We start from the raw sequence: 288,358 nt of genomic DNA, 5'->3' as shown, positions 1-288,358 counted from the left end.
GATTATACTGCCATCTGTATTCTTTCTTACATCAGGCTTATTTCAGCCACAACTTATACATGCTGTTTTGAGAAGAACTAGTCAATATTTTGGTTTGTCTTTAGCTATAAGAGTGCCGTAGACAGTCTTGCATGAACTTGGCTCTGCCTTGCTAATTCTCTGTCAGTTCTGGCAGCTATAGGAATCTAAGTTCATGGTGTAGATATTTGGATTCCCCTCAAAATAAAAATAAAATATGTAAAATAAAATCTTAAAATAGGCTTCTTTTCTTTGACAAAAATACCCAAATTCCTAGAAATGGCCAGCCATAGTACATAGTGTATCTGTGTGTGTGTATATATATATATATATATATATATATATATGTTTGTGTGAGAGAGTATAATTTTAATGTAAAAACAATACAAACAGAGTCTATTCTATTTTGAAGTTAACATAGTTTGAAGTTATCATAGTTTCCAAACTACATGAAGCAATTGAATAAATCATCCCTTTCCAAATTCAGCTGTACATAAATGCTTTTGAAATTATAAGATACTAGTGATGGTGGTAGGAATGTTCAGTCGAAATTGGAAAATGAATTAAAATATTACATGTATTTTTCTTCAATAGAACTATCACATCTTATAATGTTACAGCCACTATAGGGACCAGTTATTTCTTCTAAGGACATAGGCTTACAAAAAGAGAGAAAGTTTGAGCTTTGGAGGGAAATGAATCATAAAAGAGTTTTTGCATAATGATAAAATTATTCTCTGGTTTTAACAGGTCAGAGCCATATTGAAACATGTTCCTCTATAAATACACCTGAATCAAAATCCCTTTGTTTGTCTGTTTCTTTCTTTCTTTAATGAAAGTTAGGGGAAGTGATAAGTCAAAGAAATTGAGGAGGAAATATGTATTCTTTTATCAACCAAGGGGATAAAATGGGCAGATTCAGGTTTTGTGGGCCCTGAAATTTATACAATTTGGGTGACCCACTTTTGAAAAATATATAAAATTACAAATAAAAAATTAAGTACAAAAGTTGATGTTATTTAATTGAGAGGAATGTTATTTAATGTAATTTAGTTTAATTAATGTTATTTAAAATGAGAGGAAAAAGATCTTTGGAAGAGTCACATACAAATCAGGGACCCTAAACCCTGAGCTTCATTAGCTTCACAACATAGCCAATGGGCTAACAGAATATACTAGAACAACAACAATAAGAAAATTACTTGGGGGCTTCCCTAGTGGCACAGTGGTTGAGAGTCCGCCTGACGATGCAGGGGACACGGGTTCGTGCCCCGGTCCGGGAAGATCCCACATGCCGCGGAGCGGCTGGGCCCGTGAATCATGGCCACTGAGCCTGCGCGTCGGAGCCTGTGCTCCGCAACGGGAGAGGCCACAGCAGTGAGAGGCCCATGTACTGCAAAAAAAAAAAAAGAAAAGAAAATTACCTGGAATTTGAGCAAAGGAAAACAATTCACCATAAAAAATATGATTTATGATATATCTTACATTTAAATCTCTTTTGGCTACCTAGTATTCATAAATAACTCTTGTGTAGGGTAATCTGGGTTTCTTTTTTCCTTTATTCCAGTAAAATCTGAGTCAGCTGATTCTTAATTTCATTATCTTTTGAAACATTTTAGAATCACTAAGTAAAAACCCTTCGAACATTAGGAGTAGTGGGCATATTACCAGAAGAAATATGGTGACCCTAGAGGAGATATAAAGTGGTAATTGAGGGTTGAGAGACCACAGATTTTGTCTCACATGCCTTCAGCATCTTTACATTACAGATAAGTAAAATAAAGCCCAGAGAAGAGAGGCGACTTGCCTAGCTTCACAGAAACCATTAATGGCAGAGGTGAGTTTAGAAGACACACCTGTGGGCAGACAATCCAGAACCATATTCACTACTTTTAACTCCAAACCCAAATCTCCAGTTTCCTTCACTGACTCAGCCAAACGACTTTATTATTGTAGTCACCACTATTGCCATCTAAATTAAGATTCTAAGTTCTAAGGAACTACCTAATGAATTTCAGTGTCTTCTCTTAGGTTAATGTGGTATCATGTGAGCCTTCTGAGAATGTTATGGTATTTACACTTACTTACTGTGACCATTGGAGCCACTTGTAGCTGCATTGCATCTTGCCAGTTGTGAGTAATGTGGTTAGCGCAAACCCAGGCACATGATTCTCTAGTTTTAAGATAGTTCTTCCAGTCATTTAAGTAATTCACTCAGACAAAGGTGGTGTGGAGTTCTTGAAACTGTTTCTTCCAGTAGTTTAACAGAGATGAATCCTCCCACATAAACAACTAAAAGTATTGATTTGAATATAAAAATACATATTTTAGTTATATCAGTAGCATGGGAAGAAAATTAGTTCTCAGAGGTCAAAAACGAAGTGAAAGTAAGAACCCAAGGGGCAAGTAAAACAGTTAGTATAATTTTTGTCCTCAGGGCAATGATCAAACCCAGTTAAACTTGTTTCCTTTTGACATTCTCAAAGGTTGCAGTGCTCACAAGTGAAGAATATGGCATCTAAAGGTGACCCTCTCCATAAAGCTGGGACCCTAAAGAGCCACACTCTCAGTAAGTAGAAATATTACCTTTTCCCAAGGGATCAGCAAGATAAACTGCTCATCTTGAACCTTGACTAAAGGAAAGACCTCTTCTTTGGGAATTCATACCACAAGCCAATCTTTACTGGCTGGGTTTGCAGACGGAATCCACAGTGCCTGGATATGTTCAAATAAAATTCAGGCCATGCATCAATTAAAGTGATGCTGAATTACTAGTGTCCCCAGGCACCTAGCCAGAGTAAATGCAGATTCTATCTAAAGGAGCCTATTTCCATCCAAGCCACAACAAATTGGTGTGAGTAAAGTTTCAAAGAATATGAACTCAATTTCAAAAATTACAAAACACAAAAAGCAACAGGAAACATGAGCAGAATGAATGTTACCCGAAATCTTCCTATATTGGAAATATCAAAAAAGACTAGGTTTAGTATATTTAATAAATTAATATAGAGGATAAAAATGAGTAGGAGAGGGGAGTTTATTTAGAACAATGACCAAGCAAGTATAAAATTAACCAAAGAGATCAATGAAGGAAAAATATAATAATTGAAATTTAAAACTCAGTACTTACTTTTAAAATCAAATTAGACACAGATAAAAAGAGAGTTAATAATCTGGAAAATATATCTGAAGAAATTATCTGGAATGTAGTACAGCAAAAACAAAAAGGGAGAACACATGATTGAGTTATCCCAAGTAGGATAAATTTAAAAATCCACATTTAAATATATAATGCTAAAGCTGGATATCACCAAAGACAAAGAGATGATCTCAAAATCAGACAGAAAAATAAATTGTCTAAATAAATATGATGATTAAATTAATAGTTGACTTCTTATCAGTAGCAGTGGAAGCCAGAGACAATAGAATACCTTCAATGCCTTAAAAGAAAATAACTGTGAACCTAGAATTCTATATTCAACAAGTATTTTTCAAGAGTAAGCGTAAAATAAGAGCAGTTCCATGTGAAAGGTCTGAGATGCAAGGAAGAATAAGGATCAAAAAAAGTAACTAATAAGTTGGGAAGTCTAAACAAACATTGACTATATAAAACAATACTTAAACTTTTGTGTTTCTAAAAGAAAAAAATAAGATTACATAAAAATCCGTAAAGCAATAATGTGTGAAAAGGGAAGGAGTTATCAAAGTTATAGTCTTCTAACATTTGTTCAGAAGGAGAGTAAAGAAAATGATTAGCTTTAGAATTTGATAAATTAGTATGCATGTTAAGATTCCTAAAGTAATCACTAAAAGAAATAGAGTGTTAAGTAAAAAGAAAAAATATATAATCAGAGACCATATTCTGTTCATTCAAAAGAAGAAAAGAAAGGCAGCAGAAACATATAGAAAAGGTGTGACCAATCTGTACTTCAAAATAAGGTAGAAATAAGCCTGAATCCATCAACAATTATAATAAATCTAAATGGAGTAAATGACACAATGAAAGACAAATAGACATATATAGTACATTAAAATGCAAATAGGTTGAATGTATAAGAATGCAAAAGGTATACCACTAATACTATACTCCCCCCCAAAAAAAAGAAAAGAAAAAAAATCTAGTGCAGTTGATTAATATCAGACAGTGTAGACACTGAGCTAAAAAGGATTACTTAGATCAAAGGAAATAACTAAGTAATGATGAATGACTCAGTACAATGGAAAATAAAAAATTTTTAAATATTATGCACCTAAAATATATAAAGCAAGATTTTATCCTCAAAAATATATAAAAAATTAAGACAAATACAAGTATAAGAGAATATTTAACTATACCTATAATTAATTGAGAAAAATAAATCAGGATATTTATTTGAAAAAATTTATACAAGCTTGATCTAATGAACATATATAGAACATGTTTCATATTCTTTTCTTTTGTTCCCTCAAAACTTAAAGCAAATTTTGACTGTTATTATACCATCTCTTCATAATTCTGCAAGAATTTCTAAAAAACATGAACTTGTTTATACATAACCATAACATAAATATTTCTGATAAAATTATCAATAACTTATTGATATCATCCAAAATCCAGTCCACACTATATTAAAATTATCCTGATTGTCTAAGAATGTGTCTTGCACTTGGTTTATTGGAAATAAGGTCAAAGAAGCTGTCCTCCTTTATTACCCCTTGTTTTTCTTTTTTTTTTTTTTAAGTAATTATTTATTTTTCAAATTTTTGGCTGTGCTGGGTCTTCGTTGCTGTGCATGGGCTTTCTCTCTAGGTGTGGTGAGCGGGGGCTACTCTTTGTTGCAGTGTGCGTGCTTCTCATTGCAGTGGCTTCTCTTGTTGCAGAGCACGGGCTTCAGTAGTTGTGGCACATGGGCTCAGTATTGCGGGCTCTAGAGTGCAGGCTCAGTAGTTGTGACGCATGGGCTCAGTTCCTCTGCGGCATGTGGGATCTTCCCGGACCAGGGCTCATACCCACGTTCCCTGCATTGGCAGGCAGATTCTTAACCACTGTACCACCAGGGAAGTACCCCCCCTCCACCACCACCCCAACCCCCTGCCTCTGTTTTTCTTTAGGCCATTGACTGATTAAAGAAACTGGGTCATTTCTAAAAAGGATCTCACATTCTGGATTTATCTGATTGCTTCACTGTGGTGTTAATTAACTTGTTCCTCATTCTTCTTTAGTCTCTATAAATGGAATTTAACTCTAAAGGCTTGAATAGATTTTGTCTCAATTTGGGACTGGGAAGGGTGGAATTACTTAACATTCTTGCATTACAATGAGATAGCACCAATTCTGTTTGTCCTTCCTTTAGTAATGCAAAAATCAGCTGATTCATTTGGTGATTGCCTGATTCCTCCAGGCTTCATTCTCCTTCAACCTTTCTCCTAATGGTTTTATCCATGATAACCATTGTCTGAATCTACTATTTCAGTAAGTTTTGCGCAATGATATCTATTATTTTCAAGTACACAGAATACTTGTAAAAATTCAACACATTTTGCCATAAAGGAAGTATCAAAACATAAATGTTTATTAAAAATTGCTATCATACCAACTACCTCTATTATCAGTAGGAAATTCAAATGGAATTTATAAAAAGACAACTTGAAAAATATCAATACATTTCAGTTCTTTTTCAGTCAACCTTAAACGTGATATGAGGTATGAGACAAAAAATTGTCAATTTCATTTTAAACTAAAATTCAAAATTCCTAAACAAAATATTAGAACACTGACATCTAGCAATGTGTAATAATATGAAATTCTTTCCAGAGTGAAGATTGATTAAACATTAGAAATATCACATAATGTAATTTACCAAACTAAGAGATGAATGGGCAAAAATAGCATGATTCTCCTAATGGATTTAGCAAAATCCTTCAATAAATTAAGCATACATTGATAGTTGTTATTTTTTAAAAAATGATGAAAGAAAAGAGAAGGAAGGAAGAGAACTTAGCAAAGTAAAAATAGAAAGGAATTACATTAATCTGATGAACAGTAATCTACAAAACATAGTACTTATCTATAAAATAATGAAAACATTGGCTTTAAGATCATAAAAAACAAAAGGGTGCCTGCTATCTCCAATTCTGTTTGACATTATATTACAAACTTCAACTAGTACAGTAAAGGAAGAAAAAGGAAGAAAATATATATAGAGGCCATATGATTTAATGTTTAAGAGTATAGATTTGGATCAGACTGCCTAGGTTTAAATCATTTCTGTATTGCTTGTGAACTAAGTAATGAATAAGCTCAATAACTAAACTTATTAGCTAAGTATTTTATCCTCTATATGCTTCAGTTTTTAGTCTATACAATGGAGATAATAATACCTACCTTGATGGAGGAAAGTTAAATTAGTTATTATTTAAAAGTGCTTAAAACAGTGCTTGGAATGTGGTAAGTACTGTATAAGTTTGTGTTAAAATGAATTGGAAAAAAATCCTATCATCAAAAAAAATCCTATCATCATTAGTCAGAGATGACAAGATTGTCTATGTAGAAAATTCAATAGAATATAAATGTAATTTTTTATAACTAATTAGATAGTATAGCAGTTTTGTTAAATACAAAATTAGCATATAAAAATGAGCAATACTACTACATACCAATAACTAATGCTAGAAAATATATTCTAAAAAAGATAACCTTTACAATGACATAAAAGGTAAATAAGGTGCCTAGTGAAAATTCTAACAAAATATGTATATGATATTTGTGGAAAAATAAAAGTTTATTTAAATACAATAAGAAAATCTAAATAAAGAGAGTTTTACCATGTTAATGGATAGGAAAATTCAATAGTGTTGAAGATGTTAGTTTTTCCTAAATTGATCTATAGAATTGTGGCAGGTCGTTTTTTTCCAATATGGCCACAGTAAGATTTCCTTTCTCATCTATTCTCCTTACAATGCCTTATTGACATTTCTACCACAGAGAGGTGAGGGCAGGGGTCTATGTTCATCTCCCTTAAGTGGTTAAGCTGTGGCAGAAATGATGGTATGTGATACTGAGGCTAAGTTGTAAATATTGATGTGACTTCTGCCTGGACCTCTTGTGACACTAGCTTGTTCAAGAAATCTAGTCCCTGTGTCATGGGGAAGTAGAGAAACAACAGGGAGGAGAGGTGTGGAGTAGTTCCAGCCAACATCCCAGCTGAGGTCCCAGCTGACATCCAGCTTCAACCTCCAGACATGTGAATGACTGGCCTTAAGATGTGTCCAGCCTCCATCATCATCAGACTGAAACCACATGAAAGATCCCAAGAAAGAACTGTCCAGCTGATCCCAGCTGAACCCCAGAACTGTGATACATGAAAACCAAAATGATTATTCTTTTATGTCATTAAGTTTAGGATGATTTATAACAAAATAATAGATACCTGTTAATAATAAGAGTCAATTATTACTATTTAAAATTCCTATAAATTTTTAACCTGTAAGCTAATTCTAAAATAACAGGTGCTCCTGAATTAAAAAAAAACAAACTCAAAGTGAGGAGACTTTCAGATATCAAAAATTTAATAATTAATAAAGCTATAGAAACTAAACTAGGTGACATTGCCACAGGGTTAGACAAATAGATTAATGGAACAGAAGAGAAAATTCACCTTTACAGGAAGCCCACATAAATGAGGCCCACCTCTGTATGCAAACTTCATTTATAACAGAGTTAGCATTGAAATTAGCAGGGAAAGGAAATACTTTGATAACTGATTCTGAGTGTAAAAGCAGTTTTCCTATAAAAGTGCTTTATAAAATTTAGAAGATAATATAAAAGAAAAACTTGACCCATTTTTCCTTGTAGCATAATTTTTTTAAACTTTTGAAAGTATATAAATATTGCAATATTTTAAGCTGAAGGATACAGACTTCCTAACACTCAAAACAAAAAGTGTCTAGTAACTTAGCATGCCATATCACAATAATTAGCTTATAAACCCTGAGTGTCATTCTTCAAAAGTAAACCATATGATCCTCTCAATAGATGCAGAAAAAGCTTTTGACAAAATTCAACACCCATTTATGATAAAAAACCCTCCAGAAAGTAGGCATAGAGGGAACTTACCTCAACATAATAAAGGCCATATGTGAAAAACCCACAGCCAACATCATTCTCAGTGGTGAAAAACTGAAACCATTTCCTCTAAGATCAGGAACAAGACAAGGTTGTCCACTCTCACCACTGTTATTCAACAGAGTATTGGAAGTTTTAGCCACAGCAATCAGAGAAGAAAGAGAAATAAAAGGAATCCAAATCAGAAAAGAAGAAGTAATGTTGTCACTGTTTGCAGATGACATGATACTATACATAGAGAATCCTAAATATGCTACCAGAAAACTACTAGAGCTAATCAATGAATTTGGTAAAGTAGCAGGATACAAAATTGATGCAGAGAAATCTATTGCATTCCTATACACTAATGATGAAAAATCTGAAAGAGAAATTAAGGAAACACTCCCATTTACCATTGCAACAAAAAGAATAAAATGCCTAGGAATAAACCTACCTAAAGAGACAAAACACCTGTATGCAGAAAACCATAAGACACTGATGAAAGAAATTAAAAATGATACAAACAGATGGAGAGATATACCATGTTCTTGGATTGGAAGAATCAACATTGTGAAAATGACTCTACTACCCAAAGCAATCTAAAGATTCAGTGCAATCCCTATCAAACTACCAATGGCATTTTTCACAGAACTAGAACAAAAAATTTCACAATTTGTATGGAAACACAAAAGCCAAAGCAATCTTGAGAAAGAAAAACGGCACTGGAGGAATCAGGCTCCCTGACTTTAGACTATACTACAAAGCTATAGTAATCAAGACAGTATGGTACTGGCACAAAAACAGAAATATAGATCAATGGCACAGGGAAGAAAGCCCAGAGATAAACCAATGCACATATGGTCACCTTATTTTTGATAAAGGAGGCAAGAATATACAATGGAGAAAAGACAGCCTCTTCAATAAGTGGTGCTGCAAAAACTGGACAGCTACATTTAAAAGAATGAAATTAGAACACTCCCTAACACCATACACAAAGATAAACTCAAAGTGGTTTAAAGACCTAAATGTAAGGCCAGACAGTATCAAACTGCTAGAGGAAAACATAGGCAGAACACTCTATGACTTAAATCACAGAAAGATCCTTTTTGACACACCTCCTAGAGAAATGGAAATAAAAACAAAAATAAACAAATGGGACCTAATGAAACTTAAAAGCTTTTGCACAGCAAAGGAAAACAAACAAGATGAAAAGACAACCCTCAGGGTTTCCCTGGTGGTGCAGTGGTTGAGAGTCTGCCTGCCAATGCAGGGAACACGGGTTTGTGCCCCGGTCCGGGAAGATCCCACATGTCGCGGAGCGGCTGGGCCCGTGAGCCATGGCCGCTGAGCCTGCGCGTCCGGAGCCTGTGCTCTGCAGCGGGAGAGGCCACAACATTGAGAGGCCCGCGTACCGCAAAAAAAAAAAAAAAAAAAGACAACCCTCAGAATGGGAGAAAATATTTGCAAAATGAAGCAACTGACAAAGGATTAATCTCCAAAATTTACAAGCAGCTCATGCAGCTTAATATTAAAAAAAACAAACAACCCAATCCAAAAATGGGCAGAAGACCTAAATAGACATTTCTCCAAAGAAGATATACAGATTGCCAACAAACACATGAAAGGATGCTCAACATCACTAATCATTAGAGAAATGCAAACCAGCAAATCAAAACTACAATGAAGTATCACCTCACACCAGTCAGAGTGGCCATCATCAAAAAATCTACAAACAATAAATGCTGGAGTGGGTGTGGAGAAAAGGGAACCCTCTTGCACTGTTGGTGGGAATGTAAATTGATACAGGCACTATGCAGAACAGTGTGGAGGTTCCTTAAAAAACTAAAAATAGAACTACCATACGACCCAGAAATCCCACTACTGGGCATATACCCTGAGAAAACCATAATTCAAACAGAGTCATGTACCACAATGTTCACTGCAGGTCTGTTTAGATACAATAGCCAGGACAACCTATGTGTCCATCAACAGATGAATGAATAAAGAAGATGTGGCACCTATATACAATGGAATATTACTCAGCCAAGAAAAACCCAAAATTGAGTTATTTGTAGTGAGGTGGATGGACCTAGAGTCTGTCATACAGAGTGAAGTAAGTTAGAAAGAGAAAAACAAATACTGTATGCTAACACGTATATATGGAATCTAAAAGAAAAAAAAATGGTTCTGAAAAACTTAGGGGCAGGACAGGAATAAAGATGCAGACATAGAGAATGGACTTGAGGACACGGGGAGGGTGAAGGGTAAGCCTGGACAAAGTGAGAGAGTGGCATGGACATGTATACACTACCAAATGTAAGTAGATAGCTAGTGAGAAGCAGCCACATAGCACAGGGAAATCAGCTCCGTGCTTTGTGACCACCTAGAGGGGTGTGATAGGGAGGGTGGGAGGGAGATGCAAGAGGGAGGGGATATGGGGATATATGTATATGTATAGCTGATTCACTTTGTTATACAGCAGAAACTAACACACCACTGTAAAGCAATTATACTCCAATAAAGATGTTAAAAAAAAAAAAAGTTAAGTGGCCAAAGGCTGCTGCTCTTTTAGGTGTATATTCAACTATGTGGAAATGGTTTATCATCATCCTACCTAGACCTGCTAAGCCTGTAAAGCAATGAGAGATGGAAGATTTTGCTGTCCCCTTTTCTCTGACCATCCCCTAAGCGATGTTCCGTGATCGTATTCCTAGTGTGCCCCTCATTCTACAGAAACTGAAAAACATTCCAGTTGTAGAAAATGGGAAGATAGTGTGTGGTACTTATCTACTGAACTCTGTTACCATTTACAACTACTGGAATAATTAACCCCACATTTTTTTTCTTTTCGCCAGAATTAGTTGAGTAAATGCCTTAGTTTTCAATTTTACTTAATCATTGTAGACAGAGCCAAAGGTTCCCTCCTCAGAACACAAGCTTTTCCAATGCGCAAACGATGCTAATGCTCTTGATTGGCATGACACAGCACTCTAAACCATTTGACTCCAGTGAATTAGTCAGGCAAGAATGTCTGAAAGCAGAGTGACCGTTTAAGTACTTAAATGCACAGCAAATAACTGCTTGCCTGTTTTTCTTCACTAGTGCTGTCTCATGAAGCAGTGTATTATTACAGATAATCTACAATGAATAAAAGACAAAGCATTCTGTATTGAAAATATACACACATTTGCCAAGCTGACCGAACCTGTGATTTTTCAAAATAAAAGATACAAATATTTATTTGAAAAATGATATAATTAAGAGGGACTCACTACAGAGCAGTAACTACACATGCTGTATAACCAAACCATAACACCAATAAACAGGTTTTGCCAACAGGCACCTATTGTCAATAAGATTAGTTAAACTAGTGCCAAGAAACCTCTTTCATGCTTCAACAGAACGTAATTTGTTTAAAGTAATGATGACTAGTTATGTGTAATTATCTGATTATCAAAAAAAAAAAAAAGAACTTGCCTAAACAACTTTGGTGTGCTCCATTATAAGGTTTCATTTAGACTCTGAATTATTTAATGTTTGTATAATCCTGAGACAAACTGCACAATTCAAAACCAATTAAGAGATTTGCCCAGATCACCCATAACTTGTAAATTGTCACAACATGGTAGGATACTTATTAAGTTGGGATTTTTTTTTTTGGAAACTAGTAGAGGCTTCAAAAAATAATGGTTTTCCAGAAGGGGAATAGTTTATAAGTCATCAGTCAATGAAAATGATTCATGAAATTATATCAATTTTAATATAAAAAAACATAATTCTTATCTCTTGTGTAGGTAGACTTTTAAGATGTATGAGAAAGTGAATTGCTTATACTATGTAAATGAAAATAATCATTCAGTGTCTAGCACAGTCTTGCAAATCAGTAAACATATTTAGATTCATACACAGAGAATTTTTAGTCATTCATATTCTTCTGGTTTACTTGGAAACACAATGAATTAAACTAATATTATTTTCTGTTCAACTGGCATAAATTAACTTTGCCTCTTGGAAAAATTTATTTTGAATGCTTGCCCAATGAGTTAAAATGCTAAAATTTTTCTTCCCAGGTGAGGTCTCTGTTCCTTATGGGAGGTAACTTAATCTTGTTAATAACAGGAAAAAAAAATGATTATAACTTATAAACTATTCATTATTCAAATTTAAGATACATTTATACATGATACTGAGCTTAAATCATCTCCTTGCATCTACAACACTATCAGTTGATAGTATTAGGAATGCTTTGGCCACAAGTAGTATAAAATATTACTAATATGGGTTAGACAAAGAGAGGCCTATTTTTCTCCTGTAATAAGGGGTTTAGAGATAGGCAGGGGGCTGATGACATTGGTTCCATGACTCAACCTTGTTGAAGCTGATGTCAAGTGAGTTGCTCCTGGCCTTTTCCTCGTGGGTCCACGATGACTGCCCCGAATCTTGGCACTGTGTTCACATCAAGCCAAGACGGAATGGGGGAGACAGATATCAGCACTGCCCACTGCTTTATCAGAAAAGCAAAAGCTTTCCCCCAATCCACCCCTGCAGCAGAATTTCTTCCATCTCATCAGTCAGAAATATGTCACATGGCCACCTCCAGCTGCAAGGATAGCTGGGAAAATGAGTATTTTCCTTTATAGTGGAGATAGGCAAGGAAGAAAAAGACTGAGTCAGCTAAACAGCAATGGGTTTTATATTAACATTATCTAATATTCTCATTATAGGCAAGTTGACTGCTTACACACACCTGAAAAGTGGGAATAATATTTCCCTGTCTGTGTCAGAACTGTGTGAATGTTAGATGATAAACATGAAATTGCTCTATAAGCTATAAAGAACTAAACATAGCTAGATTGTCAATGTTGATATGGGAACACAGCTTCATAGGTACTATGCCATGACTCCCTTAGGTAGGTGGCCACAATTTAGCCTCCCTATTTCCAGAAACCCATCCTGCAGACCTGTAAACACAGTTGTTCTACAAGTACTGACATAGAGAAGTCTTAAGACATTCACAATAAGTGCAGAGGGAAAAGACAAAGAAAAGTAATTAGAAATAAGGTATTACAAAGGAATGAAGATTAAGATGATTTAATGCAATTTATAATGTGCATCCTAGCATTGAAAATCTATAAAAGGAACATAAAATTCTACCATGTAATAGTAGAAATTTTCTCTGAAATTAAGGGAAAAACTGATTAAGTACATTTAAAGATATTATGTTCCAGAAAAAAAAACTGATAAAATTTAGCCTGGTTAAAATATTAAATTTCAAGTAATTAAAAAATGTTTATTCATTGAGGCAAAAAAAAAAAGTATACTATCATATAAAAAAATCATGCTGGCCTCTGACTTCTCCAAGCAACATTTAGTTCCAGAAGACCATAGAAAAATTCCTGCAAAGTCCTACTGTTTAGGAAGTGTGACTCAAGATGTTTATCACCCAGGTATCAAAACCAAAACCAGATATTCTTAAGCATAGAAGGTCTAGGGAAGTACAACATCTGTGAACCTATCTTGAAATGAAGAACTATATGAAGGTGAATACCAGGCAACAGAGAGAAGAATTAAAATAAATAACTCAGGAATGGGGAAATGATTGATAGTGACTGTTGACTATATTTGAATATAAACCTCAGATAACCAATTGTGAAATTCAGTTTTGGGGACTGAGTTTAAGTGTTATATACCTTGATGATGCAAAAATTATACCAAAAGCAGAAAACACCAAGAGATAGACAAAAGGAGAAGCAGAAAGGGTTTGGGGTTTTTTTTTTTGCATATTTCTAGAAGAAAGTCAAACCTTTCTAAACTTGAAGCTTGTTCTAAAAACATAACTTCAAACATCTAGTATTTTTATAACATTTTATTTTAAAATTTAGAAGCATATTTTTTAAAAAGTAACACAACTTAAAAATATCTATTTAAGAACAGACATGTGGTTGCCAAGGGGGAATGGGGCTGGTGGAGGGATGGATTGGGAGTTTGGGATTAGCAGATGCAAACTATTATATATAGAATGGATAAACAACAAGGTCCTACTGTATAGCACAGGGAAGTATATTCAATATCCTGTGGTAAACCATAATAGAAAAGAATATGAAAAAGAATGTATATATATATATATATATATATGTATAACTGAATCACTTTGCTGTAAAGTAGAAATTAACACAACATTGTAAATCAACTATAATTCAAAAAAATAAAGGAAAAAAGCATAAAATAAAACCATTAAAACACCAAGTTAGGGCTTCCCTGGTGGTGCAGTGGTTGAGAGTCCGCCTGTCGATGCAGGGGACATGGGTTCGTGCCCCGGTCCGGGAAGATCTCACATGCCGCGGAGCGGCTAGGCCTGTGAGCCATGGCCGCTGAGCCTGCGTGTCCGGAGCCTGTGCTCTGCAACGGGAGAGGCCACAACAGTGAGAGGCCCACGTACCGCAAAAAAAAAAAAAAAAAAAAAAAAAAAAAAAAAAAAAAAAAAAAAAAAAAACACCAAGTTAAAAAATATCTATTTAGAGTTCAGTATTTATCTCATATATATATAAGATATACATATATGTTTATATATATGTATAAATTTTTTGCAAGCAAGATGCCCAAAGAAGTCCATGTCCTTATCCCCAGAACCTGTAAATATATTACTATACATGGCAAAGTAGAATCAGGTTGCAGATAGAATTAAGGTTGTTGCTAATCAATCGACTTTAAATTAGAGACATTATCCTGGACTATCTGGTCAAGCCCAAGGTAATCAATAAGGTCTTTAAAAAGGAAAGAGGAAGGCAGAAGGTCAAAAATGATAGAATTTGAGGTCTCAACTAGTCATTGCTGGCTTTAAAGATGGAGAAAGGGGGCCACAAACCGAGGAAAGTAAGCAGCATCTGGAAACAGAAAAAGGCAAGGAAACAGATTCTTCTCTGTAACTGTCAGGAAGAGGCTGACACCTTGATTTTAGCCTCATGAGACTTCTACAGAACTGTCAGATAATGAAGTTATCTTGCTTAAGCCACTAAATTTGTGGCAGTTTGTTATAGCAGCAATAGGAAGCCAATATGCATTTCAATCTGTTTATATGCAAATAGATATATAAAAATGTTGTTCAGTTAAAGTTAAGGTTGCTTCTAAAGGGGAAGATAAGTAGTTTTACTTTGGGGGTGAGGGTGGAGGTTAGCTCCACCATCTAATATTTGACATGACAATATTTTTGCATTCTTATTTAAGAAATGCTGTCAACGGTAAGTAAAAATTGGCATTAATTCCTTAATATCACTTACTTCGTGCTTTGGAGATCCATTTAAAAACCATAGATACACTAATGGTGGAAAATAATAGGTTTACAAAGAATGTATCCTGCTGTGACTAGCAGGGCAGGGGAGTGGGAGAGGATAATAACAATTATCTAAAGCCAAAATGTTTATCCCATAGCACTTGTACCTAAGAAAGGAAGATATTGAATTGGTTGAATTTTGTGATCTGCCAGACAAGTACTTACTGAAAATTTCAAGGTCAGGCTCCCCTCTTCCCTTGATGCCAGAAAAATTATTTACATTCTCTCCTCCTGTTTCTACTCTCTTTCCTTTTCTCTCGTTTAAACATTTTAACTGTAAGACATTATATTGCTAGTGTTGTTGAGGTTACGTGGAAAGTGAACATGGGATATTTATTTTTGTGAAGATATTTATTTTTGTGATATTATTTTTTGAAAAGAGTAAAAATAATAAGTGCTTACAGAAAAAAATTTCCCTTGCTGAAATTGTATCTCTTTTTTTCTTTGCTTTGGTTCTTCTGATTTGATCTCAGTATGGAAGGCAATTTCCCAGCCCAGGCTCTGACCCTTACAAGTGAATAACATTTTTGCATGCTCTTTTGGCAAAGTAAGTATTCAAAGAAGGATATTCCCACTTTTCTTGGGTGCTAGAATGGATAGTTGACTCGACATCACAGTTTTCAAAGTCTAAGAGGATATACTAACTTGGATGAAAAACATATATACAGGGTCAGGAAAAAATATATAATGTGTAGGAGCTAAAGGGCTTGATTTTCTTGGCTGGCAGAATATATTTTATGCAATTCCAGAGTTGAAGTAAAGACAAATGAATGTCCCCATGGTGTAATCACCGGGTTGAAAAATCAGGTGACTTCAGTCTTCACATTCCCTGTTAGCGCAGTAAGTTTTTATGTTTTTTTATATCTTGGTTGGTGGATGAGTCAATGTTTAAATGGTCATTTATCATTTACTATATAAAAGAAAATCTATTGCCTGAAACTCATTTTTACAGTTGCAGGCAAACAGAAATAATCATTTTCAAGGACCTAAAGCTGTTTCTTGAAGAGTGTCATCATTTTATCCTTATTTTACTTACTATTTACTTATATATGAACCAGGTTCTGAGAGCTGTACCCTGCAAGTCTTGGATGTAAACAGTTTCTACCAACTTCCTGCTGCAGCAAGTGAGGACAGGAAATTAGACTTTCCAGAAATCAAAGTTATCTTTCAGACAGATCAAAGACCCAGATGAAAGGCATCATGCCAGCCATAAGTGGTTGTGGCTTCCATCAGAGCCAAGTTGGATTAATTCTGGGTAGTTAGGTGATGACCAACTCCCTGTCTCACAGGGCGTGATTGCACTTATTCTCAGGGTGGTCCTGCTTTTTTCAGACATTTCAATAATTATTATTTCAAATATATAGACTTGAGTGTTGTAAACACTTGCTGCCTTTTCTATTCATGAAATGAAATAATCTGTTGGATGTAGAAAGGGATGATGATATACAAGGAAGTTGAACAGTGGCCATGAACATTGATAAGGGTGACTTCATAAAGAGTCTATAGGAGAGATAGGTTGGTGATTTAGAAGGAGCAGAAGTGCTCTAGAATCACCTAGACCTGATTGCGAGTCCTTCTCTGCTGTTTAATACCTGAGTGGATACAAGGAATTTACTGAACCTCTCTGGCCTTATTTTTCTTAAGGTCATAAACAGGAGAAATAATCCTATCTATATCAGAGACTAGTTGTGAGTATGAAATAAAACATACATAAAAGACCTGCTAGACTGGCTGATGTGCCCTAGGAGCTCAATAAATATTAATTCACTCCTGGTTAATCACTCTCAGATCCAAGAATTCCCTTTGACTGGATCAGAGCAACTTGCCCCTGCAGATATCCTTGGAATGTAATCCTAGGCTAACCATAATTCAGACCTACACTAAAGCAGGTGGAATATGGATAAAGGGCCTTGTTTTAGTCCCAAATCCCCATCTATCCCTCCCTCGTCTTGAAACGCCTGTTGGGTGCCAGCTATGTATCAGTACCACGCTGGACCCTTACATACTTAATTTCCTGTAGTCATTATAACTGAAATGAGGTCACAGTGGTTATTCCAAGTTACCACAGAGGGGACTGAATTTCTGAGAAATCAACTAACTCAAAGTTTCACACCTGATAGATATAATTCTTCCCCCAAATCTTGCCCCACTTTCCCATTCTACCTCCCTCTAAGTTCTGTGATGCTGGAGAGAATTCTGAGATACGGTTTCTGTAAATCAGCCTGAGTGTTTACCATAACAAACTAATCAACACATGAACAAAAGGTAGAGCTTTAGGATTACTCTGCAGCCAGGGGGTATTGGCAACACAAACAATTTTGTGCTTCTCTCTGCTTGCTGGTTGATAGCACTGCACTGGGTGCCAGAGATACAGTGACATAACATGCCAGGCAGAGAGGAGAATCACCACCACGTATCAGACAGATCATAGGGAGGTGGTGGGAGAGAAAGCTGGGACCTGGCACAAGGGCTAAGCTGAAAGCAATTGATCCCGCAAGGCTAAAACTGTGAACTTAGAGGCCCCTGCGTTACATCTGTACACATGTTCTCTTTTCCACCACCTTCTTTAGGTTTCTAAAAAGTATGACTGAGAGGACAACGCTGCCAAATACATATCATTCATTGAAGCTTCTGTCCTGAATCCTGATCTGCTTACCCTCTCTGATCACCAGAGCTGGAAAGTGTAGAAACATCAGGATACATGTATTCCTTTCTTTTCAAGTCTAGAACTGAGTTAGACCTGAGCAGCCTTTTTTTCCCCCCAAGGCCTTTCTGTACCCCACAAAGTCCTCTAAGTCTGTAGTTCTTATCCAAGGAGAGAGGAAAGGAAGAGAGTTGCATTTAGACTATTGTACCCTTTCACTTTTCCCTCCAAAAGCTGAGGTCCTAGCCTCCCATAGTTCCACTGTGAATTGATAATAGACCTTCTCTGAAGATAGAGTAGGTATTTAATGGCCAGTGAGGACCCTTTCATTATGAAATACAGCAAACAAGTAGCTGCACCTTTAGAATCAATTGCTGGGGAAAATAGAGAGTGGGAAAAAGTTACGATGAAATGTAATTTTAAGAAGCGAATTTGTATTTTAATTATCAGAAAAACATCTATGTACCTTTGAAACATAGAGATAGTGGTGCATCTACTCGGGACACTCAGCATCAGAAAACTCTCAGTGTGTCCAATGGGACTTGTGGGCCCCTTGAAGTCATTTTGCAGCATCCTCACATGGGACAGTCTCAGCCACAGTTTGACAACCCTGCTCTTGGTAATGGGGAGCTACTGAGGAGGACTGTGATATACAAAGTGGTGTATAGATAGATCACTGACCGATGGATCACTGGAGACATAAGAGACTGACCACAGGGAGACTGGTGATGACATTATTCTAAGGATGAGGTTTGGGGGTTTAAGCCTATAGGGGTGATGGCAATAGAAACAAAAACTATTTGACAGACGTAAAGAATATGTGAGTTTGTTTTTTTCTTATTTTTTGCTACTTGGATGTTGGAAGGAAATAAAGACACCAAATTCTCAGATCCTAGTGATTGAGTGCCTGATGTAGTAAACAGTTGGCTTTAGGGAAAAAATGAAGTCAATCTTAGCTACCTTGAAGTAATGGTGATTTATTCTTTTGGTGGGTGGGTAGGTGGGGATGCTGAGTAGGCAGTTAGAAATCTATGATTGAAGTTCAAAAGAGAGGTCATGACTGTAAATAGAGGTTGTGGAGTCATTTCTATAGAAGAAGGAATTGAAACCATAAGTAATGAAAAATACACTCTCTGAGAGAAAGTATGCAGAGCTAGAACAGTTGAAGATGGATCTGGAGTCTACCAGGGTCAGCCAACTTTTTTTGTAAAGAACCAGAGAGTAGATATCTTAAGCTTTGTGGGCCAAAGTTCTCTGTTGCAACTACTTAACCGTGCCTCATAGACCAAAAGCGACACAGACAATAGGCAAATAAATTGGCATGACTGTGTTCCAGTAAAAACCTATTACAAAAATAGGTGACTGGCTGGATTTGGCCTGAGGGCTTTAGTTTGCTGACCTCTGGTGTAGAAAGTTAAGTTCCATAAGGGCAAGGACCACATCTGTTTGGCTCACTATTGTGTCCCTAGCACCTGGCACAGCACCTGGCTTATAGTAGTTTCTTAGCAGACATTTGTTGAATTGATGAATGCTGTGGTAGAATGATTATGTCCATTCTTAGCTTTATTGGAGAAAAAAAAAAAAAGCAAGAGCGTTCTAAGAGTTATGAGGAAAGTCAGGATTGTATGACATAGACAAAAATCAAGAAAAGAGTGTGTCATTAAAGAAAAGTCTAGCAACATTGATGACTAGTAGGTTATGAAGAATGAGGAGTTATAACACGTTTGACAATTAGTAACAAGTATAAAGATAAGAATAAAAGATCACAAGAATGTTATCAAAGAAAGGATATATACACACAAAATAACCTGGGTGTTAGGATAGAAGTATCTTTATGAAGGAGTTTGCATGGTGGAACTTCAATAGTTACTGCTATTAATATTTTAAAATTTTCAGTCAAAAAGATATGATTTTAATTATAATCCAAATCTGTGGATTAGGTTCGTATAATTCTAACATGATGATTTTGTGAACTATTTAAGGAGAATCAAACTTGTTTTTTGACATTATGTAGATAAAATAACCAGCTCGACTAATTTTTCTGAGTAGTTGTGTTGAAATTTGTCAAGCGTTTTCTTTTATTTTTTCCTAAATTTATGAGCTTTTAACTTTTGTGGATTTCCAACCTCACTTTATGAAGTCAATATTAAACATACGATTTAAACATTTTCTTCTTATTATGAGAGTCCAATGTTTACTTATTCCTTCCAGATTATCCCACACGGAGCTGTTGGAATTACCTTGTGATGATTTCAAAGAACATTTTCTCCTCTACACACTCTTATCCCAAGGTAAATTGATGGATTTCTAATGAATAAATTTCAGGACGAAAACATCAGCATTTTTATACTTCAGTTCAGAGTATTTAATTCCCTCCCCCTTAACTGTAGCCACGAGTCATTCTAAGTTTACGCAGCCCTTTTTAACAATGGAAAATTATTATTTTTTTGTACAATGTCGATCACCTCTGAATCATTTGTTACCTAGTGTGTTTAGTTTGTTATGCCTATGCAAGTGGGAGAAAAACAATACCATAAACATGTCTAATCATGTCATTGAAGCTTTTCTTGGAATAATTGGAGTGTGATGATGGAGCAGGGAGAAAAGAGGGGCTGGAAATTGAGGAAAAGGGTCTCAGCCTGAATTTTCCAAATTGGCTATTTATCTGGTTAATTCTTCATCTTTCCTCATCACCATGTCTGAATTGAGAAAATCTTCCTAATGATAATAAACTATGTCAAGAACAGATGGCTGATTTGATGTGATGAAAATAGCTGTGTCAATTGAGGGTATTTTTTTCCTTACCCATTTTGCTTTTCATCACTCTGGGGTTGGTGGTTCATATGTTTTTTTTTTTTTTAATTTTTTTTTTTTTTCTGAATTTACCCTCAGCCCAATAGAATGTGGTGAATTTCTCCCCAAAAGCAGTTTGGACCCTTTTTTCTGAAAGAAAGAAAGGAGAAATGGCTTAAAAAAACACAATTATCACCTTTCCTGCCTTTTCTGCTTTAGCTAAGTTACTTTTGGAAGGATCAGTTTACAACAAATGTTTAGTGTCAGGAATTTTGCAGTTTCATAGGCCCTGACAGCTTGGCATGAAAAAGAGGTGGCATTATGTCAATTGTAAATGAGTATGCTATTTACATACTAATTAAACTTTGCACTAGTGGGGTGAAAGAATGTCATTTGGAGCACCCCACTTATTCTGTTTATATCATTGTTGTCTATTTAAACAGTCTATTGTTTGGCATGTCACAGTCTCATCCCCTAAATGCCATTTTTGTAACCTTGCACTGCTTTAAAAGTACTACCCCACTGCTTGGTAAATCAAACAAAATCAGTATATCTAAAAGCAAAGTGAATTCCCAGACTCACCTTGCTGCATAATAGCACTGAGTTTGATGATGCTGATCATGATAAAGATGCTGATGATAGTAACAGCTTTTATCAGATCATGTCTATGGCGTTTTGCTCAACAATTTTTAAATATTAACTCAATCTTCAAAGTAAGGTGGTTTTTGGTTATTACACCCCTTTTACACATGAGGAAGTTGTGGTTGCACAGTCTATGAGGACATCAGGTCTTCAATGTCCGTGTTGTCCTCCACTATACAATGCTGCTTTCTTCTCTGCTGTGTCATTGATCCACAAGGTGTCCCACTGCTATTAGATGTTTCCAGGGTTACTGAAAATATGCCAATGGCAGGAATTTCACTTATCATCTCAGTCCATTCACTTAAGGAAAAAAAGTGATCAACAATAGAGAACATATGTGTTCTCCAGTATATTTCTCTGGTATATTTCTTATTTACATTAGAAATCTAACACTAATCCAGGCTCACATTACATACATATTTCCCACTGCCCTCCAGTTGCATTTTTATCCTTTCTTGTACCAAGGCAGGCTGCCCCAGTCTGTTGGTGTATGCTGTAACATAGAATCCGTGTGTGCTCTAGGAACCTGATTCAGGAACACCGGTAGTGTCTGTTAGTTTATAAAATAGCAAGTGATTAATAGCTATTTTATGCTTCTGCTTCACGTCTGCAGAAGGTGGTTTATTGGATTTGGCTAAGGACATTTTTTCTTACTGGATAAGGAACAGAATCAACATTATAGCATACCTGTGTGGGAGGTGGCTTAACATGATTTGCAGCGATAAAGCGCAAATCAGAACTTTTCCTGGCTGGCTCTGCTCACATGAGCTCACCATCCATGTGGATATTTATACCCCAGCGTTGAGAGTGCAGAGTTGGCATTCCTTGGCATTGTCAACAGAGTGCTGGTTTGTACTTCCTTTTTCTTTGAAAATGACAGAAACAGAAAGCCTAGGTAGTTGACATTAAAATAACTTGCCAAGAGAGGGTTGAACACATGATCCTTTATAGCTTTTTCCTCACTATTTTCAACAATCTTCAAGGTTGAAGTAATTCCATAATAAAGTCAAAAATCCTGCAGAAGAAAAGAAAGAAAATATACTTTAGCTCTCCATCATTCCAACTACCATACCATATTTCATGAAATGTGACAGAGTTTTGCTCCACAACCTTGCCAAAGGAAAAAAATTCTAAATTTTAAGCTGATAACTTGAATGGTTCCAGAGATATCAACTTGTGAAAAGTCACAATTTTGTATTGTGCTGAAAAGCCACCTTACAACCCAGGGACTACCATCACTCTTTAATATCCAGCAGAGCCCCCTGCTGTGCTTTGTCAGTCACTAACAACATCCAAGTCTTCCCGTAAAAGTAATTCACACTTTTTTCACAACACTGTTGCTTTAATTACCACTGAACTCTGCTGATGCTGAGGCAGGCCTGGCAGGACCAAGGGAGGGTCAGAGACACAAAAGAAGCAAATAGCTTTTTTCCTTCCTTACTTTATTATTAACAAACCATCTTTGATGGAAATGTTCCTAGTTATGAGGCCTAGACTTAACTCTGGGTCCCTTGGCGTATTCATTATCAAAAGAGACCCACAGATGCCATTCAGAGAGAAAGAGAGAGAGAGAAATATTACCTAGAATCCCAATTAGAAATTAGAAATTTTGGTAAAGAACAGACTTAGCTATTCAAAACTGGCAAACAATGAATGCATTTCTCCTATTGCTGTCATTTTGTGCAAATGAACTTAAATTTCATACCAAACTGTCTTGCTGGACCAATGTCAATTTATCCACTTATTTACTGCAGATTTTTTTTTTCAGGATTAGTTGACACAATAAATCATGTACCAAAGGAAACCACAGAACTGCCAAAATCTACCAGTGCACAAAAGTGATACAAGGGCTTCCCTGGTGGCACAGTGGTTGAGAATCCGCCTGCCAATGCAGGGGATTTGGGTTCAAGCCCTGGTCTGGGAAGATCCCACATGCCACGGAGCAACTAAGCCCGTGTGCCACAACTACTGAGCCTGCACTCTAGAGCCCACGAGCCACAGCTACTGAGCCCATGTGCTGCAACTACTGAAGCCCGCGTGCTTAGAGCCCGTGCACCACAACAAAGAGTAGCCCCTGCTCACTGCAATTAGAGAAAGCCCACGCACAGCAACGAAGACCCAACGCAGCCAAATATAAATAAACAAATAAGTAAATTTATTTTTTTTAAAGTGATACAAAAAGCCTCTGCTTTATAAATAATATGACAGCAGTATGATAGGCATAACATCTTATGTGTCTAAGGCACCTTTCATTCCATATCACAAAGTATTTCTCCAATAAAACTATCCCTGTGAAACCAGCTTTCACTGTCTCCTCCACATAGAATATAAGGGTGCCTATCAGTAAACTTCATACATACTTTTAGGGAAGAAATAAATAGGTCTGTGACCTTAAGAAAATGACTTAAAAGACTGCTAAGCTTTCTCCTGGCTCTAAAATTGCATGTTTAAAACACTAAAATTTAAAGTCATACTGTAGGCTTGTCTAAGTATCCTCACGTATGTAATGCTACTATTGTTTATCATTTTTCATTTGCTAATTTATAATCTGATTTGTCAACCCTGTGCAAGGTTAGATTTAGCTGAAAGCGTGGTCCTGTGATAAATTAATATAGGTGAAATAATCATTGGCACCTATTGCAGACCAACTGACTCATATCCCAAGTCTTCTATAATTTGGGCCCAACCTTTTTTTTTTTTTTTTAATTATTTATTTATTTATGGCTGTGTTGGGTCTTCGTTTCTGTGCGAGGGCTTTCTCCAGTTGTGGCAAGCGGGGGCCGCTCTTCATCGCGGTGCGCGGGCCTCTCACTATCGCGGCCTCTTCCTTTGCGGAGCACAGGCTCCAGACGCGCAGGCTCAGTAGTTTTGGCTCATGGGCCCAGTTGCTCCGCGGCATGTGGGATCCTCCCAGACCAGGGCCCGAACCCGTGTCCCCTGCATTGGCAGGCAGGTTCTCAACCACTGCGCCACCAGGGAAGCCCGAGGGCCCAACCTTTTTGTATAGATATCTTTACTCCCATCTATGTAAACCCTATGGCTCAGTAGTTCTAAAATCTGATTGATCATCCAGATTTTCTGGCAGGGGAGAGCATTTAATAAATTAAAACATCTTGGAAGTGGGGTGTAGAATCTGTTGCTCCACAGGGTTCTTGGTTTCAGATAATGTGCTGGGCTTGGAGAGCTTCTTCACCAAACTCTTCTGCTGACTTCCTTACTTTCAACACCTGTCTTCCAGCATCTTCTGCTTAGTAATCTTTCAAGTTCTAGTACTGGTAGCACACATTTCATGCAGCAGTTACTGGCTTCTTCAGCTGGTAGTAGTCCTTGCCCTCTCAAAGCCCTGATAGTATTAAATACCTTCCCCTATGTTTTAAACCTTCTATGACAAGTTGCCATTACCTATGTTTTTCTCTTTACCTTTTCTCATATATTTATCTTATTAAAATATAAGCTTTTCCATCCAAGGTGTAGGTTATAACATTTTTCTCTGAATCCACATTATATAAAAAGATGCATTCCAACTGTCTATGGAATGGATGCCTGAATTTAATTTTATGTAGCACGTAAGACTGCAAACCAAGTTGAAATGACTAACTCCTGTTCATATATTCATTTTATGATACAAACACCATGTAGCATACTGAATTGTTCAAAGGTGGCTGAACCAATCAATATATATGCCTTCCCACATGCTCTTCTTAAAATGTTGACAAATATGTTGCGAGTTCCCCTACTGAGAGGTGGGGTCTATGTTCTCTTACCTTAAACCTGGGCAGGTCTTGATAACTGCTTTAACTAAAAATAATGTGATGACAGAGATCCTTTGGGACTTCTGGAGCTAGGTCACTAAAAGGTGACACAGCTTCTTCCTGTATCTCTCTTTTGGGAGCCAGATCTTGAGAGCCCAGACGTGACAGGGAAGGAGTCTGGCTCCCCTGGAGCCTCCACGTAGGAGAGACCACATGACTGACTACATGGTGATTAAAAGGAGCCCTGATGCTTTCAGTTCCCAGCAATTTTGTTGGGACCCCAAACACCATGGAGCAGAGAGGTACCATCCCAACTCTGCCCTAATTCCTGATGCAAAGAATCCCATGAGCATGACATATGGCCATTTTATGCCACTGTATTTTGGGATAATTGTTACTCAGAAGTAATCATTGGAACACCTAATCCCAGAGATCCAAAATGAGCAAAATAAACTATATCTCTGCTCTTATGAAGCTTGTATTCAGTGATAAGAAACCAAAAGGAATATATAAACAAGATAGAAACCTTTCATCTTGTTAAACTATTCTTAAACAGCTTTATTGAGGCACACTTGACATAAAATAAACTGCACATATTTCAAGTGTAAAATTTGATAAGTTTTGACATAATATATGCACCTATGAAACCACCACCATAGTCAAGGTAGTGAATATATCCCTCATCCCCCAAAGTTCCTTGTGTCACTTGGTAATCCTTCTTTCCTGCACTCAAGCAACCACAGATCTGCTTTCTGTCCCTTTAGGTTCATTTGCATTTTCTAGAATTTTATATAAATTGAAACCATATAGTATGCTCTCTTTTTGTCTAAAAAGAGCCAAAAAAGTATTCTTTTTTTTTCTTTACTGAGTACTATTCCATTGTATAGCTATACCACATTGTACTTATCCATCTGTGTTGTTTCTAGTTTTTAGCTGTTACAAATACAGCTGTTGCTCTAAACATCACGTGCAACTCTTTGTATGGACATCCACTTTTATTTTTCTTGAGTAAATATCTAGGAGTAAAATGGTTTCTCCTCGGTACCATAGCCCACGAACTCTCGCAAGGCAGTAAGTTGAGGCAATCTTAGGACTTATCTCATTGATTTTCTATCTCTCAGATATCACTCACTTTAGATACTTAATGTCTAATGTCTTAAAAACTGCATATATATATATTTTAAAATAAAGAAGAATTTACATATATATACATAAATTTACATATATTTATACATATTTTGTGGAAAATACAAATATATGTAAAATACATATATTTTACAAATATATATATATAAATTCTTCTCTATTTTTAGTTGTTTCAGGTGGGACGGGAAATTATATGGTTCTTCTTACTCCACTTTGGTACTGTCTCCTTTAATTTCTTTCCAGGTTAAGGACTGAAGAGGTAGAAGAATGTTTGCCTGTCTTTGTGTCTCCTAGAAATTTGCTTTACAAACGCAGTTGGGTATTTGTGTCATGAAATAGAAAGCCTCTGCAATCTGTTATAACGTCTGGTTTTGACTCAGGGTCCTGCCACTTATTAGCTGTGTGACTTTAGACAACTTACTTAGCTTCTCCAAGCCTCAGTTTTCTCATCTTTATAATGATAATATCAGTAATGTTCCAATAAAGGTGTAAAAATAATAATATCAATAATAACAATAACAAGAACAATGATAATAGTAAAAAATAATAACCATAACCATTTCGTAAGGTTGGCATAAGGTTAGAAGAGAACTTATTATGAAAAATACCAAGCGCAATGTCTGGAACGTCATAGGCTCTCAATAAATATTATTGATTATCATTGATATAATTTTTGGAGCAGGTCTCAGAATGGTGAGAAATTGTGTCAAACCCTTGGATAAAAGGAACATGGCAAATAGCTATAATATCATTGTATGGAATACTTAGTAATAAAGGTGGTTCCTCACATACTCTGAATAAAGGCTCTGGGTTTCGGTCCCTTTTCCAAATCCCATCGCTAGAGAATTGACATTCTGCAACCTTTACACACAGAAGCTTCAAGAAATTCAGTCAAATCATGTTAGGGATCTGGGAAAAGAACTTAAAGTTTGGTTAACAGAAATGATCCTCTCAGAGAAACTTGTTCTGTCCACTAGGGCTGCAGGAGGGTAGATGTGATGTGGAGCCTAACGCAATTTGTAGAGTGAGTTTGTAGAGGAAAGCTCTCCATTTTGAACTGATTGAGAGTTTTCTGGTTGAGTGAACTGTGTGGCCAGGCCAGTAAGCTAAGGCAGAAGCTAAGGCTTCTTAGGTTCAATTTTCTGGTGAATTTCAGCCTTTACGTAGGACAGTATTGAATAGCCAGTTAAACTGTGTGTGTGTGTGTGTGTGTGTGTGTGTGTGTGTGTGTGTGTTGTCAATGGAGAAACTAAGGGGCGTCTCAAAATTTTTCCATTGTTTTATGGCAATTTGAATCTTTGTGTATGAGCTGGTAGGTATGGATAATGTGGACTGCTGCATGCGAGTTTGAAAGATTTTGAGCTGCTTGAAATTTAAAAAGATTAACATTAAAACTCATAACAACTTTTCAAGGACTCTTATTGAAGACTATGCCTAATGCAGGGCTGCCATGTGCTGTGACATGACTGGGGCCACCTGAGACTGTGCCAGGCTAGTGAAGCACCAGCGAGAAGCTTTGGTGCCAAAACAGTACATACGGGTTGTAGGAAGGTATTCTTTTTACTTCTTTGTGCAATACTGTTTTCAGACCCAGGCAAAAGCTGCCCCTGCCTTGTGTCCCGTGCTTTACTGAGCCCACTTTGTTCCTCCTCCTTAAGGGGTCAAGTATCCAAAGTACCAAAGGACTTTCCCAACCAGATCCTGAACACCTGCCCCCTTCTAGGCCAAGCTCTGAATATACCAGACCCCTAAATTCCTGCCCAAATGGCCCCAAGTCCACTTCTACGTCCTGTGCAGGCCTTTTCCCTTAGTCCATTCTCTTAGAAGTTGACCTTACCTGTGGCCTTTGCACCCCTGAGAGCTGGGTATGCCCTGAGCATGGAAATGTAGGAAGACGTGTCCACACACACATGAACACCCTCCCCGTGCAGGGATGGGGAGAGAAGGAGGCGGGTCAGGGGCTAGTATAAGTTTTCCGTCTTCTGTCAATTCCAGCACAGAACTCCAAGAAGCCCGAAGATTCTAAATTGACAGCTGGACTTCTTCATTGTTATTACAGTATATTAATCAAGATAGGAGGATAGAACCTATTTTTGTCAACAGTTTACTAGATTGCTTTGTAATGTTAAAATATTTTCATATATAGTATATGGGCCTTGTGGTCTTCCTCCCGACACTTCAAATGTTAGGGGTAATCCTTGCTTTGTGACTTTCTTCCAAAAAGGTGTGTCCTTCTCGCTCTTGCTTATTTCCTTCATTCTCCTTCATGTACAAAGTAAAGGTAAAACAGAGGTCAGAGGGACAAAACACTGATGAATCAGCCAGATCCTTTTGTCCTAAGGTGTCTACTTTATGATCTGCTGTGTAATTACCACTTCTGCCGCCTGTAGAGACAGTGTAATGAAATGCTTTCCTCTTTGGCATCTTCAGAGGAGAGAGTCAGCAGTATGGTCATTAAGTCCTAGAATCCCTGGATCCCTAGTCAGTCTCAGTATCTCCTTTATCCTCTCCGCAGACTGCTTGAAATTCTCCAGCTGGTGCGTGGGTACCAGTTTTTGATTTGCCCTCAGAGAGGTCACGTGATCTGAGCAATTTCTATCACTATTTTCCCTCATCTTCCTCTGTCAACTGCCCAGTGCTCTTGTGACCCACCACCTACATCTGGTGAGACAGGAAGGTTTCCTCTCTACAAATGTTGACTTCCTTCTTGTCTGCCTTGTGTGCACTTAACACCTTCTTCAAGTTGCAATGCAAGATTTCCCTCTTCTTACAGAACACCTCCCTGATGTAGTCAGAAAAAGTTAAGTTTGGAGTCACACAGAACCGGATTTCGGTTCAATGCTTTGTTCATGACTGTGTCACCTCTCATAGGTCACTCAACCTTTCAGAGCCTCAGTCTGCAAGTAAACAGGTATGACAGCTTTCTGCATGTCTGTTGGGGTGATTCAGAGATTTAATTTCTGTAAAGCACCTGGTGTGTTTCTAGCTCATTCCTTATGTTGACTCTTCCGGTCAGTGTAAGAACTTCTTCCTATATGCGTTTAGAATTTTTATAACGAACCTCAGATAACCCGGAACAACATAAAGACATCAGGCCATAAGAAAATCTGATACATTTGAGGAAGGGTTACTAGTTTTTAGTGCCCGGATTTTTGAGCATATATGCTGCAGAGGTAGACTGAAACCAAATTGGGACAGACATTTTAGATTAAATGAAGAAATTTGACCTACTGTGATTTCTTAGAATTCCTGGAGTGGTTAGGTAATCTTTCTATCTTCTTTAGATAAAATGTAATTAAACATCTTAAAACACCTCAGCTTAATGTATACACGGTGATAACATGTTACCAGGGGAAGCGTTGGGACTTCGTTGCCTACAACCATGCACCTGCTTAGTTACCAAAGCATGCTTGCCATCACATCAGAGATAGGCTCTGAATAAATTAGCTATGTTAAACGTGGCCTTATGCTTTGGATCCAGCGAGACTCTCATATTCTTCTTTTCTTCCTACCTTTATGTTACAGTTTATTATGATTATTTTTTAAATTATACAGCAGGTTCTTATTAGTTATCTATTTTGTACATATTAGTGTATATATGTCAATCTATTATACTCTTAATCCTCATTTTCTCCCAAACTAGACAAACTGTTTCATATAGATTTTCTTCGGTGCCTGTGTTTCAAAATGAAAATTCCTACCGATTTGAGATACCAATGCTTTAGCCACATACCAAGTTGGAGTTTCTCCAGTGTGCGTGTGCTCCTTATGAAATGGAAGAAGGCGAACTGCCAATCAAAAGACTAGTTGCAGGTTGCAGGCAGAGACCAGATTGGTGACAATTGCTGGCATAGTGCCCGGCACAGTGCCCTGTACACAGACATGCTCTAAAAATGCTGTTGGGTCCGGTCAAGCCTTCTGTATTCCAGCTAAGAGCCCTCCTTTGAAGACATGACATTTGTTCAACCTAGAACTGGGGGGAAGGCAGCAGTATGGACAGTCTCCAATTAGTCAGAAGATTTTAATCTACTTTGCAGAACTAATCGAATGGTTGTGCTTCCCCAGCGTTCACGTGAATTGCACCCTAGCTGGAGGTTAACAGACTAAACAATAGCAGCAGCAATTAAGTGGATGTAAATGAATGTGATAGGCTAATTCTCACAAGGAGAACATCAATGTGTCAGTGTCAATGCACTGGTGCCTGCAATGAAAGAGGAATTGACTGGGATGAAGGTAATATGTAGCAAGTTTGCTAGGTTGTATAGACTTCAACTGCACTAGTTGGGAAATTCTCTGGATGTAGGCAGGAGGAATAAACATAAGTAATGACAACAGTCCTCTTCTATATATGCTCTTGTGGGAGGGTAAGAAAGAAAATGCCATACATTCACATAAATGCATTTAAAGTATTATACCTCATGGTGTACCTTGACTATGAGATGAATTGTTGGATATGGAATTGAGTAAAGCATAAATCTACTTACAATAAGGAGAAGGACAGTTTCATGACCTGGGAGGCTGAGACTTCAAAACAGGACAGACTTCTCTGGCCTTTTTCATATTTAGAAATGGGGACTGATGGACTGTAAAAGTTTATTGCTGCAGGGTTTCAGCAGAGTCTAGAAAGACAAAAGTTGTGGAGCAATAGGGAAATTTGAGGTTTTGCTTAGGTTCTGTTGTTCAGCACTTTGATGCTTTTAGGAAATTTCCACAACTGTAGAATAGAGCTTGGGGCTTGGAGGGAATATGAAATCTGTAAAGGTCAATTCTTTTTGATTAAAGCGTCTGCAAACATTATATAAGCTGTCTGAAAGAAAAATGTATGAATGCAATGAGTATAGACTGACGCCCGTTCTCCTGCTCCTGGATCATCCCAAAGCACTTCTAGAATCCACTGAGTGAGGCAGAGTTCTGTCCACTCTTCTGGCAGGGGATGAGCCACCATCTACCTTTCCCCATAAATCTGCAGAGGACATCCCTACGTGTACTAGCTCCTTGGTTCTTGATGGACATATCATAGATGGTCCCTCTTACTGTCATAATGCATAGCCTATCAAAAATTAAAGGATGGAAGAGAAGAGTCGATCAGATGTGTAAATGAAGGAAGTCAATCACAATACAATACATGAGATAAAAAGTCTTCTGTTGAAGACTCATTTCTCAAAAAACGACTGAGTCATTACAATAAACCAAGGGAAATGGATCAAAATTATTAGATTGGTAGAATGAGAGAATGATTGAGAGAATGGAAAACAAAACAAAACATCTATCACCTGGAAAAAGAAAAGTGGAGAGATATATATATAGATAGATAGATATAGATAGATAGATAGATATGGTCTTTTTAAGAGTATGTTCAGAAGATTTTTTGAAAACATGGTCTGAGAAATCAAAGTTTTGAGAGTTGGTGAAGCCCAATGAAGACCCAAATTATTTATCATTATACAAATATGTTGTATAAACAATGAGATTGAGATAAAGCTGTACATGAAGGAAGTGACTTACAGTTTTGGTTCTTAACTTTTCTGTTACTTTTAAAAATTGTTGAATAGAAAACTATAAGTCCTCACTTCTGCCAGGATCAAACCTATGACTTTGTCTACTTATAGAAATAAATTTTATTGGGAAAAGTTTGAACTTGAACAATTGAATGGTAAGGAGTTAATACAAATTCAAGTTCAGGTAAATTAGTAGCATAGCTGATTTAGATCAGTCTCCCAGTCCCATCTTTTTGTAGGCAAAGCCTCAAAGAAAGGTGAAAGCAATTTAATGAAAACTTACTTAGCAAATTAGGTAAGTATATTATAAATATTACAAATTAGCAATTTCTTTCCAGTAAAGAAGAGATGAAACAACGAGTAACATAAGTTAGACTATCATGCCTCAGTGATTTAAGTAGAGTCAGTCATTTTAGAGATATGAGATCTTTGAGGTTGTAATGCATCTGAACTGTATGTTTACTAGGACCATTCTTAAAAGCAGAAAATGTGAAAACAACGAAGCATCGGTAATAAGATCCTGTAAAACAAACAGCATGCGTTTAAAAGGAAGGAAAAAATAGAGGCATAAATTTGACTCCACTGAGACAGATGACTGATTTCATCTCCAGGTGGAAGGCAATGACTTAGACATACCTGGTGTTATGCAACAGATGTGGAATTTGAGGAAATATTGATCTATTTTGCTATTATTTACGCAGGCATATTGTCACAGAAAGAATACATTCTCTCTCTGTATAAATTAGGTAAAAATGTATTTGTATTATGGGGAAGGTGAGTTAGGAGGTGAGTTAGAACTAGAAAACTTTGTGCCTTTCTTTTTTTTTAAGTCAAAGAAATAGCAGCCTAAATGATCAACTTGTAACTATGTTCCTGATGAAATTATGGAAAAACAAAGAGTGTGATAGAAGGTATTTAAATAAATTGTGTTCTCTGAGTCCTGATAAGCAATAAAAAAAATAGTATTAAATGTACAGCATGATAACTATAATTAAAATAAGGTATTGAACACTGTGAATACGCTACGAGAGTGGATTTCAGGTGCCCTCATCACACACACAAAAACTGGTAACTATATGAGGAGAATATATGTTTATTAGCTTGACTGTAGTCATCAGTTCACTGTGTATATGCATATCAAATATGATGTTGTATACCTTAAATCTACACAATTTTACTAAACAAAATCAAATAATAAAAAAGGAACATAGTATTCTCTTAATTTCTGAATTTTAGTAACATCTCCTGGGAGTCAGTAGGGACTGGAAAAGTAGTTAAAGATAGTTATCCTAATTTTATTGGAGAAGAAGGTGGTTCTCTTACCTGAACTTACACAGTCATCATGCATGGAAATCCACAGATGGAAATCAGGTTTCATAGCATCTAATTTGATTCTTACAAAATGTGTGGACACGTATCTTTTGGCAAAAATGAAGTATAATGTCTGTCTTGCATGGTCAGTCAAACTTGCATGATCTGTTTCCATTGTGCCTGGAACTACTCCACATCCTTGATGTACATCATCCTATTTCATAGTCATAATAAGTCAGTACATTAAATATTATTATTCCCTCTTTATAAATGAGCAAACTGTTCCTCAGAGAGGGTAAGAAGCTTGCTAATGCTCTCCCAGCCTCTGAGCAGCTGGGGCCAGGAGTCTAACAGGTGAACTGCCCTAAAAGGGCGTTATAAAGTGTATAATGGTAATACGCATACATTTTGGGACAGAAATCATTGCATCGAGTAATAGTGTTATCAGAAAATTTCTGCTAATTTTAAGATCCATCAGTTCATAAATGGCTTCTTCACAAGGCTCTGGTCATTTGAAGTATTTTAGATATTAAAGAGGACAATTTGGTCATGGCTGAAAATGGACCAGACACCTGAATATTTCCCTTTTTGGGGGCCAAATTCCAATTCCTATGTTAATACAAAGAAAAGGAAGGAAGGAAGAGAGGGAGGGAGGGAGGGAGGAAAGAAGAAAGAAAGAAAGAAGGAGAGAGAAAAGAAAACGAAAAAGAAAAGAAAAGACAGGGACTTAGGGTAAAATCTGTGGCCATTGTAAATGTTTGAAAACTGTTTCTAGATGTGGAAGGGCATTGGTGCATTTTCCTAACAATAGTATAAGATATATACAATCTATGTATATTCAAGGGAGATGAACCAGAATTGACAGCAATATGTGGCCATTAATGACAAACACTAGTCTATGCAGTCTTTGATTTGTATCAAAGATAAAGTATTTAAACAAAGTATTAAAGATAAAATGACTAAAGTGGATAATTGGCCATTTTGAAGTCCATTCATTCCAGTGGGCCTGTGCCATGTACCTACATAAAATGTTTTTTTAAGGAGCAAAACAGACTTGCAGGATTTGTTGTGAATTCAAATCATTTAACCCCAAGTTCCATGCACATTTTTCTAATGGGTGAATGGTAGCATGCTCTCTTTTTTTTTTTTCAAAGATTGTTTTTGATGTATACCATTTTTAAAGTCTTTTTCTAAAGGATATTTATTCAGTTGCGCCGGGTCTCAGTTGCTGCAGGCGGGTGGACTCCTTAGTTGTGGCGTGTGAACTCTTGGTTGCGGCATGCATGTGGGATCTAGTTCCCTGACCAGGGATTAAACCCACACCCCCTGCATTGGAAGGCGAAGTCTTAACCACTAGACCAGACTGCCAGGGGAATCCCCATAAAAGTTAAGGCTTTTTTTTTTAGATTTTGTCTGCACTCCGTGGCATGTGGGATCTCAGTTCCCCAACCAGGGATCAAAGCATCCTCTCTTTATTTAGAGTTAAAATGATAACAGAGCTATGCCATGCAGAGTATGAATTCCCATGCCTGGACCAGGTGTGCTGGCCAGTGGAGAGGTAGTCAGTCTGTATGCAGCAAGTATACACCATTCCTAGTCTATTGGAGTCTGGCAGGTGACACCTTAGCCTCTTCTAGAACATATAACATTCTTTCTCAGATTCTCAGCATTCTGTGTCAGCTGCTGTGTACCAGTCACTAACTTCTCTGTGTGTGATGTGAGGTTAATGAGAAATGACAAGTTGCTTTTTTGCCTCAAGTGTATAGAAGCCACGAGGCACACTTTCCCGATTGCCATTACCGTGACACTCACTTACGACACATGGATCATATTTCAACATACGAGAAGGCATGCACAGGTTTAATATGAAGTATGTATATCCCAGGTACATGGCAATGTATGCATACCCATTCAGGGTGAAATCTACAGAACTGGGTTTCTACAACATTCTCTCTAGGTCCATAAACTCCATTGAAGTGAACTCAGTGGAAGACGGAAGCTTTCTAAAGGAGCAACGAAATACTTCCAAGGAATATGAGTGACTTCTCAGTAGTCTTGTATGGAATGAAAAATGCAGTCACAGTGTTTAATAACTTACTAGAATAAGAGACAGTGAATACAATCATCTGCTCTTCTGAGCTGACCCCCCTACCCCCATGATGTTTATTAGCTTTGTCCTGACAATCTGACCTTCTTGAGCTCTACCCAGTCCTGACGGCCACATAAAACCCACAGACAGATAGGGAACCAGTGCAGCTTTTGCAGATTTAGGATCGTGTTCAAGCTTATGAATCAGATTTTTCTATGTGTGGACATGACAACTATGGAAAAACTGTAATTTAGGACATATTTTCTTTATCCTTTTATGTCGAATTTCACTTTAATGTGATGCAAATGAAGAAATACATTCAGTGAATGTTAAAGCCTTCCCATTAAAAATTCTGTATGCATTTTACATTCTAATTCATGTACAGTCAAAAACCCTGATAAAATCACAGTGCTGATTTGACTGCTGCACTTATCGTATTAATGAGGATACTTTATGCCTTTTGAAAATTGGGATATGGTCCATTATGTGATTGTAAATGATGTGATTGTATCACATAAATTTGTTATTCAATCCCACCCCTCCCTCCAGTCAGCTTTGTATATAAGAAGATTCATTGGTGAGCCAGAACTGAGGCTGGAAAACTGAACTGCAAATTAGACTTTTCTTTTGTCTTTATTTCCATTTATAGAAAAGAATATGATAAACACGCAAATGTATGTGTATATAAGTATATATATATGTATGTATTTTTTTCTTATTTTTAAAAAAATTTTCCTAAAAAACAGAGGAAAGAACATACCAAGGAAGTCGAGATGAGAAAAGGAAGCGGCCGGGCCTGAGGCTCCATGAGGTACGTAGTGCTTTCCCCTCACAGGCACGGCAGTTCCCTCTACTTCTTGGCCAATTCTGGATTGACTGTTGTGGGGAAATCTTCCCTTCTCTTTCCTTGACTTTCAACCAGTGAAAGGTTTGAGAACTGTTCTTGGCCAAGGTTTCCTGATTTTGAGTTGCATTTGCATTCCTATAAATACACGCTTCTCTTTCTATTGATTTATTTTTCTGTCTTGCTGGCCTAATTAGTCATCATTACCTCCAGGAGCACCCAGTGCGGGTGATCTGTGAACACAACTGCAGGAGTCCTTTGGCTTCCTTCTGTCCCTGGAGCTTCTGTTTCTGAATCTGAGGCATAGATGTCTACCTTGGTAAAGGTCAAAGAACTATTTTTTTCTTCTCCTGCCCATCACTAAAGACACTGACACCTAGCCTAACATCAACACTCCAAAGTCCCCGCAGAAGAAATTAGAGCCCTGACCCCAGAAGTGGCTTCAGAACTCTCAGATTAAAACAGAGAAGGGGACCCCCCAGTCTGTGGTGGAGTAGCTCTCATAGCCTCAAATTGTCCCTTTAATGATGGTCTCTCACCTTATCTTGTGATTATCCTAGAGAAGCCCACAGATTGAGGTGCTTTCTGCTTGCCCAAGCCATGACCGTTGTCAGTTGTTCCCTGTACTTCTGTGTTTCTTAAACATCACCTTTGCTTTGGGATTCCTGAGGGCTTGTAGGCTGGCTCTTTCTTTTTCTTTATCCCTTCCCAAAATTATCAGCTGTTGCCTGGAACTGGAGGAAGTGGTGATGCCCTTCACAATAGTGTGGAGTCTTTAGAGTTCGGACATGCAGATGCCCAGGTTCTTGACACCCACATGGCAATCTTCCATTTCTGACTCTTGTTCTTACTCATCCTGGAACCTGACCTTTAGGTTTTATCAAGCTCTGTGTTTTCCCAGATCTCAGCTATTGTGGATGAAATTGTTTTGTTTTGTTTTTAAGGTCTGTCTCTGTCCTGCTGTAACATCAAAACTACCATGTGTTCCTTCCCCTTAACCCCATTCGAAAGGAGAGGTACCATAGAGAATGGCTGGCATAGGAGAATACAAATATCATTATAAACTTTATTTTTTAAATGTCTTATGGGAAAAGATAAGTTGCTTGACGAAGATATACCAAAAGATCACAGGGGGGCTTTCACGATGGGAGGTAGGTTTTTTACCTACTTTTGGATTCAAGGCCAATAAGAACTTTATACAGTCTTCTGGACAAAGCTTGCTACATCCTAATCTCTGCAAATCCACTCTGTTCTGCTCACCGCTCTCCTTATTAATCAGTTCTGCCGAGCTGTACCCTTCTCAGTACTGTTACACACACTGCATTTTTATGCTTCTGTTACTGAGTGGCCTTTTCTATATTTTTGCTTTGTCTTGCATTCAGTTACTCACAGCGTGGTCTATAGAATAGGATACCATCCCTGCCTACATTTAGGCAACAGCATATTGTCATCTTGCTTCATATATTTCACTTCTATCTCTTTGAGGAGGAAGCTCATTTGAGAAATCTTCACTCTGCCTTTGGGGAGGAATCATTTACCTGCTTCTACCTGGGCTGAAATTTGCTCACTCCCTTTGTTAATAAAAATTTAAAAAAAAACTTATTTACATCTCCTCAGATACTATTAGTTAGCTCAGTTGCCTAATTGTTGTAGCTTTAAGAAAGACCAAGTCATTTTCTTGCTTTCAATCACTGTCAAGTCTATTTTATGGGTTCTGCAATACCACATTCACAAGTCTGCCTACTTTCTTTGGGAAGATTTTTCTATTTCACTCTGATGCGCAACATTGTGTACGTGGTCCAGCTCCCCTTCAGGCATAGGAAATATGGCTAAACAACTCCGCCCCACCCCCCGTCCCATAAAAGAGCAGAGAGGAAGATATTAGGCCTGGCAATATGGCTTATCACCTTGGACTCTATGCCTGAGGCTCAGGGCAGCTTAGCATACTTGGTTCTATATGAATTCACCCCGATTTTTCTTCTCTCGTCTTTTCTACTGTCTTAAGAGTTCCTTAGAATAAATTTTCCTACCTAAGATGGATCTCCCCTTTTCTCTCTTGGCAATGCTGAGTAAATCAGGGTGTAGAATATTTACGCATGCAAACCACTCTGAGAGGTATTGCTGGCGGAAGCCACGCTGTTCGTATGCTATTCTATACCCAACTGTGGATAATAACGGAATTGATTTTACCCAAGGAAAGACAAAGGAAACTCTGGGCTGCTTTCTGCATTATTTTGTTCTCAGGTTATTCTGTTCTGAATGGTAAGATCTCTCACTAGAGTAGGGGGTCACATTTAGCTTCCTTTTTGGCAAATCCCTTGTGGGGCAACTTCCAGCACTGGTCTGTGAGGTATTACTATTCTGTGTGTGTGTGTGTGTGTGTGTGTGTGTGCGCGCGCGCGCGCGCACGTGCTATCAGGCTATAACATGAGGAAGCTTGTGTTTGCAAGTCTCCATAAATAATTTTTAAAGTTATTCTATTAGGAAAATAAATTTTAAGCTGGAACTAAAACTTGGCTTTCAGATGCTCTGAAAGTTGGGTTTAAAGAAGACTGTTCTATAATAAATTGTAATATGACCACAAGTAAGTCAACCTCCATAAATTATAAGGGCAATACTGATAACAGCCAGTGTAAATTGAGTGCTTAGTACTACTCATGTATTTCCAGGTGTTTCATGCTTATTAATTCACTAGATCCTTAAGAATAACCGCTTTAGGTATGTATTATTATTATCCCTATTTTACAGCTGTGGAAACTGAGGCATAGAGAGAGGTTGTTTTCCTTGTTCAAGCCATAGGTGGTAAGTGGCAGATCCAAGATTCAAACCAGGTGGCACTGGCTTCTAAGTCTTGACTCAAATACTGTACTTTCCACCTCATGGAGAGAAAAATCTACAGTCTCTTCTATAGTGAGCATCTAGTCAGCAAGATGCTTTACAAATAACTTAAGAAAATTCTGATGAAATAATTTATAATTGTAATGATTTCTTTGTGATTCTTTCAACTATATTATCTTTTAATGTTAAAATAAAAAACAGTTATCTTGCATAACGTAGAGAATTCAAGGAAGTTAACAACATTAATGGTGGTTGCCTTTAAAAAACTCTAAATCTTGCTTATTTGTTATATGATTTCTTGCACGATTACTTTCAATTTATATCTCTGTCTCATTCCTTGCTTTCTGATGATGCTCACTGGTGCTTTTATGAAGGTGAGAAGGTACATACCCATTGAGTGTGTCTCTGGAAAGTGCAGAGAGATTCAACAGGAAGTCTCAGTTTTTGCCTGTGCTTAAAATGTGTACCACCAGATGTGTCCCAGGGCTGATCTTCACAATCAGGTGTTTTCAAAGAAAGATAGTGAAAGCTTAAGGGTCCACCCTCACACCAACTTTCTGGGCCTTGTTAACGCAAGGTCAGGTTCTTTAGCTCAGTGCCCCAGAGTTGCTATGAATGTGCTAGAGAATCCTGCATACACAAAGACAAAGAATGCATTGGATGTCCTGGAATTTTGAAAGTTCAAGGAATATTTGATTTTATATATTATCTATTACTTGCTGAAGATAGCTTGCCTCTAGGTCACACAGAATTAAGAATAGGGAATAGAATGCTCTGTTGATCTTGCACAAGTATTACCCATTGGATTGTATGAATAAGCATCAAACTGGTGGTCAGGAATTACAAATTTGTGCAAGTTAGCATAAATATCATAAAGCTTTTGGGGGCCCCCAAAGAATTCTTTATATCTGGCTCTGGTTCCAACCAAGTCTTCGCTATTGAATCAATACATCGGATCAAGAATGATTGGAGCACCAGAGTCAAACCGTCCTATCAAAATAATTATCTTTAATTAATATAATTATTGATCATGTAGTAGAAGTCACTGTCTAAATGATATAAGGCTTTTAGGATTTCATGGGAATGCTTTACAACTTAATTATGTTTCCCTGGGAGATTATAACATAATTCAATTTATTTCTCCCACGTGTTTCATCAATCATTATGTGAATAGAAGGAATATCAGAATCTCATTTCTATGTCAATTCCTGCAGAATTTACACAAGTCCTTTCAGTAGTACAGAGCTGATTAGAAGAAGACAGGGTCCCTCCCACATGGGAACAATCCCCTACATCCCTGTAGTGTTGGTGCCACATTCTGTTGTGTTTTTAGTATGTGGTGGGGACACAGCTGCAAAAAGCCTGTGATTGCTGTGTTCCAGCTTTCATAGCAAACCAAACTGAGGCCGATGTAAAGTTGCCTTCTTAGATGTGTCAGAGCTGTGTCTTTCTCTGAGCCCTGATTTCCTTATCCAAGGAGGCAAAAGTTGGCGAGGCTTCCTTCCACTTGCAAAGCTCAATGCTCTAGTCTTGCTTGCCGTTTAGCTTTCCCAGTGTCTTCAGTGGCACCTCTCAAAGTTTAAGGTACTTAGGAATCACCAGGGATCTTGTGAACATGCACATTCTGATTCAGTAGGTCTTGGTGAGACCTGGGCTCCTTCCTTTCTAACGAACTCCCAGGTGATGCTGGAGCTTCTGGTCTGTGAACCACCCTTCCAGTATCAAAGATCTAAACGACGCACAGAGGCAAGGAGGGAAAAGCTAGCTCTTCGTCCTCCTTTGGTAGCACATCCATTTGCTTCCCTCCCAGGGCTGCGATTCTCAGCTGTCTTCAGGAGAGCACTGCAACATGCCTCCTCTTTCTAGTTCCACCAAAGCAGAAATGGGGTTTCAAGAAGAGTGAGTGCGTCCATACAGAGCACAAAAAATCCCTTCTCTAAGGAGGAAACCACAGAGCTTATCAGGAAAGATGTGTGCCTCTAATGTCAGCCATCCCCAGCCGGCTGAACTATGAAATAAATGAGGTGGAGTTTAATTTTAGGCTCTACAAATTTGTAATGTGTTCATCATTCCTGTTGCCATTTTGCATGGCAGGCTGAAGTTGACAGACATGTTTTGTGAGGAGAGGTGCATTTGAGTTCTGGTATAATGAAGCCCTGGCATCCTCTCCTGTCCCTCCTCTAATCTCCACTCACAGCTATGAGAGAGAGACGCCGCTCACAGTAGAGGTTTTCACAGTTGACAATGTGTATCCCTTTTGGCTTCCTGGGGGCAGGCTCTTGGGGGGATTTTTCCAAGCGTGTTTCCCAGCAGAGGGCGCACCGCCCCAGGGCCTTGGTCCCAGAGCAGTTTCCTCCTCTGGGGTGTCATGACTAGGCTGGTGAGGCCTGCGGGAGGATCAGAAATGGGCCCTCTGGAAGAGGGGAGATGAAGAACATTTTAAGGGAGAAAATCAAATCAAATCATTTTAGATCTGAATCAGTGACTTTTGAAATCAGAGGTCTACCTGGCTACCGTTAATAGGCAGCTTGTCATAATTCTCAGCTATTGCAACACAAACTTTTCTTTCTTAAAGCTTCCCTGAACCTTGCATTGTCCAGCATTTGTATTCTTCACTTTAATGAGTGCTAAATAAGAATTATATAAAAATCTTTAATAATTCTCACTGGACAGTTAATTAAGCAGTGAGAAGTCCTTAGAACTGTTACTCTTTCTGCCTTTTACAGACAAGTGCTTCCACAGATTCCAAGGGAAGAGGTCACATTTATACATATATATATATATATATATATATATATATATATATATATATAAAATGATGTGTGGGTTAGTAAGTTTTCTCAGTAACAAATGACCTCCCTAATGAGCTGAAATAGTAAAATAAAAATCTACCTTTTTGTGGCCCACTTTCCCTGAACTCTACTCTTCACTTTCCTCAAACTTCTTTGCACAGGAAATGAATTCCCTGTACCTCTGGGGGGGCGGGGGGGGGAGGTTTGAATGTGTTGATCTCAAGTTTTCCAAGTTTTCTGTTCCTCTGTAAATCATACGGGCATGACCCACCCCAGTCATTCATTACAAAATTCTTTCCTTTCTTTCTTTCTCTCTTTTTTTAAAACAGCTTCTGTTTTTCCTCATTTTTGATGGATCCTACCACAAACTTCAGCTAGAGTGAGTGCAGACGACCATAACATTACTCTCACATAGAGGGTATTTTATTAAGTCCAGCAGTTAAAAATGTACAAAGTTCCTTGTAATAATCCGTTCATTCTGTTCTCGCCTGATTCTTGGAGTAAGCCTGCACAATTATTCAAATCCCAGCTTTTAGCTGCAGCATACACCTCGCCATGGGGCTATGCCTCTGTAATCTTGCTTTGGTCTTGCATGTCAAATGGAATTAACTCCCATAAGAAATGTGTGCGAAGACAACCCAAAGTGTCTAATCCTGCTGCTGTCTTAAATTTCTGAAACTCTGAGCTGTCATCTTTTTCTATTGCTTTGTTGAAGTTCTCACTTATGCTTCAGTCCATCCAAAGTTGAAGTTTAGGAACATTTGCATTTTTATATATTTTTTCATTTATGCTCTCTCTTGGCCTTTTCACATGTTCTCTTTGTAGCAGAAGGGTTTCTTTCTTCCTTCAAATTCCAAGACTATTTTATACACAGTGGAATTTCAATGGGAGGTGAATTCACTTTTTTTTTTTTCCTGAGCGTGTACACAAGTTGAAACACAGATAACTCTAGCATGTGAAGATTCACAAGCCAAATACAAAGAGATATGGGCAAAAGGGGTGTGTGTATGTGTGTGTCTGAGTATCGTGTGAGAGAGGAGAGAAAAAAATAATGATATCATTATGATTACTATACCTTAACCACTCAACCTAGCTAATCACAAAAACTAATTCTGTCTCGATTGAATCTCAAACTGCATCATCTCCCTCATGAATAAAATGCTTGGTGAAATGAGCGTGGTTAGGCTACTTGCATGTGGTATTCAGGCTCGTTCTTCCTTCTCTAGGGGGCATACTGTTTAAAACTACGATCCTCTTCCTCACCATATTCCTCTATTTACCATGTCCTGCAATTCCTCGCCTTGAGAAATCTGGAAAAATACTCAGTATCTGGAACACAAAGCAGGCACTTAAGTATTTGTTGAATTCCTTTGAATGAATAACAACAGTTTATTCTATTCTCTCTGAATGACTTACCCTGTTGCCTCGATTTACAAATTAAATCATTTGATCTGGATATGAGAGCTGCCCGGGCTTTTCAGAAACTTCCCTCACAGCCTGTGTGTTCAGTCTGATAATTACACGTGGTACCTATTTTTAAATCACCGGTTATTCAGCACTGTGGGTTTTTCGAGGTGTCTTGACTAAGTGAGGTGTGGAAGCTTTAGACTGTAACTTGGTATGGTGGCTATTTAATAAGTGGTAAACCGCAGCGTTCTCCATTTGAAAGTTAATTAAGGCCACTAGCTGACCGGGCTTGTGCAGAAAACATGTTCATGGTTTAGCCATGGAAACAGTTACAACAACACTCAGCTAAAAATAATGGCCTTAAGAGACATTTTTACTGATCATTCCTGTATTCTTATGTTTTGTTTTTTCATAAGGGGATCGTCACATTTTGGAGAAAATACTCCTAGCACCAGCTCCTTTTGAGACTTGAAAGTTTTACTTATGCGAGGCCAGTAGAAATTAAGAGGAAGAATGACATCAGGGGACAGCCACGTGACCACACTGTGTTTGTAACGCTCTGTGCAAGAATGTCTTTTATAAGGTAATCATCTGTTGTGCTCTCTTGATCTCTTTGCCTAGTTAATAATGGCTTTTAATATGAATGCAACTACTTTGGGCACAGGCTAACTCTCTAGCACCAAATAGCTTATTTTATCCAAATTGGGTTTGAGTTTGTGGAAGAGCCCTCCCTTACTGACAGACAATATAATACGAATTATGTTTCTGTGGGCTCATTGTTTCTTTGTGATGAGGGTACTGTAATAAGACAATGTATTTTACTGTACTTTGGCGAATAGGATTGAAAAAGCACATTAAATATAAACATCCTTTCAGCATCTGGATGGTGAAGCTAGATTATCTTATCACATATCTTAATGCTATTCTAGGATCCAGTGATATTTAGTGCAGGGGAAATAAGTGATAGCATTGGGCTGGTTGATTTCAAGTTGTTTTTAATGGAACAGTAAGAATTCTCGTTGAAATCACTCTGTGATGGACATACTGTCATCTTGGTCCATGAATCCTTCCACTTAATTTTAAAGTATCTTACTGACACTGGAGCATATTGAAACCACGTATTACAAGAATCCACCTCCTGCCTTCCCATCCATCTACACTCCAGTGGGTCTCTCTAGGCACATCTTGAGCAGAATTTTGAGCTCAGCTGACACTTCATCCTTGGCAGGACTTGGTAGAAGAAAAATGTCACAACAGGACAAATATTTTCACCCCCTTCCAAGATCTCTACCTCATATCTCGCCTATGCCATCATTTCACAAAAAGAGATCATATCACAGTTCCAGAGCCATAAAAATTCAGGTCTAGGTTTAAAACATCTTCCTGTTTATCCTGGCCATCTCTGCCTCAGAATAGTCTAGAAAAAATGGACCTGGAGTTGTCATCCCTACAATTTCTCACTTATGGATCTTTTTAGCCTGAGACAAGAGAACAGACATCAGTCTCTGCCAGTGTCAGCTGAGTTTTTCAGGTGCCATGTTTCTCATTGGCTACTTTAAATGAATGCCATTGTTGCTGGTTTGTTTCTCCTTCTTCCCACTCTCCTTTCATTTTTGCTATTTGTTCTAATTTAATTTGAAATGCCCAACATCTGACTGTAATCAGGTGAAGAGGCTCTGGAGACTTCCAGCAAGAGCAGGTCTCCTGAAAAGGGTCTTTTGGACACAACAGAGTGAGTGTTTATTTATTATCTCAGGAATAACAAAAAAGGGAGAGAGCAGGACTGTGCAGCTCCAGCCCTTTCAAGCGGCAGCAACTTAGTGAAATACCCCTGTCCCTTGGGTGTGAACAGACCGCCCCTTGGCTCAGTCGTCCTGCCACGTCCCTGGCTGATGGCTCCCTGGGCCAACAAAAACAAGCATAACAAAACCCGCAGAGAAAGTGTCAACAGAATCCCTCTCTAAGAGCCTAGCTTTTTGGAAGTGGACTGGATTTGCAGTCCATACAAAGGCTCTGGGCAAGGTTTCATTGTCCGTGGCCTCATACCTACCACTGTGACTTCCGTCCTTGAGGTGAGACGGGTGGCTTTTGCGGCACAGGTGATTTATTTCTTCCATGTCTCCCCCTGTATCAAATGAAGATTATTGGAGAGGAATAAACACTGGACTTTGCAAAGAGTCACCTGGGTTTAAATTGTAGCTGTAAAACCTGAGGAAATGATTCTCTCAAACCCTCAGTCTCTTCCTTGATTAAACCAGGGACAGCAACATTTCCCTCTCTGATTGTGGTGATCAAATGAAATACAGAGATGTGTTAGCATTGAGAAAAATATCACAATGTTTTTGTTAATTAATTAATTAATTTGGGGCTGCGTTGGGTCTTTGTTGCTGCGTGTGGGCTTTCTCTAGTCGCATCGAGCAGGGGTTACTCTTCGTTGCAGTGCGCAGACCTCTCATTGCGGTGGCTTCTCTTGTTGTGGAGCACGGGCTCTAGGCACACGGGCTGCAGTAGTTGTGGCACGCGCACTCAGTAGTTGTGGCTCGTGGGCTCTAGAGCACAGGCTCGGTAATTGTGGCGCACGGGCTTAGTTGCTCCGCGGCATGCGGGATCTTCCCGGACCAGGGCTCGAACCCGTGTCCCCTCCATTGGCAGGCGGATTCTTAACCACTGCGCCACCAGGGAAGTCATATCACAATGTTTATACCAGCGCAGCTTGGTGTGTGGAGCCAATGAAACCATAGATGTGAACGTGCTTGAAAAATAGGGAAACCCTGTAGAAATATAAGATATTACTATCATTCATGTTATTATTAGCTTCAACATATTAGGTCATATTTTTCTAGAAGAGAAAAGGGTGGTGATCATTATCCTCAAATTCAAGCCTGGATCTACCATCCCCACAGTTTCTTCTGCGCTCTTGCAAAGGAGGAGACAGCTCGTGTCTGTTCCCTCACTTTGCAGAAACACTGCAGAGCAGCAGCTCAGTAAGAGGTGATGGAAGGCAGCATCCCCAGGGTCCTTCATGCAGCAGATACTACAGATAAGCAATTATCTTGGGTATTTAATGTTCATGTGTTGTGAGTTTCCAAGGAGGGTAGAGAAAAAGTCAAAAGTTCCTGATAGTCTGTGGTTCAGTTCTTGCAAGAGAGAAGCATGATGAAGTGGGAAACTGACAGCTCTAACCTATCAGACCATAACCAGTGTCCAGCTATATGATCTTTTCAGGATGTGGAGATACTAGCTTTTCTGTAGTCGGTAGCCAAATAGATTTTTGGTCGATGCAGTTGCTTCATTCTGCCACAAAATTCTAAGACTTGTGCATATAAAGAGAGATAATGAGACTCCTTAGGAAATAGAGGTAGAGCAGAGGAAGAAGGAAAAGAAGTGATAAAATCTATGGTCCAGGCTTATCTGTTCTCATTATCCCTAGCATTTAACCCAGGGGCTGGCAGGGGCTGGCTTTGTTGAGCGTTGCATGATTGGAAATAATTGTGGAAGACTGTGACCATGCCATTCTTTTCTTTTTCTTTTTTCTTTCTAAGGTGACACTTCACTCCCTTAATAACCTTGGCAGAACTTACCGCGGTAGCATAGAAAGAGTGAGCACCCAGTGCGTTGTAGTTCCAGAAGAAACTGTCAGAATTTTCAGCACTCACCTTTAAAATGAAGTAGAGGGCCCTGGAGGTATTGACGATGTGTAGATCATGGGCAGAATACAGTGGGGCGTGTTACTGGAAGCCTGTGGAGTAACCAAACCACGGAACCTTCTTCCATCTTTAGGGAAGGAGTGGCAGTGTTCTGAGGTCCAGACAGCAACTTGAATTGCCTGTCATCCAGGGAGTTTCCCAGCTGCTTTTGTGACACACATCCACAAGCCTATTTGTGTGGGGAGCGGAGAAGCTGAAAGTAGAAGCTTCGTAAGCTCTGTGAGCCTCTGTATCCTCATCTGTAAGTTGGGCTGGAGTTTTGAGTCCCAGAATTGTGGGGAATGAATGAGATAATGCAGATTAAGCCTCACTCCGGTACCTGGCTCAGAGGAAGCACTCAACAAAAGGGAGCAATTTTTATTAGGGGGAAGTACACAACTCTTGTCTTTGGAGAGGACCTCTTCTCCCTCCCTGTCTCCTCCTTCAAGCCTTTGAGGCGTTTCTGTAGTGATTGGCTGCTAGAGCTTGACATCTGTCTGTAGAGAAATACATTTTTGTGAAAGGGCTCTGAGGGGTGGTGTGAGGCATTTATTAGTGATCTAAGGCAACATACGTTGCCTCTGGTGTTTATTGACTGTTTGTAGCTGGAGGCACAGAAATGCACAGGCACTAAGGGTGAGTTACTGTTGGTTGCTCGTCTCTGGACCAGCAGGGACCTGGTGAGCTCTTGGAGGACAGTGTGTCTTGCATCAATCAACAGTGACCCCTCTGACTGAATATGTACAGGCATAAGAGGCTCCTAAATTAGCCTCTGTTTTCCTTAACTGGGTGGATGGAACATGAAATGCAATCACTGGAGTGGGAGGAAATGTGTGTGTGGTGGAGGACTGAGCTGTACCCTGGAAATCCAGGCTGATCTGTGCTGCCCAAAATAAATCTGATTGTAATATCTATGGGCCTATTAAAGTATATATATATATTTAATAAGTGGCCATCATGGGAGATGAAGCAGGGAATGGAAGATGTGGGGACAGAAGAGAATGGAGAGAGGGAAAAATAACCAGAACTACGTGTCTGATGAATGAATTAAAACAGAGCAGGAGTGGCTTAGGACTAACTCTAACATTTTTCCGAAGTGTGTATTCATGAGATGCACTCTGCTCTGAGCAGAGGTGTGAGGTGTGGTATTAGGCCAGCTGATCAATTTTTAATACCATCTAGAAGAAAATGTATGTGTTTATCAACAATTTCATTGCATATTAACTTACCTAAGCCTGCTAAGGATCTGGCTGAACCCCATAAAAGCCAGGAATCTTGCAAAAGTTGCCCTTCCAGGATATGTTGAAGGCACCCGAGAAGTAATGCTCTTGTTTTTAAGAAATGTTTGCATCTACTCAGGGATTCTTCTGCTTCCTTCTTAGTTGTAATTTCTCCTTTGGTCAAAAAAGGAAGACGAGAAGGACTCTCCAGGTAAAAGCATACTTTTGTGCCTCACATTTCCTAGGTTTTCTATGCGGTCTAATAGGATTCATTTCAATGCCTGCTTGAGAACCATTAGTCCTCAGAAAGGCTGGCGAGAGAATGGGAAATCCATGAACTCAGTATTGTTTCCCATGTTAAGACATTTCCTGTGCTTGTTTGTTAGAAGGCACAAGACCATTGAATCCTGTTCCAGATGGGTGTGTTTCAGAACCACATCCCAGAGCATGGGGTCATCCCAAAGCCTACCGATCCAGAAAGTGTGGTTAACGCAGCACGCCCCCAACCCTACTTCTGCCAAAGCAAATCCAGAAGGCCTGGTAGGCATCACACATGCTTCAACTCTGCAAAGCTATTAGAAGTATTCCTTTCTCAGCGTTTCCAGGCCCTCTCAGGGTTATCTTCTTTGGGGGGACAGATGTGAACCTCAGAGGCTCGTGGTGGTCTGGATACACTTGAGGATTCCTTCTTAATAATAACAGTTAGTATTTATGGGGCACTTAGTGAGGGCCAGATGCTGTTGTACACACTTCACATATACTGATGCATTTAAATCTCTCAAGAACCCTATGAAATAAGTTCTATTATAATCCCCATTTACAATGAGGAATTTAAGCCAAAGAGAGGTGAAGGTCATATCACTAACAAGTGGTAGACCTGGAATCTGAATCTGAATCCCTCTGACTCCACATTATAGGCTCTTAACCATTAAAACCTACTTATTCTGCCATAGGCTGACACTGGGGAGCCTGGAAACGGAAGATGGACCCTTTGCCATCAAATTATATATCTTTTAATCTTCTAAGTCAATCCAAATTGGGAACGCATTCTTAGAATTTCTCCTTCTTCTGGGATCTCTGGGTCCTCCTTATCAAACAAACAAACAAAAAAACCTAAACACTAGAGATAGTTTCCAGATTTAAAGGAGTTTTCCCAATTAGGACTCACTTCTAGGACAGCTCTTAACAATATAGGTACAGGAGGTAGCCTCGGGGTTCCCACCAAGCAGACCAGTAGCTCCCAGGTACTTGTAACTCTATGGAAGGCAGTCCCTTACTCTTAGCAGCAGCAAAGGATGCAGAAAAATGTCAACCTGAAGGGGTGTACTATGTTGCCACACGCATGGGTTAACGTTATAAAATTGTGAGCATTCAAGAATGCCAGGCAGTGACTCCATTTGCTTCTGTTTGCAAATTCATACAGGAAGGACCTTTGAAATTTATGTATGTGAAGATACAACCTAGTTCCTCCTCTTGTGTTTCCTCCCAGTGCCCCTTCTCCCCCTCCTTGCCCTACCAATTCACCATGCCTTTTTAAAGTCCTTTAAAGTTTTCAAAGTGCTTTCATATACATACTCCATGCTTTATGTCAGGTCAGGGCAAAATTTTATTGCATTTGGCCAAAGGCCATTTTGAAACTTTAAGAGAAAAAAGGAGATGCAACATGATCTTTGAAATAAAGAGATTAAGATAGAGCAAAGTTAAAGTTAGAAAGGAGTTATGAGTTTAAAAAATTATATAAAATAAATTGTATGCATATTATACATATACAGAAACAGGACTGACTGACCAAATACTTCACGTGATTTTAAAAACAGCTGGGGTTTAGGCAAAAACAACTAGCAGATATAAACAAATGATTTAAAAATAGCCTTTATCCATCTTTGATTTTAAACAGCTAATACATGTTCCTTGCAGAGAAATTGCTCCTCTCGCAGTGAAAAGTGAAAAATCAAAAATATAAACATCTGTAATATCATTATGCAGAAGAAAACCGTGATTATGTTTAGAATACAGTCCTCGAGCCTTATGTTACACATACACACACATGCACACATACACACACACAATGGAGCTGGAAATTTCTTTATGCTACGCTCAAATATGCAGAAAATAAATGCTGCCCTTTAATTTCTAGAAACTCTCATCTGGCCCATGTAATTCCACTTCATTGAATGGTAAAAACAACTTACTATCCATTAGCAATACTTCAGTCACTTCCGGTTTGTAAGTCTCCTTTCATTTTAACATTCAGACTAGTCCAGGTTACGATGGCTTATAGAGTCTTCATTGAAAGACTTAGTCCCTTTAGGAAAATGCTCACTCTTTCAGAGTGCCCCCCGCAGCCTCACTTTTCTCTTCCTCAAGATGATGTCCTGGTGTCTGAGAGACAAGGCTATAGCTAACACAGACTTAAACTTAGAATGAATTGTAAAAAGAGGCCACTCTTCTGAGATGACCAATGTCAGAAAGCTCCCTTCCTCCAGATCAGTGTGGCCTGCACCAGGGCACATGGTTCTCCAGGTGAGGGTGATGCCTCACATCTGTGCACAGATGGACCTCACATCTGTGCACAACCTTCCCAACCCTAAGACACATCCCTGCTGAGGGGCCTGCTCTGTCTCCATGGAAGCAGAGGGGAGGGGTGCTTGGGTCCTTGTCCTGTGTCTGGCCCTGCAGGTCTCTGTGGCAAGATCTCTCCTGGGACGGGATGCTCTTTGCCCTGCAGGTGTCAACATCAGGTTTGGCCTGGGACCTGCTCTCCTATTATGTGGCCAGTACTTCAGAAACCCCTAGATGCCTCTGACTTGTCTCAGTTTTTGCTGATGCTTTTTGAGTCTCTGCCACATAATGTCCAGCCCCTGTCCTGGAAAGTCCACCCAGAGTGTCAGCTGAGGAGGTACCCTAACTTTTATCACAGTCTCCCGTGCTAAGCCCACTCTGCCCAACTCAGCCCCTCCTGAGTACTTTCTTGGGGAACATAAAGAAATTTCTGGGTCTTGCCTTTGTCACATGGGAAGTAATAATAGTTTATAGAATATAAATTCTCTTCCTTCCTCTTTCTAGCTAGGTGGCTCCACTGGGTTTCTTTTATGTGGTCATCCCCTTATTATACATCTAGTAGAGATAATTTCAACTTCTGCTTGAATTAGAACTGTTAAGTTAATGGAAGGTCAAAGGCACAATGGAAGTGATTTCAAGAAACTTTTGTAAAATTTACAGCGTGTATTCTGTGTCTGGTCCCAAGCTCACACTTTTTCTTTGTAAAGACCTTGAGCCTCTGTGGAAGGGTTTTGGTGCCAAACTTCTTGAGTCCAAAAGAGCTTTCAAAGGAATTATTTGATGCAGGGATTTGGACTTCTGCTAAGTTTATATTTATTATCTAGAACGATGTTTGGTGAAAACCAACAACAAGATATACAGAACCAGTTTTAGCTGGTGATTTATATAGTTGGTTGAAAGTTTGCACTTATGCTCAAATTCTTACATATTTATTTTTTAAAATAAGAAGGACTATTTGCAATTGTTACGGAGTTTGAATATTAGCCTTTTGAAACTTACGCAAAGTGAAAGAGCGGTATCTTCAACGTTGGGAAGATAAGAGGTTTTCCTCCAGTTAATTAAAGGGGCAAGAGTTATGGAACTTTATAGCCATTTAATTATGTCATTAGGTAAGAGTTGGCCGGCCAGCGGGGGAGAAACTACAGTGAGCTACCCTGTAGATTGAGTCTGACCTTTCAGGGCTCTGCCAACGCTCTGACTATGACTCACTGTATTTTTGAAAGTTTGTAACTAGATTGGCACATTTGTTTAAAAGATATTCCATAATTAAGTTTAAAATGACATCAGTACATAGTTTTCTAATGGATTTTTTTTTCTGGTTATAAGCGCTAAACATGGACAGTTGCCTCTGAATATTAAAAGCTCAAAGAGAAGATTTTCCCTCAGTGTGGTCAGCATCATGGTCCTCTACCTTCCTTGTATGGACACCTATGTCTGTTAAATTTCTCTCTCTCTCTCAGGATTCTCACGTGTCAAGTGGGGAAAAAAAGTAACACTTTTGCAATACTAGTTCTACCTGGTATTACAGACTTATTTATTTAGTCCTAGGTACCAAGGCCTTTATTTTCCCTCATTTAATCCCCACAACAAGCCTGTGAGGTAGGTTTGTTATACCTGTTTTACGAATGATGGAAACTGAGCCTGAGAGATGTTAACTGACTTGCAGTAGATCCTATAGCTAATGAGTCAGATTCTACCCAGGCATCCATGACTAAAAAACCATCCTCTTATCTGCTCTGACTGGCTACCTCCCGCCCCTACCCTACCCTACCCAATCTGTTATGAAGATCAAAAGTATAAGCTATTTTCAACTAGGCACATTCTTTTCAAAGAATTTTTCCTCTATATGTATTTTCAGTGATATTTTATTTCTTTGCACCATTGACAAAAATATATAAAGGAAGACAACGAAAAATAACAATTACGACGTGTTGACGATCATAAAAACATTTAAAAGAAGAGAATGTAATTATGGTATCTGCCTATTTGCAACATTCTTTGATTTGCCTTCAGTTTCTGTCAAAAGAATCATACAATTATTTATAGTTTTCATATTAGAATTTGTGGCTGGGAGGGAATTATCTATGGTTTTCCATGATTTGTATCTCAGTTAATAAAGAAGTGTGGCAGAGTTCCTATTAATGTGTCCCTCGAAGAAAAGTTGTCTAGGAGATTGCATGCTCTCTTACTAAAATTGCCTTCCTCCAAAAAGACATATACATACCTGAGAAGCAAGTTCTTTTCAGGAAATATTAGAATAAGATTTGCTATTAGAACACCAACTCAGCATATCCCTTCAGGATGGTGGGAAGATCAGCTGGAGTGGAGTGATAAAGAGAGAAGGGAAGATAAATATTCAAAGACTAACTTGTACTGTCATTGGCACCATGTAGTCCTGACAGATATGAGAGATTGAAAAATAGAAAGCAGACATAAAACAAGAACTTTGGGGGATATACATTTACTTCACAATTATAATTAACCAAAAGTTTTCCAGCTATCTTCAAAAATGACATCTACTAAGAAAACTTTAGAATCGACCACATAAACTTTTGAACCCTTGGCCTCAGGACACCTTATCTTGTCCAATCAATCAACCCACAAGATTTTATTTTCTTTTTTTAGTTTCTATAAAGTGTTCCAGACTCTGATGATCCTTTGTCCCTTCACACCCTTGCTATGAGACCAAATTCCATCCTGTTTTCTCCTTTATTATAGAATTTGGTCTTATTTTTACAATCTAGACTTTCTTCATTTGCTTTTTAATTTCTCTCTACTGACTCCAAGTGCCTATGAAAAAAACAAAGCACTTTTAACAAGTGGACAAACTGCTTCAGTCAGTAGATTCTGCTTTTCTTTTTCCCAGAATAATTGCTGTTTTGTGTTTTCTTGCCATTTCATCACTTTTCTTGAGATTGTGGTAAGGTGTATATGCCATACTCTGAGAGTCTTTGAGGACTATGAAATCCTTTTTCCCTTTTCTAAGAGTACATATCTGGTCACCTTTCAGTAGTTTTCTTTCAGGGATATACTGATATTATTTTCTTATATTGGATGTAAGCATAAACAAAAGCATGTTTGGGGAAATTTCTCTCACATCATTATCCTCATTCTTTACCTCCTACTTCCATTTCAAATTCCATGCTTTGTTGGTCCCTCGGTATCACTTAGATGTCCTACTTTTGTATTCTCATGATGTATTGTTCAACTGTAGCACTTACTTTAAAGCAACATACTCAGATTATTTGCCTTTCTTTTCCAATAGACACCTTGGTAGCAAGAACTATGTCTTATTCAAATGTTTCACCTCCAGGATTTCAGCACAATATATAGTAAATACTAGGGGCTGGGATGGAAATAAACTGTTCAGTGGAAGTACTGCCTTAAATTAAGGGTGGGATGTTTGGGTTAAAGGAAAGGGTTACTAAGGAAGAATAAGAAAGTAAAATGGGTTGATTTGGAGAATATAGAAGGCTAAAAGACAAGTTCTGTTAAGAATATCTGTGAAGCTCCTGTTTTGTTTTTTTTGTTTGTTTGTTTGCTTATCTGTGGAAAGAGAAGAGTACCATGTTCTCCAAGGCTGATCCCAAAGGCACAACCAAGCTCCTCCCAAGTTAGAGCGTTGTCAGCAGAGTGAAGAAGTAAGTAGAGGCTGCATTATTTGCTATCATGTAGATGTCTTTCGTAACTAAAGGCAAAGTAGGGTATATATCATCTATGAGTTCTGAAAGTCAATACATTTGAACTTACATGTATTGAGAACCCACTTTGTGCAGGAGCGACAGATATAAAGACAACTGTGACATTGTCTCCTAGTAACTCTTTTTTTCTCAACCAAATAAACTATTCCAGTCATCACAGCTGTCCCTCTATCAGCCATCCACAATACCACTCAAGGAGATCTTTAAATTTTTCTTCTGAAGAACTCAAATGGCTTCTTTTTCCTATAGGTATTCCATTCTTTGCCCACTGTGAATTTAACCTTAAGTTTTCCGTAAATGGTATACCCAAATAGCGCTCTAGTAGATAGCTCATGTTGAACTGGTAATTTCTAACTATCTGTTTTTAATTTATTCAGCTAAAAATATGTGTTGTGCAATGCGTATGTGCCTAGAATGTTTCTGTTCACTGAAATACATATGTGAACAAGATAGAAAAAGTTTCTGTTTTCATAGAGCTTACATTTCCATGAGGGCAGATAATAAACAAACATGTAATCAGTCAGCATTTATCCTACAGTAATGCTTTGAAACAAACAACTCTAAAATCTCTAAATTGAAGTACCAAACATTATTTTTTTATTAGCAGTTCTGTGAGTCAGCTGGAAGGTGACTGACCTTAGCATGGTTCAGTTTATCTTCACTCAAAACTGTCAGCTGGTATCAGATCTTTCCCCCTTGCCTATCTGGTTTCTCCCTGGACCAGCAGCTACCTGGGGCATGTTCTTCTCATGGGGAATGGCAGGAGTGCAAGAGAACAAGCCAGAGCATGCCAGCAAGTCTACAACTCTGCTTCAGTCACATTTAGTAGTAAATGTGACTTTAACCAAGACAATTCACATACCAAGCCCAACATGAATGGACCAGAGAAGAAATTTTCATTCATAGGTGAGAAGAGCTGCAAATTTTATGGGAAAAAGTGTAAATGTATAATTTTATAATAGGAAATAAATAAAGAATTGAAAATAATTCAATCTACCCTCATGGTCGCAATTGTTCAGGATCCTTCTGCATATGGGACATACTTATTGCCATCCCAAGAAACCCACAAAATCTCACTCAGTTACGGCATCAGGCTCAAATGATTCGTGTCAGGTATAGATGGAACTGCTCTTGATCTGGACATCTATGAACTGAATTACATGTCAGCCACTCCCCATACATTTAACATACAATTCTGGAATAGGGACAGGATAAACCAATTAAAACAGTTGTATCCAACAAGGAAAAAACTAAAGAAACAGAGAAGTCACTGGTCTATAGCAAGTTCAAAATTCTGCCAGGTTCCCCTACAAAGAGGCTGTTATATACTTTGGTTAGGCCCTGGTTCTGCACCTGGGAGTTTATCACCGAGATACTGTTATACGTGGGTCTGCACTCTGCTCTCAGATCGCCTTCCTTTCTCAGCTTTGGCTTTTCTGATGAATACTGGGGAATATGCCCTTCTTGGGCAACTGGGCTGATTTCTCAGCCTGCTTCCCACCTTTAAGATTTTGGGAGCCAGAGATCTTTATATATCTCAAACATAGTCTTTTTAAATCCAGGCTGTGGAAATTTTTCCAATACAGCTTTCTCAAAAACTTTATGGATTTGCTATGTATGATTCCAGTCAACTACATGTGCCAAATGCCTTACCCACAGTTGTTTTGGAGACATGCTTCTTTCTAGATATAAGTGCAGGTACTTTGCATGTGTTAGTCATCTGTGAGTCATAAATTGTTTCCTGAATCTCTTCACGGGTCCTAAAAAAGGGTGTGACAAACCACTTTCTTGACTTTGTCTTGTCTTTACGGCAACGTTCTGATGACCACATCTTTACATAGAGAGAAATGATTTAATGATTCAAACTTACAATTTCCAGAATCTCGAGGTTCTCTCAATTCCCCTCAATCCTGCTTGCAAACCATTTTTTTCCCAAGCTCACCTCTTTCTTGTAGTAACTTATCAAATTCAGATAATAGCAGCCAACCCATGTTCTGAACATTCTGCCTCAAAAACTTCCCAGCCCAATGCTACAGGTACACTTAGTACATTTTTTTTTTTTTTTGCCTTCTAGATTATTGTAGTCAGTAGTTTTATCAAATATTTTGTTACTACAGCATATGGGTGGTGGTTTTTCCAGCTTCTTATTACAGTTTTTTATAGTTTTCTCTCTACTTACCACAAAATCCCAAACCAAATGATACATATTTTAAATTTTTTTGACAGCAGAAGCCCATTTCTGGTATAATTTTTATATCAACTAGCAATTGGCACGTTAATGATGAATGACAAGCCTTATAACATGACCCAAATCTCAGAGGCTCAAACAATAAGTGTTTACTTTCTTGCTAATGATTGAAGCAGCACTACTTCAGGTCATCGGGGGACTTGGTTCTAGGTCTCTGACTAGGTTCAGTTTTGTTCTCAGAGTCTCTTCATTCTTCTTCAAAAATGGTTTATTTATGACGTATTTTCCTTATAGGGAAAGGCAGGAGCATCAGGATGCAAGCAAGACACACGGCATATGTAAAGGCTCTGTTCTCAACACACCTGCCAACATTAGTTAACCAATTTAAGTCACGTAGCTAAGCATACATAACATGCACAGTTACGCGTCACCTGGCATGGTCATTAGAGCAGAGAGGGAGTCAAGAATTGAGAACATTTCAAATAGCACACATGCAAACAAACAGACAAACAAATATCAACTAGTACAAATGCTGTGAAGAAAATAGAGTTTTACTTAGAGGATGCCTGAAAAGCTATTCAGAGTAGTTTCTTGGAGACGACATTTAAACTGAGGCTGAATGCTCTCCAGGCAGAAGCAGCAGACGGTGCGAAGACCCAGAAGCAGGGATAAGCTCAGGGTGATGGAGGAACTAAAAGTAAGTCCTTGGAAGGGTGGTAAGGAGATGAAATTGATGAAGTAGGCAGAGATTATTTAGACCTAAGTTATTATCACTGTTATACGCATTATCATATAACTGGACATTTTCAAAGGATTATTTATCAAATGTTGAAAAAAAAAGTTTTTTTGTGAGTTCTCTTGGCTGTCATGATAACCCATGAGTAGGGCAGCTGAAGTCAACCAGTCTGGAAAGTTTTATCCAGATTGAGCTGAATACTCAAATCTAAATAATTTACCTTTTCATTGGTTCTTATTGGAGTGTTGGCCCGAGTGCTTCAAAGGGAACACCTGAAAATACTAAGAATTCTTGACTAGGGTGGTCCCAGCTGAAACACTGAAGAGGTAAAATGGTGGCCTCGAAACTACTTGGCTTCTTAACAATTCCAGGTATTTCTTTCCCCCTGGGCTTCTGAGAGATAACTGGAGATATAAAGGCGTTGGCGCCTTCTTTTCCCCCTTAGTCTCACTCTTGGGAGAAACTTCTTATTCTTTTGCTCCCCAGAGGGTTTTCTAGGTCTAAAATAGTGACAGCCCTCTTTGTTGATGATATCCTTTCCTGGGAAGTCTTTGTGCTGGTCCTTGGGATACGACGCAACCCTTGGTATAAACCCCAAAGGTGCAGCCCATGCCTTTGGGAAGTTCATGATTCATTGGGGTGTGATATAAGTTCAAGTGGGGCACACTCATGACCACAAACAGTACGCTCACATATAAAGTCACTTATAAGTATCTTAAAATGTCACTCTGTCAGAAACACAGAGGTGCTGATTGCTGAACTGCCCTTGATCATAAGATCTTGAGGACTTTCTAGAAATGACCATTAATCTTGGTCCTATGTGAAAAATTTGATTAAAAAATTGGCCTTTAATTAGCCAGATTTTCTTTTGCCCTTATCTTTGTATAGACTTAAGGAAAAGAAAGCTATTCTCCTTTCAAACACTTGGGGAAAAAAAGTAAATCAAGCCCAGCCACATGGAGAAGCGGCTGCTCTCCCTGGGTCACAACACCACCTCTACAGGTGTGCCCTTGACTTCTATTAAGAACGACCAGCGAAACAAGTGAAATCCCCAGCTGTAACTTTGCGCCACAGCATCTTTTATCAAGAAAGGGACTGCGTCTAGATGAATCAGAGTATGCTGGCTGGTGGAGCTCAGACACAATCATGTGGTTTTTCAGGAGAAATAAATGTGACCGTGTTTATTTCACACACGTTTGTTTGTCAGAGGACTTCAAAGCAGTGGGCAGAGATCAGTTAAGCATGGCCACCTGTCCCAATGGCTGCACCTCTTCTTTTCAGGTGGGACCCGGAGGTCATTAGCACTGAGGCAGCTCATGCTCGGTTCAGCTCCTGTGCCACAAGGTAGGACGGGAATCCTGCCAGGAGGAGGACTTGGGTCCTGGCTCCTAACCACCCCTGTTGGATTTCAGCCGGCAGCACTGCCCAAAGAAGATAGCAAACTGAAGGAATCTTCCCGCCCATGCGAGTGGCAGGTTAAAACCTATAGGACTGTCCAATCAAAGGCATTGCCTCGCTCTGTCCTGAGCTGCTGTTGTACGCTGGGACACATGCTGCTAGGAGACAAAGAGGACACGCGTTTATTTTCAAGCGCAGGACTTTGGAACCACTTGGGAAGAATATTCTTGATTGAGAACCAAAACACTCCATGATGCTTAACCAACCTGCAAAGTGAAAAATCAGCATCGGCCCATGCAGCCGGAAGGCAGGAGGAAGGACCTATACCCTGAAAATTTTTTTTTTCAAAATATCCCTTAAATGATATTTGTGTGCATTTGCAAAATTACCCCTTTCTGAATCAAAGTCTCAAGCTGTTTGCATCTGAGAACATATGTTGTGCCGCTAGACAGCCTCTCAGCCCGCCACAGCCCCTGATATCCCCCGCCGCATTGAATAAGGGCCAGTTCCCAGAAAGAAGGTGCTGCCGCTCAGTCAGTGCCCTGTAATAATATTTTAAAATAAATGATATGCATCATTAAATCACCAAGGATGACTAACTCAATTTTAGAAAACCCACAACTCCAGCAATCATAGTTACAGCTCTGATTTGAATATTTTCACTTTCACCTGAACAGCCAGTGGGAGCCAGTGAAGCGGATTCGCATCCGGGCTGTCGTCTCAGAGGAGCAGGAAGGAACCTGTGATTATGTAGTTACAGTAACGTCGGCTAGATGCCTCCCGTCCACCAGGGCTTTTTAGACTTTTCCTTCCTCCCTTCTTGCCTTCTAATTTACATATCACAGGCATCTTCTTTGTAAAGTTATCTTAAATAATTTATTAGATTGATCTTTTTAAAATTCTATCCTGGCTAAATGTCATAAGGAGAGGGGGAAAAAAAGTCTTCTAAACTTATTTAAAGGTTCTACTGGAGTAGGCCAGTTACCTGCTTCACTGCTGATGTTCTAAAAATACCTCCATGTCCGTACTATTATCCATTCTTCACGTCCAATTGCTCTGTTATGGTAATAGTCAGAAGCACACCATGCAGTAATTACTTACAGCTGACTGAAGAAAAGAATATTCAACTCCCCCACTGTTCCACGAGAAGGTCTTTATGCTCTATTAACTCATTCCTGTTTATTAATACTCTACTGGTAATTCAGACTGCTGCCTCTTAGGTTTGTAATAGGAGGACCATTAAACTGCAATTACTGACCATATGGGTTGGCGAATATTTGTTGTTTTTTTTTTGGTGGGCTTTTCTCCCCCCACCTCCTTCCAACTTGTTTTTTAAGAAGCCATATTACAACATAGTAAAAGTAACATCACATCTGCATGAGATTAACAAGCTTGGCAGTATTTCTCCCTTAGAAAATGTGAATTTATTCCCAGATTATCATGGCTAGCTTAGGAAAAAGAGATCATGGGAGATATAGGAAAATGTGGAAGATTGTTCACATGTGGGAAGACCCCCTACTCTGGACGAGGATTTGGCACTTGTGTTCCCTAAGTCACTCAGCGGGCTGTTTCTTACTGCCTTTGAGAAGGCACTGACCGACCCTCAGGCACACTCTACTCCTGAAAAATAAGCATATTTACTGAGGAATCCAAACCTAATACCATTGTCCATTTTATGTTCCCCCAAGCATTTGGAAGTGGTCACTTTAAAATTTAACATGTAGTCAATTCATCTTCCAAAGAGCAGATACCTGAACGCTGGGAGATGACAAAAGGCTCCTCCTGGGAGAGGGATGACATGAGTAACGGGTTCAAGTGAGGCAGGCAGGTGGTAAACCATGATTATGGTAATAATAACGTGTGCCTCTCTCTCAGGTAGTGAGCACTAAACGTGTGGCAAGCATTAAATACATTTAAAGGGAGATGCGTCTTCGAGATATGTAGGAGACCAGGAGCTGACTTCCATGGGAAGATGCTGGGTTGTGATCCAGAGCAGGTAAGTTATTTGACCAGCAACCTCCACCAAGGCGGAGGCTGGGTACCAGGCTCCCTGACATGGTTGGCTCTCCCTCCAAAGCAGGTGGTCCTCTTAGTGCCCCTTGGGGCTTATCTTCTAACTTCTCGCCTTTCCCATAAGGGGTGTTTCTCCGCTTGTGTACAAATACTTTTAGCCCTTCAACAAACAGTAACAAACCTCTGAGAACTTCAGCTTGCCCCAATCTCACCCTTTGCAAACTACCAAGCAAATTTAGCGTTTACCTGTAGCAGGTGTTTGTAGCTAATCTAACACTCTTCCTTTGTTACCTGCTGGTGTTGTGTGTGGAAGTTTCTTCTCTCAGATACGCACTAAATCCTTCAATACAAGGACTGTATCTTTTAAACTTTTTTCTCCTTGTACCTAGTTTGGTAATGGATGCTCGGTTGGTGTTAAATAAATATTGGAAGAAGTTAATGGAAATACGTAAAAGAAAAAAGGACATCAGTCCCTAAGTTTTCTTACATAGGGAGATGTAGAAGCTACAGTTTCTGGGGTAAGTTTGGAAAAAAAAAAAAACAGTAACAAAAATAAACAACAACAAAATGTCAAATCTCTGCCTCAACACGTAACAGTACTAAGTTAATGGATAGAATATAATTGAATTGAATTGAATTACACTTGTTAAAACCCCGGAGCTTTTTCACGATATGTCTAAGCAATAGAGAAAAGTAATTTATTTTATCTATAACCTTTGGATGAATTAGAATCCTCAGTAACTCATGGCCTAGAGGGCCCTCGAGGGGAAGAGGGCTTCTTTCAGTTTCTGTGGTGGGCACTTTCACCAATGCAGACTGACCCCAGGCAGGCTCAGACCTACCTGGTATGATCGGAAAGGCTCCGTGAGGCCCAGCCTGCCCCCAGATATCTCATAGCTTGGAGAACATGTGGATTTACAAGGCAGTTTTGTTTTTATTACTATTGTTTTTTAAAGAAGGATTGTGTTTGTGTGTGGGGGGGTTGCTTTGTTTTGTTCTGCTTCGTTTTGTTTTTAATCTGGCCACGCTGCTCAGCTTGCAGGATCCTAATCCCTTGACCAGAGATTGAAGCCGCGCCCTCGGCAGTGAAAGTGCGGAGTCCTAACCACTGGACCGCCAGGGAATTCCCACAGGATTGGGTTTTGATTCAGCATAAGCAGGATACTAATGTAGATTAAAACAGAACAGGTCTGATTGAAGTCAGGTTGGGGACATGGGGATGCCTAACCTGATAAAACCATAGCAGTCCCTCTGGGAGACCCCAGTGTTCCTGGGAACACTTATATGAAAAGCATTTTTCTATTCCAATCCCCTCTTGATACACATGTGTAGACCGAATCAAATCCACATGGTTAGCGAACAACAAACGGCTATGAAATCCAATCTTTTGGTTAATTAGCCAAGTTTGCTTTGTTGTTGTTGTTTTTCGGTATCACCTACCTGTGTGAGTGGATTAAGTCCTTGTCATGAGCAGGCCACTGATAATAGGTACATATGTGACATTGGAGAACTAGGCCATTGGGCCTCCCTTTAACACAGCTGAGACAAGTTTAAAGTCGGATGAGGGACCTGACTAAGGAGGGATGGCTACTTGAGGATTTTCAAAGACAAATGTGAGGGTGGAGGTGGTTGATTTCAACTTGGCCATTCCTGTGCCTCAGGGTTGAAGTCTTGGCGCTGGCTTCAACTCAGCTTGGCTGTCCCATGTGCGCCTAGTCCTGGATCACAAGTTTACATCAATTTCAATCCTGCCTGTGTTGAGAGGAGCTGCCACAGGGATTTGCTTAGGGTGCTGGGAATTATGCTTCTCCTACACACAGCATGATATAGGTTATGCTATAGTCTTTTATAGCATTTTAAAAATTGGCAGGGAGAGCCAGCCTATTAGTTGGTGCCACCTGAGCAAAGGCAGCGTAGAGTGGGGCGGCCACCGGAGATGCCTAACATTGTGTTCTGAAGAGCGGCCAGAGGCGCGATGGAGCGGGCCAGGGACCGTTTACACCTGAGATGGACCACAGAACAGCACGTACCAGAGGGAGAAGTCCAAGTCAAACGGAGAAGCACAGCCTCACTGAACAACCAGGAGTGTCACCTGTACCCAAGGCGATCTCAGCAGCAGCAGCAAGTACCTGTGGTGGATTTCCAGGCGGAACTGAGACAGGCATTCTTAGCTGAAACACCAAGAGGTGGTTAAAGCAGTATTGGAACACCCAGGTAGCAGATTCCAAGAGAGAAAAACAAAGAAAAAAACCAGGCTCTATCTACTATTCGAAGCTTCCGCCCCAGCTTGCATTGTTTGTAGGAGAACCTTCGTCATACCTTGATCTGTAGCCTTCCCTTAGGTCTTAAGGATCCTGAAACTTTCCTGTGGACATTGGATTTGGTGGAAAAGCAATCATGGTTGGGGGAAAGAGAAGCAAGATGCTGCAGCACATTTACTATAGGATGAGATGTGTCTTGCAAGATGACCAGATCTTCCTTGGTACCTTTAAGGCTTTTGACAAGCATATGAACTTGATCCTCTGCGATTGTGATGAGTTCAGGAAGATCAAGCCAAAGAATGCTAAGTAGCCAGAGCATGAAGAAAAGCGGGTTTTGGGTCTGGTGTTGCTGCAAGGGGAGAACTTGGTTTCCATGACTGTGGAGGGACCAACCCCCAGAGATACTGGCATTGCTTGGGTACCACTTGCTGGAGCTGCAGGAGGCCGTGGGGTTGGTAGGGCAGCTGGCAGAGGTGTTCCAACTGGTGTTCCAATGCCCCAGGCTCCTGCTGGATTAGCAGGCCTTGTCTGAGGGGTTGGGAGCCCATCCCAACAGGTAATGACCCCACAAGGAAGAGGCACTGTCACAGCTGCTGCAGTTCCTGCTACTGGCAGCATTGCTGGAACCCCAACGCAGTATCCACCAGGGCGGGGGACTACACCTGCTGCTCGAGTAACCCCACCTCCAGGAATTATGGCTCCTCCACCTGCTGTGAGACCATCCATGGGCCCACCAATTGGGCTTCCTCCTACTCGAGGGACACCAATAGGCATGCCCCTCCAGGAATGAGACCCCCTCCCCCAGGAATAAGAGGTCCATCTCCCCCAGGAATGCATCCACCAAGACCCTAGGATACTATTGGTCCTTCTTAGTCACTTTTTTCCTGCAATGTCTTGTGAAATGTGTGGACTGTTTGTGAGCTTTTTGTCCCCTCTGCTGCATTAATATTAGCTAATAAATACACAGATCAATTAAACTGTGAGGTACTGTTCTACAAAAAAAAATTGGGGGGTTGTCTATATTGCAGGATGTCCTTTCATTCTTTCACTAATAGAGGCAGCAGGATGTATGTAGAAGAGAATATGGTATGGGGACTCAAGGGATCTGTATTCTAGACCAGATCTTTTCACCAATTAGCTGTGTGTTTGGGGGACATACTATTTAGCCTCTCTGCACCCCCGTGTCGTCATCTGTAAAATAATGCCCTCTGGCTCAGATTTGTTTCTGAAATGCTTTTGGCTTTACTGGGCCATCAGAAAAATCTAATGTTCTCTGTCTGGTAACTTTGAGTTAAATTATATTAAAACAAAACAAATAATTATAAGCAGTCATTTTATGAATAAAATGCTTCTATATGCCAAGAATTTTAAATTAGGCTCCATGACAAAAACATTTATTTCTGATATCAGTGAAAACTTGAGGTAAGTCAGTAAGGATGGTATTAAGCCTTGTAAATGTCATCCAGCTGTGACCTGGAACTGTGGCACTGTCCCCATGGGTGAGAACATCTGGGCACTGCTGGCTTCATTTCAGGCGTTCACTTACCCAATACATGCTCGCTTTGTTTCTTCCATATCTCATTATTCAATTAAAAAACATACATTCAGTTGATACCATGGATTCATTCAATAAACGTCATTTGATGCATCTGGGAGGAACCTGCTACCTATGTAACACTGTTTTCATTGTTAATAATAATAGTATCAATATAAAAGATAAGTTCCCAACTTTGAAGATCTAATAATCTCACTCAGGAGGGAAAATGTATATGGTAAAGAGATAGGTGACTTCATATGACAGTACATGAATAGGGTCCAAGAGAAGGATACAGGATATAAGGATATAAACTTTGAAGTGAGGGGGTGGGGTGGTGATGTGGGCTAGAGTGTACAGGAAGTGTTCAGGAATGTCTTCCGCTGTTCCTTAACACATAAAATTAGCACAGGTGAAGAGGAGGAAAGAGGCCACTTTAGGTAGGGGAAAGGACTGTGCAAAAGCAGCGAATTAGATAAGATTAAGAGATATATGAATTTGCTAAAGATGAAAGATATATGAATTTGCTAAAGACCTGGATCTTTAGCAGGTGGAAAGAAAGGCTTCTATGAGAGACTAGTGGGGGCAGGGATGGCATAGAATCTTCCATTCTGGGAAGGTATTGAAAGTCGGGTGAAGAATTTTGGCCATTATCTCACAGTCATAGAGGTCCTTCTTTCCTTTTTCTTTATAAGCTGTTTTGCTCAGTGGAAATGTTATTAGTAAAATCGCAGAGGAGTCCTAATAGAAAAGGAAAAAAAAAAAAAGACTGTAGAAAAGCCACTTGGGGAGCAGATGAGAACAAGAGGTTATAAAACACTGGAAAGGCAGCAGAGCTTGGAAGGCCCATGATGGAAGCAGAGACCAGACTGTGTGACCATTTCAGTGTTCAGTTTCTCTTGCTCTGGGTACCGTGGGCTGGAAGGCAGTGCAGGGTACCAAGGAGATGTCTGGAGGAGAATGCTGGAGAAAGAGAGCAGAACAAAAGAAGAGACCAGGAGAAGATAGATGGAGACAGAGAATCAGACAAGAGTGAAGGATGAGGGGAACAAAGAGTGCGTGGTCAATGAGGTGGAAGACAAAGGAAATTAATCAAAATGATTATGTGGCAGGTTTGGAGTTCGACTCACAAATTGAGGTGCATAAGAATATGTAACTATTTTACGTAAATTATTCTCCTTTGACTTCAGGCCCCCAATCTGCAGGAGGCAGAAATGTAATCTCAGTCATTTCAGCTTCCTCCCGTCAAATCCCCGAACTTGTCCCTCATTCCTGGGGCCTGCAGTAGTACCCAGGCGACGGAGGTGGCTGGAGCAGGCCGGGCATCTGCCCTTGGTGGGGCATCCGTCCACTGAGCATGTGTCAATCCCGCCACAATCACCAGTCCATGCAGTTCACCGTGGAGGCACACCTCATTCTTACCTAGCAGGCATTCAGGATCTCCCAGGGCCTTTTCTGGGCCCCTCTCTTTCACTGGAGAATCATGGTGTTTGTGCAATACCGGCGGTGAGGAAGTTCAATAGATTTGCTATCTCCCTGGACAGGTCTTCTTTGCTCTGGGAAAATAAAGTTATCTCAGGATTTCGTCCCCCTGCCCTTCTGGTACCCCCAGAGATCCAACCCCAGAGTAGGACCAACTTGTTTCTAGGTTTTCTTCCCTTCTACTCCAACTTTCCTCCTTCTCCCAAATGCAGGGAACTGTCTGCATTTTTGAGGGCAGATTGCACTCTTATCAAATGCTCCCCTCTTACCTTCCTATCTCTGATGAGGCTGAATCATTTTATACGCAGGAAAGATGACACAGAGTGGTTATATGACTTACTTGAGGCCACACGGCTTGTCAGTGACAAAATGGGTAAAATTGAAAATATGCTAGCTTGACTACCTTTTTCTCCTTCCCCCCTTCCCTCTTCCCTTCCTCCCTCCCCCCTCCCTCCCTTCCTTCCTTCCTTCCATTCTCCCTCCCTCCCTTCTTTTTTTTCCCTCTCTTCTCTCCTCTCTCTCTTCTTTCCTCCCTCTCTTCAAAAGAATTTATTATGTGCCAGACTGTATACAAGTACCAGATAGACCATACTGAACAAATTAAACAATGAAATGGATTGCTTTCATGAGTTGCCAGTCTAGTAGGGGAGATGGACATCGAACACTGCATACACAGACTCGGAATTAAACTGTGGTCAGTACAATGGGTTCTATGAGAAAGTAGTAAGGAGAATCTAATTTAGACTAGACAATCAAGGAAGATCTTTCTGAGGAAGAGACATCTGAACTGAGAACTCAGGGATGAGAGCATTCCAGGTATAGGGAATGGCTTATGCAAAGAGTTGGCATGTTCAAGGAGCTCAAAAACATGCCTGTGACTGAACTATTTGAAAGGGGGAAAATGAAACAAGATGTGGTTGGAGAATGAGAAGGACCAGAGTCTATAGGGCTTTATCAGCAAAGTTAAGAAATTTGGATTTTATTCTAAGCTTAATTGAAAACAAAACTTAAACAGTGAATGACATAATCTGATTAACATTTGAAAAAATGTATTCTGGCTGCTCTGTGGAAAATGGATTGGAGTGAGGAAGGATGGAAAAGAAGAGACCATTTGTGAGTTGGGGGCCCTTTAAGTATTCTTGGGAAAGGTGATGTGGGTTTGGAGCAGGGGTGCGAAAATGGGGAAGGGAAGAAATGGAAGAATCAAGTCGTACTTTGGAAGAATTGACAGATTACTGGATTTGAGATGTTAGTGGGGACATAGCTCCCCAATTTCAGACATGAATTATTATTCCCTCTACTCTAGAAACCCTATTGAATCCCATTAAGATGTAAGTTCGGTTGTTATAATAGAAAACCACGTGAGATAGCCTTTTCTAGAATAGCGGATGTCAGTGCTTCAAGGACGTATGGCACTGAGATGGCTAGATATTTCTAAGGCATATAAATTAGATAAGTGGATAAATCAGGAATCTGGTATAAGAAGTGTGTTTACAACCCCCAAGCCTATTCTTAGATACTGATTAATAATAAGTTTTTACCAAATAATTCCCAAAATTGTTATTAATATCGATCACCAGACACTTGTAAATTTTCAACCACATTTATGTCTCTCGCCTATATTTGATCCCAATAATAAATAAGGTGGATTTCTTCCCACACAATAGAAATAAATAGGGCCCCAGTAACTTGGCAGGTCATAGGTCAAATGACAGTAACTCATAGGTCAAATGACAATTCAGAGGTGGAGGAATGACTGGACCCTTCATCTTTGTAACAATCACTGAGATCTAGGAAGAGAGAAGAGCGGCCTAACAGTCCTTTAAACATGTTGATTCATTCCAGTCTGGGTTGTTTTCACTGAAAACTTAGAAAAACAATCTGTAAACTGGTCCTTGGGCCTTGGTGAGAATTTCTCAAAGGCAGTGAGGCCCACGTTGGGAGCATGTACAGTAAGGATGAGCATAGCCATCAGTCTTTCACAGTAAGACTGTTTCTCAGTCCAACATCTAGACTCTTATTTGGTCTTCCAGTTTGGGGCAGTTTGACACCCTAACAGAAGATAGTTTAGTCACCTTTGTAAATGACTTCATGTAGTTATTATTACAGTAAGTAGTTCTAGCAAAGAAAGAAAGCAAATCTGAACAAAAACAATGTTGGAGCAGGTGTTCTAGCTGTTGGAGAAAAGTTATGAGTGACATCACTCAATCACCTTGTTTCTCTAATAATAATATATTACTTTTTAGAGGCATTACTTCTTTTGAAGCATTGCTTTTTTTCTGTGTGCCACCTTTTATAAATTTCACATCTAATATTTTCCCCCTTTGAGTGTGCCACAGCAGAAGCAAGTTATGTTTGCAGAAGGTGAGCCGGAGGAATGTTAATCCTGTTTGGAATAAAGCTCTTTCCTAAGTTTATTTAGAAACCAACATAACACTTAGCAAGACACTTCTGATATATTTTGCCTTTTACTTGAGTTTCTCAAATCCAAAACGTTGCATTTTAGAGCTTAGAGAAAATTTAAATGAAAACAAAAAAAACCAATTTCTCATGTCCCTCAATTGAAAAATCTGAAAGGAAGAGTATCTGTATTAAATGATGTTATGCACATTTTAGTAGTAGACCAGACACAGACATCCATGTATCACATTTTCTTCCCATGTGGAAAGAGCACTGATTGAGGGGAATGCTTTCCCCTTATACCAATGGAGAGGAAAAGGGATTCTATTTTCTAGGTATCTTATTTAGTAAAATTAAGCAAAGCTGGATTTAAAGCCTTTAATGAAGACAATAGAATATGTTAAGTAACCAACTAATATTCTGCTGAAAACCTGACAACCCTCAGGAGGCCTCACAGAGTCTATGATTGGACTGTGAGTGTCTTCCAACGTGTTTTTGATTTGGATAACTCCAAATCTACCCCATCCCCTTGCCATTTCAAGCAGCACTATCACAGTTCAGGCAATCAACAGACACCTGGAGGAAGAGAATATTCATTCTGCTGTCCGGAACGCAGGGGAGACAGGATGTTAATTTGCAGCAGTCACCTCAAAATTGGGACACGTGGTGCTCCTGCGGACTCCCCCGCCTCTGAGAAGACTCTCCTCAGAGACTTCCTTTCATTCCCTCAAGACTGGATCAGGTTGGCTTGGACGTGCCATAAGAAAATGCTATAGATGCAGCAAGAGAAATAACTTTCTTTTCCTACGATGATTATCGCGAAGAACTCATGTCAAGAATAAGTAAACTTACCTTCAGAGTTTAATAAGCACTGATTGGTAGAAGGGGAAGGAAAGTGGAACTCGGAAATTCTGTATTTCACGCATGCTTATCTTCTGTAGCCTGGGTTGGGTGTGTGGGCTAGCTCAGTTAGAAAGGAAGCAGGCCAAAAGGAGAGGTAGATAATAAAAAGGAACTTTATCAGGGAGCTTCCTATACTGTTGATAGTTAACGTCATTATGAGTGTCTAGTGTTTCCACTAGAAATGTCCAATATGCAAATAAACAAATGGTCATGGACACAGTCCCTTCAGAATTAGCCACTTGACGATTGAAATGTAGTGGGGATTTCAGGGGTAGGGAGAATACATACACTTAAATGGATAACTTGTCATTACCTGAGGCCCCTATTGGCATTGATAATGTTCCACAAGGGCTTAGAATTTAGAGATAGGTTGAATAAAAATGAACAAGGAAAACAACAGCAGTGAGTGTATGTAAACGCCGTCCAAAGCCAGTGTGATTGCTGCTGCTTCTACTACAAATAGCAAACATTTACTGTGTCTTTCTCATGTGCCAATCAATGGTCTAAGTCCCCTCTATGTATGTTATTTAAATCCTCATAACAATGGGAATTATTATTCCCATTTTGTAAGAAGTGAAACTAAAGCACAGAAAAGTTGAGTAACTTGCTCATAGGAACATGGTACTAATAGCACATCCAAGCACATTATTCTGCCTCTTCACCATGATGACTACACGGCATCTGTAATGGGAGAACAAAATGGAACTTGCATGAAAAACGAACATAGCAAGTAGGCTGTACATGGTTCATTAGCTTACCAGGAGGCATCATTTTAACGGTTGCCTAATTAATGGTTTAAGAATAATTCCTTTATAGAAACAGTTTGTGTATAAATAGTTCAACAGATAGTGATATAATGCCATGCTCATTGTAATGAACAACATGTTTTAGATCTGCAGGACCTTACTGCCAAATGGTATGTACTTTTTATTCCTTCTTTTGAAGACAGTTAATTGAACTCATGAACTGTTGGGCATATCAGGTACTTTAGTCAGTGTACGTTAATTTGAATAAAGTTACATTGAAGTATTGGGATCCTAGGTTTAAAACAGTGACTTGCATTTTTTAAGGGTATCAGAGGCAACTCCTGTAATCTCTTTTATTCCTGAATCTCTGTGTCTCATTCTGACAAATTTTGGATAGGAACTGTACAAAAGTCATCCTCAAAAAATACAGATGTTCTATTTTGCTGAAGACATGACTTTATAACTATGTCTAAATGTCTTTGTCATCTAGAAAACACAAAAATAAGAGCCCGAGGATTTGAGAGAAGGTTTGGAACATGGCGATGGAGGAATAACATTCCTAGAAGAAGTGAAGATACTTTCTCCTCCCGGGTCCACCTGAGCATGCAGCGTCCAGTGAAAGTGATGAGAGGATGGTGTTCGTGAAGTGTACACATGCAGTGACACCCTCACCTTCCTAACATCTACAGATGCCATCGTAGACATTTTTCAAGCCCTCTTTTTGCCATCCACACAGCTTGGAATACTTTGGTAGGCCTTTTACCTAATTTTTAACCCTCAGAGATGCTAAGGCAGGGGCAAGCATATGGTATAAATGGAATGAATGAAGGCAAATGAGTGCAAAGAGAAGCATTTGCCTAACCTCAGGAAGATAGACAGATAGGTCTTTCCTAAATTGTTGTAGAAGTAAAGAGCTATTGGATCGATCTTTATGTGATTGTTCCTCCCTAGTTTTAATAAAATATTCCAGTTTGGGGGAAATTCCTTCCCTTGTCAATAAAATATAACAAGAAGAAAACTTTAAAATATTTGCAGCCCTTCCTCTAGAATTTCATGTGAATTTTGCCTGTCTCTCTCCTCTTGATATTCCTTTTCATGCAAAGCATTCTTGTGTATTTCTTCCATTGTATTTTTCATGAAGAAAATATAGTGATTATCCAAGATAAGCAGACAAGATCAGGGCAGAGGTTACCTTTCTTCGTGATGCGGTACCAGACTTGTTTAGATTCAGTGCTCTTGAAGGCAATAGGTGTGTCTTTTTTTTTTTTTTTTGTCTTTTTTATCTTTATTGGTATCTGTGTACATATTAGGCACACAGTAAATTATCTGACTGTATCAATTAATGAACAAACAAGAACCGATGACAATAGTAGATGTTTCTGAAAGGTTTTCAAAAAAGATTTAGAGAACATTTTGGAATTCAAGTTAAAAAAATTCACTCAAATGAGATTTTGGGGGATTTCATGTGATTAACTCTTTACATTATCTCGTAGTAATTATACAGAAATCTCTATTTATGTAAACACAGTGAATGCATCATAACACTAGAATAAGTATACAAATACTGCATGTCAAATTAGGTTATAATCACTTTCAAGGGACGTGATTTCCTAGTTAAACAGATTCGTTTACATCTTGTGAAATAAAAAATAAGTGAAAATAACTATATAAAATCAGGCTTACAGCTGGACAGATCTGCTTGGCAATGGTCCAGGCACTGAATGGGGAAAGGCCCACCAGCTGAGGCATGCTCAGGACGCCCAGGATGACTTTACAGGCTCGGCCTGGAGAGGGGTCTGTGGCTGCTGTCCTGACTGCATCCTGTCCCTAGTTACCTATGGGGAAGACGGGCTACCTTAACATTTAAGATGAGACTCTTGCTGTGAGGGGGTTGGGATGGAATGGAAACTTGCTCAGTAGAGGAGAAAACAAAGGCAATTCAACATTACACGCTTAGGTAAAAAGCATATTAGAATAAGTCAGGGATCCTCTCGCTAGAAGAGCAAATAGGTGAAGCTGACATTGGAATCCCAGGAGTTTAGAGTCGGGGTTTGAGTATCACAGATCATCTGGTCCAACCCTTGTAATATAGATGGGGAAAAGTGGCCAAACAAGGCAAGGAGCAGTACCAAGATTGAGACCCAGAACTTTTCCTCCCAAATCTGGTGCTTATTTATGACATAACTGAAGCTCATCCTTTTAAGGGAGATCATTTTTAAAAAGCTGCTCATTTTGATGCATATCTCTAAAAAATACATTTTGCCTTGCCCTGACTGAGCTAACCCTTCCTGCAACGTTCCCTTGTGTTGATGGCAGAGGGGCCTATCTGGAAAGCTCGTTTATTACATGGTGTCGTAATATGGTGCCATTCTCTATGGCTAACTGTGAAGAGCATTTTGCCTTTTGCTAAGCTTTTGTAAGCCAGGTGTTTTTGCTTATCTTGCCTGTGTCACCATCATATTCATCTACTACTTATTTTTGTTGTTTATGAGAATTCACTAAAACTATTTTCTTTTTAACCCGTGGATTCTTACTTGGAGGTAGGTCCATATTTCTCCTACTGAGTAAAAAATCTTTGGTTTTTATTATTAGCTTAATTGATACTCATTTTTGTTCAAAAATACATTTGTTGAACACTTACTGTATGCCATGCTGTGCATACATTGGTTTCTTCCCACATTCCGTTGGTTGAATTGCCCTGAGCAGGGCTTGGCAAACTGTGGCCTGGGAGCCAAATCTGGCCTGCTGCCTGTTTTTGTCAATAAAATTTTGCTGGAGCACAGTCACGCTCATTTGTTTGCATATTGTCAATGGTTGTTTCGTACCACAACAGCAGAGCTGAGTAATTGTGATAGAGATGATATGGCCCATAAAGACGAAAATATTTGTCATTTGGCCCTTAACACAAAATGTTGCCAACCCATGATCTCGAGTGTGAACCCTCGATTATCTGGCTGGCTGGGTAAGAGAGCCAAATAAAATAGACACTACACTGTAGCTGCCCTGAGCACTACTTCCTCACAAGTGTTTGTGGCCAGGAGTCATAACCATGGCACCAAACAACATGGAGAGAACCAACAACATCCTAGTCTGGGGAACACAAGGCTTCTCCAGATTTGTTTAGATTATTTTCAAACCCTGTTCCTAGAACCATCCCCAATCTGTACTAATACTATAAACTTGTAGCTTTTCCGTTACAAATTTATTGTTATTTCTTTTACCTCTTTTTTTGTTCCTTAGGAAAAGGTAATTAGGCTATAAACTGAGGTCTGACAACTAATTTCAGTCAAGGCAAGATTAATACAAAGCAGGCAGATAATTTTCATCCTGTGAAATTAAAATAGATACATTTTAATGACATTCTGAAAAATCCATGTCTCATGTTTTTCCTTTGTTTTCCCTCACCTTCCCTTGTTCTCGTGTGATCCCTATTCTGTGTGGGTAGTGACATGTGCTAATTCAGGCAAACTACCAGCTCACTGCTTTGCTGTCCTCCACGGCTCTTCCTCCCATCCCCACGATTGACCTTTGGGTGGAAAGCTGCTTCTTTCCTTTGCTTGTAGGGGTTTCCCTACACTGAAAAGACAGGACCATCTGAGGGAAAGGTAGTCACTGCCCACCCCTTGAATTTTCAAATTTTCACTGATATTACAAAGAGCCAGTGTGCTTAATCTATATTAGAGCTTCAAGAATTAAAGGTTAGTGGCATCCTGGGCGTGGGTGTGCACTGTGCACATATTCTGGGGAGAGTTTCCAACATTGCTGTGTTCTGTCACTCCAAGAACATATTGAATATGCATCTCAATGTCAGCAGCACCTTGAGATGTTATCTCCAAAATTATCACCTGCCTTCTGAAAACATAACCCTAGATATATTGATTGGTTAAAAGGCAGGATCTGAAGGAATAAGTCAGTGTCTCCGTGGATTATCCTAACCAAATAAGGAGAGTATTAACCTAGATACTCACTGATCTGCCAGTATTTGGTTTGAAATGTAGGCATCTCCACTAAAGTTATGTGGTTCATTCTTTGGAATATTTCTTCCAGACGTTTAAATACATTACCACTAAGCCAGAACCAAAGAAAGCATAAAAAGCATTTTAAGGAATAAATTCAGCAAGTTTCCATTTGTACCAGATAGTGAAATTGTTGACATGCGTTATGAGGCATGTGTATTTTTCAGCCTGTCAGGTTTCAGTCACACGCTCAGGATGGAATATTTCAGCTGTCAGGGGTTGTGTAGAAAGGTCTCAGACCATTTAGGTAGTAGCACTTCCTAACAAATAGTTTCCACATCACCCTATCCTGCTATTTAGACAAGTCAGAAGAAAAGCTTATTTCATTAATTATGCTATAAATGTAACTTCAGTGAAGGGTAGCCGGCTAAATACAAGATGAAAGGGCTGGTAGGGATTCTCTCCATCGAAGTGTTGAGCTTCACGCAATTTTATTCAGATGCACTTCCATTACTAAGGAGGCTATGAGTTGATCGACTGTATCTAGAATCAACTACAGTGGTGAAAACACAAATTGCAAACCAGCATGAAGTCACAAAGGGAAAGGAGGAAAGAGGAGAAGTAAAAGTCGGGGACTCGTACGTACTCTTCATTTTCCTCTAGGAAAAATAAGTATTGGACCAGCTGCCCGGAGTCCAACAGTAATGGGAGCGAGCCTAATTATTGTTAGGCAGAGGGCCTAATGAGAAGTGCTACCCACACAGCCTTCCTTTGTGTTTCCAGTTGCTTCTGTTTGCAGAGGAGTCTGGATTTTTGTTGGAGGCAAATGATTATGTTCCCCCTGCTTGATGTGCTAGAATGAAATATGGTTGTTAAGGAAAGAGAGGACCTGGACTGGATAGTCTCTTGGCCACAAATTTTTTGTGTGGGCCATTGAGGAAGGTTACAATGTAATATTGTTGGTAACAGGGTGAGGAGGCTTGGAGCTAGCTTAGCTACCATCTTTGAAACCTTTTGTGGGCACTCCTGTCTCCTTCCTCTCAAGGAATCTTTTTTTTTTTTTTTTTTTTTTTTTTTTTTTTTGCGGTACGCGGGCCTCTCACTGTTGTGGCCTCTCCTGTTGCGGAGCACAGGCTCCGGACGCGCAGGCTCAGCGGCCATGGCTCACGGGCCCAGCCGCTCCGCGGCATGTGGGATCTTCCCAGACCGGGGCACGAATCCACGTCCCCTGCATCGGCAGGCGGACGCTCAACCACTGCGCTACCAGGGAAGCCCACCTCTCAGGGAATCTCAATTAGAACATTCTCAGTGCTCTCTTTGTCCTTTTCAATGGAGAAGTCTAGCACAGATCCAGATTAAGCTTTCATCCTCACGAGAGAGTGATGGTACTTTTTCCCCTTTTCCTGATTTCTTGACTAATTTTTCTCAAGATTCAGTGTTCAGAAAAATATTTAAAGTTCCCACACATGGCCAGTATGGAATATCCGGATGAAAACACTAACACTATTTATCGAAGAATCATTCTATGTATTCTGTTATGTACATCTTTGTGTTTCCTATGGTGACATCAGGACATATGTTGAGTAAACCAATAATGGTTAAATAAACCATGAAGATATTTAGCTTTTATTCGCCTATCCCTTTCAGTCTGTCAAGTGATTCCACAGCTGTTAGCTCTTTTGCTATTAGAAGATAGGCCCACAACGGAGCACACTTTATTATTCACATTTTAGACGTGAAGATACAGACTTCATGGCAAGACTTGGCACAGGGTAGGTGGCTAGTAATTGCCAGATTCTTGACGAAAACTCGTGACTCTAGATTTGGAAGCATACTGCTAAGTTTTCTGTCTGCCTATAAAATCTTTGAAATCTTTATCCAATGTGGAAAACTTGTTTTCCTTTGGCTTTTTACCTCTAGAGACCCCACATCAGAAGAAAACCAGTTGAAATCCCTGAAGCATGTCCAAATTGCTGCAAGTAGTGGTGTGCTAGAGGCAGTTCTGCTCCTGAGAACCAATAGAGCCCATCTCTTCGCACCTTCAGGTTCACTGGTATCCTGTTGGTAGCTTGAAATGGGTCATAGCAGGAGTGTTTACACCATGGAAATTGGCAAGCGCTACAAATCAGAGAGTTAGTTGTCACCTCTCCAGAGAGTTGGTTGTCACACATCTGCCAGCACACTCCTGGTTAGAAATCTGAGCATCTAGGCAAAAATCCTGCAGCCAAGTTTCTTGATGCTTAGAATATGTTCCAGTGTGCTTGATTTGTAAGACACCGAGTCTCTTTGTGAAACCTTTTGAGTATATTCTTTTGCAGTCCTTTGAAACTATATGTAGGAGAACATCAGAGTATCTTCTCCAAGAGGGAGAGTGAGGTCTAAGAGTAAAATTAGCTACTTGTTTAAGGTTATGGGTGTTTGTGAACATGTGAGTGTGCTTTATATTACACATAATTTTAAACAACTGTGTAAGAAGAGTTTTAAAAGTTTAATGGTGCTGAACCAAGAACAGGGATTAAAAATTGAAAAGAAAATACGAAACTATACCTTGTTTTTCTGCTTTAAAAAATAAGTTTCCTTCTCATTTGCAATTAAGATGCTGAGAATTTGCATAAAGTGTGTAAAATTAGAGATAATTGAACTACAGTAGCTATAAAAGTGGCTCTTCCATTTAAAAAATAAATCAGATGTCCACTAAAAGGGTGTAAGAGCCATTCCCCCTTTCTCTTCCCTCTCCCTTTGGGTCTCTGGTATTTTTCACACTTTTATAGCTGATTTTTATTGCCAAACAATCCGTGGAGTTTGTGGCAGCTCTGAAACGACAGCTGGCCCAGGCAGGCCTGTTAACTCTGGCATGTTAAGCACCCTTCAGAAGATTTCAAATCCAGCCTCAGCACCCAGGTTAGTAGATCAAATCCAGGGAGACCTCAGCGAGGCAGTGGGGGTGGAAAGAAAGGGGAACATGGAGAGTAAGGAAGACAAGAAAAGTCAAAGTACAGGAATGCCTGTAAACCAAACATCAATAGCTGTTTTTGTTTCCCTGAACCAGTGTTTCCCCTGGGAACCTCCAGTGTAAAAGACCCAGTCTGTAAAGGAGTACACCAATGATCAAAGTGGCCACAAATGATGGTCCCAGGCTGATGTTTGTACTCTGATTTCAGGAGCCTTTCTTCCCAGGATGAGGTACAGCCTCCATTCTGAAGGACCAGCCCTGAGCATCTTCCTGAAGCATGTCTTAGGCCTATTCCCTAAGGATGGCCCAACGCTGAGCTGGGCTTTGCCTGTCTCCCTCTGGGGCCCAGACGTGATCATGCCCTGACCAACGGCCTGCTGTTTGTTTGCTGCTCTTGTGAGATGTCTATAATGTTGAATCTTGGCAGGCACTCTCCTCCTTTTGTCTCATCTGTCCTCTTCCACGAAGGCAGAAGCACTTCAAGGGCAGAGACTGTGCTTATAAGCGGAGCAACAGAGGCAGGGGAGGCTTCACTGTGGTAAAATGTGATAACGAAAATGCCCATGTGGGGGAAAAAATGTTGAATTCCCAGAAGTGACAAAGCTCTCCAAAGTGAGTAAATGAAGAAATGTCAGCTGTAGTTCTATGTCTTCTGATACAGAGTAAAAATCACAATTTTCACAAAATTTTGATAATAAGTAAAAACAAAGATAAGTGGTCTCTTAAAGTGGAGTGAGATCTCCCGTACTAAGCCATTTTATCTGTGACCCTCAGACATCTGCTCGTGCTGTGCCTGTGTGTTATGCGATAGATCCCAGAGCATCTAGGAAGTATGTAAAAGATGTGTGTTGATCTGCTTTGACATCCTTTATTCTCAGGAACCCAGAGCCTTTGCGATCAGCTTAGTCTGGAGAGACCTTTCCCAGCGCAGTTCTTCTTTGCTCAGGTTCCTACACAATCTGCGTCTCGTCTCTTTAAAATAACAAAAGAAAAAAATCCTGCCGTTCCCATAGACTCCTGTCCTCTCTTTGGAAGTGAGTAGCTGATCTGATAATAGGGAATAGGGTTATTGATTTAAAGGGTGACCCTTGGGCTTCCCTGGTGGCGCAGTGGTTGAGAGTCCGCCTGCCAATGAAGGGGACGCGGGTTCGTGCCCTGGTCCGGGAAGATCCCACATGCCGCGGAGCGGCTGGGCCCGTGAGCCATGGCCGCTGAGCCTGCGCGTCCGGAGCCTGTGCTCCGCAACGGGAGAGGCCACAACAGTGAGAGGCCCGCGTACCGCAAAATAAATAAATAAATAAATAATAAATAAAGGGTGACCCTTGCCTAGTAGCTTGCTTCCCTTCAATTTGGGGCATCCTGGAGATGATACATCAACTCATAGTATCTATTCTGCTGGCATCTGAGACACCACTGAAGGCCAGTGGGAAATAATGGCAGCAGGGTTCAAATATTCTAAATCCCTGCAAACAACACTCCCCCAAGAGCTGTCTCCTCCATTTTTCCATTAAGCCAACCTGGATGTGCTCCTCATTGGCTACAGGTCTTTCTCTTTTACTTACACCATGGCTTGCCCAGTTCCCATAGAGAATCAACATAGATGGAACATTATTTTTATATATTCTATATTCCACGTGAAGGTGTGTGACTAAAAATTATTCATATTTAATAACATGTATAGCAGAAGCATAATAAATAATGTATAATGATTCTTTATATAGCCTAACCCAATGTTCCTAGCACACGAAGATAAAGAAGGTCTGAAAGTGTTCTGTGGAGTTGCCTCTTGAAAAATGAGGGATGCAGAAGGGCATCTCAGATATGAGAGGATAGGATGCTGTGAATGACATCTGACACTAGAAAACTGGTACCTGTGGGTGAGAGAGCTGGAATTCATTCTACCATTCTCCCCTTCATGCATGTGAGACCACATGCGACCTCAGAATCTTTCTCAACACAGTGTTCCAAGAAGCAGTTAATTGAGGTTGGCCAGAGCAACAAGGTCTCTTTGGCACTTTTGATACTTATAAAAAAGTATGGTAAGTAATGCTGGTAACAGAATTTGCAAGTTTCTGAATTATCTTTTTCTAGTTGGTGAGTAGAATCTCTTGCAAACCTCGCAAAAGACGCATGCTTTACAGATACCTCACTTAGTAATTTTCTTCCATATACTCCACTGACAGCTCTTCAGTCTGTTACATGGGTATGTAAAAATACAAAACAAGCGGGCTTCCCTGGTGGCGCAGTGGTTAGGAGTCCGCCTGCTGATGTAGGGGACATGGGTTCGTGCCCCGGTCCTGGAGGATCCCACATGCCGCGGAGCGGCTGGTCCCGTGAGCCGTGGCCGCCGAGCCTGCGTGTCCGGAGCCTGTGCTCCGCAACGGGAGAGGCCACAGCAGTGAGAGGGCCGCGTACCGCAAAAAAAAAAAAAAATACAAAATAAGCATTCATTAAAAGCTAAAGAAAGAAACAGGAGTAAAATAATGTACCATCTGATCTTCAAAGTGCTGTTGGTGGACCTCAAACTTGGGTTTTAATTTTCTAGCTCTCGACTGTCAAAGAATGTCCTTCACAAGCCTATGCAATGACTGTGGCAAGAAGGACAGGGTTCCAAGATGCTTGAGGGCTTTCGGGGGACACCATGGCCCACTTCAGGGCCACCTGGCCTTCACCTTTTCATTCAGATTTCCCTTGTGTTATTACTGAATGTCCCTTCCCACAGGAAATGACCCCTTAATGTCTCCCCTCCAACTAGCAAACTTTCTTCTTAATCTGCCTTCTACTCAATGTAAATTCTATAATTTTTCAAGAGCCTTTTGTGTAATATGGAAACTTCAAGCAGAGGACCCAAGGCATTTTGTTTCATCAACCTGCTTCTAATTTCATCAAAGCACTAAAAAGATACCCACTTGGCTTTTTACTTGTCCAGTACTCTACTTATTCTCAAACACATTCAAAAGCCACCTCTCTGATTTGAAGGCTCCTCCGCGGAATTATGTAACTGGACCAACAGTTGCCAGCTCTCCACCCTCTTGCTCCCTCACGTTGTTGCCGAGCAGACTCCTGTTTTGCAGACCTTCCTCATTGTGTAAATGGCTACATTATCACTGTGTACACATTAGGACAAGCAAATGGGCCCCTGAAGGCAAATAAGGGTTCAAATAACCCAGACAAGGTAGCCCAACTGAATTGAGGATTCACCCTTGTTACAACCTTATTGCCTTATGGCACATGAGCCAGTGGAAGGGACAGACTGCTTCAAGTGTGTTTCTACTGATCCTACTGGCAAATCACAGCTTTATTACAGTAATGAGCCTGACCATATTTCTGTGCTTATGCATATTAGGCACCAAATGTATTTTCTGGCCTGCCAGCCTGTTGTAGTAACTAACACGAGCAATTTGTCCTGGGTTACAGTGTGCGTGCATGCATTAGGTATGAGCATGTTAGTTGCTCTGGGTTATAAAATACTACATGTTTCATCATGCGTATTTTTATATGCACAACTTAACTGTATGCAAAATAGCTTGGCAATTAACCAACACAACTTATTAGTTTACTGCAAGATTATTGCATAAATAATGTGAACTGGGGACAGCCACAATTTCAATTTAGCCATATTAAAAATTTCATAGGATTATTAAATATCTAAAGAAAATGCTGACTTTTTTCCCTCTATGGTATAAGTATTAAGGTTCTTTTAAAAATATCCTGATGCGCCTCTCAATTTCATTTCCCTAAATAACCCTGAGTGACACCCTCTTTAGGAGCTTGTGGGATTTTAGACCGTGAATTCCCCCATACTTGTTGTGAACTGGCATTTGGTCTTTGACCCCATCAGCTTCCAGGTAAAGGTAAACGGTCGTTATTATCATTTCTTCCTCAGGATCATATTTTATGTATGCCACACCTATTGGGTCCATGATTATTAAAAAGTGACATCAACATAATTCAGCTCACACAGTAAAAACAACGTGTTATGTTTCCTCTCTGTTTATATTGACCATTGGAACCGTTAAAGCTGGGTGCCGTTTGCTTGATTGTGTGATTGTAGAGGAAGTGTACTCATTTGCCTTACTCCAAAAGAGCAGGCCTATGGAAATAGGTCCTCCTGAAATCTTAATTAAGATGGACTCTTTGTCCTACTGCCCTGGGAAATAAACAAACAAACAAAGTACATGAATAAAGAATTAGAATTGGTGGGAAACCTCTGACAAAGCAATTGCTGTCCTAGCTGCTTCCATACACATCCCTTATTTTAAGTTGTCAGAGAAATTGCTTCGTTTCCTCCATTCAGGTTGGGTTTATGTAAATGACACAGGACAGGTGCCTTTATTTAGTCACTACTAAAGCTGGAATTGTGTTGTACAAGAGCTGATAACATGAAATAACATGAAATAAGTGGGCTTATCCCTTCGGAAGCTTTACGGTATGGGTATTTCTCTTTAGCAAATCCTGCTGCGTTTTTAAGTAATACGATAAAACAACATAAATGTCTTTGTGGCGAAAACTGATTGTTTCAGAAGGAACGTGGCTGTTTTATTCTTGTCTTTTATCTCTCCTACACTGGAGTTTTGAAAACATGAACAGCTCCCTGGCCTATGTGTATATATAATAGCTTATTTGCTTATGAACCCCCAAACAATTATTCGCGTGCTGAAGAAAGGCAGAATGGGAGGAAACCCCGTGTTGACAGCTGCTACACCCTAAATAAATACAAAACCAAGACAGAAATGTGCTTTTGCAGGCCTGTCACAGTTTAATACGGCTCATGATAGATACTTAGTTCTCTGACAGTGTCCCCTGCACCTTCTCTGGAAAGTTGATAGAAATTACTCCAGCTGAATGCTTAAAGCAGATGTTATCCCATTAATTAGCTCTGGACTCGGGTACACTGGAGACTTTCCCATTTTCAGGCCGAAAGGAATTGGTCCCAGTGAGCGTGCTCTATATCCACATTTAGTATCATCTCATAAACAGCAGTGAAAACACAGCAGGCCCTTGATGAAGATACATGAGCTTATTTCTAATTTAAAGTTATGTTGCTTAACCTTAATGTAATTGGTCACCGGTGGCCAACTGTTTGTATAGTGTGTTGATGACCAAAGAGATGTAATAAATTATAAAACTCTCTGCTTAAATGGAGGGAATGACTGTTTTGTTAAAAGCTTTGCATGTAATAATGGTAAAATAATTACACCTCAGGCCGAATAACTGTGAAGCTGTTAATACAACAACAAGAGTTGTCCTCAGGATAACTCGGTTCATCCCCATTTAAAGCAAGCACATGAAACTGGCTCTTGTATTTAGCCAAAGAGTAACTTGGAAGTTCAATTTCACAGTGATTAAAACAAGTGGGTAAGTCATCCTGTTATCTTATTTGGGGATGATGGTAATGGGTAGTGGGGTGGCTGGGTGAATTAAAATAGCCGGTAGCTATGGTGAACTAGGAAACAAAAAGCGCAAATAATTCTATTCTGTACATCAGCTCATAGTCACTGCCAGAAACGTCTTTAAAAAGACCTGATTAGCTGGTAGAATAACTGGGATAATAATCAAATATGAAAGTAATTGACACAACTTTAATGTTTAATAATGAATAGCATGCCAGGGGCAAAATAAAGAGAAACTGTCTTCTTTTCGGAGGACAGGTTCTGACTTAAAATTTCTTGGGCCAAATATAGATAGCGATGATTTGAGGCTGTGAAGTACAATTCCAGGATTATAGTTAAAGTTATAAACCTGGTTAAAATGAGATCACATGATTAACAATATTCAGTCTCTCATGAGTAATGATACCCATTCCATAGGTTCTCTACATGTTGCTGTTGAAAGTCTATCCCCCCTTTTCTCTCAAAGCCTTGTGATTTTAGTTTAAAATCAAGCGTGAAATAAACATATCTGTGCTTCTGTCTGGATGTTCTTTTTTCGGTCCTGGTTGGATTGTGTTAACTAGATTCTGTGAAACAAGTAGGAAAAGTAAAGTTTTTGCTTTTCTCGAAAAATAGTCTTTTTCTCTAAATATTTGCATTCTGAATTTGGATTACCTCCAAAAGGGTACTCATTTCACAATAGAGAAAAAACATTTCTCTCCCTTCTTACGTTACATTTCTTAGAAAGACCTTCCAATAATTTAAACTATTTACAGTACCTCTAGGTCATTATTTCCCCTGACTCCACTGAAATACCCTGAGACACTATTTACGGCTGACTTCTGAGTTACCTCACAGGATCAGTTTACAAAACGGAGACTTCACCATGTGAAAGTCATTATTTTGTTTAACACTACTTGCAATGTTAAGATTTTTTTTTTAATTTGCCACTTTCATACAAACACTGCTGGTACTGGTAGTGTTAGTTATGAAAACCCCAGAAGCTCAGATGTGAAGATATGTATCTCTCCAGAGCCAATGTGTTAATATTATTTGAGACTAACTCATAAATTCAAAGATACTGATGAGAAAACAACAGGAAAATAAACAGGATTCTTTTTTTCCTTCCAGAAAAAAAAGGAAAAAGAAGAAATCCTATGACATTGGCTATTCTGCATTATGGATAATAACCTAGAGGTTTCTAAACAATAAGAGGACAGTGGGCCATCCCATGAAGACCATGCTCACTGAAGCTATAAAAGGGTAAGTCCCCAAGTTTGTACGGAGAATAGTTGTGCTCTGGGAATAACTTCAGAGCTACCCTTCTTAATAGTAAAAATGACTCTGTGGCTGTTCCAACTAAAAATCAATGTGGCTCACAATTTTAATAAGGAACATGAATCTGAAAACGTGTTTAGTATCAGGTTATATAAACACACCCTAATGAGATACCATAAAATCCATCACATTAAAGGCTGGTTTCCTGCAAGGTATATTAGCTAAAAATGTTCCATATATTAGGTCACTATACAACAGTACCCATAATAAAGCAGCTCTGTCAAGATAAGATGCATGTTTTGCCCCTTAAAACTGTTATGTTTTGCACATTTTATAAGGTTCCTTGAATACATGAATAAGATAAGTTATTCCCATCTCTTTCTTAAGCAATCTCAGAAATGGCTATGACCTGAAATTGGAATTCTTGTAAACACCCATCTGAAGAAAATGTGTGCCGCTCTGTCTTAAAGAGACGGTACATGTTTAATTATCCCAACTTCTTCCAGCAGAATACTATTAACATGCACATTAGCATCATCTCATTGGTTCATCCTGCTGCTCCACCTTAGGGGCAGCAGTAGGAGCTAATCTTATTGCTCCCATGCGCATAATAATGAAATTTGGTCTTGTCTCAAGGCAGCGCTCTTTGGTCTAAAGTACAGCTGGAGACATTACTGTTCTGGAAATTTTCTGACCGATTCACAGTGAAAGATAAAGAAATAAAATAAAATAGAGTCCCAAACAACAATTATGAAGTACATTGTTTTACCTTGAGTATCAAATAGTAAGTGATTGAATGTACGAATGACTCCATGTTTGAATAAAGACATGAGTGGAAACTGAATTCTTAGCTATCTGTACCTTATACATACAAGAAGCACATGCCATATATAAACCCCGACGATCGGTGTATGCCTATGAAAGTTCTGCTTCTGAACACTACCTTCAGCTGTGTACGGGTAGGATAAAAACAAACTCAAACCATAGAAAGCCCCCTTTCTTCATTTCTTTTTCATCCGTTTTCTAAGAAACAATGACAAGAACTCATAGAATATATAATATCCTTGCCTTTTTGCATGCAATGTTGGAAAGCTCTAATAAAAAAATATGCATACATCGCAGAGCACACACAAAAATACATGTGAATTCAAGGCTACTGAATTAAGAGAGGTTGTTCCAACATTTCCCCCACTGTACATTATTTGTATTCAAGGTTTTTGAAATGACATTGTAATCTGATGATGCACCAGCCTATTATATTGTCTAGCAGGACAAATATCCTTGCGTTTTCTCTGTAGAACTAACACAATTTTTCCATGTCAGAGGTGCATAATATCCTGGCGGTCATAAGGAATGATGCTATTAATCCTCTTGGGCAATCTCCAGGTCTGATTATTAGGGAAATAAATTTGCATGCTGCATATGAGCTAGGTGAATCACCGAGAGCACAAATTATATTTCCTGACAGCAAGTTAGAGAATGGAGCCGTGTCGCTTTTTTATCTTTTCTCCCCCTCTGAAAGCTATAGAATTTCAATTCATTACATGAGATTGGTTAGAATTCAAGTCTCTTTTTAAGTTGATATTAAGTTGAGTCTGTTATCTCTGCGAAGTCTGGTAGGTTCCCCAGAGTATCCACCTAATCACTACTTAAAAAAATCGAAACGTATAGTTAGTGTCATGATTTAGGTACCAGAGCTACTTTATTTATCAGCACAGAGTGAGATAATTTCAATTTGAGCCTCCATAGCCCTCATGAATTTAAGTGACTCGAAAGCTTTTCACCCCAGCTCCCTTTCTGCCGCCCCCTTTTGTTGCCAATTGTAGTCATAGTTATTCCGGACACCTTCCTTGCTGCCATGCCAAGAATTGCACTGGGCTCCTTCCTCTATCGTAGAGACCTGATTCCAGCCAGGCTTGTGCAAACAGCCCCCAGTTTCTCTCTCCACATTTGACTGCCTCCTCTTTGCCAGCAGTACTGCCAGGCATGTCTGCATTCAGTATCCATGATGAATGTATTTTTATTATTTCCAGGGGTTGGCATCTGAGAAACCTTTTTGCATTATTAAATTTGAACAGGGAGAATGATAGCAAATAAGAGCATAATAAATTGCTTTATGTCCTAATGTATTAATTAAGCAGACATTTATTATAATGGTTGTTTTATAGACCCATTGTAAAAATGTATGATTGTGTGGTGATGTTCTTAGCCGGAGCCACATACGGAAACTCAGGTAGATGGGTTATGACATTTGTCAGATGGGAAAGGGTTCACCAGGTCTAGTCTGCAGATTCACAAGGAAGCAGAGAACCTGGCTCAGGTGTGAGCTTGGGGAGATAGTATTGCTATGTCTATGGTGCGAGCAAGACAACAGTCTTTTTGTTATTATTGTGGTTATGGGTAAAAATAAAAATATACACTCCACATGCAGTAAATACCTTATGTTGTACAATTTTGTGGTTTATAAAGTACATTTACAGATGAATGCACCACAAAAGATATAGCAGATCATACAGACTTCCTTCACTTCAAAAATGTCTATTATTACTTTCATTTGAAACAGAAATAGGTGTACCTTTCAGAATAGTAAGGATAATGCCAAATCCAAAAAGCAGACAATTTTGGAATACTTAAGAAATAAATGTTTTAGATTATATTTATTTATTCAGAGCAAACCCCAAACAGCGCAGCTCAGGGGTTTATATCTTGGCCTTTTGATTACTTTAGCCATGGGTAATTGCCAGAAAAACAATTCTTTCTTTATCTTGCTTCTTCACAGTGGGATAAGTGATTCATCTAAAGTGCCAAATAAATAAATGAATAAATAAAAGATTCCGGAAAGTTCTTCTATCACTTTGCTTTCCCGTGCAGTTTTGGTGCAGTCATTCTCATAACAGAAATACCTTTGAATCACAGGTGTGCTCTGCAGGCACGTGGCTTGGGATTTTGCACAATCAGGAAATATTTTCTACATTTAAGAAAAGGAAGTAGCGGTTGGAGAGAATTCAGAGAAAGTCTGTGGGGAGGGATACTGGGGCGAGGGGTCTCAGGGGCTGTTTCCTGTCCCTCACATGGGGGCTATCCTTGGCTTTAAATAGTAGCTCTTTTCAGTACTGTGGACTTTAATTCCTGCCTAATACCGGACACTGAGGCTGATAATAGAGGTGATTTGTAACAAGCTTAGAAAAGGACATGAGGTTAGATGCTGAAAATGCCTAAAACCAGGTACTGCAATAAAGCAAACCAAATCCGTCCCCAGCACCATCCCCAACTCCTGTCTACAGGCATTCAGCGCTCTGGCCGGCTGCATAGCAGGCGCCACAGTGATTAGGGAGAAGGAGAGATGGGGAAGGGATGAGGCTGAGATATACTGGTCTTTGAGCACATATGAGAGGCTTTCCAACCATGGAAAGGAACTATAGAGGCCATGCAAGATGCATCCATGAACCGGTAACCAAACGGCATGTAACCCAGAAAAATGCTGCCTCACTCTGCATGATCTGACAACTGTCATTCAATTCCTTGAACATGCATTAGTTCGTCAAGTACCTTTATATTTAGAAGGTGATAAAATCTGAGTGATCTGAGTTTGCTGCTCTAGTACCAGTTGTTTAGATATTATGTGGAGATTAGAGAAAATGGCAAGCATCCTGCTAGACACCTTGTTTATGCTATTTTCTGTGGTCTGCACCACAGCACCTTAGCCTTACATAGAGCAAAGGGGTGTGGGGTTATTTCCTTCACATTCCAGGGTACTGAGGTCTGAGCAGTTGAGTCAGTGCCCAAGCTCACAGCTAGGAGGTGGTAGAGTGGTGTTCAAATATGGTTCTGATGCCTAAAATCTCTTGTAATTCCTGGGCTAATCTTTCTCCTAGAGAGAGGGAGACAGAAAGAGAAGTAGAGGTAGAGATAGGAAGAGGGAGAGAGAGAGAAAGAAACAAGGAGGAGAGGAGGGAGGAAAAGAAGGAGAAGGAGAAAGAGATTGAGAGAGAGAGAGAGAGAAAAAAAGAGAATTTGAGTCTTCTCATGAAAGAGGAGGGAAGGTAAGTGCAATCTAAAATATTCCTGTATTTTTTCACACATCCGCTCCAAACTTGAGACTGGGGGCTCTGTCTTTACATCCCCAAGAATCACAGGTAAACCACTTCTATTTGCTCTTGAGAACGAAAGGAAGGCACTTAAGGTTACGTGACTTCAGGTCATTGCCTTTCTCAGAAGATTTATCAGGGAACAGAGTCTGTGAAGCCCCATGCCTCAGGATTATGCTGTTTTGACCCAGACAGGGTTAGGCATAAATTAAATCTTTATCCTTTCCTAGCCGTTATGTCCTAGAGGAAGCCATTTAATCTCTTTGAGTGTCCAATTATTATTATTATTGTTATTAGTAATATTATTATCCTTAATAGACTCAATTGTAAAAGTTCATGAAGCACAGTAAATTCTCCCAGGTCTCTGGTCAAAATGCAAATGTGTATAGTCCAGACCATAAACCAGGCAGAATCCAGTCCTCCTGTGTCATTATCCACCCAGCATAAAAACAGTGCACTGATTGGCTGGGCCCAAGACACTGAGCATAAAACCAAAAGCCAGGAGTGGCAGTAATTAGCCTCTTGCGCTGTGATCGTGTGCAACTTGACAATGCATTCGATTATAATCGTAGTAATTTCCTCACCTTACATTTGTCCTGGCTTGTGCCGTGAACAAGAAGTTTTACTTCAGTGCCTTCCCATGAGTCCCATAATTACCCCCAAGAGATCAACGATACTTTTATTGACATTTTACAGGTGTGGAAACTGAGTTTCAGCAATTTGGAATGATCTGCCCAGTGCCACCAATAACTAATAGAACAGGACTGGAACTCAAGCTTTCAGCTTCTCATGGTACTCCATTAGGGACTGAAATTTTGGATATTGACTCTTAAGCTGAGATGTTTCAAAAAGAGAATGGAATATTTCCTACCAAATTATTCGGCCAGTGTAAGATACCGGAGAACACCATGATTTACGTAGGCTCTGAATCCACAAGGTAAGTTGACTGATTTTTATCTTTAAAATTTTTTCATCTTAAATTAAAGATTAAATTATTAATTTAAAATTCAAAAATCTTTAAAAAAATCGCACAATTAAAACAACACTAATACCACTTACGTTTATTACATAGGGCTTGGATTCCAACCATGGCATACTTGTCCTGAAAGCAAAGGCTAGCTTTTCAGGATTTTGCCCAGGGCCCTGGCATCCATTGGGGAGATGTCAGTCTACTGTTAGCTTCTGTGCAGTGACCTATCATGACAAAAAAGGAATTTCACACAGTCCAAACAACTGACAGAACAGCTCACCTTTCAGGGAATACGTAATATTTTCTGATAAGCAGCTTATGCTAGTTTTCTTAGCAAATAGCCTGGAAGCTTTTCTGTCTGTGGCATTTCGAGATGTGATAAGTTGAAGGGAAGCCCTCTGACCATGCCAGAGTCAGGCAGGCCTTTTTTCGTTCAGGGGACAGCTCTTTGGAAAGATGTAAACATGTGGCAATTTGAAAATGATATAAAGTAATTGATCACAGAGACAGCCCAGAGCATGCATTGTTAACAGAAACACATGTCCCTGTTTATGGAGTTGTAAACAGAGGAGTGTGTATTTATTGTTGGAGGTGGAGGCCAAAGCCTGGGGCAAGATTAGGTCCAAGCCTTGTCACTTTTGCACATGGCCATGCATAAAAGCAATGCACTTGGGCTTCCCTGGTGGCGCAGTGGTTGGGAGTCCGCCTGCCGATGCAGGGGGCGCGGGTTCGTGCCCCGGTTTGGGAGGATCCCGCGTGCCGCGGAGCGGCTGGGCCCGTGGGCCATGGCCGCTGAGCCTGCGCGTCTGGAGCCTGTGCTCCGCAACGGGAGAGGCCACAGCGGTGAGAGTCCCGCGTACAGCAAAAAAAAAAAAAAAAAAAAAAAGCAATGCACTTATTTTAGTAGCAGTAGTTTCCATTGGGTGTTCAAAGAACAAGGAACAAGGTGCTAGAGGGTCCCATTCCGGGTTTCAGTGGCTCATCAAGGCAACTTAAGGAGGTGATGACACTATTGCTTTTTTGTGATGGAGAACTGAGGATCAGGAAAGCCTAGGAGCTTGCCTTCCCTTACATCTAGAAGCTAATTAACAGCAGGAGTTATGATGTGAACTGACTCCTGACTCTAAAGCAGGGTCTCCACCAAGCCACTCTCCTTCCAGAACTGAAAAAAGTGAGATGCATTGAGCAGAGCTTGCCCGTGGGTGCTTGCTGTTGTGAAAACCTAGGGTTATGCTGTCAGACCACTCAAAGACAAGGGGTCATGGTCTCTAGTCCCTCTCTAATTGTACACCTAAGAAAACTTAAGTAGGTGCCTTATCTCCCCACATGTCTGAGTACCAAGGGCTTGGTCAGACTCTGGTAAACAATGAAGACAATTCTTCGGGGAGATTTCCAAGTGGTTTACAGCCTTTGCATCGCAAAGAACACTATTGTGCCTATAGAGTTTCCTTTCATAAATTTGGTTGCAGGCTATTTTGAGGGGAAATGCATCCCATCTCCCCTTTACCTTGCAGGTATTTGGTAGCTATTAGACCACATTTTAAAATGAATTGTGTGCACTGATGTTAAAGAAGGTTAGACTCTCTGAGCTGCCACCAGTGACATATGACTACAGTGACAGACAGTCAGCGGTATTCAAAATGAATTAATCAGAAAACACAGCCTACTTCAATGTGACGTTTAGAGGGAGGAGGAATGGCTACTTATTTACCAGAGGGATGTCACTGAACCATCTTTCTATCTGGAAATAGCCTATGGCTACATAATCCTTTCAAACCAGCAGCAGATTGATAAACTACACTCAGAGCCAGGTGTTTTAGGCCAGTTCCCTCTTGTTCTCTTCTCTTATTCCTTAAGCTGGCCTAGGTTATTTAATTTTGGGCAAGGTCACAAGATGAAGTGAGGGTTTTGGGAACCTTCCACAGGGACTGTGAGGACACAGAGATCCTTTGGAGATGGAGGCATCTCCTCTGATCACTCTCAAAAGTAAACACACATAATGTGTCAGCAGCCTGGAAAGAAGGAAATATGGTAATAGCGGTGATAGTGGTACCTTAATTTTACAAATGTGTAATGCTAATTATGTAAACAGTTGAGAACTTTGAAATCTCTTCATCATGTGTGTCCGACAATGGAAATATTATGCAGTCTAACTCGACATAATACAGTAATAATGTTATTTCACGCAGGTTCGTTGACAGGCATGGGCCAATACTGTCTATCAAACAAAACTGTAGTGCCAGATAGTATCTTGGCTATAAGTAGAAGAAGAGCAACTCAGAGTCTGTTTACGTATTAATCAAGGCATCAGACTCAGGCCACTCCTGCAGGTATGTCCTTTACTAAAAATTATGAAAATCTTCTGGACACCAGGTGTCTTAGTCAGCTCGAACTGCCATAACAAAATACCATAGACTGGGTGGCTTAAACAACAGAAATTTATTTCTTCTAGTTCTGGAAGCTGGAAGTCTGAGATCAGGCTGCCAGCAGGGCCATGTTCTGATGGGAGCTCTCTTCCTGGTTTGTAGATGGCCACCTTCTTGCTAGGTCCTCATGTGGCAGAGAGAGGGTGTGAGAGAGAGCAAGCCCTGTGATGTCTCTTTGTATAAAGACACTGATTCCATCATGAGGATTCTACTCATGACCTCATCTAAATCTAAGAATTATTTATAGAGCTGGATATTTGATGCTCATACCGTCCCCCACCTCACCCCTCCTTTGCTCATGAAACTTTTATTTCAGCTTCAAGTTAAGTATATTTTAATGAGTTCTTGGAGTTGGTTCTGTTTTTTGCTAAGAGTTTAGGAAATCATCTTGCTGTAACTCGCCAAATAGTATATGCCCTTCACACTTAGATAAGTGAGATGGATACTACACAAGTTTGTCATGAAGACAAGCCAGCTACTTTGCACCCAGATACAGTTAGACTTGGTGAAGGCTCATGGAATGATTATGACACTTGTCCCAAAGACAAGGACTTTGCTTCTAGAACAGATCTGAAATAACATGTGCATTTTCATTAAAAGTCGCTGGAAATTCCTCCTTTCTACTTAATACTTAACAGACTCATTTTTTTTAACATTCCGCAATAGTCACAGTTAGTAAAAGTATTCAAGTCTCAGTGCCAGAAAGGTCTAGGGTTCCAGTTTGAAACCAAACTTATAGTAGCAATATCTTTTAGATTCCTGAGAGCAACACCAATGATTTTCTTCATGCAGTTAGGAGTATTTCAGATGAGTTGTGGAACTAGAATGCCTGCAGCCGTTAGGTGATACATGTCTAGATGAAAATCAAAGGTGAAATGCTTTTTTTTTTTTTTTTAAGAAACAGTGAAAAACCTGAGGAGTTTATACCACTGGAGAGAGAGATTATTGAGTAATTACCAGCCAGAACTGACATCTTAAGAGCTTGGTGAAACTTAGAGGCTGAGTTTACATAGCATAAAGTGAAGAGAATATTTGGTAATTATTATTTAATTTGAGCAGTCTTTGCTAAGAGGTCCTTTTACAATTAATTAGTCTTCATTTAAACACAATTTCATAAGTGGACCCCCAAGTATCACCTCAGGAGAAAAATGCAGTATCAGTAATGTTACTATATCAAGAAATATCATAATGGAATCTCTGACATGGCACAAATAATTATCCATAACCAAAACAAAGCAGTCCTTAATGTTCAGAGTATCAGTCCTATATTTCTCTCTCCCTCTCCCTCTCCCTCCCCCCCACTCCCTCTCTCAAAAGAAAGACAGAAGGGCTTCCCTAGTGGCGCAGTGGTTGAGAGTCTGCCTGCTGATGCAGGGGACGCGGGTTTGTGCCCCGGTCCGGGAAGATCCCACATGCCGCGGAGCGGCTGGGCCCGTGAGCCATGGCCGCTGAGCCGGCGTGTCCGGAGCCTGTGCTCCGCAGTGGGAGAGGCCACAACAGTGAGAGGCCCGCATACCGTTAAAAAAAAAAAAGAAAGATAGAAAATTTTCCAAGACCTATACAGAAAAAGTAACTTAGTAAAATGTTTCAAATAATGTAGATTAATTTTGCTGTGTGACTTGAACTTAGAAAATGCTGTTAAGTAAACTTCTCAAGGATTTATCAAGGAGTTTATTCTGCAAGATTGTGGTACAAAGAAGACCTGGTTTGGAGGTGATGCCAGATGGAACATAATGTACACTTATATCAATAATTCTCTTTGTATATTTTAATTCAGTTCAGTTTATTTCAACTACTTGTAAGGTACACATGTAGGTGACACCTGTGCTGACACAGACACTGTGCTTTCTAGGTAATGACCTTCTGCTTTACAGATAGGAACCAAATCTTAATAGACTTTGTACCCCTGGAGCTCAGCAATAATATTCAAGTGTAAACGTGTGTAGTTTGTTCAGGGAACACAGTATAGACTAGGACTGGACATTAGTGTTAGTGTAATAGGACAAGGCACCCAATCATAGAGGGTCTTGAATACTGTCAAGAGAGTCTTAGACAATAATGATACAGAAACCAGAGAATGATCCTGTGGTAAAGACTTCATTCCAAATAATACCCATGCCATTATCCAGTGCAATTTGTCCAGTTGGCAATTTTGTATATGTAAAGAGTGAGATAGTAAATATTTTCTGCTTTGTTGTCTCTGTTACAGCTACTCAACTCTGTAGCCATTGTAGCAAGGAAAGCAACCACATACGATACGTAAGCAAATGGACTAGGCTAGATTTAGCCCGTGGGCCCTAGTTTGGTGACTTCTGATCTGGTTCAATGCTTGCTGTTTTTCAAATCTTCTGACAAAAGACCATTTGTCTGAAGTCTTTGGAATGGCGAGAGCAGTCCTTAATGAATAGTGTTATTGGTGTTTTTGATCACACATACTATATATGGATCAAGAAAAAATAAATGACAATATAACTCAGAATTCACTGCCTATATCTGTAATGTTCAAGTTGAATTATAAGAATATGAATTGCGTGGTGAGTGAATACTGCAATGATTCTACCAAAAATAATGTTCAAACAAACAAAAAATTGAATTTCAGTGACTCAGGGAGACTAATTTAAAATCAAAATATCAAGAGACCACTCAATTCTCCTGAGAGTTCTCCATCCACTTCCAGATGACACTTAGCACCAAGACAAAGACAAGCTGAGGTGGTTGACCCACGCCAAGTTTCCTCACACGTGAAGACTTGAGTCACGTGAGGTGCCTGGTCAGAATCTAAGCTGAGCCTGCTACCCTCTTTGTTGGCCATGAAGAAATGCAATCCAACTACTGACAAGAGTTTTTCGGAAAGCAGTTGTGGCCCTCAGAGTCAGTTGTAAAGAAACATCTGGAACTTCCACCTCCTTCTAAATACCATTACAAGACTTCGTCACATTTAAAAAGACAGTGATAATGATAATAATGACCCAGCAGGAAACTGGCCGTGACCCTTTGGGTGAGCGAAGATTGGGTGACAGTTCCTCTGCTTCTTCTCCTCCACTGGCTCCCTGAGTGTCCCTTCTGCGCAGGTGTGATTTTTCTCTCTGTAGTGGTTTTTGAGTATTCGAATGGTAGGTCACACAACTTTAAAGCTGTTCTTTTCAAGTTTTAATAATGTTTGGCAACTCACTTCCTGTTTCTCAGCTGCCAACCTTGCCAAAAGCATTCCTTGTCAGGTACTAATTTGGCTGACGTGACGACCACTTGATCTAAATTTTTGGTGGGTAATTATGACTCAGAAGTGAGTAATTTTTTGATATCCAGTGGCAGTCAGAAAGGTGGGTGTTTTACTGCCCTCTCATTAGAGATTCTCCAGTAGTGAAATGTCCTGCCTTTTGATCTGTTTGCCGACAGAAGAAAAATCTGATCTCAAATGAAAAGCAACTCCCTGCTCATTTTGACAGCACTTACAGGGTGTATTGAAGGTTTTTATTATAAACTCGCTCCAGTGTTTCATTGTAGCTGCAATATTAATTTTGTATTGATCAGAGTCGTATATAATGACTTCTTCTTTTAAGTTACAGAGATCTTACATTTAACTTAGAAAACAGTTGAAGATATTTCAGTTATTAAGGATTTAAGAAATACTAGATGTCCTCTGGAATAAATCTTAGTCCTTGAAAATAAAGAGCATCAGTCTTTCTCTGAAAGTGCCAGTCTTTTTTATGTAATTCTTTTCGGTGGATACCTTTGGGATCTATACAATTGTTCAATTTATTTTTCTACCAGAAGAAACAAATAGAGATATTTTTGGTGAGAAGTGAAACTGATCACTGAACATTGAAGCACGCTCATGTGCCCATTTATTGGAAACAGTACCATAAAAGCTAAAATTTGTGTGTGTTTTTTTTAATTTATTTACTTTATTTATATTTATTTTGGGCTGCATTGGGTCTTTGTTGTTGCGTGCAGGCTTTCTCTAGTTGCGGCGAGTGGGAACTACTCTTCATTGCGCACGCGGGCCTCTCATTGTTGTGGCCTCTCCTGCTGCAGAGCACGAGCTCTAGGCACACAGGCCTCCGTAGTTGTGGCACGCGGGCTCAGAAGTTGTGGCTCGCAGGCTCCAGATAGCAGGCTCAGCAGTTGTGGCACACGGGCTCAGCTGCATCCGTGGCATGTGGGATCTTCCCGGACCAGGGCTCGAACCCGTGTGCCCTGCACTGGCAGGCAGATTCCCAACCACTGCGCCACCAGGGAAGCCCCTAAAATTTATGTTTTGTTTGAAATTTTTGTTTCTACTTTTAGTGGCAGATATCAACATGTTCCTTAACTGCAAACAGAAAGTTGAACTCACATTACATATGCTCACAGATTCTTTTTTCCTTTCGTAATATCCTATGATTAAATCACGACTTTTTGCTACAGTTAGCCAAATACATAATACAGAATTACCTCTTTATAATAGTTTCATTATTCAGGATCCTGTGCCCAAAGATCCAGTTTTAAAGTGAAAAGTAATTATTTAATTGATTTAGATAAATTATTTTCAAAATATTGAATTGAATAATTCTGTATTCGTTTCCTGTGGCTGCTGAAACAAATTGGCACACTCTCAGTGGATTAAAGCAACATAAATTTATTGTATCATAGTTCTGGAGGCCAAAAGTCCAAAGTCTATGTTACTGGACCTAAATCAAGATGTCAGCAGGGCTATGCTCCCTCTGGAAGCTCTGGGGAAAAATCCATTCGCTATGCCTTTCAGCTTCTTGTGGTTGCCAGCATTCCTTGACTTGGGGCTGCATCACTCCAATTTCTGCCTCCATTGTCAGACTGACTCTTCCTCGTGTGTGTGTGTGTGTGTGTGTGTGTGTGTGTGTGTGTGTGATCTCCTTCTCCCTCCTTCTTACAAGAATACATACAATTGCCTTTAGGTTTCACCTGGATAATCCAGGGTAATCTCCCTATCTCATAAAGACCCTTAACTTAAACATATCTGCAAAGCCTCCTTAGTTGAAGATTCTGCAGCTAAAAATACCATGGTGGAGTTTCATCATTACAGTTTCATCTTAGGGTTCTATAGGGCATGGACTGCAAGTAGTAAAGAAAATGACTCATTTGAGAAACTTCAGTTCTTCTCAGTAACTCATGTAAGACTTGTACTTCTACCTACCTATTTCTGAAGGGGTTTGAGGCAATTCATCAAAAAGCATAAGCAATAAGGAAATATTAGATACTTAGAGGTGACAATAGCAACTTATATTTCATACTATACAAATATTTTTCATAGTACCTTAAGCATTGTAACAAAACCAAACCTCTATGAGTTAGATGCTGGTATATCCATTGTGAACATGAACAATTTGATGTACACAGAGGTCAAAAACACACAGCTGGAGAAAGGCAAAGTGAGATTCAAACCCAGGAATCTGGTTTTAGAACCCAAGGTTCTAAGCCAATGTTGCAATCTACCTGCCAAGCTTATCCCCTTCTATAGCTTCTATCCAAATCTTCCATTAGTTAGGAATTTCCCTCTACCTGCTCCTGCCTTTAAATCCGTACTTATTTTCAGAGCGTACCTTACACTTCCCTTTCTTTAACAGCTTCTGCTGTTCTCAACTGGGAGTGAGTTCTATTTTCTCCAAACCCCTGCAAAGATTGTGCTTCAATTAGGGGGTAGATGACATTCTGTCTTTTATGGTATATATACTATATAAAGTATATATACTATATTCAATAAGCATCTGTGGTCAGCTGAAAAATGTACCCCCCGCCCAGACATCCATGTCTTATTCCCTGGATCCTGTGAGTTATCTTGTATGACAAAAGAAAAAAAAAGAAAAAGAAAAAAAAAAGGCTTGACATGGCTGGATTCTCTAATTACTTAGGGTCTCACTGAGCTGAATCGAGGTGTCAGTTATGATCTGGGGTTAGGGGTCCTCTTCCAAGCTTACTGGTTGTTGGGAGAAATAATTTTCTGAGTTTGTTAACTGGGATCCCCATTTTCCTTTTCCTTGCTGGCCGCTCTTAGCTCCTAGAGGCACTCTTTGTAGTTATGTAAGAAATTAGATGGTGAAAGATGAATTTGCTATTCTGCGGCATATGAGTATTTTAAATTGTGACCAGTGCTGCAAAATTGATCTCCAAAGTTTCTACAACAATTTTAACTCCCACCAGCAGTGTAGAGGAATCCCCATTTTCACATACCCTCACCAACCCTTGATACTAATCAAAGTTTTTATTTTTTTCAATTTTATGTGTGAATATGATATCTTACTATGGTTTAGGGATTATTCATTGGTAAAATAAAGTTTGGAGAGTTTTAAAAATATTTGGATTCCAAGTAACTTACAAGGTACTGGACTACACATTCTCTGCAGTGTGACAACTTGTGGCCTTTATCTAAAGTGGTTCGATTTTCTGAATACTAACCTCTTTACTCTTCCTTTAGGGTCTAAGAAACATCCATTTCTCTTGATATTCTTTTTTATGTCTTTGGGTCTTCTATGAAGTCATCAACATCTTGGAAAGTCTTAACCAGGAAATAGGAAGAAAGAGAGCAGTGGGCAATGATAAATTAGAAATGTTAATAACAAAATACATCCTACTGCCCTCTCCCCAGATGAATCTGATAATATTAGACATCAACTGTGCTCATGTGCATGTACAAGGGGCTTTGTAAACAGACCTATAGGAGCAAGTCCAGAGCCATCGGTTAAAACTCATAGAGTGAGAAGAACTCTCTCTTTTTAATATGCATCAAAGGCAGCATTGGCTGGTCCAATACGAACATATCTTTTGCTATCTTCTACTAGTAAAACTCTTTCAGTGAATATGGAATTAACAGGGAAAATATTGATTTTGGTTGTTAATTTGCTTTCAAAAATTGAGCTCCCGCAATCTTGGTAGAGTAAGTCTAAGACATATCTGTTTACCCATTTATTCCTATTAAAATGACACTTCTAGAAAATATTATCTGGTATTAATCTGGTGAATAGTGTTATAAATGTCAAAGTTTATGTTTATTATAGTTATTAAACTGGTCCTGATATCTCATAAAAATAAAATAAATGGCAGAGTTAGAAATTGAATACTTTGTATAATTCTTCAAATCTTTAATATTCTGTTTATTAAGTTTTTATTGAAATACAATACATGGAGGACGGAGTGAGTGAATGGAGTTTCAGAGCTACACAGCAGTCCTAGGAGAAAAATAGTCATGCTTCTATTTCTTTTATGAAAATCTCTTAGACTCCCGAAGTCTCTACAGTCCTAGAAATTTGCTTTTCAGAGCTAGTAGAGAGAAGTCACCTTTTCCTTTAGTAAGTGCTTTTGCTGAAGAAAAAGGGCAGACTTAGAGACTTTGTACTCATCCAGGGCTGATTGCATTTACCACTGTCACCTTTACATAGGGACAGAAACAACCTGTGCAGTGGAAGCAGAAGGAGCAAGGGAACGAGCAGTCTAATGGAGACTTAGAGAAGCACATAGGCAGAGACACTCTCTCTGGGAATTCTTGGGGGAAAAATAACACTGACTTTTACAGCATTATCTCTTCACTTAATAATAATAGTGCTGAGCATAGGCTATGCCTCTTGCCATGCACCATCTGGGGACAGGGAGTAGCTAAATTGAAATTAGGGCCTGAAGGAGAAAATTCATGGAAGGCCAGTTGAATGGAAGTCTAGATCGTGCGTGGGAAATAATGAAGGAGCAGCATTGTTGCTCAAACTTGGGGGTAACTTTCACTGTCAGGGAATCAAGCTCTTTTGTGAATCCCTTGACTTTCTTGCATCTGCTTTCACAACTGGACAGTGAGAATATCAATGATTTTTTAAAAAATTTCCCTGGCATATTAAAGTAAAGAAACTAATTATGATGAAGCACTTTGAGAATTTCCAAAGTAAATCAAGATATTATTAGAGCAATACTAAAGTATTTTATATGCGCCTCAAATCTGAATGGTCACATTTCGTGTTTCTCTCTAATCTACATGTCAACTCTGACCTTGAGAGAGGACTAAAAAGAAGGGTAGGTGCAGCAGGTAATTGCCTTCATAGGATGGATCGAGAAATTCTAGAAATACCTCCCGTGCCTGTGACTGGGTATAGAGATTACAGAGTCATTTCTATAGGAAAAATAACTGAAACCATAAGAAAAAAAAATTTTTCTAAGGGAAAGAAGACGAAGCTGGGGCAGTTAAAGATAGACCGAGAGTCTTCAAGCAGTCAGCAAATTGTTTTCGTGTAAAGGGCTGGACAGTAAATATTTTAGGCTTGCCAACCATACGGTCTCTGTAGCAAGTGCACTATTCTGCCTCTGTAGCAATAAAGCAGCCGTAGACAATGCAGAAACAAAGGAGCGTGGCTGTGTTCTAATAAACTTTATTTGCCCAAACAGGAGGCAAGTAGGACTTGGCTCGTGGGCCCTACTTTGATGACTCCTGCTCTAGAGGGTAAGCCTTTTGAGAACAAGGGCTCTGTTTTCTTCATCGTGTGTCCCCAGTAACCCAGGCGACTTATACATAGTAGAGGCATAGCTAAGATTCGTTGAGTGAATAATACATTATTACTTTTCTTTGTTTACTCATGCAAATTAAATTTTGCGCACAGGTGCTGCTTCCGTGCATTTTTCGTGGGGTGCGTAAAATGTAACAGGCACTGGGATATCTTACCTTTCAGCGGTAACTGTTTTCCTTCTTGGCCTTGTCCTTTTCTAACTTCAACTTATTCATTCTTTTCTAGCTGCTTCTGTGTAGTTGCTTATTTTGGCTGTCAGAAACTGGTCAGAAGGGATTGAAAGCAGAATAAACATATGTGAGAAAAGAAACAAGGAGCATTTTTATGAATTTGCATTTTTGATGTATTTATTTTACTGAAATATGTCCTTTAGGTGAGACATGATTTCCTAAAGTGCATTCTATATAATACCAGTTCTGCAAGATGTTCCTTGAAAAAAGGTTTCTTAGTCAAAACACCTTGGGAAACAGTATATTGTGCATTGGAGAGTCTATCACCAAAGGCACCAGGTTCTACAGTAAAGAATCAAAGAATCCTGAGAATGTGTGTTTGACCTGCTCATGCAATGGCCTCCGTGCAAACACTAGCAAATGTCATTTGGTGCTGGATCTCAGCAGGTGCGCTGGCCCCTGTTCTCTCAGAGCCCTGTGGAGATGTGAGAGCGCTGTGCTGGGGCAGGGCACAGCTGGATATTCTGAGGGGCCGTCTTCCTGTAAAGGCATCTGCCACCCTGTTGCTCTCCCTTTATATGATGTAAGCATGGGAACGGTCTTCAATGATGGAACTGGGCTCAGACATCTAGCGGTCTGAACTTGGACACCAGCCATTTGGGGGATTGCTGGAAATTCTAGTTGCCTGGTGTCTGGAGACTTCAGGAGTGTTGGGGAATTGTGTCTCAGGGCATGCCCTGCTGCTGGGAGGAGAAGGAGCTTCTGAACTTATGGGGAGTTATGGCTGCCTCTGTGGACAGAGCTGGAGCCACTGTCCCTGCGAGCTCATTTCTAGGCATTGCAGGTAAATGCAGCTTTCCAGTTGTATTTGGCCGTGGAAATCCACCCTGCTCCCTTTATACATGTGTGTACGTATCTTGTTTTGCAAACTACCAATTAATAACATATGGAACCAGTGCTTCATGGAGCATACTTTGCATACATTCTATTAACTATTGTGATAGAACGACTTTTTACATGGCCCAAATGTTCACACCTCCCTGTATCCACGCCCTTTGTAATGTGACTCTGTGGTTTCTCCCAGTGCAAAGCAAAGTCCCTTTCCTCCACCCTTGAATCAGGTCTAATGCTGTGAGTTACTTTTGCTGATGGAATTCAGGGGAGGTAAAGATGTGCCAGAGCTGAGGCTAGACCTCAAGAGGACTTGAACTTGCACTCATTGTCTTGGATCCCTGTGAAAGAGCTTGGGCTAGCCTGCTGGGTGATGATGATGGACCAGTCACCCCTGTTGTCCTAGTCAAAAATCAGCCAACCATCAAGCAACAGAATGAGGTCGTCCTAGACCAGCCAACCGTCAGCTGACCCCTAAATCCATGAGCGATCCCAGCCCTGACCAGCAGAGCTGACCACGCAACCCACAGCTGATAAGAGGAAGCCCGGAAGAGACCAGAACCGCCCAGCTGACCTGTAGATTTGCGAGCAATAATAAGTGCTTAGTGTTTTAAGACGTTGAGTTTGGGGTTCTGGCAGCTCTGGGCTCTTACTGCGTTGCAGTAATTGCCACTGACACAGCTACTAATCTGTGGCTTTTTTATATCCCATTTCTCATCCATGAAATCAAAGCTAAGCAGTGACTTTATTGAAAGAGAAAATGGGATCATATGCCTAAAAAAGATAATCAATGAAGGGTATCACACCAAGAATATATGTGTTAACAAAGGATTATTGTAGATGTGTTGTTTTCACTCAACGTGGACAACCTTGTACAGTCATAGACCAATGATATAAAATTAGTGTGAGATTGTGCGTGTGTAGGGGGAATCTCAGTGGTATAAAAGAGCATATACAGGGAGCTATTTTTCTGATTCTCTACCATAGAGCCTCCCCTACTGTCTGTATCCACCAGGTATCAGATGAAATACACCTGCAATCAGAGGACATTTCTGGAGATTTCTTCCCATCCTGAATTTTTTTGATAACCTGTGTCTTTTCTGGAAATAATAATGAGTAGTGTGCAGAATTTTTTTTTTTTTTTTGCTTAGGATTTAAGCTTAGAAAGTAAAAGAATCTTCTCAACTAGAAAGATAAAAACAGTAAAATGACACCGAAGTACCCCCCTTCCCCCGCCCCAAGTTTCTGTCCAAGGGGAAAATGTTGAAGCACAGAGGTCTCTCTCCTCTCAAAAAAGCATTCATGGGTAAACAAATTGGTGGCATCTTCCCCCTGCCCTGAGGAGCTGTGAGTGCAGCGTGGGGAGAAAGGGTCTGTTTTCCAGGGCAACCAAACAACTGCTGAGCTGCTCACAGAAATCAGGGGCTTGCTGGACCCGTGGAATTCCCACACCACACACTTGAGGCGCTTAACCAGTGCCGTTTGTTGGGTTGCAGCCAGCTAATTGAATTTAAATTAATGATGTACATTTCTTTTAGTTTAAGTTGTTAAACTGTATTTTCATGTTTGATAGTCATTTGCTAAATCTTGGGAAAACATTGCATGTATAATAATATGCTTGAATCCCCTGTAGCATTAAAAACAAGTCTAACCAGTGATAGATGATTTAGTCATTCGAAACACATCTGTATTTTAAAGAAACATTAGTATAATCAGAAGAGGGAATGGGTTATTGATTTGAATTCCGTTTCAGATATTAAGAGGACAATATCAGAAACAAAAGATATACTTCTGTTTTTTTCAAAATGGAGAGACTTAGTTCATTTCTTTCAAAAAGAAAAATAGATGTTGAGAAATAATTTTTCATGACATAATAATTCTATTTTTTTCCATTTAATCAGACAATTCTTTTTTCTTTTCTTTAGCTCCCTGAACCCTAATAGCAGAGGTAAAAAATAATTTACTCCTAGCTAACTAATTTGAAAAGCTAAATATGTAATCTTTTCATGGCATAAATGACTTGATTCTTTGCACTTTGCTAATTTGGAAAAAAAAGCATAAGGTTGCAAAAAATTAATGAAGAGCATTTAAAGCAGATTTCTTGAAGTTTTTCTCGTTATGTATATCTGTAGTAAATTTATCACAAAACAAACATAGGCAAGTTTGTTTTCAGTTGGGTTGGGTTTATATTGCATATGGGTATATATAATCTTTATATATAATATTGTGGTGGAAATGACACTGAGATAAGGGTCAGAGACATGGATTCTGGTTCTATTTCAAGAACTTAGGAGACAGGAAAACTCCAGTCGGTTCCCTAACATCTCTCATGTATTAAATGGTTATGCTAATATTAAGATGAAATATATAAAATCGGCTGCTTTTGACTAACAAAAATGACAATTTTGTATGGCTAAAACTAATACTGTTCTGTCTTAAAGTAGCTTTTCACAGGCTCCGGACGCGCAGGCTCGGCGGCCATGGCTCACGGGCCCAGCAGCTCCGCGGCATGTGGGATCTTCCCAGACCGGGGCACGAACCCGTATCCCCTGCATCGGCAGGCGGACTCTCAACCACTGCACCACCAGGGAAGCCCCTGTTCTGTCTTATACAGTTACTATACGAAGGAAAAAATTTTTAAACATTTTGGAATACTACTAAATGTATGTAAATGTAAGATTTTTATTGTCCTAATATGAGTGTGTGTGTGTGTGTGTGTGTTCACACACAGGAAAACCATTTGGTGCAGCTATAATAATAATTGATACAGAGGGCCACACATTGATTTGCCTGGGATGCAAAAAGGATTGAGGAGACTGAGTGGTATAAACCAACTTTTATAATTGCTCATTTCTTCTCCATTGAGATCTAAAATTTGGCCTTCACATTAAAAAAAAAAAAAAAAGTATGAGCTGGAGACTGAATAGCAAGCACAGGAATCATTGCCTACCTGCACATCTTTCTTCACCTAGCAGGCAGACACACCGATCTGCCTTCTCTGTAGCCATCATCTGGATGCACAGCATTCAAAACGTGGTCCGAATGTGTCTTTCCTTCAAAGACATTTAAGCACTAGATTCTGGCTCTAAAGCAAGCCATCTTGGGTATTCACAAAACAATGGTGTTATGTCATTCAATCCCCCTGGGCCAGGCACCAACACCTAACCTCCTCTGCTCTCTACTGCACTGCATCTGCCTGCATCCCACACGCCACACCCTCCATCCACAGCATGGCCGGATGAACCCAGCAGTTTCTCTGTCTTGCTCGGTTGTGCTAGTCGCAGGCCAGCCTCAGCTAGCTCTTTGAGTTGAGTTCCTGTGGAAGTAGTCAACCCATCTGCAGAGAAAGACTCAAAAAAAAGGCACCATGAAATGCCATGATGAAATCCAGGGGTCTCAGGAAGAGTAAACAAGTGATCTTCCTTTCTTGTGGCTTTCTAATTTATGATTGTGTTCTCTCGCGGGGCCCAACTTTGCAGCCTGACCTAAGGTGTTGTGAACTATTGCACATTCTTATAATTTGTACTTACATTGGTCTGTATGGGTTTCTGCCACCTACAAACATGGAGCTTGTGCTCAGGCTCTGTGCCTGTTCCAGGGACACTGCTCTTGCACAGATCTTTGGCTTCTTTACAAGTCACTAGACACAATCCTACTCCTCACTTTAGATTTATATCTTGCTATTTTATGTATGTTATATCAACATACACAGTTTTTTCCTTTTTTTTTTTTTGGTGCGTTGGCCAGGAATCGAACCCATACACGGTGTTTTTAATGCAACTTATTTATCAGATTTATAGTCAAGTGACTTTTGTTCTTTAATCAAAATCAAATTCACTCCAACTTTTGAAAGAAGAAGAAAGGATTTATGATCATTAACGTTATTCAAAGGGCTGTACTATTATACTGGACGGTCCACATCCAAAGAGGATTTCCGAGAGCCTTTTGATAACTGTAGCATTGTTGGAATATTTGGATGGCCTCCTATGCTGCCTATTTTTAGGTAGTGACTCTCAATGGACACAATAAAGAAAAAGCCGCATTTCAGATTTGTACCTTAATAATGCATGCTTTATGTTCACCCTACGATGATGTAATTATAGGTGGCATTAATACTTTCCACTATGAACCCCAAACCAGTGCTTTTTAATGATTGAGACTGACAATTGTGGCTCTCAGTAGCTTGAAATAAACAAAAAGCAAAAAAAAAAACAAAGGAAAATAAAACATTTTTTCCCAGTCTAGCTGCTTCCCAGTAGTGTAAGCAGAGCAAGAGGCAACAGTGGATGTTCTTGAGTCTCTTTGGACAGAGCCTCTTACAGACCTATCTTCTGTAACCGTGGCCTGGATGGCCTTTTGTATTTCACAAGCAAGAGAAGTCCTTATGTTGTAGTCTCATTGAAGGACAAAAGTGACACTGCACTCTAGGAGATATTTCTTGTTTAAACAAGTAACAAGAAGATTATTTGAAGGGTAACAGCCAGGTTATGTACCCCATAAAAGTACGAATGATTTACAAATATTTAACAAGGAAAAAACTAATTCTGCTGCTCCTGTCACAGAGAGGCCAGCCTCAGAAATGGTATAATCAATATGGGAATGTTAGCTGTAATACAGTCTGTCAGCTTTTTAACCAGCCAAAAAAAAAAAAAAAAGTCTATAAACAAAGTTGAGCCCCAGATTTTATGTATCTGGTTGCATGCCTTTCACATGTAAGGGATCTGAACATCCGGATGCTGTTTCCAGGGCCATTGGGAGGGCCCATTTGGCGTGAGTTAAAATGGAATTCTAAGAAAACTGGGTGGCTTCACAATGGGTCGCTGTGCAGAAAATGTAACATTTTTTTCCTCTGGGCCCTAGTTAGTGTTTCTTAGAACATTTGTCCTTTTCCACCAAATTAACAGAAATTTGATTCTCTGATGGGCTCAGGAAATTGTTTTCCTGTGATGTGTGTGTATATGAAGACATTTACATTGTTGTATACTTTGCATGGTATTATATATCTATATAAAGTTACTGATACAGGTGTGTTTGTGGTACTTCGGGGTCCAGGGAGATTGCCTGGTAGAGAAACATTGCTCTGAAATGCTATACAAAAAGTGGCTCTCAGAATAGTGTGAATAAGGGTGGAATCACGTAAAAGCCATGAGCACAGCTGGAGAGTCAGACTCTATGAGTGCAGTTCCCAGCTCTGGCCAGCCACTTAGTATTTATGACCTTGGGTAAGACTGAAGTGCTACAAATCTTTCATCTGAGAAATGGAGCTAACAGTGAGAGTTGTTTTACATGGTTACTGTAAAAAAATGAAATAATGTATGAAAAGCATGTAAAACAATCTCTAGCACATAGTAAATACTCAATAAATATTAGCTGTTAGTATCACACCAAAGTTTTTACCATTTGTAACTCATGTCATTTTAGCTTTGCTAGCTTCTGGTACAAACAGGGTCACAATCACAGTAATAGCCCAAATTTTGCTGGTATTTGCCTAACCTTTGGGAACTAAGTACTCTGCAAGAGGCACACATATGTCCCTCTCTCCCAACCCCCCATCAATACTTCCTGGCATTCCTGGGTTGCTTCACACAAGCCCATGGATTGTCTCTTACTTTTCTTGTTAACGTTGGCTCAACTTAAAGCCCCTGACAGTGGTGCTTTGCCACCGTAGCTGCAGCCAAGATTGATAAGAACATTGAGGCCAGTGCCAAGGGCCCTACTTCTCTCCTGCTGCGTCCAAAGTTCTCAACCTGCCCCCTTCTGTCCTCACTACTTGGGAGCCCTCCAGTGAAAATGCATCTCTCCTGCACTCCATGGCACATTGTATCACCAGAGCATTAAAACTGTTAGTGTGGTTGCCCCTTAGCTTACATTTCCTTCAAAAAAAAAAATTCAGCCTTCGCCTATAGCACAGTCTACAAGGTACAGGCATGCAAGGTAAAGTCAAAATAGGAAGCAATATCTCACGTAAATATGATACTTTCTTCTCCATCTCAGGCTTTCTCCCAGGCAGCGGTACAAAAGAGTACTTTCCCAGCCAATTTTCTCAGAAAATTGGTTCCTTGAGACCTTGAACAATATACCAGTTCTTCATACTTGTCCAGACACATCTGAATACCAGCTTAGGCTCAACAAAGTCTCCCCTCTGTGTGATGTAAATGGCATTAAATTTTTCTATATCCCAACAGAATTTTACTACGTAGTTTGGGGAACGTGATTTGACCGACAGCAAAGACGACCCATATAATGGCTATGACAGGGTCCCCGGTGCTACTTGTTCAGAGATCGGAACCCACTGTCACTTCTGCATATAAAGTTCTCAGAGCTGGGCAGCCTCTGATTTGTGGCTTTGTTTCAGTAGTTTGGGTTGGTTACCACATTTTACATCGTAGTAACTTTATTGCTACTGTCACAACAAAGCAAAGCAGCTATTATCTCATCACAAACTAAAGCTACATTTCTAAACCATTGCATCTAACCAAACTGCAATGCTGTAACACCTAATTTACAGTTGATTCCAATTGCATGGACATGAGAAGTATAAAATAAAAATTAAAAATATATATGTATATCTGATTTCACTGGCTCATCTGGGCCAAGTGCTTTGAAGTTTGGGAGGATGGTTATAAAACAGCTGAGGTTCCGTGTTGCCCACAAGACTTCTATTTAGAGCTGGGCAGCTGAGAACACACTGGGCTGACTTAAAATTGTCCACGTGGTCGGCTGACATCACACTCGGGTTCTCACACCTTTGTCCAGCCAAGCTAGAAGCCTTCACCTCCAGGCTTGAGCAGAGCTGTGTTTCCTGAGCTATGGGCACTGCTGTGTAAGGGATTCTTAAAGGTCCCTGGAAGGTGAAGGATTCTCAAAGATAATCCAATTGGCCAACCGGTCAAGGTTTTGGAGGGATGACAGAAGAGAGCACAAGTATAAAGGCAGAAAGGTAAACTAGCTTCTTGATGCCCTTACAGAAGGGTACGTTACCATTGAAGAGTATGGCTCTGGTCAATGTTAAAGATGAACTACCCTAAAAATAAACAAAAAGAACGAAAGCCTGATTCCTTTCTTCCTCTCATAGTTTCGTGCGCAAGGACATACAGATTCAGAATGGCCTAACCACTCCTCTCTAATCCAACATGAATCTTCCCTTCAAGAGTCAATCTCTTCCAAAAGAAAATGTGTAAGAAGTTCCTGACAAGGGGCTTCACGTGGCTGTTGGTCCCTTCCCTGCCCCTCAGCACATCAGCCTACTCAAGGGCCATATATCAGAGGGTGGCCTTGCACTCAGCAACCTGTGTGAAAGGCATTTGGGAAATGGAATGGGTGAAGCATAATATGGTGGCAAGGGCATAGGAGAAACTTAGAGTGAGTCCAGGTTTCTGATGGTGCCATTTATTGAGACCAGGAACCTGGTGGACATTTGTGAGGTCTGAGAGTTGATTACCTACTTTTTCTAATACAACCATTGAACTGTCCTTCCCATTTATCACTTTAACTGTATCCCTTTTCACTGCTATGCATAATTTTCAGACTAGCCTAGTGGTTTCCACAGGTAAATGCCCAGTATGCACAATTAATGACCACAGGGGCAGTGCTTCAAGACAGGCCTTGGATATCAGGCTTTTGAAGCCTTCTCTCTGGTCGTCGCCTGGCTGCACTCCTCCCCACAAAGTAAAGAACATACAGGGTTATGGGCGTGAGCCCAAGCAGAGACTATGTCCTCACTTCTAGACCGTGTTCCATGTGTCCCAAGCCTGCTTTCGGGGCCAGTGCAAACTACCCCCTGTTCCATCTTCCTGTGGACAGACTGAACTGCTAGACTGGAAGATGTGGGCTTCAGGAGTGGTCAAAGGAAGCCAAAGGGTAGCTTTTGGCAGGGAAAATATGTGAAAAGAATTTGGCTTTGTATATGCAGGTGAGGATGTCCATGTAAATGTGGTACAGGATGAAGGCTGTTTGGGAAACGAGGGTGTTGTGTGTAGGAAGTGCAGGATTTGACGACTGAAGACCAGCTTTCTCTGCACCTCCAAGTTTCAGTAGAGTATTCCATGGACTCCAAAAGCTTTAATTTTAGAAGCTGAATTTCCAGATTATTAAAAATCTATATTCACCAAGGTAGGGAGATAGAATATATTTTGGGGGGACTTCCCTGGTGGCTCAGTAGTTAAGAATCCGCCTACCAATGCAGGGGACACGGGTTCGATCCCTGATCCGGGAAGATCCCACATGCCGTGGAGCAAGTACGCCCATGAGCCACAACTACTGAGCCCACATGCCGCAACTACTGAAGCCTGCACACCTAGAGCCCGTGCTACGCAACAAGAGAAGCCACTGCAATGAGAAACCCGTGCACCGCAACTACAGAAAGCCCGTGTGCAGCAGCGAAGACCAGATGCAGCCAAAAATCAATAATATATATAAATTAAATAAAATTTTTAAAAAAGAATAGATTTTTTTAATGGTTGTTAGCTTGATATAATTTACTATTTAGATTTATGATACATGTACTCTTGACCTCAGTCCTAAAATGTCAAAGGCAGGTCTGATGGCAGGCGGGGTGGGGGGAGCTCTGAGAAGCACTTTATGTTCCGGGTACCCTAAGCTCACCTTTTGCATGTGGCCATGACAGCTTCCAACGCTGAACCCCATGGGGCTCTATCACAGACAACTGGCATTTCAGTGGGTCTGGGACATGGAAAGAGAAATGTCACAGAGTCAGGAAGTTAGCAGGTTCGGAGGGACCTGGTTCTTTTCTCCTAAATTATTCTAATCTCTCAGTAACTCAGGCTCAGCCCCACTGTCTTCAAGCTTAATCTATTCTCTCTGATCATATCATGCTAAGTAAGTTTCCTTCTCTCCTTTGAAAGAATAACATGCCACGATTCGATTTTGTTTGTCTCTCCCCCCCCTACTTTCTGGGTGTTGCCCTGAATTTCTTTGTATTTTCATATACTGCAATACTCTTCCACATTCTGTACCTCATTTTAAGGGTTAGAATACTTTATCTTCTGCGGCTTTTAGTAATGTCTGTATTTCTCAAACTTAAATTATTGCTTTGCTTCTTTACTCTCATTCTCTCACCTACTTTTCCCACCACTCTTCTGTCTTCCTTCTCTATTTCCTCATTCATCTATGGCAGAGTGTGGTACATATGGATATGTCAGAACCATTTGGTTTCATCAAAATATACTGGGAAAAAAAGTGCCAAAGCCAGAGTATGGAGAAGTAGCTCCAGACTGTAATGGGAGCTAGTGAGAAACCTACATAAGCAGGTGCGGTGAGAGCACACATGTCCACGTACCTGGGTTTAGGAGGCTATAAGGCCAAGCATGGAGGAAAAGGTAAGGTGATTTGCTGGGAAAGAGGAGGAAGAAGAGATGATGTGGAGGTGATGACAAGAGAAAAGGTTGGGGAGCCCGTGAGGGAGGGGATATTCATAATTTATGGCTGGGTTTCTGTGGAAATTCACTGAGTTGCAGAATTACTCTCCTTTTTTTTGCACATCTCTTCAGATGCTACAGCGAAATGGAAAGGAATGACCATTTCAGGGACAGCTCCTTCATTCCATACTTATTGAAAGGCGTCTACCTGCCCACCTGGTACGTCTACAAAGAAGTGGAAGACAGTTCCTGCTCTCAAGATGCTTATCGTGTTCCTGGGGCACCAACATTCACACATATAAAAGTGACATAAGCTGGAGCTGTTTTCTCAGAACAGGCAAAGGTAAATTCCAACTTCATCTGTCATATGATGCTTGTTGACATTTGTTCCACAGGGAAATGGAAGGATGTCTCTTTTCTGCCCATCCAGGCCAATACACATAACTGTAAGAGCAATTTTCACTCTGCTGTGGCACCCTAGCCCGGCCACTGCTCCTTCCATTTCCCCATGTTCTACACCCCCTCTGCCTGGGCACCTACTGAATTAGGATCTCCAGTTCTCTCTATGAAGCCCAAAATCTTTGTGGTGGGTGCTGCTTGTACAAAACAAGAGAGTGGCAACTTCTTTGTTCTTTCTTCTCTGTTTTATATAAAGCAATCAGCCAATACATCCTGCTTTTTCTCCTACTCAACCTGGAAATACTGATTTTTTTTTTTCGGACTTAGCCATGAGCCACAGGCTGTATTGGTTTGGGCATATTAAGTACATTTTCTTGGGCTTTAGGGAAACAAAGATGATAGCAAACAAAGTTAAGAACTCTCAAGTTAAGAGACCTTGTGGAATTTGGTTTCATCTCTGTATCAAATCATTATTTTGATGGAATAAAGCCATAGACATTGCTCTGTATATGGATCATCTAATTTAGCCCCCGTATTACAAGGCAGGGTGGTTAAAGTTTTGTCTTCGAAAGGCTTCCTAGTAGGGAAGGTCTAGACTTTCTGAAAATAGTACAAGTTCAAAACCAGTTCTACCATTTCCAGTTGTATGACCTTAAACAAGTTTCTGTTTTTAACATTTTTCCAGTTTTATTGAGATATAATTGATACATAGCATTGTGTAAGCTTAAGGTGCACAAAGTGTTGATTTGATACATTTATATTCTGTAAAATCATTACCACCATGGCATTGGCTACCACTTCTATCCTGTCACATAGTTACTGTTTCTTTTTTGTGGTGAGAACATTTAAAATCTACTCTCTTAGCAACATTCAATTATATGATACAGTATTATTAGCTATAATCACCATTCTGTACATTACATCCCCAAATTTATTAATCTTATTATAACTGGAAGTTTGTACACTTTGACAAATATCTCCCCACTTCCCCACTCCCTCAGCCCCTGGTAACCAGCACTCTACTCTCTGTTTCTCTGAGTTTGTCTTTTTTAGATTCCACATATAAGTGAGTTCATACAATATCTGTCTTTTTTTTTTTTTTTTTTTTGCAGTACGCAGGCCTCTCACTGTTGTGACCTCTCCCGTTGCAGAGCACAGGCTCCGGACGCGCAGGCTCAGCGGCCATGGCTCATGGGCCTAGCTGCTCCACGGCATGTGGGATCTTCCTGGACCGGGGCATGAACCCGTGTCCCCTGCATCGGCAGGTGGACTCTTAACCACTGTGCCACCAGGGAAGCCCCAATATCTGTCTTTTACTATCTGACTTATTTCACTTAGCATAATGCCCTCAAGAGTTATCTAAGTTGTCACAAATGGTAGGATTTTCTTCTTTCTCATGGCTTGAATAATATTCCTCTGTGTGTGTGAATGTGTGTGTGTGCACCACATCATCTTTTTTCATTCATTCACTGACAGACACTTAGGTTGTTTCCCTGTCTTGGCTATTGTGAGTAATTACAGAATTTCAGCTTCCAGGGACTACGATATCAGGTGGCATCAGCAAGCTGCTCTTGGGACTGGAGGCTGGCCTGGGTTGTGCCTCCCAACTTGGAAAAATCCTCTACTAAGCTAGTAGTGCCAGTAGGCTGGGTTTGTCACCCAGCATTTGCGATGCTGCCTACTCTGGTTGTAGCTGGGCCGATTTACAGTGTGAAAATTATACAAGGAGTGTCAGGCTGGGCTAATTGGCATTGTATTTCTGATGTATAGCATCCTTTGTAGATTGATCTGCCCCCATGACTGCCCAGTCCCACCCTTCATCTGGCTCAGCCTCCAGGGTTAAACCCCAGCCCCCACCACTGGCTGAGGTGGTCTCTCCCTTCTCTGTTTCTTGGGCATTGACTGTGCTCAGTCTGAGTCTACCTCTTCTTGCTATGGGCAGCCACAAGCTTCTCATGCCTTGATATCCGTCACTGTAACTCGATTGTCAGCTTCACGCCTTTCCTCATTTCTATTTCTCACGATGCCTAACTAACTGTAAATATTTGTCAGTTTCATTTTTTTGACATAATTTATTTTGGATATTTTATGTATAAGGACCAAGACTTCAGTTTATGCCTGTGGAGTATTTTGCAATATGCAAATACATTTTTAAAGGACAACAAAAGGGAAACTAAGAACGCCCATATCAGCACCGAGCTGAAATTTAGCCTCAAGGCATGAATGGGTATAACGGAGGATATTTGCAATGGCTCTCTCTTTTCTGTTTTTGTTATTTTTTGAGGGAAGTAAAATCCCCGTATTTATTAAAATTAGATTAAGCTGCCTCAATTGCTCATGTCTCCCGGCCAGTTTGCTAGTGGCTGCTTTGCTGCTGGCTGTGTGCAAGTCCAGGCTATGGACCAGGTCACTGTACTGTCCATCCTCTCTTCTGGCCAGCCCTTCTCACTGACATGCAGTAGGCAGCAAGCTCAAATTCCCAAAGTCTGGCCAACAGTGAGTGGTTGTGGCCATCATAAATTAGATGACAGAGTTGATTTCCTGTACCTTTTCATCTTCATTATGCAAACAGTTGCAGTTCTAACTGCAGGGACCCAGCCCACTCTGAATTTAGACAAACCCTATCATATGACTTTCCTAAAAATTAAAATCAGATGGAGGTAGGGGATGAGGATATGCAGAAACACCTCTTGCCATTGGTGGTTATGGATGACGTCTGTGGCCAGGGTAACTCATGACCCTTCCTCTCTTGGCTTTATCAGCAGCTCTCCCTAATGACCTAGTTTTACCTTGGATCTGACATACCTTCCATCCACCCCATGCCTGGCTGGCCCTTTCCCAATCTCTGCTGAAGGCTACCCCACCTATTGGCACAGGATGTGCTGTCACAGTCCTAAAGGATCTCATGTCAAATACCTTTTAAATTCCTTCTTAAGAGGACAAGGCAACTTCTGGGTCTCTTCCATTCCACACAGGATATGAGCCTGGCCCATGAAAGAGAATTGAAGGACTTCTCTCTGCATAACCAGGCTGGGAAGCCAAACTTACTTTCATATAGATGCATTAGAGGTTGGTAAGGTAGGGTTAGGATAGAAGGATGTGGATGGAAGAGAACAACGAAGGAAAGGTCTATTCTAGAGTTCCAGTTGGAATCTGGACAAAATTTCCTTTTCCTTACAATAATTCCTATGCTTCTCTAACACATCTGCCCTCTGTAAACTGCAGCCCAAAGAGAAGCCATCAAGACCCATGATCTCTAATTGCTTTCCTTTCTCCCACCTTTCATCTTTCTCTTTCCACCATTCTCCAGGGGAAGAAGAAGTGGGTGCCTCACCCCAGTCCTGCTCCTTTCTTTTCCCTCTGGATTCCTTAACTTAAACCATCAGGTCTAGTTCTCTAAATACAACTTTCAATCTTACATCTTGCTAAAGTGATCAAGAAGTCTCGCCTCCCATCAGGAAACTTGCACAAGCCTCTTAGATAGCCTCATCCACCAGAGGGCAGATAGCAGAAGTAAGAAGAACTACAGTCCTGCAGCCTTTGGAACAAAAACCACATTCATAGAAACATAGACAAGATGAAAAGGCAGCAGGCTACGTACCAGATGAAGGAACAAGATAAAACCCCAGAAAAACAACTAAATGAAGTGGAGATAGGCAACTTTCCAGAAAAAGAATTCAGAATAATGATAGTGAAGATGATCCAGGACCTCAGAAAAAGAATGGAGGCAAAGATCAAGAAGATGCAAGAAATGTTTAACACAGACCTAGAAGAATTAAAGAACAAACAAACAGAGATGAACAATACAATAATTGAAATGAAAAATACACTAGAAGGAATCAATAGCAGAATAACTGAGGCAGAAGAACAGATAGGTGACCTGGAAGACAGAATGGTGGAATTCACTGCTGCAGAACAGAAAAAAGAGAAAACAATGAAAAGAAATGAAGACAGCCTAAGAGACCTCTGGAACATTAAACACAAAAACATTCACATTATAGAGGTCCCAGAAGGAGAAGAGAGAGAGAAAGGACCCGAGAAAATATTTGAAGAGATTATAGTCAAAAACTTCCCTAACATGGGAAAGGAAATAGCCATCCAAGTCCAGGAAGTACAGAGAGTCCCATACAGGATAATACCAAGGAGAAACATGCCGAGACACATAGTAATCAAATTGGCAGAAATTAAAGATAAAGAAAAATTATTGAAAGCAGCAAGGGAAAAATGACAAATAACATACAAGGGAACTCCCATAAGGTTAACAGCTGATTTCTCAGCAGAAACTCTACAAGCCAGAAGGAAATGGCATGATATACTTGAAGTTATGAAAGGGAAGAACCTACAACCAAGATTACTCTACCCGGCAAGGATCTCATTCAGATTCGATGGAGAAATCAAAATCTTTACAGACAAGCAAAAGCTAAGAGAATTCAGCACCACCAAACCAGCTACACAACAAATGCTAAAGGAACTTCTCTAAGTGGGAAACACAAGAGAAGAAAAGGACTGACAAAAACAAACCCAAAACGATTAAGAAAATGGTAATAGGAACATACGTATCGATAATTACCTTAAACGTAAATGGATTAAACGCTCCAACCAAAAGACACAGGCTTGCTGAATGGATACAAAAACAAGGCCCATATATATGCTGTCTACAAGAGACCCACTTCAGAGCTAGGGACACATACAGACTGAAAGTGAGGGGATGGAGAAAGATATTCCATGCAAATGGAAATCACAAGAAAGCTGGAGTAGCAATACTCGTATCAGATAAAATAGACTTTAAAATAAAGAATGTTACAAGAGACAAGGAAGGACACTACATAATGATCAAGGGATCAATCCAAGAAAAAGATATAACTATTATAAATATATATGCACTCAACATAGGAGCACCTCAATACATAAGGCAACTGCTAACAGCTATAAAAGAGGAAATTGACAGTAACACAATAATAGTGGGGGACTTTAACACCTCACTTACACCAATGGACAGATCACAAACAGAAAATTACTAAGGAAACACAAGCTTTAAATAACATAATAGGCCAGATAGATTTACTTGCTATTTATAGGACATTCCATCCAAAAACAGCAGATGACACTTTCTTTTCAAGTGCACATGGAACATTCTCCAGGATAGATCACATCTTGGGTCACCAATCAAGCCTCAGTAAATTTAAGAAAATTGAAATCATATCGAGCATCTTTTCTGACCACAACGCTATGAGATTAGAAATCAATTACAGGGAAAAAAACGTAAAAAACACAAACACAGGGAGGCTAAACAATACATTACTAAATAACCAGGCGATCAATGAAGAAATCAAAGAGGAAATCAAAATATACCTAGAGACACATAACAATGAAAACACGATGATCAAAACCCTACGGGAGGGGCTTCCCTGGTGGCGCAGTGGTTGAGAGTCCGCCTGCCGATGCAGGGGACACGGGTTTGTGCCCTGGTCCGGGAAGATCCCACATGCCGCGGAGCAGCTGGGCCCGTGAGCCATGGCCGCTGAGCCTGCGTGTCCGGAGCCTGTGCTCCGCAGCGGGAGAGGCCACAGCAGTGAGAAGCCCGTGTACTGAAAAAAAAAAGAAAAGAAAAGAAATTTGTTCAATATCATATGATTCAGCAATTCTGCTTCTGTGTAGGTATCCAAGGGAATTGAAGTCAGGATCTCATAGAGTTATCTGCAAACCCATGTTCATTGCATCATCACTCACAATAAGGGTGTTTCAGTGCAACTAACCTGGGTCAAGACTTTACCAAGTAGGAATAACTAGGGCTATCCAATCACAAATAATGGAGGAAACTTTGACGTGAAAAGCAATTCCAATGAAGTTGAAATGTTATGTCACATGCAGTTTATGTAATGAATGTACAGAAAAAAGTGTAAATTTTATTATTTGAAATTTGTTTTCTTCTTATCCATGGTGACCACTTGTCTAAGTCTAGCCCTGACTAGAAGTTGAATTGAGCTGGGTTGTTAAACAAAAGGCAACATCTGAAAGCGCAAAAACTCAAGACAACCATAAGGCAAGAAAAGTGAATTTCTGGCAAGGAGGACTCATCCTGTCTGGACTTCCATCCCCAGTACGTGAAATTTGGAGATTTCACACAGCAGTGCTTGCTGGGCTCACTTGCCAATCAGGAAAGCCCTAATTAATGCCCTGTCTTCTTCAGTAAGTATGTACCCACACACACACCCCACCCAAAATCTGGTAGCTTAGCTTTCCTGTGCATTTTGGTCAGACTCTGGGATGGCAGTGTGGGGATGGGTAGGAGCTGTGATGTCAGACAAGCTTAGGCTTGAATTCTGGCTCCATCCCTTACTGGTTGTGAGCCTTAGCCACATTTACTCATCTTTTCTAGAAAACCTTCAGTCTCCTCATTTTAGAAATGGGAATCATATCAATGACCATGCAGAGATGTTGTATTGAGATAACACAATATAGCATCTATCCCCTGGGAAGAACTCAATGAATGGTGGCTTTGATCAGTACTATTCCAGCTTTGTCTTTCTCATTACAAAACTGGCAAAGAACAGCATGTCCATTTCTTCTGCTGCAACCAGGCTTTCCCTGCCTCTGGTTTTGGGGATAGCAGGTCTGCCTCTGATACCTTTTCAGATGGTCATTTTCTTGTCACATCTTGATATCGTCTGGTCTGATCGTTTGCTGACCTCTTTGCCCCAGGAGATTCACCAAAATGTGACTAGAGACACGTTTTCATGACCTGTGAATCAATTGCCAAGGTAGGAAGTCTACTTTGCACATGTTTTTATACACTGAAGTAGACCGTGGTGGCTTTGGACTTTACCTGTCCATTATGCTTTTCCATCTCACTTCTTTGAATCAAGTCTCTTCTTTTAAGCTATGGGATTGGTTTGAGCCAAGCCTACCCATTCACAGGACTCCATCCCCTTGGCAGCTGTACTTGGTTCAAGACACAGTCACATGACCCAAGCTGGACTAGTTGATGCCCTGGGAGAAAAAAAAGGTGTTGATTCCTTTGAAGTTATTAAGCTAGTTCTGTTTAATGTGGTGCTGCCAGAAGCCATTTCTTTACCATATGAAGGGAACCTTGCTGTTAATGTTAAGAGCTAGCATCAGCTGAAGGCTGACTAGGTACAAGCACTGTTCTAAGAGTTTTACTTGTAAGATCTCAATCCTCAGAGTATCCTTATCTTGTAGATAATGCTAGAATCATCATTAAGGAGATAAGGAAATGTAAGCACATACAAGTGAAGTAACTTGCTCAAGTTCACATAGCTAGAAAGTGATAGTGACAGAATTTGAATCTATGCAGTACATGTTATTAATCTCTAGGCCAGTGGTTCTCAGCTGGTGAAAATCTTTTTCCCCATGGGACCTTTAGCAATGTCTAGAGACATTTATGGTTGTCAAACTAGAGCAGGAGGCAATACTGGTACCTATGGGGTAGAGGCTGAGGAAGCTGCTGAACATCTTACAATAAACAGAAAAGCCCCCACGAAAGAATGAGCTGGCCCAAAATAGGAAGAGTATGAAGTCTGAGGAACCCGACTTTAGATCACTCAAATTCCCAGGTCCCGACCGACAGAAGCAAGAAGCCCAGAAACCATGCTAGTACAGGTCCCCGAGGCTCACGACAGCAAGGTGCCCTGCACGTTGAGTCAAGTTTGAGCGAGCTGTTCTTACAAGTTGCAGTCAGGAGACTCCTGACTGATACGTACAACAGAGCCCATTTTTATTTTACTCTAGTCATAGACGTTTGAAAACACATGTGATTTCTGTGTGCTGTTGACTGGCCGCCTCAGACCATCAGGACTACAGTGATGGTTTTCTCTCAACATATCAAGATGCTTAATTCACACTTTCAGGAAAAAGTGATAGTGATGAACCACAAGCCATCACACATATCACATGGGTCAGGGTGGAAATGATCCTCAACAGCTTTTCTCTACCTTTAATTTAGAAATTATGATTCAGTGAGAGATGCTTTCTCAAACATTTAGGCTTAGAGACAAATGCGTGCTCAATACGTCCACTCCAGCAACCATTTTTTATGTACTAATTGACTTTCTTCTGTCTGCACTCACTTTGGGATTCTTTCTCATCCTATGTGCATAATCATTCTAAGAAGACATCAATAATTCTGTGTGTCTTTTTGCCTAAATATCAGCAAACTACTTTCTTTTGTTTTAGGTACAATCAAATGACTACCAACACCTAGAAACAACGGGAAAAAACGTCTACCTGTAACACCTAGCGCATCTACAAGTTCAGGAAATGTGGGACAGCTTTGAGAAGTAGCCAAAGGCTCCCATTTCTGGGTATTTCACAGCAACCATAATATAAAGGATGCTAATATTTATTTAAAAACTTCAAACTCAGGAATTCTGCTATGTGATGGGCATGTCACTTGCTTGTACAATGAGGAGTGCGTTTTGACACTTAACAATAATAAATCTCATAGGTAAACTCTTTTGTGATTTGTTTGTTGGTTTGTTTGTTTTTTGGCTGTTTTACCAAGTCTATTCCTTCCTATACAGATACCTTAAATTATGAAATAAATCCTTATGCAAACCAAATTTTAAATAACTAATTCAATTACATTGAGATTTTTAGGTGCTCTTAATTGTTTTCTGTGGAATCTGTTGCTTTAAACCATTTTAAGTTGTCCACTAAAGCTAAAATGTGTTTGGTTTTCTTACTGTTAAGGCCTTCAATCTGATTAAAATGAATGAGCTTTTAGGATCTCTGCCTTACAATGGAGACACTAAATAATCGTCAAATAGACTTCTTTCAGGGGCTGTAGAGAAGATAAAAAGATAAGAACGACTTTGCTTGACCCCAATGAGACCAGTATGGTTGACATCAAGACATATTAAGATCAGAAAGTTCTCACCAATGTCAACCATTGAATATTTTCTCAGTATTATATTTTCTGTTTTGCTTATACTTCTATTACATGCAATAACTTTCCCCAGTTAAAACAACTTTGCAAAACATTGTTTCCCATCTTCTTTAAACTTTGCTAGCACAGATTGTATAATTCACTGTCTTATATTATTTCATGTGAATATATCATTTTACTCCAATTAGATAAATTTGAGGGATTATCTTAAATCTAGCAAAATTCTATCTATGCCTTCCATAAACATCTGCTGAATAAGTTGAGAGGCAGCATGATAGAGTGGAAAAAGTATAGCTGGGGTGTTTAATCATGTTTATTAGTTGTATACACTGAAAAAGATACATATCTGAGTCTCAGTTTCTCCCATCTTTAATAAAACATTAATGTTTCTGGCCATGGCAGATTAACTGGTACCGGACTTATCAGGACTCCAAACAACTGGTAAACGGGACAAAATATATGAAATAACTGTTTACAGATGTTGGACAACAGGTGGGGCAGAACTGTGATCCCCTTGAAAAGAGAAACCAGTGAGGTAAGCTCTCCAATCACCTTGGCTTTCAGCCTGGAGGCATGTAATGGACCAAAGATGGAAATAGTCATATCACTGATATGAGGAGACAGATCTTGGAAGGCAGGGAGAATGAGGTGGCTAGAATCTGTGATGTAAAGCAGTATAGAGAAGCAATGCAAAAACAGAGCTCTTGGGATCTGTCAGGGGTCTTCATGAGTCTCTGGTTGGAAATTGCACAGGGCAAATCCACAGGGCTCAACAAAGAAGAAACATTGGGGTGCTGCAAGCTGAACACCCGCCCAGAGTTCACAGAGGCCTGGAAGACATTCATGTTCGCACCTGCCAGATTGGAGAGAAAGGAATCTACCATCAGGAAAGGAAGAGGTGATACCACTGAGCATCCTAAATTCATTAAATATATATAAGACAATATTATAAAAACCATTAAGCCAGTGAAGTTGACAACTTAGATGAAGCAAATAAGTTGTTTGAAAGACAGAAATTACTAAAACTGACACTAGAATAAATAAAATATATAAATAGCAATATGTGTTAAACAAATTGAATTGATAATTTAAAAACATTCTCAAAATAAATATTCCAGGCTCAGGTAGCTTCCCTGGTGAATTCTGTCAGTCATTTAAGAAAAAGATGATACCAATTGTACACAAACTCAGATATTAGAGGAGGATAACATATTCCAACACAATTTATGAAGCCATTATTACAATGACACCAAAACAAGACAAAGACACTGTAGGAAAAAAATTTGTAGATCAGTATCCCTCAAGAGCATAGATGCAAAACTGAACAAAATGCTAGCAAATCAAATCCAGCTGTTACATGAAATGTATATACATACATGATGACCAAGTGGGTTTTGTTCCCAAAGTGCAAGGCTACTTGAATATTCACTAATCAATACAAAATTACCATACTACCAAAATACATGAGGTAAGTGTGTGTGTGTGTGTGTGTGTGTGTGTGTGTGTGATAATCATAAAAGGTACAGAAAAAGCTAACAAAATTCAACATCCATTTATGATACAGTCAGCAAACTAGGAATAGAAGGGAATTTCCTCAAACTGAGAAAGGGCACATTTCAGAAAACCTACACGACTAGATCCTGTTTCCAAGCACCCGGACTTCAATGGACCCACTGACTTACCTTCCTAGATCACCTCCTATTGCCCAGATTGGACCCCATTTTTGTGTGAGTAATGACTTTATTTGTTCTACTCAGACTTGCTGTCAATGAACCTTAGTTAAGTAAATCTAAAGCACTGATTATTTTTAAAGTTGCCTATATTAGTAGTTATTACTCTCATGTTAATTTTTCATATTTTCCAACAATCTGTAATTTCTTTGAATGCACATTACACACCTCCTCTACCTCTATCCCCAAACATTTTATTTACAGAGGCTACATGTTTAATAAATGCTTTGTTGTTGATGATGATGGTGTTGATTTAATTTCTTGCAACCAATAGCATCGTGTAAGTTAGGATTTTGGATAATTGTGAGCAAAGATTACAACCACATTGTTATATCAACCTTTCCATGGTTTAAAAGTGCATATATTCTTATTACAGGTGTTTTGATAAGAACAGCAGTTGACGTACCTATGGTAAGGACTCATCACTTTGATAGCATGGATTTCAATAACAGAAATGCCAATCAGTGATGTGTATGAAGGAATAAATATTTCCACTCATAGATGCTTTCAAGAAAGACACATGGGTTATTAAGTAATATGCAAATTGTTAATAATGTGAGCTTGACTCAACAGAAGTGTCTTCTCAGTAATCTCTAAATGTTGCTAATTTTCACCAGCCTCCCAAAATATATGAAAGCAACCATTTAAATATGTTCTCTCCAGAAGCCAAATACATGAATAGGTTTTTATTTGATTTTTCATTTTTCTTGGTGTGTTGTTGAAAAGTGATATCCATACCCATTAGACAAATGTAGCTGGAATTGTAGCAGTTATATATAGCACATCAACACCTGCTTGTTTCTTCTCATTAAAAATGTGATATGTACTGAGATCTGGTTGCATTTGAAAGGGTGAAAATGCATATCAAAAGCAAATCAAGGACTTTGTAAAAGAGCAGTGGTGCAAACCTCTGAGAGTATCACTTCTTGAGGATGATGTATTGAAATCTGTCCTTTCTATGAATTTTCATGTGCAGTCTCTTTAACTGGAGAATTCTAGCCTGATGGGTTTTTAGTGGATGTGTTGGTGGATAAGGTGTAGGGCTTTCATATATGTGACTTTCCTGAGTAATGAGAGTATTCAACAAACATCTTTTTGACTGCCACATCTTTTTCTGCATCACTGTGGAATTTACTTAAAGGACAACTGGGGGCTTCCGTGGTGGTGTAGTGGTTAAGAATCCGCCTGCCAACTCAGGGGACACGGGTTCTAACCCCGGTCCGGGAAGATCCCACATGCCGCAGAGCAACTAAGCCCGTGTGCCACAACTATTGAGCCTGCGCTCTAGAGCCCGTGAGCCACAACTACTGAGCCCGTGTGCCACAACTACTGAAGCCCGCGTGCCTACAGCCTGTGCTCTGCAGCAAGAGAAGCCACCACAATGAGAAGAGTAGCCCCCACTCACCACAACTAGAGAAAAGCCCGCGTGCAGCAATGAAGACCAAAAAAATAAAACGCAGCCAAAAGACAAAAAAACGCAGCCAAAAAAATAAAAAAAGACACTTGGACTGTGCTGGCATCTCAAATTTCTAAGAGACTCAGTGTTTCCAAGTACCCAAAAACTACCTGGGGTTTTCAGAATAGTACAGCTAGGATAAATGAACATGTTCCAGGAAGCATGAACTTATTTTCATGATGACAAGGGTTTCCAAAGGGAGCTTTAAAAGTCTTGGTTGTCTTTCACTTGACACAAGGAGACCTGGATTAATGATCAGTGATATAGGTCACTCATGGCACATTTTCATGCCCGAACTATGTTTGATCCAATCAGGTTTTCTTAAGTCAATATGAATTGTTTATATGTTGTTTTCTTCACCTATTCCTTTTCAGACATGCTGAAGGCATCTATGACTTGGTTATATTTCATATTATCCTTACAAGGGTGTTCATATGATTTAGCTACTCACCCTCTCTTATATTTCTCAATAATGAAAACATATATTTTCGCCTAGTTTATTTCCCCTTGTTTATTAGGCACAAGAATATAGGCCAGCTAAAGTTTGGTTAAGAAACAGAAACATGGAAAAAAGACACAAGAAAGACTTTATATTTGAATAAATTACAGGCTAACAACTGTAAAAAAACAAGAAAAAAAACCCTCAAATCTGAGCGACTTTACGCAATAAAGGTGGCTTCTTGAAAACGTACAAGTGAAAAGAAGTCCTTTTATTCGTTCAGGAGCTAGGTTCCTCCCACATTGTGGCTCCACCATCTTCTAGGTCCTGGGAGACCTCTCTATTCACCTGCACACAGGGAAAGAGGCAGGGCGAGGGGCCCTTGGGGAGCTCTTATGGGCTGGGGATTTGCCAGAGATCAGTTTGTAATGATGGCTCTAGCTTAACTGCAAGGGAGGCTGAGAAATGCAGTGTAACTGTGACCAGAAGGACAGGGGAAACCGTTTGTTGGACAACTGGTAGTCAGTGCTACAGGAACTGGCATGCTGGTTTCGGAACTACAACACAAAACTCAGGGACTCAGATAAAAATCCAAGCCTATCATTGGTGGCTTCTATGAAAAATCGTTTAGGATGTTTACGCATTAAATCACTTGCGCAGAGAGATACAATGAGGTTTCTTCTACATAATATGCTACATGTTGTTAATGAAAAAATCACAAGGTACACAGGCATATCTTCACTCTCATCATCCATTGTCTCTTTGATTGGCGATTCATTGGTAACCACATTTGCTGAGTTCTTGAGCTCCCAGGCTTAAGACAATCTTAGTCTTGAGTGTGAAGATATATATCTCTCAAGCCAACATTTCCAGAGGCTCATCATATAATTAAAACATTTCCAAAATAGCCATCATGCTATATTCATAGTAATAAGTAAGGCTGTACCAGAGGCTATACAGCTGTGGGAAAAGAAATAGGGGTCATTCTCCTTTAAATAAAATGTGGTATATTTTCTCCTAAAAATGAAATTTTTTAAAATAATAGGTAGGCTGTCCTTGTTATTCATAGACATCTTATTTATGCATCTTCACTGTTGTGATAAATTAGCTGGGTTTGTTTTATATTTCCCTACAGTTTACTTTAAATAATCCTTCACAGTCGTTCACCACAAGACCACATAAGGTTCTTTTTTTAATACCCAGAATGCTGAAATAGCATTTTGAGCACAGACTGTAATGCATAACAAGTGTATTATTTCTTCTTGGGAATGCCATACAAAAACTTGTTCTTATATTGTCTGTTTTCAGTTTAATTCTTTAAAGTCACTCTGTATTTTAAAGGGTAATATTCTTTGAACTTACAACCACAAATTGCCCCAACTTTTCTTCCCCTAACTCCCCACCAGCCACATTCTAGTATAACCAGACCCTGAATTTCATTGTCACACAGTACTGACCCTTTAAATGAGATTATTAACATAGAACATTGTTCACCTTTTTTCTTTTCTTCTACAACCATCTCCTTAGTTCCTCCACCACCCACACTGAGCCTGTTCTACCTTCCTACTCATTCCACCCACCTGCCTCATCCAGGCCATGAGGGCTGATGCCAGTGACAACGTGTGGCTTTTAAATTTTAAAAGTCTGACCAGCCCAAACCCACCCATCTCACCACCACTATAGCTACATACATGCCCAACTACAGACCATTAGCGTACATGATACACCTGTTAAAGGAGATGTGTTTGACCTATTGGAAACTCACTTTAGGTGTATCTTCTTGTGTTGCAGACCCGGTTGCTACTAAGGAGCGTTAAAAATATAAAAGTGCTTATTCATCTTTTCACTGATCTATTGCGAAAAATTGGAGAGAATTTTATAAAATCATTCATTCAAAAGCATTTTGAGTACCACCAGCTCAGTGGAGACCACAAGATAATGAGAACCAGGACCTGATTTTGTGGAGTTCACTGCCAAGTAGGAAGAGACAGCCACATTCGGACTAAAAATGAAATGTAGTAAAGCTATGAGCGTAGGTGCAGGACACCATACAACTCCATCTTCCTCTGCTATTCCCTCTGGCCTAAATGGCATGCCACCTTACATTTTTAAAACTCTACTCATCCTGTGTTATATCTTGTACTTGAACATCTTTTTTTTTTTTTTTTTTTTTTGCGGTATGCGGGCCTCTCACTGTTGTGGCCTCTCCCGTTGCAGAGCACAGGCTCCCGACGTGCAGGCTCAGCGGCCATGGCTCACGGGCATGTGGGATCCGCGGCATGTGGAATCCTCCTGGACCGGGACCGGAACCCATGTCCCCAGCATCAGCAGATGGACTCTCAACAACTGCGCCACCAGGGAAGCCTGTACTTAAACATCTTTATTCTTGCCTCGCCCTTCCAGAAAGAAGTACTGCTTCTTTTGTACTAATAGTAACCTTTCTGTGTATTCTATATTATGCATATCGTCACATTTCATCATAATCATTTGTCTGCATATTTTCTTTCCAGTGTGAGTCCTTTAGCCTGGGAATCACTGGTACCTAGCACAGTCGCTAGAAAATAACACATTTAAATATAAAGTTTTATGAAATGAACAAATTCTTTCAGGAAAAACCAGGGCATATTTATAGATGAAGTTATCTTTGGGAAGGAAAGAGGGAGGAATATACCTGAGGCATGAGAATGGTGTGTTCAGAGGCACAAGGACATGGGAAACACAGAATTGGGGCAGGGTTGGGGCCAAGAACTCAGTGTTTCAGTGTTTCCCAAGCATGTGGTCGGGGATGGGAAGGAGCTATGGGAGTGCAGAAAAGTGAGATTGCTGAGGAAGATCAGGTAGATAGCAAAGATTTTCAATGAATATGTATAACTGATTCACTTTGTTATAAAGCAGAAACTAACACACCATTGTAAAGCAATTATACGCCAATAAAGATGTTAAAAACAAAACAACAAAAGAACAAAACAAACAAAAAACAAAACAAAACAAAAAAAGATTTTCATAAAGCAACATTTTGAGAAAAGATGTAATTCAAAGCACTGGTCCCTACATTTTTTAAGAGTTAGTGCAAATAAACACAAGGGTATGCACAAATACTGTTACTATTTTGGTGTCACTGAAATGCCTAAAACTCATCCAAGTAATACTAAAAAAACGCTGTTTGTTTAACTTTTGCCTCATTGGTCATTGAGAGTCATGGAAGGTCATGATGTCAACTTTGGTTTCAGGGTAAATCTAGTGAACTAGTTTCATCTACTCAGTCAAAGGAGACTAGGCCAGAAATCAAGACACCAGTTGCGTCTGGGCAGTCCCTCGGGATAGAATCATTTGGTCAATAATTTTTAGAGTCTTAATCATCTTTGGCTTTAGATCTGTTACATTGCTATGTTCCTATGATTCTTTTGGTTTCCCTTAGATGGAGCTCCTTGGCCCAGGTGCCATGCGTTTGTTCAGGTATATTTTTACAGTGCCTAGTAGTGAGTCACCATTTAATAAATATTTCCTGAAGTTATGAATAAAGTGCATCTGAACCAAAAGAAGGGAGACGGATCACACGTATTTAAGCATTTTTTCAGAAGGTATGGCTGGGTATGAAAGCAGAATGACACTAAACTCAGAAACTTAAGAGTGTTTTCTATTTAAGCCTCACTTCCCTTCACCTCCTGCTGTGTATCTATTTTCCATAAATTTATATAAACTTTTCCTGAGACCACTAATTGTTTATCCCTGTATTATATCTTAGGTTGAGATTTTTATAAGCTCAAAATTTTCTCTGAGGCCAGAATAGTTTTGCAGAAATATTAAACAGGATATTATCCCATACAGGGGTTCCTGGGTATAGAAATATGAAATGTTCTTTGCTGAGATGTTTATGTTTTCTTCCAAAAGTTTCTTTCATTATAGAACTCATTATTATATAGGTTTTCCAGCAGATTCATTGGGGGTCATGAGATTGAGGGAAGAATGCAAGCCAGGCTTCTCATTATGATGTCTCCATTTTTGTAGAGTAGAGAGAATTAGTCTTTATACCTTACAGAACCACACAGTAAATTCATGAACTTAACGAAAAATAATTCGAAACGAGTTTATTCATTCAACAAACCTTTGAATGCCAACTTAATGCTGCAAATATACACATGGTTTGTATTAAATAAATATTTAGAGACTGTAGTTGAAAAATAGGGAAAGTGGGGGAGGGATTTAGTGGATTTTCCTGTAAGAGCAGAAAATAATAGATGGGAAAAGGAGAAAGGAAAATGGTTTTGCTTGTGGTGGACTTTGAGTGGTTCTGAATTATAAGACTCTATATGGAAGCCTGTTAAGACCCTGAGAAAAGAGACTGATACAGTTAAGTAAAGGGAGAAATGATCTTTATTCACCCAATTTAGGCTGGAATAGGTGGGAAGAGGCTTTAAATTATGAATTTTGCAGCAACAACACTGACTGAGGCAGTTTCTTAAAGCCCCAGAGAAATTATTATGGTTTTCATCTTCAGGTCGACATCGGCTTTGAATACCAGCCTTAGAGAGTTTAAAGTTTCTTCTCTGTTCCTCCCTCTAGCCATGAAGTGCTGGAAACCTTTTCATTTCAGAGACCAATTGAGCATGTTTGCCAAGGAGAAAGTTTTTCACTAGATGCACTTCTCTATTTTCTTTTTGACGCAGAAAGTTGGAGCCAGACCTCTGGCCAATAGGAGGGCATTGACAAATCCCTACACTGGCCAGCACATGAAATATTTATACTCAGAGAAAGCTAGACTAAGTAGTCAGCAGAGTATTTTGCAGCACAGAAACCAAACACCTTGCTAAAAGAGCAGAGCATGTTCACAAAAGCTCCTCTTTATAGACTAAAGAGTAAACGGAGATTTCCATAGCAGAAGACTGCTTACCATGCCTCTGGCTGGCACATGCCATAGGCCTTAAATCGCAGTTTGCTTGATTGGAGTGAGGGAGAATTTTGGTTTTTCAAGTCATTTGTTTACTTACTTATTTTTCCCGTCATCAAAGACATCCATTTCTGGATGGGAGGGGGAGGTTTCAAATAGGCAGGAGTTCCCTTCCTGGAGAATGAAGTCATAGAGCCCCTGACCCAGATGGTGGCCTTGGGTGGGAGTTTGGAGCTCAGCCTCTTGTTTCACCACCTCGGCTTTATTTGGAATCTTGGCAAGAGGAGACGAGCTTTGATGCTGAAGATGCTCGAAGGAAAGCAAAGGACAAGGGGAAAAGCGCAGCGAGTGCAGCACCGCTGACCCTGGACAAGGCTCTGCTGGTCCTTGTGGCCCAGCCTCATATCCATGGCCGCTCCGTCAGCAGTGAGGGAGCAGAGAGGGCTCTCCTTTCACTTGAAAGCGGAGGGTGAGCTGAGCAGGCAGTTCAGAGGGTCATTAGAAAGCATCAAAGGAGGCAGCCTCATGACGGTAATAAGACGGCTGTGAGGAAATAAAGTGGGCATTGATCTGCACTATCGAGTGTGACATTTTAACCGAAGCTAAAAGCCAAGAGCAAATCTAGCCCTCTTATTCATCTGCCTGCCTGTTTTAGTAAATTGTCTTCCCCCTCCCCCCACACCACTGGCCTCAGAGGTCACTTCATATTAGCTGGCCTGTTAATACTGAGGCAATCAATACTTAATCAACAAGTAATGGGATTTTGCAGTCATCCTGTATGATCTTTCAATAAAGCCCCGAATCCATCTCGGCCCATTCCAAGCCTGACAAAAGGTGTGCCGTTGCCGCAGACCCTGGATTTGATGGTCTGATGCTCTTCGGCTGATCTGCATCTTATTAAGACACCAGGCCGCCACTGTCCTTCACCCCTTTGTTTCCCATCCTCACAGAGCACAGCGTGGCACGGAATCCAGGCATCTGAGATTTTACATGCATCAGGAAGAAAACTCAGATTTCTTTACTGCGTAGGGTTCAGGCGTCTTTGGTAGCGTTATACAATTAAAAAGTGAATAACTAAAGGACTGGAGAGAGGAGGGAAGCGGCAAACAGGGGAATTTTTTAAAAAGGAAAATTGGTTACTTTAATATATGAAATTAGGGCAGGGAGCTGGAATCCCCACATGTCCCAATTACTGAACACTGGGCTGCCTGAGCTCTTCTCTGAATGGACTCAATGAATGATGAGGGGAAGGGACACACAGCTTGGCATTGGCTCCGGACATCCAAAGGGGGTTCCAAAGGAGTCACCTGGGTCCCACTATAGGGAGAGAAATTGGTTTTGTGACACGGGACTTAGTTTCCAGTACTCCCTTGGTATCCTGATGACTATGGGTGTCCGTCCACCTGTAATACTGTGATAATGGGGCCTTCCAAAGAAGGCCTTGCTGCAGTCCTCACAGAGCCCCTTAAAGCAGGTTTCCTTTGGTGAATTATCCACTTGCCGTTCTTTCACCTTTAGACTTTCAGACTCCGAAAGTGGATCTTGACAGTATATGACTCAATGGTGTCAATTCCTGCGAATAAAGGTCAGTTACTGCTGAATAAAACTAGAATGCTGATTTATTAATATAACTTTCAAGCAAACAGCCTATCAGGCAAATGGGGCAGACACGGGGTCTTGCCAGCATATCCTTTCCTATCAGAAAAGAAGATGCCTGGTTAGATGATTGATTGGCAATCACAGAATTAGATAAAGGGGAATTAGGAGATGATGGGAATGCTTAATACAACAGGATCTAGCACTGTGACACCTGCAACTCCACCATCAACTCTGCCTGCCCTTCTGCATTTATGACCACACTTACTGTGTGTCTGTGAGTGCCCCACCCATTGTACACATTATTTCATGACAACCTAATAAATAGGTGTTATCAGTATTTGCATTGTACAGATGAATAGATTGAGACTTAGAAAGTATTCAAATTGCCTGTTCAAGGTCATGCAGCTCACATATAGGAGAGCAGAGATCTGAACCCACACAGACTGCCCTTGAAGCGATGGTATAAACCACTAAGCTGTATTGCCTCAGCTCTGCCATTCACCAGCTGCATGACTTTGAACGTGGCTTTTTAAATCTTTAAGCCTCCATTTCTCTAACCAATAAAGTGGGAATGAATAATAATCATGCCTATCTCCTTGGATTGAAGATTAAATGAATTATGCAATTAAAGCCCTTAGCACAGAGTCTGGTTTACAGTGAACACTCACCAAACGTTGGTCATATCATGATGGCACTGTAGCATTATCACATTATATTGGCTTGATATGCTGTTTACTCTCTTCCACTCTGCTGGGGTGGGCTCTGCCGACATTTCCTTCTAGAACTCTTTGTTTTTGGCAAGGGCTGACCTACCACTCCCCTAATGGCACAGCCATTTAACTTTGTTTGTGACCTCAGTCATGAGATAGCACATTCTGGGAAGCATAGGAGTTATTGTATGCTTTTTGGTTAATCGCTTATTTCCTGGAGGTAAAACCAATTTCCAGGTACTCTGATGGAAGCTGTGAGTAGCAGGGTGCTTAGGTAAGAAATTTTATGTTTTTCCCTTTGTCTTGCCTAGAGCTGCTAAGAGGGAGCACAACATCAAAAATCTATTCAGGGGCTTCCCTGGTGGCACAGTAGTTGAGAGTCCGCCTGCCGATGCAGGGGACACGGGTTCGTGCCCCGGTCCGGGAAGATCCCACATGCCGCGGAGTGGCTGGGGCCGTGAGCCATGGCCACTGAGCCTGCGCGTCCGGAGCCTGTGCTCCGCAACGGGAGAGGCCACAACAGTGAGAGGCCCGCGTACTGCAAAAAAAAAAATATATATATATATATATATATTTTTTTTTTTTCAGGAAAGTCACCAGGTTTGTATTAAAAATAATTTTGAGAATCCTAGCAGCTAAGGTAAAAAGAGAAACTAAAATATACTGTTTCCTTTATCTGACTTAATTTAACAATTTTCAAGAGAGACGAAAGTATTTCTTAATACTGTACTTTTCTTTTAATAGTTCATTCCCTTTAAAAATATCTTTTCTAATGAAAGAAGCAATACATGTTCACCTTTTAAAATTCAAATTTTACAAAATGTTCCAAAATAAAAAGAGAAAGTTTGGGGTAATATAACTCCTCAGTTGATCTTCTTGACTTTAGCCATTGTACTTTCCACCACCCACTTGGTTAGACTGACCTTCCCTAAATGTTGTGTTTGTCAGGTCACTCAGCTTCTAAATAACTTTCAATAGCTATCCAATCACTACTCCATGAAGCCCAAATACTTTCTTTCTGTAGCCAACTGCTGCCTCACTCCCACCTCTCTAGCCTGCTTTCCACAGCTCCCCCTCAGCAGACTTTTGTTTAAGTAAAAGTTGTGCTTACCTACTTTGGTATCTGTCTTCCAGCTGATATTACCACAAGGATTGTCCCTCCCCGCCCACTTCTTAGCCTTACTAAACCATACCTAACGTGAAGGTCCTTCCTCCATGAAATGAGTCCTGAATCTTCAGTCCTTTTGACGTTATTCTTCTCTGAACCTCTTTAGCACTTACAGTCTAGACTGCATGATTGGCCTAATTATGTTGTCTGATATTTTCTGCTGTTTCTTGCATGTGCATCTTATCTCCCCTATTAGGTCACAATTTCCTTATGGAAGGACCCCATCTTAGACTTGTTCTATCAAGTTTGTATGAAAGCATTAAGTGCATGGTAGGATTTTAATATATACTTGTTGATTCAAAAGATTGTGCTTAGACAACTTGTTATCATGGTAATAATATGAAACCATTATTATTATATATTACCATTATAATTAAGAGCTATAATAATACACATTTTATAATTATAAATATAATCGTAATAATTGGTAACTTATTATTTACCAATCAACCTACCAGCTGAAGAGCTGACATACACTTTTCATTCATTTCCTCAAAAAGTGATCTAGGCTAAGTATTTTTGCCCTCACTTTAGAGCTGAGAAATCTGAGTTTCTAAAAACTTAAGCAATTTGGCCAAGTTTACAGAGCTGGGAAATGGTGGACTTGGGATTTGAAAGTACGTTTATCTGATTCTTATTTACCCGAATAACATCATTGACTCCCCATCTCCAACTTTGAGACTGACCAAAAGAACTTTCTCTGAATGACAGAAATTCTATCTTTACTCTCATTACATGAAATGTTATTGCCCCAGTCGACTTGGGCTCTCTTCCCCCAGCCCATAGTGTATTTCTTCACCAGAACAACTCCTTCTAAAACTCAAGAGAATACGTTTTTCTTTCTATTTCCCAGTCTTTCTCTCATTTTATAGAACTGAATATTCAGGTCAAATCCTTAGAAAACACTTCGGAAGGAACACTGCTTGTACCATCACTCACTCTTGTACCATGACTCACTCTTCTTTTGGGAAGCAGAAGTGTCCACACAATAATAGACAAGTGATTTTGAACCAGTTCCCTGAAATTCCTAGAGGAACCTCTCAAAAAAAGGACAGTTTATTGTGGCTTTACTAATCTTGTTTAGAATTGCCGAATGTGTGTGTATCTTTTGGGAAAGGGATTCTGATAACGAAGAGTTCTCTGGGCTCTACTGAAATAATATCTCTGTTTTAAAAATTAATAAACCTTATTTTTAGAGCAGTTTTACATTCATAGCAAAACTGAGAAGAGGGTTCAGAGCGTTCCCATATACCCCCTGCCCCCACGTGTATCAGCACATAAGCCTCCCCCATTATCAGTGTTGCACACCAAAAAAATCAGCATCTGTGTGCTATATATTTCTCATTCCAAACCCCCAGCCCTACCCTCCACCCCTACCTTGATCCACTGTCCACCCCTCTCCACTCTGCTCTGGGCAGGAAAATAAGATATATGGTCTACTTCGCAGTACTCCTTACCCTCTGGCTTATAGTGGCTTCTGGTTAACAGGAAGCCCCAGCAGGTCTAAAGGAAAGATGAAAGTGGAATGGGTATTTGTTCCTTCAGCCCCCTTTCTGCTGGGTGCCCATGGGTTGATTGTGTTTCAATACTGGAGACCACATCTCCTGTTAGACAGCCTTCTCCCCAGCTGTGGCCAGCCTCTCTGGGTTCCATCACCACTTCCACCCCTTGTCCATTCAGGCTTAGGAGTGGTAATTAATCCCAACCTTTGCCAGCCCCAAAGTACTACACAAACCTTAAGTTTCCCCTATCCCTGCCTTTTTAATTGTCCCTTTATTAAGCTCTCTTTAATTATCCTTTCTGAGTGTGCTGTCACTTACTTTATCTAATACTCTGTATGATAACCAAAATAATGAGAAGGAACAAATGCCTAAAGCGTCTTAAAATCTAAATAAAAACTCAAAATTTGGACAGCTTCCTGAAAGGAAAAAAAATGTTGTACCCTATTTTAGATTTACCTTCTAACTTGAGAGAACTCTTTCAAGTGAGCTCTGAGTAGACTATATGTTTATATTTTGGAAGGGGATGGTGGTAAACTTAGAAATTAGGATGAGCATCACATGTGAAAATAAATGATGCTGTGAATGGCATACTTCTCAAGTGATTATGATAAAGCCCCAACTCTTAATTTGGATAAATTGCTAACAACCCAACTTAGCGCACCCATTTGCAGTAATCATTATTTTGCTGACTTGGCTCTATGTCTGTCTTGCATTTCAATAGTGAATGCAAAGCCTATAAACATTTAAGGGCTTTCTTGCTAAACATCTCCCTTTTCCCAAGGAACCCAACCCAGAATCAGAATGTCCCAGTGCCTGTGCTGTATTTCTAGTTGAACATTAAGGACTTTTGAAGTATGGTTTAACTCTTCAGTGCTATCAAGGGTCTTTTGAATCAGTCTCTGAAGCTGGCTGTAAAACTCAAAAGACTTCATTTCAAAACTAAAACCATTAGCCAACTGCCTTATTGACATAATGAATCATATTCAGACGGAGCGCTTAACCCCAGTCTGCACTCGCTCCTTGCTTTGTCACCATGTGCACAAGGCAAGAATGTAAACTAGTGTGCGCATCAAATGAGTCTAGTCCAATCATTACCTGAATGCCCTGAACGTCTTTCTGAGGATCAGGCACATTAGCAAGCTGCATTATAATGATTTTTTCCCCCATTGTCCGTTCCTGTGAGTTAGGAGATTCCATCAGCCATCAGCCTAGTTCTAGGTCTATTATTTATCAATAAGCTTGAGTGTTTTTGAACCAGTCACTTAGCCTCTCTGAGCTTCTGTTTCTTTATCTATAATTGCAACATTTGCTAACATTATTTTCCTCACTGAAGTGGTCGGTCCAGGCCGCTCCAAATGTTTGTGGGCTCCATCTCTCTGTAGTGGTATTACTCCAGTAACTTTTGAATGATGTTTGGGGTTTACCAGAGCATCTATTTGCATGCCTGGACATCTCAAGGTAGTTGGGAGAAAAGAGCTATGTATTCTGAACATACTCAGTTCCCAAAACACAGTGATACCCACCTCTGCTCTCCAGAAACCAAACTCATCTTCTGGCTTAATATCAGCTTGACCTTCCAAGTCCATATCTGTGTTCCAGGCCAGCTTTGATTTCATTTTCAGCTGAGTTGTCTATTTTTCCTTGATGTGATAGTTTATAAAGCAAACTTGAAGGGACTCTGAAATTGGTCTGGGCAGTGTTGTTTTAGCAGGGGCCTTGAACTTCAATGGAAGAAGGCCAATCTTACATTCTGCATGTATTTCACCAAAGGTGACAGTCCGTAGCTAATGCCTCAGAGCCTGTATTCCAAAGACACATTTAACTGAGTGCAGCTCGGATGGAGAGAAGGGCAAGGAGATGGAAATGAACATCTGGCAAGGCCAAGAGTGTCATGAGTTGTATCCAATACCAAGCATGTCCTGATTAAATATTTCATGCTTTCCCCAGCCAGACATCACCTAACTATCAGCTGTTCTCTTCAGCAGGGATAAATTCACCTTTATGGCAGGACACATTAGCATGGGGTTATAAGAGCATGTTTAAGAAGCTTCAGGAAAAGTTTGTTTTCATCTGTTTGCATGATTCCCCTCCCCTTTTCTCTTCCCTCCCTCCCCTCTTTTCCTTTCTTGCTCTTCTTTTCACTGTCTCACCCCATCCCTATCCTACATTGACGAATAGATTTTATCCATAAGGATCAGGCTGAAAATGTTTTCTATCCTTCCAACTTCAGTATCCACACTAGCCACGGGTTGAAGGTAGCTGCAAGCTGGTTCCTGGCTCTGGGACCTTCCAGCATTGGCCATGAGCCTGGCTGGACAAAAGACACTGTACTGTGTGTCTGCAACTTCAGCATGTTTCTTTCTTTTGCAGGCTTCTTATCTTCTTATCTTGTCTTTAACCTTTCATTGTGGCTGGTTTAAGCGAGCTCTGTCAGGTAACATATAACTTTATCCATTTAACCTACTCTAAGAATCACTGTCTCTCGATGTAGGAGTTTATATACTTACTGTGTGTTTGCTCATACCATTTGCATTTACTGTGATTACTGTATGTTTTGGGTAAGTTATACCATCAGATATTGTGTTTGCTATTCGCTATCCTTTTCCTTTTCTTCTTTATTTCAGCGTTCTTTCAGATTAAAGTTCTTTATATTCCTCGCCAACCTTCACCATGTACTTTTTTTTTTCTATGATGATTTGGAATACATGCATTGCATTTCAGCTCACTAAATGAGTGCCATTAATTTTTAAACATACTTTCATGACTATAATTTTTAAAATATATCTATGGCAACTCAATTTAAAAAATTTTTTCTCCTAAATACTAAAATAGTTTTAGCACGATTTAGCTACCTATTAAACATCCCACTCTTCTTGGTTTTATTGTCTAGAGTCATAATTTTACTTATATTAGCCTAAGAACAAGGGTTTAAGAAAGCAATCAATATAGACTTAAATTATCCTGTAACTTCAATCAATTTTTGTTCTCTTTGCAGTCTGGTTTCCCCCCTAAACCCTTCTTATTTTATTTTAGATTTTATTTTATTTTTACACAAGCATATGTTTAAACACTCTTTTAATAAAGGTCTGTGTGGGAAAAAGCATGCTCAGTTTTTGTACATCTAAAAATGGATTTATTTTATTTATTTTTAAAAGACAGTATAGCTAGGCATAAAATTCTGGGGTTAAATTTCTGTGAATTCATTGAAAAATAAGAATTCACTATCTTCTGGCCTCAACCGTTGCTGATAAAAACCTGCTGTCAAAAATCTGTCATCTCCTCTGGGTGACATGTCTTATCTTTCTGGGAAGTTTAAGATTTTGCTTAGTTATTTATCTACTTACACATTTAAAATAGAGTATATATGTTGAAGCATGAAATCATGGCTCCATCTTGAATGAAAACACCTTTTTTAAAAAAATAAGGTATTGTTTAAAAATGTTAATTGTGAAAAATACAGATGAGCAAAGTTTTTCTTAAAATTTTTTCTTGGAGCTTCCCTGGTGGCGCAGTGGTTGAGAGTCCGCCTGCCAATGCAGGGGACACGGGTTCGTGCTCCGGTCTGGGAAGATCCCACGTGGCGCGGAGCGGCTGGGCCCGTGAGCCATGGCCGCTGAGCCTGTGTGTCCGGAGCCTGTGCTCCGCAGTGGGAGAGGCCCGTGTACCGCAAAAAAAAAAAAAAAAATTTTTGAAGAAAAAAAGTTTAATCCAATCATATAGAAAATTGACTGTTATGTACATTTTATTTACTATGTGTTAATAAATCTTTTCGTCTTTGCAGTTTTTAAGAGATAGCCATCTACATCACACTTTTGAATGTCTTCATAGAACAAACATCTAGGCTTTAGGTAGAGGTACTCACTGAAACTTCAGGAAAATCACACAAACATCATCCAGCTTCACTTTTTTAATATTCTGGAAAATTCTTAAGGGCATGAGGTAAGAATGATGTTATATCCATCTCATATTTTGAGGACGTGGGTGGGCAGAATATTAAGTAAATAGTGAAGGACTGAATGTGTAAATGAGTAAATGAATGGTTGGTCATATGAGCAAGAAGATTGTTACAAGTTGCCCCCTACGCTTCATCTCCCCATCTCCCCGTCATGTGTTTGGAAGTAAGGATGCTCCTAAGACCCTTAAGGCTTGCAATCATTAACATGGCCTAGTGTAGTGCCAAAGGATAAAACTGCAGTATTTAAAGCATCTTATTGTGTAAAGCGTAGCTCTATTACTGCCTCTCAGATTTCTCTCGGGTTCTGGAATCATTTAGAGGATCATCAGTTTTTGAGAATTTATATATTTTTTTCTGGATAGGAGAGTGAGTCATCTTGCATATTTGTTTACACATTGACTAGAAACGTGTGGGTGGGTGGGTGGGTTGGCACACACACCCGCACACGTCAAGCACATTATTCAGACTGACTTCAAGTATTTCTTCATGGAGTTCATACATGATCAAGGCACAGGAGATCTATTCCTTTCTGGCAGTCTGTAATGGCTAAGAGGGTCAGTATTCCTGTGCCAGGGACCAGCATGCCGTGCTCTGAAAGATGCAACATGAGATGACACTAAAATCTTGCTTGGGGGACTTCCCTGGTGGTCCAGTGGTTAAGACTCCCTGTTTCCAATGCAGGGGGTACGGGTTCATTCCCTGGTCTGGGAACTAAGATCCCACATGCTGCGCAGCCAAAATAAAAAATAAATAAGTAAAATAAAATAAAATAAATCTTCCTTGGGCTTATTAGATCTTAAATAGAAAAGACCCTCTTTCTTGACCAGAAAATGTGCCTTTATATCTAGCCATGCTCTTTGTAACTAAGAAGACCAGGAAAGAGAGTGTATATCATTCGAGACTCATCTCTCATACCAGAAAATAATTGAATGCTCATCATCAGTTGATGGTTGGTCAGTAAAGGCTAACACATTATGTTTTGAAAATCATCATTATTTAAAATGAAACAGTCAAATGTAATTTCTATCCATTAGAAATTTCTAATAAGTAGTCATAAATCTTAGAATTATAAGGACTCTCTAGAGACTATTTCATTCAGTGTCTCATAGTCATGCAGGTAAAGTGTTACTCTTCTTTATTTCAACTACCATTATTTGCTAACACTATGTTTCAGGCACAGTGCTAGGCTCTGGTGCACAGAACACAAACCCTACCTGCTAGCAGCTTTATAGGTTCAACATTTTACAGATGAGGAATCTGATATACCTCATGTGATGAAAAGGGTCTTGCCCATAGACATATAACCAATCAAGATGGAGAAAAGGTTAACAGATGTTTCTTGCAGATAAATGGCCTACGATCTGCTTTACACAAACCCAGTACTACATATATTAACTGACATTAGTATAAGAAGGTTTTTAAATAGAGTTTTAGGACATTAAAATAAAAGTAACCCAAATGCCCAGCTTCAGTATCATTTATTGGGATAATAATTGTTTTTAACATTGAAATAGCCCTAATTATGTCCTAGATATGTTCTTACTTCTTTATATTTATTAAATAATTTACTTCTCATAGCAACCCAATGTAATAGGTTTATTAAACCCATTTTACAGAGGAAAAAACCCTAAGGCACTAAGTTTGTGATTTGCCCCAAATGACAAAGCTTATAATCAGCAGAAGAGAATCTAATATCTGGCTTTTAACCACTATGCTGTCCAGACTCAGGATGGTGATCCCTGATGTTACAAAGTAAGAAGTATTCTCAAATCATGAATACATAATAAACCTCTTTTTTTGTTGCATGCTCTCTGTTTTTAAAAACTCTTTAAAAAAATTTGTTTTAAATTTCTATTAATTAGAAGACCTTATTTCTTAACTATGTCCCACAAAATGGTTATATTTGAGTGCAGTAGGTCCCCATTTCTCTCTGAAAATAGGTACTTTTTTAACATTTAAAGTTCTCACACTCCCACTAATACATTTAGTTATTCATACATTTCTTGTTGAGCGTATAGATTTCTGAGTACCTCATAGTACTGTACTGTCCTCCAGATCCTGACATTAGATTATCACTGGATTACAAGCATTTAAAAAACAGAGATGTACTATTTGTTCTACATTTTTAAAATACCTGTGTTTTAGTATTTGTTCTCTCATGGTGCTCTCCTATTTGTTTCTGAAATAAAATTAATAATTTTCAATTCAATTTCCCATATTTTGGAACGGTTTCACCAAGAAAGAGATAGGCTCATAAATCTATAGTAAAATAGAAACATCTCACCAGGCAATATTTTAATTCATTTTTATCTCTCATAGTCATATCTCTCATGAAAATGAGTTTCACACTTCCATCTGCCTACCCCCTGCAACTCTTGTAACAAAGAAAAGGAAGGAGAGAGGGAAGACAGGGAGGAAGGATGGAAGGGAGGGAGGGAGGGAGGGAGGAAGGAAGGAAGGAAGGAAGGAAGGAAGGAAGGAAGGAATTCTTTGAGACGTATGCAAATATCACACCAAGTATTAGATTGTGTTTTAGTCCTGGAAATTGCAATTTATAATAACATATTTTCTCTGTGGTTGCAAGTTAAAAATAGAAACATATTGTAGATTTCTCAAAGAAGAATGTAGATTCTTTCTGAGTGACAACACAATAACACAGGCATTTAGATCTTACATAACACAGTGCTCAATATATAGTAGGGAGTCAGTGCTCTCTGGTTGGTTTGTTTGATGTACTACCATTAACAATAAGCCATTAAGTAGAAGAGCTAATATTTGCTCTTAGCCTCTGTATATCATTTCAATGTCAGTAACATCAAGAATCTTGGTCTTTAGTCTCTGTTTAGGCTTCAGGTTGGCTCTGAGACTGATTATCAGCTAGTATATTCTATCTGAACAGTTAAACCATTGTGTATATAGAAAGAAACTGCATTTCCTAGGATATCCTACTGCAACATGCAAGATAAAACCCTTAAAATTTTTATTTAAAAAATAATTAGCTTTGGGCTTCCCTGGTAGCGCAGTGGTTGAGAGTCTGCCTGCCAATGCAGGGGACGTGGGTTCGTGCCCCAGTCCGGGAGGATCCCATGTGCCGCGGAGTGGCTGGGCCCATCAGCCATGGCAGCTGGGCCTGCGTGTCTGGAGCCTGTGCTCCGCAACGGGAGAGGCCACAACAGTGAGAGGCCCGCATACTGCAAAAAAAAAAAAATAATAATAATAATTAGCTTTATATACCAAATTTGGGAAACACATGCATCACAAAGCAAGCCCTTGTGCCTTATCATGAAGTATTCAGTGGCAAATTTCTTTGAAAAATTGAGTATGATACAAAAGGAAAAGTGTGTCCTATAGGAGAAGCACAGATGTAGGGAAGGCCATTGTGGGTAGAGGCTGCTAGTCATTCCCCAGTAAGTATGCTCTCCTTTCTTGTAGTAAAAAGTTCAAACTTGTTTCCATTTCTGGTATGGCTGAGTAAACTTCTACTGGCTGACCCTCTCACAGATAACAACTATAAACTATGGACAAAATAGACAATGACTCAAAGGCACTGGAGATTGAACAAGGCAGGTGGATGCTGAAGGGAGATGATACATTATGAAAAGAGACTGGCAGGTTGATCTGCCAGTTTTTATGGCTCTTAGAGTGAGGGCAAGCCACAGCTACACTGAGTAAGGCACTTCAAACTCTGATAGAAAACCTACAGGCTTTCTGACATAAAGGGACAGAGGAAAGAGTTTGAGGCAAATGCAGTGACTGGAAAGTAGCAGTCCATCTTAGGTAAGAGGGCGACAAGGAAAAGAAACTCCAATTTCTGTGCATGATCTCAGCCCAAATCTCTGGCTTTACTCTGAACCATACACGGGCAGAATGGAGTCCAGCAAAATATTAAAGACCTGAACTAGGATTTGACCTATAACCCAAGAGACAGAATTTTTGGCTTGAATCCCAACTTAATTACCTCATAAACAAACAAAAGACTCTGGAGGAATATAAGAGAATTCAATGTCTCATGACAAAATATTTACAACGTTCAGAATATACTTCAGAAGAATTTAACATACAAAGAACCAGGAAAATGATACCCCCGCTTAAGAGAAAAGGCAATCCACGAAAACCAACCCCTTGATGCCTAGGATGCTGGAAGAGACAATTACAATTAGGTGTAATGATGTAGAGAACAATATGCTTATAATTAATGAAAAGATAGGGTAGCTCAGCAGAGATAAAAGCTCAAGAAGGAAGCAAACAGAAATTCTAGAGCTAAAAGACTATGGTATATGAAATAAAAATGTAACCAATGGGCTTAATAGAAGAATGGGGACAACTAAGGAGAGCCGAATTTGCAGACAGGTCAATAGAAATTATTCAGTCTTAAAAAACAGAGAGAATAAAAGATTTGAGAAGTAAGCAGACTTGGGAGCAGGTAATGTAATAACAAAATGTCAAATATACATGTAATTGGAGTCCCAGGAGGAAAGGAATGGGCTAGAAAAACTATTTGTAGAAATAATGGGTGAAATGTTCCAAAGCTGAGCAAAAGACATAAAGTTTTGGACTCAAAAAGCTTCAAAAATTCCAATCTGAACAAATATGGAAAAAAAATTGTGCATAGGTACATCAAAATCAAACTACTGAAAACCAAAGATAAAGAGGAGACACCAGATTTTCAGCTGGCCATATGGTTGCCTGGAATAAAAACTACATTTCCCAGTCTCCATTAGAAGAGTTATGGCCATGTGACTAAATGCTGACCAACTGTGTGTTAGGGAAAATGAGGCCACTGATTCCTAGGCTGTGTCCTTAAAGAAAAGAGATGTGTGTCTCGATCCCCTCCTCTGCTTCCTGCTGACTGGAGTGTGGTGCGGTGGTAAGTCATCTTGGACTGTGAACAAGATCAACACCCTAGAGATGGCAAAGTGACAACTGAGAAGGAACGTGAGGCTTCTAATGCCCAGAGTTCCATTCTGGCTCCAGACGACTTTATGGAGCCCCATTCCAACCTCAGAATGCTGTATGGGACAGAGATGGACTTACATCATTTTAGCTTGGAAAAAATGCAATTTTATTCTGTTGCTTTTCATTTTCTGATCATGCAACTAAACCTGTCTCTACATCAATACAGCTTGTATCTACATTAAAACATCTCCTATCAGTGTCAGGGCACACTTTACACAGGGCAGAAAGCAAAACATAAATAAGTCAGAAGTCTGACAAAGAAGTAATTAGATTTTTTAAAACTTTCTACTTTAATAAGCTAAGAGTTTATTAGTGGAATCAAAGTGCTATTCTCTTTGGTATTTTTCCCAAGCTTAATGTAAGTAATGCTTTGTTAAATAGCTCAGAGAAGTTTTTAATCAATCAGCTTCAAAAACAAAGGAGGAAATTCATAAACATAATTCAAGGAGCTTACTGATATTTTCCATTTTCCTCTCTTCCTGGTTTTGTTATAAATTAAAGTCAGTGCTCATTCACTGTTTCTCACCTGTTCTCATCTAACCTCTCCCCAAGGTCTTGGCTTGCCCTGCAATTTCCTTGGGCCTCTATCTCTTTTGACTAGACAAGAAAGGCTCCATTATGTCAGCACGTAGGGGCTGTGGCTTGGCTCTCCACTCTGTGTTGCTGTAGAATTGTGATCCCCTCATGGGACTGTAGATTATCGTGTGTTCTTCTGCATGTCAGATTGGACTGGCCCCATCCTCACAGAGTTTTCAATTCTGCCCCCAACTCTCTCTGGGGTTGAGATAGCTCCCATTTAATGATGTTGCCCTGCGGGGGAGCAGGTAGCTCTTGCATAAGTTTTCAATACATATTGTTTTTAAGAGAATAAATGACCCAATGTTTTCTTCTAAACATTAACAATGACATGCATGTATCTATGCATCTATAGGGTTTGTCTATACACTTTATCTAATATATAGATATGCATCTCTCACTTTCTCTAATTCTATATCTATATTAGACAAAGTGTTTAGAAAACAAACCATTAATTTAAAGCAGGACCTTAAAGTAAAACACTTCATTAGGCTGCTTTTTGTGGCTGACTATCTATTGGTGAATGTTACTCCAATTTTATCATTCTTGTTAGTTGCCTCTATCAAGGATGGCCAGCCAGCTCTCACACGGCTCTCGTATGGCTTCTTTGCCAGTAGCTTTCGATGTTCCAAGGATCAATACTTTAGAGCTAAACATCAGGCCAATTTGGTGTCAAGTTTTTCCCACTAAGCAGTGCTGCACAACCAATACCTCCTGTGAACATGTGTGTGAGGCAGCAGGGCTTTTCTCTCCGAGTCTATTTAGCACTTGATTCCAATTTAAATCAAACACAAACAAGAGGATGGAAGCTGCCCAGCTTCCTTCATTCCCACACTTGTATTGTGACCAATCAGGGAAATTTGAGCACTTTGCAGGTTGTAGCGTCTTCTCTTGTGTCACCTCGATAAAATCCCTATGACTCAGCTTCTGTGGCCTCCTCAAGCCCAGAGCTCTGGTTGACCTCAAGAGTCATCACATTGGTTCTAATGCACTTCGCTTTTCAACCCATGCTTATTGTTTTAGTCAACAAGTAGTATTACTTTTAAAGGATCAGTCAATTTTTAAAAAATGATTATAGAGTTAACATAGTGTATTTTGGACCAATAAAGAATAGGTCTTCATCCTACTGTATAGCACAGGGAACTCTACTCGGTACTCTGTAATGGCCTATGAGGGAAAAGAATCTTAAAAAGAGTGGCTGTATGTATATGTATAACTGATTCACTTTGCTGTACACCTGAAATTAACACAACATTGTAAGTCAACTATACTCCAATAAAAATTTTAAAAAAAGAATAGGTTTTCATCAAAAGTGGTTAATCTCACGAGATTTTTGTTTTGCAGTTAAGTGCTCTGGAACTTCCTTAGGTCATTTCTTAGAACAAGCTTGAGAGGAACCTGGTTAAATTATAAAGACGCATGAGCTGAAAATAAAAACAGAGGCTAAATTGTTAAAGAGAAATACAGAGTATGCAAGAGTCCTCTGAGAGGAGGTTCTGGTAAAATAAGAAGTCCATGTACAAGGTACCTGGTTTGTTCCAAGTGTAGGGCAGAACCCAGTATAGAAGAATTTATCAGAAAGATTACTATCCTAAAACCTAAGAGCCCAGCAAGCAAGTTGATATAAGGAAAGTACTTCAGCAGTAGCAAGGAGTGGCCATTTGGATCACGTGAGAAGACCCAGGCCTACAGAGACCATACACAACATGGTCCCTAAGACTTCTTCCATCACTGAGGAGTCACCACAACTGGAGGTCTCAGATGACCGGCGCTTAGGAATACAATGACTCAGAAGAAAGTCAGAATTAACACAAGAGAGACTCGATACGGAGTCCCAGAAGGTTCAATGGGGGCTTCTTGACAGCCTCTTTCCTACAGTGCTGAACTTAGTAGTACTTAGTAGTACTAGAACTTAGTAGTACTGAGGCTACAGGCTGAATCCAAGTAGCCACCTGGAGGAACATGATGTCTACAAACAAGGTTTGATGGACACATTCACAAAAGTCTTGGTCAGAAAGCTTCTGAAGGCCATTATGTATGCAGAATAGTTAAGAAGGATGAAAATTTATTCTCATTAGCCTTATGTGAAATCTGTCATGACTTTGTTTCAGGTGTTTTCTTCAAATATTTGTTATGTTAAAGGAGAGTAGCTATTAAGTTTCTACTCCATACAATGAAGGGTTTTAAGAGCTGGGGAAGATACAACTACATACAGTGTTCTCCTCTAGTTAAAGGTATAAAGTACCTATGGAATAAAGACAATTTACCACATGAGGAGACTTAAAAGTAAGTTTCACATAAGAGATGCAGATGAGTCACATTAGAATTTCAAAGAAAGAACCTCTTTGAGTCAGATGGGCATGAGCAGGGAAGGCTTAAGAAGTTCATTTGTGTCTCAAAGGGGCAGCAGGACCTTAGAAGTTGAAGAAGATTAGGAGAGTTTGGTTAAAGACAGGGGATATGACTGTTACTGTTCCAGGTTGAATTGTTTCCCCCCAGATTCATTTGTTTAAGTCCTGATTGCCAGTGCCTCAGAGTGTGACCTTATTTGGAAATAAGGTCATTAGAGATGTAATTAGTTTAGATGAAGTCATATTGGAGTAGAGTGGACCCCTAGTCCAATATGACTGGTGTCCTAATAAAATAGGAAATTGGAATACAGACACACATCCATAGAAAAAACACCATGTGAGAACTGGAGTTAGGCTGCCACCAGGAAAGGAACTGCTAGAAGCGAGGAGAAAGTCCTGGAGCAGATCCTTCCCTAGCACTTCCAAAGGGAGTCTGACCCTGCTAACTTCTTCATCTCAGACACGTAGGCTCCAGAACTGTGAGACAATAAACTGCGCTCAGTTTGTAGTACAGCGGCCATAGGAAACTAATATAATGACCAGAAATACAGAGGCAAGAAGGTACAGGGTAGGTCCTAGCAAATGCTAAGTCTATAGATGCTACTAACATCTAACACTTTCAGAATGCTTATGTGCTTCACGTGCATTTTTTCATTTGATCCTCACAACCACTCTATAAAGTAAGCTCTACTCTCATCCCACTTTATGGATGGGAAACAAAGGTTCCGATTGGTTAAGGATTGTCAAAGGCCACACAGCCAGGAAAGTACAGGGGTTCATAAGAGAGATATCGAAAGAGATGAGGAACTGAACTGGGACAGAGTGTGATGCACCTTTCGATCTCTGCCATTAATGCATTCCTCTGCACCAGACACAAATCACAGACTAGCAAAAATACACGGCTGAGGAAAATACAGCCAGCACGTTTCATACCTAGAAGAGACCAATAACATGGTCCTGGAATTCTCTCATCTTAGCAATGAGAATTAATATCCAAGAGAAATTAAAAATTTGTATAAGGCCAAATCAAATATTGTAGAGTTACCACTAGGGACCATGCCTGTGGCTCTCAGCCCGGTATCTCTTGACTCCATCACCTACCTGTTTAAACAACATTGACCAGGGAGACCTCTGGGCCATGAGCCCTGTCTCCCTAGCTTTCCTTTTAAAGGGAGATCAGCAGAGTTACCACTGGCTAGAACCTGCCCATGTCCAGATGGGAGATTTCCAATCGGTGGTGCCCTGCCCTGGGTTTTGCACCCACTCCGTGTTCGGACAAAAAGAAAAATGATACCTCTTCTCTGAATTGATACATTATTCTTTCGCCAAGCATGCAAAGTGCTCTTCCCAGGCCTTCTTGGTAAATATTTGCCTTGACTCATCGTAGGTCTGAAACATTGGCTGTCCAGAGAAACAAGATGGTGATTTTGGACATTTGGAATCTGGAACCCGTGATGAATAGAAATACAACCTTGCGTGCTGTCAGAGGCTCTGGTCTGCCAAGGGAAAATGTACTTTATACAGCCACAAGCTTGACCTCTGACAGCCTTAAAAGGCCTCACATACTCAAAGGTGCATTACCAAGCCTTATACTAATTCATCATGATAGCTAAAGTGCTCCGTGTAAACCACAGGAGAGCTGAGTCCCCTGGGCACCCAAGAGTCAGCATTAATTGCTTCGAGTTTAGCATAGGGAACCATAAGTGAACATAGGGTAGAGACTATTTGCATATTGTTTGCAGTAAAGCTTAGAAATGGTTCCAGATGTCCCAGTTGAAACCTCCCCAAAAGTTTATCCCAGGGTGGGACCCAACACAGGCCAATCTAATAGCAGTTTTACCCAACCTCTCTCTTCTGGCTCTGAATCAGAGTTTGCAGGTTGCAACAAGAATCCTCAAGACAAATTTTTATTCTGAGCAGGCTGGACATGATTTATTAATTCACTTTTGAAATAACAATTGCAGTGGGGAGGGGCCAGCTGAAAGCCTTAATTACATTAGAAAATATGCCTCACTGTCGTCTACCCCCATCCAGGGTACAGAGCACATAATTATCATAATTTTCAAATTTTATTAGTATTATTATTATTTGAAAAATTTGATGGAGAGCAGACTATCAACTTAGCTACTTTGAAGCAGAGGCCGAGTCATATTCGAACCTCTGAAGAGACGATTTCCCCAACTTGCTTGTTAAGGCCCTGAAATGGTTGAGCATCTACTGGCTGTTTCTAGCCTCAGATACTATTTTTCCAAAAGAACGAGCTTCCCAGCCCCTCTCGACTTTGTGCTGAGCGGGAAATGCTCAGGTGTGATGTTGCCAGTGATTAGGCCAGCCGGGAACTCTCCTTGGACAGGAGGTTGGAAAGCCTTTGGGATCACGGCCTCTCATCCTTGTTAAATGACTGTGAGCGTGTCTGTGTGTGTGCTGCCGCATGCACACCTGCCTAGAGGGAAGAGGTTTGCTTTCATTTTTAAAGTCCCAGAGTGTTTTTAAAGAGAAAGCCGCACATTTGCGGATATGCACTTGGGAGTCTGTGTTCAGTAGCCAGGGTGCCGGGCAGACGTCTCAACTGCGATCACTGGCTTTGTTATCAAGTTCCCATGTCTTACGAGAGCCTGTGTCTCCGGGTTTCTATCTGTCACCCTAGGCCACGCAGACCCTCCCTCTGCTTCTTTGGGTGGCTGTGATGTTTATCAAACTAATGAGTTCAGTCCTTGGGTCAGCACTAAAGTGGCGAGTGTGGCCGCCCTGTGCCCCGGGGGGTTCCCTTTACCTATACATTATCTGCCTTCCATTTGCCAGGCCTCCTCATTCCACGTTTCTTTGATCCTCAGATACTAAGGAAACTCGGGGTGGAGTGAAACCATTTTGAATAATTCAAACTCTCTGTTCAAGTGACTCCATTTAGAAAAACAAAACAAATCAAAATGACTTCTTTTAAAAAATAAAAAGTAACAAAAAAGGAGTAGGAAAGACCCATTTCGTTTGTAAATAAATCATCATTCTGCAAACTCTCCTAACCCAGAAAGCTATCCAATGGTTTTCTGAATAGAGAGCAGCAGAGTAGATAGGACAGCGGGTTTGACCCAAGTGACCTGGAGCCCAGTCCCGGTGCAGCCACTCTCCAGGGCCAAGACCTGGTGAGTAAGCGTTGCCTGGTGCACCCCGGCTTCAGTCTCCTCACAGCTAAAAGTCAGAGGCACGGTACTGGGTCGTCTTACAGAACTTCTCTGAGGATCCTATGATACAGCTCACGTTGGTGTTGGTTAAGATCATTTGAAGTGCTTTGAAAATTCAAGAATGCATTATCAGAACTGACTCAGAGCCTTGAACACAGTAGGAACTGAATAAACATTTCTTGAAGGGAGTAGACTCCCTATTCTCCGTTTTATAACAAGAAACCACATGGATGTTTCACTATCCCCTGAAATGACCCAATTCCTGCCTACATATTCCCTGAGTGCCTGGGCTCAGGTTTTCTTGGTGAAAAGAATTTTAAAAGCAAATCTATCCCAATCTCTCTGAGAAAGAAAGCATTTTATTCTCACCCAAGGACATAGACAAAACTTGTTTATATGGAGCAAATGACGACATTTTAGAGTCAGGAAAGTCTGAAAATGAAGGAGCCTAAGAGAAATTAAGGTTCCGTTTTATCTCCCTACTTCATTTTCAGAGAAAGAAACCAAAGTTCCTGAACTGTTTGGCTTTGTTACGCAGCCGAGGAAGGTCTCCGATTTCCCACCAGGTACTGTAACCTTTGTGCCGCCTTTTCACTGGTAAGATTGCTCTAGGAGAATATAACTTCAGAAAACTGCTGTTGTCTGAATGCCTTGCTTTACAGAGGAGAAGCCTGAGGTCCACGTGGCCCTCTGCTGAGTCTGAAGGAGGAGTAGCTACAGTTACCTGGAAAGACAGAGGAAAGCCTTTTTCTCCAGGCTCTGAGCAGCACCCTGGTGACCTGTGGTGGACAGCTGTTTTTTGGGGAGAAGCTATACAAAAACTTTCCTCTCAGAGGTGCTCTATTCTTCTCTAAGGCCGTATCTGACAAAGTGCTCGCTACTTCAGTGGTCTCTGGTGGTGATGACAAGAGGCAAAAGTGCTGTGTTCAGAGGAAACGCTCCTTTCCCAACCCCTCCTCACTAGGAACAGCCACTTCTCTCTTCAGGTAACAGGCAAATATTGTTGAGCCCCTGCTGCTCCTCCCAGCATTCGCTTTGGTTTCTTTCACCCAACTGGATAAGTTGGTCTTCTCCTCAGGTTAGGAAAAAAGAAGAAAGGTTTTCTTCTTTGGCTTTGTTGGTTGGGTTGTATGAGATCTGACAAGGAAGAGTCAAGACCAAGGAAAGGAGTTTAAGAGTCGAAGCTTCTTTAGGTCTTCCTAAGCAAGAGTAAATGCACCTTTAAATAGGCGGGTACCACGTGAAACTGGTGCATCCCTCCCTTCTACCCAGTGGTTTCAGGATGCAGCTCTCTGATACCTATGGAAAAAATGATTAAAGCTTTCCCTGAAAGACATATTACCTCCAAGCACTATTATTTCAGAGATCAGAGCCTCTCCACTTGGACAAACACCCTGGATACCTGAAAGGAAGGGGAATAAATGGGCCATGACACCCAGGAGTAGAAGGAATAAAATGACATAGTATCCTAAACCTGAACACACTATGGTCTACTGTTGGTTTTAAAAATTAAAGCGTACTCCACCTAGAGCTTACACTTTCTGCCAGCCCTTCAGTATGTGGGAAGATACGTGTTCACAGTTCCTTTGGGAGAGTGTCAAGAAGAGAGACGCAAATGGCTTGTGTTTCAGCTCTTCCCACAAACACCCCCTCCTCCTCTCTAACTCCAGACTCCTCTAGGCCAACTGTCTTATTCTGTAACCTATCTATATGGTGTTACTGCTAGTGAAAACATCTTGATCATCAAAATATGAAAAGCTGGAGCACATTGAGACGGGTCGCACTCTTTGGAGTGTAACATAGGAAAAAAGCCCATTCTTCCTAGAGAGAAGCTGACTCAACTTGTGAGTGCTAAAGTCAGCCTGGGAGGCTTGCAGATCCACTGGTCTGCAGTCTAGTTTCCTCCATCCGCATCTCTGTAGAATTTCCCTCATCCCCGTACACACGTCCCATTTGCCCCTCTGCTCTTTCGGTCTTATCGTGGATACCAGTTTCAAACGGATTTGACCTGCTGGAAATTGGGTGGAACATGACAGTGCCTCCACTGAACTCTTTGGTCAGCTTGGGAGATGGCAGAGCTGACCCCATGAGGTATGGGGGAGGAAGTGGAAGATTAAGACCTCAGCGAGGCAGCCAGGGAACATGCCAAGGTGATCCAGTCAAGCAGGAGGCTGAGTGGTACCATCTGTGTTGTGGCTTTTGGGGCGGTGGTGAGCAGAACACAAGGGCAGCAGAGAACAGTGAGGCCCAACACCTGGCCAGACCAGCAGTGCTCATTCCCTTTGGCTTATCCTGAAACGGAAGAGTCGCCTTTGGCTCAGACGCTTTTAAAGAATTCTTCACCTCCCTTGTCTTGAACGTTTACTGTCAACATCCCACTTCCTGCTCCCATTCTTCTCCCCGTTTTGGAAAGGTGTAGAAGAGGTACCATATGTGGACTCCCTCCGCTGACATGTTTCTAAAAGACCTTGTTGACTGGTACTCGTTGTTGTGACTGCAGACTTTCATTCATCCTGGCTGCTGTCGCAGACTTCTTTTGCTTTCACATTCTCGGCCAATCCCACATTCCCATGTTGTTTCGTTGCCACTGACAAGACTTCAGCTTCCAGAGTCTCCTACTTCACCATTGCAACAGTCTTCCTAGCTGTCCTTCAGCGTGTAGCCCTCGATTTGTAGAGCTCAGGGTGACTTTAGCTGAAGGCTCCTGCTACTTGGAGCCCGTTTTCCCCTCTGCCAAGAGAGCCCAGGCACCACCTTGACTCCTTTATTCACGGTAGAGGCTGTTGAGAAGCATACGCATTTCAGGTGGGCTGTGTTTAGGAACTCAGAGCACATCATTCACAACTTATCTCTGTTGATATGCGCATTGTTGACCCGCACCTCTCAAGGCCACCAATCAAGGCTGCAACTTTCTATCTCCAACAAAACCCCTGTGATTTGATGGACTCACCGGGCAATATTAAAACCTGAGGAGGGAAGCGAAAAGGGAGGCTTTATGAAAGTAACTTCACAACACTATCCAATTATTAGTATGCTTTTTCATAATACCGATGGTTTCACATTTTATTGAGAGAGAGAATTTTTCCCTGGCTCTCTTGGGAATGATTTTATTGAAAGCATCAGAAAGAAGAAGATGGCTGCAATCATTTCCACAGTGCCAGGGGTCAGAATCTTTGACTGGTTTGGTGTAATGTGCACATATAAAATTTCACTCAGTGCTTATTCATTGCCTTTTATTTAATATATAATCTGGTTAGATCTACTTTTGTTTCTTTACATATACTGCTTGCCTGCCTTACACTCTTCCTTTGGCTGCTTTAATATGTATATATTAAATCATCTACATCTCTATTTTTCTATTTCCTCTGATCAGGAGTCTTGCATGAAGGGAACACTTCTTTGCTTTTGCTCTTTTTACACAGTAAGTCCAGTGGCAGAGGTAGAAATGTGCATTTATCCATAGCAAAGCACTTAATTGGTGATAGCCATTTAGTTTAGAATGCTGTTGTCCCTTCAAAAGTAAATGCTTTCTCCTTTCCTTCCCCTCTTTCCTTTCTCTGTAATCCACACACATTCCCATCCAATTAAAAATCAGTCTCACGGAAGGGGAGAGGGGGAAGATGGCGGAAGAGTAAGACGCGGAGACCACCTTCCTCCCCTACACGTGGAACAACTCCTACAGAACACCTACTGAACGCTGGCCTCCCAAAGACCTCAGACCTCCCAAAAGGCAAGAAACCCCCCACGTACCTGGTTAGGGCAAAAGAAAAAAGAATAAACAGAGACAAAAGGATAGGGACGGGGCCTGCACCAGCGGGAGGGAGCTGTGAAGCAGTAAACGTTTCCACACACTAGAAGCCCCTTCACGGGCGGAGACTGTGGGTGGCGGAGGGGGGAAGCTTCGGAGCCGCGGGGGAGAGCACAGCAACAGGGGTGCGGAGGGCAAAGCGGCGAGATTCCCGCACAGAGAACCGGTGCCGACCGGCACTCCTCCGCCCGAGAGGCTTGTCTGCCCACCCGCCGGGGCGGGCGGGGCTGGGAGCTGAGGCTCAGGCTTCGGTCGGAGCGCAGGGAGAGGACTGGGGTTGGCGGCGTGAACACAGCCTGAAGGGGGTTAGTGCGCCACGGCTAGCCGGGAGGGAGTCCGGGGAAGAGTCTGGACCTGCCGAAGAGGCAAGAGACTTTTTCTTCCCTCTTTGTTTCCTGGTGCGTGAGGAGAGGGGATTAAGAGCGCAGCTTAAAGGAGCTCCAGAGACGGGCGCGAGCCGCGGCTAAAAGCGCGGACCCCAGAGACGGGCATGAGACGCTAAGGCTGCTGCTGCCGCCACCAAGAAGCCTGTGTGCGAGCACAGGTCACTATCCACATCCCTTTTCCGGGGAGCCTGTGCAGCCCGCCACTGCCAGGGTCCCGGGATCCAGGGACAACTTCCCCGGGAGAACACACAGCGCGCCTCAGGCTGGTGGAAGGTCACGTTGGCCTCGGCCACCGCAGGCTTGCCCCGCACTCCGTGCCCCTCCCTCCCCCCGGCCTGAGTGAGCCAGAGCCCCGGAGTCAGCGGCTCCTTTAACCCCGTCCTGTCTGAGCGAAGAACAGATGCCCTCCTGCGACCTACACGCAGAGGCGGAGCCGAATCCAAAGCTGAGCCTCCGCAGCTGTGCGAACAAAGAAGAGAAAGGGAAATCTCTCCCAGCAGCCTCAGGAGCAGCGGATTAAATCTCCACAATCAACTTGATATACCCTGCATCTGTGGAATACATGAATAGACAACCAATCATCCCAAATTGAGGAGGTGAACTTTGAGAGCAAGATTTATTATTTTTTCCCCTTTTCCTCTTTTTGTGAGTGTGTATGTGTATTCTTCTGTGTGAGATTTTGTCTGTATAGCTTTGCTTTCACCATTTGTCCTAGGGTTCTATCCGTCCGTTTTTTTTCTTTTTTTTTACTTAAAATTTTTTTTCTTAATAATTATTTTTTATTTTAATAACTTTATTTTATCTTGCTTTGTTTTATTGTATTTTTTCTTCTTTCTACTTTTTCTCCCTTTTATTTTGAGCCGTGTGGATGAAAGGCTCTTGGTGCTGCAGCCAGGAGTCAGTGCTGTGCCTCTGAGGTGGGAGAACCAACTTCAGGACACCGGTCCACAAGAGACCTCCCAGCTCCACATAATATCAAGCGGCGAAAATCTCCCAGAGATCTCCATCTCAACACCAGCACCCAGCTTCACTCAACGACCAGCAAGCTACAGTGCTGGACACCCTATGCCAAACAACTAGAAAGACAGGAACACAACCCCACCCATTAGCAGAGAGGCTGCTTAAAATCATAGTAAGTCCACAGGCACCCCAAAACACACCACCAGACGTCGACCTGCCCACCAGAAAGACAAGATCCAGCCTCATCCACCACAACACAGGCACTAGTCCCCTCCATCAGCAAGCCTATACAGCCCACTGAACCAACTTTAGCCACTGGGGACAGACACCAAAAACAACGGGAACTACGAACCTGCAGCCTGCAAAAAGGAGACCACAAACACAGTAAGATAAGCAAAATGAGAAGACAGAAAAACACACAGCAGATGAAGGAGCAAGATAAAAACCCACCAGACCTAACAAATGAAGAGGAAATAGGCAGTCTACCTGAAAAAGAATTCAGAATAATGATAGTAAACATGATCCAAAATCTTGGAAATAGCATAGAGAAAATGCAAGAAACATTTAACAAGGACCTAGAAGAACTAAAGATGAAACAAGCAACGATGAACAACACAATAAATGAAATTAAAAATACTCTAGATGGGATCAGTAGCAGAATAACTGAGGCAGAAGAAAGGATAAGTGACCTGGAAGATAAAATAGTGGAAATAACTACTGCAGAGCAGAATAAAGAAAAAAGAATGAAAAGAACAGAGGACAGTCTCAGACACCTCTGGGACAACATTAAACACACCAACATGTGAATTATAGGGGTCCCAGAAGACGAAGGGAAAAATAAAGGAACTGAGAAAATATTTGAAGACATTATAGTTGAAAACTTCCTAATATAGGAAAGGAAATAGTCAATCAAGTCCAGGAAGCGCAGAGAGTCCCATACAGGATAAATCCAAAGAAAAACACGCAACGGCAAATATTAATCAAACTGTCAAAAGTTAAATACAAAGAAAACATATTAAAAGCAGCAAGGGAAAACAAATAACACACAAGGGAATCCCCATAAGGTTAACAGCTGATCTTTCAGATGAAACTCTTCAGGTCAGAAGGGACTGGCAGGACATATTTAAAGTGATGAAGGAGAAAAACTTCCAACCAAGATTACTGTACCCAGCAAGGGTCTCATTCAGATTTGATGGAGAAATTAAAAACTTTACAGACAAGCAAAAGCTGAGATAGTTCAGCACCACCAAACGAGCTTTACAACAAATGCTAAAGGAACTTCTCTAGGCAAGAAACACAAGAGAAGGAAAAGACCAACAATAGCAAACCCAAAACAATTAAGAAAATGGGAATAGGAACATACATATTGAAAATTACCTTAAGTGTAAATGGATTAAATGCTCCCACCAAAAGACACAGACTGGCTGAATGGATACAAAAACAAGACCCATATATATGCTGTCTACAAGAGACCCACTTCAGACCTAGAGACACATACAGACTGAAAGTAAGGGGATGGAAAAAGATATTCCATGCAAATGGAAACCAAAAGAAAGCTGGAGTAGCAATTCTCATATCAGACAAAATAGACTTTAAAATAAAGACTATTAGAAAAGACAAAGAAGGACACTACATAGTGATCAAGAGATCGATCCAAGAAGAAGATATAACAATTGTAAATATTTATGCACCCAACGTAGGAGCACCTCAATACATAAGGCAAATAGTAACAGCCATAAAAGGGGAAATTGACAGTAACACATTCATAGTAGGGGACTTTAACACCCCACTTTCACCAATGGACAGATCATCCAAAATGAAAATAAATAAGGAAACACAAGCTTTAAATGATACATTAAACTAGATGGACTTAATTGATACTTATAGGACATTCCATACAAAAACAACAGAATACACATTTTTCTCAAGTGCTCATGGAACATTCTCCAGGAAAGATCATATCTTGGGTCACAAATCAAGCCTTGGTAAATTTAAGAAAAATGAAATTGTATCAAGTATCTTTTCCAACCACAATGCTATGAGACTAGATATCAGTTACAGGAAAAAATCTGTAAAACATACAAACACATGGAGACTAAACAATACACTACTTAATAACCAAGAGATCACTGAAGAAATCAAAGAGGAAATCAAAAAATACCTAGAAACAAATGGCAAGGGAGACACGATGACCCAAAACCTATGGGATGCAGCAAAAGCAGTTCTAAGAGGGAAGTTTATAGCAATAGAATCCTACCTTAAGAAACAGGAAACATCTCGAATAAACAACCTAACCTTGCACCTAATGCAATTAGAGAAAGAAGAACAAAAAAACCCCAAAGTTAGCATAAGGAAAGAAATCATAAATATCAGACAAGAAATAAATGAAGAAGAAATGAAGGAAACGATAGCAAAGATCAATAAAACTAAAAGCTGGTTCTTTGAGAAGATAAACAAAATTGATAAACCATTAGCCAGACTCATCAAGAAAAAAAGGGAGAAAACTCAAATCAATAGAATTAGAAATGAAAAAGGAGAAGTAACAACTGACACTGCAGAAATACAAAAGATCATGAGAGATTACTACAAGCAACTCTATGCCAATAAAATGGACAACCTGGAAGAAATGGAAAAATTCTTAAAAATGCACAACCTGCCAAGATGTAATCAGGAAGAAATAGAAAATATGAACAGACCAATCACAAGCACTGAAATTGAAACTGTGATTAAAAATCTTCCAGCAAACAAAAGCCCAGGACCAGATGGCTTCAGAGGCGAATTCTATCAAACATTTAGAGAAGAGCTAACACCTATCCTTCTCAAACTCTTCTAAAATATAGCAGAGGGAGGAACACTCCCAAACTCATTCTATGAGGCCACCATCACCCTGATACCAAAACCAGACAAGGATGTCACAAAGAAAGAAAACTATAGGCCAATATCACTGATGAACATAGATGCAAAAATCCTCAACAAAATACTAGCAAACAAAATCCAACAGCACATTAAAAGGATTATACACCATGATCAAGTGGGGTTTATTCCAGGAATGTAAGGATTCTTCAATATACGCATATCAATCAATGTGATCCACCATATTAACAAATTGAAGGAGAAAAACCATATGGTCGTCTCAATAGATGCAGAGAAAGCTTTCAACAAAATTCAACACCCATTTATGATAAAAACCCTGCAGAAAGTAGGCATAGAGGGAACTTTCCTCAACATAATAAAGGCCATATATGACAAACCCACAGCCAACATCGTCCTCAATGGTGAAAAACTGAAAGCATTTCCACTAAGATCAGGAACAAGACAAGGTTGTCCACTCAAACGACTATTATTCAACATAGTTTTGGAAGTTTTAGCCACAGCAATCAGAGAAGAAAAAGAAATAAAATGAATCCAAGTCGGAAAAGAAGTAAAGCTGTCACTGTTTGCAGATGACATGATACTATACATAGGGAATCCTAAAGATGCTAGCAGAAGACTACTAGAGCTAATCAATGCATTTGGTAAAGTAGCAGGATACAAAGTTAATGCACAGAAATCTCTGGCATTCCTATACACTAATGATGAAAAATCTGAAAGTGAAATCAAGAAAACACTCCCATTTACCATTGCACCAAAAAGAATAAAATATCTAGGGATAAACCTACCTAAGGAGACAAAAGACCTGTATGCAGAAAATTATAAGACACTGGTGAAAGAAATAAAAGATGACACAAATAGATGGAGAGATATACCATGTTCTTGGATTGGAAGATCAACATTGTGAAAATGACTCTACTACCCAAAGCAATCTACAGATTCAATGCAATCCCTATCAAACCACCACTGGCATTTTTCACAGAACTAGAACAAAGAATTTCACAATTTGTATGGAAACACAGAAGACCCTGAATAGCCAAAGCAATCTTGAGAATGAAAAACGGAGCTGGAGGAATCAGGCTCCCTGACTTCAGACTATACTACAAAGCTACAGTAATCAAGACAGCATGGTACTGGCACAAAAACAGAAATACAGATCAATGGAACAGGATAGAAAGCCCAGAGATAAACCCACGCATATATGGTCACCTTTTCTTTGATAAAGGAGGCAGGAATGTACAATGGAGAAAGGACAGCCTCTTCAATGAGTGGTGCTGGGAAAACTGGACAGGTACATGTAAAAATATGAGATTAGATCACTCCCTAACACCATACACAAAAATAAGCTCAAAATGGATTAAAGACCTAAATGTAAGGCCAGAAACTATCAAACTCTTAGAGGAAAACATAGGCAGAACACTCTATGACGTAAATCACAGCAAGATACTTTTTGACCCACCTTCTAGAGAAATGGAAATAAAAACAAAAATAAACCAATGGGACCTAATGAAACTTCAAAGCTTTTGCACAGCAAAGGAAACCATAAACAAGACCAAAAGACAACCTCAGAATGGGAGAAAATATTTGCAAATGAAGCAACTGACAAAGGATTAATCTGCAAAATTTACAAGCAGTTCATGCAGCTCAATAACAAAAAACCAAACAACCCAATCCAAAAATGGGCAGAAGACCTAAATAGACCTTTCTCCAAAGAAGATATACAGATTGCCAACAAACACATGAAAGAATGCTCAACATCATTAATCATTAGAGAAATGCAAATCAAAACTACAACAAGATATCATCTCACACTGGTAAGAATGGCCATCATCAAAAAAATCTAGAAACAATAAATGCTGGAGAGGGTGTGGAGAAAAGGGAACACTCCTGCACTGCTGGTGGAAATGTGAATTGGTACAGTCACTGTGGAGAACAGTATGGAGGTTCCTTAAAAATCTACAAATAGAACTACCATATGACCCAGCAATCCCACTACTGGGTGTATACCCTGAGAAAACCATAATTCAAAAAGAGTCATTTACCAGAATGTTCATTGCAGCTCTATTTACAGTAGCCAGGAGATGGAAACAACCTAAGTGTCCATCATTGGATGAATGGATAAAGAAGATGTGGCACACGTATACAATGGAATATTACTCAGCCATAAAAAGAAACGAAATTGAGTTATTTGTAGTGAGGTGGATGGACCTAGAGTCTGTCATACAGAGTGAAGTAAGTCAGAAAGAGAAAGACAAATACCGTATGCTAACACATATATATGGAATCTAAGAAAGAAAAAAAAAGTCATGAAGCACCTAGGGGTAAGACGGGAATAAAGACACAGACCTACCAGAGAATGGAGTTGAGGATATGGGGAGGCGGAAGGGTAAGCTGTGACAAAGTGAGAGAGTGGCATGGACATATATACACTACCAAACGTAAAATAAATAGCTAGTGGGAAGCAGCCGCATAGCACAGGGAGATCAGCTTGGTGCTCTGTGACCACCTGGATGGGTGGGATAGGGAGGGTGGGAGGGAGGGAGACGCAAGAGGGAAGAGATATGGGAACATATGTATATGTATAACTGATTCACTTTCTTATAAAGCAGAAACTAACACAGCATTGTAAAGCAATTATACTCCAATAAAGATGTAAAAAATAAAAAATCAGTCTCACTGCACAGTCAACAGAGAGTATTTTAAAATACAATAGATTTTTCAGTTGAATTATTAAAATGCAAAAAACCAAATCCAAGAGCTAAGTTTCTAAGGAGAGCTTTCTGACTAAAAGCTTCTAGTCAAAGGACATGAGACCCAAGGAGACAGACGGAAAATGATCATTTTTATCTGTGAGAGTCCAATAGCTCTCAAGATATGGGACTCCTTGATAAAGCTGGCTTAGAGGATGACACTGAGTCCTGGACCAAAATGGTTGCTTCTTATACCTCTCCAATGGATTGATGCCTAACTGAGTCTTGTTGAAAAGTTGAACTATAGGTTCCCGATTTGTTCAGTAGCCTATTATAGAAAGATCCAAAAACATTGCCTAAATAAAACAAATGTACTTATCTCCCACATAAGAGTAGTTTGTAAGGAGGCAATCTAGGCCTTCCAGGGTAACTCCATTAAGTCATCCAGGGCCTGTATTCTCCTAAGTTAAGGCTTTGCATTACCAATGTTATGAGTCTGTACTTGTGATCCAATTAAGTGTACCCCCTCACTCCTTAAAGAGACTTTTCAAATATTCCATGTAACACTCTCACTTTCATCTCTGTGGCCAAAACTTGGTCAATGGCCATACTGAGTTGCAAAGGAGGCTGGGTCACCTAGTCTTTTAGCTAGATAATATTGGGCTTGCTATGCATCAGGGTTCTTATTTCTAAAGAAGGATAGAAAGAACATTGAGAGGTACCTAGCAGTCACTACAAAACTTGGCTGTGAAAGGATTATTTCTATAATCTAAATCTAATCTTACCTCCTTCCTGTTGACTCCCCATCATCTATAATATAAAAACCAGTCTTATAATAATGATATACAAGTAGGATGGCCATATAATTTATCATGTAAACTGGGATATCCTTGAGAGTAAAAGGGACAGCAGGACAACAGGGGGATACTGACTGTCTCAGGAAAGTTGGTATGAATGATCCAAGTCCAAACCACCTTTCAGAGCTCATCTCTCTCTGATTTCCCCAACAGCACTTCATTCTGTATCTATAACAATAATTAAAATTTCCCCAAACACAACATGATTCTCTACACGTCATCACTCTGGTCTGGAATTCCCTGCCAATCTTATATCTGGCATATTCCTATTCATGCCCTCTACCTTCTACCCCAGCTCAGCTGTTGCCCTGAGAAATCTCCCCTAACCAGTCTCTCTCAATTTTCAGAGGCTTCATCACTTCCTTTTCTGTGCTTTTTTTCCATTGAAAATTATTTGCTTTCACGTTTACCTCACTGTCAGAATAGGCTAGGTTATGGTATGGCAACAGCCAAACTCTTCAATATTTATTTATTGCTCACACTTTATGACCAACTCCAGTTGGCTGAAAGGCCCTGTTCTTGGTAGTTTATTGTAGGATGACTGAAGCTACAGTGAATTTGATGTCAGGAGCCAAGTGTCTGTGTCCAAAAGGACTAGCCAAGCCAGAAATAAAAAGGTGGGAAGTGAGCTCCAAGAAAAAGATTGGGATCACCATCCTATTTCTCAACCCAGATATATAGGTCAATATTCCAGGGCTTATGGGATAAGTGATCACTGATCAGAGATGAAAGTTGGCTGAGTTCTGCTCTGATATTAGCATTCTGCCAGGAACATGCAGACAGGTTTGGTGAATAAGAAAGAGAGAGAGAGAGAGAGAAGACATCCCTGAAAGTCCCTCAGATGGTGGGAAGAGATGACAAACCTTGTCTAACAGGAGGTATGCTGCAGATAACTGAGGAATGGTCAGTTATTATCAATAAAACTAAGTCCATCCTTCCAACCCATGTTTTCATGTAGGCATGCCACATCTTTTCTTGCCTGAGTCATCAGAGATGCGGTTGCCACCTTCTGAAGAGCCGAGTAAGTACACGGGAGTTGACTGCCCCTTTGCGCGGCAAGTTGGGGAGGACGTCACATCCTCTAGCGTCCGCCTGCATGACTGGAAGGTCTGGGTCGGTAAGCATTCCATTTAGTTAACTGTTAATGACCATAAAGGATGATGGGGAGGCCCTTAGTAGGAAAACATCCTGAAAAGAAAAGCTATTCTAATTAAAACTCGGAGGTGCACATTACGCTCAGGGAATGGCGGCTACTAATAACAGTGGCGATGATATGCAAAATTCCTTAGAATATGTGAGCTAGGGGCCGCCACATGGTTTTTCAGTGGCTCTTCGTCACACCATCCAAAAGGCTGCTCAAGGCCAAATACATAAAACATTTGGCACAAGGAGTGTGGAAAATGTTCCAATGATGCGTTTGTTCAGTAAACAGAGCAGCCACTGGTGTCACAGGCCAGCCAAGGCAGAGGAGGAGAGGGCGAGATGGCCCCAGCCACAGTAGCAAAGAAAAGGACTGAGCAGCAAGAACTGAGAAAAAGGACATGGGAAGCAAAGACCTTGAAAGAAAATAGTACTGGGCTCCACTCCAGGCCTGAATTTATGAAGACCCTGGGCCAATACAAACTAAAATGGTGGCATCATTTCACAGAGGGGCTTCACTGTCAGGCACTATTATTCCAGTTGCTGACGCTTGAATGAAATGTGGTATAATTGGGTCTCCAAGCCTCCGCATCAGGCGACATCAGTTGCCATTTTTAAAAATGATGGTGGCGGGGAAGGAGATTCCTTTTTCTTTTCAGTGTTTTGAAGTTGCCACACTCTCTGTGCCACTTGTACACTATTTGGAAGGACGGTGGGACTCCTGGAGGGGTCTAAAATGCCAGTGGCTGAGCCCATGAAGAGATATGGGGAGTTGATGGCAGAGGTGCTAAATGTACCAGAGGAGGCAGGGTTAAAGTGGGTCCCATGACACGTCTTTCTAAGTCTCCCTTTTCGTGCCGTTTTTCTTCCCCATCAAAGAGTGGGTTTCTCCCCCCCCCTTCCTCTGGCTTTCCTTCTCTCCATTTTGCATATAATGACTGGGATCTTGTCCAGCTTTGGTATTTTTTTGTTCCTTTGGACTTATTAATGTGACGTCTATGGTTGTGAGTCAGAAAAATTGCTGTCAGAAAGAAAAACCTATTCCATGCCAAATGGATAACTCCTCCCCCGGTGTGGCACTGTGGATACACATGCCTTTGTGTGTGCTGTTTGCTTCAATGCTGTTTCCAGATTTGGGGTGCAGGTAGAGGAAGGAGAGAAACTTGGGGAATATTTAAGCATCTTTGTATTCTTCAGTTATACCTACAAAAATAGAAGCAAAGTTGTGGGTTTTTTTTTTTTCTTAATGTGTGTGTATGTGTATGAAAATTGTCTTTAAAGCAAAAAGACAATCTGAGTTTTAGACTCTCCTCTGAGCAGCAGAGTAATATTCAGAACATAATTCCCTCTGGTCTAAAGTGCTTTCCTTCCCCACCAGTGAGCATCTCCTTCCCCGTTAGTCTTAATAGAAGTAAATAAATATAATTTGCAATGTAATCTGGAATCTTTGCTTCAAAAGTCCCTATGCCAAGGGAAAACTGGCAAATACAGTTTAAGCCAATGTTTTCCAAAAATAGTTCTTATAGTTTCAGATTTTTTTTTTTTGACTGTGCCACACAGCATGTGGGATCCTAGTTCCCTGAGGAGGGATCGAACCTGCACCCCCTGCATTAGAAGCTTGGAGTCTTAACCACTAGACCGCCAGGGAAGTCCCTATTTTCAGATTTTTTTTAATACCCAGTTGAGGAATCAGAGACTCCTCCTATATCACATGATGTCATAGTATGAAACTAAAACAAATATGAAAGTGCTGTTATGACATTCTTTACAAAAATGTAATATTTATCCCTAAGCATAGAGTCAAGTGGGTAATAATATGAGATTGGCACTGGTTCTGAAAAAAAGAAATGCTTTTTTTCCGCCAAGTCCGTGTATCACATTATCAAGTATGGGGAAATTTTAGAGTGTTGCTAACTTAAGCGTTGTGGTGTATAAGAGCACATGACCTCAGTTTTACTTCAGTTAAAAGGTTGAGTTGATTCATGTGGTGGTCTTGGGAGAGCCACTTCCTCTCCCTCACTTCTCATCTGTAAGATGGGCTAATAAATTCTTCTCTCCATACCCCACCAATATCCTGGGAAGAGACTCATAATAGACTCACTCAGTCATCATGCATTTATTATTCAACACACAGAAGTGTGCGAGGCACTTACCAAGGGGCTATGTATGTATGGGAAAGCATCACCAGTCTCTACCTCCTTAAGCCTTCCCTTCCCCTCATTGACTCTTCTAACAGCATCCTTGACTGCATTTGTTCTCTTAGCTATGAAAGGCAGGAACACCAGATGGTCCCAACCCCCAACTCCTAAAGGAACAGGAAGCAGATACAGACAGCGTCCCATCTCTCTCTGCTCTGATAATGGTCTTGGATGCAGTAGATATTGGGCTGAGAGGTAGAACCAGACGGTCATTTCTGACAATGGGTTTCTCTCTTTATAACTAACTGCTGGAGAAACAGGCCCCAGGCTGTTCAGGGGGCTGCTGTGAATTCCTTTGGCCTTCGGTGAGGCCAACCCACAGAGCTGAGAGGGACTGTGAGAATGTTATTGCAACTTCTTAATTCAAAACATCTCTAGCAAGAGACTTCCCGGGATGGGGCTGGAGGAAATGGGGCTGCTCAGCTGGGATGAATTACTGAGAGTGCTGGGTTATTTTTGCCCCCTAGTGGTTAGAGGCTTAGGGACCCCCATGAGCTAAATGGTTCTCCGCACCAGGAGGATATTCACCACTGAAAAAAGGAGGCCGTTGGGTGGAGCAGAAGGACACCACATAGAATCAGCAGATGGTCTGACCTCAGCTCTCAAGACCCCAGTCCCCACACCTGCAAATTGAAAAGGATGGACTAGATCACAAAGAATTCTTTCTTTCACTTTTATTAGTATTTGACTCCAGAAACATAACCTGTGGCACTGCGATTCCTCCCACATGTTTCCTAAGGGCAACAGGCGGAGCGTAAGGTCCTGCAACTTGCTCACTGAATCTCACAACATTGCAAAAACATGTGAACGTGCCATTGATTCTTTTCTTCCTGTGTCAACTTTCTAGGCTTTCGGATGCATTCTACTACAGTAGGGGGATAATGACTCCATAGCATCTGTACAATTGAAAGTCAAGCTGCAGACATGCATTTTTCTGGCTAGTGTTTCCAACTCAGAGACTCCTTACCATTTCCTCTCATTTTTTGGCCTAAAGAGAAATGGATTGCGTGCTCTTTTCTGGTGCTGTACCAGGTCTGCATGAAACTTAAGGTATCATTTAATCAAAGTCAATCAAGTTGAGAGGATGAAATGGATTGGAGGTACATTATTCAAAGGGAGTTAGAGTTAATTTTTCAGGGCACGAAAGTGACCCTGGGTCACCAGGGAGTGTCAACAAGAAGAATTTCAGGTAACTAGAAAAAAATGGCTTGCGCTGTTCAGTTAAAAGTGGCGGAAAATAAGAAACCCATAAACTCCTTTACTAAAACTTCTTTCTGTCTGGCTAGAGTGAAAACGGAGACAATGAAATCATTTTCAGCAAATTATTAGTGCAATATATTTCTTTTCCTTTCAAGAAAAGGAAACTAAAGGATGGTTGTGGCCTTTTGTTGTAGATAGCTTTTCAGAACAGTGTAACGTAAACAGATTATCTGCAGTGTTTATTCAGTGTGAAAAAACAGTTCCAAGAGCCCCAGGTGCTTGCCAAGATCATAATTGTACCTTCTTAAATACTTTCATTACTTGGAAGCACAATAAGTGAGGCTGGGACACATGCTTTCCATTTTCTTGTCAACAAAACACCTCCAAGAAATTAAGCTCTATTTTCTCTAGAAAATTTCTCTAGAACTATTCAGAGTATATGAAAAGGAAAGGGAGGTGGCGCTTTGGTTTAATTTCTTTATGACCTTGAAAAGAAGTACATAAAATCTCCCCTCCGAAGAAAAAAAAAAAGAAAGGTGGTGGCTCAAATGTGGGGTACAGGGTGCCTCAAAACCAGAATATTTGGTTCAGCGAGGATTCAGGAGTGCAGAGTGTTCAGGAAACATGACTGGATTGACACACGGTAGGTTGTTTTGTGGAAGGAGCTGAGCCATGCTGGGGTGTGAGGGGTGCAAGGAAGCCATAGGACGAAGTTCAGATTATATATGGGAGAACTCACTGGGCCAAGTCCCCTTCCGCAGGGGCTTGCCTGGTCATAAGGTGAAGGGGGATCCAATTCTGCTGGTGCATTTTAGTAACTTCTGAATCAGTTAGCTATCCCACGCACCCAGTCTCAGGATAAAAAGTCAGATTAGCCTCTGTGCCCCTAACCTCACAGGAGGTTTCGTTCATAAGGAGAGCTTTTCTCTGTCCTCCCTCCTAACCTGTCCTTTTTCCTCTCACCTTCAGTCACTGTATTTTCACCAGCTTCTTCGTCAGGCTTCAATCCCTCCGGGTATGCCACAGCTGCTTGTATATATATACAAACATGTACCTTCATGGAGCCCCTGCTCCATTTTTCTTAGTTTGATCATCATATGATAGTGGTGAAAGTCCTCCTAGACCTGGAGCATCCTGAAAAGATACAGAAATCAGAAATGATGCAAGGCAAAACTTCAACAAATTTTCCGTATCTGTGTTCCTCTCTTTGATCACATTCACCTCAAAACCACTGCTTGGAGGGGTATGCTGGCTTCTAGAGAGTGTGAGAGAGAGACAGAGAGAGAGACAGAGAGAGTCTGTGTGTGCCTGTGTAGGAACTGAATGAACTGGAACTTGTCTAATCAAAATGGTCAACTAATTAGCATTTTTCTGCACGTGAATTTTAGGGGAAATGAAAAGGAATCAGGGAATTCACAATATTAAACTCCTCTGCTGGGCACTTAGGCACGCATTATTTGGGTTAATCTTCACACACACCTTCCCAGGTAGGTTTTTCTAAGCCCATTTTACAGACAAGGAAACTTAGGCTCAAAGAGTTTAAAACAGAGGCCAGCAAATTATGTCCCATAGACCAAACCTGCTCCATACCTGCTTTTGTAAGAAAGTTCGTTAGAACTCAGTGCTACCCGTAAGTTTGGGAAGCTCCTTCAGGTGACCACAGCATAGTTGGGTAGTTGTTCCAGAGACTGGATGGCCTAGAAGGCCATACTGAAGATCTGGGTTTTTACTGAACAAGTTTGTCAACCTCTTGTTTCAATAGTATCACTATCTTCACCCAAAAAATATGTGATACAGAGAGGATTTGACCGTTAACCTTTACCTTTCTGGTCCCAGACCCTACTGGATTTTGAGACAAGAAGCAAGAAAGTACAGTGATGTCAGGATTTTTTATTGACTGAGCACAATTGCAAACAATTATTTTATTTATAAAAAAGAAAGAAAAAATTACACTGGAATGCTCTGAGGTCAGTTTTAGAATTAATGCAATCTTTACAAGTCCTACTTCTGTCCTGGAACTCAGGGATGATGGAGAAGTACTCCACGATCTCCACAGTTGTATTGATACATTCATCCCTATTCTTACTAAAGCAAAAAAAATGGGTTAGGACAGTGCTTTCCATACCTTAATGTGCACACAAATTACCCAGAGTTTCTTGTTAAAATGCAAGTTTCGATTCATTGATTCTGGGCTGGTGCTGAGAATTTGCATGCATAATGAATTCTCAGCCAATGATTACACTGCTGGTCCTCGAGCCACACCCTGAATGGAAAGGGTTAATACACTCATGTCAAAATCCTCAACCAGAAGGTTTTTGGGTCAAACATAAATTACTCAGGAAAATCAAATAATCTCTACATTTTCCCATAATCATCAGGTTCGTAGTCATTTGATGAAAAGTGACAGATTCAGGTCAGTTTACGTCACTAGTTCACGTTGTACGGTCCCAGGGTAGAGCGGCATCAGCAACCTTTGGACACACCTGTGTTCTGTGTTCTGCCAACCCTTCCAAGGTGATTCTGTTCTGCCAACCCCTTCTGGTGATCCTGATGCCTGCTAAAGCTTGAGAACCACGGGTTTATGCGATGGATAATTAATCAGGATTTGTTTGTTTATTTATTCTGTGAACATCCTGTAAATCTATTTTGTATGTTCAGTCTTTGTCTATACAGTGTGTACATCTTTACCTAGCAGAGGAAATAGGAAAATAGTGAAATGAGGAAAGACACATTCTGACATGATTCCAGGCCTTTCTTCCCCTGGAGAAGGGTGCAGATACTCCATAGTACAGCTATTATTTGACATCAATCAAATATTTGATTGAACTTTGATATTCCCATAGCAAAGTTTCTTATCTGGTGAGTAAAGCCTGCCGCGTATGCCTGTTCCACATTCGTCTAAGATGAAGTATGGCCCTGATAGATCCCGGGGAAAGCTCTGAGAGGGCAGGGGAAGGTGCATTTGATTTTTAGGACTTTTTGCTCGATTTCTTATTGTTCCTTCTTCTAGTACCACGGTGCTTTCTTTTGGACAACTACCTGAGGTTCTTAAAAACATGAGATTTTCATGAAATGAGGAGAAAAGTCTTAACATATGAGTCAGACCGTCATGGGCCACCTCAGATGATCTCAGCTCACGTGGGAAGCTTTGGGCTGCACAGCAACCACTTCAGGGGTGAGCGGGTCTGTGTGCATCCTCCCCCTGCCCTGGCTTTTTCCACTGTTGACGCCGGTGTGAGTGACGCTGCAGGACCGTTGAGGACTCACGTGTGTACAGCCCTAGAGCGTGGGGAAGCTAATGCCCCGTGGAATGAGCCTTTGACCAACGGTATAGGCAGAGCCAGCAGATAAATCTCCCCTCTCCTACCACTAACCAAGTGTTGTGAGACACAGCTGTCACAAGCATCCTTCCAGGATCAAGTGGACAACGGGAGGTGAGCAGGGACGCGTGCTCCCCAGCAGGGGCCAGTTGAGCGGAGCACTCTCTTTCCTGTCTCACCCCCTTTGCTTTCCTGCGCTTTCAGTTCCTAAGCAAGCCGAAGCGCATTCATTCACTGGGCCCTAGACTCTGCTTCCTGTGAAACTCAGGTGAAGGCGCCATATTATATGAAGACAGAGGTCAGAAACTTCTTGTTGATCATCTCACAGTCTTCAGTAGAAGTTCTAGCTTGTGGAGGACATTTGAACTTTGAAAGGTGGGGTTGGGCTCTTAGTTTATGGCAATCCGATTACTTCAGGGTGGATGCAAAGAGCTCCTTGGGCATGGAGGGTAGGTAGGGTCGTGGCAAAGCACAGAAGTCCACCCAAACAGGGTAACTGTGTGAGGGGGAAAATCCACCCTACTGCCCGAGCTTCAGAAACACCCTCAGAGAACGGTCCAAACCCCTGCCCAGAACCACTGCCTCGGGATCTCCTGGAGCCGGTATTAAATGTTTATTATATTTTACATTTCCAAGCATGATTCTGATAGGCAAGTAGGGTTGCAAACCATTCGGGTAGCATAAAAATACACATCGGAGTGAACAGGTGTGGTTCTGAATGTCTCTTTCCCTTATTTGTCTCAGGACCTTGGGTAAGTGATTTACCTTTTGTGAACATCAGTTTCCTCATCTCTAAAATGGGGATGACGATAACACCTACCTCAAAGAACTGTGTTGCTTCAATTAGCTCATAAAGCACCTGGAACAAAGTGTGTGCTCGACCGCGGTTATTTCCTGGCCCCCCTCCCTCCATCCCTTTTCACTGTTCTCGCACTGAGTGCACATTGCGTCCTCTCCAACCACGCTTCGTTACCTGAAACCCTGCTGCTCTTACCTGGCTCCTCCCCACTCCTTTCCCTGTTGCACCTCACTGCCTGGAATTCCCATTCTCCAGGCCTACCTGGATTACCCTTCTGTGAGATCTGCCTGAACTCGGCCGTTTCCATAAAGCCTTCTTTCACCACTTCATTTTGCAGCCCTCTCTCCACCGCTGAACTTTCTGGTACTTATTGTCTTTTCCACTTAGCATTGATTCCTTTGCCTCCTTGTTGTAACTTCGCATATCCCGAGTTACCTTCTGAGGAGATCACACTGCTCGAAGGAAGGCACCGTGTCCCAGACTTCCTGGGACCCCTTGGTGGCCACTTTGGCACTTGTAGCATTGGTTGCTAGTTTTGGTTGGAGTGGCTATTCTCCTTTCCCGGAGAAAACTGAGTGAGTATGAGAAAAATGCTACCGGTTACATACTCCCAGCCTCCAATCCTGAATCCAGCCAAACTGCTTAACAACAGAAAAGTGTCTGTTTTTTCCCAGTTTGGTTTAATGATTTTCCTGCAGATCCACAACTCTTTCTATCACAAAGAAATCATTTTATCCTGCTGGGTAATTAATACAAATGTACAGTATGGCAAACACATTCCTGTAGACTGCTTATTTTGCTGGTAAATTGCAGGAAATGCTATACAGTACACCTGGGACACCCTGCAGTTTGAAATTAGAATATAAAGTGCCTCCCCATTCCTCCTACTTGGCCAGGATACTGGTCTGGTTGTGCAAATCTTTCTAGTTAGACATGTAATAAACTGGGATGATGGCAAATTCATTTACTTCCCTTCAGCTGAAAATTAATAAAGATTTTAATTCAAAGCTTAAAAAAAAGACCCCGCCGGGCTTCCCTGGTGGCTGTGGTTGGGAGTCCGCCTGCCGATGCAGGGGACACGGGTTCGTGCCCCGGTCCGGGAGGATCCCACATGCCGCGGAGCGGCTGGGCCCGTGAGCCATGACCGCTGAGCCTGCGCGTCCGGAGCCTGTGCTCCGCAACGGGAGAGGCCACAATGGTGAGAGGCCCGCGTACCGCAAGAAAAAAACAAACCCCACCACCCTGTTTACTAGACGGGGTTGTGCTATGGTGTTGGCTCTCAGTTGTGAATTCATTCAGAAAACATATGCCACATACAAATTTGTAACCAAATCTTTAGAGTTTAAGGTATTTGCCAGTAAAACTCCTTGGCCAAGCTCTAGTTCTGTGTGATGTCACATCTGTATGAGCCCTGTGATAGCATTAAACTGGCCACAGCTGTTTCTGATTGAAGCGCTAGAGCCCTCTTAAAGGCAGGCTGCACCTCCTCTCCGCCTCTTCCCTCCCTCTTCCTGAGTGGCTTTCTTTAACAAAAGGAGTCCTTTATGAACATCGTCAGTGGGCTTTAGCTGGTTATTCTCACGGCAAGTTTGTAGTGACTTGGTTCAGCCTTGGAATGGTTTTGTATACCCACATGCAGGGAGCGCACACACACACACACACACACACACACACACACACACACACAGAAGGTCCAGAAAGGTTTTCTTCTTGATAATTGCTGTGTAACTCCTTCCTAGGCCTGTGTGCTGGAGTACAAAGTAAACACCTTGGCATCTTCCTTTCTGGAAAGAATAGTCCAGTCCAGAACAAGCAGCTTGTGAGAAATATCAAACCTCATCTCTTCTTGGAAGGGAGGCATCAGGGTGGGTGGTGTACACTCTGCTGACATTTACCCCCTCTTTCTGTTACCTGATGTGCTCTAGTTCAACAGTGGTCCATAAACTGTTTCTTAAAGGGCCAGATAAGAAATAGTCTAGGCTCGCAGGCCACACTCTGTCACGACTACTCAGTTCTGCCGTGGTAATGGGAGGCATCCGTGGACACTTCATAAGTGTCTGACAAAGTGTATTTACAAAAGCTTGCGTTGGGTGGGACTTGGCCCACTGGCCTAGTTTGCTGACCCTGCTCCATTCAGAGTGTGGTGGCTGGGTGACAGTTCGAAACTGTTTAGAAAGGTTCCACGACGTGGTAAGTACAGAAACTGAAGGGAATGGTTAGCAACTTCTATAGCAATGTGACGCTGCCACGGCATTTGAGTGCATGAGCAGTGCCTTCCTTTCTCTGAAGAAGGAGCAGACCTAGTTCAGATGCTGTTGACCTTGTGTGGGGTTATTGCATACTGTGAAGCTGTGTACCCGTCACGCCCAGGAGGACACGTAGAGGTCCACGATGGATGTAAAAACAAAAAAACAAAAAAAAAACAAAAAAAGAAGACAAAAGCGATGGATGGGTTGTTTACCGCAGAAAGTTAGAGAGGCTGCTCTCGCAGACCCTGAAGGAGACGGATGTCAGTGTTCCAATCCCTACGTCTAGTGCCACTTGCTTCTCTGGGGAAGAAGGGCTGGATAGTGGTCTCTGCTCTGCCTGCTTGAGCCCCTGCAACACAGCATCTCCGCCTGCCTTGTTGGTACTTTAGAAACAAAGAGGCCGTGCTTCTGTCTCTAGGGAGGTAGCTCAGCAGCCCCAGCTCCTGATGCATCATGGGGAAGGTTAGATTTCTTTTTTTTCTTTTTAGGTCTTGTGGGGAAAATTATTGGTTAGAGTAGACCCGTAAGGAATGGGGAAGGAGGTGCAAATTGCTGAACCTCGAGAAAATGAAAAAGAAAGCCTTGCTGCTTGAATCCAGACTGTTTTCTATTTTGTCTCTCTTTTCATTCTCTATCCAACTTCCCTGCAGTAAAGCCACCTTACCAGTCAGGCCTCTTTTATAGGGTGCTACTCACAGGGTTGGCCTCACAGTTTGTAAACACATAGAAACTTATCTGGGATCTAAGGCTGAACTCTTCAAAACCCAAAGAAAACGTTGGAAACTTAAGTTTGTTAAGGAAAAGTATCAAATGCCAAATTTTGATGGGTTGGGAGCATTTTAAGATACTAGTGCCATTGGACTCCTATCCTTAAAAGCCATGATGTCACTGTAGAGGAACATGGTGTCAGGCTGTAAAAAGATCAGAAAGCTTTTGAGAAGTTCCTAGGCCACGTTGGGAAGTTTATATGCAACGCTGTACAGCAAATACAGTGTTCTTTTTCTTCTTCCCTCCACCTCCTTCACAAGTACCCCTGCCAAGAGCATGAAGGTGAGGCAAGCACTGCCTGGGGATATAGCTGGCTTTTATTACTAGAACTTGTTTATTCTTTCACAGAGTTGCAGTAAAACTTTTTTCAAAAGTTCCTTGACTTAACTACTACATGAAATATTAAATGGTCAGTATACCTTTTAGAAATAGCATCTATTTTTACTTTCCATGAAGTGGGGAAGATACTTTTTCTCGTTTTGGCTCAGAGCTCTTGGTAACATAGCAATTATTTGTGTATTTTCATTTAAGACTCTGGAATTCTTGTTCTAGATCTCCTTAAAGACTTATTGTGTTTTTCTCTCTCTGTCTCTCTCTCTCTCTCTCTGTCTCTCTGTCTCTCTCTCTCTCTCCCTTCCCAAGGACTCAGTACCAATAATGTTTTTTTTTTAATGATTTATATTGATACACTTTCAAAGACAAGGATCTCACATTCTGATGGTAAACTATTCGGTAAATCATCTGTCAAGAATGATTAAGGGCCTGGAGAAACTGATTTATGAGGAAAGATTAAAAGAACTAATGGGTAGAGCTTGGTTAAGCAGAGACTAGGGGGCAGCTGATAGGCATCTACTAAAATCAGGAAGGGATGGGACTGGAGGAGACGGGAGAATTATCTCACCTGAAGCAGGGCTCTAACTGAGAGTAATGAGAAGAAATTCAGGAGAGGAGGATGTGAGATGGGTATCATAGAAGTCTTTCCGACATCGAGATCCATTAGATGGTGGGCTCATCTCTCAGGAGAATTGATGTAGGTCCCTCCCATCCTCTGAGACATGAATGCCCACCTGGGGAGCAAGCTATGCTTCAGGGAACTGCAGACTGCTGAGTATCTGTGAGATGGGCAGCTTTCTTTTGTTCAGTTCTTTGTTTCATTTTCAGAGTGTGCTCATCCTGATGCCTGAGTCTTTGCAAAATAATGTATAACAATAGCAACAAGAACAAAAAAGGAGGTTGAATGGCTGGTGTGCCTGGGACCCATATCTATTGATTCCCCCCTGTCCTCTTAAGAGATTTTCCCTTTCCTCAGTATTCTGAAGCCTAGTAGATACACAATGTGTTAAGTTATAAAATAAAATGAAATAAAATAAAATAAAAAAGAAGGGTAAAAGTAGAGGAAGGAAATATCCACTTTTCGTACTGATTTGAGAGATATAAAATACTTTGAACATTACTAGTAAAATAAATTCACCTTAAATCCCACTGACAAAAATAATGTTAACAAGTCACTGTATGTCCTTTTTTACTATCGTTTATGCATTAAATAATTTTCACTACTCTTATTGTTTTAAATTACTTCAAGTTTCGGGTACTTATACTTTCTACCACACTGCACATTTGGTCGCTCCAAATACAAGCAGAGTTGAAGCTAAGGCCCAGGTGATTTCCTTCCCCCACTAAAGCAGAGCTCTTGGTACGTGGTGGGATTTTAACTGACCCATTGTGGAAATCCCGGCCAGATTCAGTTTAAATTATTTGCATACGAGAGAGGTGAGGCCTCAAGATCTTAAAATAACATTTCTTTGGCTATTTATTATTTTCCTCTTTTTTTCTGCCCATGAGTGTAAACAAGGAATTATAAAGGGCAGATAGGGCTACGGAAGTGAGAGATTAAAAGAAAGTGATAGTGAAGGGGAAAAAAGAGAAAGAGGAACGGAGAGAGGAAATAAAACTGATTTCAAGGGATTTACAATCTGGTTACTAATCCTCTCAGATCCCTAAGTTTCATATGTATTTTCCCTGTGAAACACAGTATCAGCAGAAGGCTAATATTAATTTGAATCTCTCTTAGCAGCAGATAAAATATCCTAAAATTGTGATGTTATTTAAACAAGGTCAAGAGAGAGAAGGGCACATATTGACGTGACAAGTCACTTTGAGAAAGATAAGATTGCATAGGTAAGAAAAGATCATATCCAGTTAGGAAAGAAACTAAATTTTTTAAATTTTGTATGGCTTCTCATGCAAATAAAAAGCTCAGAGAATGCCATCGTAAATACTAATATCTAGCAGATTTCACCTGACCTATATATGAAAACAAACACATTTTCTGATATACTGATTGTTTTCAGCATTGATTCAAACCTCTGCTACTACAGATGAAACAGCTAGTTGTTCTCCTTAAAAGTCCTTAGGTGGATTTTAGTTACCTGATAGTTAAGTATTTTTGTTGAAATTTTAAGCTTTCAAAGAAATTCTTGTTATTATGAAGACATAACCTAAATGTCCTTTGTAAGACTTCCATAAAATGTTGGAAACAGTATCTAAATTGAAAATGTAGTGTTCCTTTACCCAATCTTTTTTTTCCCCCACATGTGTGTGTGTAATATTGGTTAGCAAAGAGAGAAGGCAAAGCTGTATTTCACCTTTGTGTATTAACACTAATAGGAATGGAAACACGAGCCCTCCCCATCTCCTCCCCCATCAACCCCAACTGACTTTTAATCATCTCCCCTCCATGTATACATGCCTGTAATAAAAGGAAACCAGAAATAGATTTGAATCTTGCTTCTAGCTTTTCTGGGTTTCCGGTTTTGTTTTCCTCTTCCGTTTGTCACTTTTGTGGATGTTTTGTGGATGAGAGTGTGTGTGTGTGTGTGTGTGTGTGTGTGTGTGTGTGTGTGGTTTCATTATATGAAAATTGAACTGGGGGTTCAGTAACCAGTGGCTTGAAAATTAACTGAATTATGAAAGCTGAAATGTTGCTCATAGCATCAGTTAATGACAAGGTCGCCACCACTGTCATATTCAAAAGAAATGTCACACTTGAATGGGGCTGAGATGGCTGTGTTGTCCCAGGGTCCCAGGTAGAGACCATGAAACAAGGGCTCCTAGTGTACTGTTTCATTCCATGTTTGAATCTAACACATTCTTCTTTCAACTCATTTTGGTTCTGCTGTGTTCCCATAACATATGGAGTCCCAAGGTATTCTGCTATAACATGGAAACTTTTGGGGCTGGGAATAACAGATCATGAATAGATTGGAAATTCTCTCTAAATACCCCCTTGGGTGGTTGATGTAAAGGCTCATTGTGTGTTGTTTCTATCTTTTACAAAAATCAAATATGTCTAGAATTATTTGAGTCCAACAGGCTCTATTAGGGATCTGAATGTCAGCATACCCCATACACTACCAGATAAATGATGACAGATGTATGCCCCTAGTATCTCCTCCTATATCCCCAGCTCTGGGCAACTGTAGTTAATTGAAAAAGAGGAAAGAGGAAATTGAGTTTGGGATGGAGTCAGTTGGAGATGAAGGGAAAATCTAAATAAAAGACTTTGATGTTAAGCCTGTCCCAAACCAGTTGGCAGCGTTGACATAAGTATTGCATGGGAGCAGGGGCTGGGAGTGGAGGGCTGGAAGAGCAATAATTCTGCAGAGCAGTGAGCCAGGGAAGGAGCATGACTGAAGGGTGACTAATAACCCCAAAGGATGTGAGGTGCGCCTCGGCTTCCTTGGACCCTGGTGAACCTCCGAGGATCAGAATGTGGCTTCCGCACAAACAGGAGGCAGGTAGCTGCCCTGCCACCCCAAATATTACACCCTCCTCTTCATCGGGCAGAAATACATTGTACCTGATATTGTACCTACATTGTTTTCTCGCCCTTTCTCTCTGAAGATAAGAGTTACCTAAGACATAAGCCTCGAATACACAAACACGAATATGCTTTTCTTTTCTCTCTTTCCCACCTGGAGTCCGGATTCGATGCATCCCCTTAAGGGTCTTCAAGGAAAAAAAAAGAAAGACTAAAAGCTACAGTTTTCCTGTCACTGTTAAGTCCTTGACTTATAACACCTAATTTAATCTTTGCAGTAGCCCAGTGAGGTTAATAATACCCCAATTTTAGAGATGAGAAAATCAAAAGTTGGAGAGGAAAAGGAAGGAAGCTGCCAGGGCCAGTCAGTTAGAAAGCAGCTCAATCTGACAGGATCACAAGTCTGTCAGAAGCCAAAGGCAGTGCACGAACCCGTTTGCAGGCCACCTCCAAGCTCCTGTGGTCCGTAGTTAGAGGAACCTCAATCCCTGCTCTGCCCAGTTCCCCACCTGCTTGACATCTGCCCCAGACGAGAGTTTCCTGGTTGGTTGATGTGGTCACTCTGCACAGACCACAGATCACTGGCGTTTTGACCAGACTTATCCCACTGTGGTCCCAGCAGCAGGAACAGAGCTTCAGCTCTGACCCCAGGTGCCCAGGGAAGGTGGGATAACTGCCCCGGGCTGAGTGCTGGGCGCCCCCAAGACAACAGAAGGTTGTGTAACACCTGCTCTCTTCTCCCTGTGTTTATTACCTCAAATCCTCTAGACATGAGAGAAGGTAAAAAGAAGGGAGTATCGGGGTGAGTGGTGATGGGCAGTGAACCTTCAGTCGAGAATTAATCAGTAATTCTGGGTAATAAGATAACTAGACAATGGGCTGTGATTTTCTCTGATTAATCATCCTGAAACAATCACGGGATGGGGAAGGATACTCCTCAGTGTTTACAGTTTGTAGAGTGAGAGAAGTTGCAAGGAACATTTTGGCAGCGCAAGGGAGAAAAAATGTATAGACACCTAAAGACAATCTGTGTTAAGGCTTGGGTATCAAATAGGAAAATCATGTGACATCCCTTGGGATGTACATATTGCTGAAGAAATGCAACTGCAGGAAAGAAAGAAAACAAACAAACAAGCAAATATTGACCAGAAATTCTGTAAATCTAAGTCTTATGATACCAATGCCATTGGAATCCCACAGATTTGAGTGACTCTCTAGGACAGCCATCCTCTGTGTGTTGTCCCAGAGACATAGGGAGCTTTGGTCTAGTGGCTCCACCTCTCAACAGGAGACCTCCTCCAGGTCTGCCGTTTCAGGGAATGAGCGAAAGGCACAGGCAGCCCACTGCCTCAGCCTGGAAGTGAAATGTGTCACTTCCTCTCACAGTTCATTGGTCAGAACTCATCATGTGGTCCCATCTAATTGCCAGACTGCTGAGAACTACAGTCACTCATGTGCTAAGATATTGGTAAGCCCATTTAATACCCGTTACAAATTCTAAAAGGGGCTAATATTGTTCTTTTATTTGACTGCAGACGAGGAAACAGGCTTAAAAATAAGTAGCTTGGCCCAGACCACACAAAATAGCCAAGATTCTAATCCAGACTATCTCTCAGTATCACCTGACCTCATTTTACCGTGGGATTTGTGTAAGAAACTCCTTTATACTCACCCCACCCCCGCCCTCACCCATGAAGGAACTGCTCAGAGAAGAGAAAAGAGAGAGACCAAAAAAACTAATAGAAGGAATAGTGTCTGCAGTCCTTTTGTCTCCTTTTGTGGGTTGTGCCCCCTTTACTTTTCACCAACACTTAATGCACATCGACCTTAAAAAAGGGAAGAAAAATACCTCTCCCCCGCAACAAGCGTAGACAAGTGATGCCCTTCTGCTGCGTTACAGAATAGAGAGAAAACAATGGGTCTCTGTGTAGAGAGTTCTAAGTCTTTTATCTTTCTACAGATTCAACCACAGTATTGATTCTTTATTGACCTAAACTGTCCTAAGCACGGCTGTGGTTTTTTCTCATATAGTGTATGGGAGAGTTAAGGCAGATACTACTTTAATATTGATTTTTGTGAAAAAGGTGCAGGAAAGAGGGCAATTTGTGTCTGCAGTTGCTCTTCACTATAAAAGATACCATTGTTAGGAGCTTATAGCATTATATCAAGGGTCTTAATCTGTAGCAATCTTTTTTTACAACTTAGAAATAGGCTTGGGCAAATGTGTTATTGGTGTTAATGATATTTTGAAGTGAAGCAAATTTGTCAGCCTTTCTAAGTAAACTGCTCAACTTAACTATTTGAAGACTTGGCAGGTTGACTCTGAGTGTGCAGAAATCCTACGATTTATTTATGTATTTGTAAGTCCTTTGGAAAGAACATTTTGTTGTATAAACAGTGACAACAATGTTTGTTCAATGAGTCTTTGAGACATGGGAATGATTGTCTAGGGTTGAAATAAGCTGTACGTCTCTCCCCATGAGGACATATCTTATTATTTTAAAAATCAAAGTATTCTGGATTCTGGAGTATAATTCTGTGTTTCAGGAGAGAGGAGGGAAAAAAAAAAATCACTCAAGAGAAGGCAATTTTATTAGCCAGAGTAGAATAGCCATTGGACTTGTAGGTGGAGTTTTCGTGTGTTTGAATGAATAAGTATTTTAGAAACAGGTTCTGTTTGTATGAAAGAATAGCTTCTGAAAAGGTTTCAAAAAAGCCCTAAGAGATTGTAGTTTTCCAGAATCTGACCAGCTTAATTTGTTTTATTTTTAGCAAGTGCACTAAGAACGGGCATTTAACATTGTAGGTCTAGAGAGTTTTTCAGCCACTACAGTGTGGTTTTATTGAGGTTATTTGCTTCCCTTCATGTCGGAACAGCCAATGAGTCAGTGAGAAATATTAATTATGTGTCTACAGCTCACAGAACATTCCCCAGGGCGCTGGCCATAGAGGAATACAAGACAATGATGCTTTAGAGCCATGAGCCCAGATAATGATGACCAGTGACTGGTATAGGATTCCAAGGCACTCAGCTCTTTGTGGGTGTGGCAAGACTCCTGTTAACTTCCCTTTAAAATCTCAAAGGGTAGGGGCCACCCTCAGTCATTGGATAAATGTCGTATGACAGCCCCCAAGGTTAAAAAGATCTAATACTTCTCAAGATGCTGAGAGCTATCATCCTGATAAGAAAGTCTAGGTGCTGTTTGACAGTATTAGAATGATGACTTCCGCTGAGGAATGCTGCGTTAGTGAGCTCTAGCGTTCTCCCTACTAGGCAGAATCCATCTCTTGGGTGTGATTCTTGCAGGCAGCTGCCAAGATGTATCAAATATTCAAATTATCACTTCCTTGTAACACCTGGTTTGTGCTTAAAACCCCAAGAAATTTCAAAATAACACCTGCTCTTCAGATCATTAGTTGGTATTTTAAACATTTTTCTTTTATCTAATGCTGTTGTTTAGAAAGGTATAGTATTGGGACCCCGTGGGCTGCTTTGTACATATTAAAATAGTGCCTCGTACAGGTTATATAAGAAGTCCAGAACAGGGATCATTCCAGAAGGAATAGAGGGACTGGTGATTGGATAACCCCCTTAATCATCTTTTGTTTCTTCCATTTCATTTTAAACCCCATACTGAGTTACCTGACAAAATTTGCAAATGTGCAAAAAAGTATGTCCCATTATTGATTGACTCTTTGACATGGGAGTAAATTATCCTTACAGTTCATAAATATATTGCCTAACAAACACATGCACAGACACGTACACACATATAGATACACATCCCCTCACACATTATGCCACTTGAAAGCTGGACAGCCGTGAAGATAAACATAGGCCCGTGTGCTAGACTCTTAAAGAAATCAGGTAATGTGATAAAATAAGCTTTTATATCCTTTTCTGCCACCCACAATTCCCTTTTTAAAAAATTTCACTAAAATTCCTACGTTTGGGGAACCCAGACTGTCAGTTTGAGGGAATTGGAAGCCGAAGCTTATGGTTTAAATGATAAGTGAGCCAGAAACACTGTATGGCCGGCTGGGGAGATCTCCATGTGTATTGGAGTTCCCTGTCCAGGAAATCAGGGGAAGCCTAGTGGAGCAAATAGAAATTTTTGGTTTGTCTTGTTCAAATGAAGCCTAACTCTGATCTCAGTGAAACCATGACGCCAAAAGTTTGGATAGCAGTGGAATAAGTGGAGCCTGAGAATCCCTGGAGGGAGGTTGTCACCACAACAATAAACATCATAAAATGTGGAGCTTAGGGATAAGCAGGCTGGCAAGTTTCCTGTAAAACATCCATGCTCCTCCACTGCTTCTCTTCTTAACAATACCCACTGAGGGGATGGGGGCAAGAGATGAAGGGTAGTCTTGCCTCTTACAGTAAATTTTGAAATCTTAGGAAGCATTATTGGTTATCACAATGATCTTGGCCAAGGCTTCTAGGTAATCTTGCACAATGAAGAACTCCCCTCTGTCCTGTAAAAATTTAGAATTCCCTACAACAACTGCATATAAGTAAGTCTGCAATTAATCCAGCCTAGAGCAAACTCTACTTTGATATTTATGTATTTAGCACAATTTCAACATATACTGACTTTTTCCGGAGTGTTACGAGCCTGTAAGTCAAAGGAGAGCATACTTTCTTTCACTGGAGGCAATGCCAGGGAATTGTTTATTGCTTTGGACAGTCATGTCACTGACCAGCTTGTGGTATTGGATTCACCACTTAATCCACCTGTATGTCTCCATGTGCATTTATAGCTATTTGACATGCACAGTGATTCCATGTAATTTCAAACATTTGATTGCCTTATTGTAATATATAACAAAATATATGTTTTAGGAAAGAAGTATTGAGTCTGGTGGTGTTGAGAACTACCAAAAATACATACATACATACACACATACATACATGTGTTAAAAGAGTTCAGTTTATCCGTATACTATCTTAGTTCTAAATAGTCATCTTCGGACTTTTCTTCCTACTTGATTACCTCTAATTTCTGACTTGACTCCCTTTTTCATTCTTTAGACTAGGCACTCAACACCCTTTTCCCAGTCACAACCCTGCCATAGCGCCCCAGTCTACATTGGATAAACTTCTTTCCCAGGTGAACTCAACTGTGGTACCAACATTAGTCTGCCTCTGCCCTAGAACTAGAGGAAACTGATGAAATAATTCAATCCACTCATTTGAAGATGGCAAAGCTCAGAGATGTTGTCGAAGACTTGTCAAAGTTTGTACTATTTTCATTGAGAACATGAGGCGAATAAAATTGTGCCCCGAGCACGAATTCTTCCAATCTGTACATAAGGATCAGAGCCCTGTTCAGCAAAGTTAGCTTCAAGAGACCTAATGGCTTCCAGGCTTATAAGGCTGGACTGTGATATGATTGACATCTTCTTTCTTCAGATATGCTAACATGTATAATCGGAAGTTTTGCTATAGCAATGTTGACAGTAATCCTCCAAGTTCCATCTAGGACTGAAGAAGTAAGTGTGGGCTGTTAGGCTTTCAAGTCCTATGAGCAAGATTATCTCTATTATGAGATGGCTGTGTCTAGCTAAGCCTGATGCTTCTAACCTCTAGTTCACCTCATTAACTTCCTTTGTTTTGAGTCCATGCTCACCACGGTTAGATTTGGTTCTCTAAGGAAGAAATAGGATGGTTATATGGGCAAGATCTAGGTTGTCTTATCATTTTCATTGTAAATAAGTATGTTGGCAATCTTTAAGGCAACAAAAATCAATTTCTGGGCTTCCCTGGTGGCGCAGTGGTTGAGAGTCCGCCTGCCGATGCAGGGGACGTGGGTTCGTGCCCCGGTCCGGGAAGATCCCACATGCCGCGGAGCGGCTGGGCCCGCGAGCCATGGCCGCTGAGCCTGTGTGTCTGGAGCCTGTGCTCCGCAACAGGAGAGGCCCGCGTACCGCAGGAAAAAAAAAAAAAAATCAATTTCTGATTGCGGGTTCGCTTTCCAAGTAGCTTGACTTGCAGACTACAGAGAGGGGATGCGCTAATGCTGGCACTGACTTTTCTTCCAAGCAAGTATTTTCTACCACATTAACTCTCTGGTTTTTCTCACCATTTTCTCTGGGGTTAGTTAATGTATATCTAGTTCTAGAAAACGAACCCTGCTTGGGTGCTCACTAGTTAGACTTCTGATTCTGCAAGCCTGAGGCCTGTGGCATGAATAAAATTTCCCATCAGAATGTAAACTTCATGTGGGCAGGGATTACTGTATGTTTTTCACTGCTTTATTCCTAGTACCTAAGAGTATTGGCATATATTTAGAATGGATGCATATTTCTCTGGAGGAGACAAATTTCTAGCTGTTCCTCAGGGGTATACTCCATCCCCACTCCCACACACACTGTCACCACTGGTGTCAGTCACAGCTATTTTGTCCACTGTTGTTAGAACACCTGGGCCTAGGTGTCCTGATTTTGTCTTTCCTTCCCGTCATGATACTATCGCATCAGCAGGAAAGGGAATGAACATATCTATGCAGGTTTATTCAGACTCAGAAATGATAAACAAGGATGAGGTTGAAATGAGTAGTTGTGTGTGTGTGTGTGTGTGTGTGTGTGTGTGTGTGTGTGTGTGTGACTTGGCTTCAGCAAAACTGAAGAACGAGAAGAGTGGGAAGGAAAACAAAGACATTAACTTAAGTTTTCTCTTTGATTCACAGTCCTTGTATTACCTTTCACATTGCACTTAGCAGATAATGATATGAATCATTTAGGCTAAACTTTATGAAATTAAAATTCAGGAAGGAACATAAGTATGCTAAAGATGAAAAGGTGTCAATTTGATTTGGTAATACATCACCTTCAACAAAATGGTGGGGACGTGAAATAATGACCATGGTTTGAGGAAGGAATGGGAGGATAGACCATTTTTCCTGGAAACTTGAGTCTGAAGGTTATAACTAGAGGAAAGCTTATAGTCAAAAGAGGTTTATATTTGCTTTTAAAGTAGGAGATACTTGAGTATTTTTTAGCCTCTAGTCCAGACAAAGAGCTATTAGAGAGTTTCAAACTGAAGATACAGTGGAGAGGGACTCACTGATGAATCAAGATTCTGAATGAGATGGGAGAGGAGAGCATCCAGAATGTAGACTCTTCCCAAAGCAACTGAGAGGTGGTTCCTGAAGACACTGCCAACTTCTGTTATAAATTAGAAATCTCACAAGAACTCTCTTGCAAAGAGAGATCTTTGACAGTCTTGTAAAGAAGTTCACACTATGGCTCTGAAGATACCTTTATGGAGAGAGTTCAAGCTAAAGTTTCTTGTATTACATAACTTCTCCCAAATACACAGCCCACTCCTTCTTGAATTAGTTCATGATATCTAGAGAACTCATGGGGACAATGTGATACTGTCCTTACTTCTTTAGAACAACCTTATGTGCAGAATTGTTTTATATTCAATTACTCTCTTGACACCAGTCCCTGATGCTATGGTGCTTCTGTTTGCTGCAGTATGGTGAAAAGAAAATCCTTAGACTTTGTTGAAAAAAAGGTAAGAGCACCATGATGGATGAACCTCTGCATGTAGAATAATCAGAGATCCCACGCGAAACCAGCAGAAATCAGAAATGACACCTGGGTGAGCCTCTCTGGCAAGTCCTTAACAATATGAGTATATAACCACTTAAATTCTTTTTTTTTAAATGGAAGATTCTCAATAATATGTCAAGGATGGAATGAAGGAAGAGTTCAAACACATCTACTCAGTGAACCTCTCCAATCTGAATACAAATATACAAAAAAAGGATGAAGATGTCAATCATCACATAGAGAACTCTCATAAATTCACTCCAGCCAGCTTTTCTGTAAACAAGTTCTTTAACACAGCATCAAAACAAAACATTGGCAGGTCCTTAGTTTATGGAGATAGTTATAGCAATAGTCCTCATCCTCAGCATACGTGCCTTTCAATTAATAGAAATCCACAGAAGACTCGCTTTGGAAAATCAATTGCCTTAATTCTCTAATGATATAATTGCTAGCACAAGCATGGACATTTCTGCCCACAAAATATATTTCATCCACCTAAATGGATAATATTTTTAAAATCTGAGCAAAAATAGCTTGCTAAAAATAGTGATTTTGTTTAGCTTTCCTTATTTTTTTAATTACAAATATGGGTTTACCATATAGATTAGTGAAAGTAGAGTAAATCTAGGGAAACAAAAATCATCCATAATCCCAACACCCAGAGGCCTGTGGTATCATATTTCCTTCCAGTTTCTTTTCCATGAATTTTGTACATAGTTGATATTATGTTACATAGCAATTTAGTGTTCTGATTTTCTCATATAACATAACAGCATTCCTCTTATTATTCCAATTTTTTTTCAGAAACATGTTTAACAAATGTGAAATAACCCATTGCATATATTAGATTGAATTATATGAAACTGCTGATACTTAACCTTTTTATTTTTAGACTTCTTAACTTGGCAATTTCATAGAGTTCAGCTTATGTATAAAAGAATTTACCTATCATTTCTCCATTAATGTGATGGATGATTTGGTTGTTTCTTGTTTATTTTTCATTATTAAAAACACGTTGAAATGAATGTCTTTTTGCATACATCTTTATTAGCATTTCTGACAATTTCCATAGACTACATTCCTGATAGTAATGTAATTGAGATGATAATAAACATCTTTATGGTATTTTAACTTCTATTAGAGAAGTCCTGTCCAAAATATTGAGCAAAATTAACTCCAGTCAACAATGTATGAGAAAGCCTGTTTAACTACATGCTATCAACATTGAATTTTTTTATTTCTTCATTTTTTTGTAAATTTAATAGAAATATGAACAGAAAACCAAACAGAACCAAACAAAAGGCAAGCAACTTGTTTACATTTACCTTTCTTCTTTAATAGCCAAAATATTTTCCCACGTTTGTTAGCCACTTGAATTTCCCCTTTGGGGAATTGCCTTCCCCTTGACTTTGCTTGTTTTGTTTCAATGGCTTAGAATTTTCTCTCAAGTTTGAGTTATCATATTTGCAGCCTCTTCCCTCTAGTTGTTGTTTGCCTTTGATTTTTTTTTTAATTTGATGTACAAAAAATTTTATATCTTTTGGTTCACACAAAAATTGTACTTCAAATCAATTTTCAGAAGTTATATCTACATAGTTCTAATTTCCATTAAAAGCAAAAGTATAGATGTATCTTTATAGCCAACATGTTGGATGCAATAATAATGCTGTCATAGAGCATAACGGACAATATCATGGATTTTGGATTAAAAAAGAAAAAGTCAAGTCTAGCTTAATTATTTATTAGCTTTTTGACATTGGACAAATTACTTAATCTCACTAAACCTCAATTTCCACATCCATAAAATGGCATGATAAAATAATATATAATTTAAAGGAATGTTCTGAGGATTAAAATGATACATGCAGAACACTTACTACAGTGTCCAGTGTATAGTAAACATTCAATGATTGACTTAAATGTTTTAAAAGTACATATTTTATGAGCCTTATTCTTCTCATGTGACTTATCTCTGTCCTTCAGGAATTACATCTCTCTACATAATAATGGAACCAATATAAGATTTTCTAAATAGTAAATTTCATTGAACAGTGGATCATTATTTCAGATACACCAGGCAAATAGGTAGGACCAATATTCCTCAGTATCATACCATTACCCTCTTGTGGAGATAAATAATGCAACTGACCAAAAGATTAAAAAGTAAATCAATTTATGACAGCATTTTTTGTGTTCCATTCTTCTTAATACTATGCTACCTTATTTCTGCTACAGTATAATTTAATTAGGAACAGCTATGTAATAGTAGTAGTAGTAACAATAACAATTTATTGATTTCTAAATACTGTGTATACCAGTTGCTGTTTTAAACACTTTATATATATGATCTCCTTGAATCCTCATAACCATCCCATGAGGTAGATAACCGTGACCCCTGTTTAACTGAGGAGGAAACAAAAGTGGAAAGGTTTACACTGGTAACCTATAGTAGTGTTTTTCTAGGGCTGCTGTAACAAAGTACCACAGATAAGGTGACTTAAACAACAGAAGTTTATTCACTCACAGTTCTAGAGGGTAGAAGTCCAAGATCAAGGTGCCAGCAAGGTTGGATCTTCTACAGTCTCTCTCCTTGCTTGTAGATGTTTGTCTTCTCCCTCTGTCTTCACATGATCTTCTCTCTGCACCCATCTCTTTCCAAATTTCCTCTTCCTATAAGGACACCCAACACTACTGGATTAGAGCTCACACTAATGACCTCACTTTAACTTATCTCTCTAAAGACTGTATCTCCAAATGGAGTTACATTCTCAGGTGCTGGGGTTGGGACTTCAACATATGATTTGTTGGGGTACAATCCATCCCATAACACTGCCCAAAGTAATAAATTCATAGCCATGAGTCAAACATGGACACTCTGGCTCTAGACCCATACATTTTTCTTTCTAAACTTTTTATTTTGAAAAACATTTCAGACTTACAGGAAAGTTACAAAAATTGTACCAAGATTTTCCATATATTCTTCCACAGATTCTCCTGTGTTAACATTCCACCACATTTGTTTTATCATTCTCTCTAAATATCACAGGATAATTTATCAAAATTAACAAATTATCATCAACACAATACTATTAATCAAATCCTTAGACCTAAAGAGAGTTTTATGAATTGTCCCACTACTGTCCTTTATGAAGAAAGAAAAGCAAAGTTTTCTTATGTTCCAGGGTCCAGTGTTTTATTTAGTTGCCATATCTCTTGAGTTTCCTTTCATTTTAAACATATCTTCAGTTTTTGTTGTTGCTGTTTTTCATAACCCTGACATTTTCAAGAGCACAGGCCTAATATTTTCTAAAATGTTCCTCAATTTAAGTTTGCCAATATTTCTTGATAATTATATTCAGTTCATGTATTTTGGCAGGAATTCCATGAAGAAATACTATGTCATTCTCAGCACATCATATTAGGAGACCCATGGTATTGATTAGCATCCTTACTTGTGGTGCTAACTTTGATCACTTTTTAAGATACTCTCTGCTAGGTTTTTCCACTATAAAATCACAATTTTCCATTTCCCAAATTAATAAGTGTCTTGTGGGGAGATAATTTGAGACAATATAGATATCCTGTTTCTCACCACAATTTTACCTAATAATTTAGTATCTACTGATGATTTTTGCCTAAAATAATTATTATGTTGATTTTTAAAATTATATCACTTCTTCTTTATCTATGAATTGTAATTCTACTGTTTCGAAGAAAATTTTCCCACCTCATTTATTTATTCATTTACTTATATCAGTCTATGCTCATACATTCTTCTTTTATTCTATAGGGAATAATCTCTTACTGCCATTATTTACTTCATTGTTCAGATTGTCCCAGTATGGACAGTGGTGACCACTTCAAGTTGCTTCTATATCTTTTTGACAAGTCCTTATTATTCCTTGAGCATTTTCTTAATTTGTAGCACAAAAGATGTCGAGAATCATGTTGTATTCTCAGTTTCAGTCCTGGAGGTATCTGTCTCTTCAAGGACTCATGGTTTCCTTTCCTGGAGAAAGGCCTTTAAACAGGATCTGGGCTCTAGGTGTGCTCACTGTTACTGAGGTGTAAGCCCTTTGACAGACAACTAGAAAATATGTGTTCATATTCATGTTTCTATACTGATTGCCTATCATCTATCTATCTATTCACCTATCTATCTCTATCTAAATTGATTCTGTCCTAAAGATGCTACCAGAAAACTGCTAGAGCTAATAAATGAATTTGGTAAAGTAGTAGGATACAAAATTAATGCACAGGATCTCTTGCATTCCTATACACTAATGATGAAAAATCTGAAAGAGAAATTAAGGAAACACTCCCATTTACCACTGCAACAAAAAGAATAAAATGCCTAGGAATAAACCTACCTAAGGAGACAAAAGACCTGTATGCAGAAAACTATAAGACACTGATAAAAGAAATTAAAGATGATACAAACAGATGGAGAGTTATACTGTATTCATGGATTGGAAGAATCAACACTGTGAAAATAACTATACTATCCAAAGCAATCTACAGATTCAATTCAATCCCTATAAAACTACCAAAGGCATTTTTCACAGAACTAGAACAAAAAATTTCACAATTTGTATGGAAACACAAAAGACCCTGAATAGCCAAAGCAATCTTGAGAAAGAAAAACGGAGCTGGAGGAATCAGGCTCCCTGACTTCAGACTATACTACAAAGCTACAGTAATCAAAACAGTATGGTACTGCCACAAAAACAGAAATATGGATTAACGGAACAGAATAGAAAGCCCAGAGATAAACCCACGCACATATGGTCACCTTATCTTTGATAAAAGAGGCAAGAATATACAATGGAGAAAAGACAGCCTCTTCAATAGTGGTGCTGGGAAAACTGGACAGCTACAGGTAAAAGAATGAAATTAGAACACTTCCTAACACCATACACAAAAATAAACTCAAAATGGATTAAAGACCTAAATGGAAGGCCAGACACTATAAAACTCTTAGAGGAAAACATAGGCAGAACATTCTATGACATAAATCACAGCAAGATCCTTTTTGACCCACCCCCTAGAGTAATGGAAATAAAACAGAAAATAAACAAGTGGGACCTAATGAAACTTAAAAGCTTTTGCACAGCAAAAGAAACCATAAACAAGACGAAAAGACAGCCCTCAGAATGGGAGAAAATATTTGCAAATGAATCAACGGACAAAGGATTCATCTCCAAAATATACAAATAGCTTATGCAGCTCAATATCAATAAAACAAACAACTCAATCTAAAAATGGGCAGAAGACCTAAATAGACATTTCTCCAAAGAAGACATAAAGATTGCCAACAAGCACATGAAAGTATGCTAACATCACTAATCATTAGAGAAATGCAAATCAAAACCACAATGAGGTATCACCTCACACCGGTCAGAATGGCCACCATCAAAAAATCTACAAACAATAAATGCTGAAGAGAGTGTGTAGAAAAGGGAACCCTCTTGCACTGTTGGTGGGAATGTAAATTGATACAGCCACTATGGAGAACAGTATGGAGATTCCTTAAGAAACTAAAAATAGAATTACCATATCACCCAGCAATCCCACTACTGGTCATATATCCTGAGAAAACCATAATTCAAAAAGAGACATGCACCAGAATGTTCATTGCAGCACTGTTTACAATAGCCATGACATGGAAGCAACCTAAGTGTCTATCAACAGATGAATGGATAAAGAAGATGTGGCACATATATACAATGGAATATTACTCAGCCATAAAAAGAAACGAAACTGAGTTATTTGTCCTGAGGTGATTGGACCTAGAGTCTGTCATACAGAGTGAAGTAAGTCAGAAAGAGAAAAACAAATACCGTATGCTAAGACATATATATAGAATCTAAAAAAAATTGTTCTGAAAAACCTAGGGGCAGGACGGGAATAAAGTCTCAGATGTAGAGAATGGACTTGAGGACACGGGGAGGGGAAAGTTTAAGCTGGGACAAAGTGAGAGAGTAACACTGACAAATATACACTACCCAATGTAAAATAGATAGCTGGTGGTAAGCAGCTGCATAGCACAAGGAGATCAGCTCCGTGCTTTGTGACCACCTAGAGGGGTGGGAGGGAGATGCAAGAGGGAGGGGATATGGGGATATATGTATACATATAGCTGATTCACTTTATTGTACAGTAGAAACTAACACAACATTGTAAAGCAATTATACTCCAATAAAGATGTTAAAAAAAAAAACTCTTGCTAAGAATGATGAGGTTTCTTTCCTCTTTTTTCTTTAAAAAAAATAAAATAAAAGACAAATGATTGATTCTGTACATCTAAACCTGTTAATACCTTCATTTGAAATAGTGAAGATGGTCCTGACTTTGCAGGCCTTCTAAATCTATGTTTAAGATGATTTAACCTCCTTTTGTTAAAACTGCTCAACTTTCATATCCAGGGCACTCAGTATGCCTTTCTGATTTTTGATTCTGGAGGTTAATACTAGTTAGTGATATCCCAAGTTTAGGATTAGGAGTACAGGAAAGTTGAGTAATATTCCAAAGAAACCACATAGGAAATGATTAGAAAACCTACAGAGAGAATTACCACCTTCTCACTCTTTTAGGTTTCCAAATATACCAGTACCTTAATCAAACCCAGAGGTTTCAGAAGTACTGATTCCCTGGAGGCATAGATAGCTGAAGGGTAGTTTCAGGAATAGTGAATTCTGTCACAGATCTGGCCTCAATTCCATTCTCAGTAGAGCTCTGTGCACTGGATTAGGGGGCAGCAAGTTACAGCCACACCCATTCATTTATATATTGTCTAAGGCTGCTTTTCTGCTACAATGGCAGATTTGAGTAGTCGCTACAGACGCTAGGGCTTGCAGAGCTTAGACTATTTACTCTCTGGCCCTTTACTTGAAAAGGTTTGCCTATTCCTGTACTAGATCATTTTGAGCCCTGATGTTGATAATTTTTTGCCATATATATGTGTACACACACACACACACACACACACACACACACACACACACACACCATTGTAAGACAATACTGTTAAGAGATATTTTATATATGATCGCTGGCTGAGGGGAAAAAGTCCTGCCAAGGGTTGGCACCATATAATATTGATGTAATTGCACTGGCATGAAGGCCTCTTTTTAGATTTCAAAGTCTGCTATACCCAGAGAGTTCATCAAATTAATCTGCTGTCCATTCTGTGTGGCATGCGATCTCTTTGATAACTGGGCAAAGAAACGTAACCTCCACTTCTGGCAGCTTGTGTCAATTTGTATGGCTTATCAGTCTGGCTTTTGAGTGTTCATATTTTTAAGAATATGTCTGCTTTTCTCATTAATTATTTTGAGATCTAAAAAGAAAGGGAGACATTCTTTGGAAAGACTACGGGTACAATACCAAGTTAAAAGCTGTGTGGAATGGTGTGATGTCTGCTGGTAATGCCAAATTACTGCATGGTTGATCCACTGGCCAAAGTCAATAAGACTGCTAAAGCGATCCAAATCCCCCTTCATTCCACCCCTAGTCAGACATGTAGAGATATGGGTCCCAGCCATGTGCACTGAACCCTGCTTTGCTCTGGCTTATTTTGGTTATTCAGAGAAGAAACTCTTGATGTTGACTTGTTTTTGCTTATAGCCTTTGAGCTTCTCTGACTCCTGTGTGTGACTCAGGGCCTTCTGAACATGCTACAGGTGCTATGCAATAGTTTTTCTGGAATCAAAATATTCAGTGTAAAAATCTCTCCTTCTTTGATTTCTGATGACTCAGGCTGCTACTTACTTTGTGCACCTATCAGACATATTATGTTTTTATGTCCACTTCTTTTCCCTGCCATAAAGCACTATCACGGTGCTGCTGGCTAAGCTTTTTGTCTTGGAGGTGGTGAGAAGGACACACACAAACACACGCACCAGTGTTAACTCTTGGATTGCTTGAAAGCAACCCCCTCTAGCCATGCCTGAGATTCAGGTTTAGAAACTGACTTAAGTTTAGTCTTACAATGCAAGACTCTTTAATCTGTCTTTTGGTCGTTTCCCAAGATCCATGAATTCCTTAGGTGAAACTTAGTTTCCTCATATTGTAAAACTATTACTGCTATAGGACTGCACCTTTTAAAGAACTAAAAGTAAACATCACAGGACACTTGAAAGTAAGAATGCTGCTTTTCTCATGAATAACAGAGGCAGTATTTCAAATCTATCTTAGCATTTGGCTCTCTTTTTAATATCAATGATATTGCCCTCTCCCTGTGTACACTTTGAGGCCAGCAAACCTCAGTACAAAATACACATCATTCATGTCACAAGTTTGTCTCTGTCTGAAAACTGTAGTGCTGAGTGGCATTTAACACGGCTCTCCCATTCCCACTTCATATACTTGATACCCTTAATCATGTTCAATAATGAAATCTTTTTTAAAAAATGTTTTTTTATCTTAGAGTTTTGACATCTTCACTCCACTAAGTCTAATCCAAAACTCTCGGGGCCAGATATTTTTCAGGATTTAGACTATTTTGGAGTTTAGAGAGATGTATACTGAATGTTACAACACCCCCAGTGGGGTCTGGGCCAGCTCCCTTTAATAAGGCATATCAGTATTTCTTCTGTAAATCATGCAAATATTCCCAGTGGGATAAATAAAAGCTATAAATAGGCTCACATCAATTCAGGTTAGGTTGTGCCATGGCTACCAAAGGATTTCAGCCCAGTTCAGGTTTTTCTGCCAAAGTCATTTAAAAATATTTTAGATTTGAGATATTGCAAATATGGGATTGTTAATTTATACCAGGGGTTAGCAGAATTTTTCCATAAGGAGCCAGATGGTAAATATTTTAGGCTTTTCAAGGCTATACTGCCTCTGTCTCAACTACCACTCTCTGCTGTTTGGCCCTTAGAAAATACATAAATGGGTGTGGCTGAGTTCCAGTAAAACTATTTACAAAAACATGCTAATGACTAGATTTGACCTGTGGGTCAGAGTTTGCCAACCCCTGATCTATATTATCTTTGTTGTTTTAGAATTCTCTCCCTTGGGTGTCAGATCCACTGACTAGTTTGCAATAATTTCTTTGAATGGACGTTTTGAGAATGGGACAACTTCAAGAAGGGGAAGAGATCTCAGCTACTTGTCCCATCCATGTTGTTACCTCCTCTTAATTTGACAACCCCAAAATGTATACAAAAATAGTACTTAGGCAAAATCAAGATGGTGGTGTGGGAAGACGAGGAGTTAGGATCTTCCCACAACTAGGGCGCCTGCCGGCCACTGGTGGGGGACTGTGAAGCCCAAGGAGATGGGAGGAACCCCAAAATGAACCGGTAGCATGTAGGGGGACTGAGGGGGTAGGAGAAGTGGAGGCCACACAGGATCGGCACCCCTGAGGCCGGGGATATCAGGAGAGGCAGGCAAGAGGGGCCCTCCGGGAGGAGCAGGAGAGGAGAGGAGGGCATTTTTCCCAGCCCATTCTAGCCCAGGAAGCCTGCTGGGCCCCAGGTGAGGTCCCCTGCCCTCTGAGACCAGGGGTGAGGGGCACGAATGGACCCCTTCTGTTCCTTGAGCCTAAGCCCAACCCCCCACAGCCCCCAGGGCCTTTTCCAGCCCTGTGGGTTGTGAGCATTGGCCCCACCCACTGCCCAAACCTTGCCCTTGCTTAAGCCCCACCCTCTACAGCCAAAGCCTTTCCACCCTTTTTTTTTTTCCCTCCTCCTCTTTTTTTACTATTGTGGCACTGATGTACCTTCCGGTTGTTGATTCATCTATATTTTTATTTGTACATTCTTTCTAACATATCTGATAGTTTCCTAGTCTAATTTTATTGTTTACTTTGTTATTATTCTTTTTCTTTTTGGGCTGTCCCACGTGGCTTGCAGATCTTGGTTCTTGAGCCTGGGGTCGGGCCGAAGCTCCTGTGGTGGGAGCTCTGAGTCCAAACCACTGGACTAACAGAGAACCTCAGACCCAATGGAATAGTCCTTGGAGTAAATCCTCACAGACTTCCTCATTTCAGCACCAAGACCCAGCTCTACCCAATAGCCTACAAACTCCAGTGTTGGAAGCCTCAGGCCAAACAACCAGTAAGATGGGAACACAATCGCACTCATTAAAAAAAAAAAGACAGCAGTGAGACCCACTTCAGACTTAGGGACACATACAGACTGAAATTGAAGGGATGGAAAATGATATTCCATGCAATGGAAATCAAAAGAAAGCTGGAGTAGCAATACTCGTATCAGATAAAATAGACTTTAAAATAATGACTGTTACAAAAGATAAGGAGGGACACTACATAATGATCAAAGGATCAATCCAGAAAGAAAATATGACAATTATAAATGTTCATGCACCCAACATAGGAGCACCTCATTACATAAGGCAAACACTAACAACCATGAAAGGAGAAATCGACAGTAACACAATAATAGTAGGGGACTTTAACACCCCACTTACACCAATGGACAGATCATCCAAACAGAAAATAAATAAGGAAACACAAGCTTTAAATGACATAATAGACCAGATAGATCTAACTGATAATTATAGAACATTCCACCCAAAAGTGGCAGAATACACTTTCTTCTCAAGTGCACAGGGAACATTCTCCAGGATGGATCACATCTTGGGTCACAGAACAAGCCTTGGAAGATTTAAGAAAATTGAAATTGTATCAAGCATCTTTTCTGACCACAACGCTATTAGATTGGAAATCAATTACAGGAAAAAACTGTAAAAAAACACAAATACATGGAGGCTAACAGTGTGCTACTAAATAACCAAGAGATCACTGAAGAAATCAAAGAAGAAATTAAAAAAATACATGGAAACAAATGACAATGAAAACACGACAACCCAAAACCTGGAGGATGCAGCAAAAGCAGTTCTAAGAGGGAAGTTTATAGCAATTCAATCTCACCTCAAGAAACAAGAAAAATCTCAAATGAACAATCTAACCCTACACTTAAAACAACTAGAGAAAGAAAAACAAAGAAAACGCAAAGTCAGTAGAAGAAAAGAAGTTATAACGATCAGAGCAGAAATAAATGAAATAGAAATGAAGAAAACAATAGCAAAGATCAATAAAACTAAAAGCTGGTTCTTTGAGAAGATAAACAAAATTGATAAACCCTTAGCTAGACTCATCAAGAAAAAAAGGGAGAGGACGCAAATCAATAAAATTAGAAATGAAAAAGGAGAAATCATAACTGATACTGCAGAAATAAAAGGATTATAAGAGACTACCACAAACAACTATATGCCAGTAAAATGGACAACCATGAAGAAATGGACAAATTCTTGGAAAGGTGCAATTTTCAAAGGCTCAACCAGGAAAAAGTAGAAAATATAAACACACCTATCACAAGTAATGAAATTGAAGCTGTAATTAAAAATCTTCCAACAAACAGAAGTCCAGGACCAGATGGCTTCACAGGCGACTTCTATCAAACATTTAGAGAGGAGCTAACACCAATCCTTCTCAAACTCTTGCAAAAAATATCAGAGGGAGAAACATTCTCAAATTCATTCTACGAAGCCACCATCACCCTGATACCAAAACCAGAGAAAGATATCCCCAAAACAGAAAATTATAAACAAATATCACTGATGAACATAGATGCAAAAATCCTGAACAAAATACTAGCAAACACAATCCAACAGCACATTGAAAGGATCACACATCATGATCAAGTGGGATTTATCCCAGGGATGCAAGGATTCTTCAATACGCAAATCAATCAACGTGATACACCACATTAACAAATTAAGGAATAAAAATCATATGATCATCTCAATAGATGCAGAAAAAGCTTTTGGCAAAATTCAACAGCCATTTATGATACAAACTCTCCAGAAAATGGGCATAGAGAGAAACTACCTCAACATAATAAAGGCCATATACGACAAACCCACAGCAAGCATCCTACTCAGTGGTGAAAATCTGAAAGCATTTCCTCTAAGATCAGGAACAAGACAAGGATGTACACTCTTGCCACTTTTATTCAACATAGTTTTGGAAGTCCTAGGCCCAGCAATCAGAGAAGAAAAAGAAATAAAAGGAATACAAATTGGAAAAGAAGAAGTAAAACTGTCACTGTTTGCCGATGACATGATATTACACATAGAAAATCCAAAAGATGCCACCAGAAAACTACTAGAACTAATAAGTGAATTTGGTAAGTTTGCAGGATACAAAATTAATGCACATACATCTCTGGAATTCTTATACACCAACAATGAAAAATCAGAAAGAGTAATTAAGGAAACACTCCCATTTACCATTGCAAGGAAAAGAATAAAATACCTAGGAATAAACCTGCCTAAGGAGGTGAAAGACTTGTACTCAGAAAACTATAAAACACTGATGAAAGAAATCAAAGATGACATAAACAGATGGAGAAATATACCATGTTCTTGGATTGGAAGAATCAATATTGTGAAAATGACTATACTACCCAAAGCAACCTACAGATTCAGTGCAATCCCTATCAAACTACCAATGGTATTCTTCACAGAATTAGAACAAAAAATCTTACAATTTTTATGGAAACACAAAAGACCCTGAATAGCCAAAGCAATCTTGAGAAAAAAAAACGGAGCTGGAGGAATCAGGCCCCCCAACTTCAAACTATACCGCAGAGCTACAGTAATCAAGACAGTATGGTACTGGCACAAAAACAGAAATATAGATCAATGGTATACAATAGAATGCCCAGAGATAAACTGATGCACATATGGGCACCTAATTTACAACAAAGGAGGCAAGAACATACAATGGAGAAAAGACAGCCTCTTCAGTAAGTGGTGCTGGGAAAACTGGACAGCTACATGTAGAAGAATGAAATTAGAACACTACCTAACACCATACACAAAAATAAACTCAAAATGGATTAAAGATTTAAATGTAAAACCAGGCACTATAAAACTCTTAGAGGAAAACATAGGAAAAACACTCTTTGACATAAATCACAGCAAGATTTTTTTTGACCCACCTCCTAGAGTAACGGAAATAAAAACAAAAATAAACAAATGGGACTTAGTTAAACTTAAAAGCTTTTGCACAGCAAAGGAAACTATAAACAAGACAAAAAGACAACCCTCAGAACAGGAGAAAGTATTTGCCAATGAAAGAACAGAAAAAAGATTAATCTCCAAAATATACAAACAGCTCATGCAGCTCAATATCAAAAAAATAAACAATCCAGTTAAAAAATGGGCAGAAGACCTAAATAGACATTTCACCAAAGAAGACATACAGATCACCAAGAGGCACATGAAAAGATGCTCAACATCACTAATTATTAGAGAAATGCAAATCAAAACTACAATGAGGTATCACCTCACGCCAGTCAGAAAGGCCATTATCAAAAAATCTAGAAACAATAAATGCTGGAAAGGGTGTGGTGAAAAGGGAACCCTCCTGCACTGTTGGTGGGGATGTAAATTGATACAGCCACTATGGAGAACAGTATGGAGGTTCCTTCAAAAACTAAAAATAGAACTACCATACGACCCAGCAATCCTACTACTGGGCATATACCCTGAGAAAACCATAATTCAAACAGAGACATGTACCACAGTGTTCATTGCAGCCCTATTTACAATAGCCAGGACATGGAAGCGACCTAAGTGTCCATCAACAGATGAATGGATAAAGATATGGCACATGTATACAATGGAATATTATTCAGCCATAAAAAGAAACGAAATTGAGTTATTTGTAGTGAGGTGGATGGACCTAGAGTCTGTCATACAGAGTGAGAAAAACAGAAAGAGAAAAACAAATACCATATGCTAATGCATATATATGGAATCTCAAAAAAAGAAAAAAAAATTGTACTGATGAACCTAATGCCAGGGCAGGAATAAAGAGGTAGACATAGTGAATGGACTTGAGGACATGCGGTTGGAGGGCGAAGACGGGGTGAAGTGAGAGTAGCATTGACATATATACACTACCAAATGTAAAATAGTTGGTTGGTGGGAAGCAGCAGCATAGCACAGGGAGATTGGCTCAGTGCTTTGCGATGACCTGGAGGGGTGGGTTAGGGAGGGTGGGAGGGAGGCTCAAGAGGGAGGGGATATGGGGACATGTGTATGCCTTTGGCTATTTTGCTTTGTTGTGCAACAGAATCTAACACAGGATTGTGAAGCAATTATACTCCAATAAAGATCTATTTAAAAAAATAGTGCTTAGACCTAGAATAGTATTTGGTACCTATATCTGTGTGAACTCTAGAATTTAAGTAGCCAATGACTTTATCGTTACTATTATGGGATGTTAACATTTGAAAACAAGGCGTGGCTAGAACCTAGTGGTGCCAGTGATTGTCATGTTAGTGATGTTAAGGGGAAAAAACACAGTTTATTCAGGCTCAACTTTAACTTCTGGTATTCTGTGACTGAAAACATCAGATTGAGCATTTGTTCTCCTGTATCCTTCTTGCTTAGTTTTGTGTTTATTTAATTATAAATGAGAGAAAAGTATACAGTCGGACTAAATCAGATGAACAATTTGTAAACTGTTCGTGGGAGTTTGCATTTTTCTCTGCTCAATATGGAGCAAGACTTTGATGGTTCAAGTTTGAAGAGCATCTTTGAATGGACTTGTTCTTTTAGTGGGTGTTGTTTGGTACCTCTGACCAAGAGAGAAAATAGAGAACAGAGCAGTATCCCCTATGGATGGCCTCCCAGAGTGCTGAGAAATTATGGGCTCTCAGTAGATGATTGACTGGTTACCTGAATGAGATTCAGTTTAAGGGACCTGACAATACCTTTAGAAAATGGGAGGCAAAACTCTCAACGAATTCTTAGCCATGAAAACCTGATTCTTTAGCTTGATTGTATGGAACGGATAATTGGGATGACCTTGAGGATGAGCTGACATTTTGGCCAATTATCTGCTAAGCTGAGTAGGGACCCACACTAGGTATGCCACGTATTTAGGCATCTTTTCCTAGCCTGTTGCATCTGCTTTCTTGATAACTCTTCGCCTCCTTTTGAGGAACTGCCTTCATAATTGGTTTTAGGATTATCTGGACCAGATTTTGTGGTTTGAGGGGCACTGGTTTTTTCTCTTTGTAGTTATAACCTTTCCACACTTGACCTTCAGTCTTTAGGGTGCTGTTCAGAATTTTATTGTTCCCCTTGAAGATATTTTTTCATAGTGCTTCTCACGTGCTTCCCACATTGGTTTCCCTGCTGTATGATGTGCTCCTTGAGAGTGGGAATAGGATTTCTGAATGTCTGTAATCTCAGCATCTCCGCTGGTACTTGACATATGTAGACACCAGGCTTCAGATTGAACAAATATTCATTAATTTGCAAACATATTGTAATGACTGTTGAAAGTTAACGTGGATGAAGGTAATGAGAAATAATATTGGTACCTCTACTGGCAATGGTAGTAGAAAACAGAAGGGTAGGTTGGAAGGGCAAACTTTGTTGCTATAAACAGAATTTGACTTGGCCAACTGTAAGGGCATCTCCAACAAGAAAAAATGCTGATGGTAATAATTTCTGCTTAATTTCCCCTTGATTTATTAACCTGGTTACTAACTGATTTGGTTGTATGAGAGACAGTGAACTTACATCATCCATTTCTCTTTTAGGACTTTTCATTTAGCAAATAAGGAAAGAAATTGAGATTAGAAATCACTTGTTAAGTTATGAAGAGAAGCTGGGGCTAGGAGGACCAAACACAAATAAAAAAGACAGACATTTTTAAATCGTGTAATTATTGGTTGAATGAGTATTGTCTATTAAAATCCTACAGGTGTATATTGCGATATATACCATTTCTCTTCTAGTCTGAATGTGTAGAGAAACAATCCGCCACCTCCTTTGAATCCCATCTAGCAATGAGGGCCATGAAGCAAGCAGACAATGACATCTACCCAGCTGCCAGGATTGTGCAATAAATGAAGCAGCCCCTCAAAAAACTCTGAATGGATTGCCAATTTTTATTATGTTTAAGGCAGGCAGTAATTTCAGTTTTCAATTCCATTAAGTAATAATAGTTATTAATTAGTAAATTAGGCCACTGGGTTCTAGAGGTGAGCTAACAGAATGATTAAAAAGGGGAGCGCGAAAATTCACAGATAGTGCTCAGGTTTCGTAGAAGCCTGCCACGATTGAGAGTTTATGTTTGTACATCTCTTCAGAATGAATTGCTGCCCTTAAGAGCAACTTGCATTGCCTACAGTGCTGTCTGTTCAGTAATTGCAGCAAAGAGAGGTACTGCACCATACATTGTCGTAAGGATGTCAAGAAATGAAGGGAGATGGTCGAGGGCTCAGCTTCTAATACTTACATTTTAAATCTGGGGACATTAAATCCAGGGAGGAGAATTCCTGAGGTTCCCCCCCCTCCCCCCGCACACCAACAAAGTGCTTAGACATTTCTTGACTAAAGGCTCTGACATCATCTCCAGGGAGGATTTCTGGACTCCAGGTAGGTCTAATTCATTTTAGAGGCTAATTTTTTGAGCTTTATATTTCAAACATGATAGCCTTAATGGAGGTTTGTGGACTGTGTTTAAAAGTACTTTTCATAGCTGTACCTGGATAATAACAAAATCCCTGAAATAGCATTGAAACTCCTTAAGGACTTGAAAGGCTAAAACTAAAGTTTATCTTGCAGGGTTCTAGATGGCAAAAAATGCAGGTAACGTACATTAAGGCTGTCAGAGTGTATTCCTGATACGAAAAGAAATAGTTGAAAAGTGGAAATATCAGTCAAGCTTATTCTTAAGATTCACAGTGTAGCTTTTTGCTGGTGTTTAACGTGATTTTTTTTTTTTTTTTTTTTTTTTTTTGCGGTACGTGGGCCTCTCACTGTTGTGGCCTCTCCCGTTGCGGAGCACAGGCTCCGGATGCGCAGGCTCAGTGGCCATGGCTCACGGGCCCAGCCGCTCTGCAGCATGTGGGATCTTCCCAGACCGGGGCACGAACCCGTGTCCCCTGCATCGGCAGGCGGACTCTCAACCATTGCGCCACCAGGGAAGCCCTAACGTGATTTTAAAAAAACAAATGGAGACAAACCAGATTTATGTATAAATATAGACTATATCTATAATGGCAAAGTTAATTAAAACATTAAGACAGATCCCAGACTCCTCTTTTTAAGAAAAATAGCATTTCTATTAAAATTGGCTCTTGCTTGTATTTTATTTAAATGAAAAACTGATAAATTTTACTTTTCTTATGTAGAAATAAGCATTACTTGAGACTTTAAGACAAATTTCCCTATCCAGTTTTTCTTTCCATCTGAACACTCTCCCTGCCTTATCATTATTTTTGTTCCCTCCTTAGAGATTCATGTTGCAAGGTTTTTTCCCTCCATTTTTTCTTTTCTTTCTACTTTTCTTTTTTCCTTTTCTTAATATTTACCTTTAGAGTCATCATGGTGTACTGGAAAGAGTGGTTTTTAGTCTGATAAACACTAGGTTAAACCCTTGACTCCACTTCTCACTAGTTATTTTTACCTTGAGAAAATTGATCAACCTCTCTGAGCTTCTGTTTCCTCCTCTGTAATGTGGGGAATATAAAACACTTACCTCACATAGCAGTTTCAAGTTTGCTGTCATGCAAAAATGCTTATTTTTGGACTAAAGAAAGGAAAATCTTTGGAACTGTTTAGTTGGCATATAGGCAAAATTTTTTGTACCAGTACTTGTGTTAGACTGGATTAACTAAGACAATTATTTGAGAGGTAATAGACTTTGTAGGTATGAGCACTGAGATTGAGTATTTAACTGTGGTAGTTGACAGTTTGTGTGTACTTAATATATGTAAGTTCCTTTCCCACCTTCCTGACCCTATTCTCATACAGACCTCCAGCCTACACTTATCTACCTCTAGTTTCCACATAAGAGTGTAAATTTCCATATTATGTCATCTGGCTCCATTCCATTGTTTTCTTTTTAATGTTAATATATTAGGAAATCTCATCTGCCACGAGAATGAATGTCAGACCTGTCCACTGAGTTTTGTTATTTGGAACCCTCATCTAATTTTGAGTCTATAATGTAAAAATATATAACTTAATTTCCATTGGTGGAAGATTAAGCATAGTTTTAGAAAGAATGTTGTAAAACACACTGGAAAGAGAGGAAGGAAGGATTGATAGAGTTAAACTGACACAAGAGTTTCAAATAAGATTGAAATAAGATCAAGTTCATCAATGTTCATTGTAAAAAGCCAACCTAATCTTGTCCTTAAATAACCCACCAACCAACCAATAAAACAAACAAACAAAACTCAGAATGATCAAGAAATTAGGTTTAATATTTGAACATCAACCCTTTTTTCATCAATTGATTAGGAAGGACAAATGTCTCCATCTGTATCTAAGGATGTGACAAGGATCTAAGGATGTGTAAGTTCCTATGGAGCTCACCCAAGGCTGTAAGGGAAGTTCAGCAAAGAAGCAGACTAGACTGAAAAAGCATTTGAAGGTTAAGATGCTCTCCAGGAATTTCTGCTTCAGTCATTACTATCACTGAACTTTTCTGCCTTTAAGGGTTTGTAATATCTAAATTCAAATTATTCCATCTGTATCTAAAGCTACTCTGTGATTGTTTTCGACCACCAGCATAATGCAGTTTTCTTTTTCCTGTCACCTCAAATCATCACCTATGACACAGCATTGTGCAGGGAGCACAAGCCCAGAGCTCTCATTCAAGGTCGCCTGAAGCCCTCCATAGTGAGACATTTTGAATGACTTAGAATGATTTTAACTAGATATGTTTGTAGCTGTCTGACTCCAACCCACATGGTTCAGGGAGGCTCAGTTTCTTTTCTATATTAATAGCTTATTGAGCAAATATACTATGCCAGACTACATACACATGTGTTTTTTCTTTTTTTCAATGAACTCAGTTATCTTGAAAACCCAATGAAAAATGTTTCTATTATCTTTGCCTGTTTGCATTTCAAAAACTGTAAGAATGCATTGATTTTTGAGACAATTATTGGGGCTTATAGAACTTATCCTCCTGCTTGGATGTGTCTTTTAGAATTAAAGGGTTCATTAGATGTCCCAAGGGGAGTTTTCATATTCCAGGACAGAAAAGAGATACCATGGGTTATGGAAATGGCTCTGTCAAATGTGATGTAAAATACTGGTGAAAATTGACAATTGCAGTGGAACATCTGAAGTTGTGACCTGTGTGAGATTATCTCTAAAACATTCAGGAATCCTAATAAGCTGCATTTTCAAAATTTCTTTACATATCATGGCTTATATTTGATACTTAATTGTACAGCAATTAAGCTATTGTGCCAAGTAGAACATGTACTCAACCCCTCCCAGGCACAGGGAGCAAAACAAAGACATTTTGAGGCATTTAGCTTGTATCTGATAAAATAAGCCTGACACAGATGAAACAATTAGAAAGTTGTTGAACCACACAGTGAGTGACTAATCAGTATAGAAAGAGATAGATCAGTGTGGGATGTTAATAGTAGATGATGACTTCCTGAAGGAGAAAAAAATTAAAGTAAGTGTTGGCATTTAAATAGAGAGGAAAAGAGGTTTGGGACATTTCACTGTGGGAAAATAGCATGAGCAGAAGCCTAGAAATAAAAACGGACAGTGTGAGCCAGCTTAACTAAGAGGGAAGTGAGAATTGAGAAACAGTAGAAATAATTTGAACGAAGTAAGAAGAAATCAATTTCTAGAAGGTCTTGTAAATCAGCCAATGAAGTTTGAGACTGATACAATGGGTAATAGGAAGCTTGTCCAAAACATTTTTAGGAGCGATGCAGCATATATGACAGTGGTATTTCTATAGTGTTACTATGATAGCGTACGCCAATGCATTGAGGTTCTCAGGCGTGTGGTTTTGAGTAACTATACAACAGCATAGAGAAAAAAAACATAAAATGATTGTGGAACTCTCATTATTCTTTGGAGAATTTTGTGAAAAATGGGAATGGGAATGGTATAAGAAGATAGGAAATAGGTAAATGTTCTGAGAACAAAAACTTAGGAAATGTGCATTCTGGAAACATGTTAGTAAGTTCCATATCTTAGAAGTTTCAGAATTAATTTTTAAATTTCCATCTTGTGAAAAATAATCTTTAAAAAAGCTATCAGTATTGAAGCCTTCACGGGTTCACTAAAAACAAGTGATGACAAATGAGAGGTATTTTAGTTTTTGATAGCAATTCTATGCCACTAAGTGTTCATCTCGTGTTGTAGGAAAGGATCTGATACATGGTAGCAGCTTAATAAATGAATGTTACACTGTGGCTTAAATGAGTCTGAGGAACAGGTTTTTCTAAATCTAGATTTTTCAAGATCTCTGATTATATCTACAGGGAAAAGACAAAGAAGTGTGTAGAAGACAGTTTTACCATTAGGTCAGCCCATTCCTTGTTGACTAGTCGTAGTATTTTCATTAATACATCAATTCGAGTTAGGAATGTCATATTCAGTGCCAAGAAACAGGTCGTGTTCTTGGTCCTGTCTCCCCAGCATTTCTATTAAGGGTTTCCATGTTGCAAAAAATGGAATGTGTATCACATTTGTATGGGTGGCACCAAGTTGCAAGGTTTGGCTCTATATTTGTTGACAGATTCAAGGTAAGAAAAGATTTAAACAGGCTAGAGCGATAGCACCCCCAAATAGTTAAATGCATAGCTTGAATCAAGGAGTGTGACTGGGCTGCAAGAACCAAGAGGGTAGAGGGAACTTTTTTTTTTTTTTTTTTTGCGGTACACGGGCCTCTCACGGTTGTGGCCTCTCCCGTTGCGGAGCACAGGCTCCGGACGCGCAGGCTCAGCGGCCATGGCTCACGGGCCCAGCCGCTCCGCGGCATGTGGGATCTTCCCAGACCGGGGCTCGAACCCACGTCCCCTGCATCGGCAGGCGGACTCTCAACCACTGCGCCACCAGGGAAGCCCCTAGAGAGAACTTTAGTGGCAGCATAAAGATCAGCCCAGGAATTTACCACTCGAGTCAGGGACGGGCTCAGGAGACATGTCTGGTGTCACTCAGAAGAGAGGAAGGTCCTCTGGAGAAGAGGCCCCGATTAATTATGTCACAACTTCTCTCTTCCTGGAGGTGGAGGTGGAGAACCCACAGTTGGCCCATGTTAAACTGGCACTGTGAGTTGTTGCCATAAGGTCCATTTTCGTCCCTGTTCATTTATTAAGTGGAGTTGCTCTCCACTCAGAGTTGATTACTATATAAATAATTGAAGCTCCCCCAATGTGATGATTAAGAGAAGGCAGCTCTAACGGGACCCCTTCCCATTAGCCACAGGAAGGCAGAAGACATGCATTGATTGAATACAAATGAGAACCATTTGCATTGGTTCCAGCCACTCTTCTTCTATCCCTCTATGGACAAGGATTGGTTCCAGGCCACCCTTCAGCAGGAGAACGTCTGGTCATGACGGTCCAAGGAAACTTGTCTTTCCCTGGTGAGATAGCACTGGGTTATCCTCAGACCTTAAGCTCCAGACTGATAGCCCCTACTTATATTATGTGCCAGGCAGTTTATTCACATACTCTCCATTGCCTTGTGGTAGCTCTCCTCTTCATTCTTGGGATCTTTCCCCCAAACATGCTTTCCTTCTAATTCCCTTTAGATATTCTGAGTCATATAGTATTATGATCCATCTACACCTGTCCTTGAGAAACATCTCAGGCCTCTGCTCAGAAACTCATCCATTTATACCAAGTCTATCCATCTTGTCTCTCTCTCTCTCTCTGAGTTTTATGAGGTAAATAGTTGTCTAATTTAAATAAGTGAATTAATGAAATTCACCATTCCCCTCTCCCCATACCCACCTTTCCCAGCATTCTCTGCTTTAGGAGGAAAATGATGCACCTCTGTGTGGCAGGACCCTCCTTTACATAGTGTTAAAGGGAGGACCTTGATACTGTAGCACCTTAATACACTATGAGGTGGGTCGGAGGGTGGGCTGGCAGCAACTAGAACAGGTATGGCACGTGGTGAGCATTCAGTATATATTTAGGAAGTAGATGAATTATGATATGACTCCCATTCTTTTCTGTCTTTTTACCTGTATGAACTGTGACTAATTTCCTCACTAGTTTTCCTAACAATCACCCACACCAAGATAAGATTTCTTTTTTCCAGAAAAAAAAATTGTCTCCTAAGAGAGTTAGCAGGACGTTTATCTTGCCGGTGTTGAAACAATGACCTAGAAATAATTTTTCTAAAAATATCTGACAATTTTCTGAGCAGGACTTGAATTTCAAGAGCTACAACACATTCTGGAGGGATGTCTCCCTCTCCGTGCCCCTAATGGAATGGGTGTTGAGGCTTCCAAACCATCCCAGCAGTCCAATAGGAGAAACCGTTTTCAAGGCTCTAGTATGTGCCAGTTATTTCACAAGGTGCTTTGCATACACTGTTGATTTAATCTTTAAAATAACCCAATTAGGTAGCTATTATTTTCATCCTGAAGATGAGAAAACAGGCTTATAAATACTGTGTCCTAGGTCACAAAACTAGGTAAGCAACGGAGCAGGGGTTACAAACAAGTGGTCTGACATTTTGATCTTTCCAGGAGAGCAGTGGAGCTGAGCCAGGGTGCCTGGATTCAGACCTGGCTCTGCCACTTACCATCTGTGAACTTAGTCAGTGCGTGTAACCCCGCTGCACTTCAATTTCACTGTGAGAAAATTGTGGAAGGTAATATATTTATTCACAGGGTTATCCTAGGATTCAATTACTTAGTTCATGTAAAATATTTAGAATAATGCTTGGACCATAATAAGCACTTAATATATCTTAAAGATGATTATTCAAATTTATGTAGAACTAGCACTCAGTATCTTGTAATTTAGCAATAAATAATTTAATAATTCTTTGTTTTATTCTCTATGGTCTTATATCAGGAATTAGATGACTTCATGAAGGAGTCACTTAATAAACTGTAAACTCCTTAAGGACTGGGTCCTTTGTGCACTTTCAAAAACTAGAGGATTACTCAGTGAATATTAGACACACAATTAACACTTATGGATAGGGATTTAAAAGCATGAATGATCCAATCTACTACCCTCCCCAAACAATGCCTTTCTTACAGTCTAGTAGAACTTTATAGTTTACAATGTGATTCTCAGACTTAAAAAGAATTTCCACAGTCACCACTGCAAAGTACGTACCTGTATCCTCCATATCACAGACAGAACGCTAAACTTCAGGATGGCCACTGGATTTGCTTTTCTCATGTGATGAGGAATGCAGAACTTGGCAGTAACTGGCGTTGTCTTGCTGGCTTGACGAGGTTCGAGGTTGATTTGTCCCTGTTGTCATTTTCTTGATTTGTCCTTCATGGTCACAATGTCGCAGCTCTACTTCTGGCCAGGATCCTAACATTTAAGGCGGTAGAAGGGGAAAGTTTCACGTAAGCTTCATCGTTCGTTGTCCTTTTATATGAAGGAAGAAAAGTCTCTCTAGGGCCTCCTAACATCCCAGAAAAATTTCTTCACATGTCATGGGCAGCCCCTCATTTCAGGGAAACCTGGGGAAGGGAGATGCTTGGCTTTCTCACCTTTAGAGGGAGCAGTAGCAAGGTAGAGCTACCAATAGCTTTTGGTAGTTTCTGCCAATAATCTTTTTTTTTTTTTTTTTTTTTTTGCGGTACGCGGGCCTCTCACTGTAGTGGCCTCTCCCGTTGCGGAGCACAGGCTCCGGACGCGCAGGCTCAGTGGCCATGACTCACGGGCCCAGCCGCTCCGCGGCACGTGGGATCTTCCCGGACCGGGGCACGAACCCGTGTCCCCTGCATCGGCAGGCTGACTCTCAACCGCTGCGCCACCAGGGAAGCCCCAATAATCATTTTTAATACTAACACTGCTACTCCTACAATTCCTACTTCTGCTGCTACTACCAAAGATTTTACCCTCACAAATGTTGTAGACTAATTTGCCGTCCCTTTAGTTCATCAAAAAATGAGAAATGACAAGATGTTTCCTGGCACTGGCGAAGATAAGTTGATATTTGAAGGTGAAAATAAGCATCCTCAACCCCACTGCTGCCCTTTGACAGAAGAAAATGCTAACCAACATCTGGGACCTTTAGAAACACTTCACTCCTAAGTTTGTATTCAGTTGGGAGCTGAGTGAGTCATGGCCTCTATGTTTATGAGCCACTGGTAATGTGATAATTGGAATTACCCCCAGTTTGAAATAAGAAGCTCAGACGAAGCTTGTGAGGATTTCTAAAAGATATAGTTTGACCTAGGTGGGCCTCAAACAGTACCTAAGAGGGAGAAGATGGAATAAATATGAACAGAGTTGAGGCACTACCAGTCACAGTTCTTTCACTCTGAAGTGGCTTCTGGGGAAGTGAGCAGAGCCCCTGGGGCCATTCTCACCAAATATAAATAGATTTCCAACTTCAACCCTGGAGGCAGGGCCCTGCGAGTACAGAGGATGGAAACAAAATCTCTGTGTTTCACTAACACAATAAACTTACATAGATGAATTGGATAAAACTACATTAGCATGTATTCAAAGGATGGGCTTGAGATAACTTTTTATTTTCATCCATCAGCCATTTCCCCTCACAAACCCTTCTTGCCCTCCGCATAGTTCCAGAAAGATGATCATATGGATGTGGTCTGTTTGGGGAAGTAAAGAATCCAGGACACAGGATAAGTCTGGAGGTTGAGGGGGAGGGATAAGATGGAACTGAATCGACTCTGGCTTCCTGCCCAAGCTGGCATGAGCTGGTGGCTCAGATCAGTTTGAATCCAATGTCCCCTAGGAATTCTGCAGCCACTCTAGTGTTTGTGTCCCAATGCATCAGCAGTTTTGGAAGTTAAGGCTGGATATTAGAAATGGGCAAGTAAAGAGAACTCATCTGTTTATTGAATATTTGGGAATGGGAAGAAAACACACACAATCACCCTATTATTTGGAAGCTGAGTGGCCAGTGGTGGTGTTCTTGCTTCACAGCTATGGTGCTAGCAGACCCAGCTGAGCTAGACCTGCTGTGTTTTGTCTTTCGCTTACATCTGAAAATATCTGCAAATGTTTGGCACTTGGGGAAATGCCTTTTGGCCAAGTACATGTTTTCTTAATATAAAATGAGAAAGAGAGAGAAGAAGAAGGGGTGAGGGAGGAAGGGGGGAAGGAAGGAAAAAGAGAGAAAGAGAAAAGAGCTTAATTCAGAGGAAGGTAAAAGGGAACTTAACTTGATCTGTCAGCTTCATATATACTTAACTCCTCACAATGGGTTAGTGTTGGGCCCTTTAAGGTCTAAAGGTCTAAAATACAGTGAGCTTCCATGGACGTTCCTTTTCCCAGAGAACAGGCCATCTGTGACAGGATGATGGTTCAGGATATTGGTCCCAAAGCTAAGATTCACCAAGTTTGGCTGAAGGCAAAACCTCTTCTCTCCTGCTCATTATCAAACAGTTACACTGCATGCAGTTGGCCATTCAGTTGTCTCCTGACACCTTGCATTGCCATCTTATAAATGCTGCTGCTTTGTTGAAACACCTGTAGAGTTTCTTGGCTTCTGAACACCATTTGATCACACAGCAGGAGTAAGGAAGGCTCATCTGCCTCTTGGCAAAATAGGTGAGGACATACTGAGCACTGGGTTACCCCTTCACTTGGCATGGCAGTCCTGTGGGTAAGGGTGCTTCCCTGCCCTGGACATAAAGAAGTGAGAATCAGCCGCTTGAAGCAAGAGGAAATCTATCACAGGCCTATACAGTCTTTCACTAGTAGACTAGTTACTAGTTTCAATAGTCTTTCCTTTTATCTTGTTGATGCTTCCCCTAGACATTGTTCTTCTTTCCCCTTGATTGTCTCCTCATAATACTATTCATTCCAGAACAATTTAATTCTAAGTCAAAGGTAACTTTGTGATTTTAGCCAAGGTAAAGGGAAGAAAACATAAAGTTGGAAATAAATATGGTGTTTGTGTCCTAAAAAGACATTGCCAGGAGCCGTGGTTATTAAACTTTTTGGTCTCAGGACTCCTTTACAGTCTGAAAAATTACTGAGGACCTCATAGAACTTTTGTTTGTGTGATTTTATATATATATATATATATATATATATGCATATATATGCATATATATGCATATATATGTATATGTAGGCATGTGTATATCTGTATATCCATAGCTGTATCTGTGTATCTTTATCAGTATTTATCAATAAGTAGAACGGGAAAATTTAGCGTATATTATTACAAAACAAGACCACAAAGTATACGAATTTCTTGTTGTGTTTTCAGACAATTAGATATCCCCAAAGAAAATTAATTTTTGGATTTCAAAATAATGATATCTTGGATTATATTAAGGCTCACCAATGCTATAGCTAGTCTAAACAAAGATGGTTAGTAAGAGCACAGACGTAGTAAGGAAAAAAAACTGAGTTAATCCCTGAAAACTCACATGTTTTAGAGCAGTTTTAAATTCATAGCAAAATTAAGAGGAAGGAAAAGAGATTTCCCATATACCCCCTGCTCTCATACGTGCCTAGCTTCCCCCATTATAAACATCTCTCACCAGAGTGGTACATTTGTTATCATTAATAAACTTAACATTGACACGTGTAAGTTACAATCAGCATAATAGATGTTAAAATTTTTCTCATAATTAGTATAAGCAGTGTTCAGGACATACGGATTAGCTAGAAACACTCTACAGTATTTTCACACTTTCATGAACAGAACATAGAGTATAGACTCTAACCTCTAAGGCCTTCAGCCATTGTAATGGGACACTGAGACCATACAATAGTCTCTGACTGGAGGATTTTTGTTGTCCGTCTCCAACTAGAAATATAGCTGAATCCTGCCAACCAATCGATGTCTCATCTACATCTAGTGATCCTTTCAAGCAACCATATAAAGGAGACCATAGTCCTTCAGCTTGTAACACACATTGAATGACAGCTCTTGGCCTACTTGCTGATAAATGTTTAACTGGTCTGTGATTGGCTTTCACTGTAACACACAATCTGTATAATACCACCCTGGAGGATGAAGACTGCCTTGGCTTTCTAGGGCTGCCAAAACAAAATACCACAGACTGGGTGGCTTAAATGACAGAAATCTACTTTCCAGAAGTTCTGGAGGCTAGAAGTCCAAGATGAAGGTGTTGGCAGAGAAGTTTTCTTCTGAGGCCTCTCTTCTTGGCTTGCAGATGGCTGCCTTCTTGCTGTGTCCTCACATGGTTTTTCCTCTATGTATGCATGTTGCTGGTGTCTGGAGAGGAGCTGCCCAGAGGACCCTTCAAAGAAGGACTCGCTGACCACTGCAGGGGGTACAGTGAGCAGACTGCTTAGCTGATGAGACCAACTTGTTGGATGTCCTGCCCCCCCTGGTGGCATCTCATACCACTGACCTAGTGAAGTGAGGGCATCAAGACCTGGCCATTTTGGCCCAGGGTGGAGACACTGACAGGCAAGTTTCTCTCCAGAACTCCTTCCTGGGGGAGCCATGGATTTGTTGGATCTGTACAGCGGTTAGACTTCTTTCTCTGCCTAATTCTGCTTCCTACCCCCTTCTTTGATCCCTAACAATCATCTTACACCCAAACTTTGTTCAGGGTCCGCCTTTGGAGACCTTCACCTGTGTGAGGCTTCTCTTTCTATCCGATCATCTTATCTTTCTTTCCCACATTCCTTGAAGCAGTAGAGAGAGGATCTCTGGTAATAGCCTTCAAATTAATATCTAGTTTGCATAGAGTGTTTTAAACGTACACGACTTTTACATGTAACATTCTTTTTCATATTTATTCCATCAACAAGCACAGAGGTGTGAGAGACACTTTCTGTTGACAGAAAGCCAACACTCTTTGGTAGGCCAGTGCTGACATTTTATAGATTCTGGGGAATTTCACCCCAAGACATCAAAGGGCAAGATCTAAGCTAGAGCCTGCTTTCTGCTTCTGAACCATGGTCAAAGAAGAAAAAGTACTGAGAAGATTGTACAGGAAGATAGGAGGTAGGTTGAGGGAAATGTACGGATAGTTTTTTGGGTTTTTCCTCCACTTTCCCAGGAGAAAAGGAACACTGAAATTCAAGAACAGGAGACTTGTTTATGATGACAAAATGGCCTCTGAAGAAAAGTGCTGGTATATTTATTTAAGCAAAAGAAATATTTTCTTTCCATGGATATTCTTTCCTACATTGGTCACCTACTGCCAGGCACCCTTCTGTGTTTTCAGGGCATTTTCACCGTTCAATGCTACCACATGTGTGAATCGCCATGCATGTGGGCTGAATCTATTTTAAGAGACCAGGGCAATCTGACACGTATGAGGAAGTGACAGGCGTTTTACAAGAGGCTTAAATTCCTATGAAGGAATGAATGGCTTTGTCCTTGATCTGCTCGCTGAACTCTTTTTAATATTAATGTGCTACTTAAAAGTGCATCATTTGCCTCCAGAGCAGCTCTGTGGGCGGCATGAGAGCCCATGGGCAGGCTACGGAGTCCAGAGTGAAGCTGCTGATTGCTATTTATCACACATGACTGCGGACTCCCAAGGATCAAAACTTTAAGCACAACTTGGCAGGGAAGAGGGCTTTCCGTCTATTCCCTGGCATTGAAACTCTAAGATTAGTGTGACCTAAGCCACCCCATTCTTGGAAAGATGCTAATATAATAACACTTTTTTTTAAAGGTCAAAACTTCAGATTCCTTTCGTTAGCTCCATCTCATGTATCTCCGAGTAGAACGCAACTTTGTCGCTTCTTTTCAAACCATCATAACCGTGTTTTATAGCAGGCTCAAAATACTCTTTTTATTTCTACAAAGGCAACATACTGAACGACATGTTTCCAGCCAAATTTACGGACTACTTCTATTCCCACCTTCTTTCCGTGCTGCTAAAAAATATAGGATTAGGCTAGAGCCAGGCAGATGCGATAACTACTGTTGGAAAGAAATATAGATTTTTAGATGGGAAGCTATATAGACACCAAGATAGATCCGTGAAAATGTGAGCTGAGTGGCTGAGCTTTAACTCAGCAGAAATACTTGTTCTATTTAGTGTTTGTTGTTCTCATATGGTAAATCTTAGAGAAAACAGTGCTAGAGACAGTGAAACCAGAGGTTTGTTATGACAATGAGTGTAGAACTGAAGAAGTGTTACAAGCCCCATATAATTGCCTGAGGGGAGCAGAGCTAATCCAGTGAAGCATCAGTCTAAACTCCACGGTGGGTTCAACAATTTGATCTGTTACCTTCCCCTGAGTATTCTTTTACTGTTTTGTTGGGGTGTTTCCATCTTATTCTAACATAAATAGTGCCCAGGAATCACGTTGACTTATTAAGAATAGGAATTTTTCTGAAAGAGAAAACAAAACCTGTTTAGGAATAGAACATGGTTATCCTTCCTTATGTTTATAGACTAAAGTAAGCAGACTTTTTCCTCCAAAACGTAGCAAGATGCCCCAGCCTACTTTAGAGCAGGGTTGTTGTTCATGCATTCATTTATTCATTCATTCATGGATAAAGCATTTATTAAGCCTGCATTACAGGGTCTGAGATTGGAGTAACACTGAGACTGAGTTCCTTAAAGTACCCCATTGCTTGTGCAAAAGCTTCAGTGGTTGATTAATTACTCCCATTATTTACTCCTCCCTGTCACTATGAACTTTCCATGTGACCTTGGAGTATTCTCCCACACTGACTGAGCCTAGCCATGTGACTTCTTTGGCCAAAAGGATAATCACAAATATAAAGCAAACAGAGGCTTGAGAAGGCTTGTGGGATTGGACTTGCTCGCTCTTTTTTTCCCCAATTTTATTGAGGAAAAATCAACCAATTATACTTGTATATATTTAAATTATACAACATGATGATTTGATATGTATACACATTACAGAATGATTACCAAGATCAAGATAATCAACACATCCATCATCCCACATAGTTAACTCTTGTGTGTGAGGTGAGAATGCTTAAGACCTACTCCCAGCAACTTTCAAATATACAATACCATATTACTAACTATAGTCCCCATGCTGTACATTAGATCCTCAGAACTTATTCTTCTCACACTGAAAGTTTGTGCCCTTTGACCTACATCTCCCCATTTTCTTTTTACCCAGCTCCTGGCAACCGTCATCTACCTCTGTTTGTATGAAATCAGCTTTAAATTTTTTTTTTTTAGATTCCACAATATAAGTGATACCACACAGTATTTGTCTTTCTCTGTCTGGCTTATTTCATTTACCATAATGCCCTCCAGGCTCATCCATGTTTCCACAAATGGCAGGATTTTCTTCTTTGCTTTGTCTTTATAATATTCCATTATATATTCTTGGCTATTGTGAATAACGGAAGTACATATATATCTCCTTGATATCCTTTTTTTTTTTCATTTCCTTTGGATATATATCAGGAAGTAGGATTGCTGGATCATGTGATAGTTCTATTTTTAATGTTTCGAGGAACTTCCATACCCTTTTCCATAATGGTTGTACCAATTTACATTCCCAACACCAACAGTGTTGGGAATGTAACAGTGTATAACAGCGGTCCTCAGTGTATAACAGCGTATACACCAACAGTGTATACAGCGGTCCTCAACCTTTCTGGCACCAGGGGCCGGTTTTGTGCAGGACAATTTTTCCATGGACAGAGGGTGGTGGGGAGGTGGGCAGGGGGGATGGTTCAGGTGGTAATGCGAGCAGTGGTTCAGGTGGTAATGTGAGGGATGGGGAGACATGGGGAGCGGCAGATGAAGCTTCGCTTGCTCGCCTGCCACTCACCTCCTGCTGTACGGCCTGGTTCCTAACAGGCCATGGACTGGTACCAGTCTGTGGCCCAGGGGTTGAGGATTCCTGGTGTATAAGGTTCCCTTTGCACCACATCCTCACCAAAATTTGTTTTCTCTTGTCTTTTTGATAATAGCCATCCTAACAGGTGTGAGGTGATTTTGGCTTTAATTTGCATTTCCTTAATGGTTAATGATGTTGAGCAACTTTTATGTATTGGCCATTTGTATGTCTTCTTTGGAAAAATGTCTATTCAGGTTCTTTGCCCATCTTTAATTTGATCATTTGCTTTTTTCTTATTGAGTTGAATGGGTCATTATATGTTTGGATATTAAATTCTTAGCAGATGGATGGTTTGGAGAAATTTTCTCCCATTTTGTAGGTTGCCTTTCCAATTTTTTGATTGTTTCCTTTGCTAGACATAGTCCCTTGCTATAGTCCCTTATTTATTTTAGCTTTTGTTGCTGTGCTTTTGCTGTTTTTTCCAAGAAATCAGAATTTAACCAAAGAGGTGAAAGATCTGAAAACTATAAGACACTGATAAAAGAAACTGAAAAATACACAAATAAATGAAAAAATATCCCCTGTTCTTGGATTGGAAGAATATTATGAAAATGACCATACTACCCAAAGTGATATACAGGTTCAATGCAATCTCTATCAAAATTCCAATGGAATTATCACAGAAATAGAAAAAAAACTATCCTAGAATTTGTATGGAACCACAAAAGTTTCCAAATAGCCAAAGAAATCTGGAGAAAAAAGAACAAAGCTGGATGCATCACATTTTCTGATATCAAAGTATATTACAAAGCTATGGCAATCAAAACTTTATGGCACTGGAATAAAAAAATGGTAATCAAAACAGTATGCCACTGGAATAAAAAAAAAAGAATAGAGAGCCCAGAAATAAACCTATGCATGTACATGCAATTAATTGTTGATAGGGACTCCAAGAACACACAAAGGGGAAAGATAGTCTCTCCAATAAATCGTGTTGAGAAAACTGGATATCCACATACAAAAGAATGAAACTGGCCTCGTTTCTTACAACACTCACAAAAATTAACTTGAAATGGATTAAAGACTTGAATGTAAGTCCTGAAACCATAAGACCCCTAGAAAAAAATATAGGGAAAAAGCTTCTTGACATTGGACTTGCTTATTTTTGTCCTCTGTCATCAGCAGGAGAACCTGCCTGCCATTCTGCTGTAGGATAAGACACATATGAAACAGTGCCATGTTGCTCCAGGCAATCATGTGGAGGAGATCCTAGACTAGTCAACAGCCAGCCTCCCCTGGACATGTAAGAAAGCTCAGCCAAGATCATCAGAACGACCCAGCTGATCCACGGACCTTTGCATATCCACAAGTGAATACAGTAAGACCAGCCATGCCCTATCCTGTTAAAAACTTAAAAATATGTCGTACCATTCAATTTCTTGCCTATGCAATACTGGCATACCTTGGAGATACTGCAAGTTCGATTCCAGACCACCACAATAAAGCAGATATCACCATAAAGGGAGTCACATGAACCTTCTGGTTTCCCAGTGCATATAAAAGTTATGTTCACACTATACGGTAGTCTATTAAGTGTGCATTAGCATTACATTGAGAAAAACAAGTTACATACCCTAATTTTTTTTAATTTATTACTAAAAATGCTAACCATCATCTGAGCCTTCGGCAAGTCATAGTAGTAACACCAAAGATCACTGATCACAGATTACCATAGCAAATATAATAATAATGAAAAAGTTTAAAATATTGCAAGAATTACCAAAATGTGACACAGAGACATGAAGTGAGCAATTGCTGTTGGAAAAATGGCGCCGATAGACTTGCCCGATACAGGGTTGCCACAAAATTGTAAAAAACCGAAATGTCTGTGAAGTGCAATAAAATGAGATACGTCTGTATCTGTGTGTGGTATTTTAAATTTTGACTGTTTAAAATTTTTCCTAGATAATCCATTTATCACCTTCGGGGGTTTAATAACTGCACACAGGAAGCAAAACGAAAAAATTGAAAGCCCAGCCGTTTCAGAAAAAGCCAGCTTCTAATTATGCCATAGCTACTTACTAGCTATGAGCTCCTATTGGCCAAATCACTTCACCTCTCTAAGCCTCGGTTGTCTCATCTGTAAAGGGGGATGCTAATGCCTCGCTCCAAGATGAGAAATAAATGAGATAAATAGGTAGAGACCTTAGCACAGTGTCTGGCAAATAGCAGACTCTCAAAAGATGCTAGCTATGTTAACTCTCTCCACTCCCTGCTTACACTTTAGTGATAGTGAGTCCAAGGTGAGCTGGAGAGGACCTTTGGCAAATCCTAAGGACCATGAAATTAAAATTTGTAAAACTGGCCTCCTGGCAAACAACCTAAGAGCAAAGAGAGCAAAATTGTAACCCCAGCTTCTCACATAAGACCTTATCACCACGTCGGGAAAGAGGTTTCATTGTGAGTTAAGATGCTACAGGAAAGGTGTTGGAGGCATGAAGAGTTTCAGTATCTGTTCTACAGAAAACGGCTTACTTTTTAAAAACATATATATGTCTGTATATACCTTGAAACCGTCAGAAGATAGCTTCAGATTCTTCTTCTTCACCTTAGGCATTTACTCAAAAGCGGGGAGGAGGTTATGCATATTATAAATGTGTGTGTTTAAGAAGTTATAATGGGAGTACAATCCGGGAAGGTGACTTGGTCAGAACTGGGCTCAAAATTATGATGTGGAGATGGAGAAATTCTGGCAAGAACCAAAATCAGTTTTTCATCCTAAGGGTTCTTCGTGATTTGTGGGTACAGGCTAACATTTAGCCAATTAGACTGGGCCATAAAATTTTATTTCAAATATCATACAAAAAGTAGTAGCACACAAATCTAAAATCCAAAGCTTGTAGTTACTTTTTTGAATTGGTGTTTCATAATTTCTATTTTTGAAACAAAATACAATTAATTAATAATTTTTTAATTGGAGGGAGTCAAGCAATTCAAGTTTATTATTTATTCAATGAAAGCAAAAACAGAAATGACCCCAGCTCTTGGTTGCCTGTTAATATTGTTCTTATCAAACTGCATGGGGACAGTTATCTTAAGAAATTAAAATAACCACTAAGAAGTGACACAATGCTAGTATTCAGAGTTTATTTCAATAACTGTAATATATTACAGTTAACTGTATTATTTACCTGGGTCTGCAGTAACAGATTACTACAAACGTGATGGCTAAAACAACGAAAGTTTATTATCTCACAGTTCTAGGGGCCAGAAGTCCTAAATCAAGGGGTCAGCGGGTTATCTTCCTCTAAAGCCTCTAGGGAAGAATCCTTCTTTGCATCTACTAGCTTCTAGTGGTTGCTGGAAATCATTAGCATTCCTTGTCTCATAGCTACGTCACTCCAATTTCCACCTCCATCTTCGTATGGCTGTCTTCTCTGTGTGTGTGTGTCTCTGGATCTGGGTGTTCTCCCTTCTTCTTATAAGGACACCAGTCATATTGGATTTAGGGACCACTCTAATCCAGTATGATCTCATCTTAATTTAATTAATTACATCTACAAAGACCCTATTTCCAAACAAGGGCACATTCCGAGGTTCTGGTGGACATGAGTTTTGGGGAACACTATTCAACCCAGTGCAGACACCAAAATCAAGACAATACATAGCTGTCTGTCTTGTCTAGAAACAGCAAGGAAGCCAGTCAATATTTCTTAAGTGCCCTGCATTTTTTTTTTTTTCGGTACGCGCGCCTCTCCCGCTGCGGAGCACAGGCTGCGGACGCACAGGCCCAGCGGCCATGGCTCATGGGCCCAGCCGCTCCGCGGCATGTGGGATCTTCCCGAACCGGGGCACGAACCCGTGTCCCCTGCATCGGCAGGCGGACTCTCAACCACTGCGCCACCAGGGAAGCCCTCCCTGCATTTATTTGCAGCATAATTTGTTAGATGGGAGAGCCAAGGGTGGTGTTGGTGGATATGAAATTTGCCTCTTGTTTGCTTTTCTGTCCTTGTTATTTTTCCCCTTCTCCTTTTAAAATTTAATTTTTTTGGTAAACATCATTCAACTTTTAAGTTGATGGGAAGAAAAAGAAAAACCAAAAACATATTTAGCGAAAGATATATTTACTGCTTATTATGTCTCAAAATAACAGCCAAAGCAAAGTTTTAGTGAGAACACATGTAACAGATGCTTTACTCATTGCTTCAATTCATCATGTTGCTACATTAATTTTATTATCAAAGAATTTGCCAGATGATGGAGAGAAGAGAGACAGGGGAAAGACTGGACTAAACAGAGGTAACTCAAAAGATGAAAAAAAATATGTTTAAACCACATGTGTACATATATACATATACACATACAGCCTATTTGGTTGAGTTATTTGATAGAAAGTAATATGTACCAAATATATCTGCTTCCTTCCCACGTCTGGTCCAGAAATCAGAAGTCCTGAGTTTGATTCTCAGCTTCACCACTGTATGACCATGATTTATCAATCTTTCCAGACCTCTAAAATGGGGATAATTATACTTGTCCTGGCCATCTTTCAAATTCATTGTGAGGATTAAATATGATAATGGAAATGAAGAGACTTTAAATTCTAAAGAAAAATGTTCTCAGAATAACAAAAATTAGTATTTGTTTCACTTGAAGACAAAATGATCTATCGTCTCCTCCAGCTCTATTACAGGAGTGGCCACTATTTATTGAACAGCTACTACAAAACACTCTGTGAATTGCTTTATATAAATTATTCCTGATGCTCAAATGACTCTGAAAAATAGACTTTATTATCCCTATTTGACAGAAAAGTAATTGAAGAGAAAAAGGATCAAGTGAGTTCTACTTGGTTACTCAAACTTGAGCCTCAAAGTCACACAACTTGCAAATGGCAGGGCCAGCGTTCTCTGCCAAAGTCAAGTTAGTTTTCCTTTCTTTCCCCGCCACTAAGATTCCCCTGGGATTTTTCATACACACACACACACACACACACACACACACACACACACACACACGCACACGCACGCGCACGCGCACGCGCACACGCACACGCACACACACACACACACACACACACACACTCATCTGCTTGGGAAGCCTCTCTTCCATACCAAGGGTGTTGAGCAAATTAGTCATTTGGTTTTTAAAAAAATCAATCTCAACCATTATTAGATGGCACTTGGGTTTAATCAAAAAGAATTATTTGGGAGAATTTTTTCATTTTTATCTGGTTATTAGTGGGCTCTTTGTTTCTGTGCTTCTGTGCAGATGGAATTAAAATGAACCAACAGTATTCTCTATGCAGTTTTGCAAATCTAGGTGCAGCCATCTTCCCACTTAATCCTCAGCTTAGTGCTGGTGTTCTGTGATGGCAAACAAGGGTTTCCCACTTGCTTCTCTGTTCCAGTCCACCTGAAAGCCAGACCACTCAGGAACAGCTGGGGCCCTGCCAAGTTCACCTGCCTCACCACTGTCGAGAGTGGAGTGTGCTGATCTCAGTCTACAAAGAAGATGGAGTTCAGGAAGACAGCACTGATTTCTATCTACTTTTTAGCCTTTCCTTTAAATTTGTCTGTTTTGCTAATGCTTTATAATATATCTAATTTATTAGTACACTGTAGACATATTGGAAGTGTGCACTCAAAAATATTTTGCTAATAGGGGATATGATAAAAAATGTTTGGAAACCACTGAACCAGAACAATTGAGGCATTTAGCCCCATCATTTGCTAGGTTCTGAGTTTTTAGAATCCCTGGTATGTCCTGTTTTCCTAATAACCTCTATGAGAGTGATAGTTCTTTGAGTAAGTAAGATGAGAATGACAATGACACTTTTTCCCTACTGACTCCATATAAGGTTTTAGCCATGAAAATGAATTAATGTATTTGTTCTAAACACCCCATTCTTCATGGCTCACCCCAGTTGTAACTGTGCAAGTGGGCTATATCTAAATGGTTGGGAGAATTGACAGAAATCAAAAAGCAGCTCAGGGACTTCTCTGGTGGTGCAGTGCTTAAGAATCTGCCTGCCAATGCAGGGGACACAGGTTTGCTCCCTGGTCCGGGAAGATCCCACATGCCATGGAGCAACTAAGCCCGTGCACCACAACTACTGAGCCTGCACTCTCAGCCCACACTCCGCGAATACTGAGCCCGCGTGCTGCAACTACTGAAGCCCGCGGGCCTAGAGCCCCGTGCTCTGCAACAAGAGAAGCCACCGCGATGAGAAGCCCACGCACCGCAACAAAGAATAACCCCTGCTCGCCACAACTAGAGAAAGCCCGCGTGCAGCAACGATGACCCAATGCAGCCAAAAATAAAAAATAAATAAACAGGAGAACATTTTCATTAAAAAAAAAAGCAGCTCAGCTTTAACTCTCCCGCAGTAACCAGAATCACAGCACAGAATCACAGAAGCTTAGAGCCCGATAATAACCAGACAACACCGAAAAATTCACTTCAGCAGTTATTTTTGATTAAGCCTATATGGTACCTATAAAGATTGAGATGAACTTATTTAAACCAAATGACTAATTTTTAATGCTCACTTTTCCAGGTAGTGACCGTTGTGGCTCCTCATGTGACCCTAAGTCACCCTGAATTCACCTTAAGTTCCTAAACAGGCATGCATATTCCGTTCATTATGCACCAAGCTCGTCTTGCGGTGGTGAGCATTGTCTCACCTCCTCTTGACTTTTGTTAATCTGACAGCCACACAGTCCTGTCCTGGGAAATATTGCAGAGCATCTCCAATTCAATAGCATTTCTGTGGTCGAGGGGTTTTATGTAACTACAGAAGTTCTGTAGTTGATTTGAATGTTATATCCCTGTAGTAGAATTATGTTTGGACTTTATCCTAAAGAACCGGGAAGAGACTGTGTTTGTTTTGTTTGAACATTTCTTATCGCAGAACTATGCTGGAGACAAGCCCCAATGACACAAACATTCAAACAGCACCTTCAGATGTAATATTGATTTATAAAACAGCAGTGTACAGCTGCCAAGCTTCACTCTCAAATACAGAAGGTCTTCAATTCCCAACAAATTACTGGCATTTCTACCAATTTACAAATTAGTGTTTCCTCGAGTATCACATAGTTCTTAATATTCCAGTCACCTTCCTCTCTAGCCTTCCCTCTTGAAATCTGTGTGTGGGGAGGAGGGGGGAGTAAGAAAGTAGAGCATATATAAAATTGGAGTTAAAAAAATCTAGATCAACTTTTATCCTTAGGCAAATTATGAACAGAGTTAAATTAAACCACTATATGTACTTGTAGATGGAAGAATCAGAGGTGGAGGAGGGGTCAGAGACACGGAGATCAAAGTTTCTGTTCTTTGAACAAAATCCCTTTGAAAAGCCCCCATGCCACCTATTCTGCTTGTTAATGTTTTGAGTGGGAGCATCTAGTGGTGTCATCAGCAGCAGAATATTTTTAATATATTTTTTAAAATTTTCTGTGTGCAGCTAGCTCTACTTAGCAAAGCACCAGATCCTTTGCCAGCTCTGTTACATGTCTCTTAAGGGAATATTTTTGTTAATTGCAAATATTTGATTGACAAACATAGGATGCAATTAGTAGTCAGGCACAGTAGGAATGTGCAGTGAACTGGATCCCTGAACCAAAGGATCTCAACTCTCTCAGCTTGATCTGAAATCGACTAGAGCATTTCAGCCATATGTTTGCCTCAAACTTCCTCTTTCCTGTGAACGTTGCTTATTTCCCCAAACTAGAGTCTTTTCAGGTTGGTTCACCGAGGGAGCTAATTCCTCTATGATCGAGCCAAATAGAAAATTCACAACCTTCAGTCTGGTGGGGCTCTTTGACCATGGCGGTAAAAATTAATATGGACAAGATTACAAACATGGGTTGTTTCTTTGCAAAGCTCTGGGTGAAAAAAAATTTTTGAACCTCTTTTGAACGCACACATTTTCTTTTTAGCAACTATTTAAAACAATCCAGCACCATCTGATTATCTTTATCAATTGCATTTTGCTTCATTATACCTACAGCAAGATAAGCCCTTTGTTCTGTTCTTACTGCAGTACGTGAAATAGATTTCTGTTTTTAAAATATACCAGTCATTTTTAAAGGTATTCTTTATACAACAAATCAGCTGGAGGTACTGGAGTCTAATATTATCAGATATTCTGTATCTCCCTTCCCCTCAGGGAATTAATTAAAACTCATAGAATTTGGGGGGAAAGAGAGAACCTCACATCCTTACATACTGGTCTTAACAAGTCTTAAGAAAATTTAAGCTGTTTTCCTACCTATATGGTGTAAAACGCAGAAAGTTGAAAAACTGAAAAAATAATCGAGTCAAACTGGCTTTCTGGCACTAAAACAACCAGTTGTCGACTTTTTTGCACCGATTGATGCAATTCACATGTTATTTGGGGGGGATGAAATATACAATGTGAGTTGCTCTTTCTAAATGATAAGCAAATAGATATCAACATTGTGGATAAAGAGATAAATCTCCCAGGGCAATAGGACAGCGTATTGCATGCTTAGAAACATCTTGCAAGCAAGAGGCAAATGATGTGGGGCCTTCAGTGAAGATGGGGAACCTGAAACCCAGGGAGATTTTAAATTAGTTCAAGGACACACTGGCAGTGCTCCGTGATATGGAAATATAGGGCAGGAATCCTGACATGCAGCCCATGAAACCAGAATGCTTGTCAAGTCTGTCAATTATCATGCGCCACATTGCAAATAAAGCTTTAAAAATGGACATCTTAAGGCTGCAAGGCGCCACTGTGGTTCATCTTGACCATCCTCCTTCCTCTAGAAAAGCTGTGATTAATTTTTTAAAAGTAGCCATCTGCCCCAAACATACAAATAAACGGTGTTCTTTGTGCTTGGAATATAAATACAAACACGGAAGTGCAAAGTAAGAATCTGGACAAATAAGAAGGAATCTTATGTTCTCTTGCTCTTCCCTTTTTTCCCTTCTTGGAATGATGGTCCCAAGCTCAGTGACCATGAAAATATTTGGGATGAATCTGGTTTACTGCTTAGAGCATGGACACAACAGGCTCATTGGGTGCCTATGTACGCTGTGGCTTTTGCCATTAGTCAAGTCAGTGTCTCAACTGATCACATCAGCCAGAGTCCCCCAGATCACGTAAGCTCACTTTGTCTGGGTGTCACAGATCCTTAGAATCAGAAAAATTTAGATGTGGAAGGATATCCACCCATTTAACAGGTGGCACATCAGAGGCTCAGAGACCTGGTGACTGCTTTGAAAAACTGGAAGTGATTGCCAAAATCTAACTCTGAATGGTTTGGTGATTTTAGCCCCATGGTTCAGGAAGGATAGGGGAAAAGGAGAAATCAAGAGAAAGAAAACTACAATGAGATATCACCTCACACCGGTCAGAATAGCCATCATCACAAAATCTACAAACAATAAATGCTGGAGAGGGTGTGGAGAAAAGGGAACCCTCTTGCACTGTTGGTGGGAATATAAATTGATACAGCCACTTTGGAGGACAGTATGGAGGTTCCTTAAAAAACTAAAACTAGAACTACCATCTGACCCATCAATCGCAATACTGGGCATCTACCCAGAGAAAACCATAATTCAAAAATACACATGCACCCTAGTGTTCACTGCAGCACTATTTACAAGAGCCAGGACATGGAAACAACCTAAATGTCCATCAACAGAGGAATGGATAAAGAATATGTGGTACATATATGTGATGGAATATTACTCAGCCATAAAAATGAACGAAACTGGGTCATTTGTAGAGATGTGGTTGGACCTAGAGACTGTCATACAGAGTGAAGTACGCCAGAAAGAGAAAAACAAATATCATATATTAACACATATATGTGGAATCTGAAAAAATCGGTATAGACTGTCTTATTTAAAAAGCAGAAGTAGAGACACAGACATAGAGAACAAACATATGGATACCAAGGGGGAAAGGTGGGGTGGGATGAATTGGGAGATCGGGATTGACATATATACACTATTGATACTATGTATAAAATAGATAACTAATGAGAACCTACCGTATAGTGCAGGAAACTCTACTCAGTGCTCTGTGGTGACCTAAATGGGAAGGAAATCCAAAAAAGAGGGGATATACATATACGTATAGCTGATTCACTTTGTTGTACAGTAGAAACTAACACAACATTGTAAAGCAACTATACTCCAATAAAAAAATTGTTTTAAATTACAGCAGTTACTAGACCTACTACATTGTGATTACTGGATTTCAATAAAAACTGTTACATATACGTTAAAAAAAAATAATACGTCAAAGCAGCTACACAGGTAGATTGGCTGATTGGGTGACAGCTTCCTGAGATGAATATTTTGTGAGTAGGGGAGGGGCGGCTAGCAAGGGAAAGGGGTTGTATGCTTTTCAGATTAGAATGGGATTACACCTCAGGTGGTGTACCCATAACCAGAAGTTTTCTGAAAGAAAATCAAATAATGCCCCTGGTAGGATTGCTACTTTTGTAAGGCAGTATCTACCTCTGTGCTATCTCCAGGGAAGACCACTTGCCCTCAGGGAATCAGGTCTCTTTTCAGAGTTTTCTCATTTCTCTCCATTTACAGTTTGTTTGCTGATGTCCTGTTCTCTACAGTAGTTACACCTAAGATTTTAAAGGTCTTGTGAGCAGGGACCCTTCTCTTTCTTTACAAACCTCTTATCATTCTTAGTTGGGGCTCTCTGCCATTCTACCAGAGCTTCTCAAACTTAAGCCTACATCAGAATCACCTTCAAGGTCTGTTAAAATGTAGATTGCTGGGGCTTCCCTGGTGGCGCAGTGGTTGAGAGAGTCCGCCTGCCGATGCAGGGGACACGGGTCTTCCCGCCCCGGTCCGGGAAGAGCCCACGTGCCGCGGAGCGGCTGGGCCCATGAGCCGTGGCCTCTGAGCCTGCGTGTCCGGAGCCTGTGCTCCGCGATGGGAGGGGCCCCAGCAGTGAGAGGCTCGCGTACCGCCAAAAAAAAAAAGAATTTGGATTGCTGGGCTTCGCCCCCACGTTTCTAATTCAGCAGGCTTGTGGTGGGGACCTCGAATGTGCATTCCCAACAAGTTCACAGATGCTGCTGATACTGCTAGTCCGGGAACCACACTATGAGAACCATTGCTCTCTATGTAGAAGCGATGTTCCGTGTATGTTATTGACAAAATATTCTTAACTTCAGCTGCATAGAAATAGATAACAGAAGAGTCAGAGAATGAAATAGCCCCTGGCATATACTAGCTGCTCAATAAACACCTTTGACTGATTGTGTTGAGGCTTGATGTCACACTCTACCTATATCAGCCTCAAACCACAATTTATGGAGTTGAACAGGTTCCAAAACATTTTTCTTTTGTCCACACCCAGGCTGGATTCAAATCCCATTTGTGGCACTTTCGAGCTTTGTGAAATTGGTCAGCTTTTCCATTATCTAACATTTCTAAATCTTAGTTTCCTCAGTAGTGAAATCGGAGGAAATGGGAATATTGTGAGGATTAAATAAAATAACTACTATTACAGTTCTTCTGAGTGTTATGCCAGAGTGCAAAAATATTCCTTTATCTTATTTAACTGTTGGTGACAATGAATTTTCCATAAGTAACAGGAACCAATAGGAGGCATTCTTCAAAATATGAAGCGTATCTTAAATTATGCCTCAGTAACCAATTCTCTAAGTGCAGAAAATCTGCACACAGTCTGTATACCAGTGTGACTCCAGTGTGGAAAAGAGCATAGAAATCCTCTGTACTGAAAAATAGTTTTTATTAGAACACTTGATGCAAGTGATCAGTTTGTTTTAATTTATGAGGGATCACTGAATGGTTTAATGGGCTAGCACATAACAAATAAATAATAGGAAACCTTAAAAACCAGTGCACTTAGTGGCCCAGATGTTCATTAGCTGTTTAGAAGCATTCACACCTGTGGCTTGGGATTAAAAAGCAAAGGACATTTCATACAGCTTTGTTAGTTTCCTTTCAGAAATATATTTTTTAAATCTTAAAAAGCAAAAGTATAAAAAATCAGAAAAGGTTTATGGTTAGGTTTTATACTTTTGATATTCTTTGGGTCAGATATTTAAACCTTTGACTCTTTATATAAATATGAAAAAAGGACTCATTTTCTAAACGAGTTCCTACCATTGAATGAAATTGGAAGTATAAGTAGATCCCTCAATTCTATATAACAAGTATATTAATTATGTATCTATTTTAATTTAACTTACATTAAAAGCATATATTATGGTTCTTACTATATTCCAGGCATTATTTTAAGTGCTTTATAAGTATGAACTCATTTAATTGTCAAAATAACCCTATGAGGTAGATATAATTAACATCATCTCCATTGAACGGATGAGGAAAGTACAGCAACAATAAATTAAGAAAATTGCCCAAAGTCACGTAACTAGTAAACGGGGTAGCAAGGACTCGAACCTAGGCAATCTGGTTTTGAGTCCCTGCTCTTGGTACACTACCTTCCAATCACCCACCATATGATCAACACTGGGCTGCATGATACATGAGTGACCCTGCCTTCATGGAATTTACAACCTCACTGGGATGAAGGATGCTACAGGAATTCATTAAGTGACAAGTGCCAATATTTATGGTGTATAGACAGAGGCCACAAACTGTAGAACCATAGATCAAATATGGCTTGTGGATATGCTTTATTTGGCTCATGTAATATTTTGAAATTTTTGAGCTAATAGTTTAAAATGGAAATTTTTGTATTAATATTCCAGATTTTCAGCTGTTAAAAAAAAAACAACAAAACACTTACTTTAGAAGCATTGTGCCCAAATTCCTTCATCAACAATCAGATGGCACTAAATTCTCTTCTGTTTGCTTCAGTACCTGGCAGACATTCACATAAGACATTCACACATGTGCATTTTTATCAGATGCACATCACTCACTTATGTTACTTGCTTAGCCCCTAAGTTGAGAGTGTATGTCCAAAGAAAGGGGTGTGGAGAGCCCTGGAATATTTGTGGAATCCCCAGGAAACAAAATGTTATTTGCTCTGAATTTCAAAAGAGGAGGCCAGGTGGTGGTAACAAGACTGTGGTGAGCCATCTGATTCCTTCTGATACCTTAGAACGTATCCAAACCAAATATCTCCTCTAAATTCAACCAAATGTTGAGTCGACGTTACAGTTTCTGACACTCATTTTTGTGGTGAATACCATTTGACTAGAATCAAAATATTCTTGCTGGAGTAGTGGATGTTGTTTATTCACTGAGTATTATTAATCTCACTTCTCTGAACTGAAAGAAAGCTTCTAAAATACACACCACAGCAGATCTAAATAGACATTTCTCCAAAGACATAGAGACGTCCAACAGGCACAGGAAAAATTGCTCAACATCACTAATAATTAGAGAAAGGCAAATCAAAACTACAACGAGGTATCACCTCACACCAGTACGCGCGCGCACACACACACACACACACACACACATATATGCACAATGGAATATTACTCAACCATGAAAAAGAATAAGATAATGCCATTTGCAGCAATATGGATGGACTTAGAGGTTATCATACTAAATGAAGGAAGTCAGACAGAGAAAGACAAATATCATATGATATTGCTTATATGTGGAATCACCAAAATGATACAAATGAGCTTATTTACAAAACAGAAATAGTCTCAAAGACATAGAAAACAAAGTTATGGTAACCAAAGGGGAAGGTGAGAGGAGGGATTAATTAGGAGTTTGGGATTACAATATACACACTACTATATATATAAATAGATAAATAACAAGGACCTACTGTATAGCACAGGGAACTATACTCAGTATCTTGTAATAACCTACATACATAACTGAATCACTTTGCTATACACCTGAAACTAGCACAACGTTGTATATCAACTATATTTCAACAAAAATTTAAAAAATACGTACTACGGGAAGACAGGGATCCATTTGTTCTGATCAGTGTTTTGTTTCTAGAATGTAATACTGTGCCTGGAATATTGTAAGAAATCTATAACGAGAGAGAGAGAGAGAGAGAGAGAGAGAGAGAGAGAGAGAGAGAGAGAAAGGGAGATAGAGAAACCATGGCATCTGATGGATCACTTCCCTCAGAGCCTTCTCCCTCACTGCTGAACGTGAGTAATAATAGCTGCTGACCACATCCAAGAATAGTACAAGAATTTAGCGGGAATTGTAAGACTATAAACTCCGTCCTTGTTTAGTAAAGGTCAAAAAAATTTTTTTTAGCTATGTAGGAACATTTTTGTAAAATATATGAATAGAGACTGAAAGAAACACAGAGAAATAAAAATAGCTTCGTTATATTGGTGGAGATATAAGAATTTTTTCTTTTCAAAATTTTATAATGTATTCCTTTAATAAGATGCCTTTTTCTCTTCTTTTCCTTTTGTTTTTCCTCCTCAAGAGTAATTAATGCTTATGGCAAAAAGTTTAGGGAATAAAGAATTGTGGAAAAGAAGAAGTAAAAATTCTCAAATTCAGTTTTCACTCACATTAACGAACATATATTTCTCCATATTATAGGAAGATGAATCCAGATCCCAGTTTGAGACAGTTATGGGATTATTGAAGATTCCAGTCTTGATTCCTTTCTTTTCTTGCAAGAGAGAGGAGATATGGGGATATATGTATGTGTATAGCTGATTCACTTTGTTATAAAGCAGAAACTAACACACCATTGTAGAGCAATTATACTCCAGTAAAGGTGTTAAAAAAAAACAAACAAAACATGGTAGTTGAAGTCATCGTATGATATCAGCCAGAAAGAGAGAATGGACTGAGAAGAGGTCAAATTTGCAACTTGTTTTAAGAATCAGGCAGAGCCATGATTTCTCAAGTTGTGGTCCCTAGATTGCCCACACCCAAATGGAGCACTTGCTAGAAATGTAGACTCCCATGGCCCACCCCAGATCTAATGGCACACCGGAACTGTCATTTATTCATGCCAGGTGAGTTCTTAACACGCTAAACTTTGCACACCAAATGTTCATAGAACCACTATTCAGTGGTGAAGAGGATTTAGCAGCCTATGTTTTGAACCTAGAATCACAAGATTCACATAGTCCAATTCAAATTTTTTGAGGTGGAAATTAAATAATGGGTTTTGAATAGATGTTAGATCAATCTGACACCTCCTGGTTAAGCTGTTTTTACCTGGCTAGTGAGTGCTTTGTTTTACCGGCTTATGTGTTACCATGTGACATAGGCTCAAGTGTCATTAACATTCCTCAGACTCAGGACTAGTGAATTGGTTGCTTTATTTATTCATTTGCTATTTCTATTGGTTTTATTTAACTAGGAAGCACACTTTACTACAGAAGTTGCAAATTTGTGTTCTGTTTGGCTGATGTTAATGGCTTAAAAATAGTTTGGCCACAGACTCCATCACTTCCCAGTATATTTCAGCAGGCTCTTTCACACACTTAGGCATAACTCTACTCAACGTGGCATCCTAAATCCAACCCCCACTACTACCACCCTAGCCCAAGCCATTATTATGTCTCACCTAAATTATTGCTATAATCTAATTACTGGTCTCTCTGTTTCCCTCTTGCCACCTTAACTCTATATTCTTCATGCAAAGGTCAGGTGATCCTGTAAAAACAGTTCATCAGCCTCTTATAACTTCCCATCTCACTGGAATAAAACTCAATATTCTCACCACAGGATTCATTAATGTTCTTCCCTTACTGGACACGTGGTAGAACTGTGCTTCCTTCTCACCAGCGTCTCTTCTTCCTACCTGCACCATCATTGAATGTTGACTAGATCTGGCTGGTGTGTTACTTCCACTCTGGGACATTAATTGCTAATAGGAGACCCTTCAGAGCTTTTTCCCCCTGCCACTATGACCAGCAATGTTCCTGATAGTGGCTGCTCCATCCTCCTGTTCTCAGGACGAGGCTGACACACTGCAGAGCCTCCAACCTAACTGGGGTAGACATGGTGTGAGCAAGAAAGTTGTCCTCAGCGCCAGGGATTTGGGGATTGTTTGTTACCAAGCATGATCTTGCATAACCTGACTGTTATTCTGACCTTCATCTGGAAGGCCCTAAATGATCTAACTAGCACCTACCTCTCTGACCCCTTTTTCCCATTCTTATTCTCGTCTGCTATACTTGCTGTCCTATAGCACACCAGCTTTATTCCCAACTCAGGGTCTTTGCACTGTGTAAAATGCTTTATGGCTACATCTTTACATCCTCCTCACTTCATCCAGATCTTTGGGCAAATGTCTCCTTCTTAGGGAGGATGTCCCTGACTATACGTCAAAAAGAGTATCTCTTATTACCCTTTCTATTCTTACCCTTTTCATTTTTCTCTGTACCTTGAACAGTGTTTCCATATCATTGTCCTTTCTATCTCTAAAGCTAAAATGTAAACTCCTTGAGGGCAGAGACATTATTTTGTTCACAGATGTTTTCCCAGCACCTTGAGCTGTGCCTGGAGTAGAGTAGGTGATTGCTAAACATTAATATTTGTTGAATGAATGAATTTATTTGGGCGTATCTCCTCACCATCAGTTTTCTCCTCTAAAAGTATAAATTAACAGGTCCTTCAACCTACTCTATAAGGTTATGTTATACTTTTAAAAGTATACAGCATAATGTGTTTAATTTTCTCATCACAATGACAGGTTAATTCACTTAATTATTCCTGTCCAAAGTGTTAAGGGACATCCTAACAAGTGATGCATTTGGGATCAGTGGGCTTGGCTTTCTTGGTTACTTTGGTATTTTACAGCTTCAGTCTTGTTTCTCATGTTGAAATAATTTCAGGAGGAACTAGCATTCACTGGAAATCTGCAAGGGAAGTTGAAATCCTTCATTCTTCTCCAAGGAGGACCTGTTTATCACTTACCTTGAAGGCACCGACAGAGTTTTGCTTTGTCATACAAAGTTTGATTCTTTTGTAGCAGCCTTGTTTGAAAATTAATTTGGAATTTAAGCTATGACCTCTTTGAGAAATAGTGAACATTTAATTTTTTATGCTGAGCTTTCTGAACGTTTAGTAATGGGGTATGAGTCACACTGAAATAGAAGCTTCATTTTCCACTCTGAATTTTACACAATATGATTTTACCTAGAAAAGACAGCACATCTCAGTAAACTCAGGAAATATAAATTTATAATTTCCCCCTTCTTAGAATCGGCCATACAATACAATTACCATAAGAAGATTGCTTTAAACATGCAATTGTAAATATGGCATGATTCTATAAATTATCTGCAATTTATTTATAAATCTTCTGCAAGGGCTAATGTTTAACACATGCACATTTTTTTAATATTCTCTTTCCCTTCAGTTCTGTCATATCATTAGATAAATATGCTTAATGAGGGTTTATTATGGAAATAAAATAATCTAAACAGTATTGTATGGTCTACTGTATTATGAAAGAGTTATTTTTAAAGCCTATTAAGGTTCCTGCTTGGGCTTGTCCAAGTTCGTGTGAGTGACGAACGATAACCTAGAAGAAAATTCCCAGTTTGATTATTCAGTCAAATACATTCTCCTGTATTAGTCAGTCAAATCAGTTCTTTTCTCTTTCTGCTACTCCTTGTCCATAAGTTACAGTCAGATAAAACTGTAAGTCAAGAGAATAATTTCTTCTTCACGACACTGTCAGAGGTATTTAAAAAAGACCAGGCTGTGAGTCAACTTTTTCATGCACTAAAAAAGCAGGAAAAAAAAAAAACCCAAAAAACTATTTCTTCTACAAAAAAAAAAAAATGTTCTAACGTCTAAGCATCAGTTGTTTTAAAAAAGAAACATGTTAGAATTTGTAGCTAGATTTTGCAAGTTGTGTATATCACAGGCAAATTTGATATGGCATTGTAATCAAAGAGGTATGTTTTAAACTTACTGACAATGGAGTGCTTCAGTTTTCATTCCTAAAATGGGATTCCCCCAATAAATGAGGCAGAGGACCATTTATGACATTTTTGAATCACAGAAAGGGCTTACATGCCCAATCGCAATATATTTTACATACCTTACCTACCCTAGTATGCTTTCCAAATAAAACAAAAATCAAACTAACCCCATGACTTGAGTTCTGGGATCTTATCCTAATCATCTCTGTATCCTTAGCATCTAGGTGCACCCTTCATCTACCAGCTGTTAATTGTGATACTGTGTACAGAAAGGTATACAAGTGACTTATGGTCAGAAAGGCACTAAAACAAACCTGAAGGAAGACTCGAAGCAATTCTGTTTCGTAGAAACCACACACATGTATGTACCTACATAAACAAATAGAGATGGTCACTGACAAGGAAGGAACAGGGAATGTTAGAAATGTTTTAGCTTTATAACATAAATGATGCTTATAGGTGTTTAATTCACAAAGCATTAGGCATCTAATACAGACAGCATCTGTACAGGTGCCTGTGTTTTTTCCGTTACTTTTCACACAGTCTTTTAAGAACAATCTAGAACAATGATCTTCAAGAAAATTCTCTCCTTCCTTTTTAAAAAAATCTTTTTTAAAGCAAGTGTTGCATTACCTCTCTTGAAATAAAATCTTACTCAAAATTTCAACAACCCCAACATATAAAAAGACAAAAGCACAGGTAGAAGACAACTCTGCTGGTTTCTCCTTACTCACCACATATGGTACCCCCATGGTAGTGCCCAAGGCCATTACAGAGAACTCTAGGGCTCTGGTTAGAAAAGCAGTTACTCAGATACATAGGAAATGGATAGTTTTCAACTGTACCCAACAGATGTATCTATATCAGTGTTGCATGCACTAAACAGATAAAGTTGTAAATGCTATATATGTATGTAGTTTATAATATATGTTTAATATTTTAAAGTTTAATATGAATATACACATGTCCAGATCTATACAAATCATCATTCTTAAACTGGCTGGTAAGGACACGTAAAAAAGATAGAAACCATAATTTTGTTCCATATTGTGATTGTGTAAAACAGGGGGTGATATATTTTTCCTCTATTGGACATATTTTCAGAATCATGCGTGGGGATTTATATGCATACCCTGCGCCATTTATAACAGGGCTACAAATAACTAGGAGTATGCTCATTAGCAAACATTGCTACTTTTCTGAAGGGGATGCCAGGCAGACATGGCTGAAAGGAAAGTCTTTTTTAGACAGAAGAGACAAACCTGGAAATAGGCATCTATATGTTGGTCCTGTGACTGTTTAATGCAGTGTTTCATGAGCTAGAGAGAGAGAGAGAGAGAGAGAGAGAGAGAGAGAGAGAGAGAGAGAGAGAGACAACTGATTCTTTGTATAATATCTTACAAAGAAATCTGATGTTCATCTTAGCCAGACACAGCTATGATTTTGCCATCTAGTTTCTCAGAAATATTCATCATAGCTGAAGAACTTTCCACGCTAAGGGCCACATGTGACAGAAGGAAGGAAGGAGAGAACCAAACGGCTCTTTTAAAAAAAATCTTTTATCTCTACCACGAAGTTTGGACAAGTAATTGACACGAAGGAAAGAGAGCTTTGGACAAGTAATTAAAACTTAGTTGTCACGTTGCCCTTCAATTTTCCTCTATCCCCATCTTACCCCGTTTTCTCATCTGTATAGCTTGTGTTGTTGTGCTTGTAGTTGTTTTTCTTAAGGATAATTTTTGCCTCTAAATACTGAGAAAGAATTATCAGGTGCTTGAGAATTGGTGTCTCTGTTCATCTCCCCACACGTGACCGCTTTCTGTCTGGTGCTTTGTCATGGTGCCTCCAGAGCAGACTTCCTCTGCTTCCTTTGTTATCCCCGCCTGATAAATAAACAGCACAAAATTACAGAACTTATTACGGTAATCGAGAGAAGGAAACGAACGCTGAGCCTGCCCCCCCATCTATTACACTACCGCTGCAAAGTTGGCTAGACCTGTGCTAAACCTCAGATGCTACTGTAACATCAGCCCCTCTCCTGCACCCCCTTTTATTCCCACAGCCCTCCACCCTCCGTGATGATTGTTTTCTGTCCATCTTGAGCTGGGTGTCAGTTCATTTAGATTTACATCAAGTAGTAAATTAAAATAATCACTCAGCAAACACTCTGAGCTCAGTTTTCCCTTTCAGTCAGGAGTTGTGCGAGCTGCTTGAAGCATTCAAGCAGAAAATATTGCTGTCTAGATATTTGTCCTCTGGGTGATAAAGGAGGCATTGTCTTGGGACCCACTCAGGCCTCGGAGCCGATCGTCGCTGTGCATCACAGCTGTGAAGTGCGCTTTGTTATGTGTCTGAGGACTCGGGTTCAAGACCTTGTTTTTCTTGAAATACCAGACTGATCAGAGCTGCATATGTTCGGGGGAAAGCAGGGGTCGGTGGTTCTCTGTCCACATTTTTACTAGATTATTCTTGGACAGAACTCTGGGAAAATACCCTGCAGCCTAAACCAGCCCAAGAGTTTTGCTTTGTTTTAATTCATTTTCTTTCTTTCTCTTTCTTGCATCGTCTTTCTTTCTTTCTTTTTTTTTCTCTCCTTCCTATTCTGCATTGTTACAGTGCTAGAAAATGCTGGAGTTTATCTGCATGAGTCAGAAACAAAGGCTTACAGCACTGCTTTGAACCTGCTGCCATAATGTACCAAGTTACAAACCTGTCTCTTTGTGTTCTTATTACAGTACATCTATCTGCTCATTTGGAAATCAAAATGCAGAGTTCAGTCATCTGGGATGAAATATAGAATGGGCTAAAGAGGTTTTTCACCATTTGTAAATGATCAGTGGAATTTGAAACAAGGAGTTGATAGAGGTAAATGAATCAGAATTTTTGCTTGGAATGAGAATTTTTTTAAAAAAGATAAAAATTATCTTTTGTAACTCTCTAAGCCATTGTGTTTTTATTGCAGATTTTTTGTAGGTATGTTATTGCTAAGAGTGTTTGAAAGAGTAAAATATCTGTTGCTTTAATTAGTGAAAGAAAAACATCAAATGATAAGGAGTGTAGTGGTAGGCAGCTAAATGAAAATTGGAATTCTTAATCAATTCTCTGAATTTTTCCAAATAGTTCCACATGCTTGGCTAATTGACTGTTATTATCAATTTTCAGCCAGATATTTGGCATTGTGCTGTATTTGTATGTAAGCCAAGGTATCTATAGCAAATGTGGTAGTTGATATATTCCTTATGACTATGTATGGCTAAATATATACCTTCAATTATAAAATTCTCTATTCTCACATGAAAAAGGAAGTACTAAAATAAGTAAAAAAACAATATGAAAGAAATAGGATAGGCACACACATTTACATACACATACATACGTCACACACGTGACTTCCTTGTGAATAAATGATTTCATATTCTTGAATAAAAACGCATTGCTTTTGGGGGTGTTTTCATTCAGAGGCAATCGAAGCTGTGGCTCCGCCCCCGTGACCCCGCCACAACCAGCTGCAAAGCTCACCCTGTAGATCATACGAGTCTTTCCAGTAGGAACGTATCTTCAAGAACCAGAGGTGTCAATGCACTGGCGATGCTAAGCCTTCAGATCATGCCAAGGCATGTGGAAATAAATGGAAACAATCACCAGACAGAGTGTGAAATCGCACATCATTTCCAGTCATATATTATGGTTTGTGATGGTTTGTGTCTGGTAAGTTCCAATTTAGCTCAGAAATGCAGGTTGAAGGAACCAAACCAGAATCTTTGGTTCTGATTTGCTTGGGCTCCAGAGTCAGAGAGCCTTATTTGATGCCCTGTTTTCCCAATGATAGCTGAGTCACCTTGAACAAATTACCTAATCCCCGTAGGGGCTCAGTTTCTCCACTTGTACAATGGGAATATTATCTTTATGTACCTCATTTGGTTGTTAAAATTATTTAATGAGTAATGCACATTCAGTGCTTAGAACAGTGTCTAGCATATACCTAATTTTCAACAAATATTTCATTAGTGATAGCGGTGATGGTGGTAATAATCCTCACGACAAGTATAAGGTTAGCCTAAATCCAGGAAATACAACTTGGGTTGGAGGGCTTGGTCCTAGTGTTTCTATGGTTGCTGTATATATACATCAGCATTAGGTTGTCTGAGTTAGAATCTCCGTTCAGTCATTGACTAACTGTATGCATGGGCAAATTACTTAACTTCCCTAGGTTTTATTTTCTATGTAATAAGGTAATAACTGTCTCATAGAGCTGTTCTAAATATGAAAATAGGTGCTGCCCATAAGTTGCTTAGAGCAGTACATGACCAAACAGGGCTGCCCCTAAGATATGCAGGACCCTAAGTCAAAACAAACAAACAAAAATCTCTTTCTATATAACCATTTAAATTGTATTACAAAATTCAAGAGCCAATCACTGAAGATTTAGAAAAATGGGTAGAGAAGAAAACGTAGGCATTTTTTATTGTGTAATTGATGTATATGAAAATCCTTCAGTGTCCGAGCACCATTTCTTCCTGTTCAGTTATAGGAAACTTCTCTTCATGTTTTCTTTCTTTAATCTTTTAATTTTAAGGTTTATTGTTTCCGACTAAAATCACAACTCCCACAATGAGGAAAAGATAGTAATGCTGTTATTTCTCATAATGTCATGAGTCTTTGGGATCCGTATCTATTGAAATAATATTGATCTTCTTGCTTCGGCTGTTCTCTTGTACCATTTTTAAATGCTGATTATAACATTCCTTACATCATCTCATCAACCACTGTGCTGCCCACAAATACTGGTTTCCAATAATTATCTCAGAAGTTGTTTCTGTGCTTCCTTGATGACAACCACAGATGTAAGTCTTGCCTAGAGTATGCAAGAAGATGTGAAAAATAACTTGTTTCCTGATTATGTTAGGTTTACAGTTCAGAGGTCTGTAGTGCACACATAGAGCAACACATCGTCCGACCAAGTTTTCTCTTGAACTCATTAGGCTGTGGTCATTGCATTCCTTGAATGTGATCTCTTTCAATGTTGTCTGCCTTCCACACACCTCCACCAGCAGGGAGGGTAAACAACTGACAAGAGATTGAGAAAGAATGATCCGTTTGCATAAGAAATGTCTGTCCTTGGATCAGCCTGGCTTAAACCTACCTGGGTGATTTGACATGATGTGAACATATCAATTAACCAATTAATCAAAACATTAATGGGAAGGACCTATTGGCATTATGGAGCAATGATCTTGGAAATCTTCAGAGGAGATAGTTGTGACCACCTAGAGTACTGACTGGCACATGGCACAGAGCCTGTGGAAGGGATGGGCTGACTTATCTGAATGCCAACAGCAGTGGCACACTGGAAAAATGACATCTGTACCCCCATCACCCTCAGCTACTGCAGACTGAAGGTGGTACTATGGTTGGTTGGAACATAGATGGATGAGATATAACACATTGGTTACATACATGGCTCAAGCCAAAGATTGGCAGAGGACTGTTGGTAGCCTAAGCTCCTCCTGTGTCTGACTTTAGAGTCATACCATTCTGATACGACACTCCAAAAGAAATACTGGACTGATGAGCAGGAGAAATCCATTCACCAGTCCACCCTCCTGGCAGTGGCTGGCCATGTGGTCCCAGGGCAGACCAGAATGACCCCGGAGCTTCCGGGGCATCCAGTTGACCCCATGATTACAGAGAATGTCACAGCACTGCAAAGGGGAAAAACAGGTCAGGACTCAAAAAGATCCTGATCTGGGCTCAGGTAGACCTACTAAAATGGCCAGAGAGAGACTAACAAAAATTTGAAGAAGTCACTTTGTGGCTGGAATGGGAGTTTCTTGTTGGGTAGGGAAGGAGAAGGAGGGGGGAAAATGGGTATCGGAAGCAGAGGCGACAGCCCTAGCAAAAGAAAGAGACAGAAATACGAATGGCCTCGTTGTTGAAAGAATTGCAGGGAGTAAGGTATGGGCTTGTGCAGGGGCTGTTGGGGGCGCTGAAGGAGATGCAGACAGAGACTAGAGATCAACGTGAAATGTTCGGTTGAGGCCAACTTTTGAAGAGTTTTGAGTACAAATTATATCTCTGTATATTTTAGGGACCTATTTAATGCTAGGATCTGGGCATTGGAGACACTCTTCCAAGTTTGGAAGAAGTAGGGTGGATTGTTGAAAGATTTTCAAGCAATGGAGTGATCTGTGTTTCCTAAATAATCCTCTGGTAGAACTTTAGGGCTTAGATACCAGTGGGGGAGGCCATAGAGAAGAAGGTGAATTAAGGAGCTATGTACTTACTTCAGGGAAGAGATGAAGGGCACCTCGGTTAGGAGAGCAGAATGAGAACAGAGAGGAGAGCTCAACCCAAGATTCTTATAGAGTTAAGGTCAGCAGACTTTGAGGACTAACCCAATGGAGGCTGGAGGAATAGACTGGCCGTCTGGTGTTACAACAGCTAAGAGATTTATTCACCCAGTCCATGACATTTCGTTGAGTGTGTGTCCCCCAAGTGCCCAGCCCTGTGCAAGCAATGCAGGAGAAGGAGCAGGTCTGGTGGTGATGGGCTTTCAGAGTTATCTGACCCAGGTAATGAACACTTTAATAGAAGACTTTCGCAGAGAGTGTCTTAAACTAAAAGGATGACTTTAATGATGAAATTTCAGGTAGGAAGAGATATTTTGTTTAGATGGAGAGAAACTAATTAACCAGGACAAGCCGAGGATGAATACAATTTAGGGAACAGTTCTTTTTATAATTAAAATTAAAAAATTTTAATTATAAATTCCAGGTATCAATTCAGGCAATAACAACTCCTTTATGAACAATTTAGGACATTTAAATGAGGTAACATATATAAAGCCTCAGCTGTAGGACTTGGAATTCAATAAATATAATTTTTTCGTAACACCCTTATCTCCATCTGGGTGGCTGTGGGTTGCCCTGTGATCACTTGCTGTGTATTTCTTCCAGCTTATTCAGCTAATAATTCTATTTAATTCTGAAGAGGGAAGGGTGTCAAGAAGGAACTTGAGTGTCAAGCCTTAGAGCTGGGGAGATTATATATATGTATTTTTTAAATATTGGCAAACAGTCCTATAAAGAAGTTATAAAAATCCAGTCAAAGCAGTCGCTGTATGGTATAATTATGATGGTATGATGGGGATTCTGCAACAGTCATCTCTGGAGGAAGGCTGCACTGTTCCTGTGATAATTAAGCAACTTAGTGCAAGAAAGGCTTAGAAACAATAAGCTTAGCTTGACTTACATTTTGCTATCTAGAGAACCTTAAAAATTGTGGAAATTTTCACCTCACTGGCACCCGATTTTGCCATACGCCGCGTGAAATATACGAGGAAGAAAATGCTCAAGTTGTAGAGCAGGGATGCTATGATATCGCTCTGGCTGCTCAGACGCCTCTCTCCCTCTTTAACTTTCTGTTCCTCAGGAGTGTTCGGAGTAGGGGAGGGTTGCCAAAGAACCGTGTGCTGGTAGAAGAAAGTGAAGCTACCATGCTTTCCTATTCAATACTGACTCAAAGTGAATGCATATGCTCTGCATTGGAAATGCTGTCAGCAGTGTCCTGGCCGTTTGTAGGTACTCAAATCACTAACCTTGCCAAAGAATAAGTTTGTGAACCTCCTTTCAGAGGTTCTGTCTCCGATATTTCAGAAGCGTTCAATTATAATTCTGAGGCTTCCTTTTATGTGGCAGTCATGGGTTGTCAGCAAGGATAGAATTAAGAGAGGCACGTGAAGTGTGCTACTGCGCCTCATGCCTAAGGATTTCTCTTTCTTTTGTTCATGGTGACAAATGACAGCCTTAAAGATATTTGTCCTGATTCCTCACTGTCCCTATGCAGGTAAAAACTTCCATTGAAGTCAAACAAGCTTCATTGAAGTTAATGGGAAGTAATGCCCTTGAAGGGAAGGGAGAACTAGGGTGATTAATTTTAATTAGCCAAACATAAACAAGCATGTGTCTACAAGTAGTGACAGGAAAGTGGATGTTTGTAACTGTTAACTTAGCTTTAGGGGTCTTGGTAAGGCGATTTTCTAAAGAATCAGATAGAACTATTTCAACCCAGAAATGTAAGAATATCCATAAATAATAAAATCCATTCTCCAGTAAGTAAGTATGTATCTGAGATATTCCCCCAAAACATTAATTCAACAAAAAGCTACTAATATATGACCACATGCCAAACACTTTCCGGGCCTTGGGGATAGAAAGGTGAGTACCGCCAGCTACCCATGTTGAGCTAACATTCAGTCTGTGGAAACAACTCAGCGAACAATTTTGTTACAAGTTATTAATTTGTGTCTCCATCATTCACTTATTCATGTATTGATTTATTCAAGAAATACTCAGTAAATGCCTTCTAAGTTTTTTTGCACCGTTCCTATAACAGGAATGTGCAAAGTACTATCGGAATCCAGTGGAATAAGAATTTGATTCAGCATGGAAGGCTGAGTTACAATCATGGAAGTCTTCTCAGAGAGAGTGTCATTTGAGCTCAGTTTCACAAGAATAATGTTTAGTTAGGCAAAGAAGAGAAAAACATAGGACATAGAAACTATATAAGGAGAGGTATGGAAGCACATAAACTCAGGGTATGTTCAGAAAAAATAGGAACTTCACCAGGGCTCTGATGTGCGGTCAGCAAACTACAGCCTACTAGCCAGATCTGGATCACCATATATATTTATACAGGCCATGAGTTAAGAATGTTTTTAAATTTTTAAATGGTTGAAAAAATCAAAAGAAAACTATTTCGTGACATGTGAAAATTATGTGAAATTCGAATTTCATTTTCTGTGAATGAAGTTTTATTGGAAAACAGTAACACACATTCATTTCATGTTGTCTATGGCTGCCTTTGCTCCACCCGGCAGAGTGAGATGGTAGCTACAAGACTGCATGACCCACACAGCCTAAAATATTCACTGTCTCACTCTTTGTGGACAAAACCTACCAACACCCACTCTAGTATATAAGATGCTGATAGATTGAGACCAAATTGTGGTGAAATTTTTGTTTTGGTTTTTTTTTTTGCGGTATGCGGGCCTCTCACTGTTGCGGCCTCTCCCGTTGCGGAGCACAGGCTCCGGACGCGCAGGCTCAGCGGCCATGGCTCACGGCCCCAGCCACTCCGCGGCATGTGGGCACGAACTCCCAGACCGGGGTACGAACCCGCGTCCCCTGCATCGGCAGGCAGACTCTCAACCACTGCGCCACCAGGGAAGCCCCAAATTGTGGTGAAATTTAAATAGTATTTGAAAGAATATGAACTTCATCTTCTGGGAACTGGTGAATACAAAAGCTTAGGGGTTTATTTTTATGTTGTAAAAATAACATTTTGATGAATTTAGTATTCATTAAGTTGACAGAAACTTCCATTCACACCTAACAGGACACCTAACAAACCTCTACAGTTCCTAAAGATAATTAAGAGGTAGTTCAGATGTGACAAGGGTTATGGGTCAAAGAGGAAAAAAGAAAATGATTTTTATGTTTATAAAGTCCCCAAAGTGACTATTTGGCAGAGACAGTTTCCTGTGGAAGGAAGTCAGGAATGCACCTAATTTATGGTATAATGACTAAAGACTGAAAAAAGAGTGTCATTTCATTTAAGCTATTGTTTCCAATATTTTAGAACAAAAAGAATAGCTTCTTTAATGTCAAAAAGTCGCAGGTCATTTTGCATGACAACAGTTTATACATATAAGAAAATGCATAATGAAATCATATATTTTACACTTTAAATTTATTTAAATGAACTTATTTATGAATCATAAACTCATAAACGTAGAGTTTATGAGTTTAAGTTTATGAGTTTAAGTTTATGAGTTTAAGACTCATAAACGTAGAAAACAAACTTACAGTTACCAAAGGGGAAAGGGGGAGAGGGATAAATTAGGAGTTTAGGATTAACATATATGCACTACTATATATAAAACAGATAACCAAAAAACAAGGACCTACTGTATAACATAGGGAACTGTACTCAATATTTTGTAATAATCTATAAGGGAAAAGAAACTGGAAAAGCATATAGATACAGATATAGATAACTGAGTCACTTTGCTATACACCTGAAACTAACACAACATTGTAAATCAACTATACTTCAGTTGAAAACAATTTAAGCTGCATTTGTAGACACAAAAATAGTAGTACAAACTTACGTAAACTTTATTCAATCTTTTGAATACTATTGGGTATATGTGGTTTCAGGGATCTCAAAAAACTATGGGGATTTAAATGTTTATGGTAAAAAGGCAAGGAGTCAACTGATGTGTATAATTTCATGGAATAATTTTGACTGAACTACTTAAAAATTATTTTGACTGAACTGCTTAATAAATTAACTGCTTTACATTATGCTTGTGAGATTTCCTATAGTCGTCACATTCAAAAAAAAGCCAAAGAAAATGTTTGGTTAAAAAAATTATCAAAACCAAACAATTTGGTTAACCATGTACTATGTAACTTAAACCTGATTAGCCAGTTTCTTCCAACAGCTAATCCCTTCAACAGTTAATCGATTTGTCCTCAAAAAAACAGAGAAAATTTAGGCTAAAAATTCACCCATACCACCCCCTCTATTTGGGTTCTAGTTCTAACCTCTTCACTTACTTTTTTTATCTAGATAAATTCGAAAATTGGCTTAGAGGTCACTTGCAGAACAGACCCCATAATACTAATCTTTTGCAATTCAATCAAAAGTAGATAGCTTATTCCTAACAGTTTAGGAGATACCTGGAAAATGAAGGATGAAATAAATCTTGGCAGTAGACTGATAAATTGATGATATGGTCAAAGTTAATCACGCCAAAGGAGCCTTCAACCACAGAATTAAAGAACAACCACTGCAAATACAATACTCTGGCTTTCTCTTCAGCAAACTCAGCTGAATCCAGGTTAAAACTGCATTCAGTGAATCCTCTAACATTTTGACTGAGGGGTGATGTGGAGGTCAACTTTGAGGTCAACAGTAGGGCAATGTGATGAAACTTCCATTTCATTGTCAATCATGCATTTGAATGAAGTTCTTTTTTATAGACAGAGTAAGAGCAAAAGGCCAGTACAGATACCCTCCCTTGTCAATTACTGCATGTTTTATGTCTTGAGTCACTGGCCCTAGAACCTGAAGAACTCTTTCTGTCTATTTGTTTGTTAAGAATTGACCCAAGATTCTTACTTTAACCCCAGAATATGTAGTAAACTTCAGGGTTACTATTTTTGTTGTAGTTATGATTACTGCTCCCAATGTCATTCTGTTTACGTAATGCTTTTGACATTTTTATTACTATCACCTCTAATCTCATTTGATTTTCTACAATAGTCTTGTATCAGTATTTCCACCTGACACATGAAAAACATACTTGGTCATTTATTGTAAAAACTGCAAGTCAGACATTTTGTCTATTATAATATAGGAAATTCCTGAGAGTTCAAGAAAACCCAACTATTCTTCTTAATTATATCTCCCTCACTATACATCCTATAGCCAAATCAGTTAGGTCATGCTTCTATCTGATCACCATACTCCCAGCTGAATATTAAGGCAAAGATGGATTCATAACAGTTTGGTTGGTTAATAGCCAATTTAGCCCAGAGAAATTAATATAGTTTATAGCTAGTCAAATGAATTACAGATAACACAGGGCTGGGAACCTGAACCAAACACATCAAATTAGAAATTCAATAAATATCCATTAAGGTCTTTCTATGGACAAGGCATTGTGTTAGGCCCTGAAAGATTGATAATAAATAAGATAGTGCTTTTATCTTCAAGATGTTTTATAAACTCATTGAAAGGAATTATTAATTTATTGAAGCTCATGTAGAACTTTTTCACTGAAACTCCATTCTAATGTAAGCATTTTCAGGAAAAATAAAAGTAAAAGAGGGGACTTCCCTGGTGGTCCAGTGGCTAAGACTCCACACTCCCAATGCAGGGGGCCTGGGTTCGATCCCTGGTCAGGGAACTAGATCTCACATACCGCAACTAGAGATCCCATACACAGCAACGAAGATCCCTCGTGCTGCAACTAAGACCCTCCCTGTGCAGCCAAATAAATAAATAAATATTAGAAAAAGAAAAGGAAAAGAGATTACTACATTCAAAGTTGAACGGAGTCTACATAATTACTTTAAGTATGTAGTTATAATATTCTCTAAGTTAAACCTTAACTGAACAATTTACATGCCTACAAAGGACCCAGGACTTGATCATAAAAGATTTAGGGACCCCCATAAAGAGGTTTAAATGTAATTTGCATAAAAAATTCAATTCAAGACAATATTGTGGAATGAGAACTAGTTTTTCAAGCAGAATACTTGGATCTAATCCTGTCCTTGCCGTGAACTACTTCGATCTTTTGATCTTGATGAAGTTACTTAACCAATTATCTTTAAAATGGTGGTGGAGTTTGGATAGATACTGAACTAAGACTTCTTTCACCTTAAACCTTCATTACTTTGAAAGTATATTGAATTACTAACAGTAAGTAATCTACCAGATCTAGTATACCCTAGTCCCACCCATGGTAAATGACAGCCCCACTAGTCACTTTCCACTGTAGGAGGCAAACAGCATGAAACTTTCCTAGAACTATGGCTTGGTTTCTGTAGGCTTGCTGAGAGTTCTTTTATATTCTGGTAATAGGTATGAGTGACTGGCTTTCATTATCGCATGGATTAGAATAGATGATACTAGAAATGTTGAAAACCATAGCAGGGTGGAGGAATGTAGAGAAATGAAGACACTTATAGAAAGGCTTTATTTTTTAACTCATAATGAGATAATTTTAGCCACTTTACTGGGCCTTTTGCATTAAGCTCCTCAAATCAGAGTAACAAATGCATATGTCCTCATGGAAAATTTCCTGTTCAGAGAAAATCCACTACATTATTTCATTGAAATAGAAATATGAAAATAGGTAACTGTTCAATAAATTAGGACACCATCTTAATGAATATTTACTAAAGATTCATAAAGTATTGCATCAGTTTCTAAGAAGACTAATAGGGATTTTCACTTTGCTCAGCTTAGTTCTTGTTAGAGGCAAATGGTAGTGGAATATCAGCAAGAACTGTAACCCTTGGAGCTGGAAGGAGTCTTTATATCAGTTGCTGTTCAACGGAGTTAGGCGTGCCCATCCAGAGGAACCAAGGTGAAGGATCTTGTGTGGATTGACTGTTGGGGAGCTGACTGATAATTCCTACTGTGATACACCTCAGTGCCAGCCCACAACAAGAAGCTGGGATTGGATTGAGAGCCAGTGTAAGCTCTAAATGGAGCTTTACTGTGAAACAAAACACCTGTCTTTCATCCCCAGCTAAATTGACAAGTAATAATTTAGTTGTCTAAACTGAGAGCTTTCAGGATTCCAAACTGCATAATGTCAAAAGACAATGTATGAAGTTGCATTTGGAAGGTTCAAAGGTAGAATGCCATGTGGGCAAAACATATAAAATGAGTGGTCTTTTCCCCTCTCTGTCTGGTTCTTTCTTCCGTTCTCTCTCCTTTCCTTTGCTACTTTTTCTGTTTTTCTATGTGTGTTGGGGACGGGGGATGAGAGAGGTGGGGTTGGGTGGAAAGGTTGTAGCTAACTATAGAAATTGGATGGATGTGGAACAAAGGAAATCCTAAATCTAAAAAAAACATTTCCCTTTCTTGTGCTTTCCACTAGGTCAGCATTTCCAATGATCCGCTGAACTAATCAGATATTAAAGGGCAGAAAAGAAATAAAAAGTATTCGGGCCCTTCAAAAAAAAAAAAAAGAATATTTGGATGAGATTACTAAATTCCTACACAGCTCCCTACATAAATGCAAGACAATATAGCCAGGATTTTGTAGTAACTTTTTCCATAAAATTATTCTGATTTCTCGATCTTCTACTTCAGTTGTATTTGTTAAAATCTGAGTACCTGGCATCAGAGCATCCAAATGTAGACCCCTACACTTGACTAAATTTCACACTTCTCCCACAAAAATTTTAGGATAAGTAGCAAAAGTAACTATGGCCTTTGTTTCCTACAAACTAAGAGCACGTATACACAAACCCTGAGCATTTCCTTTTCTTTTATTTTGCAGACTCACATACTATCTCTTCTCCTGTTCTCTTTTCCAGAAGAGCAAATTAAAGAAGCAGGGTCGGTTAGCAAAATGAAGCAGATGCTGCAAAAGTAGCCAGTTAGTTCTGCAGAAATATCTGATTGGACTCTGCCATCTGTCAATTAGCATTTCTGTGTTTTGTTGATGAAGTGATATTTACTTTTCTGGACTGCCATTGGCTGAGATGTTTAGTGTAATGAATGCTGAACTGAGCCTAGATAATTTTTTAAATCGTAGCTTGGGGCTTAACAGCCCTTTAAATGAATTGTATAAACAAGATAGCTGTTAATTCTCAATCAATGTATCATTAATCATCAAATAGTATTAAAAAATAGGAACTGTCCTTAAAAAGCTCAGTAAACTCTATTAAAGTTACCAAATTATCCATTCAGGGCTGTTTTCATTCAGAGAGTGTCAAAATTTTAACAGATTTATATTTGAAGATACATATTTCTGTGAGCTAGTAACTGAGACATATATATATATATATATATATATAATTTGTCTTCATAAATTAACGTGGCCTCAAGAAATTAGTAACTACTATAGCCTTAAATCTGTAGTCATTAATAAAAATGGAAAATATATCCCACAGTGAGTCCCATGTGTCTTTGGATTGCCAACACCCACTAGCAAGCATTGCACCAAACTCATGTTAGGAGATTTAAGTACGGCAAAATATAAAAATATATGTGTAAGCTATTCTTTCCTGTAACATACATGCAGCAATTTAAAATTTCATCTACAGTTGTATAGACTCAACCCTTGGGGAGCAGTCTGGTGATTCTAGCTTACCTCATCTCTTCCACTAGACTACAGTTCTGCCTCACATGTTCATGGGATCCTAGAACAGTGTCTGGCATATAGTAAGCAATAATACTTGTTTTATAAATGAACAAGTGAAGGTAGAGGTTGTAAAGTGATGTCAAGGTAAATGACATTTATTAATTTTCTTTTTCTCAGCATTAAGCTGTATTCTTTGTACCTATTAACTTATGTAACCCTTATAAAAATTTTATTAGGTGGGTGGTATTCTCAAATGTAATATTTATTTTTATATCAATTTATATACAAATAAAGATTTAATATTATTTATGTATTAAATTAAATTCATATAATCAATATATATAATGATATTTAATATATTATGACCATATCTTAAGAATTCAGATAATGACAAAAAACTTACAATGACAGCTGTTTTTCTCTCTGAGGTCATTTTCTCCAGGGGAGCAATTCTTCAGTCTCTTTTTTTTTTTTTAATTCTTTTTCTTTTTTTTTTAAACCCCACATTTGTTTATTTATTTATTTTTTTGGCTGTCTTGGGTCTTCGTTTCTGTGCGAGGGCTTTCTCTAGTTGTGACAAGCGGGGGCCACTCTTCATTGTGGTGCGCGGGCCTCTCACTGTCGCGGCCTCTCTTGTTGCGGAGCACAGGCTCCAGACGCGCAGGCTCAGTAGTTGTGGCTCACGGGCCTAGTTGCTCCGCGGCATGTGGGATCTTCCCAGACCAGGGCTCGAACCTGTGTCCCCTACATTAGCAGGCAGACTCTCAACCACTGCGCCACCAGGGAAGCCCCTTCAGTCTCTTTTCTGAGGATATTGTGATGCTTGGATACCATGCAAAGGAGTGACAAATTCAGTCTGTGACTTCAGAATGGAAGTAATACTAAGAAGAATGTTGAAGGGTAAATAAGACAACCAGCTGGATTGGGATAGAGAGGACAGTATTCTAAGTTAAAGGAGAAGCAAGTACAAGGTTTGGAAGTTGCTGGTACAAAGCAAGAAGTTGCTGGTGTGTTTGTGTAGCTGAGAGCATAATGTGCCTGTGTGTATTTGAGAAGATGGAGAAATATAGGCATCAGGAAGCTGGAAATATAAGCTTAGGCTGTTGCATAGAGGACTTGCAGTGCTATGCTGATGAATTTGCATTTTGTCGTGGATGTAGAAAGACAAGCAAAAGCTTAAGGAGGCATCAAGTCTGTATTTTAGAAAGACCTGGCAACATTATAGAGAATGGATTGGGGAGGAAAGGAAGCAGAGCTAAGCCCACTAGTTCAGAGGCTATTGTGGTCACCCATACAAGAAACAATGAAGACCTGAATTGCAACTATGTACTTATTGGGGTCACTGTTGATGACCTGTCAAAAAGCCCAACTCTTACTTCTTCATCCGTAATGAAATTCCGGTTGTGTTTGTGCACCCACTTCTTGGTGAGGCACCCCCAACCCCAATTCGGGAATAAATCCTGATTAGTCTAAGGCATCTTAGTGGAAAATTCACTTAATTTGCTAGTGATTGGCTAAGGATGTGCTGTGTGACATGATCTGAACAGTGGGATGCAAAGAGAATTTACTAGGCGCTTTTGAAAAACTGTTTTCCCTTCATAAAGAGGAACCGGGCTGGACAGCTCCTTCCACTGGCTATTTTCATGTTCAGATGTAATGTTGCAAAACATCTGACCACGTGGGAGAGCAGAAAGAAAGAACCTGGGCTTTTTATGACACTGTTGAACTGCTGAGTTAATTAATTCTTATTCTTCCTATTGTAAGAAATAATAAACTTTCACTTATCCAAATTAGTACAGCACTTACCCTCCCCTTCCTCCTCCTGCTACTGCTGCAAATAATACCATGTGTTTGGGAAGATTACCACCTACCAAACACCATCTAAAACAACGCCCCTACAAAATAGGTTCCATCGTTATTCCCATTCTACAGATGAGGACGCAAGTTCAGTTGAGTGAGGTTAAGTCGTTTTCTTAAGGTCACACAGCTATTGAGGTGTAGAGCCAGGCAGACTTTGAATCCACATTTATATCCAGACTATAAACTTTTAACCTCAGTATCACCTTGCCTCTCAAGGTAATAGTCAAGCATGGCAGGGTGGAATTTTGAAAAATATACCCGAGGTTGTACCTATATCCATAAGCTTAGGGACTTGATATATTGGATAACAACAGACAAGGTATCACAGATAATTACGAGAATTTTAGTTTTTAAATGAGTGACTTGGTGAACACTGTTAAGATGAACTGAGGCTGGGACTAAGAACAGAGGTTTAGGGTTAGGAATTAGAAATGAAATGTAGCTGAGTTGGGGACCTGTACAAAGAATAGCGTTGGAATATGTTCCATAGGCAGTTGGGAATGGGACCAGTATTTTTAGTTACTATTGCATTGTCTTGTCTGGGGGAGGGAGGATTAGCAAATGCTTGTGTAAGAAAAGCAATTAATACGTAAACCACTTTTGAATATGTGCATAAACATGCTCTTTCCCCTGCTTCCAACTTCCACCACCTCACTCAGATTGATACATAATCGAACATTAATGTAACAAGGAAAGAGAGAGCATAAAATATCTCTGTGGGAGCATGCTTAGTCTTACGCACATGTAGCAATAAATAACAATGATGAAACCCTTTATTTCCAAAAGACTCATTGGTTATAATTTTTACCTGTACATTTTCAACTACAAATTCAAAGTCAAATACAAATCATAAATATTTTTATTCCTTTACTGGTATTTTCAGTTATCTAACTAACAATTAGATCATCAACACAAGGTAGTTTTTCAAGTGCTTTGTGTATGTATTTTTTCCCTGAAAGCATTAACAGCAAAGGTCAACAGCCCTATGATGCTTCTGGAATGACAACCAAGTGACAACACATTGCAGTGAGGCTTCTGTTGCCATCCATGTGTTTTAGGTGCATGTGGCAGAGACGTCAGTGAGACAACCAAGCGCTGTGCTCTTATACAGGAAAGTGTTTTCTTTCAGTGAGCTAATTTTTTGCAGTAATAGAGTCAAATCGAGGGGGAAATAGCTTGTTTTAGCAATGAGATGCTTACCCAAGCCTCAAGGGTGACAGCACAGTGAGAATCAACTACTGATAATAAAATCCAGTCAGCCAGCTGCTTTGCCCATTTATTAATTTATTCCAGTTATGTCTTTAGTCCTGCACTGTTTATTGATTATCTCCAAGGTGCTGGGCACTCTACCTATGCACATGTTTGTTTCCGCTGCTAGACTGGGAAGACAGGGAACTTGAAGACAGGGAAAGTCTCCGGGTCAGCTTTACATCCTCAAGGCAGAGAAAAGATGGTTCTTTGAGCTGACGTGAACTACACTAGACCCAGATAACAGAAGGATGTCAAAAGCAAACATGGTCCATGGGATTCCAGTCTTGCAGTGTACACAGTCTACATGGAAATGGCACCTTAGTTGAACAACCAGGTGGCTTTGATGAACTTGGCCTTCAGTGGTGTTAATAGTTTATTCAGGTAATCAGTAAATAAATGAGATATCCAACCACTGGTTTGACAGTCATTTCATTCAACTGATTTGTTTTGAATATGGCAGATATCTTTGTGGTAAGAAAGACCTGGATTCAAATCCTGAAGGTGCCACTTTCCAAATGGACGTTGGTGGTTCAAACAGCTATTACTTTTAAGCTTTATTTCTTTTCTTTTAAAATAGTGATTGATATAACAATCACCTAAAGTGATGTTCAAATCAGGTAGTGAATGTAAATTGCTAAGCATGGCATGGGGTACAGGGTAGGTACTCAACTAAAGGTGATGCGTGTAATGAGTTCTTTTTGTTGATGCAGTCTAATCTAAACATTGCATATGGAGTATCTGACCAGGGGTTCCTGGTGGCAGCTTACTTTTGTTTTCCTTTTACCTTAGAGTGTACTTACAGTTAGGTATTACCAGTGATACGGCTTTCCATCATTGCTTTTCAGCTATTATTCTAAACAGGGAAGTACTCCGAGGCAAAAAGCAGGAAATTATCGATTAGTACAAGTAAATCCTAGGTGATGAGATGCATTTGGTGGATACAACCTTTGCTCTGTTCCACAGCCACAGACAAGACCAGGAGCCCAGTGCCTCAGTTAAGAAGTATTCAACAGCAAATAAACAAACAAGCAAGCAACAAAACCTGGCAGCAGATTTAGGTAGTCTGAGTTTAGTGCAGTGACTCAAAAATGTCATAACAGGCATCGTATCTCTTTGTGCTCTGTCATCTTCTGTCCGTTGGCTTTGGGACTCGTGTCCTAAGATGGCTGCTGCAGCTCCAAGCCTTGCCTCTGCTCTCCAGACAGAAGACTGGCAAAGGTCTCATCCTTTTGAAGCTTTGTGTTTTTATTCCAGGAGTATTGTCCTCCTCAGCAGGCTTCCAACTCTATCTTGTAGGACAGAAGTGAGTTAGTTATATGCCCATCGTTAGATCATTTGCTGGCAAAAGTAATGAGATTTCAATGATTAATTTAGATCAAGAAGATAGATAGGGACATACCTAGTTTTCAGCCCTTCTCTGAACTCACAGGGAAGAAAAACAACAAGATTGGGAACGGAACAGGGCCTTCCACACTCCTAGTACCTTGGGAGAAATTGTATTTGGTTAAAATTAAGGACAATTAGGACATTTACATTACAAACACGGTGACCTTGGGCAAGGTATGGAGCTCTGAGAGCATTAGTGAAAATGGGGAAAATAAAATCAATCTGAGAGGTTTGAAGGCTTCTGGCCCAGTCCCTGGTTGCTAGTAGCTTCTCAGTAAATGTTGGTCTCTCACTGTGAGATGACTGAGTTTACCATAAAACTGTAAAACTCAGCTTCTTCATCAGTAATATGGGCACCATAATAGTGAGTTAATTCTTGCAAAGCAGGCAACGTAGCTTCAAAATGGGCTCAGTGATTGTTGATCAAGATAATGGATGACAATAAAGATGTTGTAGACTGCTTAGTCTATTTGGGTAATGTTCAGAGTACACACACACACACACACACACACACACACATATATGTATGTATGTATATACACATATGTATACACATAGGCTGAAAATAACTCTTGAAGCTCTACTCTAAAAGGGAGATTCCTTTGGGCCTTGAGGGACCCTCTGTCATTGAGAATTTCTTCATTTAAATTCTAAAGTAGCACTGAAGGTAGGCAGTCCTTAATTTTATTAGCTCTTATCAGCTAACCCTTTAAAAAGGATGAGTGAGAAGTGTCTGAGTCTTTTCTATAACTACTTATTTACTGGCTTGGTAAGGACAGATAGGAAATATCCTTTTTTCTCCCCCTTCCTCTGCCTCTAGATTAAAAAAACTCATTACAGGAATTAAAAATTCATTTACAGGAGCTCCAAGTCTTGTCAAACAGACTCCCCCAAATCCAATTTCTCTCTGATGATTTAAAAAAATGTGTTTCAGTGTGTCCAGCAAGACTGGCTTGTGCCTTAGGCTAGACAAGCCCACCCAGGAACGGTCACAGGTTAAGCTCTGGACTGCAGACTCTGCCTAGGGGGAGTTCAGCAAAGAGGGATAAAAGTCTTGGCCTCTTATGCGAGACTATGAGAATTCCTCTCCTCTCTGGAGAGTGTTTTGTTTCCTTCCTTTTTCTCCCTTCTCCCTTTCCTCGCCTCCTAACAATTATGCCATGTTTTAAATATTCCAGATGAAAAGACCTTTCTCATTCCTTTCAGGGAGATAGGTTATCTTGCCTTCTTCATGCTTGCTGAAGGATTTCTCTAAGTAAAATGCAAGAATCAGGAGAGAGCCCTCAAACTCCTAGACTTCTAAGATAGGAAGAAGAAGAACCAGACCGGGGAAAAAAAGAAAAAAGAAAAACGTAGCAAGAAAGTTAAGATACTTGGGCTTTCTAATGTCCTAAATCTCCTTCTTGTCTTGTTCCCCTATTTTGTTTTCCCTACTCTTCAACCCTCTCCAAGCCTACAACCCACTGGATTTCCAAGTATGTCAGTTTCATCCTAGAAGAACCTCTCTCAAACCTGATAGTTTTGCTTCCTGGCTGCCCCTACTTTAGTTCAGGTATGAAGAGAACGATGGCAGCAGCCCATACCACCACCAGCCCTCTGCTGTCCCCTGACGCCATGCTGTTAGAAGGCATTGTCCTACAGCAGCAGTCAGGGAGTCTCCTGCCTGTGATGCTTCAGCGGTTCCTCACTGCCTGTACAACTAAAGCCCAAGTCGCTGAGCTCCGCATGTAAGGTATATTATGATATAGATATGGCCCTATTCTGCTTCTCCTAGTTTGCTCATATCCTGCTCTTTCTCCATCTGTGACATTGTGGTTTATAAAAAGATGTATATATTTGGTTTTTGTCCCCATTTCTGGCACAGAACTCCTAAGATCCTTGGAATTTCCTCAGTGATAAGAAGAATAAAGTTGTCTTTTGATATTCATAACAAGCTCCCTTCCACCACACCTGTGTTTATGTTAATGTGATGACTTCTGGAAGGACCTAAAAGGGGGTCAGTTGCCAGAGGAGCTAACCACATGATTAGAGGTTTGGAACTTTTAGCCCCACACCTCTGATCTTCAGGGTGGGGAGAGGGGCTGGAGATTGAGTTCCATCACTAATGGCCAATTATTTAATCAATCATGCCTATGTAATGAAGCCTGCATAAAAAAACCAAAAGATAGGGCTTCAGAGAGCTTCCAGGTTGGTGAACATGGAGATGCTGGGAGACTAGGTTGCTTGGAGAGGTCATGGAAGCTCCTGTCCCTTTCCTCATACTTGTGCTATGCTTCTCTTCCATCTTGCTACTCCTGACTTATATCACTTTATAATAAACTGGTAATCTAGGAAGTGAACGGTTTTCCTGAGTTCTGTGAGCCACTCTAACAAATTAATTGAACTCCAAGAGAGGGATGTTGGAACCTCCAGTCCATAGTCAGTTGGTTAGAAGCATAGGGGACAACCTGGACTTGCAATTGGCTTCTGAATTATGTGTATGCGTCGGGGGATGGGAGGCCAGTCGGTAGGTTGTAGTCTTGTAGGACTGAACCCTTAACCTGTGGGATCTGATGCTATTTCCAGGTAGAGAGTATCAGAATTGAGTTAAGTTGTAGGACACCTAGCTGGTGTCACAGAATTGCTTGATGTGAAAACCTCACACATCCGATCCGGTGTCAGAAGTGAGGTAGCATAGTAGAGGAGTGTGATGATAAAGCAGAGACAGACAGGAGTGTGCTTTTCCCTTATACCATCTTCCTCCTGGCTGCAGCCACACTCCTCATCTATCTTACTTCCTGCCATCTAGGATGGGTCTAAGACGGCCCTCTGCCCTAGGTCTAGGCAGCCGCTTGTTCACTTGTCAGAGCCGTGTGGCTCTGTTGGCCTCTTGCTCTGTTGGCCTCTTGCTTCCAGTGCTCACTAACTCAATTTGGGAGTCATTCTGGGCTCCTCTCTTTAACTCTCCACATCCAGTCCATTAGGAAACATGCGATTTTCCTTCGAAATATGTCCGGTATCTGAACTCTTCTCAGCACCTTCACTTGCTTCGTCCTGGTCTTAGCCACCATCACTTCTGACCTGGATTATTGCAAAATTTGCCCAACAAGTCTCCCCACTTCCAGGTTTGTCTTCTGTAGTCTGTTTTCAGTACAGCAGCCAGAGCAATCCGTTAAAAATGTCTGTCAGATCATGTCATGCTCTGTTCGTCTCCTAAAAGGGCTGTAATGATTCCTTATCCACACTGGGTAAAAGCCAGAGATTTCATAGTGGCCTCCTTCTCTCCCTTTCCTCACTCCATCACCCCAGCCACACTGGCCTCCTTGCTGTTGTTTCAACAGCCTAGACCCCATCCATCCATCTTAGGGCTAGCCTATCATCTGCTTCCTCCCCAACCCCATCCTCATCCCACACATACAACCCAAATCTGCTTTGCTCCCTCCTGCACCTCCTTTCACAGTTTGATCTAAAGTCTCCTTCTCAATGAGCCCAGCCTGATGGTCTCATTTAAAATTGCAACTCTGTTCCTGCCCTACATTCCTGGGCCCCTTACCCTACTCTACATGTTCTTGTTTCCATAGCACTTATATAACTACTTGTTTATTATGTTTGCTGTTTGTTGCCTATCTCCTTACCTCCCACCTCTCATGACCCCAACCTTGGGAGACTATAAATTTTTTGAGGTTGGGGATCTCTGCGTGGACCTACTGAAGGATTGTGAGAAGAGAGATGACCTGTTCATTTATTTATCTGCACATTCTTCTATGACGCTTACCACATGCCGAACTTAACTTATTTAACCTAATAGCAAACCCATAAAAAAAGGTCTATTATTATCCCCACCATACAGGTGAGGAAACCAAGGCATGGAGAGGTAAATATTTTGCCAGGACACCTAGCCAGCCAGTGGCACAGCCAGGATGCAAACACAGGCAGTCGGGCTCCTGAGTTCTTGCTTTTCACTGTACTGTACCATACCATACACACTGTACTGTACCATAGCATATGCTATGCCAAATATATTAATCAATGGGTGCTTTCAGACTCAGCTCCAGTTCTAAACTGCTAAAGCACTGTCCACTACTCTTTTCTTTTCCAGGAAGAATTAGCTGCTCTGCCTTCGTACTGACTATACTATATTGTAATGCCCCTCCACCTATAGGCTGTAAGCCCCTAGAGAGTGAGGATCTAGCTTAGAAACTGGTCCACCAGAGGACACCCATCAACATCTGCTGGTCCAAGTGGAGTCGAAAGAGAAAAGAGTCATGAATTGTTGGTAGGGTGGATGTTAAAGACTATGGAATCCAAAATACTCCAAACATTAGAATCAGCCATTTGGAAAGACAGAGTTTTGCTGGTACTAGAGGAATGACCTTTCTTTGGCTGACTGACCATTTTTTAGACAGACATCCTAAACACATTTTTATCATGTTTTTGGTCCTAAACTCAAGTTTGTTGAAACTTGGATACACCTAAATAATGGCATTGTCACTGATTAGAGAGATAAGATGGGGAAAAAAACCCAGAACAAATCTCTCCAATAGTACACACCTTTAATTTTTCTTTTTGTATGTCTTTAGCCATATTAAGTATGTATTTGATATTATAACGAAACATAATCAACAGGGCCTAAACATGGAATGTACCATGCTCATTCAATTTTTTTTTTTCACATTCTCAGCCACCCAAGGCTCTGTGAGGAGTACAAAGAAGGTTGTGAGACTATATTTAAACAGTTAACCCTTTAATGGGGAAGGTGGAAATAATAGGCATTAAATGGAGAGAGGAAATTCTAGTATAATATCAATAACAAAATTAATATTAGCAGTCACTGCAGTAATAACAGTTCAAAACTCTTCTGATTTATCGGGCATTGTGCTAAAAATTTATACATATTTTTCCGTTTAATTTTCAGAGTGATCCAACGAAGAGCCTATTAGTGGCCCCATTTTATAGATGAAAAGACTGAGGTTCTATAGAACTTAAGCAATGCAAAGAGTCACACAATTTGTGCCAGAGCTGGAAATTGACACCAAATCCATTGGACACTGGAGTCTACATTCTAAGATTAAATCTAATGATGGAAAATTCTGGAGCTGGAAGGGGGAGAGGAGTAGTTGCTAGGTCATCCAATATATCTCAAATCTAGGCATTGATAATAGCCATTAAGGGGATTAGTAGTAATATTCTGCAATTATTATTATCATTATTAATTACATATTCATGCTGGTGATAATGTTGAAATAGGGAACCAGGATTTCTTATATATTTACCTTCGTGAAGGAAAGGTGTTTCGTGTCATAGCTGTAGATTATTCTTTTAGATCCTTTTTTATCCCTTCTCTGCAACTTTCTTCTTTCCTTCCCTTTTGTGTCTGATATTGATGTATCGCACTTCCATATCAGATCAAAAGCATATGGGATTTTGAATTTATTGACACTGTTCTGTTAAAAATTACATTTAGAAGCATGTTAAAAGGTCACCTCTCTGCTTACTTATTTCTTGACACTTTGCTAGCACAGACTGTAGTCTTGGTTCATTAGTCAAGGATATTAACAGCCAGGGTTCAGCTTTCTGAGATCATGTGGTACAGTCTGGGCCCACACATATTTCTAAGGCTTGTTAGAGTCTTTATTCTTTAAGAATTTCCCATTAATCTCTGCCCAAGAAGTGCAATAACAGGTTAGTTAGTCATCAGATACAAATCAGAACCATTTCTAGAAGTATCTTTAATAGCATTCATTAGTTCTGTGCTTATGTTTTAAGGGAATGAAGAGGGGCAGGAAAATGCCCCTTCTTCAACACAGAACCTTTCCCATCTTCAAGAGCATCTCATTTGGGAATCATTGAAATTAAGACGCTGAGAATGGGCCAAATCAAATGCAGACAATGTGCTTTTCCTGGGGAAATGAGGGCTCCTACAATCCTGACTTTTTTTTCCCACATAGAGGCATCATCTTTGATCATTATCAGATTTTACAACTCATTGTTCCCTTCCAGTCCTCGGGGTGAGAGGATCATGTAAACGGACAGGCAAACATTTGGATTATAGAAGGCATCCGGTATTAATAACAGCAATAAAAAATGTTTACCTAACTTGGATAGATTGTGTGTATAGATAGGATTTGTGTGTGTGTGTGTGTGTGTGTGTGTGTGTGCGCGCGCGCGCGTGTGTTCCCCCCTCTTACTCAGAAAGGAAATATCAGATCAGGAAATGCATTATGGAGTTTTGTATGCAGTATTAGTCTATTTCTTGGCAGAGACCCAAATCTATTGTGGCGAGAAAGTAATAGATGAACTAACTAGGGACTCAGACATACTGGCTAGTGTCCAAGAAACATTAAAAAATTGAGTACTGAACGTAACAAGTAGGATGGTGCATGTAAATTTAGATGTCTTATTGAAAACAGCACATTTATTAATATATTAGACTTGTAGACATGAGAGTGTTTTAATACCTACTCAGAAATTACTCATGGGTCGGCTTCACAGAAATATCACTTGCATAAGTGTGAGCTTCCTGAAATGGTGCCAGGCATGAGTGATCGTGGCTGGACTATTCTAAAGAAAACTGGGAAATAGGCAAAATATGTTATTGTCGTGATCAAGGCATCACCTTTCTTTTTAATTAACTCAATACTAATTTGTTGAATGCCTACTAGGTGTCTGGCCCTATTCTAAAATGCTGGGAATGCCCAGATTAAAAAAAAAGTTAAAATATTATCATACAGGAATGTTTTTTAGAAGTCCCAGTTTATGAAAATAGAGTTTATATGCAGTAACATTTACCGTTTTTAAGGGTTCAGTTTGATGAGCTTTGACAAAAGTGTACAGGCATATAACCACCATCACAACTAATGTAAAGAACATTTCTGTCTTCCCAGAAAGTTCCCTGGTGATCCTTTGTAGTCAATGTCCTAGTCTGAGCCCCATCCCCAGGCAAACATTAATCTAATTTTTGGCCCTCTAGTTTTACGTTTTCCAAAATGTCACATAAATATTGATAGAATCATACAAATTATAACCCTTTGAGTCTGGCTTCTTTCACTTAGCATAATGCTTCTCAGATTCATTCTTGTTTCATGTATGACTAGTACATATCTTTTTTTTTTTCTTTTTTTTTTTTTTTGCGGTACACGGGCCTCTCACTGTTGGGGCCTCTCCCGTTGCGGAGCACAGGCTCCGGCCGCGCAGGCTCAGCGGCCATGGCTCACGGGCCCAGCCGCTCCGCGGCATATGGGATCTTCCCGGACCGGGGCACGAACCCGTGTCCCCTGCATCGGCAGGCGGACTCTCAACCACTGCGCCACCAGGGAAGCCCAGTACATATCTTTTTAATTGCTGAGTAGTATACCGTTTGTTTATATATTTACCAGTTGATGGATTTTTGAATTGCTTCCAGTTTTGATGATTTTGAATAAAGCCACTACAAATATTTGTATACTGGCACTGCCCATTGTGTGGGCATATATTTTCATTTTTCTTGCATAAATATCTAAGAGTGTAATTGCTGGGTCCTATGGTAAGTGTATGTCTAACTTAAAAAGAAACTGCCAAAGAATTTTTGAAATGATTGTACCATATTTTTTTCCCACCACAACGTATGAGATTTTTAGTTGATTCACATTCTTGTCAGCACTGGGCGTCATCAGCCATTTTAAGTTAAAGCATTCTAGTAGCTGTGTAGTGGTATTTCGGTTTATATCTGCATTTCACTAATGACTAACAGTGTTGAGCATCTTTGCAGGTGCTTATTTGCCACCCACATCTTTTAAGTAAAGTGCGTATTCAAATCTTTTGTCCATTTTTTTAACTTTTTATTTTATATTGCAGTATAGCGATTAACAATGTTGTGATAGTTTCAGGCGCACAGCGAAGTGATTCAGTTATACATATACATGTATCCACTCCTTTTCAAATTATTTTCCCATTTAGATTGTTACATAATATTGAGCAGAGTTCCCTGTGCTATATACAGTAAGTCCTTGTTGGTTATCCATTTTAAATATAGCAGTATGTACATGTCAAATCCCAAACTCCCTAATTATCCCTTCCCCCCTTCCCCCCCACCCCTCGCTAACCATAAGTTTGTTCTCTAAGTCTGTTTCTGTTTTGTAAATAAGTTCATTGTATCATTTCTTTTTAGATTCTGCATATAAGCAATATCACACAATATTTCTCTTTCTCTGTCTGACTTACTTCACTCAGTATGACAATCTCTAATTTTTGTCCTTTTCTTATGGAGTTGTTCTGTGAATTTAAACATTCAGTTTCCTCATCTGTTAAATGGAGAACATGCCCACCTCACTGTATTTTCATGAAAGTAAATAAAATAGTGTACATAAAAATGTTTAGCATAGTGCCTAATATATTGTAGACAAATAACTATTACCCTATTACTATCATTGTCAAACACAATTCCTATCCTAAGGTGCTTACCATTTAGTTAAAATCAGTGTCTTTCACTTTCTTCTAGTAACACCCTATCTCATCCTATTCATCATCTCACCTGAGCCTCAACTGATGTCACATAAAATACTAAATAATAACTAAGACATAACATGGTAATGGTAATGGATAATTATATAATCCTCTAGGGTTGCCTTCATTGCTTAAAGACAGAAAAGTCATCTAAAACTTAGAGGAGTGGGGCCATGTTGGTGGAATGACAGGTTGGTTGATTGACAGCTTGGTGGACTTCTTTTGTGGTACCATGACAGTTGACTAAATTGTTTGGCTTTCAACCCTAGAGAAGTAATGCCTTTGATGACCAGAAATTGAGAAGACAGGGCCCAAGACTTTTGTAGGATTCTTGTGGTGGTCCATGGAGGCTAAGGCAAGGCAACTTCATTTCTATGAACGTTATTGAATATAAGGCTAGAATGAAAAGGGAAGCCTTATTCACCACTGAACAGATAGGGGAAAAAATGCTCCATGCCAGTAGTGATTAGCAAATTAAACAATAAGGAAATGCCATTTAAAAATTCTCAGGCAAAAGCTGAAATCCAATAACATCAAGGATCTTGACAATGTAAGAAATGATTAAAACCATTTTGAGAGAAATTTGGCAATGATGAGAGACATTGAAGATGTCCATTTCCCACCATCCAGCAATGTCACTTCTATGTGTCTACCTTAGAGAAATGTTCTCATGCTATAAAGAGAAATGTTCAAGGGTGTTTGTTGTAGCATTATTAACATGCTAAATCATTCACCAATTTTTTTACTACTAATCAATATTTATGTAAACAATTTCTTATCTCTAATTAGACATTTAGCCTTTCATTTTGCTAGGAGTTTCTGGCAAAATCTTTCTCCAGAAAACGTGTCATGATGCTGTGATGAACTGGCATTTTTATCTCTCATGTGTTGGGAGCACTGGAATCACAGAGGAGTTTCTACTACCTGAGTAAATTCAGTGATGTGCACAAGACAGTCTGCACTCTACAGGCAAATTTGAGAAGAGGCTGCAAGAAGTCTTTAAGGAGCAAACTGGGAAATTTAGATAATTTCTTGCTGAAGTGCTTAATATCCGGCAATATGAGTACTTGAAATGTCTTTGAGATGCCAGTTGGGAAAGGAAAAAAAATTGCATTTTCTAGAGTAAGACCTTGATTTGCTAGAGCCCTCAAACAAGAAGTTTGCACCCTCTGGTTTTCTCTCAGAAAGGGGGAAATAACCACACCATAAGTTCATATTAAGTACAAGTCAAAATATAAATCAAAATACCTTCAGAAACATCTTCTGTACCTTCTACACTTCAACCTGGAGTCTTAGATGACTATAGGCATTTAGTGATTTAACAGTAAGCTTGAGGTCTTAGAAACACCTTAAAGATTAAAAAGATTTGGTTTTGCTCAAAGTACTGTCTAATTTAGAAGAAGAATCAAGCTTTTGAATAATACGATTTTAAACAATTCTGGATTTGGGAGCATAAACTCTAAGGTATCAAGAAAATGTATGTGTTTTACTCATATCCTTTTAGCACAACTTCAAAAATTTAAATAGTATGCATCAAAGACAAGGCTGTCAAACAAATCTACTAAACATGGTTAGGACCAAAATACACTGAAATATTGTTACCATACAGGGGGAAAAGAACATGTTACTTCACTCAGTAATTCTACTTCTATGGCAAAAAAGTGGACAAGCTGTATTCTTCAAAGATGTTTATTGCAATACTACATTAGATAACAAAACATTATAAAGATTATAGTACCCCCAAAATGGGATTGAGACATTGAGCACATCCAACTATTTGAATATTATGCAGCTATTCAGTATGACAAGTTGAAAACAATACATCGACAAAAATGAAAGACATGATATATATATATAAATGTGATATCTGTACTATGATTACACTTATGCCAAATTTGTGAGTTTATATGGACAGGAATTTGAAGGAAGATGGCAAATAGTCATTTGCTTTGTCAGTATTTGGGGGTCATAGATGAAATACAGTTTATCACTTTTACTTTTTTCTTGTTATTCTAAAAGAAAAAACATTAAAATAACACTCCATTCCTTAAATACGTTGACTTATTTAGAGCTTTGCCTCACCCCTATGGACAATGGCTAACATTTACATGAATTTTCTGAAGATATTTAAATTAAAATGAATCCACATTCTTTGCAAAGTGACAACAGTTTTCTTATGTAAGTCACATATTTTTTCAAAAAGAAGGAATATTTTCCTTCTTTTCCTTTGGGCTCCAGCAAGTAGGATCACCTACATAAGATGTATCTGCAGTAAGTTATTCCCCTATTGCTTCAGCTAAGCTTTCTCTGAATTTGTGTAACCAGAACAACCCTAAAAAAACAACTAAATAAAAATCAGAAAAAGTGGACTTCTGAGCTGGAAGAGTTTTCTTAAGCTCTCATGGCTCTAATTGTTACATGCAAATTGTTCAATAAATAACGTTGGCCATAAAAAGAAAAGATATTAATTAAGCACAGGATTTAGGCTGACTCAGTCTCATACATGAGACAAAAGGTTAAGTAAATGCCAAGGCCGCTGTGCCTCTTCAAACAATGAATATTAGTTTTAGAATCATTAATGTCTGCTTAGGAAACAGAGTCATATTGGAGACTTGTATGCCAAAATAACGAAGGCCAGAGCTGTTTCTTTTCCATCTGAAGCAAAATTATTCTCCAGTTGAGGGCTAAATGTACGCAATTAAGAGTGCTAGGTAAGACAATAGAGACTGGCACTGTTAATCTGTAGCCAAATTGAGATCATGTTTTTCCTTGAATATAGTAACTTGTGCCATTAATATGTATCAGCAAGGTCATCTAGATCAACTTTGCCGAGGAAAAGCAGGGTTGCTGGTTGTGGGAAGCCATTCCAGTCTCTGAAGAGGCTGCAGCGAAATCCCAAGAGCAGGTCATTAAGGGACAGGAGTGAAGACATGGTTGGGACAGCTATCTGCCTATGGCCATGCATGCTACCTCTAAGAGCAAAAATAGGTGTCTTCAAAGCAATATAGTTTGCAGACTCACCTCAGTATCCCCAAGTGGTTGAGCCTTTGATACTTCCTGTGGCAATCTGGAAAATCTCCAAGCTAAACTTCATTTCATAGTGAATTGTTTCACTAGGGCTATTCTTTAGTCACTCTGTACCTTCTTGCCAGATAGGTACTCTGTTGAAATTATGGTGAGCGGGAAGGAGAGCTTTTGGCGCCCTTTGTTTTGGTGTAGAATTTATAAATATACTTTATATTTCTTCTATTTTATTGAGTTTTCCAAATACCTGGTGGATACCAATGCCTCTATTAAGCCAAAATGTCTCTTAACATGAATACTTCCAAACACAGGCATAAATGATTCATATTTGCACATCTCAGGAAGTGAAGTATGATACTCAAATTCTAAAATTTAGAGGGTTTTTTTGGTGGTAAATTATTTTATAATTACTGCTAATGTTGATTTGTATGGAAAATATATTTAGTATGTAATGTAAAAATTCCTCTTAAATTCCTGCTGTGTAAAGTATCTGTGGTATTGAAAACAATAGGGCTTCCACAAATGCCTTGCGCATCAACTCCTATTTTGCTGAATGTTTAAGTGTATGTATTTAAAACACAATTCAATCCATTATATCTAATGCATTCATCTTTGTAATTTTGGCTTCTAAATCAGATTTTTGTTTAGCTAAACATGGAAAATAAAGACCTGTAATTCCAGCCTGATCCCAAAATGGATACTGAAATATACAGTTTTGAGTTTGGGTGATTCCTAAACTGGGGCAAGAAATATGGATGAAAAGTGATGTGAGAGGAGAAGAAGGGCCATTGGTTAGGTGTCAGCTCCTCTCCTGTTTGATAGAGCAAGTTGAGCAGGTAGTTTCACCAGGTCCTGCCCTAGTTTCTCCACTTGGAAAATTAGATGATACAACCTGCCTTCATTCTGCCCTTCTAATACTTTTCTCAGTTCACAGGAATATTTTATGAGGTTAAAGAAAATGTATAAAGAAACAAAGCAACAATAAAAGAGTCAGTTGGTAGAGATAAAATAATTTAATGGAAGGTGGCTTAAACATCTTTAAAGTATGATAAAACTTCAGAGCATTGTTAGTTTTTATTCTCTAAATAGCTAATCATGACTTCGATAGAGACTATTTGTATTTGTCATTATAAAGCCCTCACTGAACGCTTAACTCAATTACCATAATTTCAACTACAAGAAACATATATGTAAACATTATGTAAACAATACAAATATATGTTATATACGTGTGTGTATTATGTATATAATATATATACATATGGATATTCAATATATATATGTATATATACTTTAGATATGTGTGTTTATATATGTGTGCCTGTGTATATGTGTGTGTGCACTTATACAAATACATGCATGGATGGAGAGTGTAGTCCCATGCTGTGTATATGTATGTACACATGTGTGCATGTTTGTACACGTGTGTGTGTGTACATTGCAGACACTGTAGGACTAAAGGGAAGAATCTTTCCTCTGAAGATGTCTTCAGAGGCAGCTGGCAAACCATGAATCTATGTCATAGACAGTACAGCCCAACATTGCCATTCTTTTGTTAAACTCCTCTGGGTTGAAATTCAAAACAAATTGTTCCTGCACTGAATTGTCTTTGCAAAAAGTGCAGCAGGGAGGTAGACCTGGCTTTAGAGGTGGTAGATGGTGGGAACCTTGCATCTGACAGAAGGTCCTATGCCCTGGATAGACACAAGTGTGTAAAAGGTGAAGTCTCCAGTCACACTTCCTCTATGCTGAAAGGGGTGAGAGGATTTATGTGGATATGGCTATAGAAGCAGAAAGGTAACATATCAGGATGGGTGAAGGGAGTGGCACAGAATGGGAAAGAGCAAGTGAAGTGCAGAGAGGAAAAAATAAAAATGGAGATAGTACGTACGTAGAGTGAAATAAATAATGGAAGCACAGAAGGTGACAGATGCAGAGGCAGAAACAAACAAAACTAGGGACTCCAATTAAGGAGACAAATGGGATAAAGTATAAAAATATAGAAGAAGTGGGAACTGAGCCAAAGTTAGAGACTGTGAACTAGGGCGGGGAAGGGAAATACAGAAAGCAGGGAATGACTGGCTTAAGGTAAAGATGAGCATAAAGAAACCAGAGCGAGTGAGACAATAAGGATGGAAGTAACTCTGAAACGGGACCAGGGTCTGGAGTATCGGCAAAGCCATAAACAAAGACACAAAGGCACGGTGAAAGGAGGGAAGAAGAGAAGTAAAAGAATAAGAAATTCTATTTTCAAAACCCAGGCAAAAATAATTGTATTAGAAGCCCCTTTGGCCAAGGAAGCACAGGTGCCCAGAATGGGGTGGAGGTGAAGGGAAAAAAATAATGGATATCATATTTCTTTCCCATTAGGGGAAGTGGAAAACACTAAGCACAGAAACACCTGTGTAATACACAAGAATCAACTATTGAGCAAAATGAGGACATTATATTTAAGTACTAAGCATGTGGTAGGGATGGTCAATGTTATAGGAGTTTGGAGGCAAAGAAGGCCAAGGGACACTGGTAAATTTTTCATTTAAAAAGCCTTGAACTAGGGATCAAAGGGGAAGCAATTTTCCACAGTAGCTGAGACATGTAGAGAACTGTAGAGATGGCTGTCTATTCTTGGTCCCTCTAACCCTCTTCGTGGATTTGACCTTAGTGAGGGAAGTTTTGGGGCCCAGACCACCATCACATATAATGCCTTACATTGCTCTTCTTGGACCTGGTCCTGGCATCAGAAGATGCCACCTAAACCCCAAATGTGTCATTTTTAGCATTCAGGGCAATAATGGTACTTCCTACGTCTGGTTAATCCATTCTGTTCTACCCCAAAACATCTTCATCCATAAATCATCCACATATCCTTCTAGGCCTAAGTCAAACACCACCTGCTGCTCCTCTAACTAAATGAAACTAATTAAAGTGTGGCACTTAAAGTTTCTGGGCCATTTTCTCAACATGGAAGTCCACAAATTGTTGTTAGTTTCCAATTCGCTGGAAGATACAGAGGGTTGGGACATTCAGCCTTTGTTTCATCGTTCTTCTATTTGAAAAGGTTAGAAAACTAAAACTATTTTCCCAGGTTCCCTTGCAGCTAGAGTTCAACATAAATTAAATTCAGTCAAATTTATACCTGTGAGATTTAGAAGGAGGGAAGAGGTGAAGGCCCTGAAAACACCAGGCACTGCTTTTCAGTTTTCCAGTTTCCTGAATATTTTGACAGGCAATGGGGTATTTACAGTGGTACCTTCTTAATCCCAGTTCCTTTTTTTAGCTCTACTGGCAGCGTTAGAGGGTGTAGCTGCTCTAGAGAGCCCAAGTCATTCTGAGAGATATTCCTGAAAACTCAGTCTAGAACGTGAGCTTTGACTCTTCTGCTACTTTTTTTAGTACCTACTTTCCTGCATTAAATTCTGCTTAAAATATTTTGATTATCTTCTCTTTCCTCACTGATATACATTCTGATACAAACATCTATAGCAGTTAGGAAACTCACTTGTAAGCGAATGATAATATACTGCTGTATGCCATAGTTAATTACACATGGGCTGCATGTGTTTTCTTGCCTTTGGTGTTATAAGTTCATCAGTACACCATACCATATAGGACGGAGCCAAAAATACAAAGCAGGATAGCCACAAAAATGGGTTAAATGACTGTATTCAGTTCTCAAAATAGGGTCCCAGGCAATACGAAAATTACCTAAACTGTTTACTTCTTGTTCTTCTCATGGACCATTCTTTCTCTACTCTTCAACCAACAATTAGATAGGGGAACTAAATATTCTGATGCATCATACCATTTCCAATTTGTTCATTTTGTTCCTTATTTACATGCTTTGTTAAGGTTAGGGGTGGGGTGGAGGGAGGAGAAGCCTCGCTTTGGTGTGTATTTATGGGTTTCTATTATCCCTGAGATCTTTATTCCAATGACCACAGTTACCTGAGAATGGGGTTTCATATACCAGTTTGTTGGTGGAGAAGCCTTTATGCTGATATGAAATAGGTAAACAAGGATCAGGCTGGCACTTTGATAGTAGTGCCAACGCATAACGTAATCAAAACGATGCCAAAGGGTTTTATTGTTATTGGCTATTTCTGCAAGTCTCATCATAATTTCTGCAATTAACATATTTGTATTTGTAAAATATAAACCAGAACTAAAAGGAGATCATAAGCTTGAGTTTTGTAAGCTGCTTCTACCCACAAGCCTTGGGAATTTTGAGACATTTTAGCTATTTTGTGATGCAGTTATTATCCTCTTCAGGCTTCAGCTCACAAATATGGAGCTCATTTCTGGTTTTGTTACCCAATTTGCAAATTATCTTGCTCTTAATCATTATCAATTAGCAAAGAAAGCAGCAAAATATTTTTGTTAGTATTCATTTTCTTTCCCCTGTATTACACAATTCCTTGTTCATTCCAAGTATTTGCCTAAGATATGCAAAAATAAAGTAATGAACCTTGAGAAAGTTAAAAACAACCCGTATACCAATTCATTGTTGAAGACCAGTCCTAGTCTAAAACAAAAACAAGAAACATCACAGTGTATAAAAATGCCACTCTTCAGTCCTGCATGTGGTTTTCGAATTGTATGACCAAGGAATATTTTTTCATACCCCTCCATTCCTCTACCTCCCACTTAGTCCCACTCTGCAGAGGTCCACATACCATTATATTCCAGCACTTAAACACCCGCCTGGCGAATTTATATTTGATTTTTCCCCAAATGCCCATACACCCATGCCATGTGGATGCAACTGTTACCGGAAGAAGGTGTGTATTGCAGTAAACGCCTGGACGGTCTATGTGGACATGTGCTCTTGATGGCATCATTACTTAACTGCGTTCTCCTTTAGCTCAGGACTAATTTCTTGACCTTGTTCTTTAGTGAGGGTATTACTGAAATACAAGATGCAAGTCTTGCATCCTTTCATTTAGTGAGAAACTACTGTATTTATAATTAAGAAACAGGAAAGCATCAGGAGGAGGCAACCATTTCCAGTTGCCTTGTGTTTCTCTCAGAAAGGGGCTGAGCCCATCAAAGTGAAGCCAGATTTTTAACCAAGAGGGCCCCTACCCTACAGACAAATGAAATACGCATTTCAATCCTTAATTGATTCTTTTACTTCCTGCGTGCTAACCACAAGGATTATGGAGATGAAGAAGTATAGTTCCAACCTTCGAGACCTCACAGTCTCCTGGGGGAAACAGATACATCAATACATCTGCCCTGCTCTGTGATACTTCCTGCCTCACAGGCACCCGCAGTGCACTCTGGGAGGATCGAGCAGGTGCAACCAGAAGACGAGCCTTGAACATGTTCTCAGTAAATATGTGAACTTCTCTCAAAATGTGTTGCAGTGGCAGTGGAGGACAAGTTGATGTCATTATATTCCTTTTAGAGAGGGAAAAAAAAAATCCTGAGATTCAGAAAAAAAAATGGAAGTAAACTTTTCCACAGCCATCATATAGAGCTGAGATTAGAACCATTTCTGAAGGCACAGTGACTCAGCCCAGCAAAATAGATGTGCTGTTCCAGCATTGCTTGGCAAAAAGCCCTCCTTGCCATGAGTAGAAAAGATGCTACATCTTGTTTCATATTCAAATTATGTTATATAACCCAGTTGGAATTCACTGAAACTATGTTCTCATTTCAATCCAGACCCTTTAGGGACACCTGGAAGTGAACTGTGGGCAATGGACCACCTGTTTTTGCGTTTGGCGTTTCCTTTCCAAAGGCAGCTCTTCCTTTTGACTCCCCTATTTGTGTTAAGGTGGCTACCATTTCCTGCTATACAGAAGCAAAAGGTCAGAATCAACTGTGAGGCTTTTTCTTTATTCCTCCTACTCCTGTCTACTCATAACCTAAGTTTTACTCATTCTTTCTGAGTGTCACACACCCAGAAATACACTTATCTTCTTTTCTATCTCCTGCCCCACCATTCACATAACATCCTGACTCTACCAATGGCATCCCTCCTACTTGCCCATCTCCATGCTTTCCTGATTTACACTGTCTGATTTGTCTTCCTACATTTTTTTCCTGTCATCAATTAATCATCCACCTCATGCCAAAATCTTAAACTCTCTCTTCTTCCTAAAAGAAAATAATCTTAGCCCAATCCCTACCAGCTTTCCAGGCTCATGTCCACTGGTCCCCTTCTCAATTCCTGACCCAGTCATTTCCTCATTCTTGTCCATATTCACCTGGAGTTCCCACAGTTCCATTGTGATCATGCCACTGGCCCTTCCTGGATTACTTTACATCTACCTTTTCAAGTCCGTCTCTTTGACTCCGCCTCAGCCTCTTGAAACCTCTCCTGATTGCTCCAGCTAATCACATTTTTCTTCTACTCTGAACTCTCAAATACCTTAGAAGCCATACCCTTAATTTGTACCTCACCTTAGCAGGCTTGGTTGGGAAATACTATCTCTTTACACCTATATGTCAAATATTCCCAAGTATTTATTGAGGGCTTCATACCTGCCAGTCATCGTGAGAAAATGTCTTTCTTACTTACTATCTTAATAAAATCTTGCAAAAATCTCATGAGTATCCCATTTTCAGATGAGAAAACCAAGGTTGAGAGGAAATAGATAAATCCCTGCAGGACTTAGAGCCACACGGCTAGTTAGCAGTGACTCTGGACTGGGAGTTCAGGTCTATCAGATGGCAGTTCCATGCAGTCTCCCTTGTGGTTTTATACTGTAAGCTCTTTGATAAAAAACAAACAAAAAACCCCAAAAAACCCACTATGCCTAGGACCTCTTTAGAACTCATCAGCAGTTAACATAGAACAAATCCTTAATGGATATACATTAATTAATTGTGTCATTTTAAGGATGCTCTGTAACCTCAATTTTTTATTAACATCCTTGCATTTTTTAATTGAAATATACTTGATGTACAATACTATGTGAGTTTCAGGTGTACTGCATAGTGAAATGATCATCGCATACATTACAAAATTGTCACCACAATAAGTCCAGTAACCATTGGTCCCCATACAAAGTTACTAAAATGTTATTGATCAAATTCCTTATACTGTATATTACATCCCTGTGACTCATTTACTTTATAACTGGAGGTTTATACAACCTAATCCCCTTCACGTGTTTCAGTCCCACTCTACACCTCTTTTTCACAGCTGCCCATTTTTTCACTGTATCTATGAGTCTGGCTTTGTTTTTTTCTTTTGTTTTGTTTTTTAGATTCTCCAGATAAGTGAGATGATACAATATCTGTCTTTCTCTGTCTGACATACTTCACTTAGCATAATACCCTCTAGATCCATCCATGTTTTCACAAATGGCAAGATTTCATTTTTTATGGCTGAATAATATTCCATTGTGTGTGTGTATATATATATATATATATATATATATATACACACACCACATTTCTTATCCATTCATCTACTGATAGACACATTTGGGTTGCTTCCAAATTGACTACTTTAAAGAATGCTACTAGAAACATGGGGTTGCATATATCATTTCAAATTAGTGTTTCTGTAACCTCAGTTTTAAGAGAAAGAATAACAGTGGCGTTTAGGGCAACTACAGGCTCTAAATGTCCAGCGACATCTAGAGTCTGCAAGAGTACACACCTGTATTCATTCCTAAGAGAAGTGTAAGAATGCAGATTTGTCCATTGTTGGGAGAGGGAAGATCTTAGAAACCACTTCTGTAAGTGAGCAAAGAGAAGCCTCAATGTGTGTCTCCCAGCCCTTTCCTCCTTGCCATTAGATTTAAGGTTAGGGTGTTGGCACACATCCTTCAGCTTACGCTTTGACATAGAGGATAGTGACACCAAGACTGTAAATTTATATAGAACAGCTCTTTGCAAATTGCTTCTCTGCAAAAACCTTCTGCCATTTTTCTCCAAAGCAATTAAGCCATCCCAAGTGGCCCCAGTGAGAAGTAGTGACCTATTATGTGGTCATTGTGCCAGAGAGGAGTGGGAAATCCCTCTTGAGACAAATCTCCTTTATCTGTAGAAAATTCTTCATTATCCCAGGTTAGAAATAGGAGCATCAAGCATCTGGGGTTCCTCAAAACACTGAAGAGAAATATGACTTGCTTCAAGTCTGAAAAGTTCACGTCTGCACAGCCAGTGATTAAGGAAATTTTCTGTAAAACTCAGAGGTTCTGTGAAGATTCTGGGTACTAAGAATGTCAGTCTCTGTGATGAAAGATAACTAGAGTCAAGTTAAAGAATAATGTTTGCATCTTTACTGTGTGGGTGCAAGAAGCTATACCCCAGTGGAGTTAGCTAATATTATGCAGGCTTTGAAAAGAGACGTTTTTGTGACTAGGATAACCTAGGGAGAATAAAAAAGTCTGATTTGATGAAAAGCCTCTGGTAAAATTAGAACCTGTTTCTATGCTTTATTCACGGAAAATAGAAAGTAATGAAAATTGAAAGAGTGGCAGAGGAATCTTGCAAAAATCTTGACAAGATGGTAATCTAGAATTCAATAGAGCTGATTTTGTCTTTCTCTGTGGTTTCATCAATTTTTCCCTCATCCTTTCCATTTCTTTTTCTTTCTGTCTCTCTCAAATCGAGACACATTTCTTAGTACATTCATTATATGCATAAAAGCAGTATTTTCAGGGAGTGCACGTAAGCTTTTAAAGAAGAGACTCTTGCATTGAACAATGGGCAGACTATGCTCATCAACAACCCATCAACAAAGAGTTACTATCTGGTGCGAACTCTTAATTCAAGGAGCAGAGTAAGGTTCTACAGGGAGGGGAAGTGGTTCATTTTAGGAAAGCTTCAAGGACCTAGCCTGGCAGATGGCATTTGTCTGGGTATCATGATTTAGAAATGGTTTATTATATCAAGAGCCAGGTAGAGAACCTGGACACCAGCGTGTTTAACATGGGGGAGGGGGGGCTAAGAAGGGACTGAAGCCAGAGCACAAAGCCAGACTGGAGTGTGTTACCCACAGAGGACAGTTAATGTCAGGAGCCATGGAATTACCTATTTGAATCAGCACAGCACTCATTCATTGATTCAACTAATGGGTGCCTTATTCTTTGTGCTCCACAGGCTTCAGAGTGTAAATACAGGCTAGACCAGATTCGCTAGACCAAACCAGACTCTAAAGTCAAAGCTGGGGGTACAAAAGAAAAAATCAAGAGAGAAAAGTGAGCTGCAGAAGTCTTAATCCCAGGGCCCTCAGAAAAACACCTGGAGGTTGCTGTTGACTCAACCACACTATTAAGTGGTCTGCTTATTTTAGAGGATGAGTGTCTGATCACCGGGCAGGTTTGGGACGGGCCAGGGGTTCAGTCTGATTCTGAAGCTAGGAGCAACCCAGGTCACTGAGGACCCTTCCTCTTGTTGCCCAGTCTAGCATAGGAGAAGAAATAGTATCATGGAAATGTGTGGAACTTCTCACAGTGGTGTTGTAAGGGGTAGTGGTAATTATAGACATGAGGCATCTAGTACAGTGCCTGTTGAATAGTAAAGTACTCAGATATTCCAAATATGCATGGATGTCGAAGGAAGACCTGTTTTACGTTAGACCCTTGGGTCCCTATTTTAGTCTCCATCCCCAATTCATCTTCACTCTTCACTTATGCTACATGACTTTTGTTTTATAACAACGTATATATGGCTTTGCAGGTGAGGTTAGATAATATTTTTAAGTTAATGTTTTATCTCTTTCATGGTCATAAATGTGCAAGGAAGAGCATGCCCTGATGAAATGCTTGTTTTCCAGAAGAAAGTCTTATGTTCCAATTACTTTCTTCACTCTCAGGGTAGTTTGGGAGAGTACCCTGTTTCTCAGGTGGTCTGAGTCTGGACATACTCTCCTTGAGCCCATCTGATGCTTCCTCACACAGCCTGGGGGTCTTGTGCATGAGCCCGTGGCAGGTGTAACAGATCCTGGAATTCTATCACAGGCCAGGTTTTCTTGGCCACAGTGTAAGCACCTGTGTGTTCATCTAGAGGAATAAGAGTAGTGCATTGTCATTGTTACTTACAGGTGTATTTTCCTCCTATGGGCTACCATGCGACCTTTTGCCTAGAAGCACAATTAATGTCTCCTTACAGCTGTATGGAATAGGCCTTTCCCCCATCATTTGTCCTCAAGATAAACTCTTTTTTTTTTTGAAAATTGAGTTGCTGTTTCAGAGATATCCTTCTGTATCATCTTTGGTATAATATTTAACCTCTTTGAGTCACAGTGTCTTCATCTGTAAACCTGGCAAAATAGTACCTTCCTAATAAGTTTTTTTTCAGACTCACAAGTATATATAAGTTGTTTTTAAAAATCAAGGGATCCAAGGGTGCCAAGACCATTAAATGGGGAAAGGACAGTTTTCAACAAATGGTGCTGGGAAAACTGAATATCCCCGTGAAAAGGAATGAACTTGGTCCCTTATCTAACACCAAACACAAAAATTAACTCAAAATGGATCAAAACCCAAAATGTAGGACCAAAAACTATAAAACTCTTAGAAGAAAATATGGGACAAAATTTCATGACAACATTGGATTTGGCAATTATTTCTTGGATATGATGCCCAAAACACAGGTAACAAAAGAAAAATAGACACACTGAATTTCATGAAAATTTTAAAATTTTGTGCATTGAAACACACTATCAGGGCTTCCCTGGTGGCGCAGCGGTTGGGAGTCTGCCTGCCGATGCAGGGGACACGGGTTCGTGCCCCGGTCCGGGAAGATCCCACATGCTGTGGAGCGGCTGGGCCCGTGAGCCATGGCCGCTGAGCCTGCGCGTCCGGAGCCTGTGCAAAAAAAAAAAACACACTATCAGCAAAATTAAAATTAAACACACAGATTGGAAGAAAATTTTGCAAACCATATGTCTGACGAAGATTAATATCCAGAATATACTTAGAATCCCTCAAACTCAACAACAAAAACAAACAATCCAATTCATAAATGAGCAAAGCACTCAAATAGACATTTCTCCAAAGAAGATATATAAATGGCCAATAAGCACATGAAAAGATCCTCAACATAACTAATCATTAGGAAATGCAAATCAAAATTACAATGAGATAATAGATCACATTAATATGGCTACTATCAAAAAAAGAAAACAATAAACAAGTGTTGACCAGGCTGTGAAAAAAAATTGGAACCCTTGGACACTGTGGGTGGGAGTGTAAAATGGTACTGTTACTGTACAAAAAAAGAAGTACAGCAGTTCCTCAAAAAATTAAATATAGAATTACCATATGATCTAGCAATTCAACTTCTGGGTCTACACCCCACAGAATCGCAAGCAGGGTCTTGAAGAGATATTTTTACACCCTTGTTCATAGCAGCATTAACAATATCTAAGATGTAGAAGCAATGGAAGTATCCATCCATGGAAGAATGGAAAAGCAACATGTGGTATGTACACATGTAATTGAATATTATTCAGTCTTAAAAACAGAAGGAAATTCTGACATATGCTTCAACATGGAAGAAACTTGAGGACATGCTAAGTGAAATAAGCCTGTCACAAAACAGACAAATCTGCCACTCTTATATGAGGTACTTAAAATAGAGACAGAAAGTAGAACGGTGGTTACCAGGGGTCGGGAAGAGGAGGAAATGGGAAGTTATTGTTCAATGGATAGGGAGTTTCAGTTTTACAAGCTGAAAAGTGTTCTGAAGATGGATGGTGGTGACAGTTGCACAACTTTATGAATGTACTTAACAGCACTGAACTGTACGCTTAAAAACAGTTGAGATGTAAGTTTTGTGTTACCACAATAAGAAAAAATTTTAAGCCCAAGGGATCCATGAAGTAGAAAGCCATCTCGCTTGGAATAATCTGGAGACTTGAGGATTGACTGGAGGTATGAGGTTGAGTCTTGGAACTCTGTAGAAGAACCAGAGTCCCTTTGTCTCCAGTGGCTACTTGAGTAACCCTTGTCCTATGTCTTATGTTACCTAGAAAAACAGAATTGCAGCATTTAGTCTCTGTGTAAGGTATGCAATTAGCATAAAACATGGCTCTTGGCCTCAAGAAGGTCATAGCTCAGTTGAGGAGAGAAAATCATACTTTCTTTCCTAGTTCCCTTCAGCTCTTCTGTCTTGTTTGGCTGCCTTAAAGAAAGTCTCAAGCCTTGTAAAGTTTGACCTATTTTTCCTAGGAAGAAGCCTGCAGATCACTGGTAGCAACTATTACTCTTGCTAAACTTTCTCAAATAATGGAGGAAAATGTAGAGTGTGAAGTAAAACAAACCCCAAGCTAAATGGGGAGCCCCAAAGCCAGGCCATGTATAAGCTCATCCTTTAGGGCTGAGTTCTCAGTCTCCTGGACTGACTCACCAAAAGGGTCTTGTCATAAAATGAGGCATCTTTGCTTTTCCAGTAATTAACTTTTAAAATCTTCCATTCCCCCGCTCCCTCTTTTTTTTTCCTACCTAAAACCCTTATTTCCAAAGCTTTGTTGAGGCTCTGGAAAAATTGATGTCAGTAGTTTAGGGACCCAGTGTTTAGTGCTTCTTTCTTTCCTTTGATTCTCCCTTAATCTAAATAAGAAACAGGAAATTTACCTGTAGGAAAGTCAGCGCCAAGAACATTGCTGTGCGAGCTTCTCTTTGCATCCTTTCAAAGAAGGGACTTCACAACATCATATATCAAACCTGAGAGAAATCAAAAGCAAATGAACTGGGTATACAAACTATGGAGGCTTTAAATTTTGAGGGTCTCTGATTTGGAGATCTCAAGCCTAGATTAATTAAAACCGTGGAGCGTTTGTGGAACCATCAGGGTAGTTTACATAGGGAGGGGAATGGACAAGAATGGGAGCTGGGGAATATACTTTTTCTATTGCCCAGCTCCACAGCTTTTTCTAATTTAATAATCCAGTTATGTTAACTTTCAGTGGCTTTCTTTTCCCACCGCACCACTTCTCTTCTTTCCCTTGCCTCCCCCTTCTTTCTTTCTCTTCGGGTTGTTTCCAACTGTAACACCGGCAATAATCACCGTGGTATTGTTGGCTTAGGCACTTTTGAAGAGTCAGAAGTGTGCTGTAATTGAAGAGTTCATTACCAAGATCAGCTGGTTTCCTGATTACAGTGGCAAGGTGAAATATTTATCCTCACCAAAAAGCTCCCGCGCAACCATTTCCAAAGTCACCCACTTTTCACTCTTTTCTCATTCGAACCCTGATGAGCTTGTCAGCAAAATTAAAGGTATGTCATTCACATCGTGCCTGCATTGCAAAGGACTATAAACCTGCCAACCTCTTTGATGAAATAAAAGGGTTTTATTTATGATTCATGTAGGAATATGAGGTTATTTTTATTCCGTCAGTACACTAATAATCAGACGAGGGCTCGGGAGATGAGGATCCCAACTGACAGGGAAGGTTCTGATGAAGGGGAGCCCTCTAGGGTGTTTGCCCCTCTTTGTAATCTCCTTTCTAGTGTGAGGTTATGAGCGTGGCAGAGTGTGAGCCAGCTATAAGGATTGGCTGCAGGAACAAAGACAGTTGCAATCCAGCAGGACTGGGGTTGCCATTCGATGAAGGGGAGGAAGGAAAAAAAAAAAAAAAAACGCAGTCCCTTCAATGAAAAAAAGTTTTTCTCCGGCCTCAGGTTAGCAATTTGGAGCCTCCCCAGGTTCCTGTGATGTCTCCAGTTCAAAAGACAGCCGATCTTCCAGTCTGCACTCCTACTGGGCATTCTAGCCAAAGTTAAAAAAAATAATAATAATATAAAAAGAGAAGTAAAAGAAAGAGAGAGGAAGAAAAGCCAGTTGGCCAGGTTCCTTCCACAAGCATTAACCATTTGTTCCTGCCACCCTATGTCCTTGGCTAAGGTGATCTGACTTAAAGGCAAACAAATGTGGCTGAGTATATTTCAAAGGACACCCTTGCCTTGTTATTTCAAACACTCCCATAATTTGAGGTGCCTTTCATCTTTGTTCCTGCTCTAGGAAGTGCTTGGAAGTTATTTTAATTCAAGTTCGGGGTAAATTCTCATTCCTACCCATTTCTCCCATTGAGATGACCTCAAGCAATTCTGAATAAAAAGTTATCACTGCATGAACTGGGCAGCATTGAGACCTGTGATTTGCTCAACAGTGACATCTCGGCAGAGAGCACAAAGGATACGATGAAGTACAAGAAAGTTCACTGGAGGAAGGAAAATAATACGAATCCTTTATTCAATAAGCAGTCAGGAAAATGAGGTGCTTTTTCTTAAAGGTTAAGTAAGTGAAAAGTAAATTTAAAATGGCAGGATCTATTCAGATGAGGTAAGGGTGGCTGCCTGAGGGGACCCACTGAAAGAGTAGTTTTTATGACAAAGTGCCAATCAGTGTTATCTGCAGGTATTTATGTATATGTGTGTGTGTCTTTCTAGAGAAGTTACACCAGCAGGGGCACTGGTTTGGAAAGCAAGGGTCCTGGCTGTTCCTTCAGAGCTGAGATTTCGGTTCTCCGGGGTTTGTCTTCCTCGCTCTATAGGAAAGGGCACCTTTTCCAGGGATTTGATTGCAGCGTGGTTTGAAAGACACCAGAACATTCTTCCAGGGCAGCCAATTATCTGGAAGTGTTCTCTCCAAAAGTAAAACCCTGGCTGCACCCCAAAGTAATCACGGCCTGAGCTGTACATCCTGTGAGAAGGCATAAATGATGCTTCAGCCCAGGATGCCTGCTTGACCACTTGGGACACATGGTTGAAGTTTCACCCGTCACCCTGTGATATTAGGAAAATCGGAGAAAAATGTTTTTCTTGGGAACTGTCTAGTTAAAATCATTAATCTCTTCAGAGAGCCAATTTTTTCTTTCAATTTTCAACATATACGTTAATAAGGGAACCCCTTAGTTTGAGAGAAATGGCATGTTTGATAGGAGACTTTGCTGAAAGCCCAGGAATCCTGTATCCTAGTTCTTGTTCCACAGCTCAGCTTCTGTGTGTGCCTCACGTACAGCATCTCTAGAACAAGATTCTCCTAGCCCCTCGCTTGTCTGTTTAAGTGGCAAACGAGATTTTGGGTGTGAGTGTTTGGGAAAGGATAAAGCTTGATACAGAGTCGAGCTGTTTTAAGTGTGAATCTCTACGCTCAAAAATGGGCTCTGTAGTAGTGTGTGCCAACCAGCCTTAGGTCTGGGCTCTAGAAAGGGTTTCTCATCTAAGATAGGAGCTGTCATTTCTCTTGCTGACTTTGGATGGGGAAGGACTGTGGGAATGGTGAGGCCCAGACAGGCAATTGTTACATTTTCCTCAGCATCCCTCACAGGCTCATGTTAGGGAAAACAGCAGCCAAGTGGTCACAGTCCGAACAAAGCAGGAGAATTCCTGAACCCCAAAATATTCTAGAATGATCTAGTTCGCGGGGTCCAGAGATTCCAAGGCCTTATTTATTTTCATAAAATTTACACAAAAATCAGGCGTCCTTCATCTTGTAGGCACTAGAGAACTGACAAAGTAATTGCTATGGAAGTATTTAAGAAATTATAGCCCTTCTCCAGTCCCAAATAGTGATCATTACATCCAGCCTCTTTCACCATGGCAGAGAAAAGCCTGAGATATGAGAGGAAGTGGCCCTATACCTTCATTTCCCACAGCCAGGAAGCACACCTGCCCCAGTGCCAGGAGGTAGAGCAGGTAACTCCTCCGTCAGCCCTAGATTTCATTTTCATGGAGCAGGGAGGTTCATTATACTCCCTTTATCAGCAGTGAGGTTTACAGCTGAATCCATAAGAGATATCCGTGTGAAACACGAGCTGAGAGAGAAGCACTGCGTCTCACCATTAATAAGCCCTCTTCTGGGATCCGGCATTAGCGAGATTCAGCGGATCATGGAGCACAGGGGTATCATTTTTACATGATTACTCTAAATTCTTAAACCAGAGGCTTAAGAGAGAGGCTTCTCACAAAAGCAGCCATGGGAATTGTTGAGTGATTGGTACAACACTTGCAGTGGGTTAAACCACTTCAGGTAGCTCCACTTGTGGGACTTACAGCCAGGTATTTGGCACCCTGCTTTCCGAGGGAAGGAGCAAGGGAGCAGAAGCAAGTAAAGGGATATCACGGGGGAAGGGGCAAGGTTTACTCCGTTAGCCGTGGTGGGCTCCTGCTTCACTAGCCGCACCCGCAGCCCTGCACGCCCTCCTACCAGCCCTGCTCTATGCGCCTGGTTTCTCACCAGTTCCGTGTTTGGGATTATCTGCTTTTCGATCACTAACGCCGCTCCTTGTCTTTAAAGAGGCTGACACTTGTCTCCAGATACACTCACCTTCTTCCTTCTCTGAGAAATGAGAGGCCTGGTTAGAATGACTGGTTCAGACAACCTGGAAACTGCCCTCTCGGCATGCAGGCTTCCATTTTCTAAAATAACATGGATTTTCAGAAAAGGAAAGCCTGATGCTACTTCCTTTCTTTTATTGGTCCAAAACACCACTGAGAAAATCTTCTCTGAGGTAATGTGCCGAATATACTAGATGATACTCCACTAAGCCTCTCTGTCTATGCATCGACTGAAGTTAGATTCCACCAGCTCGGAACGAGAGCTACCTGCCTCCATTCGGAAGAAGCCAACGCTCAAAACAACGGCATTTTCTCAGAGGAAATGGGATGCATCCTTCTGCTTTGCCTTTGAATGTAGGAAGCCCCAGGGACCAGACCAAAGGCTCACCACACCTTCAGTGTTTGAACTCTAAAGATGCGTTTTGTATCTGACTGCGTGGTACAATTATTTGAAGCCTCATTTTGCTCTTAATCACAGTGGGTTTTGTGCTATTCTCTCATTGTTTCAAAGGTCGGTGTCACCTCCCACGCGGAGAGACTAAGCTGTTGAAGGGTAGAGACTGTGCTGTACACTTCTCTGGAACACCTGGAGGCTTCTAACACAGCCCTGGCCATATCTGACATGCTAAAAACAGACTGACTGACTTCAATGGAAATGCGATCTGCATTTTTAGGCTCCTTCTCCCAAAGCCACTGACACCTATTTGAAAAGTGTTTTCAAAATGTTTACATCTGTCTGAGATCTAGATATCCACACTGTTATGGACTGAATCGTGTCCTCCCAAAATCTGCAAGTTTAAGCCTTAACCCCAATGTGACTGTATTTGGAGATAGGGCATTTAAGGAGGTAAATAAAGTTAGTGAGGTCATATGGGTGGGACTCTAATCCAATAGGACAAGGTGTGGTCTTAAAAAGAGAAAGAGACACCAGAGACCTCTCTCTCTGTGCACATGCTCAGGGGAAATGCCAAGTGAGGATATAGCAAGAAGCTGGCTTACTGCAAGCCAGGAAGAGAGACCTGAGCAGAAGCCAACTCTGCTGTTACCTTGATCTTGAACTTCTATTCTCCAGGACTGTGGCAAGATACATTTCTGTTGTTTAAGCCACCCAGTCGATGATATCTTGTTATGGCAGCCCAAGCAGACTAAAGCACACACCTACCCATTTTACAAAAGATTCAGAAAGCTGAGTGGTCACACAGTGACAAAGCCAGGGTCAAAATACACATCTGCTCTCACATTGTGCTCACTTCACTCTCTCATGTTGCAGTTGAGGAGTGTGGAAAATACTGGGAGAGAATGGAAGGGAATTGAAGTGTACAAATGAAATCTTGATATTAAACCATACTGGGTTTCTTTTGTTATCGTCTCCTTTGCTTGTCGATTGATCTGAGATACAGCAGCCTTTGGAAACCTACTGACCTGCAGATAGTGGGAAGGGAAGGGAAGGCTCATGGCTTCTTCTGGAAGTCATATAGCTTAGCAAGTCTCAAAATGAACTGCAAGAGAAAGTTTTCCATGAGCTCCTGTAAGGAAGCACTCTCTAAAGAGATACTTTGTTCTGTTTTCTCCCAGACCATGCATGTGTATATAACTGAGACAGCTGTTCAGAACTTTTCTCTCATAAAAAATAGGAGGACTGCCAGCTATTAGGACAATAGACTGACAATATGGAAAATAAAATTAATCTTTATACCAAGAAAATTTTCAGATGGATTAAAGACCTACATATAAAAATAAACTATAAATATACTGGAAGAAAACTTAAGTCAATCTTGGGTATAATTTTGAAGTAGGAGAGGTCTTTCCACATATGAAGTTGAAGATAGAAATTCCGAAATAAAGTACACATTTTTACCTCTTAAAAATCAATGTCTGTATGATAAAAAAGCAAACTAATTAAAATGTCATAAACACAATGTTTTAATAAATATATGGGAACATATTTGAAATATGTATCCGTAAAGAGTTAATATATTTATTATGTGAACAGTTCTTCCTAGTTAATAAGAAAAAGAGGAATGTTACAAGAATATAGTGGGCAGAGAATGTGAATAAGTAATTCATAAAATAGGAACTTTAAATGGCAAGCATAGAGTTAAGGAAAGGTTCATCTTCTCTATAAGTCAAATAAATGCACAATTAAAAACTAAAAATATTTTTATATCAGAGCATATGGGTAATAGTTTTCTAATTATAATATCTGGGTGGCAAGGGTGTGTTTCCTCACTTTTATAAAGTACTGCTGAGAGGGTAAATCAAGAAACATTTTTGGGGGGACATTTAGCAACTTATCAAAAGCCTTAAAATCTATTATCCTTTGACTTGACATTTCTACCACAGAAATGTTCATCACAGGTTTGTTTATAAGGGTAGAACTCTTTGGGAAAATCTAAATATTCAACATTAAAGCACTGGGTAAATAATCATACGTATGTTTAATAGAATAGCCATTAAAATGGTGATGAAGATGTTATGGATTTGTCAACATGCAAAGACGTTTCTGATGTATTGATAATTGAACAAAACAACCTACAAAGTATATATAAAAATATATATATATATTATGTGTGTGTATACAAAAATTCTAGAAGAATACACAAGCAAGGTTAACAGTTTAGCATGAGTTATCTCTCTGGGTATGAGTTTAGATTACGCTATTTAATTTTTCTTCTTATTCTTCTGTATTTTCTAATTTTCTAAAAGTAATCCCTCTTTTCTTGCAAAACAGCCACAATGAAGAGCATGGGACAAAAGAACAGAGGATATACCTGGAGAAACAATTTTTGAAATGGAAGCAATGAGAGAACTTTTTACTCTATTGGCTGCGTTTCTGAAACCAGTGTTTCTGAAACTGGTCTGAGCATCAGGACCATTGGGAGGCCTCGTTAGAAGTGCAAATTCCAGAGCCCTACTCAGACTTATTAAATCTGGATCTCCGGGACAAGGCCCAGGTATCTACCAATTTAACAAGCTCCCCAGGTGGTGTTTTGGTTTGTTTGTTTTTTTTATTGCTGAGAACTTTGTTTTTTATTATTATTATTTTATTTATTTATTTTTTTTGGCCACACTGCACAGCCTGTGGGATCTTAGTTCCCTGACCAGGGATTGAACCTGGGCCCTTGGCAGTGAGAAAACAGAGTCCTAACCACTGGACCGCCAGGGAATTCCCCCCCCCAAGCCTTGTTATGGAACCTCCCTGCTTGTATCTCTCTTCCTTCCTGCTGGCCTCCAACCTTGGATCCTCCCACAGTCTGTTCCCACACATGCGGCCTGCTCCTGGGGCATATTGCCCAGCTCTGGATGGACAGAGACTGTCAGAGATACATGGCCTTTAATATGAGATCCCAGGTGGTTTTTTGTAGTATAAGAGTTGAGAATTACGGCTGCAGAAATCACCTGGATCCTTTAAGTCTCAGAGTTACTGAATAGCGGCCAGTCATATTGAGTGACAATTACATGCTAAGTAGCTTCTAGTAGCTTCCTTATCAGTGCAGTGACTGCTGGATGTTCACTAAGGCAGGGAGGGGTGCAGCTCAGAGCATCCTGTATGCAAGGAGAAAAGTCCCGCGCTAGCTCGCACCGATCCTTCCTCTCCCCAGAGCTTCCCTCTTCCATGATTTGTAGACCATAGAAATTATCCGGGTCTCTGAGTCTCTGCATGTATCGAATGCCTCAGAGCACTTTCAGCTAACAACAAAGTAGCCATTATTCTTTGGGAAAGAGCTGCAAGGGCTGGAGAAGAAAGAGGCCACTTAGGAACCTGCCAAGGAGGCAAAGTTGGAGTAGAGTGAAAGGAAAGGCATCCAAAAACCTGAAGGTCTCCCAAGGCTGAGGTTCGGTTGGAGTGGATTGAGGGAAAGAGGAGAAAAGGTTCTTTTTAAAATCAGCCAGTTTTCCAGGGGTGTGAGATGCCAAAACTAAGTTTTCCATAAGTTTAAGCACAGGCTCAGCATCTGTCAGCCCTCCAGACTCTGATGATAAAATGATACCCAAAGAGTGTGGTTGTTCCCAAATGCCACAGTGAGTGAGTGCGTCAGTCCATGTCTGGCATTTAATTGCTTTCCTAAATTACCAGCAGGTGGTGCAAGAGTTTCCAAGTCCATGAACTTCCCCTTCACATGGCTTCTGCTCTGGGGAGTCTCTGTCAATAGCCTACCCCTCCTTCTTGTGAGTTTCTCTCATAATCCTTACATGGCTCCTCCGTACTCGAATAATCACAAGGGAACAAGAAGCATCTTTAAAACGCATTTTGTACCTTTTAAAATGTGTTAAATATAAATGTAGAATCAAAGAAACATGCATTAATTATAGAACTGTGTTAGGGAAAAGAGGGGAAAAAAATCCCATCACTAGCAAACCCAGCAGAAACACATAGCTTCCTCCTGTTAGCAAAAGAGGAATGAAGAAATTTAACAGAAACCTTTAGGATTTAATGCCCTTTACCTACCACTAAGAAGACTGTGAATAGGGATTTGGGAAGGGGGCTGGTGTTGGGGAGGGGATTAAATTAGCCCACTGGGAAAATCTAAAGGAAAGAGAGAACGCAAAAATGGCCACTGTCTGAATTGCAGTGGAAGCTTCACTGGTTAATATAAGTGAGGGAAATTTTCTGATTGGGAATTCCCGGAAGTGTTGTTTTGGAATATTTCAGGCCAAGGAAGAGTGATGAAAGACTGTTTTCGAAAGCATCAGGCAGTTAGGGGGAGATTCAGCAGTGCCTAGGGTCTGTGCTAAGACAGAGCTGGGAGCGTAAACGACTAAGGCTTGAGTTTGCTTGTAGTGGGATGGAAACCAACATTCTCTAACTGAGAGGGAAACTTTGACAAAGTCTCAGGTCAGGGATGCTGTGGCGTTCCAGGATCTCAGGCATCTATAGGAGAGGGCAGAGTTAGAAAGAGAATGGTAGTGAGGTTGGGACTTTGAATGTCCACACATCACATACAAGAATTCAGACGTGAAGATAGTTATCACCATCTCACGCTTTCAGTTCATGGATTCAAATGCGGAATCAAATAGACATGAGATTAATGCAGTTGAGAACATTTGTATATCTCCAAGCTTGAAAATGACAGTAGGGTCTCAGACAAACAGAATTCTGAAGGAAAAAGAAGGAAAATGATAGTTTAGCTCATAAGGCAGAATGTAGCTCATGCTGAATGAATCTGCTTTTTCTGGAGGTCTTTGCATTTTCAGGGACCTTCTTCACAGACCCTTTCCAGGACAGCCTTATTGTTTCTGAAATTGCTAACGACTCTAGAAAACCCATCTCTCAAGACCCTGATCAAGACCTTGATATGTTGGGTGGCTTTGGGCAAGCTATTGAAACTATATGAGCCATTATGTTTGAGGCTACAAATGTAGATAGAGTCTCCCACCCATTATGAAAAATTGGACGTTACTCTGAAAACAGTGGTTAAAAGGAATAGACCATATACAAATATGGAGAGGGGCATGAAATCGATTCTATTATATTCGATTCATTTGCTGAAACAATATTGTGTACATAAACTTGTTTGAAAATGCAACTGAAACATTGTTCACTACTTGAAATTAGTGCTTGTGACAATTCAGGATATGCTGATTGTCACTGAAGATGACTGTGGGAACATAAGGAAGTAAAATGTGCTAGTTGATAGGTAGGTGCAGGTGACGTATGGCAGCTAATGAGACAATAGAATGTGTAATTGGAAAATGTACTACCCTGGTAACGGAATTACATCACCATCCATAATAAAGGGACCAAGATTGTACATCAATAGTTAGTCTTCCAACATGTGTTAATTCCTGCACAAACATACTGATGGAAGTAGGAGCCCAGCAAAATGTTGACAAACATATGCTAAGAGAAGTATTAAGCAAAAGCAGAGATAAAATGCCATTTTCTTGTACAAAATGACTTACTTGTCCCAATGCTCTCTCCATTTAAGAGTGGTCTCTCTAGCTTCATCTCATATTGTTACCTTTTTCCTTAGAGGGAGAGGTATTTCTCCTCCTCAAAAGATTGAATGTTACTTGAGAATATTTCTCCTCCATAGCACATATCAGCATTTAACAAATTACATATTTTGCTTCTGTACTTATTTCCTGTCTCTTTCCACTAGAATGTAAATCACAAGAAGCAAAGGTCTTTGCATATTTTCTCATCGCTGTGTCTCTAGTGCTGAAAACAGTATCAGATACATAGTACATGCTCAATAAATAATTTTTATACTACCTCTCTGAATCTTTAGACTTCCCTCTTTCTAAAAATAAGCTTAAGTATTTATATTAAATGAATAATTCTCTCCCAAAGCTGTATTGAAAATCCCTCTTCCTTCTTTTCTCTACCTCACTAAAGTGATCTGCTCTTGACCAACCTCCCCACTCCCACCATCAAAGCTGTTTTACTCATTGCACTTCACTCAAAGAGCTTTCCCAAATCTGACTTACAAGGTCAAGAGGCCTTTCTGTAGCCAATAGCCTATGCAACCCCTCTGCCACATGTGGCCCTGTTGATTACTGCCTTCCTCTTGAAATTTCCTTTCTTTCTTGTCTTCAATGGCTCTGCATTATCTTGTTGCTTTCCTATTTCTTCCAAGGATCTCTCCCCCCATCTCCATAAACCAAACTGTGCGTATTTAATGATGGCTTGAATGTGTGGTGCGGAGTGGGGGGCAGTGATGGTGTTTGCTCCCTTTTTATGTCTCTTATTCTTCCTTCGTCTAAGTGCTGCCTCCTCCACTGTTGGGCACAATAAAAGGAGATCTCTCTCTATATAGTCTCCATCGCTTTTGTTATCTAGTTGGAGGGAAGTGGGAAATGGCTGATAGCTGATAGTTCATATGGGAGTATACTACTAGTTATTCGATTGTGGCCCCTGTAGGATTTGTGCTGTTTGATTAAGAGTATAAGATACTTGATACCTCACTTTTTTATCTGCTGCCAATTCAAGAACAGGAATCCAAACTCTCAATATTGTTCAAATGATGCACCCAAATTCTCACAGTCATAAGGTAGTAAGACAAAACTTTGTTGGAGTGTATAGAACTATGCTGCTATTAAACATTCAGATCAATATATTTTCCGTGTTCTGATATCCTTCTCGACAGTACACCTTTTGAATATGGTGTTTCCTTTATAGCTCTGCCTATGGGAAGAGTATGGGTCATTCAAGACAATAGAAATATTCCTTTTTGTGTGTGACATCTACAGTTCTCATTGAAAACTGAGAACTCTATTTTCTTCATCAGATTCTGTGAGCTTAGGTAATGCAACCCCCTCCCTGAGAGATGGATGCATTCTTTAAGTGCTGATGATATAAACATTTCAAGCTTGCAAGGCTGAACACCAGATTTTAGAACTGTGGTGACTTCCCAAAGTAAGAAGAACTGTGTGATGCTCCTTGGTAATGCCAACTTACAAAGCAAACAAACAGTAAAGCATCGTAGTCTCAAGATATTCACAACTAAGATCAATAATTGTGCAGATTTACCAGGATACGATTAACAGCAATTCAAGTAACGTGTATTTTGCATACCATATACCTGTCTGAGAAGAGCAAACTCTATTCTGTTTTGTTGATTAACTTATTGCTTAAAGGATCCCTTTAATGACGTGTTTTCTGTGGTATAAATATTTTTATTGATATATTTGCAAATTATGTCTTTAATTATCAGTATTTATTTGTAATAAAAATGTGTTCACTGAACCCCTGCCAGGTGACAGTAATCTTTGAAGGCTTTCATTAAGATCGTTACTGAATTTTAGCACACACAGGCATCATGTTGGAAAAAGAATGTTCTGATACCTGTTACATACATCTTTTTAAACACAGCGTGTCACCAAAAAATAATCCTCAGACTGCTATGAACTTCTTGATAAGTACCTACGTATTATTATAATTCATTAAAATCATGTTAGCTCTTTTGGTGCTGGTCAAAATGGAGTAAACCTACTATAACTATCACTTCCACTGATTGCAGCCAAAAACTCTAGACTTTGGTGTCATAGCCAGGAAATCATCCCAAGACCTGTGTCCCGAGTTTTTACTCTACGTTTTCTTCTAGGAGTTTTACAGTTTCAAGTCTTACACTTGCCTTTAATCCAGTTTGAGTCAATTTCTGTGTGTAGTATAAGATACGGTTCCAATATCATTCTTTGTATATGCATATCTAGTTTTCTAAACATCATTTATTGAAAAGACTATCGTTTTCCCATTGTGTATTCTTGATGCCCTTGGTGAAAATTAGTTGATCATGTGTGCTTTGGTTTATTTCTGGGCTCTCTATTTTGTTCCATTGTTCTTTGTATCTATACAAGTATCATACTGTCCTGATTACAATAGCTTTGTAATTTATAACTTGAAATCAGAAAGTGTAATACCTCCAACTCTATTCTTCTTTCTCCAGATCGCTTTGACAGTTTGGGATCTTCTGAGATTCCATACTAATTTTAGAATTGCTTTTACTGTTTCTATGAAAATGCCATTATAGTTTTGATAGGGATTGCATTAGATCTGCATATCAGTTTGCTAGTAGTTTATTGAGTATTTTTGCATCCATGTTCATCAGATATATTGGCCTGTAGTTTTCTGTTCTTGCAGTGTCTTTGGCTTTGGAATCAGGGAGATACTTGCCTATAAAATTAGTTTGAAGGTATTCTTTCTACTTCTATTCTTTGCAAGAGTTTAAGAGGATTGGAATTACTTCTCTGAATTTTGGTAGAATTCACCAGTGAAGCCATCTGGTTCTGGACATTTCTTTGTAGAAAAGTTTTTTTTATTATTATTACTTCAATCTCCTTTTTTAAGATTGGTCTATTGAGATTTTCTATTTTTTCTTGATTTAGTCTTGGCAAGTTGTATGTTTCTAGGGATTTATCCATTTCTTCTAGGTTATTTATCCAATTTGCTCACAAATAATTATTCATAAGAGTCCATTATGATCCATTTTATTTCTGAGATGTCTGTTGTAATGTCTCCTTTTTCATTTCAGATTTTATTTATTTGAGTCTTCTCTCTTTTAGTTAACCTAGCTAAGGGTTTGTTGATTGTTTTTTATTAAAAAAAAAACTCTAACTTTTGTTGATTTTTTTCTATTTTTTCGATTCTCTTTTTGATATATTTTAGCTCTGATATTTATTATTTTCTTCCTTATGCCCACTTTGGGTTTAGTTTGTTCTTCTTTTTCTGGTTCCTGAGGTGTAAAGTTAGGTTGTTTGAGATATTTCTACCTTTTTACTTAGGCTTTCTCAAAAGGAGCGTATCTTGTAAGAGCATGAAAATAATTTTCTATCATTCCTTCCTCTTGCAGAGATCAGAAAATAAGGAAGAAAATATGAAATAAGATTGGACAATCCTCTGTTTAGAAGAGCCCATTCATGACTCTTAAATATGCAAAACCTGGAAACAGGGATTTGGTGCCTATAGAGATCTTCGGAAACTAGACAATCTATAAGGGTGGGTGTTCAAAATGGGGGCCAGAGAAAAAGCCCCAGCCAGAGAGGACTTGGACATAAATCCTCAATATCAAAGGGTGGGGAGCACCTGAGGTTGATTGTTTAATGGCCACAAATACTTCCAAATCCAATATGCGCAACTCTTTGCAACGTGACATTGGCATGCCTCCCATCCGCAGTTAGAATCTATTTCTCTATCCTTTTGAAACTGAGTTGGCCTTCTGACCTGCTTTGTCCAATAACATGTGGTAGAAATCACTTTGTGCAAGTTTTGGATTTTTGTGTGCATGCATCTTCCATGTTCAACATATTGGAACATTGCCTTGAGAGTGTCACAGAGGAAACCAGTCTTGCCTATTGGAGGATAAGAGGCCTACTGGAGGAGGATAAAGATGCTTCAGACTATAGTCAGGACCAACATATGAGTGAGTCCTTATTAGAATTTTCAACCCAGCCAACCTCCCAGCTCTATGCAATTACATGAGTGGATCTAGGCTAAACCAGAAGGGCAGTCATCAGTTAACTCACTGAGAAACAACTGTTTCTCAAAACTCATGTGAAAAACAATGAATTGCTGTTTCAAAATACTAAGTTTGGGGGTTCTTTGTGATGCAGCAAAAGACAACATAGATCATAGTAAAACAGAAATATTTAAATTTTGGGGTTGAACAAAAAATGCAAAGGCCCACTTGGGATCTCTGAAACTGTTTCCTAAACACTGAGGGCTTAGAAATTGGATAATTGAATA

The 288,358-nt window shown here is 39.8% G+C and overlaps 1 protein-coding gene and 1 pseudogene across 1 annotated transcript; both read left to right on the top strand.

The window, feature by feature from the left end:
- The first annotated feature begins 62,599 nt into the window (after nt 1-62,599).
- LOC132531629 (SNRPN upstream reading frame protein-like) lies at nt 62,600-62,932 on the top strand. The gene has a single exon (XM_060169582.1). The coding sequence runs from the start codon at nt 62,667-62,669 to the stop codon at nt 62,883-62,885; it is 219 nt and encodes a 72-aa protein (XP_060025565.1). The 5' UTR covers nt 62,600-62,666; the 3' UTR covers nt 62,886-62,932.
- Nucleotides 62,933-63,088: 156 nt separating this feature from the next.
- Nucleotides 63,089-63,804, top strand: LOC132531377 (small nuclear ribonucleoprotein-associated protein N-like; annotated as a pseudogene).
- The last annotated feature ends 224,554 nt before the right edge of the window (nt 63,805-288,358 follow it).

The sequence above is a fragment of the Lagenorhynchus albirostris genome, chromosome 13 (genome assembly GCF_949774975.1).
Source record: "Lagenorhynchus albirostris chromosome 13, mLagAlb1.1, whole genome shotgun sequence".
NCBI lineage: Eukaryota > Metazoa > Chordata > Mammalia > Artiodactyla > Delphinidae > Lagenorhynchus > Lagenorhynchus albirostris.
The sequence above is the reverse complement of the archived record's forward strand: the minus strand, read 5'-3'. Positions and strand labels throughout refer to the sequence as shown.

Excerpts from the sequence above, each read along its gene's own strand:
- LOC132531629 (XM_060169582.1), top strand. The coding sequence starts at position 62,667 with ATGGAGCGGGCCAGGGACCGTTTACACCTGAGATGGACCACAGAACAG.